This window comes from Dermacentor silvarum, chromosome 6 (genome assembly GCF_013339745.2).
Source record: "Dermacentor silvarum isolate Dsil-2018 chromosome 6, BIME_Dsil_1.4, whole genome shotgun sequence".
Lineage (NCBI taxonomy): Eukaryota > Metazoa > Arthropoda > Arachnida > Ixodida > Ixodidae > Dermacentor > Dermacentor silvarum.
The window spans coordinates 161,754,849-162,043,206 of NC_051159.1; the positions used below are offsets into that span (position 1 = coordinate 161,754,849).

Genomic DNA, 288,358 nt, shown 5'->3' on the forward strand with positions numbered 1-288,358 from the left:
ACGAGGAGCACTTCGCGCTTGTGGAGGGCTCGAAACCACTGCTTTCCTTCGTCGCTTCCATATACGTGACCGTCATACCTCAACGAGCAGCCGGCCTGTGCGTTGTTGTGCCGAGCGGACTCAGCTGAAGTGCATCAGAGTAAAGACACTGTTCAGCTGCCTGTGACGCCGTGCGTCCGCGCGATCAGTGTCATGAGTCTCATTCGCTTCTTCGACGGCCCGTGCCAACCCAGAGCCCTGACCAAACGCAACTGGGGCGCCGCGGACTCGGGCTGCTCGGGCCCCGCGACTCATCGTCAGACGCCCCGCTACGAGGAAGAACGCTGCCACGTACCTAACCGAGTTCAAAAGCTTAGGAACTTGGACGCAGTGCATTATACTGACCACGGTCTGCGCTCCGAGGTAGACCGTCTGCTACGCTTGCCACTGCTCAGGGGCCTGCCATCGGGACCTGTTTTCCGAGGTACTCCCGAGACTTGAGACCGATGTTTCACGTCACCCTCCCTTTCTTTTAACGTAAACATTTACGTCGTGTCGTGCATGCGTAGGATATCAATAGTTTAATTGCCTCATATGCGCATTATATGTCAATGGCATATGCCTGATAGTATAAACGCTGCTGTTACTTGGAACTGCGCACTCGAACCGCGAAATGCCTTGCTGTTCCAGTTAACACTTATCATACAATTGTTTAACAGTGCGGCAAAATATCGGCTTGAACAGCAATGCATTTCGCTGCAGATACTGAGTACTTATTTCTTGAAACTGGTGAAAGGGACAAATCTTCTTGCAAAAAGTTTGAGCAGTGGCTGGTTTCGATTATGCAATTAAAACACGTCCCATAATATCATTATTTGGAACAGTCACGTAAATTTTGATAACTAATTATCGTATGTCCGATTAAATTAAATTCTGATGGCACGTCCACCCCTGTTATGAAGCTAGGTCGGCAAAAATCACAACTTTTGTGTAGAATACGCTATAGCGGTGTCTTTTTTTTTTTAATACTACACATACAATTTTAAAGAAATCGCATCTTCAAGGTGCCTTAATTCCAGTCCTTGAGCTGGATTACTCGAAATGGCTGAGATTACTTGCAGGAGAAATGCATAACCCACGTATTAACAAAATTACACAAAGTTTTGAACTAATTACTTTGCCACACATATTGCAACTTACGATTTGTAGCTGGTTACCTCGGCAACGCTCACTGGGAACGAATTCTCGGCATGACACCGGCCTCAATATATTAATTCCCGTAGTGTGCCACAAAATATATTAGCGGTTCCGCTACTTTAGTGCTTCAATGCATGAAACGGCTTACTGTTAAAAAAAAAAAAAAGAGAAAAAGTTGCAGTTTCACACGAAATGGCGAAGCATTCATAGCGATAGCACAGTAATAGACGAGTACACGAAATGAGGTTCGTAGTTGTATCGGCCAAATAAATTGCAGTAATCATTCGCTTGCTAATAAAATTAACAAGAGAGGTGTCACGCGCGCATAGGCAAACTTCAACAGCTGTCACTCGATGACCACGAACACCAGCTGTCGCACCACGGCGGGGAGCGAACTGTTCGTGCTGCCTCTCGCTTCGCCGCCTCTCGAAAACTTTAGGTTACGCGACCTCCAACGCTAGGCGCGCGAGAAGACAGCGCACATGGAGACACCAGTCATTTCGGCTCGCCGTGAGGTATTTATTCATTTATTTATTGCTATAAAGGCCTGCCTTAGAGGCCCTGATTTCATTTTTAGCGTCGTTATTAGAAAAAAATTCACGCATAAGCTCCTCTGGGAGTTCTCTAAGTGTGCGTAAGCATTGTGCCATTTGCTCATCTCCACTCAGCCCGGTGTCATTATCAATGCTATGTAACTTGTTCAGGCCAGTGCAAATGACAGCGCTGCGGCGACACAAATTGGTGCGAACGGCGGCGCAAGGTGGCATTCATGACGCAAGCAAAGCACTGCAGATGACGTTCCGATCATTATAGGCCGTTATCGCTCTTTAGCGCCTTATCCATCCGCGTCGAACCATTATGAACTGTGATCAAACGTACTCCGGCGGCGGCCGCGTATGACGCGGCCGCGCAGACCGTATCTTGAAAGCGACCTGCATGCGATGCCGACAGAGAGTGCCGACTGCTGTTAGCTTCACGTTCTCGCCGCTTCGCTTTAAAAAGAGACGCGCGGGCCCGTATCTTGAAAGCGTTCTGCGTAAGGGGCTGCGTACGGCGTGTGTTGAGAGCTCCGAGCGCTGTGTTCGCACCGCTTTAGGCGTTCAAGCGGCAGGCAGCACGAAGGTGAATTCGCTCGCTGCTGCGGGCGCTATCTTGAAAGCGATCGTCTTACAGGACGGATGGACGGTTTTTCTCGTTGGGTAAGCATATAAATGCCTACGCATTAAAAAAAAAAAAAAAAAAAAAAAAAGATTGCCTTAAGCATTAGAGGCGCGTGTCGATTCCTCCTATGGGCCCCTTGATCTTGTCTTCGTGGGATCGCCTAAAGTTTGGACCTGCCCACGGTGTAAGAAATATAGGTGCTGACATTCGCCGCCCGCCGCGGCGGAGAGCGCAGTGCGGACTTCGCTGTAGCCACGTCCCATCGGCCCCTGAGCCGCAGCGCCCGCCCCTCCCCCCCTCTCCCCCTTCCCATTGCTTCAGTATTAATTGTAATAACGTTACGTCGACATTAATTGCGTGGTGAGTTCTGTTGGATTTTGTTTTGATACCGAAATCGAAAAAAAAAGTTGTCGCAGTTTCACCTGAAAGGCGAAGCATCAATTGCGACAGCAAATTTGTAGAGAGCTATACGGAGTAATGATATTAGCTTTATCAGCTGTATAAACTTGGACATGCAGCAGCACCGGCAACACGCAGAACTATTGTCGACGCCGTCGGCGTTTTGCCCGCGTTCGCTCAAAACGCGTGCGGCGTTGGTGACTGTTGCCGGAGCCTCTGATATAAATAGGCACTTGGTGCCGCAGCTAAACGTCGCCTCCCTTCCCTCCCCCACGGCCTCTCGCGCGTCGGAAGAAGGCGCGTTTGCTCTACATATATGGTGATTGTAAAGGAGGAAAGAGACGCTTACTTCTGCAGCCCTTGAGCGAGCACGGCGCAGAACGCGCGTTTGTTCTCCGCCGTGCGTTCACTCCCCGTGAAAGCGCGCGCCCCTCGCGCCCTGTCACTCGCACATACAGCGTTCGGCGCGCGGCGACGATTTCATCTCCATTGACGTCATACGGAACCTCACGGCGACGGCGACGGCAGAAATCTGCTTTTGAGTGTCCATATAATTGCTATCGCAATAAAATAAAACGCTGCTATTACCGCTCGTTGGAAGTGACGCATGACCGAGAACGTGCGGCACCTCGGACTGTCGGAATGACCTACGAGATTAGGCGGCGCGTGCGTTGAGAAATCGCCCGAGGCGACGTGCGGGAACTAACGTCATATCTGCTAACTACCAGGTGCACGGTAGTCTGCTTAGGCGCCGCTGCAGCTCTGACAAAATTGCTTCAATAGTATATATATATATATATATATATATATATATAGACTGTTCATCTATGAAGAATTTAGCCCAAGTAAAATGTCGTTGCAGTTGACCTTCACCAAGTCTCACACAGGTCTGGCCATTTTAAGCTGACAGTCGCAGTGCATACAGTGCGCGCTGACGATCGTAACTGCTAAGTATTGCATCTCTACGCGCCACAGAAAGAGCTTAAATTTCAAACCAAACGCCGTTGCCCTTCTCCTCGGGGCACCGCGCTCCCAGCCGGAGAGTCGACGCTAGTCGCCCAAGTGCGCCTACGTACATGGAAGTGCTGTGACGTCACTCACAGTGACACGTGACTTCGATAATTTTTCGAGGCAACATCAGTTTGTTTAATCTGTAGCTTCAATAGACGGATTAAAGTATACAGAAGTAATAAAACATACAAACCGAATGTCGGCGCGTTTTTGTTTGACTTCATACCGTAGCAAATGATATGTACTTCCGTTTAGTCTCCTTGTTTCTACGTCGTGCAGTCGCGCGCGCAGAGAACGAAACTATGCCATTTTCTACCGTGTCCCAGCGCCGCGGTCATGCTCTTTCATCCGCTCGCGTCTTCCTCAGCGCTCGTGATTGTGGCACTGATTTATACCGCTAATCTGGTGTTCTCGTGCAACGCGCGCAAAATCGTCCGCTTCGCGAAACGGGACAAACGCAAGAGCTCGCGCGTGAGACCGTCACCGCAAGTGCTGCACTCAGGAAAAACGCACGCGCGCGCGCGAGAAATTAGCGTAGCTTGCACTGGATGCGCGATGCTTAAGATACAGCGGAGCTGATGGGCACCTAGTTAGTCCTGGCTTTTGGGCTAGGCTAAGCACTACCAAGTCATCCCTAGCATTTTCCAGAATTTATTGATTATTGATCGATTATTGATTACCTATTGATTGGCTATCGCAACTGATTGGCTACGCATTTGGGCTAGGTCAAGCACTACCAAGTCATCTCCAGCATTTTCGGGAATTTATTATTGATCGAATATCGAGTAGCTATTGATTGGCTATCGATTGACTGTCGATGACTGACTAACCTTAAGTAGTCCCAACCATGCTTAGCTAGCCTAACCCAGACTCAGCTTCGCTAGTTCACAGGGGTATGTGTCATTGCGCTTGGACCCGTTCTGCACAACCGCCAGGATCGGCCCACATTTCTTGTGGGCGACTAACGGACTAACCGCCGGCCTAAGCAGCTCCGCTGTTAAAAAGAAGGCGGGGCCCGTGACCTATTTGTTACGCGATCCTCCAGCTCTGGTATAGGAGAGCGCAGGGAAGGAATTTCGCTTGCGGAAGCCAGATGGGGCAAGTGGAGAGAGTGTCTATGTTGGCGGTGGCGCTCGCTTCCTGAAATCATGGGTTCGCAGCATTTCAAATATATGACGATCTCTGCTATTAATGAATTAATTTGACAAATTCTTGCGGTAGGACACTCCTTAGAGAGCACGTAACAACTTTCAGCGCATAGCTAAAATTTGCTATGTGGCCTGGTGAGGGGCTGTTTAAGAGGGAAAAAAATCCGGCAGAACCCTCATCACAACGACCGTAGACGTTAATGCAATTAGCACTGAATCCATTTAGCGACACACCCTATTGCCAACTGCGAAACGCGTCATATATTAGGCGTGTATGCATCCGCGCCCCCCTCTCGCGCTTCGATGACGATTCCCGTTTGTGTCATGGCATGACATGTCATTCATGTTGTGTTGCCATGCATGCATGGCATGCTTGTGATACTGTGATGTTCACGTCATTCATGTCATATGCCATGCATGCATATCCTGGTGTATATCCTGTTAAAGCAACGACCACGACTGTTTAAGAGGCTAGACAGATATATACCTCAAAGTACCTAAAATAGGCATGCAATGCCAATCGCATTAAAGAAAGAAGAACCAGAACAGGAATAAGATTAAGAAAAAAAAAAGTTCGAAGGCGACGAAAGCATAAGCTACAAAAAGATGTCACAAACAACATAGCAATACGGAAAACTGGCGGTAGCTCGCCAAGGAAGACACTGCCAAAAAAAAAAAAAAAAGGAAGAAGGCACACCAGAACACATTACATCATACGAAGATTACTCGTATTACAGACGAAGGTCTAGTTCAGTGGTTGAGAAGTATAGTACAGCTTTGTGAAGCCTATTATCGAGTTGAAGCAAGTCCTTTCGGATACAAGAAATCCGTAAGCGCAATTCAGGCAAGATTAGGTTGCTAGAACTTGCCCAGCACTACACAGCGACAACGGAGGAAATTTGCACATTCCCAGTGTAAGTGCGCAAGTCTTTCGTGGTTGTGTCCACGTACGCCCTTACGTTGTGTAGGGCAACAAGTCCGATGTAGGTCTGGTAGGCTTAACATCTGTGCTCTCATGGCTTTCCCGCTTGTATATCTATATACGGCGTGCTTCATTTTATACATAGTAGATTTCCTCTACTGAAGCTGCTCTGTCGCTCTATACTGGGTCTAGGTTCGCAGGTGACACCCTGAGAGCGCAGCGCCAGCAACGAACGTGGCCGCAGAGGGCGCTACTCGACGACGGTCAAGGACTCCATCGTGGGCGCCAACGAAAATGGCGACGAGCGCAAGTCGGCGACAACCTTCCGCGCTGTTTTTTAATGGCTGCGCCTTTTGCCGCACAAACGGGGAGCGCCGCTCCTTCTACATGGGCCACACCCTGCGTGATTACAGCGGCCCTGGGTTCGTACACCGGCGTACATACGGGGGGTGTTTTAAAGCGAATAGCTTGCTTTGCGTCTTTCGCCAGTTTTCGTGGTTGTTTGGTGGTCGTCGGACTCAGCTAGGAAAATGTTCGTGCGTTCGTTCGGGCATTTCGCGCGCGGCACAATGACAAGCATCGTTGATAGTTTCTGCACAAATCTTCTTAACGTTGACATAATTTCAAAATATCACCTGTGGCATATATCTTTAAAAATCGCTTGCGGCATCGCTGCTCTACTTACATTTTTTTTTCTTTAACAAAATGCCTCGTTATGCATTGAAGCTCACAAATTACTTAAACACCAATGCATTATGTCGCTAAATTTGGGAATGCATATCCCGTAACTGGTATCATTTCAGAATTGGTTCCAAGTGTATATGAATTTTGAGGTCACCGTCTACAATTCGTAAATTGCAATATGTGGGTAAAGCATTTAGCTTAAAGGGACCCTGAACCACCCCTCGGGCTTGGTGAGAAAACACAGTCCGCGGATAGCATTCGCTGCTTTAAACATCTCAGCCAAATTTTGAAGCTCGCAAGCGGAGCGCGAAGACACCTTTTTTCTCAAGCGCTCTCTTTTCAACAGAAGCCTGCTCCTTACTCATTTCTGGACGATTTATTTTGTAATATAGCAGATTCCCATACGCGGCTGCTATTGGCCAATATCTGACATCATTCAAGAAGGGCGTTTAGATCAGTGCGCTTCGTCCTACTGCTACTGATTATATTTATTGACGCAGTTTGATAAACAGACAGAAATAAACGAAAATCTGCTTTCGAATTTCGATAATTTCGTACTTCCGGAAGAAGCCGTCCATCGTCTGCTCACCCTCGGCCGCGGCTGCCCGCGTATGAATTATCTTTCGCCACCCAGCTTATCGGTGTCGTAGCCCTTGGGTCTCGCTAATTTCGACTAGTTTTGAGCACTCAACTAGCCTCGAACTATGCGAAGCTTAGGTCAGACCACACGGACGCTTGCCAGCCCGCGCCCACTTCTGGCCACTCCTTGTTAGACGCCTTGGCAGACTACCCTCACAAAGAGCTATTGATGGCGCTTCAAAATGCGCAAGTTGGATGTGGTTACTATCCGAAGGTCAAGCCGATCCGCACCACGTATCACAGTCAGACAGCAGCATTTGAGCGCGAGCGCGCACTCAAGCCCTGTCGTGCACAATGCAAACGCTGCGCGATACGCACTGCAGTTTCATGTAGCTGCGCTAAGCTACGTAGCGCAGATACCACGGCCGCCGCGGGGTGCCGCGACGAGTCTGCTGGCTGAGCGCACTGCGGCTGGATCAGGACAATCGCATTTCGCGCGTCGTACGCGCCAAAATCATAAGTAGTGGCATCTACTTGAACATCAAAAAAAAAAAAAAAAAAATTGAACTGTGCCTTACGGTGACGTTCAGTAGGCGGATCATTGTGGGCACACCCCGCTTCGCCGTGTACTGTAGCTTCTCAGTGCAAATCGTTGAAGTAGGGCAGGAAGCATCTCGAACGGGGGTGTTTGATTGCCGATAACTCCGCTTCCGCTGAACGTAAGTATTTCTGAGATAGTCTAATTAAACTTCAAGTGCATTTCTCGAATTCGGTAAAAAGTGGTTCAGGGCCCCTTTAATTAGTAATGCAACTTCTTAACAGAGAAGACTTGCACGCATTTGTTTAGCCATAATGTGCCGCAAGGGAAACCGGGCGGTAAAAAATAAAATACATGTCAGTTAAGTTTTGGATTTCGAACGTCTCGAAGTACGAGGTACGCCGTAGTGGATTACTGTAGCGAAAAATAACAGCGCAACTACGTAACATGCAGTGAAAGAATCACAGTAACGAAGCGCAATATTTGAGCGTTTAGCTGTGGTATACTTTCACTCTCTTTTTCGTATGCAGCCATGTACCAACGAGCCCACGTAAACATAATACTGCTGTGGTGGAGGTCTCCGGAACAATTTTGATTACCAGGAGTTGTTTAATGTCCACCAAAGTACACGGCTGTTTTTGAATACCATCCCCATCTGAATGCGGCCTCCACGCGGCCGGTCATCTTACCCGCCACCTCAGAGGCAAAATGTCGTAGCCATTGAACGAGATGGGTCTGTAACTTGTAAAGACCGTGTAAAAAAGTTATAAGAGCTCTTCATAACGATTCAACGTGCCAAGCACGTCATCAAATGTGACGCGACCGACATAGTATATGTGCATGATTAAGCATTTGTCGAAAAGGCCTACAGGGGGAAATATATTTCCGCCCTTCTGCCTCAGGCACAGTCAAAGAATCATTCATGGCATCCACGAGCGATTCCTTGGTCATCATGAACGAAGTGCATAAGAAGCTACGTTTAGTAAAGTTTAACGATTGATGCTGAAAATTCTGGCCTGTGCAATATATATATGGTGATGGACGATGCCACTGTAGCGGGCGCTACTATCGGCTGCAGCGCCGGTGAACAAGAAATTTAAGACAGGCCCGAGCACAGAACACGGGCTAGTCGGTGGCTAAGAACAAGCGGCGCTTGTACGCCGGGCCACTCCGCCGTTGGCGCTTTCGTAATAAATGTGGCCACGGTCGCGTTCAGTGGCGACCTCCACATATTGGTGACCCGGACGTGGACCACCAAGGCAACCGCACCCTGGGTCCACAGATAGTCGCGTGCTAGCTGTAGTTTTTATGGACCGTGAGCTGTTTTCTGCTACTGGTTCACCGATCGTGAGAACAGGGGCTTGTACGATGAGGAGGGATGTGGTTATGAAGAAAATACTATATCTAGACCATCAGTATTTCATACACGCCGACTCTCCAAGATGTGCGGTAAGATCTACGAATTTGGGCTTGTTGTACGATTTTACGAATATTGAGCCCGGTTTTACGAAAAAATGAATTTGTTCGTGGAAAAGTATCGCTCTTCGGACTCTCAGCCATCCGCTAGAAGTCATCTGTTGTTGAAAGGATGCAAGAAGGCTACTTACTTCGATACATTCAAGTCTCTGCAGAATACGAAGTCGACAACAGCAATGTTGCTATAAACGTCACCATGACCTTTAGATTTGGTTGCTTGTCAGTCTTTGCTGTTTCAAGCTTGCTGCTGCTAGTGCACTCCGTCTATATTTAAATCATCGTTAACAAATTGCTTATGTATGTAAACGCCATGTGGCATGCGCTATCAGGGCAAACTTTATTGAAATGGTTGCGGTAACCGAAAGTTGCATCGCGACAGCGGACAGCGCTTTATGCGCCAATACCGCGAACACACTCATTGAGCATGTGCGTAATGACTGCGCAGGTCAACGGGTCGCGTCACCTGTCCCGTGCTGAGGAACTACCAGTGTCCCCAGTGCGGATATCCCGGAGGAGACGAAGCGCACACGCTGCGTTACTGTCCGCTGAATCGGGACCTCGTGACCCCCTCGGTGTACAAGACGCTGCGGAAGTCGAACGGACAATTCCGCAGGCGCCCGCGCGGCGCTGAGCCACGACGCCGTGGTTCCGATGGCACGCCGGGAGCCTCGGTTTCTGGCCGAAGCGTCCATTTGTACAAGCCACAGGAGCCACAAATCTGCGCTATGATTTGGCAAATGCGACAAAGCTTTCATATCGAGAAGTAATGTGTCGGCCAGCAGGGGCGTTGAATTTCAACGCTGGCGAGTGGCCAGCGACGATGCGAGTAAGTGGCACACAGGGAGTCAGGCGTTTTAAATTTTTTCATGTATAGCTTTTTGAGAGCGTTATTTCCATATAGTTTGATGCGCCATTTGACGCCGTTAAGCAGGCTTCAGGATAAAAGTACTGTCCATAAATGCGGGCCTACTACAGCACTGACCGCCGCACTGTCTGGGCGCTTTGTGCGGTGAAGCGTGACAGATCTACGTTGCTGACAAGTGGTGGTTTTCAGTGTAGGGTCGACGGAAAGGAGCGAAGTGGTCACACATGAATGTGCAATGGCGGCATGCCATCTATGGATTAAACGACGTTACAGTGTAGTCTGCCGTTACGTTGTGAAAGCAGTAGTAATAGTCATTATTAGGTGTGGGTTTTGCTCGTGCCCCCCGCTTGAGGTGTCAGAGAAATCGTAGCTTCTTTGCCTCAATCCACGCCGCCACTTTGACAAACGAGGCCCAGAACCGGAGGTAGTGGCATTGCATGAAGTCACGGTGAAATTTCACGTAATCAGCAGCAGTGCCACAGCGGGAACGAATGCTTCAGTTACATAGTGTCCCTATATAGTAAGTGGTGCTTTAGTTATCGTTAACTATTACAGGCCCGTGTAGTACGACTATATGGATTCGCGTGTATTTGTCACTTGCATCCGATATCACAGGAAAAGGAGCGATGCAAGTCATCAACTGTGACGTCATGTTATAACGCTATTGAACTCAAGGAATGCGTTCGACAGCATCGCGCATTATTACGTGGAAAATTGCTCAGTCGCAAGTTGAAAGAAAGCGGCTCCGTTGTTTGTCTTGAAATGAACTATTTATAGATTGTGGGTTTAATCATGCGCATGATACATGGCCATAATATGCAAGTGTTGTTGCGCGGTTTGCTTTCTTTACAAGGTGTACGCACATTAAATGGCCGGCTCAGTAACTCGGCAGTTTTTGTCTCTTGTTCTCTTTCCTTCAGCACTTCGGAAAAGCAAGCTGTGTGACTGTGCGCTGGACTCATCAACATCGAGTTAAAAATTATGGGGTTTTACGTTCCAAAACCACCATCTGATTATGAGGCACGCCGTAGTGGAAGACTCCGGATTAAGTTGGACAACTTGGGGGTTCTTTAAGCGTGCACCTAAATCTAAGCACGCGGGTGTTTTCGGCATTTCGCCCCCCATGGAAATGCGGCCGCCGTGGCCGGGATTCGATCCCGCGACCTCGGGCTTAGCAGCCCAACATCAACATCGAGTCCACTCTGGAACAACGCTAGCCCTCTTTCCCCAGCGATGTCTAAGTACGCCTGTCTTGCATCTTCCCGCGTAAGTGTCCCTGCTAATTTATTTACCTCAACCCGCCACGGTAGCGCAGTGACTAAGGCGTCCCACTGCAGAGCTCAACTGAACAAGCTCGCTCAACTGAACAAACCCGCGACCTTGAGCAGAGCTCAAGGTCGCGGGCTTGATCGCGGTCGCGGCGGCCACATTTTGATAGAGGTAATATGCCAAAGTCTATGTGTAATCAGGTCTTTAGGTGCACGTTAATGAACTCTAGGTATTCAAAATTAATCCCGAGTCCCCACTACGGCATTCCTCAAAATCAGGTCATGGTATTGGCACGCAAATACTTTTAATTTATTAGGTTTTTTTCTTTCTTTATCTCATCAGATCACTTAAGTCTCGGTCATATTATCGGCAGTATTTTTCGTGGCTTGTTTTCTTATTAGCTTGTGCAGCACTATGCCAGCGTGACATGCCTTCGTTGTAATAGAGAGTGTAAGTTACAAAAAATAGCCCGGACTACCTACCCGAAAATTGCCGATTGAGCGTTAGAATGTCATCCCTGTAGCCTACATGTCAAGATGGACTAAGGCGACAGCCACATTAAGCGTATTTGTGGGCCGTGGAACGTAGTTGTAATATGAGCCGAAATTCAGACGCGAACAATTCCAAAGCTACTACAATGCGTTGGTCCGTTTCCAGGTTCTCCTGAATTTTTATCTGTCTCTTCATTCAGACTTCAGAAAGCAGACTTGGAACTCCTCCATCCTTAGAAACGGGCTACAAGGCGATTACGGGTCACATTTTCATACAGTTGGGCATAAAAGGCGTTATGGTCTGTTATTTCCTGTTCGCGTATAAGTTTATTCTGGTGGTACACAAAAAAAAAAAAAAAAAAAAAAATGCGGATTCACCAAGTGCCGGGTCCCCTGGTTTTGTGATCGCTAGTATTTGCTTTTCGTAAGTCTAAACAACGCTGTAATACGCAGTACACAAAAGCGAAAAGGAGCAGATGACACAGTTGATGGCTTCAGGGTACTTTTGGCTGCTTTAACATACTCTAAAGCGAAAAAAAAAAAGAAAAACCAGCGAAAAACCAAGACGCAGCACCAGAAGGGCACACACACAGTCACCGGAAGCATGAGCGCGAACTGCTTGAAGCGTTTTAGATCAAAAAGAACGAGTGGGTTTGCATAAGCGACCCTTCCGTTCTTATCACAGAGAAAGAGTGGCGGATTTTATTGGGGTTCGTGTGAATTCTTTAATGTGCCTGATTGGTGTCCTTCTGCACGTGCGCAGGAAAAGCGGCGTATAAAAGTACATTGGGTCTTCAAATAAATCAGCATTAAGTCCGGTGACTGTGCGTCGTGCCGCCTTTCTGGTCCTGCGTCTTGGTTTTCGCAGTTTTTCTTTTTCGCTTTAGAACACGAACCAACTAGCCCAGCAATTCACGCTTTTAGCATACTCTGACGCCCAAGGTGCAGCTACCGCAACCATGAAGGCGCATATATAGCCCGGCGCAACTCGGGCGCGCGCCAGGCGCGGTTACGTTCGTTACGCTACGCTGGCGAAAAGTGAACACTTCACAGTCTGGCGTCATGGCGCAAGCGACATGACCGGCGTTTTTCGGCTGCTTTGACGCGGCCGGCGTGAGAACCCGTGTCTCACGCCGGAGCCGCTAGACCGGAGAGCCTGGCAGGCCGTCACGGTGCTAGCCTACAGATCGGATATGCTGAAGAGAGTGGGCCAGGGGCAGAGTTTGTTAAAACCCCTCTATATAAAAGGTAGCGTCACTCTCCTCCTCCGCCTTCCCTCCTCCTCGTTTCTCCTCTTTCGCGCTCCCTCCTCGACCGCGGCGCCGCCTACACCGCTTGAGCGTAGCAGACGACCTTTCGTAGAGTGAATGCACGCTTAGCAAGGCGGTGCGCTTTGAGCGTTTGTGTTTGCTTTCTAGCTTCGAGTAACTTCGTGTACAGCATAGAATTTCTGTAAGGAGGGTTATACAAATTCAGTGACGGCAGGTTTTTTTTTTCTTCCTGTTTTGAAAACTATTTAGGTACCTGAACGAGCGCCAATGCCGTACCATGACTCCGAATGTATCGCATGCGCTACAATTAGGTACGTAACATTTGTCAAGCGCGTGTCGCAAGATCTTGTTGCGAATTGGTGTAAACAACAAGTTTATGATCGAATGTCAATCTTGGCCTCCAGCAAAATCCGCGCCGTCCATAGCATGTGAATTTGCGGCGTGTATCAGCTGTGACGTAAAAAGTCTGGCAGAGGGCACAAACAACCGCTGCTCTGAAGGTTCGATAGGGCATTACAAGCTACAAAGCCGCCAACATACGTGCTTTCCAATCTTCTAAGCACGCGCGAAGGTTCCCGTGCCCCCGAATGCAAGCCTGTAGGCGTACAAAACGATTAAGCGCGCCGAATACACGTCCAAATACACCAAAGTACACGTACTCGCAACTTACCTCGCATAGTCGTGTGGAGGGTGTTGGTCTGAAGTTATTCCTGCCAATTCGATGAATCCATGTCTTTCTTCTTAACCCGTCGCGCAGTAGCGCACCCAGGATCTCTGCCAGGGGGGGGGGAGGGGGGTTGACAGTTTGCCAATACCATCTAATTAGCACTAATTTCGGTTTCTTCACGGGAAATTGTCAAGAAAATGCGCTTTTTGCGAGTGTGCAGACGATTGCGCGTCTTACATCTTAGTTGCAGTACTTAAATACGTAAGGAAAGAAAAGGGGTTAAACAAAAGGGGGGGTTAAGTTGGCCTCAGGGGGGGGGGGGGGGTTTACAAACCCCGAACCCCCCCCCCCATCGGTGCGGCACTGCCGTCGCGCATACCGGACGGTATCTAGAAGAGTCACTTGCCTTTGCTGCAAGTATTTTGTCATCCGAAGGCGCAGCAAGTCATGGTTACGGAAAATGCCGTGAAGTGACGTCGCACTTGCCACAAAACTTAGCTCAACGCATTCTCAAATTGGAACACGGAAGAGCAACGGTACCAACGTGCGCTCCTCGCCAGTCGGTAGACGCTTATCAGGCGAAAATGGCGATGGAGCGTGATCGTGAAGAAACGCAGCCAGCGCCCGGCGGCGCGACAGCCCACGTGATGCCATTAGGCCAATACCGACGCGGCCTCGGACAGGGCATGCGAGGAGGCGGCGGCATTCTTCAAAGCGTGACGCTACTTTTTACATTGAGGGGTTTTAGAGTTTGTGCTTTCGCCAAGCGTAAAAACTCGCTCTCTCGCCGTATTTTGTGCGCATGCGCTGCGGTCGCCTTTCAACATATACTGGCCGAAACGGGCGCTTGTGTGTGCGGTTGTCGCAATCTGGCGTGGTGATAGAACCATAGTGAACTGAGCCTTTTAGGCGACTACCACAACAAGAGCCGGACGTTACGCATCTCCCATGGTACCATGTGCTTGAAGCTTGTTTGATGTAGGCAAGCATGACGTAGCAGTTCCAAACCGACAGTCCGCGCTGTGAGTGAGCCGAACGGTGTGTTACACATTGCACATCCGCTCTGACTTGCAACTCGTCGCTGTTTGGCGTAAGCAACTGTAGATAGAAACAGGGCCATACGTATATGATGACACGTTAGATACCACTGTTCATACACATGCGTATTTGCAACAGTATCGACTTGCGAGCCGGCGCCTGTGTCTTCTTTTTCAGCTCTTGTGTCATATTTAGTAGCGCTGTTTAGCCCTTCAGCATGCTCGAGCTAGTCTGGCTTGACATGATCATGGTTCAGTGGACGTTTGTTCTATAATAGGTGCACGTCGTAGACCATCTGAAAACGTATCGGCTTTGGCTCTGTGTGTACTGTTTGCCGCATGTGTCGAGTCGGCACAAGATGACACCGTGACAAGTCGGTCAGTCCCAAGCTTCCGATATTGTCTACCTGATTCCCGCATCGGTCGAGAATTAAGATGCCTTGTAGGAGTTGCGCCTTGCCTCGCGATTCCTGGCCAGAGGATGGTGCTATGGACTTACGGTGCAGTGCGCTTGTATTTGAGGTCAAGGCCAAAGGAAAACCATGGTTTTCAATTGCTGTCACGCGTAAGGCGCGAAGACCAGAAGAAAGCAAGAAATGGCCCCTTTCGCCCTGGTATGTGGACGCTCGTTTTCTTCGTTTCCTCTAACAACAAACTTACCGTGATTGGTAGGGTTCGACAGATTGCCTATACGGCAACGTAGGGTAGCATAAAGAATAGAAGGTCGGGCCGGTGCCGTCGTTATGTTGAACTGTCGTTATGTATGCCATTATGTTGAGCGATTGTATGGGGGTCTAGAAAACTAGCGGAAACGCATGCCACTTTCATCTTTTAGTCACCGAGTGCTCTTAGAAATTGAAATATCGGCAGACTAGCGTGACGTCATCTCTCAGAACTTTGAGGCCTCGAACTTTTAACTAGACGTTGCGCCGCGGGAGTAGAGACGCCTGCTTCGGCGGTGCAACGCTTCCTTGATATTTCATGCCGACTTCATAATGACATTATACCGACTAGCTCAATGGTCATTGTTTCTATGGAGCTACTACAGGTAGAGCTAAGCAGTGGTTATAAAACGGCATGTAAATTTCTACTGTTATGTCTTTTAATCACGGCGTGTGAATTCCAGTTCAGTAATCACCTTCGCGCCTTTAGTGTTAACAAAGCTCTACTGCAGATAAATCCGCAATTGAAGAAATGAGAACTTTTTAGATCAAATGTTCCGGCTAACCAAGAATCACACTGACGTTTGCAACTTGCTCTTTGGTCCTTGTTCTTGAAGGTAAAAAATAGTATGATATCGAGGGAGATAACGAATAACAAGGCGACACCGTGGCGTCGAAACAAAATATTTTTTAATAATATCAGTGAATAGGTACACGGCCTTTTACAGCTCCAGCGAACGTTGACAACAAACATGTAACGTGAACCGTTAACTACAGATGTATCATCCAACTTTGGCTACCTATTGCATATGAATGGTAAACACGACCGCAAGTGGCGGTAATGCCGCCTTCTGGTAGAGAAGGGTATAAGTATTTCACGATGAAGTATTTTTGATCGCCTCCCGTCAGTGTCCTTGTCAGGTCTTGTCTCTCGCTCGCGTGGGATGCGTCGACCATCCCAGGAACCAGCCCGTTTCTCACATGTCAGGAGCGCAGCCCGACACTGACGTACACGTATGCACCTACATAGATGGTCGTGAGGGGGATAAACAGAACGGAACCAAATACACATCGGCAAAACTTTGGCATGAGTAGTGTTCCCACCTTCGGCCTTGTTATCTTTTCGCTGTCGTCGTCGATCTGCGCGGCTGTAGTAGCCCGCGGCGAGCGCTACCCCCCCAACGTGCGGCGGAACAGCCGCGATTGTGGCATCGTAAGCGGTCGGCGTTTCACGCCTTGGAGCAAAACACGAGCATCGCGAGGCGCTGCGGCTATCCCATCATAGGTAAGACGCGCACGCATTTGTAGTTCTTCTTCATGGCGCACCAGCAGAACTGCAGCCCGAACGTCAGCAGGGCTTTGTGGGTCGAACCCGAATCTCGAACCGGGGATCTGGGTCTGGAAGCCTCGAGACCTTTACAAGGGTCAGTTAGAGGGTGTGGTTGCCAGCGACGCTTGCAGTGACTTAAGCGTGTGTTGGGATACGCGCGTTAACACTCGCCCGTGGAAACGTGAAAGGGTGGGTATATGCTTCGGCTTGGGCAAGGAAAGCAAGTGCCTTACGAGCACATTGGGTGCATTAGGTGTAGTACACCACGTACCCCCGTTGCGCGGCGGCTTCTTAGTCCACGAAGTGAAAGATTAAATTGGCGCTCCCTTGAATGTAAGATGAAGCCGCAAAGGAAACCTCTACGGTTTCTTCGGAAAGACCGCTTCGCTAATGAATGTCTGTGGTACATTCGAGTGAATGACAAGTTTCTCTTTCATGAATCAGCCTCTACCCTGCGGAGTTCTGCAGCAGGACGCATTCGGCTTTGGATCCACACGTCCCATAATTTCTTTTACCTGAGCGCTGTCACAAACTCCACGCAGTCATTATGGGCTACACTCGTGTTCCTTTAATTTTGTGTTCGTTTCAGTGGTTATTGCTAGTTCATACTGAGGTTTGTAGATCATGTGCTCATTCATCGGCCTTTCTCTCTGGGAAGGCTTGTTTTTAGTAATGCGCAGCTTTGTCATCTTTGCGTCGTGTACGCCTGCGTCTAGCTCCGCCCCTTTTCTCGTGTTGCAGAAGCTAAGCTGCCTGAGTGTTAACCCTGCTTCTTTACAGCTACTTCCCATCCACACTTTCTCTCACTTTTCTACAGTTCGCCATCTCCCAGTGTAGGGTAGGAAACCGGACTCTGGCCCCAATAACGTAACTATGTTCTCCCATTCGTTCTATTTTATTCTACGTTCATGTACTAGGTTTCTGTGTGCTGTTCTTGAAGAAACGTCCCTCCCTCGCTTTTTCCGTTTTTGCGGGATCAATGTTTTCATCTTCGGAATGTCAAAGCCGTAGTGCTAGCCTATCCACCCGGTTTCTTTCTTCCCTCGGCATCTGTTTGGCGCCATGTGGCTGCCTTCATTTATACGTCGTCTCTAACCATTTGTGGAATGTCTCATTCACACGTCTACTGCGACGCAAATAGCGCGCCTTCTCTCACTATCCTTGGTATTGCGGTAATAATGAAACCCTTAGCGCTGAAAGTGATAGTGGTCTTTGAAAACGTGGCAGACTGCGTGTAACGACAGTTGCACTGGTATTTCCTAAATTAATGCACTTTGAGGCATCGCAGAGTCCCCGCACACACTTCAGTAAAAAGCCTTCGCAGCAACCGGGACGGTAAACGCATAGCTCGCCGCAGTTACGGTAATGACGTCATCGCGTAACTGCTGGAAGTAAGAATGGTTCTCTTTAGGATTCGTCTTCCGACGCTCACAACAGTGATACAGTCGAAAAGGCAGTGCTGGTATGATAATGGTGGTAAAGTGTTGTTGATGACTTAAAGAATGAGTACTTGTGTTCTATAGTCACAGTGAAGTTGACAGAGTGGCTACTAAGTTATTGAGCGTGTTTACATCCTATAGCTTTATGAACTGTTGAGAAAGACCACCTTGCCTTTTTTACGAGTGTTTTCATGTTGAATAATGACGAATATGCAAATGTTCAAATCGTATTTGACACAATGGTTCTGCTTCCGAGCATCAGAAGTGAAGGCGATAGCTGCACTTGACAACTAGCTGCGAATATCCGCAGAGAAATTCGCGCGAAATCGTAAGACGTACATTCTCCACTTGGCTCACGTGACCTCTGTCGGTTGTGGTTGAGAACTATTGGAGACTAATGGCTGGTTATTCAGAGGGCTAATACATCGGACGCCTACCTCGAGTTGTTACTTCATTTAAACAGTAGACAAGTGTGTACGCATCTCTGGGCTACTCTTATTCTGACGACGACTTATTCGACCGTATCGCACTTGCTCTTGCAAACCGCTTGTAGTGCGCGCGAGTATTAACGTCATTGCCGCTTCTGCAGCGAGCTATTAGCGCATTATTGCGGTCTCTAGTACGACACAAACAACACACTCTGAACGCTTACTGTCTGGAACCACTGCACTAGCAATGTTAAGCTCTTCTGAAGCTGTCGCATGTCCATAACGTCGCCTCTTTCTTCGGTGTTACATTCACGCTCAATATGCAACTGTACATTTCGGTTCGCCCAAGCGTATATGTATAGATATCTCTCTGCTCTGTATCCTTTGCTCTTTTTCTTACCAAATCGCTCCCGAGAAAAACAAACATTAGTATGCGACAGACGAGGTGCGCGCGCGCAGATCCAAGGTATAGCGCGTAAGAGAAATCTGGCGTGGCAACGGTCGCATAATGTGGAGGAAAAGTCGCGTTCTTTACTGAAAGGTGCGATTGAACGATGGTTTCCGTCCCTAACTTAATTGATGGTGGCTATTTCTATGAAGAGAGGAGGATAGCGTCTGACAGAGTGCATGGGTGCGTTCCGATTCGTCTCTGCTGGCCCAGGAAATGTTGCGTCACGGGCTACCGATTAGGCGGGGCGCAGTGTTACGGATTAACATTGATGGCCTAAAGAAATAAGGACTTTGCTTGTTCATACGTGCACTCGGCTTGTAACGCAGTTCCATTTAAACATAACTTTTTTTTTTCGCGTGATGAATAGTCGTCTGCTAGTCCATATCGATGTCCGTAATAATGTTCAAGATAGCCCGCTATCGCAGTAAAAGGAATGGGCCAGTTTGTGCTAGCCTTAGAATAAAAGGAAGGGCTCAGACACCGCATTCCCGACGACGGTGCCCCTACAGATCAGGCGTTGGGGGTTATTGGTCATATGACGTCACGACGTCTCGAATTTGGTCCCAAACGTCTCCCGTAGGTTCTGTCTGTTTGGGGCACAACGTGATAATGGCCAAGCCTTCATCTTGCCAGTAGTCCTCGAACTTGGCGGCCCAGATGACGTCAGTGTAGGTCAGAGGCACCCTATGTGCATGGGGAATGAGCGGGAATAGTCACCTGCACGCCCCTGCGGAGTGCGTGGAATAATAATAATAATAAATACTCTAGGAAGGGTGAGGGAGAGAGGCCACCGTCAACTGCTTTTTCCCCCAACTTCCAATGGCGCTGGATCGCACGACCGACGAACTGCTTATAATTACAAAAGAATAGATATGCCTGTTTCGCTACTGACACAAGCGGCCTTTATTTATGACGGAAAACAAAGGAAGCTCAGTAAAGAAAGAAAGTGGCCTTGTCTAGACGTCGATAAAGACGAGTGTGTTCAGGAGAACGCATCACTGCAGGCTAGACTTATCTAGAGAACTCCTCACAGCGCCGACCAATGGCTGCTAAAAGAGCATCGGCCTGACTCGGAGCTTTCATGGCGTGGCACAAAAACTGCCGAGTGAGAGAGCACAATGCCGCATTTCCGACGCTCAAGCCGAGCCGTGTTTCCTTTTTGATAGCTCGACGAGGTATTGAACGAGATTTAGCGCCCCATTCGGCGCCGTTTCTAGCACGTTCAGCCAGGCCGGCAGAATCGGAACGCACCCTTGGTGTACGAGTCTGTTGTGAAGTGCGTGTGACGGCGGACGCGCTGTGGGCCGTTGGCGCGATGCTCCCCTTCGCTGTTGTGTGTAGTTTGTCCTCGTTCTGCGCATCGTTCAGAGGTACGTGTAGTGCGTTCCCCCCCTTCCGGGGCCCGCCACCATCTCGAGACGTGCCGCGGTGGCTGCCGGGAACGAATGCGAAGAGAGTGCGCCGGCCGTTGCGCGTTGCTGGTTTTCTGTGGTCCTAGAGGTTTTGGCACGCTCCCTTGGTCCCCTTGCCTGCGATTAGAGAACGAAGAAATGAGAGTCGTTGTTGATCGAAACGCACGCCTGGCTGGACAAATGATGGCAGATAAGTTTTAGATGGAAGGCGTGCTGTTGTGCAGGCCGGTTCATAGATTCAGCAAACTTTTAAACTGCGCGAACAAGACACGACGTGAACAGTGACGCAGGCGCAAAGCTCTGCAAATTCATTCCAACTGGATACGTCTTGGAAACTCATCGGCTACAATTCGTAAATTGCTATGTGCCGTAAAGTAATTAATTAGGAAGTCAATTAGTACATATAGTTTTAATTAGTTGAATATGTTGACATCTCGTGCAAGTAATGTCCGTCTCTGAATAATCCAGATCAAGGACTAGTATTGTTATCTGCAACAGGTTTTTCTTAAAAAAATTCAGAACTTAAATAAATTACTCCATTTCCCGCTAAAGGGAACCATGTGTGGATGCGAAGCAGCGGGGAGATGGTTAGCTTGAGCGGGAGATGGTTTCGCGGCAGCGGCCCGAACGCTCATCGCGGCACTGCACAGGAGAGAGAATAAGGCGCGCACGCTCCGTCATTTTCATACAGCGGAACTACCGTGGCGCCCTCAGCGGAGTATGCAGCTGTCGCACCACCTGTCGTGCGCGCCGCTCCGGATTCCTAGAGGAGGAGGAGAGAAAGGGGGGAGCATAGGAGAGGAGAGAGAGGGGGAGAGGACGCGCATGCGATGTGGGGGTGTGGGACGCCGCGGGAGGGACGGACAAAGCCTCCGGCAAGAAATGCTTCGCATTTAAAAAATGATCGTCCCCGTCCCTGTTGTTCGCCTGTATGTACCTGCGTCTCGTTGTTTCGTGTCGGCGTCCTAGGACCTCCGGGACGGGGTGACGGGCGTCGAGGGAGCGGCTGCGTCGTCGAACTGCAGGGGCCGGCCGATGCCCGAGACGCTCGTGACAGACGGTCCGTCGGGCACGGGCCCGCCCTCGCCGCTGGCCGTCGAGTCCTCGGGCGTCTTGGAGACCTCGGTGGTCTCTTGCTCGTGCGCCGCAGAGTGCGCCGCGTGCGCGTGCTTGTGCTTGTGGTGGAAGGGCTGCAGCGAGAACCGCCGGTGCGTCACCTTGCGGCCACCGCGGCGCTTCGAGATGTGCGGGTTGTCCTTGCGCATCGTCTTGTTCCGCAGCACTTGCAGTTGGGTGTACACGCGCCGAAGCTCAGCCTGCGCGCGCCAGCAGAGAGGGAACCGAGCGTCGTCTTAATGATGAAGAAGATAGCGTCCGTCGCGGATTTCACCGCGTGCTTCTACATATAGAGTGGCAAATAGAATACGTTTTGCGCGATTATATTAATGCGAAAGCATTATCTAAAGCCCCACGAAGCAGAAAAATCCGGCGTCCGGCGTTATCATCCGATGGTATCAAAACTCACGTGACCGAGTGATGACGTCACGTTCCCGGCGGTGGACCTACTCCGGTTCGCACTGCGGAATTTCACGGTGAACAACCGCGGCATCGGACGAACGCCACGTCCCACACCCAAAAACCGACCTGGCCCACTCCCAAAATTCAATTAAGGTAGATTAAGGGGGATGAAGGTAGATTAAGGTTGGTATAAATTAGAGCAAGGTGGAGTTTTAAGGCGATAACTTGGACAAGTCCGCATGCCTTCGCATTCAAATCACGTAAGGATACTTCGGTGACTGTCAACATTTCGATTCTTTCGGTTGTAAGGCGCTTTCATAGCAAGCCCCTCGGTTACTGCAATGTTCGCTGCCAGCCCGTAGGGGGCGGGGCGTGTGTTAAAATGAACAGCGGTAGCCAAAGCAACAGCGGAAGAAAAGCGGAGGCCGAAACGCCACTTTTCTTCCCCTTCGTTTAAACGCCGTATAGCGACATTCATGATTACACGGTCGTTTAACTGTGACCACAGGGCCTAAGAACAAACAGCCTATAACGCGAGGTTAGATTGGACCCGCAAAGTACCTTCAAGAAGTGCCCTTTCATGCGACCCCATCACATAAGCCAAAGCTGAAAGATAATACGTTAAAGTCGTTTCTCTTAGACTCTACAAGCGCGTCAAGGCCCTGTAGAGTTGACAGCTGGGCATGATTGCGCAGCATGCATGATTCAAAGGCGAATTGTCAGCATCTTGCTAATGCCCAGTCGCGATGCTGCTGTCTTGGATTCTCTCTGCGCACTCCGTGTATACCGTTATCAGTGCCTCATGACGAACCATTTGATCGACACTTACTGTCATCTTTTTTATTGCGACAGCAATTATATGGGCACTTCAAGCGAATTTTAGCCGGTAGTGTCGGAATCGCCGTGGGGTTCCGTATATATTTAGGTATATGTAGGCTATATGCCATGCACTGGTGTATGACATGCGGTATATGCGGGTGATATTGCCACACAATTATGTCGTTAAAGTTGCTCACACCAGGTCTTACATTCTTGACAAATTTATTTCTTTCGAATTTTAACAATGGCAGCCCACAAACAAATGTCACGAAACAGAACACTGACAGCGCATGCTTTTATTCTTAAATCTTCTCTGACCTAAATATTAAAAGTGCGAAACAATATGGAGCTCAAACCTGAAAATGATGCAATTTTATTGGCGTGGCTGCGCACTACCCACGGGATCGGCCCAGGAAAGAGGTTTTAAACGTACGCGATACGGAAAGGTGGTAAAGTCGCTAAGAAAGACGTTGTCTTTAATAAAGATTAACGAAATTGTCCGATGGCAGGATTCAAACAGACGACCCCTGGCATAACAGCTCGCTCTTGCTTAGTCAGCTTACGTTTACTTCAGTTCATGCTGCTACTACAGCTACGTTTAATGTATTCTAACACGTTGCTATCGCATTCATTGCTTCGCCCTTATGGCGAAACTGTGATATTTTTTCTGCTTCTGCCTTCGTTCTGTGTCGCTTTGCGCAGCAACGCATATTGAAAACAGGGGTCATAAAGAAGCATGTGTCGTCTGTAACCTTATTGCTCTTCGAACTTGTCTTTCCGGCTGTTGTGCCATCACTGTGAATCATATACCAACTCGCCCAGCGATCTAGTTAGCCTCACGATTAGGAGAGAAAAAGCGGTCCATGCAGATAGTTGCTGCTTTCCAGACTTACCCTTATGTCTTCCGGATCCATGTCTGCCAGGTTTATGTCTGCAATGTCCACCTCTCCGTTGGAAAGAACGGCTTCGTGGAGTTTCAGATTCTCTGGATGCGGATCCGGAATTTCATACGATGAAAAATGACGACTGCGATGCTCTGTTGCCAAGTTTGGAGGCCGATGGTGGTACCATAACTGCGACGACAACAGGAGGGGGAATGGCAGGCTCATTTACCAACAGCTCAGTGCGTCTTTGCGAGCGATAGAACTGCGGTTATTAGTGGTGTATAAAGATTCACCGTTTTGGTCACAAAACAAGCACGCTCACGGCACCTGCATCAACCGCTAATGTTCAGGGATGCAAAATTTAGCCTTATTGACGGCCTTTGCGGGATGCATCTCTCGCTGGGCCATATCGCACGGTTGGCTCCTGTTTTAAATGCGTACGATACTGTGCGTTCTAGGCAATTGCCGATGTTGCAATTGATGTTCATCCAATCAGAATAGCGCTCTATCGGGCGAGAATGAGAGCGTGCGCACGCAAACGAGAGAATAAACATGGGAAAAACTACGGCTTAATTCCAGGCTCATCAGCAGCGAATCGGTACCGATATTTCATAACCACATGCTTGGCACTGCTACCACAGCGCAACAGCAACGCTTTCTCCCAGATACACTATTTGCCGTAGCTGGTATCATCACGTGTTCTGAACATGTGCGTTCACCATAATGCTTGTACGCAAAGTTCGTAAGCAATCATCCTGTTTCGATACAACATATTTGTAAGTGAAAACTTTCTTTTAATAGCAGCGGGTTTGCTTACACCGTTTCAGTTCGTTTCGGCTCGAGTACGTTTTACATCCCAAACGCAATAACAAGTATAACAAGATTGCGGTTAATTTCTCGCTACGATGATTTCTCGCTGCGAACATTTCTGAAGCTCACTGCAGCCCCACACAATCCGAATTATCAATCTACCAAAGATACGTCTAAACAAACTTTCCGTTCAGTTACGTGACTGTTCAGCCGTTAACCTTCGTGTTCACAATAGCACGTAATTTAATTTGAAAACCATTTTCTCACAGTTAAGACCGCTTACCAAGCGCGATCCTAATTGTCAACTTTAGTAACTTCCTGCAGGTCTCTGAACCTTGCTTAAAGTTTCCTTTTGCCGTTGTGTAAAGTTGAGTGCTTTTATTGCGATAGCAATTATATGTACACTTCAACCGGATTTCTGCCGTCGTCGTCGCCGTCGCCGTGAGGTTCCCTATAGATAAAATCTTCGCTGCGCGCCGTATGCCCGAGCGGAAGCGTGCGGGGACGCGCGCTATCACGGAGAGCGAACGCACTCAATCTCCCACGCGCAAGCAAGGAAGCGGCAACCCAGCGCCGTAGGGAGCGGGGGGGGGGGGGGGGGGGCGCACTTCCTCTCTGCCAACAACCGCGCTCGTCGCTCGCTCGCATCGTCGCTTATCTCCACACGGCTCTGACCTTTATGCGCCGTGCATTCGCCGCTCAGTTTCCGTTGAAGCGATAGACCGCACGTACCTCCGCCCGTTGGTGCGGTGTATGCGCTTGCTGCCAGCGTTTTGACAGTCGTTGTCTGCAGTCATTCAGTGTGATCTATTCATGTTTGTTTGTGCGCGCTCACACCACGCTTGTTCAATCAGTTAGTAATAGTCGGGCCACATTTTCCAACGCACGCTACACATGCAATGCTGCCCGGGTCGGCAGTGCAGCACTACAGGTGTGTCCCTTCGCACGCGCTGCCCACGGGAAGCGCTTCTCATCAACACCACGGTTTCACACGCGCCTTCTCGTGGTCATCGAGTGTCTCTTCATGTCGGTCTACTTACGCCGCAGCACACCTGCTTACTTAATCAGCTCATGTTTACTACAATTCATATTGCTACCAAAGCCGCTCATGTTACTTCGTATGACATTGCTGTGTTCGCATTGTTCGCATGTATCGCATTCATTGCTTCGCCCTTAGGGCGAAACTGTGACATTTTTTTTTATTTATTCTTCAGTTCCTATGCTCTCCCATTTCCTCTCCCAACTTCCCTCTTTTCACGTATTGCCGAGCGGTCGCAAGATAACGTGATGGGGAAAAACATAAAACAGAAAAATTATTCGGATCCCACGCATTGTGGGAATCGACGTAAGCGAAGCTTTCGGTGCTGTTTGCTTTAATTGGCGATAATTAGCGGTGATGTTGACGGCGAATGTTTAATTTCTTCAGCGTTTAGTACAATACCAGAGTGGTGAGTTGATGGTAAATGTTACCTTGCGTGCACCGCTGCTGTTAGTCTGCGCGTGTAGTACACAGAATATACAGCGAGAGTGTTTGCTTGAGGCGTTGTTGTGCGCCATTGTTCATAACCTCCGAGAAGCTTAGTATTGTCATTGCCTCACACGGGACATCGCATCCGGGCATAAGTGTTAAACTTTAAATGAATTATGGGTTTGTACATTCCAAAAGCACAATCGGATTATGACTACGGATTAATTTTGACCCCCTGGGGTTTTTTAAAGGGACACTAAAGGCAAATATTATTTCAACGTGGACTGTTAAAATATACCAGAAACCTCGAAACGCTTGTTTCGTGCCAAGAAAAAATTTATTTTAAGAGAAAATTGCGTCTGAAGCGTCCGCGTACCTCTAACGCAATTCAAATCGCCCGCCCGAGCGAGGAGTAGTGACGTCATGGCCATATAGTGACGTTGTGCCGCCGGTGAGTAAAACGGCGCCCGCAGACGGCGCTATGGCTTTTTTTGCGGAAAGCGCAAACGCGCGGCCAGAAACAGAGCCAGAACAGGGCCGACGGCAGTACGAAAGCGGAAGTATGGTGGCTAACCACCATAGCGGAAGGTAAAGCGCGCGCCGAATTGTGAACACGGTGATTGTCGACGCTCGTCGCAATAGACCAACTAGTTGACGACCCTGACAACGACACATTGGCTCGCGATGCTGTGCTCGATTTTAGCGATTTAAGCTCCGATGAGCGTGACATGCTGCTGAGGGCTCGCGCTGCCGGCGTCGTTGCGTACTACGACGGCAGCCTCGACACCGGCTCTTCCGAGCGCGAAAGCATCGAGGACTCCAGCAATGCGACGTCGGCCGACGAAGCTGGTCACCGTTTGGATGTGCCGTCGCGACTCTCAAGCTGCTAGCAAGTTCAAGTGCGAGTTTCGTGAGCCAGCAACACCAGCGCAGCACTACGCGATAACGAAACCTCTGAAACTCGAAAGCGCGCGAGGTGCAGAGTCGAGCGAAAACGAAAAATTTGACCGCCTGCATCGTTTTCAAGTGTAACGCCGAAAAGGTATTTTTTCTAAGAATCTAATAGAAGTAGACAAGTAGCATTTTCTTCCGTCTTATAATCCAACGAAACAATCGTTCTAATACGAGTGGTTGAGTGTATATATATATATATATATATATATATATATATATATATATATATATATATAAATTTATTTATTTTAGGAGTGCCTTCGTCATCGGGTAAGTACCGGAATGTCCCAGGGGAGTCACTTATCATGTCGTGCATTTGCCTCAATTTCTCGATTACTAAAGTTCTGTTCTCGATTATATTGACGCCTTAGACGTTCTAGAGCATTGCTCTATTCATTTAGCTTGACTTTTTATTTGACTCTAGTGTCCCTTTAACGAGCACCTAAATCTAAGTACACGAGCGTTTTTGTATTTCGTCTCTGTCGAAATGTGTCTGCCGTGGTCGGGACAGAACCCGCGTCCTCGAGCAATGCCATGGCCTCAAAGCTACCACGGCGGGCACTGAGGTGTTGGAACTGACATGCGACGCCTAGACGCTACGGTGTTTTAATGTGACTTTGAGTCGGCACGCCGTACGTCACCTGTCCGCTTGACAAATATGAATGGTGTTTATTTTTCAGAAATAGCAGAAAGGTACCGTGACTTGAACGTAAATTTATTCAGTTTGTCCGCACGCTGTCGTGTCTAGTAGTAGCATTTCCTCGCCTTCTCACGTCGCTTTTTCCCTCTCCCGCTCTCCCCACATGTACGCGATTTGCGAGCGAAGAGTGCCCAAGCTCTCTCGTTTCGTGGCTGCGTCTGTTCTACCCATTATCGGCCTGCTCTCCCTACCTCCTCTCTACCATTCTATGTACGTCCCCTCTGGACGGTGCACGTTAGTAAAAAAAATTTGCGTAGCTTGCACTGGAGGCGCAATGCTGAAGAGACAGCGGAGCTTATGAGCACCTAGCTAGCCCTAGCTTTGGGACTAGGTGAAGCACTACCAAGTCATCCCCAGCATTTTCCGGAATTCATTGATTATTGATCGATTATAGATTAGCTATCGATTGGCTATCGCAAGGTATTGGCCACGTACGCGAATTTGGGCTAGGCTAAGCACTACCAAGTCATCCCCAGCATTTTCCGGAATATATTGATTATCGATTAGCTATTGATTGGCTATCGATTGCCTATCGATGACTGACTAAGCTTAAGTAGTCCCAACCATGCTGAGCTAGACTTAGCCGGGCTCAGCTTCGCTAGTTCACAGGGGTGTGTGTGACCCTTTCTGCACTACCGCCAGGATCGGCCCACATTTTTCTGTTAACGCGCCACGGACTTACGGCCGGCTTAAACAGCTCCGCTGTTAAAAAGGTAAGCGTTGCAGTTGCTGCAATGCTTTTGCGGGGGGTAAGGATATTCACAGCAGTTAAGAGGGTATTATGGCGACGCCCACGCACCTCCAGAAGGCATTGTGCACTAGCGATGCGGTGCAAAGGTCCAAACGAGCTTCTCGCCTCGTCTTTCCTCTGTGCCACGCCCTCTGCCATGTATATGCACGCTCTTAACCAGCTTCCCACGTTGTGTTCAAGACAACTACAGCATCAGCAGCAGTAGAAAAGTCGAAGGAATAGGCAAAGATAGCTTCACTTTAATACGGGACAGCAACACTGAAGGGAGCCTAGCCAGAAAGCCCTACCCGAGAAGCGCGAGTTCGATCAACGGTGTTAGTGATAATAGAACTATTGCGCGGAATTTTGGGGTGGGTCCTCCGCGTAACTTGATTCGATCTCGCGGAACGGATTTGCATTGCATTAAGCGGGATCATTAACAGGTCGTCGGCAGAAAGGGCACTAACGCGATTCTTCACTTTATGTTTATCTTTTACTTTTATTTTTTGTAACCGGCGAGCGAACGGCCGTTTAAGGATCTCTTTAACGAAAACGAAAGTGGCCCTGCGAGATCAATTTGCCTTGCCCTAGTCGTTCCTGTGTGAGGCCGTATTTGCACGCGTGAGGGAAAGGCCTGACATGGATTGTTCGTTGTTTACCTTCTCACAGCGCGCTTGCTTTACGTGGCACTCGCTTCGATATGCTTATTTTATTTCCCCTCGTAGCCGGCGCTCAGCCGTTTTATTTCGTTTACTTTTTCCAGCTTAGCTGTGTTCATGCAGGCTAAGTATACTTAAACTAGAAGCTCTTCGCGTAACACTACGACTGAAAGGACTCTTCCTAAATAGTTCGGGACTATCTTGCGTATGCTGTCGCTGATTTGCGCGCTCTTGCTCATCGATCGCCACTACATGTGCACGTTAACGTACTTGCGCCTGCAAGGTGCAATTATTAAGCGCCTTGGTGAAGTCCCTGTGTTTTTTCCGGCGCTGGTATTGGAGCGTCATCTACCATATGGTAGATGACCGGGCGAATGGCGACCGTTGCTTCAGATGTTTCGGTGCAAATCTGTGCGTTTTCTTCCCTCTTTTTGTAAAGATATGTTTGGCAAGAGTCAGCAGACACGATCACATGAACCAGTGGAAACGCAGAGTAAAACTTGCTGTCGCAAGTAACGTTTTGCATGATTACACATCTCAGAGGCACATATGACGCACAAAAGGCTTCCTAAATTAGTGCAAACGATAATTATGACTTGCTATCGCAGGTAAGAGAACAGATCTTATAGCAGTCTTATGCTAACGCCCCCCCCCCCCCCCCCTCCCCCATCTCCCGTCAGGGTGCCGTGTCCGTGGTATTTTTTGAGCGATAGCTCTGCTACTGCAGGTGCAAAGCCCAAAACGCCTGGTTCTGTAAATCCGATGTTCGAGCTCAGCCAAGGCCAAACTGGGACTTAGCCTGCCACTACCGGCGGCTGCTGCGTACGCAGCGTGAGCGCCCATATCGTGAAAGCGATCTGAGATGTGGAAAAAGTGCGTGGTCGCGCGGGCCTCATCTTAAAAGCGATGTGCGATGTGTACAAAGTGCGCCCAGTGCTGGTATATTCGTATGCGCTGTGCTTTTGACGCTTAGTTCGCGTTGAAGCGAGACGCAACATGAAGGTCAATTCGCTCGCTGCTGCTGCCGCGTCGAGCAGCGTCTGTGTGTTGTCTTGTGGTGCAATTGCAGATGCGGCAGTTGCTGACAGCGCCCAGCAGCGTTTGTGTCCTTTCCCAAAGCAAGAAAAACCGTACTGTCGCTCGTCAAACTTGGTTTAACCGCGTTCAACCACAATTTTTTTTTGCAAATTATAACGGTAAGAAGCTGGCAGGTTCGCGGCGGTATCCTCGTCGACCTGCTCAGGAAACGTTTTGTCGACTCTGTTGAGGCAAATCTTTGTCCCGCATTGAGGCCTGGTGAGATTCGCAGAGCCGACTGTACCCTCAGGAGTGCGTGAGCGCCACAAGAATATTGGAAAATGTGCTGCTTGGAACTACCAAAGATTCCTAAACTTTCTAGTGATGTTCTTCCTGTACACGTAGGCATTGCTCCAGGGAAGTGTGTGCACTATCGTGAGAAGCTTGCCGAGAGATGATATAACAAAATACACGCGTAAGATGTTACAGCGTAGCTTGAATACGAAAGAGAAACGCAAGATCAGTTTCTTGAACTTGCTAAGGTCAGTTCGATGCCGCTTTTAGTACACAATGCGGGCCATATTTACCGATAAAAAGTGAATTAGGCGCGAGCAGATGCCAATAAAATCCTTGATGACACGGCGACCTGGTGCGGGAACTTCAAGGCCGCGGCGCCACATGCTTTTAGTTTTTGCTTCTTCTCTGCCATATCAAGTCTCTTCGCACGGTAAGAGTATTTTTTTTTGTTTTTGCTTTCTAAAAGGATAAGTTGCTGATACAAATTCAATGATTTTTGAGGATATGATCTTAGCTGACTTCACACGGTTTTCGAATATCTGGGTATCTTGTAAGCACTTACAAATTAATAAAAAAAATTATGGTTGATCGCTGTTTGCAATTGGTAGAACACGAAAGTGAAACGTCTCTTCACAGAAGCTGTCGCATGTTCGCTTCATGAACTCACGGTCCGCTGCAGCGAACGGCACACGATTTGCGGGACGGCGACCGTGTTGCATGTTTGCTTCACGCGCGACGTTCATTTGGCGAACAGAGTTGAAACGTGCCAGGCGTCTCAACGCGCTGACTTGCCCGCGAAAAATTAATAAGGGCGTTCTAAGCCGCGTGTTGGTCCATGCGTCCGTGGCGTAATGGTTTTAATATTTGGCCTCTGTACTAGAGGTCTTGGGTTCAAATCCTGCCGTCGGACACCATTAATAATGTTTACTTTCTTATTTATTACACAGTACTTCATTGAAAATGACGAGTTTACAAAGTCACGAAGCCGTTTACACTTGGTTGTTTATTCTGTGGCCGCACCGCGTTGGAGCCTCCGCTACGCTGTGACTACCGATACGCTCCCTGTCGGCGCTCCTTAGTGTCACGATGCAGTACTTCGCCTTACCGCTCCTAGATGGCGGCGCTGGAGCCGACATCACATTCACATCCGTTATATCCGTTGCCGGAAATCAGTCGTGAAATCCGGCACGAAACACTTTCGTGTTAAAAAAAAAAAGTCGGTCTTTCCGCGCCTCCAAAGGAAGATCGAGGGAATGCCAAGAGGTGGCATCAAAATAGAGCTATGAACGAGACAAGAAGAGGGAGTCAGTTGCGTAGTAGGTAGAAACGGTTGCGGGCGCAATTAACACCCATATAGTAAAATACCATGTTGCATTGTACTCCTGTAAAGGGTGCACCGCCGCATAGATATGCATGTTGAGGCAAAGCCGCCATGCGGGAAACTTGGGGAAAGGAGCGAGTTTGCTTGGGACTGATCAGTGCTCGCACGAGGCAATTAGTGGTGTCTGGAAAGCGCATAACATGCGAGAATTAGTCGCAAGGTGGGTGATATGAACGGTACGGACGTAATCAGCGCCAATATATATAGTCGAATATTATCACAATTGCACCACAGATTAATAATTAAAAAAATACCGAACTGGTCGACCAAGTGTCGACGCAAGTGTGCGTGAAATAATACACGATACGAAATGAGAGAATAATGAACATAAAGAAGATACGGAATAGAGAGACCTAGTCAAATTCAATAATTGATTATCGAATCACTTGAACCACCATGTACGTCGACCTTTTCTTTAGCGTCAACTCCTGGTCGAGTTTTTCTTTTTCTTATTCTTTTTTAGTGTTCTTTTGAGTCAAGATGAAGTTCTGCATAGATTGTTGCAAATAGCGCGATCATTAAAAATGATCACGTAATGCAGTACTGCAGGCCTGCCGTCTTTCTGTAACGCATAGCTGGGAGCCCTTAGGCATGAAGCATTAATTAAGGGCGAACACTATCGTACGTAGCCGGTTTCTTTCAAATACTCACCTTGGGGGCGAATACGAGGAACAGGATGACGGTGACAGTACAATGACAGCGAATGAAGTATAGCAGAAACACATGGTCAGGCTCGAGAACAGCCGCCAATGCGTGCCTGTAGAGATGTGAAAAAGGCACCCTGATCAGTTTCAGAGTGCGAGAACGCGAGAGCACCAACATTAAACGGAACAGCAATAAGCACCCCCTCCCTCTTTCCCCCGCACACATAGCACGCTAACGAAACACAACGCAAGCAAGCATGCAAGCGTTCGGTACACAGTTTAACTGTCGCGATTAACGTAACGAGAGAAGAATTGTCTTTGTCGAGAGAAGGTCGCTAACGGCAGCATTACTACAGAATACAGCGAAAAAGGCTACACTCTCAATGTATAACGAATATGTGGGCGAGAAGGTCGTTTACGTAGATACGGTTGAAATAAAATACAAACAGGTCGCAAGTGAAGCGTTACTGACTAAGTCATTGTTCCTGAGCCCGTGACTCGTCGAAACTACAGGCTTTGTGCATTGTCATTCATGTATTCCGGGGTAGTTACTCCCTCTTTTCTCCCGAGCCTGTTTTGCATAACAATGCTTAGCGGAGCTATGCGTCAAAGAGACGTTGTTTTGACAGAGGACGTTCTAGCGTTATACTGGCCATCGCCTGCACAAATACCGTCCGCATTCCGCTCGTATGGACTCGTCGCGTGTCATTTCGTAACGCGGGTGCTGGTGTGCACGCCCGTCGGCCGTGAAGTAAGCGCATCAAATAATCTTTCGCGCGTAACTTTTTCGCAGTGCAGCGTCTGCCATCGATCGGAACTGCGAAGTACACTGTGCGCTTCCAAAAGCCGCGCCGTTATGCTCTGGACACAAACACACTTTGGCGCGCGCCTGCTTCGGTCTGTTTCTTTTCCTTCCGTGGGTTCGTTCAGTGTGCAGCGCTCAACGTACGAAACGCGATAATGCGAGAGCGCGGCTTTCGGTACATTTCGCGCACTGCTTCGGAGTACCAGCAAGCTTTTCACTAATGGACATCTTAGGGTGCACAGGAGTTAGCGCCAGTGGACCAAACTGTTTTTCTTTTAGCGTCTCCCGAAGCACGTAGTCAGGCACAGAAGATCGAACGCTCAGACTACGGCGTTTCTTCTTAAGCAATGCATACTAACAGAAAAATGGGTGGGTATCGCATCAGTTCGTTTGTGCGCCATGCGGCAGGCATTAGGAGAGGCATGACATATGATCGCGTGTTCAGACGGAGAACTGGTTACTGCCGTTGCAACGGTAAACACGATCAGGCGCGAACGCTTCACGCTTCTTGAATTACGCAATGTCCTGCGCCAGCGTACTTAGATGCTTGAAATGCGTTCCACACTTTTGATTCCCTTTGTATGCTTTCGCTAAGCGAGAATAGCCTGAGAGAGAGACGTTCAACGCGCAGCTAGCGCAGCCATGCACAGGCGAGCGCCATAAGAGCCCATCGACGATAGCTTTCGCGAACGCGTCGCGTTTCCCTTCCCGCCCCCTCCTCCTCCTCCTGATTCGTTAATGGATTGAGAGGGAGAGAGAGTGATTTGTTCCGGATCTCTTCGGAGCAGCGCAATTTGCTTTTATATGCCACCATACATGAGTGGCGCGCATTTTCTCGTGTCGCTGCGCCGAACAAACGCTCGGCGTGTACGCTAATCAACAGCGCACGTGTAATATATAGGAGTGCCTACGATATAGAAGCGGTGTAAGATCCGCTGTAGTTGAAAGCCGTAGACGATGGGTCCTTATCAGTAGAAAAAAAAAAGTTGTGTCTAAGGACGGTTTGACATCCTTCTAGTAATTTTTTTTTTTACTGCAGCAGGGCTACCGTTATTCACAGGAAGCTTAGCGAGAACCTCGATTTACCGACGGGTTAGCTAATAAACGCAAACGAGAAGAAGTTGCACGAGGCCAGCGAAAAAAAAAATCGCTATAGGCGCGCTGAAGCTCCATAAGTTCGCCTTTTTCATGCGTCGGCTCAAACTCGCCAAATGATTTCGAACACCCAGCATTCATGTGACGGCACTCCCGGAACATCATTTTAGTAACTATGATGGTTCATCAACGGCTTTGGGTGCCCTAAATACTAGTACACGCGTCACGGCTACGCCGTAGTCCACAATCATGCGAAAACGTAGAGCGTAACAGTACTCACCGAATTATGTACATACTAAGGGAGAACAAGGTTTCGATGTAAACAGAGCAGCAGAGAGTCCATTTTTCTGTGTAGTACTCAACTTTGGCATTACGTATACAATAGGCTAAGTAGATGCCCAAAAGCATGAACAGAGCTTCCCCTGGAGATAGAGAAAAGAAGAGAAAAGAGAGGGAGAGAAAAAGTGCATTTCTGAATACGCCATTCAGCAGTGTCGCATGCAGCAGTGTCGCATGCAGCATGGTTGCAATCGGCACATTAGCTAATTTTACTGTAGGGCTCCTTATGCACAACATGGTTGAACGTTTTCTCAAAATTTATAATTATTTTCGAAATTACTTTAAAACTGAGCATTTGCTGCTCGTGCGTGAGCTACACGCTTTCTTCATTATTGTCAGCCTTTCTATGATAGATATGTTTTAATTATATTTGTGCTATTTACACTTTTCCCTCGTATTTCTTTTTTATGCTTCTATACTCTCAAACCGACAGGTCGCTGTGACTCAGACATAGCTATGACATTGCACTGCTGAGCATGATGAGGTAGCGGTTTCGATTCTCGGCCACGGCGGTGTTATGGTCGGCTTAGAATTCGACCGCTCAACTATGTGAAACATGCCCGCGCGCTTTCCAGTGACGAGGTAATCGCCTTCATCCCCGAGAAAGCGTCACCCCTCCACGCTCTGAGCAGACGCAAAGGCGAGCACCCAAATGAGAAGGCACGAAGGTGAAGAGGTCGTCGACTTCACAACCTGACACAGGCACTGACACTTCCACAAGTTCCCCAGGGAGACATGGGCAACCACAAGACCGCTAGGGGTTATTTGAGGCCGTCCTGGCCCCCGTGTTAGGCAGAGAACCGCTCGAGACTCGGATAGTAGTCAGAACCATGTACCAATAAATTGAATACGTACAGTCTGTTCTATTTTTAGTCATCACGATGCCCGCCTTCGTCGCCGTCTCCTGATTCTTGCAGTGACGACCCACCTCACCCGATCGAGATCGTATCAGCGGCCGCATTCCGATAGGGGCGGAATGCAAGAACGCTCGTGTACTGGTGCATTGAGTGCACGTTAAAGAACCCCAGGTGGTGAAAATTAATCCCGATCCCTCCACTACGGCGTCTCTCATAACTTCACTGTGCAGTTTCGGGACGTTAAACCCTACAATTTAAATTCATGTCTCTAGCCTTTCTTACCGCCGGCTTAGTCAATCCCCCGCAGTAGGTAAGCGAAATTATTTGAGGAGCGAGCTAGCAAACAAGATTGCTCACGCGCCGCGGCGAATGTTATCTTTATTATCCGATTCTACGCTAAACTGTTGAGTCCTAAAGCAATGGCCACCACTGGCAGTTTTTTGTACTTTGGGCTAAACCGCAACACCCGCCGTGGTTGCTCAGTGGCTATGGTGTTGGGCTGCTGAGCACGAGGTCCCGGGATCGAATCCGGCCATGGCGGCCGCATTTCGATGGGGGCGAAATGCGAAAACACCCGTGTACTTAGATTTAGGTGCACGTTAAAGAACCCCAGGTGGTCGAAATTTCCGGAGTCTTCCACTTCGGCGTCTCATAATCAGATCGTGGTTCTGGCACGTAAAACCCCATAATTTTTGGGCTAAACCGCAACGTTTTTTTTACATAGGGACTGCACGGAATTTTTTTTTCCCGCGCACTTGATCCGCCTTCCAGATCGACAATTGGTACGGCGTGCAAACAATTTCGTGCTGCGGGACGAATGCGCGACTAATAAAGAATCAAGCAGGCCACATGAGGGAGAAAGAAAAAAAGAATTGTTACGAAGCATTCTTTTTCGTCCGAAAAGAACGCGGGAATTGTAAACGGACGCAGACATGACAACGGAGGCGCACTCAAGACGTTCGCGCGCCGCGGCGCCCAGTCATGCAGAGAAGAGAAAACACTCTTAGCTGAAAGCCGCCTGCAGCAAAGCTCTGGGCCGCCGCCGCCAATCACAATATTGTGGGACGCGTAATTAAATTATGTCCGAAGCGCCGTGCTTCATCTTGTGAGAGACGCGCGGAGTGCCGTCTCTCTCTCGGGAGAACAACCGCGGCCTCAGTTTGCCCTTACCGTTGATTGAGTTGGAGGAGCAACTCATTCGTCGTCAAATTTGCATACGGCACGCGATAGAGCGCTACTGTCCGTCTGCCCTGCTTGGAAAGTCGATCAGGAGGATCAACAGACAGACAAATTGCTTTCCTTTCTTTCCGCTTCGGTTTTCCCTACCAGACTGTATAGGAAGGATGCTAGGGAGCAAGGAGCGGCTTGCCAAAGAAAGCCGCCGAAGAAACAGCGTCGAGACGCCAGTGGTATTGGCCAAGTGTAATCACAGCCAACAGTAGCCACGATGACGATGTTTGCTCGCGTGAAGTGAAGCAATACACTGAAGTTTAGGTGGTGGTATTAATCAAGGGTGGATGCGAAATTGAGGGCACGCCTCAACACTGAAATCGAAAGCAAGGCACTTGCATGCGACGCGCACTGCTTTGCCCTGCAACCGAGCTACAACAGCAGCTTTAGTTTATTTATATCCATGCTTTGATGAGATCATTACGTGCGTTGCCCTTGTGCAAGAGGAAACACCTTCTCTTCGAGGTGCAGTGCCAACGACGGATGGGGAACTTTCAAGACCCCTACCATTGTATACGAAGCGACGACAAAAACGGAACCCACATAGGGACGGACGCCGCCGACCAAAAGGTTTTGCACGCCACTTGTGGTTTTTTGCGAAGCGAGGTTTCGTCGTGCCTACCGTTCGTTGCTCTGTCACATGGGTCGCCGTGTCTGTCAGTACGGCGTCTTTCGCTGACTTTAGGGTGCCAGCGACGTGCAGTCCTTAGTATAAGTTTCGAGGCCAATCCAGCAGCGATAAGGCTTGTCGCCGAGTCGTGTCATATATGACTCCTGTCACGCAGCTGCCGATACAAAGCTCGGGACAGTGAGGAGAACTGTTACCTTCAGTCGCTGGTAGTCGGATCAAATAAATTTCTACAGGGGCTCCAGTACGTGGTCTTATGTCTCATCTAGGTTACACAAGCAGTGGCTTCGGAACTTTGGACAGACACTGTTTGTAAAATATCTTTTTGTTTTAAATACGTTTGAGCATTCAAGACAAGGCATGTTCAAGTGCCTTGAGTTCCAGGACAAACGATGAAGGAAAGACTCGTGACATTGTGGTTCGAAAATATGGAAGAGCTTCGAATTTCAGCAGGCCCGCATGCACTGCATTCGAGGCAAGCCGAAACTTTGGAGGGAGCACTGCAGCGGCTTGAAGCGCGTACCAAACTCGGTGACGTAGTCCCACCAGAGCGCGCGGCAGACGAGGAAGCGTAGCGCGGAGCGGTGCCCGGCGGCGCGGGCCACCTGCAGGATGCTGTGGCCCTTCTCCCAGTTGTCCATGACCACGGCCGTCCAGGCCGACATGTAGCCGGCCACGACCAGCACCAGCCCCAGCAGGTACTTGAGCAGGTCCTTGTCCCGGACGCACACGCGGTGTGCCTTGCGCGTCCGGAACTCCGCAAGGATCCTGCAACGAACACGTTAGGGTAAGCACCAGCACCTGTGCTATACTCTATCTTGCAGGAAAGGTCTGCACAGAGAAAGTTAAGTGTACTTCAAGCTGAAAGTAGCCGAGTTGCTTGCACCGCCAACAGGAGACGCTGGTTTTTTACATTCGCCATTGGCATCTAACGTCCGGAGACAGGACCCTCCATTTCTTGGATAGGAAAATAATCTGTTCTGTGCATCGTTTTCGTTGCTCCAACTCTTGACAAACGAATTTTTATTATCACCATGACCCCATATCTATACAGAAATGCACACTTCGACCAAAATAGTGTTTCTTATACGAGTAAGCCACGACATAAGCACTCTTCTGGTGAGTGTTGTTGCTCTGAAATTAAAGGAAAAACCTAAAATAACATAAAAGGTCTCAACAATACTTTCGCCCTTTGAGTTTCTACCTATAAAAGATGGTTTGGTGGATTTTTAGGAGGCTACGGAAACACGATACAGCTGGCAGAAACGCGGTAACGTGAACTCTTCGTAAGAATGCGTAGCGGCTCCGCCATGCAGTTGCACTTACCTGTAAATCTTCAATAAAAGCGCGCCGTAGAGGACGATGAATCCTATTTCGCGGAACCAAGGTTCTATTAGACAGGTCGTCGTAGTCGGTTCGAAGTAACGTATTATGATCTGCAACAGACAGAAGAAAAGAGAAACAAGCGCTTGAGCACAGCGATGCGATAATGATGAGTTCGACGTTCAGCTTTCGACGAAGTCGAAAACAATGACATTCCAAGGAGGAGGAGGAGGAGGAGGAAAAAGAAGGAAAGGCAGGGAGGTTAACCAGAAGCACGTCCGGTTTGCTACCCTACACGGGGGAAGGGGTTTAAAGGGATGAAAAGAAAGGAGAGAGGGAAGAAAGCACTCGCAGTATAAACACATGCGGTTGTCCAACACTTCACAATCGGTCACTGAGGCCAGTCGACTTCATGAACTGTAACAATGCCCGCGTCGCTTTGTAAGCCTGCGACGCGTGGGGCCACGGTCCAAGAATCTTTGTCTCTGAAAAAGGTCTGCTGTCTAATCGGTCTAACACACTCCGGAGAAGGTCACGTTCGGTCTCATAAAGATGACAAAAACACAACACGTGTTCCACCGTCTCCTCACAGTTGCACGAGTCACAGATTGGTGTGTCGGACATGCCCAGAAGGAATGAGTATGCTTTCGTAAAAGCCACTCCTAACCAGAGGCGGCAAAGTAAAGTTGCATCACGGCGGGGGAAGTTCGATGGAATTTGTAGCCTCATTGTAGGATCCAGCCGTTGGAGATGACAGTTCGTAAAAATCGGGCTGCTCCATGACGTTTCTCTTTCGGTTTGAGCGAGCAAACGAAGACCCCTCGCAGCGTCTGTCCTCGATAAGGGTATAGGAACAGTCAGGGTTTCCTTATGGGCTGACCGGGCGGCATCATCGGCAAGGTCATTACCGACGATGCCACAGTGCCCCGGCAGCCATTGAAAGATGATGTCATGTCCGTTTATGAGGGCTTGATGGAGAACCTCTCTGGTCTCAAACACCAGTTGTTCATGTGTCTTGCGTCGTAATGCTGACTGCAGACTCTGAAGGGCTGCCTTGGAGTCACAATAAATGACCCACTTTCGAGGTGGTGTTTCTACGATGTAATTAACTGCAGCACGTAGAGCGGCAAGTTCTGTAGCCGTAGAAGTCGTTATGTGGGACACTTTGAACTTCCTTGTGACTTGTAAGGTCGGGATGATAAAAGCGCCTGTGGAGCTGGTGGCTGAGACAGATCCATCGGTGTAAACCTGCGTTCTTAACTCATATGCATCATTCAGCAATGACAATGTCAACTGTCGTAGAGCTACCGTGGAATGACTGAGCTTGTTCGTAATTCCCGGAATCGTGAGGTGTACTTGTGGCTGCCGTAGACACCACGGGGGTGACAGTGGTCTTGCTGCTGGTGTAAATCCCGATGGAAGGCAGCCTTGATGTGTCGCAACAAGTTTCGAAAACGTGGCCTGAGGTCTTTGTGCCGGCAAAACAGCAATGTGATGACTGGGTACGCGACACAGGTGTCGAATGTGTGCTCTGAGGTTGTCAACCGTGATGTATGTTGGAATCAAGTAGTCTCTAGCAATCACGATTGTTGCATGAGTCGAGGCGCATCGTGGAAGTCCAAGACATGTCCGCAGAGCCTGGCCTTGCAAACTTTGGAGGGTACGAATATTTGTTTTGCATGTGTTCGCCAAAACCGGCAAGCTGTATCGTAAAAAGCCCAGAAACAGTGTTCTGTACAGCTGCAGCATGGACCGTACCGACGTTCCCCAAGTTTTTCCACACCGGAACTTCATTATATGTATAATTGAAATTAGTCTCCGCTTCAGGTAGATGCAGTGGGGGCTCCATGAAAGGTTCCTGTCAATAATCACACCTAAGAAGCGGTGAGACTTCTGGTATGTAATATCCTGGCCATTGAGAGAAACAGGGTACGGTGACATGGGTTTGCGCGTAAAGGCAATGAGCGCACATTTTTCGGTGGACATAGTAAGGCCTTGTTTTCGGAGATAGGAACAAGTTAGGGTGGCTGCCCGCTGAATTCTTGCGCACACTTGAAGACGAGTCACCGCAGAAGACCAAAGACAAATATCGTCGGCGTAGATCGACAGGTGTATTGTATTGGGTTCCCTGTTCAGCAAGGCCAATCATAGCTAGGTTAAACAGAATAGGGCTCAATACCCCGCCCTGTGGGACGCCGCAGTAGGTATAATAGTTGGCAGAGGGGCCATTTTCGGTCTGCACATAGAAGGACCTTCTGGTCAAATAGTCTCTGATCCATTGAAACATACGGCCACCGATTCCGACAGCCTCCAGTGATTCAAGGATTGCTTCATGTGTGACATTATCGTACGCCCCTTTCACATCAAGAAAGAGCGCCACTGATATGCGCTTGAGACATTTTTGTTGCTGTATGTACGTTGTCAGGTCGATAACATTGTCTATTGAAGACCTGCCTCGCCGAAAGCCTGTCATTGAGTCAGGGTATATACTGTGGCGTTCAAGGTACCATTCTAAGCGTGTAAGGATCATTTTTTCCATTACTTTACCTACGCAACTTGCCAGGGCAATAGGGCGATATGATGTCAGGTCTAATGGCGACTTCCCTGTTTTTAGTAGCGGTACAAGCCGACTTATTTTCCATTGCAGAGGAACAATTCCGTCACGCCATGAGCGGTTGTAGTAATTCAACAGCTCTTGCCTGGCCTCCCGTCCAAGATGGACAAGAGCTGCTTAGGTGATGCCGTCAGGCCCTGGTGAAGATGAACGTCGAGAAGCAGCCAAAGATGCGTCAAGTTCTTCCATAGTAAATGGAAGTTCCATTTCTGGTACGCGAGACACAGGGACGACACTAACACCTTCGGCGTGGGGGGTGACACACACGCCGGCGATCCGCGCACAAAAATTATTTGCCACCTCAAGTTGCGTCTGGCACTGATGTAGGGCTAAGGCCATGAAGGGATGTCGCTGTTGTGGAGACGAGCGGAGGCCACGAACTGTCCTCCAGATGTATGAAAGTGGTTTACGAGGGTCCAGGGATTCACAAAAGGACTTCCAACGTTGTTCCTGCAATTTGTCCAAACGGCGCTGAATTTTCTTCTGTGTTCTTCGTGCCATTCTCAGGTCACAAACTGCCTTCGTGCGCCTGTACCTCCTTTCAGCTCGTCGTCGAAGTGCCGTTAGCCTCTCCAGTTCTACGTCAAATTGGGAACGGTTCGCTTTCAATGTTAGGAGGCATGAAGCTTCTCTCATTGCCTCTGAGATGGTTTCCTCTAGGCTATGGCCCAAGTCTTCTCTGCATGCATTTTCCATATGTAGCTTGAATTTAGTCCAATCGATACGTTGTACTGCATTCGACGAGGAGGAATTGTTTAGCCCCCTGATCTTCAAGTAAGTGGGAATATGGTCACTTCCATGCGTTTCTATGTCTGAAAACCACTGTACTTGCGAGCTGAAGCATCGTGATACCAAAGTCAAATCCAGGCAACTGCTGTACTTGAGGCCTCGCAGGTATGTAGGACTGCCGTCATTCATCACACAAAGGTCGTGATCATTGGCGAATGTTACCAGATTCCTGCCTCTGGAATTGATTGCCGAGCTACCCCAGAGTAAGTGATGTGCGTTGAAATCGCCCGTTATAATCCAAGGACCACTGGTATGTAACAATATGTCTCGCAGTCTATCGCATTCAAATCGTCCTGACGGCGATAAGTAGACACCAATTAGTGTGAATGACACGTGTTTCTTTTTTACACGTAGGCAGACATACTGATTGTCATCATGTGGTTGTACTGCATGGTGGGCATACGTAAAATCCGTGCGGATGTAAACGACAATTTTGCTGCGCTCCTCGCACGTCGACGACAAAAATGGTTCGTACCCTGACAGTTTGATGGGAGTAAGTACGTTGGGTTCACAAATAACGATTATGGGAATCCGATTTGTGAAAACATATTGACGGAAGGATGAGATGCGGGACCTCAAGCCTCTGGCGTTCCACTGTAATATCGAAGCTTGTCTGACCTCAGTGCGAAATGACAGTATTGGACGAGCCATGGTGTCTACTCAAGGCTTGCAAGTACTGGATTTAGAGCATCCAGTACCTGTAGTGCACTTTGAGCTGACGGCGTTTTTAGCTTGCCTAGGAGCACGCGAATGGCGTTCATCATTGATCGAAGCATCGCGATCCCTTGTTTGTCCTCTTCAGGCAGTTTGTCGGCGGGAGGTTCAGCATTCGTGGTTGCCGATGCGCGCTGTGGCTTTGCGGGTGGCTGTGGTCTTGGCAACCTAGGCCAAGCTGCATCAACCGCACTCTCACTTTTTCCAGCATTCTGGTTCCTATCAGCCGTGACCGGTCTGGGCGGTCACGGCTTTCATGACATTCCAAAATGTGAACTAAACACTGGGGGTGTTTTGATGCTTAATTGCATGCATAAAGAATGCGCCCGCTTAGCTGTCTTTTGAAATGATATTTGTCAAGAATTTTAACTGTCTCAGTAAAAAAAAAAAAAAGTGCTGGCTTTGCTATCGCACACAACAATGACCAGCGGAGCTGTGGAGGCTTGACTTGGCTTTCTGTTAGCTCTATCTTGGCATTACTTAGCTTTTATCTTGGCTTTTACCTTAGCTTTAACTTGACTTTTCTCTCAGCCCAGATTTTTTTCTCTTTCTCGTTCTCTCTGTCTCCCTCTCTTTCTCTCTATCTCTGTGTCTTTCTCTCTCTCTCTCTCTCATTTTCTCTTTCTCTCGCCCATAGCAAGCTGTGTTACAATTGTCGGTACAATCCAACCATATGGTTCCCATAAATGCATGTTATGCAAGCGTGGGTGTATAGCGCAGTGGTTATGACGCTCGCCTTCGGACCGTGGGTGGTACCCGGCCTCGAATCCCGCCTCGCCAAGAAAAACAACGAGACCAACCTAGTGAGCCTTTAATAGCTCCGCTGTAAAAATAAAGGGGGGAGTACGCAAGTCGGGTCAGGTTCTGTGCGTGTCCATGCGATACGATGTCAGCCTTGAAGTGCACAAAGTTTATTGTGTGGGCGAGCGCTATCCCAATAATGAAAAATGGATATGAATGATGCGCACAGTGATCCGACAAACACACAAACGGCACGTACATCTATACACACGCACACACTATAACTGATCATAAATTCTTATTAAGGCCCGTTGTTCCCAGAAATGTCATGAGCGCTTTCGTTGCACGCAGTGCGCAAGTTCGCCACGGGGCGAGAATGTCTCGCAGTTTTAGGCTTGAGTCGTGCTACAAATGCAACCTCAAAGATTGTCTGTCTGATTAAAATTGACTACAATCACATAAAGCATGTTGCAAGTCATCTGGAACAATTGACACTAAACACGTGGGCGAGTACAATAACCGAAGTTTGCGTCTAAAGTGCTTGGTGCATGCTACGTTGAACTTGGTGCGGTGAAGGCAAGCTTGGTCTTGTCTACTAAGGCATCGTTTCTTGTTGACCTCGCTAGATGGGCCAGTTTCCGCATCGCACCACACAGAACGCGGGGAACGCCACGCAACAGTAAACACTACAGAGTCGCAGCGTCTTTCCTCAAAAATGGTATTGCAATTGAAGTCCGTTGAATTGCCGTGTGCAGACACTACAATTCAATGCTGTGATGCAGTTCAAAGGCCTTAATACTCTGGCGTCTGATGTCGCTGACGAGCTGATCTCGTGTGCGTTGCAATTCGAGCTATTGCAGGGTCGCTGATGAGTCGATGAAGATGACTCGTGACTGGTCTTTGGTCTTGAATATAAACAAAGGCTGCCCGCTCTTTTCAGTGGCACCTACTTCAGTGGCTGTTGCTGAAATCCGGTGGCTAAGTGTGGCAGCGACGGTAACAAACTGTCGCGGGATCCACGCAACAATGGCAGATGATGCAGGTGTGGCAGAACCATCAGTATACGTATATGTGAGAGGTAGTACTGTAGCAGTTATGAATATGCTGAATAGTAAATACGCCTGCGCAGTATTTATTTTGCACTTAAGTCCAGGCACTGACGTAACGATGGACCAGCAAGGGAGTTTCCACGGTGGTTCCGTCGGCGCAGAAGGGCTCTGATAGTTCACTGGGAACAAGTGGAGCACCTCAGAACCGTAGCGTGAAGCTGATGAGTCACTATCGGTTTAGTCAGCGTCAGCACGACCGGCAAGTCGTACAGTCATTTATACTCCATCTCAAAAGTCGTTTGCAACACTGCCGTAGGTACGAGGCATACACGGGCAATATCCCTGCGCAGCGGAATACAGTTCCAGGTGCAACTGCCGGAATAATGGCGGGATCGGTGCGCCCTCGTTCGGGCAAGCCCTTTTATCTCGACGCTTATCTCGATCCCGTTCATTGTAGCTTGGTGTTTAGCGCCCGTCCCGATACACACGTTTTACGCCGTACTAACTGTCGGTCTCATGGAAATAGCCTGGCAAGGGAAGCCGCCATGCGTCAGAGGCTCGCGTGCTGCTCTCCGGGCCGAAGTTTACTCTCCGTATTAATGCCTTTGGCTTGGCTGTCGTCTTTCTCCCTTCATTTCTTTTATTTCTTTCCGTGAGCCCCCCCCCCCCCCTATTTCCCAGCCTCTGGTATTGCAATGAAGGTAGGGCTTGCAAACTTACGCGTTCGCGTTTGCATGTCCTTTATGCCGTTCCTACTCTCCGGATTGCGCACAGGAGGTCGGTTTAATCTGTCCGCCAGGCGTACAGGATAACGTCTGTTGTATGGCTCTGTGCGCATGTGAGTGTGTATGAGGTTGTATGTTGTCTCTGCCCGAAACGACCATCTCCTTGGTATGCTTGGGCTTTTGAGCATGTGTCGGTGCGTGCGTGTGGACCGCTGGGAAGAGGGATGAGTGGGGCAGGATGGGACGGGACACCGCGCCTTCCCGTTTACGATGCTGCGGGGAACACGGCTCTGCCGGAACCATTCAATTAGAGCCGAACATGTCCGGTGCGGGGTCGGCGATGGGGAAAGGGTAGGGGGGGGGGTGCGGCGGTAGGAGAAAGGGAATCGGAGCACTGTATGTGGCCTGCTTCCAGCCAGCTCCCTTGCTTCATCGATTGTTCATGTTTCTTGCCCTTTTTACTTTTCTGCACCAAATACCGTTTGCCAGTGATGTCAGTTTCACCAGAGCGCAGGTTGGTACTGTGTTCCGGAGGAAGGGGAGGCCAAATGGCAGAAAGTTTCCAGTCGCGTGGGAAAGAAGGAGAGGAGAGGCAGGGAAGCCAATGAAGCATTGAGGCAGCTTTCGCACCACGGTTGCAGCTTTCGTTTGGGGATTCGGTCGGGTTTTATAGCCGATGACGCTGGGGTAGAGTCGCAAGATAAGCACACACACAAAAAAAGAAAGGTTGCACAAACGCTCTGAAATAGGCGTACAGGAAACTCGTAGCTGCCCGAAGAAGCGATGCCAGACAGCTTGATGCAGACGCGCTGGGGCACCAGCCGTCCGGAAATCGTAAGCGCCGTTGCAAAATCGAACGGGAGAGAAATGGCGCCAGTGCTGAAAGTATCATAGTGGTGAATAAACAGCGGACAAAACGTTAAAATAGTAGCTGGAAGTTTGTCATAGTTTTAAAAATGGGTTTCGCGCGTTTGTGATGCTTATTGGAAAACGTTCATACGCGCAAATGGCGCGCGCGCGCACACTACCGCCGCGGTGCGCAGTGGCTATGACATTCTGCCGCTGAGCGCTATGTCGCGGGTTCCATTCCCTGTCGCGACTGCTACATTTCGATGGTGTTGAACTGAAAAACGCTCGTGAGCCGTGTCCCAGGTTGTCAAATTAATCTGGAGCCGTCCACTATGTATATGTGACGTCTCTCAAAGTCCCATGGAGTGTTGCATTGGGACGTTAAACCCCATCAATCACCATCACGTACTCACGCATTATGGGCTGTGGCTAAGGTACTTAATGTTTGAATGTTACAGCCGCATTCGCCTTTTTTCTGCTTTGTGCTCACGAGTAAAATGTGAACGGATTTCACACTAGATGGCACTTCTTGTACACTAGCCGATGAGTCACTGTCGTAGAGTTTCTGAAAGGATGAATGTTACTCCTTCACTGAAGAGAGAGATAGAGAAAGAAGAAAAAGGAAAGATAGAGTGATCAGTGATGTAGGTAGGTCGAGGAATACTACAATTAGTGAACTCTAATTGAATTTTTGCTGCAAGAAACATTATTCGTAGTTTTTTTTTGTGTTACACTTCATTCCCAACATTTAAACCTCAATGCTAGTTCCCTCTTCTTGTCATTCAGTTCTTAAGTTTCTCCTGCCTGCTATCACGTGTTTTACCCCGAATTAAAAAAAAAATCATACCACGAGCTAATTTTAAAGCACGTCGGATTAATTTTGACTACCAGAGGATCATTAATGTGCCCCCAACGCCCGGGACACGGGCGTTTTTGCATTTCGTCCTTATCGAAATAAGGCCGCCGCGACCGGGATTTGATCCCGCGACCTCGCGTTTAGCAGCGCAACACCTTAGCCTCTCAGCCACAGCGGCGGGCAATTCCATAGCATTATACTTTTGATAACTATCTTCAAGTAAAATGTTCAGCGAACTTTTTTGCTTGGATTGGAAGCACAAGTCTGCACTGCGGCATGCACAGTTTCACAAATAACACAGACACTAATCCTCGCTTGGTAATTATACCCATCATGACGTAGAAGTAAGAACACAATAATACCATGTGATTTGGAAACTTCGAGCGAAAAGCGGCGAGGCGTTGCGGAGATTCATGAAAGGCCTCCTCTGAGAGGATGAGCAGCAATACGTTGCCAAAAGACCTTATTAAGATCTTTGGATTAAAACGGCACGCCGACGTCTTTTACCACTGCTCAGTGCTCGGAGAATAGAGAGCGAGAGAAAAGAAAAAGGAGAGCAAAGAGATGGTGAAGAATAAGTAGAGTAACCGAAAGCGAACGGCCAGAGTGGATCGCAGAATGAAGAAAGAAAGTGCGTGAGACTTCAGGCGTTAAGGCAGACATTGTGCTTCGTTACGAAATTCATTTCAGGACGTTCGCCGCCATGTCGCATGAGGTGCCGGCGTAAGGAGAAAAATCGAAAAAGAAATATGAAGCCGTGCCTGAGGAAAAGACAAGTCAGCATTACGGAAGTAATCGATAAAGGCATTACGAAAGATGATCGTGAATTCTGCGCAGTCGGCAGTCGTGTGCTACAAAACCTTTTTCTTTCTTTTATCTCTTTTCGCCTTTTTTTTAAATACAGATACTCTGTAATCACAAGATAGTGACGTACTACTCGAGGTGGCAGTAGCCGGAATAACGGGAAAACGGAAACAAGGGATGGAATACAACACGGCAAATCCTGTACTTAGCTTTTCATTTGTACCAAACATTATTCGTGACACTTATCGGTTTCTGACGAGTGGCGTCGCGCGAAACTACAGTTGTCGTGGGTTCTGTAGAGACCTACACGGCAAAACTACTCTACACCACTCGAGTTTTTCCAGCTCGGACTGATTGTTTAAGTATGGCCTGCGGCGCACATAATAGCGCTGTTACGTGTTTTCAGGTGGTGCATTCCTGGAGATGCGCACGTTACGTGCATGACATATCGCAAAGTCCAAGTAATTAATAAAATCGTAATTATTTAATTGCTCACTTTAGGGCACATGCTGCAATTGCGAAACTGAAGCCGAGTAAAGTCAGCTTCGCAGAAATGCTTCGCAGAAATGCTAACCCCCGTATTCCAGAACGCTCCTTCAATCATTCCTCCACCGTGACTTGATGATGATGACGATGTTTATGGGAATCCCCTTTGAAACGGGGCAGGGAAAGATAGTCACCTAGCCTGCTTAACTTAATCAGGTTTTACTACCTATATCGCTATCTAGCCGGTTGGCTACCTGATCTCGATCTTAACTTTAGTATTTAAAAACTCTATCACTATATTAGACCATTACCTACGCTTGCAATGACTCCGGTTCTATCAATCTCTTCCCTGCTTTTTTTCCCGCTAATACTCAATCGCACATTACTTATCTCGACCGCTGACAAGTAATCAGCCGAGGTAGTTGATTGTAGCGCCACCCCTCGACAGAAGTAAGAATTGCTCTTTATTGAGGCTGCACGGCAATTCTTGAGAAGCGTGGCATCTTTTTCGTTCGATGGGGGGCACGCTGTGATCACCACGGTTGGGGTGAAGTTCGCAACCAGGTACAGGGTAATTGAAAGTGTTAACAGGCAACCAGGAGTCACCAAAAGGAAAGTGAGAGAAACAGAGACGGTAAATTAGATGAAAAGGACGATAAAATAAACAATAATGGAGATTCATGAAAACGGCAAGAAGGAAATCGGGAGGACAAATCGGTATGATAACGCAAAGGGGAGTCTTGCTATTTGAGGCCCGAGCTGGCTGCCTATGGACAATAGCATATCGGAGCAAATATGCGCCAGCCACAAGGTGAGGCATGTGTGTGCTTAAAAAAAAATGTCTGGAAACGACTCGGAACATCGTAATGGAATGCCAAGATATTGATCCAGTGACAACCGTAGGGAGTATCCACTTTCCAGAAGCGTTGGGATTAAAAAAATGAGAGAATTACCTGGTCAGCAGTCGAAATAAGTAAGATAAGATTAGAGTATTGTTGGAAGAAAAGCAGGGAAGGGATTGGATAAAACCGGATTCATTGCAATTTTGTTGGTAATGGTACATACTAGTTAAAGAGGTTTTAGATGCGAAACCGAGATCAGATAGACAGAAGGCTAGATATCGATAGATATAGTAAAACCGGAATAAATGAAGCAGACTAGGAGACTATTTGTTCCCGCCTCATTTCAAAAGGGATGCCAGTAATCATCATCATCATCATCATAATGGAGTGCAGAAGGAGGTTCGAGCCCAGGATCGTTTGAGAATACCGGGGCAAGACTAGCGCCATTTCGAGATATCTATCCGTAAAACGTTCTACCAAACACATGGGTGTTCCAGTTAACAGTTTCCGAAAATTATAGTTCTAGCAGTTGGGAATGAGCTTAACTTGAACGTCAGTGCTTTTTTTTTTTTAGCAGATTTTGGGGTGTCTCGAGAGTGGCGCTAAAGAAACATAGCTTCACCTTTGCTTGTATACAATGTCGCAATTGTACCATACCGTAAAGTGAATAATTAAATAGTTAATTGGTGAATGTTTTGTTGCTTATTTTTTTAGCTACCTGGAGATTGTGATTTGCCGTACAAGTAGTGTCTACATCTGAAGATAATCCGCTCGAAATAGGGTAAATGGCTATATGCACCATGCTATGTCTAAAAATTGGTTCGAGCTAGAAAAAAAAAAATAAGCCAGTTCCACGCTTGTGAAGTCTGATGAAACAACGGAGCTCTGCCAGCGTGGGTGTATAGCGTAGTGGGTATGATGCTCGGCCTCGGACCGTGAGTACCCGTGTTCAAATCGCGCCTCGCCATGAAAGTTTATATTGTTTTCTTTCTCTCTGTCTCTCCTTCTTTCTCTTTATTTCTCTCTCTCTTTCCCTTTCTTTCTCTCTCTCCTCTCTCTATCTTTCTTTTCCTCTCTCTGTGTCTCGCTCTCTCGCTCTCATTTTCTCTTCCTCTCGCCCATAGCAAGTTGTGTTACAATCATCGGTACAATGCAACCATATGGTTCCCATAAATGCATGTTCCGCAAGCGTGGGTTATGACGCTCGCCTTCGGACCGTAGGTACCCGGGTTCGAATGCCGCCTCGCCAAGAAAGTTCATTTTGTTTTATTTATTTATTTATTTATTTATTTATTTATTTATTTCTCTCGCTCTCCGTCTGTCTCTCTTTCTTCCTCTCTCTGCAGCTCCTCTCTCGCCACTCTCCGACCACCTATGGCTGGCGCTGATCAACGCTCGGCACGGGTCAACCTCGGCCTTAAACAGCTCCGCTGTTAAAAGGACACGCACAAAAAAGTGTCTCTGGTATATATATATATACGTACCTTTGCTGGTTGCTGGAGTTTAACTCTAGCATCCCACTAGCTTACCACGACTATTCGGTGATACGCCGGGCAGCGGGCAAACTTCTGGGGCGGAATTCACGAAGTTTCTCGTTCGTGAAAACAGGCTGTAATTGGTGATTCACCATATCTACTTTGATTATTTCTACCAAGACTATTGCGACTGTTCTTTACTGCGACTCCATTCGATCGCGGGAAGAATTTGAAATCGGAACCTCTCGCACGGGATTGCGAAGACGCTCGCTGCGGTGTCGTAGTGGCTGTACCGTTGCGCTGATGATCACGAAGTCGGGAATTCGAGTCTCGACCGCGGCGGCGGCATTCCCGGGGGCGTAATGCAAAAACGTATTGGGTGCACCTGGGGCTCCCAGGTGGTCAAAATTAACTATGATGTCTCCACTGCTGCGTGCCGCAAATATAAGATTCTGGTTTTGGCACGTAAATCCCCAGACTTTATTTAATTATCTAATCGGCTAACTTGATCCGGTGGCCTCACCCACAGCGCCCTTCGTAAACCTTTCTGTAGTTGCGGCGCGTTAAACTCCACATTTTAATTTCTTTAATTCGTGAAGACGTCATTAGGCCAGCGGGTATTAACGTTCAAATGTCGTGAAGTACGAACATATATAATAAGATAGGTTGTTAAGCTACGTCCGTTACGAAAAGACAATATGCAGATAGTATTTTTGGTCAAAAATAAAATGAAGCTAATTATAGTAAATAAGTGGTCACGCACGCACGCACGCACGCGCGCACAAAGAATGTCAACTTAATTCAAAAAACAACAAACAAGAGAACCTCAGTGCGGGAGGAAGTCGCAGCAAGATACAATGCCCTACGTTAACCATTGCTGATTTCCACAACTGTCGGTTGTGTGGGCTGGGATATTCCGCATTGCACGTGTGTGCGAGCCTGCAAACGTGTTGCGTGCAATTCACTGTGTAGTGACAGGCTTTTAAAGTGCGGCGTTTTTTTTTGGGGGACACCCCGAACTCGTGTTCGCGTCCTTCTTTGCCTAGCTTCGCGCAGGACAATGCCGCACGGGCACAAGGAGCCGTGTGAACACCGCTTTATTATATGATTACGACGCAAAACCCCGAATTTGGCGCCAAATGCGAGGATCAGCCTTTTAAAGTCTGCAATTATCAATGCCCCCCCCCATTTGCGCTGCACAGAGCTATGATGAAATTAAAAGTGGCGTTCATACCAATAAGAGTCCTCCGTTTGTACACGGGGAACGTTAAATAATAATTAAAAATATAAAATTTCATACCGGCTCTCTGTTGGTTCCCTCTTTGCTATCAACTGGTAAGTAATAGCGCGAACAGCTCTCGCCCGGTTCATTTTCAAATGAAATCAATAACCGTACATCGTCTGCCGCTGACAGCTTTCTCGGGTAAACGACAACGGCAAAGAGAAACCCGAGGCCATCGTGCGGACTTCATTGTTCGGGCACACACGAGGCACCACTGAAACGAAACTCTGTTGGTTCCCGTTTCGGGTATACGGCTTTGCTAGGCGCGCCCCACACTGCGACGAGCGACTGTTATTGTGGTATGAAAGACAAAGAGGCAGAAAAGGGAGAAGCACCGAAGTACAGCAAATCCGCGTCGAAGCGCAGCGTGCATTAAACAGTCCGGCTATTACACGTGTCTCAGATATCGAGCGAATGCGAATGAGTCGCGTTTGATTTCCCCGGGGCGAAAGAGAACAGAAACAAAAGAGAGCGGGGCAGGCCAGACGAAGGACCGGGTCGTTGGGCTCAGCTGCAGCTATCTTCGCATGAACGGGCCGCGATCGGGGCCGTCTCTGCTTTTACTGCCTTTCGGTTTCTTGTACGAAAGGGCGGTGCTTCTTAGCTTGGCTTGGCTTATACATATACATGTAGCGGGTGCCCTATCCCGATACTGATTCCACGTTGCCTGACGCTCTGCCGTTACCCACCGCGAATCGCGGCCCAGGCAGTGTTGCCTTGCTGCGTAGAATGCGACGTGCTCGTTTCGTTATATTGAATTGATTGATTAATTGATTGGCTGGTAGATCGATGAAGCTTAACGTCCCAACGAAAACACATGGACTATGAGAGATACTGTAATCGAGGGCTCCGGAATAAGTTCTGTACCGAGGGGGTTCTTTACGTGCGCCGAAATCTTAGTGCACGAGCGTAGTAGTCGTGCGGATTGCACTTGCTGTTCGCACTGGTTCGTGAACCTTTTTCCTTGAAGACTCTTGTCTGTCATAAGTGCTTCCGAGATGTTGGACTTATCAAGAGGTTTGTTTGTCATAGCAGCTCATACTTAGCGTTTGAACTCATGTAATCTTATTTGAAGCCTCTTGTGCGTGAAGCTTTTTGTGTGTCATATGTGTACAAAAAAAGGAGAAAAAAATGAGTAGCCCCTCCCCTGTCGAGAAAATAGGCGTAAGCGAAACTTGTGCGTTTCTTCGGTGTTCCTCGGAACGAATTGCACTGACGAGTACCATGTTGTGCTCGAACCACAACCAGTCACACGCACTGCAGATGGCAGCGAAGTTCCGGTTGTGAAACTCGCGTTGAAACCTCGCCGTCGCACCGGCGAAGTTGGCGCTGGTGTTGTCGAGGCGTGCACCACAGTTGTCGGGTTCCTGGAGGCAAGACAACGCTGACGTTTGGCCTCAACATCGCGCTCTCGCAACTCGGGGTCCGCGGCTCTTCGCTGACGTTTCGCCTGGGGTTCGGAAGCCCTCGCGCTAGAATCGGCACGTTGACGACGAGCCCTTTCCCGGGCGTGTTCGCGGCGCCGTTGCTCAAACGCAGCCTACTCCTCGGTGGAACGGACCATGCGGGGCCTTCCCATCCGGACGCCGGAACTGATCTGAGGCGAGGGAGCCCGGCGGAGTGCGCGTCAACCCCTTTTCCTTCCATTTTCCTCCCGCCACACACCAAACGACCCTGATTGTTCGCGCGCGTCACGTGATGCGGCGCCGGCGCAGCTTTCCCCGCACCTGCTCTTTCTGTCTTCCTTCCTTTCCTTCTTTCTTGTCCTTGGCTCATACCCGCATATCCCTGGCTCATACGCGCATATGCCATGCGGGACCCGCCGTGGTTGCTCAGTGGCTACGGTGTTGGGCTGCGGAGCACGAGGTCGCGGGATCGAATTCCGGCCACGGCGGCCGCATTTCGATGGGGCGAAATGCGAAAACACTCGTGTACTTAGATTCAGGTGCACGTTAAAGAATCCCAGGTGGTCCAAATTTCCGGAGTCCCCCACTACGGCGTGCCTCATAATCAGATCGTGGTTTTGGCACGTAAAACCTCATATTTCTTTTTCAATGCGGGTATGTGCCACACGCGAGTTTTTGCGCGGCTTTCACGCCACCGAAACTTGTGAGCCAATGCAAGCTTGGCGCGAAAATTCGCGTCGAGATCTCGGAAACAGCATTCGTCATTGTATGCGAGATGGCGTCAGTATACGTCACTGTAGCAAACACTGAGGCTCCGTGAAGGCGCTCAATATGCGCGCCTTGATAGCGCATTTCCGTCAACATGTACCTGAAGCGACGATTGATGACGTCAGCGACAAGGTGCGTCATAAACACGTGAACTTGGTATCGCCAATCATTGCCGAGAGCATTTGTTTTTTAATTCAGCCACGGTCGGAATGCGACTGCTGCAGCCAGGAATCGAACACTTGACTTCGTTGCTCAGCAGCAGAGGGCCACAGCCACCGAGCCAACGCGGTGTAAGGTGGTGTTGACCATGGAACATGTGGCATATAACCACTATAAGGAATTGATCAAGAAATGGGTCGATTATTCCAAGTTATAATCGGAAATCACTTTTCAGGATTGCTATATAGCAAGTGCTGTTGAAAGGGGAAACACGTTAAAATGAAAGCATTCATAACAGGAAGAATCAATAGCCACTAATCGAAGAGTACGCGCACCAAGAAAATGAAAATAGATACAAATTTAACAGGACATTCAAGTTGGACTCCACGAGAAATTCCTGGACGGCGGTGGAAACATCCCTGTGGCTGATTACCAGAGTAGAGGCCCCAAACGAAAGACTAACAGGTTCTGTTAGTCCAGGCGAAGTCTTCGAAGAGGTAGTTTCGATATCACTTTGCTTGCATCAGTAATGTGGCTTGGACCGCCGAATCGTCGTCTTTATCTTAGCAAGGTCTTCGATCTAATCTCCTTAATGTATACTACATTACGGTTAGCCGCCGCGGTGGCTCAGTGGTTTATGGCGTTCTGCTGCTGAGCTCGAGGTTGCGGGCTCGATTCCCGGCTCCTGGGGCCGCGTTCCCATGGGGAATGAATGCAAACGAACATTCGTGTGTCGTGCTCTGGGAGCCACGTTAACGAACTCCTAGTAATCAAAACTAATCCAGAAGCTTCCGCTACGGCGTCCCACATAGCACATTGTGCTGCTTTTAGACGTTAAACCCTAAAATGTGACCTCTTACGGCGTACCGCATATCACTTTCCGCTGTATCGCTCGTTGCGTGGTCCTTATCTTACTTTGAAGTCATAAGGGGTTGTATTCTCAACACTCCTCTTATGTACTATCGCGCTCAGCATGAGCTAGAATGCGAAAGCGCGTGGAAAAGCGGTCACGCGTTGTAGCTCATACTGAGAGCGATAGCACGAGCGTTTTCACATTGGCCGGCGTTCAGACGGACCGCCGCTGAAGACAGCCGATCAGCGTCACAAAGAACTGATCGCTACCACGATGGTCAATCGCGAACAGCGCTCCCGGGACAGAAGCTTAATATTTAATTTTTTATTACGTGTGGCAACGGCGCACAATAACAAAAAATAAAAAGTAAAATAATAGATGAATAAATAAAGAAAATAGGCATACCCAATGGCACATGTAGGAATCTAAGTGAATCGGGACTTTCTTCTTCTTTCTGGGGTTTTACGCGCCAAAACCAGTTCTGATTATGAGGCACGCCGTAGTGGAGGGCTCCGAATTAATTTTGACCACCTGGGGTTCTTTAACTCGCACTACAACGCAAGCACACGGGCGTTTTTGCGACTTTCATTAAGAGGTTAATTAAGAGCTGTGAAACTAAATGTAACGCGTGCAATTGTCTTTGTTTCGATACTGTACGCAAGGCGTAATATTCATCAAAGTTTATGTTTACACACCGCGCACGCCACCTGCGGCAGCTGCATCAAAATTGTGAGAGTATGTGAACTGTTCGCGTGAACTCTTAATGGTATGCTTGTTCTATGTCGATTTCGATTTATTCTTCACCGACTGTTTTTCTTTCTTGTTTTTTTTTTCATCTTTGCCACTCGTCGGGACAGAGGGGGGTACAGCCAGCGCCTCTAAGGGGCGCTAGCATCTATTTACGTACATTTAGTAATAATATTAATGATAATGATGATGATGATAATCAATCAGTCAGTTTTAATAACGTGCCCAGGAACAACCTTAGGACTCACGCGCGTGAGAAATGGTATTACATACATACACAGATATATAAACATCAACAAACAGGAATAAAAATTGCACATTCTATACAATTGCCGTTTACAATATACAACATACATAATATAACACAACATATCATAACACAACATAAAGTAAGATAGCATAACATAACAAGGTGACATATAACATAACGAAACAAAGAAAGAACATTGGTTGAGATTTCTGGAAGTCTGGACACCAAGCAAACGGTACGCTTCACATAGAACAAGACAGACACATACATACAAAAAAAGGAAAAAGAAAAGGAAAAAGAAAAGAAAATTCACAGCCCTTCCACTACTGTCAAGATGGAAGTCAGCGAAGCTGTGAATATGGTGGGTCTGCTATAGTTAATATTGCTATAGTGAATTTATATATTATCTTTATTGACTATATTTAGCGTCTTCGACATGTTCGTCAAAGAGTAAGGACACCGGCGTCTTGTTTTCGCCAGGCGCGATGGCCAAGTAGTGCGTATATGCTGCGCCAAGTCCACCCATCGTCATAGACTAGCGTATGAGCCAAAGCGTTCATAGACGCGGCACTCTGCACGGCATCGTCAGGATCCTGACGTCAGGATCCTGGAAGATGTGGTTAGGCGAGCGTCCGTCCCATAGAGATTCCAAAGTGAAACTGCTGATAACAGCGCTAGCGCGATCTCTACGTCACGAGACAAAGGGACACAACGATTGGTGGGACGTGCCGCCGCCGAGCATCGCGACACTTGTGAAAGAGGCATCGGCGGTGGCGAGGGGTCTAATAATGGGCCATCCATCATCCGTTTTATTTATGGGGTTTTACGTGCCAAAACCACGATCTGATTATGAGGCACACCGTAGTGGGGGACTCCGGAAATTTGGAACACCTGGGGTTCTTTAACGTGCACCTAAATCTAAGTACACGGGTGTTTTCGCATTTCGCCCCCATCGAAATGCGGCCGCCGTGGCCGGGATTCGATCGCGTGACCTCGTGCTTAGCAGCCCAACAACATAGCCACTGAGCAACCACGGCGGGTTCCATCATCCGTTTTGACATCTGTGCTAAGGCACAACTGGTGGGAAACCGCCACGCACATGGAGCCAAACCACCACGCACATGTAGCCGAAAATTGTTTATGCGTCATTTTGTCCGCGGACGCGATCCGCCAGAACCTAGCCATATACAGCTTCGCCGTAAGAAGAGAACACGTGCCATACACCAATGGTCCACCACATAACATATAAAAATAACGTTATCATTTCTGAAAATAGGTCATGAAATGTATTCGAGTGCTGCATGGAAAGTGGATAAACGTCTGTGGAACATGTCAATTTCGTGTGAGTGTTCATTGCAGGCCTGCAGAATCCTGTACAAGAAATTCTTTGGTGTAATCCTTTTTACTTCTGGTGCCAAATAAATGTCTTTGGCACCAGAAATACATATATGAAAAAGTGTAGACACCCTAGTTAGTTTTCGCGGCATTCTTATACTCGCATTATCCAGTATTTCTGTAAAATCAATGTACAGACTCAGTGATTATGCTCATTTATATGCTTGAACAAGAAAGTTGAGTAAGCTTTTGTGCGTCTGCAGTCCCGGTCTTGTAGACCGAACAAAGACTGAGAGCGAGGCTGTTGTTCACGGCTGACCTGCATGAAACACCGATATCGATGTATAGAGACAAATTTCCCTAGAACTCTGTCCACTCGATCTTTGTTAGACCGGCAAGTACTGTTCCAAATGACAACGGCATATTCCAGTAGAGGTCGGCCGAGAGATGCGTACAGCTTAAGAAATGCACCTACATTTCTGAACTCCCTCGAGATTTGGCTTGTGACCAGACTGCGGAGGCCGCGCTTAGTGATACATTCAATGTGAGGCGAGAAGGTGATCTTAGAATCAAAGATAATTCCAAGGTCAGTAACTTCGCACTCCCGAGAGAGTGTGGCTTTGCACAGATGGTAAGGAAACGCAAGTCATCTGTCATTTGTCATGACATTACTTTCGTCTTTCAGCCGTCTGGCACTAGTTCGTTTTGCACGCACCAATCGGCAAAGTGAGTACAGTAGTGTGAGTTTAAGTAGAGTACAGTCACGAAGGCTGCGATTTTCTTTGATTATCTTTATGTCATCCGCATAAAGCATGAAAGAAAAGTTCTTTGAGTTTGGATACATAATTTACAAAGAGGCAGAAGAGAAGCGGTCCAAGGACAGAGCCCTGTGGCACACAACGCTGGTAGCTATCTATATGCTTGAGGACTGTTCGTTGGTGGTGACATAACATTGTCGGTTTGACATGTACCGCAGCAAACACGTTAAAAGGGCAGAAACAGTGGTTCCCTAGAGTTTTGTAAGGAACAGGGCATGACTGACGACATTAAACGCCTTGCTTAGCTAAAGCACAGAAAGCAATGTCACGTTGACTGCTGTTCTCGAGCGCTTCCGATGCGTGGGTCATAAAGCTGACGAGGTTTGTTGTTGAACGGCCCTGTGCAAACCCATGCTGATGAGTTATTAGGGTGTTCCGTACGCTGCATGCGATTAATGTGTGTTGGGCAGACTCAAATATTTTCGAGGTAGAGCATAGGAAAGATATCGATCTGTAGTTTTGTACGTCTGTTTTCGAGCCAGATTTGTGGACGGGAATGACACGAGATGTTTCATGGTATAGGAAATGTTCGTGTTTTGAGGCAGGTGTTGTATGTGCAAGTTACGATTGGACTAAGCACATAACTGGATGATTTAGTTAAAGCCATAGGAATGCCATCAGGGTCACATGACAGCGACGGTCTTGCGCTGCCGAATGCTTTTGGCGATAATTTCCGACTAATCGACGCAGTGCATGGCACATCACCACTGATGATGATGATGATAATGATGATGATGATAATAATGATAATGATAATGATGATAATGATAATAATAATAATAATAATAATAATAATAATAATAATAATAATAATAATAATAATAATAATAATAATAATAATAATAAAATACCCATTCGTTCGTCTTTTGCATACTGTACCGCTGTTCGACAGGCTGCAAAAATAAATACCGACGACCTTTAGCTTGCCAACGTTTAATGCAGGAGAATAACTGTTCTAAAGGAGGCGGTCGCATGGGGGTGGAGGGAAGGAGAGACCGGGCTGAAGAGGAATTAAAAGAATACAGCGCTTATCGCCCACGCAGACTTGTCGAGTCCGGCGCGCGTAAATGCAGCCATGGCACGCTCGTCGCCTGTTCGCTCACCGCAAGATTCCAGTGGGCGGGAATAATTAATCACGGTTGCACAGGGGACCCTGCCGCCGACACATTTCGCGATACCAATTACTCTGAATAGACGAAAAAACATAAAATCCAATAAAGCACTCGAAAGCGAATGAACGACGACCGTATAGAACAAAATAGGCTTGTATAAAGCGGTTCTTTTGCAGTCTAGTATTCTTTTCCCTTTTGATCTTTTCTGATGTTCTTATTCAGGTTGTAAGCGCCACTTGCGAAAAAAAAGCAAAAGAAAAAACAACATAGAAAGGAGGAAGTGACTGGAATTAATACAAGCGAAACTGTCGGAAGAAATGTCTCACCCCCCCCCCCCCCCAAAAAAAAAAAAAAAAAAAAAAAAAACCTTTGCGCGCGTAGCAGTGAATGTCGAACGGGGTTGCATAATGCGTTTTTTGAAATGACATTAATTGCGAGAAAAACAGAAATCGGCTGTGACGTCCACACTGTAATGATTCGCCAAAAGAAAGAGTGAGCGATACGAAGGTAGAGAAAGCGCATATTCATGGCGATAAGTAGCACGCTGAATTAAAGTAAAATAATGCAAGAGGTTTCGATGTGAGAGTTCGAAGTTGAAAAAAAAAAAAAAGAAAAGAAAGACAGCATGGTGACACAATGAGGGAGGGGGGGGGGGTGGAGAAGGTAGGCGCCATTCCCGTCGTGGATGGAGAAAGATTATTTTGCGCGGCTTTGTATATAATACCAAAGCGCCGCCTAGGCTGTGAGGGACACTTCATTAATGGATGGCTCGGGAATTTTTGTTTTACAACATGTGGTCCTTTAACGTGACAAATTCACTTACTGAAAATTTTATTAGTGAATATTTAGTTAACTTAAGATTTCTTGCAGTTGCAAATTTCGGACCGCCACTGCAGTGTACATTTTGTTTGGAAGAAAAAAAAAACTTTTTGTACTGTTGCGTTAAAAAAACACCGCCCAAGTACTCCGTACAGATGGTTAACCAGCGAAGCTGAAACGTGCGGCCCCGGTGTTTAGCAGTAGGTTAATCCCGACGCTGTATTGAAGCGTTTCTCAATTACTGGTTACACGTTTGTGTTTCTAGTGGAACGCAAGCGCCAATGGCGGGCGGATGCCGCTAACTACGACGCCGAGCTAACTCGAGATATCGAACGTATGCGACAACGGCGAGTCGAGGAGGCGGCGTTGCGGGCAGAGCAGCGTGAACGTGGCAATGGAGGGAACGCGTTCGCTAATAACGTCACTAACGGCGCTGCCAATGGCGCGCGCGCTTGGGTGCGACGTAGAGAACGACGTAACTGACGGCACAGCCAATGGTGACGTTTAGCGAAACATAGGACGAACGGTTTTTCGTTTCGCCTAGCCATATACAGCTTTCGCTGTAAAATAAAGTCACCGACGATTACGGGACTACCTAATGCGAAATTTGAGCGCAGCTGTATATGTGTTTTTATCTCGCGATATATTGGCTGGCGCGGACCATCTGTCTCGTGCGGCACGTTTCAAACGAGCGAAGTGTGGCGCGACTGCTTCGCTAATCTGGAGATCGCGAGAGCCAGCGCGTGGGTGGCGCGTGGGCGCTATTCACAGCAGCCGCCGCCAACAGACATACCAGACGACGCGCGCTACTCTGGCGCCATCTCGTAGCTATCGTCGCCGCACTACTCTTCTCACGCTTTCGCCATACGCTCCTCCGCTTTCCGCCTCATGGTTCCGCTGCACCCTCGTCTCCGCTTTCCTCCTCGCGTTTTTAATCCCCCGCTGCGCTACGCGTTCGCTTTCATCTATCGCTGTGGTCGTTCACTCGGTTACGCCGCCGACGCTCGCCGCAGTAACGGGCGCCTAGGAGCTGCGCTCTAAAAACAACAGTAAAGAGTCTTAAGTGAAGTTCTTAGTATTTCCAAACCTAGCACGGAGCGTTTATTACAATTTACACGGTCGTCTAGCGTAAAGCAACGCGAACTGAAACACAGGCATCACGGATCTTAAGACGGGAGTGTCCCATATGATCGTTGCGATTTTGTCATGAAGAATGTGCGCAGTACATTCGACAGATAGTACCCACGTGATGTCACGGAGCCATCTCCTCAGCGTGTTAGTACCTAAACATGGCGGCCACGATAACGTCAGCGCACCAAATCGCTTGTACATTGCTTTGATTGTTGACGGTGACAGTTTTTTACCGGATTATCGCTGTTATCGATTTGTCGCTCGGCGCAAGACGCGTGTTTCGCGCAGTCGCTTTTTCTTGTTTAGCGTCCCGACCTGCTAAGCCCAAAATGGTGGCCATGCACGATGACGCCGGTGCAACCCGTCTATGTTTACCTCACTGCGTTTTTTTTAAGCCTCAAATCCTCATATCGCGACAGACATTCAAGGAGCGCAAAGTTAATCGCACTGATTCTTTCCGTTAAGACTGCGGACGGCAACATGCTAAACGCTGGAACCTGAGAGCCTTAACACTCTGCTGTGACTTAGAGTGTGTTCCAATTCTGGCCAGCATCGGAGACTGTCTACGTAGACAGCTAAGGAGGCAGCCAAGACAGCTTCGAGGCCATGTAATGGAACGCGTTTCGAACCGTCTGAATGACGTATGAAAGACGCGTCTGCGACGCGACGTCACCTTGCGGCGACAGAAAAAAAGTTCAGAAAAGCACGCATTATTTCTGTATTTTAAGTCCTTGCGCCTGCGAACCTATGAAAAACACGATGTGACTTACATTAAGGGCGTAGGAAAGCACGTCTAGGTTTTTTGGTGCGCAGACGACCTTCCTGTCCGCTTTTTAAGCATCCTGCTCAACAGCCATCTTGTTTGGACAGGAAAGTAGCCTGCATCGTTTCTGGCTTCGATGTTGTCTTCGCGAACCTGTCTACTTTGACGCCTTCGTGAGAATTGGACCGAGACTTAAGATGGCCGCTGTCCACTTAGCCGTCTACTTTGCCGTCTTAGGCGAGTATTGGAACACAGCCTTAGTGGCTGGCTATGACGTTTTTCTGCTGATCACGACGTCGCGGGTGCGGTGCCCGACCTCGGAGGCCCCATTTCGACGTTGGCGTGTTATGAAAAAGGCTAATTTAATTGCGTTGAGGTACTCGTTAAATAACACTTGGTTGACAAAGTGAACCCGTAGCCCCCCCCCCCCCCCCCCCCCCCCCCCCCCACCACAGCCGTATAATACCGTTGTGGTGAGAGGCACTATACAGTGCCGGGCCCCGGGTTATATATGACCAACTGGTGTTCTTGCACGCATATCTTTTTGCAATGTGAGCCCTTTATTGAAAAGTGGCCGCCGTGGCCGTAAGTCGCGACCTTGTGTGTTTCAACATAACACCATAGCCACTTAGGCACCGACGCTGATAAAGCCAAGCTGAGACGTAAAGTACGGAACGACCGCTATGCTAGAAGCGCACGGCGCTCGACCCTCTTTTCTCATTAAATACATATCCCTGAAGATTGCTGTCGGCTGTTGTAACGAGAATACCAATATTGAACGCAGCTTTGAGTGCCTTCTCGTTGCGAGAGATACAGAGAGAGCGACGAAAAACAAACGAAAAATCGTTGAGACGAAGAAAACGAGACAAAGAAGGTTGTTTGTTTGCTCAGCTGAAGTTCGTCTTATCCGAGGCAGAGCACGAAGATGAGCGAGCACAATGAAGTAGAAGGAACAGCCCCGGCAAGCTGGCGGCTTCGAGCGAACCATCATCGATCCATCGGGCGCAGGCGCGACGACACCGAAGCGTGAAACAGCGCAGTTTCCAAGAACCAACGGTTCACGGTGGGAAGGAGGCAGTGCAGCTTCCACGGACGCTTATCTCCCCTCCTCTTCCTCCTCGCGTTTAAGCGATCGCCGGATTGCTTATTTTTGTCCCTCACCCACGGTTCCAGAGGCCGTCTATACGTGCGCACCACGCGTCCGTCCACGTTTCCGGGACAGCGAAGAACAAAACGCGCCAAGAGAGCGCTCGTGGAAGCCACACTGCGCCGTTCCGCCGTCGTCTTTCTTTTACGGCAGCACGCGGGGGAAGAGGCGATTATGTCCAACGCGCCGGAGCGTCCAAGCGGTTGTTTGCTCAAGGACGGCGTTCTCGTGGCGAGTCCGGGACGTGCCGATGCAGAACGCTTCGAGCGAAGGAGGAAAGGCAAAACTCGGACGAAGGCCCTCCAGGCAAGCCTGCACCGCAGTGAGCAGGCAGAGGAGACGCAGCAGCAGAGAAAGCAGCAGGTTTTCTATGATTTTTTTCTTCTTCTTCCTTTCTGCGCGTATCGTACGCGTTGTGCAAACATGCGTACGCCAGTACGCAGGCCTCCTCTCTTCATTCGCGGAGCAAACGAGCTCTTCGCGAGCTTCTCAGAGTGTTTCTAAGAGAGAGAGAGAGAGAGAGAGAGAGAGAGAGAGGCGTCAGTTGTTTTGAGCTCATCCGCAGTTTGCCGCGTTCGTATTACCGCTGCTGGCGCTCATAGGTTTCTCTACAAATATTACTAAATGGCATTCTGGCGCTGGTGTTGTACGGTAGCTGCGAGCATGGCAGTTCACCGAGCGTAGGAATGATTTATGTGCAGTTCATGGATTTACCTAACATTTGTCCTTCGGGCTACAAGCAGCTTTGCGACTTTGCGAATAAGTGGTCATTTTCTAAATAAGATATGGCGTTATAAATGCAATATTTCGCAATGATTACGCGTGTGCGCGGAGATTTATTGTCTTGCCACGCTTAGAAAACTGCGATTTATTTGAAATTTAGAAAGATAAGGTGTTAAGAACAACGCCACAAGATCGCCGGAATTCACAAGCACGAAGATTAGATAAAACCATCCGCTACCCGTCTTTCCCATGAAAGCTGAGCGATCGCAGCGTGAGAGTTTGCTCTAGTAATTTTTGTAGAAAACTACGCTGGCATGTCGTCTGAACTGGGGTGATATTCAGATTTCAACAATCGTCAGAGGCAGACAAGGCGCATTGGGATGAAACATTTCAGGAATCGAGTGGTACTTGCGCATATACTGGATTGTGCCCTAAAACGCGTGCGGTAAACATAGACGTGTGCTAATTCATTATCCAACTTCAATAAACGACAGTAGGAGGAGCCTGCGGGCGATCATCAAACGACAGCCAGAACTAGACGAGAAGACTTATGCAGGTTCTTCGTCGAAGGCGGAGCGAGGCAAGGGGGGGAGGGAGTGCACATAACCGGGACTCTCCATACGAGCAAATCAGAATTGCGGCCCTTGATCTGAGCTATGGTGCTGGAAACCTGCCCTCACCGCTCATAAGTTCGCTCATCAGCACCGCTCATCAGCCCGCGTGCGGTTCTTCATGTTGCAACAGGCTTGAGTGCCCGACGGTATAGAAGCGTTGTACTTCAGCAGATGTGTGTATATATACATTCCTCTCCTAACGTGTAGGACAGCAAAACTAGACAGTCTAGTTAACATTCCTTCCTTCCTACCTTCCTCCCTACCTTCCTTCCTTCCTTCCTTCCATCTCTCTCTCATGGAGGTTGGAGGTGAAACGTTGGAGCAACCTATAATAGATCACGTGCGCACACTATAGTGTTAGTCTAAAGAATGCGCGGTAAATTTCCAGAGCGCCGTAAATAAATAAACAAAAATCCGCCTCCATTCTACCCTGTGAAAGTGGATGTACAGCGAAGCTGGTGCGGACGTTAGATGACGTCATACACAAGCACCACCACCACCACCACAAGCGACTTAACGTCACGCGCGCAAGCACCACTGCGGAAGTGCAGCATACATCCTCATTCTTCTAGGCCGTTGTATTCGACTATATAGCAAACAAAAATCAGTTACGTGGAAACTGAAAGGAAGGTCTTTTCCAGCTGCCGGTCAAGGCATCTACCGACTGCGACCGCTAGGTGGAGGTCGCGTTAGCACAGCATTCATCCTCGATCTTGTAGGCCCTCCGCCTAGCGCAAGTGCGTTATGGAAGTAATTGAATTTCTCAAAGTAAAATGCTTCAAAAAATTGATAAAGCACGACCTACACAAAAGCTGCAGACATGATAGCACCGCATTGTAATTAGATTATAAGAGAAAACACAATTCTGTTACGCCGAAACTGAAACACAAACCTCTTTTCCAGCTGCCGTTTTGCGTTAAGGGCCCCGTGCTGCAGAAAATCCGGCGTCGGCAACCGGCGTCGGCGTGCGATGTGGGCGGGTGGCGGAGAAAATCATCCCCAACCACGCAGGCCCTCCGAATATATTTAGGTACATCTATATGCCATGCCTTCTTATATGACATGCGGTATATACGGGTTATATTGCCACACCATTCCAGCATTAATGTTGCTCATACCTTGTCTTGCATTCTTGGCAAAGCTATTCCTCGGAATTTTGAGAATGACAATCCACAAACAAATGTCGTAAAACAAAACACCCACAGCGCATGCCTTTTATGTTAAATCTTGTCAGACTGAAATATTAAAAGTACGAAAGAAAAACGGAAACATGAAAATTATGCATTTTTTTGGCGCGGCTGTGAAATATCTCCGGGATCGCCCCACGCAAGAGGCCGCGTTTCTACCAGAAAGCTCGCCTTCGTGCATAGCATTCGCCGCCAGTGTTTCCCGGTTACCATTAAGGCTGCTTAAGCTGCAGTTGTCGGGAAGCGTGAGAAGCAGTCAGGGATCTTTGAATGCTATTGCGTTTCACTCTTAAAAGCGAAGATTTAGCGTCCTCCAATTTTTTTTGGATGAGCACGCCACGGAAAATTGCGACGAACAAGAGGCTTTGCTGTAAAATGCAATGAACCTTGGTACAGCATGCCGATCCGGTGGAGAGCCTTCTCAATATTTTTAACGGCGTTCTGGAAACTGAAGTGATCTACCTAACAGTCCAGGTTCAGCTGAAGATTGTATTTTGAAAATCTTGGGGTTGTTCAGATGTTCGCACTGAATAAACGCTGTTCTTGATACTATGTAACAGTTCGCATAGGTCTGATGAATGTTTCTCATTTCACTCAGATATGTGAAACAAAAGTTGATATGGGGCGTGCGCGCCCGCACATCACTCAACCGAAGACATAAGTAGAGGTCCGAAGAAAACCGGTGTGCACTTTGTTTTGAAATCCAACGCACGACTCGAGGGATCATATACGACCGGACCATGGCATAACGTAGTCGGTCTGTCGTCGACTCGGCAGTCCTCTAACATCAGAGCCACCGTGCTTCGCTACACCGAAATCGTGTCACTGGGTGCATACAGTGGAGACTTTTTTTTTTCAAGGGCGAAGCTTCTGGGTGGTGAACTTGAGCGTGTTTTGCGTCTTTACTGCGCCGCAAGCCCAGCGTGCGTGACGGGCATGTGAAAGGTCATTTCGTCCATCTTTTGCCTTCGCTCACTACGGTCTCCTAGTTTGCCTGTGTTCTCAGATCACAACAGCACCGCGCCCTGCGCCATGCGTTACAGAGAAAGGCGATATAATCCTTCCACGCCGCGCGCGTCGCTCCGCGCAAAGATAAACAAAGGAGCGGAGTGGGTTTCGGCAAAGACCATTCTTCATTTCGCGTCGAGTTTTGAATCAAAACCAGCTCTGACGTCTGAAGCAGCGCACGTCGGGCAGCCGTGGACTCGAAACAGCGAATTCTATACCCTTGCACCCGTGCTAGTTTCGCAGGCGAGGATTAAGTGTCGGGCCTGCTTCGTTTCCAACTTTCCCTTCCCAAAGGAACGCTGCGGCTTTTCTTTCTCCAGTGATCCGTTTTCTTGTGTTTCATCGTGCTTTCCTTTCACATATTTTTGTTTCTTCGCCTTGAGCGCGTCGCCGGATTTTCAGCGACGCGCAGCGGCCCGACGCTCCACCTAAACACACGAACCAATCAATACACAGAGCGACCGCGCACGCATTCCGGAGCAGGGGACGCAGCTTCTTTGATAAACAGCCGCGGATTTGCAACCTCCAGTGTCCCTTTATCCCCGACTTCTTCCTGGCGCCCGTTTCCTTAATTGTATGCAGTGCACTGGGAGCAGGGTATCTGTGGCCCACTGCCGTCGCATGAACCAGAGCACCGCTCGCGGCACTCACATCACTGCGCTGTCCAGTATCCTCTCTCTTAACGTCGTTGGCACGCCTTCTATGTCTGGTTCTTGTCGGGAGAGAAGATGTACACCCTTACAAGACATCGTGGCGGGACGTCTCTGCCGCGAACGCTAGGCTCTGATGAGAGCTCGCTGGGAGGCCCCAAGAGAGCAGCGATGTATCTTCACGTGTTTGGCACAGTATTCGAAGGGCACGTGATTTGACTGGGCGATATAAATTATGGAAAGGACGCATATGCGTAATACTCCTTTGATTTTGTACTGTATGTGTCCAAATTATTATTATTAATTGTGTAAACATCTATAAACCACATGAAGAGAGAAAGAGAAGCGGGCTAGCAATTGTTTCCTGAAAGAGATACTATATGCCCGCCCGCTCGGCTACACGTTCATCTGGATGCTAGCGCTATCGGTGGTGGCGAATAAGCAGTGTGGCGTCGTGTAACTTGCATAAACTGTCATATCAGTAAAGTGAAGGTTGTGCGTTGAAGCCGCCAGAGCATCAGCTGCCCCAGTTCCAGCTTTACCACTGTGGTATCCACTAAAACATCATTGTTGTTTCCTCAGGCATTGTGATTTGATGGACCATCCTGAAAAATTCACGTAAGAAAACGTGAGTCAGCGTTGGAGCGATACCAAAGCACACAAGCGCCTTCACGTTCGCCTCCATGTCTGGGACTTATGCGTGCGTTATCGAGCAAACTCGGCGTTCAGCTTTGTCATCGGTGCATGCAAGTGGCTGCGCGCAGTGTAGCGTCTCCAGCGGGGCTTAGATGAGACGGCTGATGTGCTGCGCGCGCTTTTCTTGAGTTCCATTAGGTTATGCGTTTTTGTTTCGTTAAAGCCTCGGACGCTCTTGCATGAGCTCCGCAGCAGCGCCCGCTTACTTGAGTTGTTTGTTTGAGAGCTTATCGCGAGGCACGATGGGGCGTTGTCGTGCCGGCTTTTTCCGGCGTGCTGGACACGTTTGTAGTCGCCGCATATGTGTACAGCGAGCGGCTTTATATATCGGTGAGGATGCGAGGAGACAGAACGGGCGAAAAATATCGGCGGATGCTTAAAAAAAAGAAATGGATAGTTTTGAACGAAGTATCGGCGATAAGCGTAAAACATATATATACATAGATATCTATTCTCCGTTTGGCATCGATCTCTTGTATTCCTTGTATATGTTCATGATTCTCCCTCGGAGGTTCAGCGTCCTGACTATTTCTTTTTTGTCCGTTCTTGTCTGAAAGCACGACTTAGAGGAGAAACACGGTAAGAGCCGTCCGCGTTCCTTAAATCCGCGTCCTGGAAGAACGCGACAGTGTATTCGCACGAAATCAGCTAATGGACGGGCATCGATCGAGTCCACATTTACTGTAAAAGGAAATTGTCCCCGTATTAGTGGAGGCGGCACTTAAGTGTGCTCGTTCCTTTTTCTTTGTTCCCTTTTGCTTCCTTGTCTGTGCGTGAGACAACACGCTCCTGCACAAGCAAAGGTAACAAATTCTGTACTCGTTCTTTCGTAACAAAGATCGTGGTAACTACAATTACATGACGTCTTGAGCTCTTTGTTTGACATAAGCATGTCAGTGCAAGCTCGGGTTTTACTTCTTCTTTTATCTGAAATATGCAGATGAAGGCAAAATTGAACTTGTTTTTGAAGCGCGAATGTGGAACGCGCATTTTTGTTTCCACATAGATTACTGAACATCTAATGTGGTAGATGCTTGTAGTAGCAGCGATTAGTGTCGTTAGTTAACAAAGACACGTTCTGCACTGAATCTCGCGGACAGGAACGATCTGACATAAAGCGACGGCATCAAGACTCTGCAATTGGATACTATTTAGATCGAGTCGTGGGACTTAAACATGGAGATATAGCATACATTCGATGGTATGAACCTTCATTTAACATATTGTCACAGTATGTACTGTGGGAAGAAGAGGACATGGTTGGTATATCCAGAGGCTGCAGCAGACCAGCAGGATGTACAGCTGGATGTACGACTCACAGGCGGCGACATTGCGACGGACGGAGCGGTTGAGACGGGGCCAGAAATATCGTCGTCGAATTCGGTCATAGGTCCGGGAGACGCCAACGTGTCCAACAGTGGGAACGTCGTGCAGTTGCTGGAGTACAGTCTGCTGAAGATGAGACGGAATGACGATTAGCAGCTCGGGCCCGTCTGGGTGCATGTTGAGGCGATACAGGGTGTCATTTTGTAGTACGAACATGTGAGGGGATGGGTCAGACGGGTCAGAGAGCAGGCGTTCGATCAGCTGCCGTAACGATTCATCGCGTCGTTGTTCAGCCCCAATGTCTCTCAAGGCGGAAAGCGAGAGAACGCAGATTGGTGCGGCATCCACTAAATCGTTCGGTGCATCGACGGGGTGACGAGACAGGCAGTCGGCGTCCTGATGTAAACGACCCGACTTGCAGACCACAGTGTATGTGTATTCCTGAAGGCGTAGGGCCCAGCGACCGAGGCGTCCGGTGGGATCCTTGAGGGAAGAAAGCCAACAAAGGGCGTGGTGATCGGTTGTAACCGTAAATGGTCGACCATATATGTAAGGTCGGAACTTGCCCACAGCCCAAATGAGGGCGAGACATTCCCGCTCAGTAATCGAATAATTGCGCTCGGATGGGGAGAGGACGCGGCTGGCGTAGGCCAGCCGCCAGGTGACGCCTGTCCGCCAGGTGACGCCTGTCACATATGAAGTGTCTCCACTGGATGCTACCGTGCCTTCACCTCTATCTGACATCATCCACGTCAGTCGCCTCAAACCGTTCCTTTCTGGAACCAGAGAGTCGCACCAGTAAGGTGCTTCTTCCGACGGGGGTAATGTCACAGTATGTACTGTGGGAAGAAGAGGACATGGTTAGTGCCCTGCGAGACGACAAAGATGATTCTGGGTTTCACGTCTCTACGCAGCCATTAAAACCCATCTGTAAATACCAGTACGCTTCTTCCTTCCCGTAACATTATTTTTTCATGTGTTTTTCTCTAATTAAAATTATAAAAGGAGAAGCAAAATTGAAAAAGTCAGGGTTAACATTCGAAAGAGATGTCAAGTCATGCAAATGCTCTGAATTCCAGCTAAATTTATTTTAAAAGATGGTTCAGTTGGAAGGAGAAACTGAGATTTCAAACAACAGAAAAACAAAAAAATTGAGAAATATGGAGTAATCGGCATCCGTTGATGGTGACGCTTGTTATTTTAACCAGGAGCAGTCGGCGTAATCAGATATGGGAAATAGAAGACTGGGCGTAGTTAAATGCTGGGAATCGCATATAATTTCTATGCGCTGCAGATATCGAGAATTAATTTAATAATTATAAACGGACACCCTTGCGTAGGTGTAAACATTAGTATCCTACACTGATATCCGAACGGTTTGCGAAAGTGCGACATTGCAGATATTAGCGTGACGGTGAGAAATGGCGCGCTGTGTCTGCATTCGTTCCTGAGACATTGCGGAGAGTCTTATAGAAGTCAAACACACCCAGCAGCCATACGAAATGTTGGAAGAACAGAGGAAGCGGGACAACGACGTCATTACATATTTCCATACTCCCTGCGCGAGCAGCGAATCTCCAGGCTGCCTTGCTGCTTGTGAACGCCAAGCAGCTTACGTAACTCTCGCTCACCCCACGTCCTCACCCAGGCCCTTTCCATACTCACGACGGCGAAAGCTACGGCGCCTTCACTGCATTGCACCGGTGTATAAAGACGAAGCACAGCCTACCAGGATCCTCTCACGCTTGCAGCCTTCCCCATGCTTTTCCCGCCACTCAGTTCACGACTGCGCCAATGATGTCGAGTAGGGCAGAATAAAACTAGGGCCTTGCTGACGCCGCCTGGAGCTCGCGATCGCGCTGGCGCGCTTCGTTTAACAAGCTGCGTCAGCCAGCTGAGCCTCTGATGGAGCTATGAGCAGAGACATTTCTCTGCGCGAAAACTTCTCTTCATCATGCGTCTCAGCTTCGTACCGAGGGTGCTCGTAAGCGTGCATACGCAGACCCCGCATTTCTCGAGGCGTCCTTCGCGCCTTTGAAGGACGCCTCGACACAGACACGCACGCACGCACGCACGCTCGCAGACTGGCTATGCAAGAGGCCCAAATTTAACGATGGGTTTGTCCGAATTATGTAGGAATCATCTCGATGATTACGGGGGAATGCTTATACGCTTAACTACATGGGCACACACGCACGCACATATTCAACAATGATGTTAAAGCTATGCCGTAGATGGTCTTCGTTCTTGATTCCACGAGCAACTTGCTACTTGGTGTTCTTGGTATCACTGTAAATACATTTGTACACGAGAAAAGGTTTAATGTGTAGGCGGAAAACTGGACTTTTGGAAGCGTTTTTATCTGATAAACTTTAAAAAGGTGCGGCGAAATGATCATGAACTTTAATTTTCGGGCCAGCTCTGAAGGTTATTTCGATCATGCATATGCAAAAATAGTGAGACGCGACTTCTAAGTTGACCGCGTCAAGAATTTATATATATATATATATATATATATATATATATATATATATATATATATATATAGCTTCTACCGCACTTAGCCCGAAAGGCGGCACAAGGCGCGAATTGGAGGGAGAAAATTTCGCGTGCTTTAACTAAACACAGAATCAGCATGTGGCCAGAAATCATGCCTAGACTATACCATTAGCGTTTAACAGTGATATCGGGCGATGCCAGCGGAACACCATACATCCATTTTTCTTTGCGCTAAATAATCTGGGTTACTTCTCTGTAGCATGCTGATCGTGAACCGCAGTACTAGCGTTATCAGTCAGACACAAAAAATAAATAACGATAGAGCGGAAGACATCCCGGGTGCAGGGAAAGGTGATCGAACGGTTGTACCTTCTGATTATCGATCGTTTTCATCGGCATTTCTCCACCATCCTGTTAAGGAGTGCCTGTGTACGCTGTCAGCCCTTGTCCCAAATGAGACGCATGAGTGGCACTCGTCGTGAGTGTTATGTGTTTTTTTGCGATTCGTTGAGGTCACAGTGTAGTTGAATTCATGCGCGCGCTTGTTTACACAACCTCTTGCGCATCGAACGGTTGTCGTAAGAGAGCTAGCGACGTAAGAGAAAATCAAACAAAGCTCAGGCAAAAGGCGTCTCTGCGCACATGCGGAACCTTATTATGGAAAGTAAATGGCATGTGGCACGGACCACTCAAGCTTATGGAGCGTCGTCAGGTTGAAAGCGGGAAAATTGAAAAAAAAAAGAAAAAAATCGTTTTGGGGTTCGACTGATCGAGTACGCTAAGGGGCGTCATATAGGCACGGCATTGTTTTCTGAGGCGGATTTGTCTGTGTGAGCGTCTTCGGCTTATTCGGTGTAGTTTCTTGTGCGCGGACGTCTGACTACGAACTATTCTTGTATTTTTATCCGCGTTTCGACCAGCAGAACATATTTACCTCGCAGACTGCCATTCTACAAGCAAGTATTCCAACCCTCTAATTTAACCCTAATTACAAAGCCAGCTTTGCCACTGGGTGGTTTGGCAAGAAGATGTCGAGGGATAGTCGATTCTGAAATCACTTGGTGGCTGCGCGATTGTTGTATTTTGCCAAGTCGTTACCATAAATGACCCCGTGTACAACTAACAGTGCGAACATGCATGGTCGGATCGGAACTTCTTGTTCGTTCCTAGAATCACCAGAAGCCGAATTCACAAAGCTTTTCGTTCGTAATTTTTTTCTTTTAACATTTCTTGTCGTCCTTCGCTAATGATATGTCAAAAATCATGATTGGCTGACATTTTCTCTTGAAAACAATTCTAGCGTAAGACGCTTTTGTGAGTACGCGCCCAGTTCCGCCGCTAGTTGAAAAAAGGCCCAGTGCCGAAAAAAAAAACAACAAAAAATCTGCGGATCCCATGCGCTGTGGGAATCAGTTTAAGCGAAGTTTTCACTGGTGTTTTGTGAAGAACGCTGTTTCTGCTTTTGCGACCATTTGCAAGCAGATACTACACGTCTCAATTGGACGCATTTTCACTGTACACGCCTGTCAACACACACTTGTTCATGCACATGCCACGCATAACAACGAAGGAATGACAAGGATGGAACGGCATGACAATGACAGCATGATGACGCAGTGACAACAATGGCATGACAACGACAGAATGACCACCATGATGCGACTACGACGGCATGACGACCATGGGATGACGGCGCTGAATTGATGACGATGAATCTGAGAAATGAGATTCCGGGCATGGTTCTGGCCTGAGGCGGCCACATTTCACCGGGACTGGAATGTAAAGTCAGCAGATTTGAATTTCCGGGAACTCGGTCAACTTCGGCGCTCAAAAGAGTTTTCAGGCAAAGATCATTCCAGATCCCCACGCTAAGGCGTTCATTGAAATACAGGCATTGCTTTCGGACGTGAAATCTAATAGAAATGAATGGATCGATGAAACAAAAATCTAATAGCAACACTATAACCAACTTCTAAACATAACCACAGACGCAAATATTTGATTTCTTGCAGTTAGAAAAGAAAAAAAAAGAAAAAAAATCTGTATTATATGGAAGAAGGAGCTCGCCACTGACACTTTCTTTGTCATGAAGCTGTGGATTGCAATCGGCGTACCGGAAGTGGCTGCCGGCTTGCCGACGGAATTCAAAGCGCGGCAGGCGGCTGTGGCCGGGGCCTATAATTAGACGGGAAGCCTGGCGCGCTGGAACGTGGCCGTGCGGTCGGGCTTCGCCGCACTGCTCGCTGGCAGCATTACGGGAGGGAAGGAAACCCTACGGAGAACGAGGACGAGGAGGAGGAAAAGTAGGAACAGAGGCGTGTCGGAAGCCGTCGGTCTCCCCGCCTGCACCGCACTGCGTGGCACGGCATGCGTGCCCGAGTTGGTGTGATCACGTGATCCGCGTCCGCAGAAAAAAATGCCACCAGGGAACGGTTGCAGCAGGTGAGTGGCGTGCGCAGGGGATCCGTGGTACGAACTGAACACGCCGACAGAGGCCGATTTCGTTGATGCAAATATAGAAGTGACGGGTTGAGCGAACTCGCCAGATGGTCACGTCTCATCCGCAGGAGGCAGCGAATTCCGGTGGCGTAAGGTAAACTAGCGTGACAATAGGCAAGGAAATGTGAAGGGCAACGAAGAAGGCGGAGAAAGAAATGAGAAATAGCTGAAGGTAGAAGGAAGAAGCAAGTCCAGCGTAGTCACAAATAGTCGCATGTTGTCCGTTTTTTAAACTAAGCTTTAGCTTTGTGACGTTTTCTTCTTAACCTCGTTGTTATTTAGTGCAAGTATAAATGAATGACCTCTGTGCTTGGACTTTCGTGCCCTTCGAAGCGAAATGGAATAGCAGGAAGCAAGTGTTTCCCACCTCTGGCTCCCTGATCCCTAATTTTACTTTACCTACCTCTAGTCTACCTTTAGATGTAGTAGGGGTGGAGCAGGGATACGAAGTCTGCAAAAAGGGCGTCTTATAACTTACTGTAACCCTAATAATTGTCTTCTGCCCACTGCGTTCGTTGGTGGTCCCTGCTAGTCCCCGCTACTGGAGCCAACCTTTGCACCCTGTTTACGGGCGATCCGGCGGAGCTTTTTGACGTGGCATTCGATTGCTGCAATCTTGGCACTCGAACGCACATGTTGGGCCTCTCTCTACACATTCCTTAGATGACAATACTGCCCAATGTTTCGATCGGCATTCCTGCTCCTCACGGTGCATTTTTACAGCGAAGCTGTATAGCTCAACCTCCCAATGGCTCTGTCGTCTCCGTAGGCAAACACTCGGGAGGCGCGCGACGCCTGCGCCGCTGGGTTCCATGCAGCACCAGCAGATGGCGCTCGCCTCCGCGCATCCGCGGCGGCGGCTTCGCCGGCCGTGCGAAAAAAAAAAAGAACTAGAAAGCTCGCCTTCGCGCATAGCGTTCGCCGCAAGCGTTTACCGGTAAATATTACGGTTGCATAAGCTGCAGTTGCCGGGAAGAGGCAACTGTAGCATACGAAGCCGTGAGTGACGTAACTACACTTTCTATGTTAAAGAGCAACACGCCTAGCAACTGATCTGTGTTGTGACAGTGCTATGGGAAGACCACGTATAGTGAGGACTCCTGAGGAGCAGCATGCATACGAGGCGCGGCAAAAGTGTGGTTAGGTGCATTTCTCTTCTCTCTGGTCCATTTTTTTGTAGGTGCACGAAGTAGCGGCGCAAGCCACGTCGCAGGCCGTTGAAACGTCTTAGGCTAATAATTAGGTAAAGTGCATGTGAATGACGCCATGTGAATAATTTCAAGCTATGTCGCAATGGGTAATCGTTCTTGTTGTCGTTTACAGCTTCGCTGTCCAACCATTTTCACAGCGTTGATGGGAAACCAATTTATTCTCGTCGCCCGTGCTGATTGAGTTGCCGGTTGGTGATGATACGGTCCGGTTGGTAGAATTACTTCTGCTTCCTCTTTGTGACGGGAACGCCACTGGTGTAAACAAGCACATTGAGTTTCCCATATGAAAAATGTGTTCACTGCAATTACGGAGCGTCAAGTCGCATAATATTGTCGTGAGAGGAAAAGCTACAGAAGTTCACTGACACTGGATATCTTTACAGTGATAGTTGTTGTGGACGAGAGGCGCGAGCACGGGCGAACAGGAGGACCGTCTTCAGGAGGCGGTCAACATCATAGCACGGTACCTGAACACCTGCGGCCTCCACTGTGCCCCGGATAAATCCGAGCTATTAGTACTCGCGGCACGCACCAGGGGCCGGCCCCCAAGCTACGACGCACCGGACCCACAAGTCCTTCTTCAGGGAGTCCCGATACCGTAGGTCGACTCACTTTGAATCCTTGGACTCCATATACACAAGGACGGGTCCGGCTCCGCCACACCCCCTAGACTACAGAACACTGTGGCACAGCTGACTCATCTGATACGACGGGTGGCAAATCGCCGCAATGGCCTCAAAGAGCACGACACCTTGCGAATGGTACAAGCCCTCCTTTACAGCCGCATTACATACGGAACTCCTTGCCTCAACCTGAAGACAGCCGAGAAACAAAAACTAAACCTCCTAATACGAAAGGCCACGAAGCTCGCCCTATGACTGCCAACAACCGCCTCCACTGACCGATTGCTTAGCATGGGAGTTCACAACTCCTGGGAAGAACTCGCGAAAGCGCACCTCATCAACCAGATCGAGAGACTCAAGCTCACAACCAGAGGCCGAGCAGTCCTCCGACGCACAGGATACGCAACCAGCCTAGAACTTGATGGCGAACGTAAGGAAAACATCATGTCGACGCTCCGAGATTGTCTACAAGTTCATCAGATCCCTCGGAACATGCATCCAGAACACCATCGAGGCAGACGACTCGCCAGGGTAAACGCTATCAGACACAAGCACCGTAACGACCCGCAGGCGCGCTACGTGGATGCAGCCAAGTATCCGGGCCGAAACGCCTTCGCCATCAGCGTCACAGACTACAGGGGAACGACACTGGCATTGGCGACAATTATCGCCAAACACGCGGACACAGCAGAGGAGGCCGCTATAGCACTCACCACGCATACAAGCGAGGATGCCATAGTGGTCTTCACCGACTCTCAAACAGCGGCACGCAACTACATGAAGGTCAGAATCTCCGTCAAAGCGATAAACATACTGAAACGTGGCGACACTCCTCCCCCCTACACCTGCATCATGTGGGTTCCGGAACATGAGGCACTCGAGGGGAATGAAGCGGCACACACCGCGGCCCGCGCAAGCGTCAACCGGGCCTCCCCGCACGAGATTATCGACATGTCTCACCCACCCAAATCAGCGGAGGAAACGGAAACAATACCGCTAACTTATCAAGCACTACTGCAGCACTATCGGCTTGGACGCAGGGTATACCCTCCACCACATCCAAAACTAACTAGAAACGAAGGCACCGACTACAGGCGACTCCAGAGCAATACCTTCACCCACGGAAGCTTACCTCATCATTTCCACCCGACGCTATACAGCTACACCTGTCCACACTACAACGTGCCAGACACCCTGGCGCACCTCCTACTGCAATGCTAGCACACCCGAGCAAGCATCACAACGACGCAACAAATAGCAGCAGACGCAGGCCCAATCCTCCTCGCTGAGACGTGGGAGGCTGCAATCTCCAAGCCGGACCTGGTCGACCAGCGCGAGCTCGTCGCCCGGGCCCGGAGGGCGATCCGAGCCAGAGGGTTCCTGGAATTAGGGACCCTCCCACCTCGACTGCCAACTCACTGCTTCAAATAAAGGTTCATTCATTCATTCATTCATTCATTCATTCATTCATTCATTCATTCATTCATTCATTCATTCATTCATTCATTCATTCATTCATTCATTCATATAGTTGTCGTCGTCGCCACCGCCGCCTCCTCAAAAATGGCTCTTATTCACGAGGCGGATTTATGTTCCACAGCTGAAAACTAACGTTGTCCACGTCATCGACCTCGTCTTTTGAAAACGGACACATGGCACGATGATTGCAATTAGGTGTCAAACATACGAATAATGAGCATATAGAGAGGTTTAGCTTGTCCGGTAATCGGGTAAGCGCAGGCGGACCGGGCTTTGGGGCGTTAGGGCGGAGGCGTAAACGTGAGTGGCCTGTATGGTGCTGCCATTTGGTGGCGCAGAGATCAAACAGACAAAAACAGCTAATATTGCAGTAACCAAGTGTATCTCTGCGCCTCCAGGTGGCAGCACCATACAGGCCGCTCACGTTTACGCCTCCGCCCCAACGCCCGGTCCGCCAGCGTTTACCCGATTACCGGACAAGCTAAACCTCTAATATTTCAGGTGTGCATCGGATGCCCGAACCGATATAGAAAATGTCACGCAAGCAGCGAGAGCTTCCATTATTTATCACGTGCCTGCCATTTTGAAGGATATAACTTTTGCGACGTGCTGATGGCCTCAATGTCGCAGGTTAAGTTCTCTTCTGCGCTAGCGGCCGTATTTCTATGGCGGCGGAACGAGGAGCTTGTCTGTCGTTGGCCGAAAAGTCGGCTATGGCACAGCCGTCTTTCCAGATGCTTATCATCTGTATAAAGCCAGCGCCACACAGTAGCACGTGTCGTGTATCGAGCGAATCCGGGCAATGATCCAGTTCGCTACGGCCAGCCTCGCTTCTGACGACCACGACAGAAAAAATAAAAAATAAAAAATAAAAAGGAAGACCACCGGACACGACAGGATAGAGATAGGTCGCTTTCTCGATGGACGTTAATTGAGGCTTTGACATATAATATTGTGTGTCGGCCCTAATCTCGTCTCCGTGCATGCTTGCCGTTGAGGTCTTACCAGTGCACGAACAAGTCGCTGGTGGCCTCTGCGGGTTTACGTAACCCCTCCCCTTTTCTTGCAATGAGCAGGGCGCGTTGCAAGCTACAGCTATCGACTCACCTTTTGAAGACAGACTCAGTCCGCGTTGACTATACATGTGGAAAATAACTCGTGGCTCTGCCAGTCGTACTCGGTGTCTCGACATATGTCCATGCTATGTTGCATTCGCGTTAATATGCTCGCGCGTCCTTGAGTACTTATTATGAAAAAAAAAAAAAAAAAACGAAACGATCCGAGGGGCGTATGATAAGAACTTGCGGTAGTATTAATTCACGGTGTGTTGACGCTACTGTGCGACAAAGGCAACGTTGCTTGCCTTTTGATTGAATTACGAAATAACGACAACAGAAAAGAGCCTCATTATATTGCGCTGTCTTTTTGCATCTAGTTAGTTAGGTCACGTCTTCCTGGCGCAAAGGCGACTGTTGAACCACACACACAAAAAAAATTCTCCCACTATTGCGCTACTTGGCTGAGTATGCGGCTCTCAGAAGCCAACCGTAAGAAAGATAGAAAAAAGAAAGAAATAAAATGCGAGAAGTTGCAAGACTCATAACCGAAATTCAGCCCGCGCCGCGTTATGTCAACGCCACCGTCCTTCTCAAGTTTCTCGTATTCTGTACGCTATCATAAACAGGAGGTTATTACGCGACCAAGCTGCCTTTATTTGCGGTCCGGTGACTTTAGGTGAAGTTTGGTGAAGGGCAAGTTAATCAAGTTGGGCTTAAAGGTATCAACTGCAGAGTGTTCAGGACCTAGTACGCTAGTACATAATGTAAAATTAATAAGTAAGTTTAACGGGTCAAAAGTGTCGCACATCGGTTTTACGCAGCTGTCTCCAACTTGCTTCATGAACGTCTGTTATAACATGATATCGCCAATACATTTTTATAAAAGCCTGGTAAAAAAGAATTGTGGGACGAAATGAAGCCAGCCTTTAGATGGTTGACATCAGGTGCCGCTTTGTTACCTTGTCGGGTTGCGAACTATGTAGCATTTCCCTAAATGCCAACGAAGCAATTGCCGAAACGCATTTGCTCTGCGCCGCCAAGAAGATTGCATTTCACATATATTTTTGAGGTTAGTTTCCCATAAGCAAAGTGTGCTGTGCAGATGTAATGATGAATGTTTTTCTTTTAACTGCCTATATGCGGCGTCTGACAGTAGTGGATGCCAAAATAACACTGTCGAGGTTGAGGGCAAGCCTTAGAAAATTTTCGGTAGTAGAAATACCGGAAAATGTGCAGCGTATACCTTTCGTGTTGATATGCAGTATTACACACCTAAACTAAACTGAACTTGTTTTCGAGGAAGAAGAATTAAGATGATGTGGGACACATCAAGTTCATGTAGATTAGAGCAACTGCAGATTACAGCAGCTTGTCGAATTGGTCTGTGATAATATATAGCGAAACGTACTTACTTCGAAAAACATTGATGGATGGGATAAGCAAGGTAAGGGGAAGCAACTTATTAGGAAAATTAGAGCTGGCAATTTGTTTTATGATTGCTCTCTCAACAAAAGGCAGTATGCGTTGTGGATTCACGTAGAAGAGTCCGTGGTTAACGGTTGCTACTCACTGTTTGGTAGATAATAAGTGCTCCCAACAAAATGACCTCTAGAAGAATCCACATGGCCGATGCAAACATCTGAAAGCAGACAAAATGACAGACTGGTGTTACAATACGTAAACACGCAATATTTACCCGTTCCGAGTACTTTGTAGAAATCCGCGCACACAGACACATAATTTTTTTTTAATGTTTGTGGCATTGTACAAGTTTGTTGCAACATTTTAGTCTAGTGCAAGTTTAATTTAGTAAAAAAAAGGCACTTTCACATTAACTTCATACCACGAGTCGGTTTCACACCTTGATATAAACTCCGTAAGAAAGTACGACCTTTCTACAGCTGCTGGATACGTACAAATTATGACAAATTGGCTTGAGACGTTTCTTATGTACTATCTGCCGTTTACGCGCTTATTTCTCATAATTGTACATATAAAAAAGAGCCTTATTTCAAATGTAATTGGTACTGTTCGCTTATTTCTCGTTCATGTTATCTTCCAGTGCCTCCTTGTTTCAGATTGACGTCAGCATAGACATATGTGAAGAAGCGACTCATCTCTTCGAGCTTTCCGTTTTTGGATCTTCTGTATCGCTGTCCTTTATTTGCCGACTTGACGTGGCCACCAAGCGCCGCTCCTGCTCCTTTTGTATGTTGACATGCTCAGATGGACTTGGAGGTTTACTTTGGGAGCTGCATTTTATATTCTGCCGTACTTGCAAGTAATCTTACGGTACTTCGTACGTAAAGCAGGCCACTTTCTCACATTCAGGTTACATGAATGGCATTGGAGCGTGCTGAGCTGTTCCCCTCGACGAGTTCTGTAGTTGACGGAACACTTTTTCGAGCAGCGGGTTAACCACTGATGACCGGTATGGTTACATCGGTCTCCATGTAAAACCTCGGGCCCGTATTCGCACAGATCATTGTACGTGACTGCCGTTCGCAGTTGGCGAGCGCCATGGCAACTGTCTGAATATCATGTCATTTGCTATCATGCACGGCTGGTTCATTAAAGACGGCCAACGGGGAAGTTTTCTGACGTAACAGTAGCTTTATGAATATATTTGTACTGTAGTCTCAAGTTTTATCTCGTCTCGCGACTGTCTCATAGGTATACATGCGAACTGTCCCGAAGTACGTCTATCGTAATGTTTACGAATTTGGACTTGTTATATGATTTTACAAATTTTGCGTCAAGGTTTATGAAAAATAGATTCTGTTCGCGTAAATATTTTAGATGTGTTGAAGGATTGGGTGAGAAACATCGAAGAAGAAAAAAGAATCCATACAAGAAAGAAATTGTGATGGTACCTGTGGTACCGTTTTGTGCCAGTGCAAGACAGGAAACAGTGAGCAAGTTTATTCAGACAACTTCCTGAAGCAGGCTAAATTGGGAAAAGCAAACTCGCTGAAGAAGTCTCTGTGATCTAAAAACACCATATTGCTTATAAGTATTTGCTGTGTCTAACTTGCGGGTCTTGTCTGTCGTTAGACGCAGCTCTATGTGCTGCGTCTAAACGTAAATAATCGTAAATAAAGGTGTATATATCCCAGAAACAATGTAGTGCTCAGAGCAAACAATAATCAAACTGCGTGCTGCTCCCGCCACAACCACTGAGCCACTGAGCCACTGCGAGGTGAAATATACTATAGCCGGAGGTGTGTTGCTTCCATTGTGCTCATCTAAGACCCACAGCAAAACCTATGTAAAACTGATCAGATCTGGCGGATATCGCGTGAGTGCGGTTAAAATTCTCTTCAATTCACTTCTTGTTCGTATGTAGCTGTAGGGTAGGCTCGGTAGCAAGCCGTATATGCTTCCTCTTGGTTAACGTCCACGCTTTTCCTCTGTCTTTTCTTTTTTTCTCTCTGTCGCTTACGTTCACACGGTCTGAGGCAAAACTCATTGTGTGACACGGTACAACGCGATGTACGACGACGTGATTTTCTAGACGTTGGCGTATCTATGTACCGCCATGGCGGAGCGCTCTCGACACGCGCCTGTCTCTGGCAGTGAAGGACAAGGCGTCCGTGCCTGGCGAACAGTGACAGGGCCTCCGGACGTCGCCATCGATCGCGCGCCTCCGTGAACATTAATGGACGCTTGTCGTGTCCGGATTGGCAGCGTGCTCAGAGCGAGAAAGCCACGGTGCTGCCGTCCACGGCATTGAGTACACCGACGTCTCGGTATGCGCTTCCCTTATTTTCCTTCTTTGAGCTAGAGGCGCAGAGCTCTGCAAGCCATATAGCCAGAAAAGTCTTCGCGAACGTCTGTTGTAACTCAAGACGTCGGCATTTGGTCTGAAGCGAAAATAATTGAGTGCGCAAGTTGCCCTTAAGAAGTTCCTATCTTGCATCACTGCATCCGGTGACGTCCTTTTTAATGAGAAGAGTTCAATGTTCTTAACAACCACGAAGATTTTTTTCTTCTCTAATCGCCTTCAGCTCGGCGGACATATTCATAAGATGTGCCGGAAGATGACGGAGTGGGCCCGTTACTGCAGTGGAATTGGTTATTCAGCGTTTGCTAAATGACGTTTTCTTCAACTACCGGACGAATGTGTGTCAGCCTAGGAGAGACGCACCTTGGACTTCCTGAGCCTGAAAACGACCGCCATGAGCACGACCGTGACGCTGGTGCAGAAGCCCTGCAGGCCGAGGGCCAGAGTGCGCCAGGCCATGTTGTACTGCACGAAGCAGGCCTCCTCCCGCTGCTCGGCCGTGTCGGCCCGCTGGCAGGCGCCGCCACACCGCGACGGGCACGGCAGGCAGCGGAACTCGGCCGACGCGGCAGCTTCGAGCGCCTCGCCGCTGCCCGCCGCCGCCGTGTCGTCGTTGATGCCGCCGCCGCCACCGCCGTCGTCCGGCAAGGCGGGTGCGTAGAAACCTTCGCGGCAGCGGCACCGGTAGCCGCCCCGCCGGAAGCCCAGCCCCGCGGAGGGCTCACACTGCGAAAGAGTACAACGGGAAGGGGGGCGTGAGAAAGCGAGAATTTAATTAATTTAATTATGGGGTTTTAGGAGCCAAAACCGCTATCTGATTATGAGGCACGCCGTAGTGGGGGGCTCCGGATTAATTTGGACCACCTGGGGTTCTTTAACGTGCACCTGAATCTAAGTACGCGGGTATTTTCTGCATTTCGCCCCCATCGAGATGCGGCCGTCGTGGCCAGGATTTGATCCCGCGACTCCGTGCTTAGCAGCCCAACACCATAAGCACTAAGCAACCAAGGCGGGTTTCACTTCGCACCAGGTCTGCTATACCTTACACCGATAGAAGGGAAAGAAACAGAAAAAGATAAGATGTGATGTGCGCTCACACACAATAGCGTTCACTGCGCATTCAGTGGTGTTGCGGACGATATCAGAATAGGTTTCGCTAAGCAGGTTACCAGGAAACAAGACAGATGGCAGACGGAGCGAGACACGAAATGAACCGCGCACTTCGTTTTGTGTTTTGTTCCGTCCTGAATTCGTCTTGGTTTCCCGCTAACCTGCTTAGCGTAGCTACTCGGATATGGAAGACCAGCTTGGTCCCGAGAAGACTTGAATAAAGAGAACATTGTGGTGTAGTTTAGCGGCGCTGGTTTTGGGGTCTATTGTGAGGGATGACCTCTGGTCGGCTGTAGCAGTCGGCCGCGTGCCCCGACGTGATATTTTGTTTTCTGGCGTTTCTCCCGCGTTCCTTTATTGAAATCCGGCATGCCAGCCTGTAGCAGCGTGCCACTATGCAAGCAGCGTGTCTACGTGGACAGGTCCAGGCCGTAAGTTCAGTGTCCCACGTGCCACGTTCAGTGTTGCAGTGAATGAAGCCTACTTGCCGTATGCGAACGATGCGATGCGAACGGGTTCCGATAATGCTATCGCGTTTTACTTTTAGAGGTGAAGCTTAAGCGTCCTCCAATTTTTCTGACAGATTTCACTGTGAGAAATTCAATTTTTGTTCACCAAAAGTCTGTACCACAACAAAGGGCTTGTACGGTCGGGGTGGTTCGGTATGATATTCTCCTGCACTAACACCTTGCGGATGCGGTGGTTGCAGATGATTTTTTCCGCTACAGACGACGCCGACACCGACGCCGGATTTTCTGCGACACGGGGCCCTTAACGCTATCGCGTTAAATCCAAAGACGCGTGGCGACGTCACCTTGACGTTTCCGCACTATCTTGCCGTGGCGTCATGGATTTCGATGACACCTGCTCGGGTCTAGTTAATTTCGTATCGCTGAAGATGGACTACGTTGTCTTATCAAAGAGTCAAAGACTGAACTCGGCAATTTTTGGAAACCTGCGCCACAACGTCTTCAATTAAGAAAAAAAGAAAGTTTGAAACGCACTTTGAAATTGAGGGTACATCACGATGACGTACCGGCGATGCAATACCGGCGCAAAATTAACGAAGATGGAGTTTTCAAAGAGCACCAGTCTAAGTTGATTTAGTATTTTTTTATGTCCCTTCAGAATATCTATATTGTGATGAATTCAAGACACCGTAATAAATCGTCTCTCACAGCTCCTGCGTTAACTTGAGATGGTAAATTCCTCGAAGCGATTTAAACAAACATTACTTGGTCCGTATATATAAGGTCTCCCACGTAACTTGAGCTAAAAAACTCCCGATACAGCTTTGTGTTGCTCAATGCGTGCTACATAAAAGGTTTTTTTTTTCCAAGCATGAAAGACGCCCTCGAAAACGCGAAATTCCCGCGCTTCGCGTGCGTTCGCGGGCTTCTTTCACGCTCGGAAAAACACCTTTATGTAGCATGTATTGAGCAACAGAAAGCTGTATCGGGACTTTTTTATGTTGCTCTAAAGTTTCCTCATTGATCCTATTCATGTACATATAATATTTGAGAAGTTGAATAATTAAGACAAATTATGTAAGTAGCAAGATGTATTCTGAGTATCTCCGAGCGACGGCAAACAACACTACCCTGGTTCTGTCCAGCTACGTGGCATTTGCATATTTTTAAAAGCTTGGTTCAATTTACCTGGGACACTCTGTATATGTGCGACCCGTCGAGTGGTGAACGAGCCTTTGCGAAGTGCCTGCGAACACAAGCCCGTACCGCCTCTTTTGCTGCAGTTAACCCGTCGTCTTTCCGTAATAGCTCTCTCTGTGTTTCTCTACTGAGGAAGAGCGCGCGCGCATTTTCGGTTTCCCGCGTCCAAACAGCATGCGGGACACGTTGCGGCGCTCCAGCGCTAATGAAATTACACCGAAAGCAGTGCGCCTCGCGGTTTATGTATTTGTTCGTTCCCCGTACCACTTGCGCGTTGCAGCGGTAGATTGAATACAGACATTCCGCACCACGCACGAACACACGCTTTTCCAAGTGTTTCCAATACAATCCAACGATTGTAGCAAAGTTTTTAATTACTGCAGTTAGGCTGTTACCATGCAGACATTCCTTAAGTGTCGTTCACTATAGTATTTACTAAGGACCTACACTCTTAAAAAAGCTTTGTACCCTTTGAGGCTTGTCCCCAACAATTTGGGGACTTGGAACCTTGTCCCCAAACAATTGTCATCTGTTTTGCTTGCATTTCATTTCTTGAAAGGAAAGTCATAATAGTTGACTGTTATAAATGAAAGAAAGAGACATAGAACTTATGGAAGGGAATGAAGGTTCTGCAATTCTGGTGGCTTTATGTATGGAACACAGCTGGAGTGTTCACCTAGCGATTTCTGCAAGCGTACTAAGATGATCGGTCGTGACTGATTCTCAACCACTGCCCGAAACAATTAACCCCGCAGACAAAATGCTACGAAAGCAACGCTAGCGTTGTGTTGCTGTTTTCTTGCACGTTTCCTGTGCAGACGCTTGTATTGCAGTGGGGAAGAGAATTAATTTCTGACACGGCATGTGCCTTTAAAAAGAAATTGCTCCTAAAGCAGCCCCAACTTGTTCATTGACGATAAAGCTCGAAGTAACAGCCAAGCCGTGCGTCCTGGCTGAAAAGCGGAAGAAAAAAATGTCACAGTTCCTTGTGCTGCATTTGAGAGAGTGTGTTGCGTTAACATTGACGCCCCCGTTTACTTAGATAAGCAGACAATCGCGCACTGGTATCAGGACCAGCCCACTTACGCCTTCACACTGTCTCGGAAATAGGCCCGTACCATAACGCGCCGACGCCTAGAATTTTGGATTTGTCGAGTGACCTGCAGAATGCTGACGCAAGAGAAATATTAAGGGTGTGCGAATAGTAAACGTTGAGACCAAGTAGAATACGAATCGAATTTTATCAGAAGCGAATCGAATAGAATATCCATTACTTTTCCGAGAAGTTTTTAAAAGAAAACAAAAAAGAAAAGTCTTTTTTATCTTTATAAAAGCGATGTTCGTATGCTAGTATTCACAATGCGGGAAAGTTGCTGCCGTAACATTGCACCTTATGAAGCGTCGTTTATTTAAGGCCTGAATGCAGCTAGCGTTCGGAACAAATAGGCAGTTTGTTCACATATCCGAAATGCTTCGTAGAGTGTCGAATGATCGTGGATTAAAAGGAAACATCTGGCTGCTTGAGTGACGTGTAGAGTGCTTCACTACGTAACTTCTCGCGTCTTACGTCTATGGCCGCCGGGGATGAAAATGATCCCACTTTTGCTCCAATTTTATGTTTTATTGCGCATACTTGAACTATTCGATAGCTATACGTAATATATTTGTATTTACGAATACCGAATATTCGATTCGAAGACCGAATAGCTCTATTCGAAGACCTGAATCGAATAGAGCAATATTTGAAAGAGCGGCGAGTTGGACAAGTTGGCTAAGGTTCATGATTAGCGGCATCGCAAAGGACAAAGACGGAGCGAGACGACAAACACGGCGCTCAACTGGCATCTGGAAGTTCATTTGAAAGAGGAAAAATATATGAACACATGGTACACCCTGCGCATCACGTGATTTGCAGCCAAAACGTGTTCAGCAAGAAGTGGCATAAAAGCATCCCCCTCCTCCAGTATGCACTACGCAATATAAGATAACTGCGCTAGTCAATAAAATATACTAGGCGAGGGGGATGCTTTTATGCCACTTGTTGCTGATGACGTCTTGGTTGCAAATCACGTGATGCGCACGGTGTACATGTGTATATATATTTTGCTCTTTCAAATAAACGTCTAGTTGCCATTTCAGCGCCGTGTTCGTCGTCTCGCTCCGTCCTTTCCCCCTGCGATGCCACTAATCAGGAGCAATACTTGATTTGTAATTCAAAACTTTTGGATATACGCACACCCTTAAAAAAATATCCATTCCTGTGCATTGGCCCTGCGTCACCTTGGAAATGCCGAGCTGCCGCCAGGCCAGGAATATTTTTTTCTAGCCTTATCCGCTGCGGCGTCATGTTAATACAGAAGTGCAGACGGCGACGAAAGTTTACGGGGCACGCCACCCTAGAACATATTCTATGGGATTGCGCGCATGTACAAGATCAAAATGCAGTCTCCTCAGAACAGCTTGGGGCGCGGTGAGAAGCTGCGCTGATCAGCTCAGGTGTGCAATATCGACTATGGGCCATGCAGCGAGCTCGAGAGGCGCCTGGGAGACAGGGTCTCTCTACCGCTCCTGGCGCGTCCTAGGCCCAGGCCTCAATCCGCTGGTTTCAATAAAGTTGTTTCACTCGCTCACAAATTCCAAGGCACATGTGAATTTCAGTTCTGTTAAGGCATGACGTCAATAATTTAACGGATAACTCTTAAATGAGTTGATCGCAAAAACTACTACAGATGGAAGCATTGAGTTCAAGGTTATGTGGCCAGGCTTCGTTAGAATTATCTTTTTTCGCATATCCTTTGTCCCGTAAGTTTTTGAGGCCTACTGTATATCATATGTCGACTTAATAGTGTGAGTAACACGGTTTTTTAGATCTTAACTCTCAATATTGCTTCGGGGCTACTAACATGTGCGTTTACAATTGCTGCTAATGGAGACACGATTAAGCATAGGGAGATCTGATTCATGTAGTTTTCAACTGTTTGTGGAACAGTGATTATTATCAATAGTATGACGACAATCAAGCGCTGTCGTGTAAACACAGTTAACATATGATAGTGTCATAGACGGTGGATACTGGACGGCGTGGTGCAATTGTTGTTGAACGAGACCGGCACGCTAATAACCGACAGATTTAACGCCTGTTATACACGCCACCGCTCAATTTCTGAAAACGCGCGTTTCAAAAGGTCACGCGAACTTCGTAGCTTCGGGGTACTTTTGGGTGGTTGCCAACTTCCCCTTTCACTCCCTTATTCTGTGAGGGACAGCACACTTTCAGGCCGTGTTTGTTCAGATAATTCAGGATTACGGCGTGACCTTTGTGCAGCCTTTGCTATGTCCGCGAAAATGGACATGCTGTGCGTCGAGCTTGACAGGTTTGATATTTGACAACTATATTGCAACAGACAATTATAGGCAGCTGTTGTCATTCCAGCGAAAACAGGTTACAATGGAATTCAGGGTGTGGCACATCACGACATTCACGACGACAAAACTGGCAGCTCTCCGTGCCGCTGCGAACTATACTGCTGATCAACCAGCGCTGAAATAGGCGGTGTTTTGTTCCTCAAAAGCAGCCCTTCAGAGCCTCAACTCTGCTTTACGTAGCAGCATATGCGAGCAGATGGCATCCGACCGTAAGAGAAAAGAACCATCACCATGACCATCACGCTCTGGAAAAAGGGCAAAATATTATCTTTCCCTGGCTTCCAGGTCATTGTGGCATTTTCGGAAACGACTTCACGGACAAGGGTTCCCGGCCGATGCAAGAGAACTTTGTTTGCCTGTTGAAAACAGCACAAGCTTCCGGCAGTTCTCGTAAGTGCCGGCTGCATAAATTGGATCCTATGTTACGGCTTTCAAGTGCCACCTCGCCGCTCCTGTAGTGACCTAACTTTACTGCCTATGGCTGGGAGTGGAATTTACGAACGACCGCATCGGAATGGCCAATTGACCAACGTGCGACTTATGTGGGTTTGAGCAATCCATCGGATACCTACAGTGCACCTGCCGACAGCACGACGTCGCATCCCTCTACAGACCATTTCGCATCCCTCTACAGACCATTTCGCATCCCTCTACAGACCATTTCGCATCCCTCTACAGACCATTTCGCATCCCTCTACAGACCGTCGCATCTCTCTACAGACTCCAGAACATTTTCTGTGAAAAAATTCTGAGACGGTGACCCCACCCGTCGCTGGCGCAGAAAGCTATTCGTGCGCTACTGCTATGGTATTGCGGTAGCAGTTGCACAGGAGCTCGAGGCGCATTTTCGCCGTCGCTGCCGTGCTGTCACGGTCGATGCACGACTGGCACGTCCAGAGATACACAAGAAGCGCGCAGTACGTTTGGTCGCAAAAACGACAAAGCCAAGTGGACGCACCCTCACGTTCTGCTCAGTCGGCCCTGCAACGGAGCCAAGGCAGCGTTCCACCTTCCGCTGCTGGCATGAGCGTTGAGCGTACAAACATAAACGTTCCTGTTGAGCACATGTGTTCATACAGTAAATTAAGTCGAACAGACTGAGAAAAGTTCAAGAAACGCCCATGGTTTTCCTGCGTTCTCATCTCGGGCACCACCGAAGTGCAACGCCGCTGGTGGCGCTGCTTGCAGTGCCAGCTTCGAGAGACGCCATAGAGTATTTCACTATAACACCTAGAGGGTAACCTGGCGCCACCGTGTATGCGAGCTTCTTAAAGGGCGCTGTGCCGTCATGGGAATGACGGGATATGTGTCTGCGAGGCTTGTGTTGGCTGGTGTTGAACGAGGCTTCGTCTAAAACGTGGATATGGCTACACAAATAACGCGTTCATAAATTAAAATCTACATGAAAGGCTTTCGTTCACCCGTATTACATCTCTCAATAAAGTTTACTCACGTACAATGGAGAATCAAGCGAAGAAAAGCAAGAACAGGCGACAAGTTGTTCCAAAGCGAGCGAGAATCTTGTCGCCTGCCCTCCAACTTTAGCGGCTAGCTGATACTTTTTACGTTTCATGTAATTGTACACCCAATAATAAGTCATCGAATTAAACAAAATATGTTTTTGTGTAATAGCAAAGCTAAAACAGCTTTTTAGGTGCTGTTTCAGCAGAAAATGAATCATTGTGACAGACGGAATGGCGCTAGCCAGGCGCGTCTTCAAGGCGTCCTGGCTCTCCAAGAACGATGCCAATCCCAAGTCACAATATACCGGCATTCCCAAGCATACCACAGCGCAGCAGCGCCAGATTTCCTTCTAGGTATTACAGCGAGAAACTCTATGGGAGACGCCATGGTAGCTGCAATATAGTGGCTGTAGCTGCGAGGACGCTATTTATGCTGCACAGCAGAGGTTGCCTCGCATGCTGCGTCGCGTCAACACGTCGCCTCCGCATATTGTTAAAAGTGTCCGAGGAGGTTCAGCGATATATGCTAAACGATGCTATCGGTTTCAATGTATCGCCCTTGGTGCGAAACTGCCCAATTTTCTTTTCGAGTGCACCGGTCTCAGTGAGCGTTTACAACCTACGTGTGCTTTTCCTGCGAATATGAATTGTTTACTCTCTCCTTATTTTACAGCGACGCTGTGACCCTCTAGTTAGAGTCAGGATTTCTCGCGGCGTCACCATCACGAAAAAAAAAGAGCTTCAGCAATTGAAGCAAAGTGCACACATTCTTTGGTATCGCGCATACAACATACAGTACAGCATTTATTTCCATAAAGAACGAGCACAAAACAAGCATGCAAACCACGTAATTGATGTTAAGGCGCTCCTGCTAATAATGCGAAGCACGTAGCGCTCCCCGCATACGTTTCCCGGTAAAGATTGGTAACGATTACTGTTGCGCAAGCTGCCGCGGCGGCGGAGGCTTGAGACGGCTTGTGACGTGGCGAGTGACGTCACTAGCCTTTCATGTACAATTGAGCCAAACTAGCAACTGATTTCATTGTTGTTGCAGCAGCGCTATGGGTAGGCTACGCATAATTAAGACTATCGAGGAGTAGCGTGAGTACGAGGAGCGGCAAAAGGAAAAGAAACGGCAATACAACCAGCGGCGGTGTGCTGCCGGTGGTCGTGTGCCGCTGGTCGTATTGCCGTGGAATTCCAGCACAGGGGAAGTCCGCACGTCCACGTTCTCCTGTGGCTGAATAATGCGCCGGAGGAGGAACTGAGCAATAAAGCATTGCATAACCCCCTCATCAGTTGTAGCGGGGGTTTTCAACAGTTCCGCTAGACATCCACTTTCGCAATGCCGGGATGGTGAGCCAATTTTGTTCTTTTTTCGTTTATAGTTTTATTGCGATAGCAATTATATGGACACTTCAAGCAGATATCTGCCGTCGCCGTCGCCCTGAGGTTCCGTATAAAGTCCAAGGGCGATAACATCGTCTCCGCGCGATAGCGCGCGGGGGACGCGCGCTATCGCGGAGAGCGAACGCACGGCGGAAAGCAAACGCGACTTCCGTCGCGCGAAAGGCCGTGGGGGTATGGGAGGGAGGGAGGGAGGGAGGGAGGCGGGGCGACGCTGTGCTGCGGCACCAAATGCGTATCTTGCACCGGGCGCAAGGGGAACTGGCCACTCAATCTCCCACGCGAAAGGAGGAAAGCGGGAAGGCAGCGTGGGAGGGAGGGGGGACAGCTTCTACTCTGCCAACAACCGCACTTGTACTTTGCCCGGCGGCGGCGGTTGCCCGCACCGTCTCTTAAAAGCGATCTCCACACGGCTCTGACCTTTGTATGCGCTGTGCATTCGCCGCTCAGTTTTCGTTGAAGCGATAGACCGCACGAACCTTCGCTCGCTGCGGCTGCTGCGCTTGCTGCCAGCGTTTTGGCAGTCGTCGTCCGCGAACATTGAGTGTGATCGATTCATGTTTGCTTGTGCGCGCTGACACCACGCTTGTTTTTTCAGTTAGTAAGCGAGTGTGTCCAAGTTTATGCAGCCGATAAAACTACTATCCGAATAGCTCTCTACTAATTTGCTATCGCAATTGATGCTTCGCCTTTCGGGCGAAACTGCGACATTTTTCTTACCCCCAGTGAAGAACAGCAAACGGCATGCTCGTCTGGTTGCCCCCCCCCCCCCCCCTATTTTTCTTTGCCTTCTCTCATTCTCATAGGTAACATCGAGCATTTCAGCGAATCAGGGCGAAGTGCGCAGGCTTGATGTAAACTCAATGTCAGCCTTAGCTTCGTCATGGTGTAGCTACGTTCACTTGAAGGCGCTGAAGTCGGCTTTTTGGGCAGAAAAACATTCGTTGGGTTCATGTAAACTCTAACACTAAGAGACGGGAAGAGAGCGGTGTGGACCAGAGAGCAAACGGGAGTGGCCGATATTCTAGTGGACATTAGCAGACAGAAATGTAACTGGGCACGCCATGTTATACGTAGGACAGATAAACGATGAATCATTAGAATTACAGAAAGTGTGCCAAGGGAGCGGAAGCGCAGTCGAGGGCGGCAGAAATTTAGGTAGGTTGATGAAATTGGAAAATTTGCAGGCGTAAGTGGGAATCGGCTAGCGCAAGACAGGGTTAATTGGAGATCGCTGAGAGAGGCCTTCGTTCTGCAGTGGACATAAAAATAGGCTGATGATGATGATTCATCTGAAGCAGTGCCCTGTGATGCTGTGTATGAGGGCGCGCGTTAAATTTACGGAAACGGCTCGCCGCATTCAAATATCGAAATCCAAAAATACCTGTGTACTCTGGTTTTGGTCTAAAAAAGACCAAGTGGTCGGAGTAAGCGCTACGGCATCGATTGTAGCCTCGTTATAGCTTAAGGACGCTGAAGTTTGTAAGTCAATTAGATATGTAAGTCAATTACATAACATTGCAGCTTAAACACAGTTATGAAAACATATAAAATAATTCGCACCGCCAAAACGCGGGAAATATCGATAAAAATAAAATGTTGATTTAACGCAGTTTTCCGCTGCAAGTAAAACTTCGTTAAATGGAAGTTTAAAATGAATTATTCTTAAGAAATTGCAAAAAAATTAATATCGTGAACTGTACGCGGTGTTTGAAGAAGTCGGGACAATTGTGTTATATGCATGCTCTACGGCGAACAGTGCTGTGGCCAGGTTATCAGATAAGGCTACCTCAGATTGTGAAATGCTATCTTTTTTTTCTTCTTTTCCTTTTTTTTAGGTTTAGCCACTGTGGAACTCAAATTCGTCAATGCTCCATGCATGGCATTGTTCTTGCATTTTGTTCTGGCGAATGAAGAGTGCTTCATTGACTGTTGTTCCACCGCTAATGCAATGTTGCTTTTAAAACGATCCAGATAATTAACCGCTAATCTCTTGGCGTTACCCAGCCGCAACTCCTTTTGCACATACCGCACAGAGCAGGGGAAAAAGCCTGTCGGGAGAGAAACGAAGTTACTGCGCGGATCCTGGCTCGATAGAGGAGGTCGATTGCCGTTGGCTCTGCTTGCGCCGAGCAGGTCGTTCGTTTTCTTTCTTTTGCCGTTTCACTGCACTGCAAGAAAATCAGGGCGCACTCCCGAATCCAATTTAGCCAACGAAATCCGCTTGAACTTAAGCCTCTAGATCCCCAGGTCGGGCCAGGTCGGCTCGACGGCGCTCGGAGAAACGGCCATTGTGCGACTGCTGCGCACGGCACCTTTCTTTGTGTAAGTTATGTTTGCTGATGAAGGTAGGAATATGGTGAATTCTGTCGCATAAATTTTCGAGACGACCGTCCTTTGTAGCCTCGACCTTTTCACAACAAAAGATAAAATATATTTTTGGTCTGCGCGGAATATTGCTGAAATATCCTCGTCGGGGCTGGTCGACGGCATGTAGTTTGTTTGCAGTACCAGGCACGAAAACTTCTTTTAGAGGCTAAGTATGAAAGAATGTGCTTAGGACGCGTGTGCCACGTGATCGCGATAGTCGTTGTGGATAGGCTGTATTCGACTACCTTCCTCGGACTCCCCGCATTTCGACGGGGGCGGGCGTTTGAGGACGACGATATCGGCGGGCGTTCGAGAAACGCAGTTTGTGAAAATTAAACCGGAATTCCCGCACTAGGGTGTCGCTCGTGGCCATCGGTGCAGCACCGGAACGTTAACGACTATCGACGGAATCTTTAATGCGTTAGAACGCGTCGGTATTGGAATTATTAAAATAATAATTAAGACAAGACTCGCGTAATCAGAGCGTTCCGAGGGAAAGTGACAGACGAAAGATGGCACTGTATTTTCTAAACTTTTCAAGAAATATTTTCCTAAATGTTTGGAGGCGATATGTTTCTGCGCACGTGAATAACGTTGCGAATTGTAGCACTTCTAACGCAATATGATGTTAGAAAAGTTGGAGGATGCTTAAAGGGACACTAAAGAGAAACAGGAAGTTCAACTGGAATAAAAGAGGCACCTTCAGGAATGCATGCAGTTTTTGTTGGGTGCAAAAATAGGAGTTATTAGCGGAGAAATTCGTAAACAAAGACCAAATATCTCTTCCTCAATTTCTCTGAGCCCAGATTTGGCGCTGAAGCAGTGTCGTCACAGATTTCATTGCTCTCAGCGAATCAGAATGCGCCATGATACGTCACCGCTTGCGTAAACGGCCGAGGCGCTGGATGCATGATGGCTGCATGCATGGTCGCTGCGTTTGCGTTCGCCGCGATGGATACCGTTGCTGCCGCTGAACCTTGCAACGAAGAGCTCGCCAGGGCCGCAGGACTGCATTTCAGTGATATTCAGTGAAACGGAGCGCGAAATGATCCTCCGTGCTCGAGCGGTAGGTGTTTCCGCGTGCGATGGCGGTGAACTGCCGGCCGCGCCGGCGGAAAGCAGAGCTTCGTTTTCGTCGACGGAAGGCGAGGCGTCCGGTCCGCCAGGCGACGATGTTTCCCACAGAACAAGCGTAGAAAGTTGCGCACGTACTCGGTATGGTTATTTCGTGGCTTCATTTAACGACATTCAGCACTCACCGAGTCGCCAGTTTGCTGCTACAGGGGCACCGGTAGGGGGTTTGATGAAGGCCGCATTGAGGGAACAGCTGCTCGAGAAAGGACTGACCTCTGGGGCACGCCACGATACTTTCCGATGGCAGGATTATATACATAATCCGAGGGCGAGAAATGCAGAGAGCACACCATCGCTTTCTCTGGCTGTTTTGCCGTTTTATCATCGGCAGAGCACTGAGCCTTTGCGAACGCCGGGGAGCCGGGGCTCATCGCGCGGCACCACATGAAAGGACACAATCGGATCAACACTGCCGCTGGCCATGAGCAAGCGCCTTGGGCCATTTATACAGCCCTCAACACTACACACACGAGACATTTTCTGGCTGTTTAATTCCCGCCAAGTCAACGTTTTTCGAGCCACGCAACACGCAACCAAACACTGTAGAGCGGAACAGGCGAGCGCGATGATGCATGGAGCAAGAACGAAACTACGAAACCATCACGACCGGATGTAGCGCCATGCCATTTTTTTCTTATTTAATTTGGCGTTAAACTTCTACTTCCTCGCTTGAAACGGTTTAAAAAGTTGGCCAATTCTGTTTATGTACGTTTAAGGTGTATTTCATTTTGCGTTTTATTAACAGCGATAAATCGCTCTCGACCAATCGCGACCGGCCTGCGTTTGTAATCTCCGACGTCACGAACGCGTAGTGCGGGAAATTCGAAGGGGCGTCAGCACCTATCCTTCAGTTTTTCGCTATTTTCTCGCTTATTAAACATCTGTTCGCCGTAAGAATGGTATGACTGCGATTGTGATAAGATAATCTACCATTAAAGCTAAACTTCCGGATTCTCTTTAGTGTCCCCTTAAGCTTCGCCTTTAAGAGGGGAACGCGACCAATCGCGTTCCATTAAAAGATCCCTGACTGCTTCTCACGCTTCCCGGCAAGTGCAGCTTATGTAACCGTAATGTTTACCGGGAAAAGCAGGCGGCGAACGCTATGCACGAAGGCGAGCTTTCTGGGAGAAACGCGGCCTCTTCCATGGGCCGATCCCGAAGGTAGTGCACAGCTGCGCCAAAAAATGTACACCATTTCCAGGTTTCTGTTATTATAAAGCGAAGCTTTATATGTCTAGGCGAAATCGTATATGGCTAGGCGAAATCGCCTGTGTACAGAAAACTATCATCATCAGCATTGCCTCGAGCGTCGTCGTCTTCCGCAGCTGGCTCGTTGGCGCCCCTCGGGTTGCGCTCGTGCTCGGCACGCGCTCGGGCCACTGCTCCCGCGTTCGCCGTCGTCTGCTTCCACAGCTGGCTCCGTTGCCACTCATCATTCCAGCGTAGCATTTCTCTTCTCTTCTGTCGTCGTAATGGGGAGGCCGCGTTTACGGGGGTCTGAGCCATTGCTTAAGGGGGTTTGAGCTATTCATTGTCTTACGTGACGGACAGATTTAATTTTGAAGAAATTTAATTTCGATGAATCGCAAGCGGCAATGACGGGCGAATGCTGCTAATCACGCCGCCGAGCAAACTCGAGACATCGAACGCAAGCGACAACGGCGGATACTGCGGGCATACCGTCAGTGACGTCGTTCTCTCCGTCGCAGTCGAACGTGTGTGTAACCTCATAATTGAGAAATACTTTAATGAACCCGCAGTATTGACCCAGTGATAAACACTGGGGTCGCACGTTTCAGCTTCGCTGGTTAACCATCTTCACGGAGTGGAAGGGCCGACGAACTTCTTTGTTCCGCACTTTTCATATTTCAGTCTGAGAATATTTAACATAGAAGGCTTGCGCCAGCAGTCGCTGTTTTGTTTCATGACATTTGTTTGTTGGCTGCAATTCTCCAGATACCTAGGAATAAATTTGTGAAGAATGTAAGACAAGGTATGAGCAACTTTGGCGATAGAATGGTGTGGCAATATAATCCGCATATACCGCATGTCATATAGCAAGGCGTGGCATATACATATACCTAAATATATACGCAAAATATTCGCTCACGCAAAACTTCACCGACACCGGATTTTCTGCGACACGAGGTCCTTAACACGTTAAGTATCGGGTCCGACTAACGCGGACGTGACATACGGGGGTGCGGCAGAATTTCTGGCACGCTTAAAAACTTTAACACGCTGTGTAGGACCTCTAATGACTTCGCATAGGCGCCACTATGCTGCCCGTTAAGAGCTGCGCGACTAAAATTACACAACCTTCAGGTTTGAGTACTGATATTGTGTCGCACTTTTAAAATTTAATATTTTAGCGTTAGAAACTTTAACATAAAAAGCATGCGCTGTGAATGTTATCTTTCATTAAATTTGTTTCTTGGTCAATATTCTTAGAATTCCGAGGAATCGGAGGAGGAGGAGGAAAGAGAGAGAAAAGGCAGGGATGTTAACCAAAAATGCGTCTGGTTGGCTACCCTACTCTGGGGGACAGGAAAGAGGGAATAGAAAGAGGAGATGGAGAGATGAGGGTGGGAAGAAGGACACGGTGAGCTCGCGCACGCACGCGGAGGGCCCGAGCAATTCAAAGGCGTTCACATAGGCCAGTCGTCCTCAAATAAGACAACAGTGCCTTCACAGCTTTGTGGGCCGACGAGCGTTGGGGACTGTCGTCAAGTAGCATCTGCACGGACAACGGCCGATCGTCCAGTCGTCGCAATGCGATGGATAATGTTTGTCTTTCCGACTGAAATCGATGACAGTGACACAATAAATGTTCGATGTTCTCTTCGCCGCCGCAGACGTCCCACGTAGCACTGTCGGTAATTCCAATCAAAGCAGCGTATACGCCTTAGCAAAAGCCACTCCCAACCACAGCCGGTATAGAAGCGATGCCTCACGTCGGTGAAGCCCGGGTGGAAGTCGGAGTTGGAGCGAAGGGTTCAGTTCGTGTAACCTGGTGCGCCTTATATTTGGGGTGTCCACTCTGTTAAAGAGAACTTGCGTGCCAGGTGACGAAGCTGCCTTGCAGCGTATGTCCTGTAAAATGGAATGGGAACGCTGTGTTGTTCTTGATGTGACTGTCGGGCAGTTTTGTCTGCGTGATCATTTCCACTGATCCCGCAATGGCCAGGTAGCCACTGGAAAATAATTCCTTGACCTTTCTGTTTCACGTCGTGGTGAAGTTTGACACTTTCGTACCTTAGCTGTTCGTGAGCTCCACGTCAGAGAACTGACTGCATAGTGCGTAAGCCGCGATCTCGAGTTGGAGTACACGGCCCATATACCAGAACTCCCTGTGTTAATAAATTGAAGTGCACTGCGCAGAGCCGGTACACTGCACGGCCGAGATAGTGTTCGGATATAGTTCTTTCCCACAATATGCTCACAGAGCTATATCAATGAGATTATACGTCGCGATGTATTGACAGGGAAGAACCAGACAGTGCCGAAACTGTTCCGAAGAGCAGTTCGATGGCTTGCTTTAGGTGTACACGAAAAAAAAAAAAACACAGATGAGGCAGTACAGAGAAACGTGGTCTAGGCGTCCTTTTCTGTACAGTGTGGTACACTGTTAAAGCGAACACGTGAGTGTCAATGCTATGTGAGCTTTTCCCTCTGGCAAGTGTACAGTTGCTCCGCTTTGGAGCAGATGACTGTGACTTCCGCAGCCGTGGACGTCATGACATGTGATGTCTTGAATCGCAATGTTATTCCTTTCGTCGGTATAAACATGCATAGCACCGCCAGAAGTGGTCGACGTAGTCGATCCGTCAGTATAGATAGATTTGTATGTGGCTACTGTATCTCTCGTACAACAAGAGTAAGCTCAATTCTTTTAGTGCAGACGGTGATAGATCTGACTTTTTCTGAAGTCCTGGAATTCTGAGGTGTACTTCAGGATGGCACAAACATCATGGAGGAGACGCCGGCCTGGCCGCAGGTGCGTACCCCGATGTAAGCGAGGCACGATATGCACTGACAGTTGTGCTATATGATGGGCTGGGTCTTTCCACAGTGAGTGCGGCGATGTGGTGGAAAGGGGTCCTGGCAATGTGCCTGACATGAGCACGCATTGTCTCGACGGCGATGTGCGTCGTGATTGAATAATCTTGAGCAATGACAATAGTTTCAGCCGTGGGCGCACTGCGTGGTACACGAAAGAGAGATAGAGAGAAAGACAAAGGAAAGACAGGGCGGTTAACCAGAGATTATCTCTGGTTGGCTACCCTGTACCGGGGGAGGGGTAAAGGAATGCGATAGGTGCGAGAGAGAAAAATAATAATAAAAATAAAAAAACACACATACACACAAAACAGAACTGTTTCTGTGGGCAGCACTGTCACGCAGTCTGCGTAGGCGTTCTAGTGTTGCAAAGTGTCAACGTCCCATCCTACGTCGCACAGTGTACAGTCACAATTTGTTACACAGTCCGATGTCCTTTAAATAACGCAGCAGTGCCTTTATAGCGGCTCGCGCTGATGTTCGTTTAGGCCAGTTTCCAAGAATGTTGTTTTCCGTGAGTGGGCGCTCGTCCAGTTGGTCTGGCGTGGCTCAGAGGGTTGCTCTTTGCGGGTTGAAACGAGGGCACTCACAAAGAAGGTGCGCGATTGTTTCGTTGCACCCGCAGAAGTCACAAAATGGGCTACTGACCATTCCGATATGAAAGGAGTACGGATTTGAAAATGCTACTCCAAGCTATCGACGGAATAGAAAGGTGCAGTGACGTTGTGGAAGGTCGGACAGAATACGGAGGTGTAAATTAGGGTCCAGGGTATGAAGTAGTACACTTGTGAAGTCGGATGAATTCCATTGAACCATTGTTAGTTTTTTCGCTGCGTCGGCTCTCGAAAGAGCAACGGCAACGCAGTTGACGCCGTCATGGGCAGATCGGGCAGCTGCGTCCGCTCGATCATTGCCTTGTATGCCACAGGGACTAGGCAAGCACTGATATAATATATCGTGTCGTTCGTCAACTATGCGATGGTGGACTTGTCTCATCTCTGCGACGAGCTGCTCATGTGATCCATGGCGCAGTGCTGAGAGTAAACTCTGGAGCGCTGTCTTGGAGTCACAGAAGATTGACCATGGATGGGATGGTTCACCCATTCATCGTGTTACGCCAAGGCATATCTTAAGAGCTTGGGCCTGAATGCTCTGAATCTCACGCTAATTAGTTTTGCAGGTGTTTGATATGACAGGTAGACTGTACCGGAGGAAACCAACAAACACCATGTACAGCTGTAACATGAATTGTGTGGACACCCCTCAGTTCTTTCCTGCAAGGAACTTGAACAGATGGCAAACAGCAATCAGTCGCTTTTTCACGTGGTTCACGTGAGGAGTCCAGGACAGGTCTCTCAATCACAACCTCCAAGAACATGTGATTTCTACTGGACGATATCACTTGTCCGTTGATTGATACACCTCATGCAGACATTGGCTATAGAGTAAATTCTACCACTGCGCACTTTTCCCATGTCACCTCCTGCCTTGTTTACGAAGGTAGCACGATGTCGATGAGGCCGCCTTCTGAAGCCGAGCGCGAAGCTGAAGCCGTGTCATGCGCGACGTCCAGATACAGATGTCGTCGTCGTAGATAGAGAGTCGAACGGTGCTTGGTAGGTTCTCGATTAGTCGAATAACGGCTAGATTAAAAAGCTTTGGGCTCAGTACTCCGCCCTGAGGGACACCGCGGCTACTGTAATACTGTGATGTCGGGCCATCTCCGGTGAGCACATAGAATGATCGCATCTGTAGGTAGCTACGAACCCAGAGATATATCTTGCCACCAAGCCCTATTACTTCTAACGCTTTAAGGGTGACTTCACGGGTAACATTATCGTAATCCCCTTTAACGTCTAAAAACAAGGCAGCAGACAAGCGTTTACAGGCCTTCTGGAATTCGACGTACAGGATCGACCACATCTAAGGTGAACACCTCATTGGTTTCAAGACATCATAGAAGCTGGTGTTCAGTACATAATTCGAAAAATCATTATTGTGTTTATCGACACCATGATTACACATCGTATAACGAACATTTCACTTGTGAAGTAGAATAAACGCTGTAGTTTTACCGGCTTGAATGCTAATGAGGTGTTCACCTTAGATGTGGCCGACCCTGTACGTTACCAAGTCGACAACATTGTCTATAGATGAACGGCCGCGCCTGAATCCTGTCACCCTGTCTGGGTAAATTTCATAGTGCTCTAGGTACCACTCCAGACGCATTGGAACCATCCGTTACATTACTTTTCCAACAGAATAATTTAGTCATAAACGTAAGACCTGGTATGAACAACTTCATTGATTGAATAGTGTAGCAATATAGCTCGCACATACTGCATCGATAAGCATATAAAGTACATATACCTAAATATATGCGGAGTCTCACGCCGACGGCAACGACGACGGCAAAAATTCTCTTGGATTGTCCATATAACTGTTATCGCAATAGAAGAAGAAAGAGACACGCAATAGGAGCTACGCAAGGTTTCTCTAGTGTTTGAGGGGCAGGGACTTTGTCTTTGAACAACAACAACGACAACTATGACAACGACAACTACGACGACAACGACAACGACAACACAAGCAAAATTTCTGCGACTGTTATACCATCACTGGACTCAATTTTGGTAGAAACGGAACGCGGTGCGTTCGGGCACTGGTACCTCAGGGACGACTGCGGGGTTTCTGCCGCCTTTCATTGCTTCAACGGCAGAAGGACGAGCGGCTACCTCTTAATTGGGTCCAAGCGAGGAGACCTAACAGCTCGAGACCGTTTGCGGTTGCGAAAGAGAAAATAAAGGCTGCCATAGCTTTTCCTTAACCACGACGTGCGGCCGACATCGACTGAAGAGAGGAAGCAAAAAAAAAAAAAAAAAAAAAGGGGCAGCACAGGGAACAAGGAAGGTTGGGGAAAAGGACGAGAACGGGCTACGCAACCATAAATTTGTCGCACAAAGGACTCGCAAAGCTCCCTAAACGGGTGCCGGAAATTCCTGAGCGTTCTTGCCGCCGGCGGTCGAATACTCAACCCACGTCGATGAGCGCGCCTACGCTGGGAAGGCGGGATCGAACCGATACCACGGCTGCAGGGCGTTCCGTTCCGTGGGAGAAAAGTAGGAAGAAGGCTGAATGACTTTTTGGGGCGGGAAACCGGATGTACGCAGGGCGTGGACGGAAAAACAGATGCGAGCGGCGAGCCTGTTATTCAGGCAGCGGCACTTTAATGGAACAAGAAAGAAGAAAGAAAAGAATGCGCTTGCTCAATGTAAGATTCTGCCAAATTTCTCGTGTTTAGAAAGTCACTTGTTGACTGATTGTCGTTTTACTCACGTGACAAGGAGCGATTGGGGCCGGTCTCCGGTACCAGCTTTTTATGCATGACAACATTAAAGAAAAATGCAAGATTGACGAAAATATCAGGAGCGTAACAAAGCGAAGAAAAGAAAGAAATGGTCGAATAAATAGAGTAAGAATATATGAATGAAACATTCCAAGCAGGCCGGGACAGTAAAGAACAGAAAAAGGAAATAAATAATTATAAAGAAAAAAAAAAGAAAAGACAGACGGACGGATGGAATCAACTATAGGAGACCAAAGAACGAAGAATCGAGCACCACCACGAAAGAAAAATAATAACAGTGTTCGGTGAAGTGTTCGGTGAAGGAATCAATTGAGAACGAACACGCTGTGCAAAAAAAAAAAAAAAAAAACCAGAAAGAAAGCTGACAGGAATGTAGGTAAGGACTTGGGAAGAAAACCAAAACAACGCAAGACGAAGAGCCAAAAAAAAAAAAAAAGGGGGGGGGGGGATTACCGGTAAGTCCGAAAGAACGCGGGAAAATTTCTAAAATGGCTTGACGTATATTGGCGATGCACCACTCGAAGTGGACCAAGTGCGGAAGTGTCAATGAATAGTACAGTTTTGCGGAGGGGCGCCCGTTACAGGGGGATATACACTATGAAAGTTCGTGCCAGAAAAGATGTACTCCGGTGCTCCTTTGTCCGTCGAGTAATTTTGTTGTGTTCGTTCCCGCTTTGCTCGCTTATATTTTTTGCTTCCTCCTTTTGGATCTCGTTCCCGTCCTACTGCCGTAGTATAATAAAGCCCGGTCCCTATGGTGCTCGATCAATATGCGTGCGTCCCGAGGAACTTGAATTGAAAGGGCGGGAACGTGAGCGCCGACTTCGCGAACTGCAAGGCTGCGAAGGATGCTAAGAAAAAAAAAGTTTCAAGCTCGGACAAAAGAAAAAAAATGAAAGCAAGAGTGGTGTGAAGCGACAGAGAAAAGACGAGACTGAATAAAATGCATTGGAAAAAAAAAAGTTGTTCATGCGGAGCAATTCTTTTCGTTGGTGTTGAAAATATCCCCCAGAAGTTAGGTGCACGAGCGATACCGTGAAATATTGGCATAAGGGATAAGTTATGCGCGCCCCTCCTAGTACTTAAACTGAACGGCACTATTTCTGAACGACTTGGTGAGCGCAGCGGTAAGCAAGGCGCGTTGGCGCGCGGTAAACGTCGATTCTGTCGTTGAGGCATCACAGCTTTAATCCAGAAGATGCACATACTTCTCGCCAATGAGGGACTTCGTCGTAAACTCCTGTCACCGCTTGAGATTCTTTGAAATTAATATGCCAGAACACATACGCACACGCACACACGCACGCGTGCACGCACGCACGCACACGCAGCGCGCGGAGGATGAGAATTTTTTTGTGTTAGTTAGGGGTCATGTAGTTTTGTGTCATGGTTGGTGCGAGCATAATGCCTGTCTTGCTGTTTAAACAGCTCATGTCCGCAACTCCTTCGCTCTGACGTCGAGAAGTTTGTCAACTGGGAACTCCACTGTCATTCGTCAAGTTAGTAGAACGGCGACGTGCGCGTTCGTGAGTACTTGAACTGCATCGAACCGCCGTGCTCGAGTTACGATTATGCGACCGTGTCGGATCCGGTGACTGATATGACTTGCAAAGATGCGTCTGTGGCAGGCATAGTTCTTATATAGAGTTTCCATTGCCAACTGGAAGCCCATTCTAATCGGTTGCAAATGTATGCGTCTCAAGTAAACATCTGACATTTTCGATGGCATCAGAATAATTAAACAGGCCCCATGACTTTAAATATACAATTTGATCATTGTTAGGTTTCACGGAATTTGGAAAAATCGCCTGTGGCAGATAGCATAATTCTTGCCCTTAAGCTGGATTATTCGAAGAGGCGGACATTACTCGAAACACTCGTTTCGAGTAATTACTCGTTTCGAAATCGAAACACATATTCATATAATTAACAAAAATTACTAGTTAACGTCTTAATTGCGTTACCGCACATATTGCAATGTACGAATTGTTGCCGGTGAGCTTGCAAGATGTATGCACTTGAAATTAATTTGGAGGATGACACCAGGTTCGAGAGGCTATTTCGCAAAGTGTGGAAAGAAGTACATCGGCGTTCCAGTTACATTCGTGCTTTAATGCATAAAAGAGCGTTTTGGTAAAGAAGTAGGTGGAACAACTGTGCAGTTTAAAAGCATGTTTGATGGCGCATATCTTGAAACTGGCGTCATTATGGAAATTAATTCCAAATGAATACGCCTTACGATATCACCGGCTACAATTCGTGAATTGCAATATGTGCCGTAAAGTAACTAATTCAAAAGATTATAAATTAATTTCGTTCATTAGTTCAATATGTGTTTCGATTTCTCGCGCAAGTAATGTCCGCCTCTCTGAGTAATCCAGCTCTACGACTAGAGTTATGTTATCTGCAGTAGGGTATTTTAAAAAAATTCCACAAAACTTAAAAATGATCACCCTGTATGTCTTAGTACGGACGGCGTTTAGCAGGGAAAGGCTGAATATGTAATCTTCTGACGGCATTTCTTCGCTAGAAGACCCAGCATTGGTTATCGTGTTTTTAATGTTCTATGTCATGCAAGCCTTTTTACAACTTTCGAAGAGTTCACCAAGATAAGTCCCGAAGAGCTCCCGAAGGTGCGAACTAAAGGTTTTATTCATGACATGAAGACCTTTGAGGTCTTCATGTCGGCAGAGGGCTAGCGTGGCGCCATTCCCAAGAGTGGTCTACATGATGTTTACGCGCGATAGGTCAGTAAGCGCAGGTTAATCGACTATTAAGTGACATGCTGATTGATTCATTCACTTGTTCTTCAAGAAAGCGCACTACTGGTGCATGATAGACGGTGACAGAGTGGTGGAAACATAATTCACGAAAGGAAGAATTTTGTCTAACAAACACGCGCATGCAAGAACAGTGCAGCGGAGTAAATCTGAAGGATATTGTTTCAAGTGGGATTCATGTGGGGCATTCAAAAACTGCTTATATCTTGGCGGACACATTTCTGAAACCCCAGTCGTACTCAATTGAAACTCGCAGTATTATACTTTCTGTTCAGCAAAGACGTCTTGTTCAAAAGGATAACACATCATCTCTCCTTACCGCTCTTCCCAGCAACCTAAGCATCAATGGCATTGACGTTGTGCAGAGGCGCATTCGCGTTATGTTCCCTAAACGCTTTTCAAAATGCCAATGGGGCTTTTAAGTGCTCCTTTTTTACGACCCATTGTTTTGGTTTTAAAGTTTGCCGAACTCCGTTTGTGTACGACGACACGAGAGACTGAACTTCCGGAACGGTGTGCGTATAGTCGTCACAACAAGTCAACATTTCAAGAAACATCGCAAGGTGGCACTTTGAACACGGCTGGGCTGGTGAGCATCAAAGTTTGTCTGGATATAAACGTCACGCGAACGTTTATGTTCCGCTTTGGTGTCTGCACTTCGTTTGCCCACGCTTTCCTCCGTTATTGACGACTTCAGTCTTTTTAAGCTGGAACCATAACGCAAACTGAGAAAACGTGGCGCTAACCAGGCTCTGGTGACGAAGCGAAAGTTGAGTTAACTGGTAAGGCATCATTTCAAATGTACCCGTACAACGTGATAAAACGAATATTAAACCAAAGCGAACAAACTTGATGCTGCCTAGGTAGACGGCTACAGGCGAAGGCTGTTCATACGTTATCACGTCGTGCTCCCCGCGCTGCGTCCTTTGCAGCAAGGAGTTTCTCGTCCATGTTTGTGCTGAAAACTTCGCAGCTCGTAGAGCCTTTGTTCGAGCGTCTGCACTCATGTCTTCATACTGTCGTTTTCATTTCGGCTTGTCGCAAGTGCTTAATTCTCTCCTTTTTCGGGAAATCGTTTGATAGTCGCTACTCGGCCCTGCCATTGTCTACGCAATTCCAGTGGTAGGAAATATTTCTGTAATCTATATTGATTATTATTATTATTATTATTATTATTATTATTATTATTATTATTATTATTATTATTATTATTATTATAACTAGCTAACGATTCCTGGTTTTAGCAAAAGTTACGACTCCTAAGGCACTGCCGCCAGATCTGTTGTATTGCAACAACACAGCGGCACTTGTTGCGATAGTTATTTTAGAAGGCGTGATCACTCTGCGTCATGTCTTCGACACAAGACTTTTGATGGAACTTACACTGGGTGCCACACTGGGTAGATGGCTGGTAAAACTAATTGGTGCGCGTTCTTGTCGCGTCGTCGCCTCTGTGTAGCGTCTAGTCGCTGAATATTTCAAGCAACAAACAAGCAAACAAAACAAACAAACAAACAAACAAGGAAGCAAACAAACTAGGAAGCAAGTAAAAAGAAAGAAAGAAACAAACAAACAAGGAAGCAAGTAAAAAGAAACAAACTAATGGTCGGACCATGTGAGCTAAGGCCTGCGATTGTTAGCGAAAAGCACAAAGAAGACGATCAGGTCGGCATGGCCCGGTCTCATCTTGAGGCAAGACGTTGTTTATTGCGCCGCTCTCTAAATGATCGCAATGTCAAGATGTACAAATTTGACGAATGCATGGACTGGATTGCTTCATCCTTCTTCTTTCTCTGCTCTGTTTTGAAGCTCTAATGCCTGCAAACGAACTGATTTCTAAGATTCTGCGGCGGACGAGCCTTTCCTAGATTCACAGAAGGTGGCGTGAGCTCAGTCGCTCGTTCTTCCTTATCTATCGTTTTCTTTATTTCGCCCGTTCCTTCGCCGCTGTTCTCGGGGAGGAGAAATAATGACGTGCGCCAGAAGCGAGTTGGCATGCAACTCCTCGAGATCGGTGCCAGACACGCCACAGCCACCACATGCACGTCGGGCTCTTCCCTGCTTGCTCGGCTCCTGAAGGATTAGCTGCCTGGGCTGGGCTCCGCCGGAGTCAGTCTTCTCGTGTCTGAAATATGCTCTCGTTCGCAGCGGTGGACGACCAGTGGCTTCGCTCGAGCAAACGTTGTTCGGACGCACGCCTAGACCCCTCTCCACGTCTTCCCTCTCCGCCAACTCAATACCTCTAATGTCTTCTTGGCACGAATCGGTCGTTGCCTCATACACATGCCGCCGTCGAAGACGGTCGAAGGGACAGACATTGGGACACTGACAGCGGTGCGTCTGCAAACGAGCGTCTGTCTGAGAAGGCATATGCATGCAGTAGGCTTTGGGTCGGCATATTTTCTGATATCTTTTATTTTGTCGGTACATACGGAGTTTTAGTTTGTTCTTACGGGGTGCCTTTATCGCGTACACGGAGGGATGTCATCGATGCGCATACTTCCCTTGTTGATTAAACGAAAATATAAAGAAGATTAGATTAGATAAAGAGGTTAGATTTCTCACTGTTTCATAAAGATATCAATGATCTTACCAAATAGGCGTATGCCCGCCCGGGGCAGGATAAAAATGCGAAAACATATCGCGTTAAATGCAACAGCCAAACGCTCACGATGCTCGCATTTGATTCCTCCCAGTACAGGTGTAGGAGTTAGTGGTCGAGTTGTGCAAAAGAATGATTTGTTTGTGCGTTAATTTATTGACGACGCTACCGGGTTGGCCGCGCGTGAAACACTCACAGGTAATTTTTGAGTAAGCTTGGCGCTGATTTCCCAGTGCAATCTCTCAGTCCTAAGGAAAAGCAAGGGTGTTAGAAGTGGTGAACCATCATCTGAGTGGTGGTGGTGATGCTGCAACAGGCGGGGTTAGCCTGGCATTGATAGCCGGCAATTGTTCCGCCTGAGCCTCCTCTGAGTCTTCTTTGTGCGGACGTGCTTGGGATAACGAAGATTGGACGCTATATGCTACAATCTTCCCAACACCGCAGTAAGACAGCGGTTAGTAGTTGGTTGTGGTCACGTACGAATGAGAGACTATGTTGTGCTTATGTGCAGTAAAATGGTTGACTGTATTATAATGCGAAGCCTTCCACTACATGTCCTGTAGAGCCTATCCTGCTTCGGTACGTAAGGTGAATTATATATTTATTAAATAATAAGTAAAATTTAATCACATTTTCGTTATAATAAAACGACAAACAAGTAGACGGGCAGACACAAAGTGAAGCATTTTTCTCACACGTTTTCAAACGCGCACCTCAAAGTACTTTTTCTTACTGCCCACTAAGAACGATGTTATACGAGCGTTGTGCGCGGTATAGGAAAGATAAACTGGTTAACTAAGCACGCGTTCAAGGAATAATAGTATATTTCTAGACACTATGTGCAGTGTGGAAGCCTTGCATGCCACGTAAGTGGATTGGCAGGGGCCAGATAAGACGTGGGGAAACGGAGCTTGATTTTTCAATTCACTTTATAGAAAAATATTTTTGACCCTTTAGAAAACGTAGCGTAATCGATGTAGTCTGGACTTACCTCGGCACTTTGTGGATCACACCGATGACTTTTGGCAAAGAAAAGGTCGTCCTCGGAGCACTGATTGATATCCATCGTGTTCAACGCAATATTTACAGTGGCCACACCCCTGCAGAGAGAAGAGAAAAAAAATTACGAAAAAAGTTATCGTCAGAAAAAGGTGAAACTTACAGGAATCAAGTGCAAACGCTTAGTAGGAGAAATATATATATATTATATATATATTTATATATGTATATATATATATATATATATATATATATATATATATATATATGTTTTTGAAGAAGGAAACAAGGAACCAATAAATAACGCAAGTAAGACAAAGCATGTACCGGTATTTCCTTCGTGTCTTGCCACAAGTGCACAACGATTTCACGTTAGTAATGGACGGGAATATTATATAGAAATTGAGTAATTCGCGCGGGAAATGATTTTATCAACACTGATAGACGAACACGTATCTCGTGGGAAGAGCCTTGAAAGTAGCTTAAAGGATGTGGCAAAATAAAGAAGGACGGGGCGGGAGGGGGGCGTGTGAATGCGTCCTTGGTTACATGTAGTGCACAAACAAAGCATGAACAGAGTTTAGTGCAGCACATTTCTAACGCTTTGCCACCTAAGTGAAAGGACGCATATTTTTGTGCTTGAGAAACTTAAGCCAGCAGACATTACTTAAGATACAAAACACCAGTATCGTACCACCAAGGCTAAGTTTCAAAGCAATACATCACAATAACCACAGTCCATACGAATCGAGAAGCAATCTATGTCGAGAGCGCGCACGAATTATGTCGCTCAATTACTATCCTCTTGAATACCCAACTTATCGAACCAGTATCCCATACTTGATTTACTAGGAGGTGGTGTTGCGCCAGTGAAATGTCGGACGAAAATTGAGGCTCCTTTTTGCACAACATTAAGTGAAGCGATGAGAAAATTTACTGATTCTTTTTTTTGTACCCTTTTCCTACTTTAGTAATTTAGGAGTATTCTGTATTTACCCACAATATATTTTTCTTTGACCACGTTACCTCCTGTCCGTGTTAATTACTATCGCCAGTGTATAGTATATCCCAAGCTTTGTGATACTGATTTGGGATATCACATATCTACAATCGTCATCATCTGTCTAACATTTGTGTAATGTATTGAACATATATCTAGCTTGTACGTTTTGGTACCAATTCGGTTAGAGTCGAGAAGGTGATATTGTCGTCAGTGTGGCATGATCAAGTCAAGCAACCTTCAAGCCTCTTGCCATATCTTTTACAAAATTGCTGTGAATAAGAAATGAAACGAAAACCACTTACATACTACAAGCGCCTTTGTGGTTTATGGCATGCTTGGAAACAAACTCGAAGGGTACTGTTTTAACAAAATTCATTCATTTGAGTCAGTGTGCGGGTAAGTATGTCAGTTAGCTAGCAACTGTAATGAGCGGAAAGGGATGAGGTGTTGATTTCCTAGTGGCTTTGGTCCGTAAGTGTTCTTTGCCTGTTTCAAACGGAACGAACGCACAACAAACAGCATCAACAATAGCTCTTAATACGCAGAAAAAGGAAAAGAAAATGTGTGTGTCGGCCTCTTACGCGAATAATATCCCCAGCATCAGGATTGATGGACATTTGCTTTTACGATTTTTTCTGTGAATACGTGCCTGGTTGAGTGGCTAAATGGGCGAAGTAATGCCCGGACGAATGAATGAGTGACAAAGAGAGAGAGAAATAGAGAGAGAGGCTACAGTGAGTCAGCACGATCTTTATATATGTTTGTTGATTGGCGGGTCCTTGCGTAAGCTGCTTGTCTCAAGAGCAAGTAGTATAGGCGGGTCTCTACAGAACGAGGGAATCACCAAAGGAATCATTCTGTCAAACGGGATGAACACGCAACAAACAGCATCGACAATAGGTCTTAATAAGTAGAGAAAAAGAAAAGAAAATGTGTCTGTTTGCGCTTGTTTGTGACCGTGCTGCAGTCGGCACAAATCCACATAGTCATATCCAGTTAGCGGAAATCATGAGTTTCGCAATATCTTTGAGAGAACCGCTTATAAAGGTTGCTCAAAGAATGCATTTTTAAAAGTTTTCTTCCCACACTGCGCGAAAAAGGCTGTTCGAAAATAATTAACTTGAACGCCAATATATTTCATAGCACATTTTGGTGCTATGCCCACGTGAAACTGGGGGTGGCCTCGGCATTTATGTTAAATGGACAGGATCTCCTCATTACCTTCCCTCATTTTTGTCCTAACATATACACTGAGTGGGTTAGCTAAGAAAGTGAATTACTGAGGTCTTGTCAAGTATCCATCTAAACAATGCGATTTTACTTGCTGCTATAGTGTCCGCCTCTTCCGAAAAGCCGCAGCTTTAAAAAAAACGAGTGTTTTAACTCACGGCGTTATTAACACGCACGCACGCACGCACGCTCTTTCTCTGTCGTACTTATCAGACAGCAAAGTGTGATTCTCTCACGTGCCGCCCTTAGCTACTGTTAGCGGATGTGTGTTTTTATTTTTCTTCATTATCTTCGCGTCACTCTATATTTTTATTAAGTACGTTCTTGCTCATTGCTGTACAACTAAAGTTCGCTCACCTTGGGCCCTTCCGCCTGCATTGAAAACGAAGCTTCTTCAAAACGCACTGCTGTTTAACAGAGAAAGCACGCTTTACAGGGGCAGACAAAAAAAAAATTTGCAGACGCAGAGCTGGCGGTGGGTTCAGACAGTCGAAGGCACCATCACATGTACAAAACGATGATGCGCACTTACAAAGTTCAACCACAGCCTAGAAGAATACACTTTGTAACTGTTTACACAGATGCCCTACGGACGTCGCATTTCCACATTTAGGTTTTGTTTCTGCTGCTATGGCTTCGGATGGCTGTCCTATCAACGAATCATGAAAAGTTCCCGTTCGTTTCCTTTTCTGTCTTCCATTCTTACCGACTTCCCGTTTAGGCTCATTATGTTTAAACTCAGAAGCTAACTGCGAAAAAACGTCAGATGTTCTATTTTTATTTAGTTCAACATTATAGTGCCACAAGTTACTATCGGGATCCCAGAAGGCATCGCGGCTTTTTTAGCTGGTCACTTGGTTTGGTCTTTGCGCTTGTCTGTTGGGACTAGTGATACCTTAATTTCGTTGCTTCAGCGATCGATCGCCGACTGAACCGCGCTGTTGAACTTTTAGGCTTACAAAAAGGAAGCAAATCAATCTGGAACCGCGTCAAAAGCTGTCATGGGCTAGAAAACTATCGTAGCCTCGAGTGCGCTTGATGGCTTTCACTCTCAACATTTTCCGCGTCATTTTTTTTTCGTAAGAAATGCTATAGACGGCTAACAAAACACGGTGTGACGGATTTGGAAGAAATCAATCTTACGTTGTTGTACCGTCTAGATGTCGTATCAAATTTCGTTTGTTGAAATAAGCAATGCCGTTTGTTCAATACCAGCAGATACTCGTGACGAAGAATTAACTAAAGCGTAAATCACCTCAACTTCCAACTCTGGCGGATTGCTCCTAAGGAGACCGGGAATAATTTATGTTTGTTAAAGAGATTGATCAGCATGCTATACCTGTAGCACCTTTCACTGGTACTCTCAAATCCGTTAAACTTAAAAATAGGGCTACAGGTGCCACAGGTTTCATATTTTTGTTAAGCGGAAAGAATGGTTCCAAGCATCATTTTTTTAAATTTTTATGACGAAATGTTTTGCTTCGAAATGGCAGCTTATCTCTGGCGCTCTCGTATGGCTCTCAGCCGACGAGCCCTGGTGGGAGCAGTTATGTCTCGGTGTTCTGCATATCTTGCTATGTGGGTGAGCCTCTCTTCCGGTGATTACTATTTGCCAACAGGGCTTGACGTGCAGGCTGCCATCACAAAACTTCCTGGACACCGGGGGAGAACGATCGTGTTCAACTATCAGCAGTTGGCCTCGAGCGTGTTATCGTTGACCGAATTACAGTATGATGTACGACCGTTACTCGGAGACAAACTGAAGCTAATTGCTTTGCCGATACGCTTATGATCTGTTCCGTCAGTAAGCCAGCGCTCGTGTCCTTATAATGATAGAAATCGTCCCCGTTTATTTTTTCTCGCAATGATGTCCTTCACAAAGGAAACAATGTGCTTCCGATGAAAACGGACGGATGCGAAGTTACCGTTGCTTTGATACCATGAACAAGCGAAAGCTGTCAATGTTGACAGCTAGCTGAAAGAACCACTTATGGAGTTATAATTACACCGAGCGGAACCAAGCACACATTTTTCAAAAGATGTGCGTTTTGAATTAATCTGCTCAATTCAACTTTTCTGTCAATTTGGAACAGAATTTTTTTAAAACTATGAAAGTAGCTTCTAGAGGAGGAGGAGGAGGAGGAGGAAAAAGAAAGGAAAGGCAGGGAGGTTAACCAGACGCACGTCCGGTTTGCTACCCTACACGGGGAAGGGGTAGCAAATCGTACGGGCAGGGGTAGCAAATCGCATGGGCTGCCTCGTGTAGCGTTCTTTTGTCGTTATAATGACGTTGATATATTTCTTCTTAAAGATGTCCATTGAAATTTTCAGAATTTTATCGAAGTTCACTTGGTCAACCCCCGCACGTTATTGAAAGATTAATTTCATTTGCTAAGATGAGCGAGCCACGAGGTAGACTCGCCCAATATTATAATATGTGTTATTGCTTTGTCAAGACTTTCCTCAGGCTACGCTCGAAAGAACTCCGCCCAAATGAAACAGCGTGCCTGGCTCGGTACTAACGGATGAGACAAAGTACGGACACCATTCTGATATCGTGAGTGATTCTTGTTAGCAGAATTTCGCAGTGTTAGACGAGGACAGGCGTTCAGGAAAACGTGGCCTATAAAACAATTCACACCAGCATGGATTTGACGTAGCGGCAGTTTAGAGGCTGCTTTGGATGCGCTGGCACTTATATGCTCCTTAAACTCGGCGTCGTTCTCTTTTATTTTCTTTGTTTTTTTATGATGGTCGGTTGGTACGCTATAAGTGTCACTCCGTCGGCCATACACGAAATACCAATTTGGAGGAGCAAGGCTGTATGTACTAAAATGTCAGTCGAGTGCTTCGATGAACGAACACAAGCATTCTTAGGGAAAAGTAACAGATTAGCTTTATCTGCTATGTGCTTAAAGTAGTACTCCGTGCTTGTGATCGCGTGATCGGGACTACTTTCACTTCCATAGAGACAGGATGGTGGAATGACTGTAACATCTTTTTTGGCAAACGTTACGGAGCGTACAGTGCGAGATGTATTTATTTTGTCTGCCACTTTGAAAAAAAAAAAAAACTCCCCCCCCCCCCCCCCCAAAAAAAAAAAAATTTATAAAAGCAATTTACTTTGAAGTACCAAATAAAATTTGAGCACCAATTTTGGTGGCCTACTTCTAGTTGCTACCGATACAAATGTATATAATTTAAACTGGTGAACACGTCCCGCGTATTTCGTTAAGACGATGCGCAGCCGGGACGAGCTTATTGCTTAGGAACTTTCTTTGACCGCAGCGCCGGTAATCACTGCGTCTCACTCTCGCCTGTCCGGCGGCCATGTTCTCTTGAAGCCGAAGCACTCTCGAGCTTCTTTCTCACGAGCGGTGAAACGTGACTGGAGCACTCTTCTCGGACGACTTTCGTTTATCGGGCAGCTCTCAGCTTTATTCGCTCGGGCCGGTGGGGTACACTTTTATAAATGAGCTCTCACGTGCTTCGGCCGAAACTCTTTCCTTCCCGACAGTCCTCCCTGAAGTTAACCGCTCCCCTTGCCTTCCCGTTCACCCTCATCGATGGGCATACTGAAGGCATTCCCTATTCAATTTGGCCCGTTCTTAGGGACCTAAGGTTAGCTCGACCGAAGGGAGGCTGCAGGATAACTTCCTAAACTCTTGTTCTGCATTTATTGATTGGATTTATTATGGTTTAAGCAGAGAAAAATAAAAAAATCGGGGCTGACACCGTCTGCGGGGCCGTGCGATGTGAAACGCCGGTCACTGAAGCGAGGCGTATATGGGAGTATTGCGTTTGAACCTGTCAGACGGACGGCACAGCGTTACGCACTTTTTACCCTCGGTGCAATCTCGAGTTTGAGTCAGCAAGAATTACAGTTAATGGTGATCCTGCTGGTTTCCTGAAAGTCCAGTGCAGTTTTTTGTGATAGTCTGAGCATCCGTCTTGCCTAAAGAGTAAGGCGGGCGTACTGCCTACTTTAGTGGCAGTTGCCTGCCTGGTTCCCTTATTTTCCTGTCTGTCTACTGTGTATATTTTGAAACCACATTAAAATAATAATAATAATAATCAATCAGTCAATCAATCATGTTTATTTAACGTGCCCAGGAACAACCCTAAGGTCTGAGTGCTGGCGCACGCATACATTATAAACCAAAAAAAAAAGACACTCAGGGAAAAATCATTAAACAATAAATGAATAAAAATAAAAATTGTGAAAAGAAGAGAGTACCGACAACAAAGCGCAAAGTAAATACAAAAGAAAAAGGAGGAGAAGGGCACTTGAACAATACATGATATTATAATACCAGGCAAAGCTCGGAAAAGAACGATGACAAGGAGTTATGAAAGATATCAAGTTCACGAAAGTAAGCGTTATAAAGATTCTGTATTCTGTGGACAGTTGAGTGTTCGTGATGACAGGCAGGAACATGGAAAGGTCTATGTTCTCTGGTGATCTTGCGTGGGATGCGGAACATGACACAGCTGAGAAGTTCGGGACACGTGAGGTTACCGTGAAGGAGTTTAAAGAGAAACAGAAGGTCAGCGCGATTACGTCGGTCGCGAAGTGAAGGCAATGACAATCCAACAGTGCTAGTACAGGGTGCAATGTCCAGGTTTGCAAAGCGGTGATTATATATGCTTAGAAACTTTTTCTGGACACGATCTATAATGTCACTGTTGGATCTAGAAGAGCCGTTCCAGACGACCGACGCATATTCGAGTTGAGGAAGACAGATGGTTGTGTATAATTTGCGGAATGGTGTAGGAGACTTGAATTCCCGCGATAGTCTGCATACAGAACCAAGAGAGCGCATACCCCGCATTGCAACACGTTTAGTGTGAGCCGAAAAGTGTAAGGTTGCATCAAAAAGTACACCAAGATCATTGATCTCGCAGACCTTATACAACGGCACAGAATCTATCGAATAAGAAAAAGAAATACTTGCTGTTTTGCGTGTGAAAGTCATGACTTTGGTCTTAGCAGCATTCAAGGTAAGGTTATTATCCTTGCACCATTTAGAAAAGGAAAACAGGTCAGACTGCAGGGCGCGACAGTCATCAACAGTGTGAATTTTCTTAAAAATCTTGATGTCATCGGCATATAGAAGGAAAGAAGAGTTCCGAATAACAGAAAGAACGTCATTAATAAAAATTAAAAAAAGGAGTGGTCCTAATACTGACCCTTGAGGGACGCCGCTAGTTACCAAGTAAGAAGAAGACGTTTGGCCATTGACGTTAATATAACACGATCTATCAAGAAGATAACTGCACAAGAGATTCACAACTGACGAGTCAACATCAAGGTTCGTAAGCTTGATCAGAAGCAGCGAGTGGCTGACTACATCAAAAGCCTTGCTGAGATCACAGTAAATGGCGTCAACTTGCCCCCTTTGAAGTACCGGCGTGGAGATCTGTGTCATGAAACTTGCGAGATTTGTGATAGTGGAGCGGCCGGTCAGAAATCCATGCTGATTCGGAATGAGCGAGTTCTTCACAGTAAAAGACAATATGTTGTGAAGAGCAAGCTCAAAAATCTTGGATGTAGCACAGAGAAGAGAAATTGGGCGATAATTCGACACATCTGATTTACATCCAGACTTAAATACAGGAAAAACACGAGCAGTTTTCCACATGTGAGGAAAAGTGGAAGTAGTCAAAGAGTTATTAAATATAGATGTCAATACTGGAGCAAATATACTGCCGTAAGCTTTTAGAATTGCGGAGGGGATGCCGTCAGGGCCGCAGGATAGGGAAGGCTTCAAGCGCCTAAGGCATTCGTGGACAAGCTCTTCATCAAACAACACCGCACTAGATGTAGGAACCATCGTGTGCTGCTGACTGACACCAGCGTTGAAACCTGCATCTTTATATAAGGAAGAGAAATGGGCTGCAAAACAATCCGCGACTGCTTGGACTTCTGCCCCTCTAGAGTCAAGTAAGCGAAAACCCTCTCCATGTTTATTGGAGAGGGTTTAATAATAATAATCAATCAATCAATCAATCAATCATGTTTATTTAACGTGCCCAGGAACAACCCTAAGGTCTGAGTGCTGGCGCACGCATACATTACAAACCAAAAACAAAACACTCAGGGAAAAATCATTAAACAATAAATGAATAAAAATAAAAATTGTGAAAAGAAGGGAGTACCGACAACAAAGCGCAAAGTAAATACAAAAGAAAAAGGAGGAGAAGGGCACTTGAACAATACATGAAATTATAACACAAGGCAAAGCTCGGAAAGGAATAATGACAAGGAGTTATGAAAGATATCAAGTTCACGAAAGTAAGTGTTATAAAGATTCTGTATTCTGTGAACAGTTGAGTGTTCATGATGACAGGCAGGAACATGGAAAGGTCTATGTTCTCTGGTGATCTTGCGTGGGATACGGAACAAGACACAGCCGAGAAGTTCGGGACACGTGAGGTTACCGTGAAGGAGTTTAAAGAGAAACAGGAGGTCAGCGCGATTACGTCGGTCGCGAAGTGAGGGCAATGACAACAATCCAACAGTGCTAGTACAGGGTGCAATGTCCAGGTTTGCAAAGCGGTGATTATATATGCTTAGAAACTTTTTCTGGACACGATCTATAATGTCACTGTTGGATCTAGATGAGCCATTCCAGACGACCGACGCATATTCGAGTTGGGGAAGACAGATGGTTGTGTATAATTTGCGGAACGGTGTAGGAGACTTGAATTCCCTCGATAGTCTGCATACAGAACCAAGAGAGCGCATACCCCGCATTGCAACACGTTTAGTGTGAGCCGAAAAGTGCAAGGTTGCATCAAAAAGTACACCAAGATCATTGATCTCGCAGACCTTACACAACGGCACAGAATCTACAGAATAAGAAAAAGAAATACTTGCTGTTTTGCGTGTGAATTATTATTATTATTATTATTATTATTATTATTATTATTATTATTATTATTATTATTATTATTATTATTATTATCCCATACTTTTGAGTCCAGAGATTTCAGTAGTATTTCTTGTTATTTACGCACGATGCTAGTTGCGAAGCAATTAAGGTTTTTGCTGACGTATGTGATCGTAAGCGTCAAATGGAGAGAGTTTCACTGCAGTGAAAGTCGGGCGTCTTGGATGGAGCTACTCAAATGTATTACGTACATATCTCTTTCAAGTTCCTTTCAATCGAAAGGATACTTTATGAGGTGCTATCATACTTTATGAGACCTACCACCTTATCTTCAATGACTGGCTTTGACGTCGCAAGGCTAGCAAATGCACCGTACTGGGGGCTCTAAATTAATTTTGACCAGCTTAACTTCTTTATCCCGTACATAAATCTACGCGCACGAGCGTTTTCGCGTACTGCTTTCATCGGAATGTATGCGCCAATCAAACCGGCGACCTCTCGCTCAGCACCATTATAGCCACCGCTGCGTGTGTTAGCAAATTATACGCAGTCACTCGTCGTGTAGCATCGCGTATCGTAATGAATACAACATTCTTTATTTGTTTCACGTTTTGTTTTCGCCGAATCGTTTCTCGTTTGCATCTTATGGCCGGAGAATTCCATCATTCCTGTCATCAGACCCAACAACGAAGACGCAGCGCTTCCAAGACGGCCAACTTAGGCAGGTAACTCGGCGCACCTTTCCTGCAGGAGACCTAGACCGCGCATGGGGCCAGGAAGCTGAAACCAGCGCGAAGTTGGGAGACCCGTCAGAGTGCTCGATGGGTCGCTTGGGGAAAGAGTGAGCGTTGACTGCATAATTTTGGCGCCCCTCGAAGTCGAAGCCTACTGCGGGAATGTTTTTCGGGGGAGGAGGATGGCGGGGTACTGATTGTAGCGGTGGCTAGGAAAGGAAGGAGGCGAAGGGAAAGGTAGCGAGCCGGCACAGCCGTCCGCTGGGCTTCATCGGGGCGGCCGAGCACGGCAGGAGCGATCGTTAGGCCATTTCATTATGCGCAGCCGGGGCCCGGACCAACACGCGCCCGGAAAACGCTACGCGGCAGGGCCAAGCTTTTCCCCTCGTTTTATTTTTTTCCCTACTCTTCCCTACTCTTCCTTTACACGGCATCTCTCTCTCTCTCTCTATCTACTGCCCCATACCAGGTCCCACCATCTCCCTTCGCGCTTTCTGCCCCCTACCTCCTACACGCCGCTTGCCGCGCTTCTCGGACGGCAACTTCGGCGAATTTGCGGCGCTCGAACGAGAGTGGCCTGCGCTCGCTTTGCACGAGGAATCGCATCCATAATTCAGAAGCGTCTAGTAGCGAAACGCGTGCTTCACGCGTGGCGCCGGGCATTCCCCCCCCCCCCCCCCCCCTCCTTTCCCCACCACTTGCCTCTCCTAGTATAGTGGCGCATACACTTATACGCGTCTTGCCGTTGCTCCACGCAGCTTCGCCTTCGCGTCGAACGCGATACGCGCAGCGGGGTCGGAAACCGACGGCAGTGCGAGATGGAGCGCTTGCGGCGTCACGTAAGATGTGCAGCGCCGACGGGTCCGTGGGTTTAAGCCATTAAGTGTCTAACGTGGTTCGAGTTATGCCAGCCTAGAGCAGACGAACGGAGGGCTTCGCATGGCCCTGGCGGCGATTATGTGGGATCTCTACATCGCAGGCTTCGAACAGCCTGCGTAGTGTGTACGATGCCACACGTATAGTACAGTCTATTTTTAAAGGAAACGCACAGTTAGCATTTGGCTGCCATTTGCAGATGGTGTTTTCTTTACAGTGCTCTATGCTTTGCTTTAATACCCCACAAGTTAACAGGTTGCGGCTAGGGCCCTCAAAGTACGCGTTTGCTTTGAGGTCACAAGTATTTAGTAAATATTGAGGTAACTTATATTTAGTAACTATTACTAAATAAGAGTGAAACCCAATTGTTGATCTGAGGCTTGCCTTTTTCTCCTTTTATTGTGATTTGTTTCGTTACGCTGTGGAGAAACGTTTTTTTTTTATCGTTAATTCGAGCCGCAACCGACTGCTCACACTTGTTCCGCCGTCGATGCATATGTATTCAGCCGGAACTTTTTTGAGCATGTCGCGTTACTTTCGCCTTCTGAGCTGCGAAGTTCGCTGTGCGTGAAAGCTGGCTTGCGACAACACGCTCTATCGCGTCGCTGCTGAGTGTTCGGCTACCGTGAGGTTTCACTTTAGTGGGCAGGCTTATTCGACAAGCAGCTCATGCAAGCGGACGACAGAAGCAGATGTATTTTAACGGCTGAATGGTAACCATGGGAACATAAACCCAACGGACGTTAGACGCCAGTTGCCTATGACTACTTCGGCTGTGATTTGGCGCGGAGTACGTATTTCGCTTTTCTCAGGCGCACTTATATTTAGATCTGCGATGTCTGCGCGTGATCCTAGTGTTTTTTCTGAGATTTCAAGTAGCTCCTAGTGAAGGATCGTTGGGATTTGACGCAAGACATGCAGGCAATTTCAGTTCCGGATCATGGGTTGCATCAAACTGAATGCACGTAGCTCTTAATCCGCAGGGCGAAATTGCGGTTGCCTACTGTGATTACGACAAGGAAGAAGTGGAACTATAACACATACAACAAGTGTGTGTATTTGCGTTTCATGCACACAGCCAAGGCCAGCTTTCATGGCTCCCGAGAAAGTTTTTCGGCTTGTTTGCCGATCTTTTGCGCAGTCCGATCGCATAATTCTTTTACCCTTCGTATGTTTCTCTATTTATATGGTTTTTTAACGTAACTGTGACAATTCTCAAGACATATAGTGCATTAGATTCATGTTAAAGGTGCATGTACGACACTTTCGCTGTCTGCAAGTTGGATAAATGCTAACACTTCCTTATTAACCACCAATGCGACAAAATTTCACGTCTACGAATATAAGAGATCAGAGAGAAGCAAGGCAGTTGATGAGATAGCTTTGATGCACAAAGCGATCAATGTATTAGTAGTTCGACCAAATGAACGCCAACAGCAGCGCTATTTTAACAACCCTTTCGATTTGATAACTGTGGAAACATATACGAGGGCCGAACATAAAAACCACATAATATTCTACCGGGTTAACCCGGTTGTGGGCAGGGAAGCGAAGCAAAATTACGAGATTAGTACAGGTCGCCAACAGTATAGCCATAGCAGAGCGAGCTTAAATAAGTAGGGCAGTTTGGCTGAATATAGCACAAAATAAGCGCAACATTTTATCCAAAACTAAAAAATAAAAATATTACCTTGTTTGAGTAAAAAATGCTTTTTGTGCACACTAACCAGTGTTCACAAGCAATATCTTAACTAGAACTGTTCCTTACACAGGTGCCAGCCAGCCAATCGTGATGTTCGACACGGAATCAGTGAAGGCGGTCTAAAAAAAAAAAACTTTGCGAATACCACGCTATCTTTATGCACATTGTAGGGGTTTGCTTAATGTGCTGCAAACATTGAGGAGAAGCTGCCAAATTGTGATACCCATGAATAATTATAACTCCACCTCATTCTGAGTAATGACTAGATAAAAACTTCACCTTGCGAAAAGAGGGACGAATGCGAGAACACATCATATTGCCACGTTTTTCAATGTGCGAAGGCGAGCAAACAAGTCGAAAAGCATAAAGGTACCACGACAAGCTAGACTGGACGGATTAACAAATGGCTTGGAGAAGTCAGCAAGCCCAACCACCCGTATGCAATAAGACAAAGTGAGCCCGTGTTCACAAACGAGTTCTCAGGTTAAAATGTTCGCTAGAGCAGGTTCCAGCCCGTGGCAATATTGGACATCTTAGAGCAGGTGATCGGCCAGTGGCAGAGGGCACCTACGAACGACAAGCTTTTGCGAATTCGACCCTGTAACTCTGACGCTGAGTAAGATCCCGCTCATAGGGGCTTGGTGAGAACAATGAAATGGACAAGTACTTCACGATAAAGGGAAAGCAAGGCTAGGTAAAACAAGGAGGTCACCCGGTCGAGCGCCCGGTTTGCTACCCTACGCGGAGGTAAAAAAAGTGGGAACAGTGAGCGAGTTAACGCCCAATTACATGGATGGCACATTTATCTAATTGGTTAAAGGGCGAGAGGAAAAGTGGGGAAGAGAAGAAAACGAAAAAAGAGGGAGAGGGAGCACTGGGCGCACGGCGTAAGATGCACGCGAGGACCATAAACGGGCTTTCAGCTGGGTGCACTTAGAGAACTGCACTAGTGCGCGAATAGCGTTTTACAGCAGTCACCGATGTGGCCTTAGGTTCCGTGTAAAAATTGTGCGCGCGCTTGAGTGTACCGGTCTATTGGAGCAACGGCCTTCGCCACTGGTATCGATAGGTTAAGAACGCATGACGAGTGAGTGCGCCCGGTCCCAGCCCCTACGGTATGCATTGCGAGTCGAGAGAAAACCCGCACACCAGAAATGGAAGCAGGTCGACGAAGGGAATCGGATACAAGATCGATGCTGAGCAGCGGCGACCGCGACCTCCCCCGCGGGCAATCAAAACATCGTTAGGAGCCACACACGGCGCACGGGCCGCGCTCTGCTCTTGCTACCCGGAAGAGATACGAGAGAAAGACAAAAAGTTTGCACAACGCAGTTCGGCTTTACACGGGAGACGCGCTCTCTTAGTCTTAACGATACGCCCCGTTCTCGTGGAAGGTGATCCTCTTGGGACCCAGTGGTGATCGCTGAGTGCGACGCGAATTTGCTGGATGAAAACCTTATGTATAAAGATGCGCACGCATCTTTCTAGAGCACTCGAGTGCTGTGCTGGCATAAAAATAAATAAATGAAGCGAACAGAGGGGAGGAATATAACCTCAAAAGCTGCGGTGTTCTACGGACTGGCATACCCTGGGGCAACAGCCACAGCTTATTGTTTGTAAAAATGTTTTGGCTTTGGCCCGCTGTCTTCACTACTATTACGCCACCTATGCCGATTGGCCGACGCTGTTCTTATAAGCTGAAGCTTCGCTCTACAGTCTGAAATGCTTTGCGAATACGAGTCCTGAATGATATGTGGCTGCAACAGTGAATCAGAGCCAGATGGTATGTAGTCATCTGACGTTATCATGACTATGTGGCTTAATGAGGCTACTCCTTTTCAGTCTCGTTTCCGGCCTGCAGCAGTACTTTTCTATTGACTTTCCATCAAATTAAATTACCATTGGCTGCAGGTGTGATTTAGCTAGAGCACCCAAACTCTATTTAAATATAACACGTTTTAAGGTAGGAATCATGTCGATATTGATAGTGTTTATCTCTATTTCACACTACCGTTCTCATGTCACTACGGCTTAATGTTAAGAGACAGGAAGACGACAGTGCGGCGTAGAGCTTAAGCACGGGCAGGTGATGTTATAGTTGAGGTTAAGACAAAGGACGCTGAGCTGTGCCAGTTGCAAGGCTACTCGCCCTCAATAAAGCATGAAACCAGGGTCTGAATGAATGAAGATTTTGATTTCCAAGAGCTCTTTTTCATTAGCTTGTCGTCCTCACTGATATTTTATTCGCTAACACAGCTGGTTTCAGCCACCTGTTGGGAACATTCTAGCATACTGACTGCTTCTAAATGGCCGTGCGCGTCGATGGCACAGGAAACGAAGAAAGCGTTATTGCAGTATCTCAAATTTACAGGTCTTTACGACTGTTTGTAGACTCGGTGCGCACCATCAAATGTTCGAGAAACTATGCTCTCTCTTTCCATCCCTACATCACCTTCCCCCAGGGCAGGGTAGCAAACAGGACGTGTGTCTCATTCAACACCGTGCGCTTTCTCTCTCTCTCTCTCTTTCTGCGTCAGACCTGTACACATCGCACTAAGCACTAAACAGTCAAGCCACAGCTTGAGATAATTGGAATACCAACCAAGCACAGTTAAGGTTATACAATCGACAAAAGCACCGAGCTTTCTAGCTCGTGCGCATGCGCGCCCGCACAAAGTCAGATTCTATGGCTCTCGCAACCTCTACGACCATAGGAACACTTTGGAACACCATAGGAACAGTTGCTGCGGTGAAAAAAAAAAAAAAAAGAGCCGTGACGGGCCGATGCTTCACGGGGGCGACGTGCCATTCTCTTTCTGTAGGCCAAAATAACGCGTTCCCGTCGGGCGACTGGTCTTGTTTTTCTTTTTGTGCCCTGATGACACCAAAACCTTAAACCTGCGTTTAGACGTCTCCGATACTCCTGGAGCATATCGCAAAATGTGATGTGAAAGTCCTAGGAAAACGGTATATATATATACGGAGATGAGAGATGTAGGGCGCGGCTACAGAAACGGGCATCTCGCGTAGTCGTGGAACAAAAGCGAGCAACTTGAGACGAGCAAACAAACTCCAAACACGTCAGGAGCGAGCGCCATAGAATAGAGCGGGCAGCTGATGGCCGCGTGCGCTTTCTCTGCTAGCCCCTGACATGGCGCAACAGCTACACCAAAGTTGACCTCCCTCTCCCCGCCCCCCTAACTTTTTTTCCCACCCGTTTCGCAGCAGAAGCAGGCGCGCCTTTCAGCAAACAGGGGAAGGCAACTTTCCTCCCACTAAGCTCATTGCGTCAACGCGGCCGTTGCTATCATGCCACCCGAGCCCTCGGACGGCGCAACAATGACCCATGGTCCTGTCTGCTTCGGGCCATAGCCAGCAAAGAAAAGGCGAGACTCAGTGCCGCGTCTAGCTCTCAGCGGCTGGTAAAATGTTTCTCCATCCCTGTTATTGGTTCCCTCGCGAAGGGCCTTAACTATAGCGACCACTGTGTCATGACAACAGACACAGAAGCGGGCCCTTTAGACAGCACAGAAATAGCAGCGCAAACTCGTGGACCTCAGGTGGAATGCGTTTCAGTCCGGCATGAACGTTTCGTATAGAGGACTGTCACTGCCGTGCTTCTTCTCGTTATGAGAATTTTTCCGCACATTGCGAGGTCTTACTGGCTACGGTGGAAAGTGTGAAAGGCGGCTAACACACATAGCTGACGGTTTGTATTGACTGTGCGCCAGATAGATTTGTGCTGATTATAAATGTGGCGGCTTATTTTCCGCTTCATGGCAACGTAAAAATGAGATATCATACGAGGATCACATGATACTGTAGTATTGTGCAAGGGACGGCTTAAGCAGATGGGGAAAGCTCCGAAAATAAACCTTCACTAGGTAAACCTTAACTACTTTAAACGCTCGAAATGACGTCGGTTGCAGAAAATCAGCAGACCCGAGAGGCTGAGCGCTCTTGCGCGCTAACACGAGCGCAGTATCGGAAACATGAAAGGCCTGTTTTGAGGATGAGCGCACCCATTCAACGGTCAGTATCCATTCTCTGTAAAGCCATGCATACTGGAAGGAATGGAATGAATTGTCGGAAACACTTCATTACATTATGGTTTTTCACTATCGCTGCCAGAGAGATGAAAAGAGGTATCGTGTGCCACCTTATGGGGGAGTATTCTACAACGAATTAATCAAAGCTTTACTTGCGTTTTGAGCGTCTTAATTTTGCAGTAGGTGTATGGCTTGTGCGGTGAACGCTGGTGCCGAATTCAAGCGCTTGACAGCGGTGATGAAAGCCTAGGAAAAGCACTGCACGCTCTTCAACTCTGTTGAAATGCTCAGATAATACCCGTTCTGCGTCAAGGTACTTCGTGTTGATTGATGGTAGTCTTTTTAAGCTACCTCCAGAATTAAGCGAGTGGCCGACGCATCCTTCTCCTTCTTGACTCAAGTAGTTACGGTAGAGAAGCGGGCGAGGCGACTTTAATACGATGGCGCTCTCACTGGAAAAAGAAATAGTTTCGAAATAAGGGAAAGCGCTTGATGCACATTCCCCGCGTCAGACACTAGCGCTGCGCGCACACGGCGGCTGCTGGTGCAACGGTTTGGACCGCAGATTTTGTTAGCCTCGCTAAGAGCGAGCCCCAGTCCTAGGTACTACACTCTCCCATATGTACAGCGGTTGTTGAGCACGCCCCCAATTGATGCTGTGGAAGCGCGCGCTGCTTATCCCGTCATCAGGCAGACCGCAAGACCGCGAGGTCTCGCAGTCGGGCCGCCGTTAACCGCGGCTACGCACGCTCTGCTGCCGACGGTTAAGCCCAGCAAGCTGTCGTTCCAGGTATATAGACCTCCGAAAGTCTACGACCCTCCCTGCCCGACCCCAGCGCCCAACCCTTTTTCTGGTGTCGTTATCCGCGCCGTCACCGTAAATGGCGTCGTTTTCGCTGCGGCGGCCTCTCCGGATCGGTCGGGCCGGCATGCCTGCCTTGCCCAACCGTTTACCGCCGGCTGGCTAACCTCTGCGCGACCGCTTTATGGCGCACGTGGGGTTTTGAGCGACGAGGCTCCGCAACTCGTGTACGAGGTAGCCTTACCTCGTATAGGCGCACGTAGAATAACACAGGCGCGGAAAGGAGCGCGCGGAAACACGCCCACACGCCGACCACCCTATACACGCCGGGTTTTCCCGGGAGGGCGCTTTAACGACGCGACCTTTTGTCGTGAAGCGGAAGCTAATCCTTCCGAAGGGTGAAAGCTGCCCGTGTGTCGGTTGTTGTCGTCGTCGTTATTGTACTCGCCCATTTTTTTTCGGGCCTTCCCGCTTAACGTTCGCCTTGTAACCTTTACCGCTCGGTACTTGCAGCATGTTGCCGCTTCGGCATTCTTCGAAGAAAACGCCTTTTACGTTGCTTTGTCTTTTCACTCTTTTTTTTCTTTTCTTTTGGTTGCCGCGATGTGGTATCGTATGCTGCTTTGTTGACGTGCTTCTTTAAAAGTTTTTGTTTCGAAGCTAAGGGAAAGGAAAACTGGGCGGTTCCATGGGGCGTGTACGGGGACCGTTTTACTTTGGTAGACATGCGTGAGCTTCGAAACCAGCATTGACACACATTGAAACAACGTGACTGATTTCGCTGCCTGGTGGTGTTTTGGCAAACGATATTGACCCGTAAGGATAGGAAAAAAGACGAATAAGCATGGGCGGTAGAAGAGAGGCAAATTAAAGTGGGCGTTGAAGACGACCAGCGGCCGCTTGTTTGTGTTCTTAAAGGAATACTTTATTTGAGTGGATGTGGGATCAGCATCATTATAGTTTTCGCAGAACTTTCTTACATAAAGCAGAAGAATAGAATAAGCTTTCAAAAGTGTCTTGGTAAATAGGTACAGTTGACGGGGAGAAAGAAAATTATATCGAAAGCGCTGCATACGTTTTTGTGTAATGCATGAACCTCTTCAATGCACGTAGAGATTGAGAAAGAGAAAGTGATGAGAAAAAAGGCAGTGTGGTTAACGAGGCTGAGCCAGTTTGCAGGCTATGCACGCACACGGGCATCCTGCGGATACCACGCCGCGTACGTGGTATCCGCAGAGATACCACGTACGCGGCGGACATCAGTAACCTGACAAATGCGTATAGCGCCGTTGCGGGCTTCTTTCTTTATACATTCATAAAGCTGTCATAAACTGCGCGCCTTGTAGAATTGGCTTTGGTCAGATTTCGCGCGCGCGTCTACTTGTGTCTTGATATGTCGATTTTAAGGCATTTTGCGAGCTTTTACCGAGTGTGCCAACGTCCTACAGCAGCGGCTGATCGAGTGAACTTGAGATTTTGCCAGATTGAAGAACGGCAGTCATCAAAAAAGATATAGCTGTGAGGAACAAATGAGAGAGAAAAAAATCGGGGTAGCTTGCACTAGTGTCGCAAGCCTAAAGACACAGCGGAGCTGATTGGTTCCTAGCTGGTCCTGGCTATACGAAGTGATGCTGAGTGATACGAAGTAATGCCGAGTGATGCTAAGTTATACGAAGTGTATAAGCATTTCCTCGAGGTCTATGGCATCGGGGAACACCTCGCGAAGCACCCGCAGTCCGAGCACACGTAGGGGAAATCGGGCAAATGCTATGCACAGTCAATGCCTCCTTTACTAGATGCCTGCCGCGTGGTCTGGTAAACTCGGTTCCGTGCCCTCTCCCATTTCTCTTCTCCGCGAAAAGGCAACGAGCGCCGCTTGTGGCGCACGGCTGCAACCTAGATCATGTGCTGCGGCCTCTGAGATTGTCGTAGCATCTGTTACCGTCTCGGAGTCGGCAGGTGCTATCGAAGCGCCGGCGGAAGTCTTCGACCGCCGCTGCCGCCGCCGCCGGAAGTTTAAAAGGCAACGAGCGTCGCCTCACGGAATTTATGCTGAACTAAAAAGCGAGCGACGCGGGGGGCATCAAGTAAAAGAGGCATTGGCACAGTGTACGGGCAGCACGCAGCAGACGACACGCCGTGATGACGTCACGGTGCATGCGCAGTAGCGCGAAGCTGGTGGGAGCTTCGCCGAGCCGCCGCCAGAGGCGCCTGCTGTATGTTTGGGGACACAAAAAAAGCAGTTGCGGACACTGCGAGCGTTCGGCGCTAATGCGGGGAAATGGAGAAGCACGGATGGCGTCGGCAGCACTTCCGCGCGTTGCCTCGTTGGTGCTGCTACAATTTGTTTCTCTCTCTCGCTCTCATTTTCTCTTTCTCTCTCCCGAGCATAGCTCGCTACGCTCCGCGAGGTGGTTGCTAAGCAACGCAGTGGCAGGCGGCACACATTAGGGCTTGATTAAACAGCTCCGCTGTTAAAAAAAAAAATGCACCCCTCTGGATTACCAGACAAACGTGACATGCGCAGTGAACCTAAAATATCACACACGTGAAAAATAACCGATCTGCTTTTATTTTTTTATTATCTATGTAAGATGGGAAGTTTGAACACTCAAAAGGGCAGGCTATCCCAAAATCTTAATCAAGAAATATACCGAGACAAATAATAACAGTAACTATTCTCCGAAGCTCGGTTACCTTTTACCTGTGCAGTAGGTCGTTTTCACTGTGCATGCCAGATCCCTCCGGTTTTCTTATCGTTGTTATTTTTCGTTTTGTTACCCGACGCAGTAGCTCAGTGCCTATGGCGTTGCGCTGCTGAGCTCGAGGTCGCGGGTTTGAACTCAGCCGCGACGACCGCATTCCGGTGGGGCTGGAACGCGAGAAAGCTCGTGTTCCGTGACTTGGGTGCACGTTAAAGAACCCTACGTGGTCAAAATTATTCCGGAAATTAATCCCCCTGTACGGCGTGCCTCATAATGAGATCGTGGTATGGTCATGTAAAACCCCAGAATTTCATTTTGGTTTTCTTCCAGGTCGTCTCCTAAAATGTTTGTTGTCTCACATGTAACGTTTGCAGATAATACCTGTATCAAATGTCTTCTAATTCTACGAAAATGTATTGAATGTTAGCGCTCATGTTCTCTTGCGTGTTTCGTTACAAGTTTATACACTAGGAAACCAAAAAAAAGTATGCTGCGATATTTAGTGAGTTTAGTTTAAAATTTCGCTTTATGCGATTTCTCAGTATAAAATAGCAGCTGCCACAGAAGTGTTTTTTTTTTCCTTTATAACAATCGGTAGGGACCCTTTAACAAATTTGTTGGATCCCAAAAGTGTGAACTTTGTAATTGTATAGCTTATTTATGTTAAATAAACTTTCAAACATTAAAAACTTTAAAATCCGTGAGATAGAACCACATTGGCATCATTGCTGTGCATACGCCGTTGTAGTACTTGCGAAACGCGTGAACTACCCATGCATGCTTTTCTGTAAGGTTTGTTCTTTAAAACGGGCTTCAACGCAGAAACGTAGCCCGTAGGGAGAAGCCTGCTTTTGTAATCACCATTGTTCCGCAGGCGCCGTCTGTGCGTTTGAGGTAATGTGTATGCTTATGTGATGAAAACGTTGCCGTGGCAACGACAGTCGTCACTGGACATAATAGGACATAAAAACAAGGGTGGATCAACAGGTATCGAACATAGGCCGCGGCCTATGTTCATAATATGTTCAGTATGTGACAAATGGGGCTCGGTAACAATAATACACGAGCGCCCACGCAAACGTGCGCGCTGATGTGACATGTATAATTTTGTTCGTACGTTGCGGCATCAAGCACCGGAATTTTTTATCGGCGTTCATACCGAGCGCTGGCATTGTGAAATAGCAAGCGAGGAGTCTAGGTGACCGCCTCGAAGTCGCATCAATACTAAACTAAGCGCCACGGACTCTTCGAATATTTTGTGATGCTCAAAATCATTGGTGCCATTGAAGAGCACGCATTGTCTGTACTGTATATACATCAACGAAGCGGGACGACTGATGTTGTGCCGAATTTCTCAGCGCGTGTACACGAGTCGCGCGGCCTCGTCACTATCGCATGCAGTGCCATTAACGCACGTATGTGTCACGTATTGTAGTTAATTTGCTTGATTTTGGTTGTGCCACTCTTATTACTCCTGTATCCATTTTTCTGCCTCGCTGAATCACTGCGCTACTGTGGCGCCTATATCACACGGTGTCGTCATGTGGCCTACGCGTATATTTACGTCGGATGTGAGCTCTGCTTATACAGTGACGGCGTCCTGTATTTCTCTTGCTCGGCAAAGGCTATACCTCGCGACACAGAAAAAGCTCAACGTTGCTGCAAAGGTCAAAAATGTATTGTTGTTTTGCTTTCAAAGCGATAGACTTCAGTAGGATATCTATGTTCTTGTCGTGTCATCAAGATAACTTTTTTTGCAAGACTGCCTCGGCCAGGACTGCACGCAGTTCATTGAAAAAGTTGACGATGCCTCCCTCGCATCCAGCTTCTCCACGCTTCATTTGCCCTTTTGTTATTTTGACCAATTTAGCTACGCCTGAGATTTCACAAAACGTCGTCGCGTTGCTCGGCTTTTCCGCAACACTCGCATCGTCGAGTCTTGCGACGAGCGTTTGATTAACGGCTTTACTCTAGCAAGGCGCATGCCTCCGTTTACGTGGTGCCGGAAGGAGGGTTTCCACGGCTGTTTCAACAATTTTCGCCCCTGGCCATCGACAAAAAAAACGCTTTCCAAGAACGGCCTGCCACAAGTGTTGTACTCCTGCAGTGCCCTACAACTTTTCTCTCCGTTTCTTTCGAGAGGCAAATGCTGCGCATACACTGGCGCTACACTTAGCTGTTACTTGAACACACACGCGAAAAATCTACCGAACAGTCACGGCAGCCGCTAACGTTGCGTTGTGGTTCGCAAGGAACAATGACGTCGGCTGTGCAAGCAGAAACGGCGAAAGCAAAGTATTCATAATGATAAAGAGTTGAGATTGTTGGCGCGGGCGTCGGTGCGTGTTTCGGCACGATGGAAAAGTGGCCATTATGCTAATCAGGTTAATTAGCCGGCCCCGGCAGCACGCGAGCCTGTGCAGCCGTGCTCACCTAACGGTAGCGTCGCCGACGCTACGCCGCGGGGCCCAAATCGCCACGTGCGCCCGGAAGACACAAGCGATACAACGCACCAAAAGCTATTTTCGGTCAAGGTGCGCAGCTGAGCGCCAAACGATCCTCCAGCTCGCGGAGCAGCAAAACCCAACACGTAGTACCCATAGGCCGCGCACAAAAACTGCCTGACACCATCCCCGTATTCGATCCACCCGCTCACTCCCGACGTCCCCTTCACCATCGAACGTTAGTCTTCGCCTTTAAAGCTCTCCTTCATTATAAAAGGAAGCCCCCCCCCCCCCCCCCCCCCCCCTTCCCCCTCTTCGGGCGTCAACATTTTCGCGACCGCTAACAACCGTGTCGCATTCTTGCATTCTCGCTGGGGTCGTTAAGAACGCCGCCGCACCTTCTTTATTCTCCTGTCTTGATTAAGTGCGCTCCGCGGAGTCTTGCGCACGGCGATCCCGGGCAGCGTATCTCGTTTCTTGAGGAAAAAGCCAAGGCATGGACGCTTCCATTACAAAGAACTGGGGGAAGTTGCACACCAGTCCGAGTTCGCGGTTGCGCAACCGCAACCGCAGTCCGGTTGCGGTTGTAATTTAAAGAGTACTACATAAGAAGGGAGCGATTTATAGCGGTGACATGTTTATGCTGAGATTTTTAAAATATGTAAAAAGGATAACTGCTTCATTTCCGAACTCTATCTTTTACTAATTTTTTTATTAGGCATTTCATAGCGCGAAATAATCAAAATCATTCTCGATGTTTAGTTAGTAAACATATTTACGTAGCCGAACCTGAGGTCCGTTAATTCGTATAGGAAATCTCGAGGAGCTACTGGCTGTGACGTACCATTCCGGTCATGATGCCGACGTAATAGTCCTTTGGTGCTATCCTGAATACACAACAGTAGATAATAGGTTCTAGAATTACAATACATGGCATTCCGTACTTCTGCGAAACACATATTGCTCTTGTGGTGGTAGTGACGTTGCGACAGGCGGACTCAGCCTGGCGTGCTTCGCTGGCATTTGTTCCGCCTGAACGTTGCGCTGATTGCTGTAATTGGTTCCTTGAAACGTAACTATGTCGCCTGCGACAGTGCCAATTACAACACATATGCCCGTAAAAGAAACAATGAAACATCTCCCCTGTGACTGCCCAACATACAATGATGAGAAGCTTGCCCTTCGGACAGCTTTAGGGGCTTAGATGACAGGTCTTTTACAAGAGAGAAGATCTAGGGACCGTGGCCTAGTGCGTCTACGATGTGTAAAGTGATGCTGCACTTCTTGATGTGCACCAGCCTCTATGATTGCTCGTGATGGACTCAAAGTTTGCTTCATTGTGTGTGTGGTTGTGAAAAGTGTGAACTTCTCTCCTCCTATCTTTGAGTCCCATTTTCCCCTTTCCCAGTGCAAGGTAGCCAGTGGGGCTCATCCTGGTTAACCTACCTACCTTTCCCTTACTAATGCAATCCCTTTCCCTTTGGGTATGAATGCTTTACAAAGCTACTACGGCGTTAACACCGCCCAGCCATGCTGCGACCTTGCTTTGCTTGTTATTGCTATGATCACGTACTGCGGTGACGGATGCACTCTGTCGCGTTTCGAGTACTTGATACACGTGATTCAGTGACGGCGTTTCGAAAAAATTACGCAGTGTGCAAGTACTTCGCACATGCTGTTAGGTTTTGCGACGTCGGTCCTTGTTTACGCAACCAGCTTGTCGACCTAGTTACGTTCAATAATCTTACCATCACTAGCTCCACGTTACTAGACATTAAGTTACAAGCCGTATATTGGTAACTATTTCGCTTTCCATTAGTAGCTGTAAGCTGAGCCACCAACTGCAGTGTAAAGGAGGCGGTTGAGCGTAGCAATGGCCACCAGTCCTCGCAACGTTAGGTCCACCCACAGCTATCATCACCATCGTCCTTTTTCGCTGATTTCGGGGTACCGCTTGTTGTGGGCCGTAGCATCACTCTAAAAAGGAAGGTCGTATGCGCAATGCTTGTTACCGTGGTTCCATCCGCCGATACGAGGGAACTGTGTGCAACTTCATGAAACTGTTTTGTTAGCGTATAGAACTTCCCAACCGGCGTCGCAACTCACCGTAAAACGCAATCAATAGTAGCAGACGAGAGACGTTTAATCAAAGAACGGTGCACACAGACCGAAAGTATTTTCTGTTGCATTTCCACTACGAAGGCAAGTGTACGGCCCACACTACGCAGTAAAATGGGGAGGGTTTACAGTGCGGTACATAGAGATGTAAATAAAGTCTTTGTTGTTATTTGAAAAGTACCGTGCACACAGAAAGAACGAGAGCGAGACAGAGAAAGTGAGATGAGAAAACACAGATTCTGGTACACTAAAAAGTGCAGTTCCCGCGGAGGGTACTCATGTCATGCCGAGCAAGACCGGAGCAGCCGCAGCTGGCACGAAGTGGCTCTCGCGCACCTTTGACGAAAGCCACTCCTATGTACCTATATGCCATTCCTCGCCCTGGCACGCGCCTTATGCGCTGTGTACGATGTGCGGACAAAGAATTTTTTTTTGAGTGCTTCGAGGTGGAGCCGCCCAGCTCTTTCTTATGTAAGGGCGGAGTTGGGGTAGGAGTAGCGGACTTGATGTCGGGTTAGCCATAAGGTGTCAGAGCCTAAGGGCTATTTATGGCAGCAGCGACACTTTCATGACCCTTCCGAGGAAGACTTTGCATGTAATATTCGGAGTTGCTAGCCAAGGTCGCGCGCGCTTCCGCACGTCGGTTATAGCCACATAGCTGTTCCAGAGGAGGGAAATGCAGTGTTTTCTTTCTTTGCTTGTAGCTTGAAGAAGGTAATGGCGAGCTTCTTGTGGTGCTTGTTTGCTGTGTTCCCTAGGACTATGATTCTCTGCTTCCTAAAGAATAGACAGGTGTTGTGCCTTTTTCGCTGGCAGTTGCCATACGGGTCCCTCCCTGATTTCCCGCTGTCCATTGTATGTACGTTTTCATATAATAATAATAATAATAATAATAATAATAATAATAATAATAATAATAATAATAATAATAATAATAATAATAATAATAATAATAATAATAATAATAATAATAATAATAATAATAAGCCCATAAGAGAGAGAGAGAGACACGTGGTGGGAAAGGCAGGGAGGTTAACCCGAAAAGATTCTGGTTTGCACCCCGCCCATAAGAGTTGTATACTATGCAGATTGTGTCGGCTGGCGTAGCGTTTGAAGTTTATTTCACCATAGTGTTACATTGTTTCCATTTTTTTACATTCATAGATGAAGCTGGTACTTGCCTGCAGTGGGACTGGACTTTAGTCAAGTAATCAAATAAGGCCACGGATTGACTGCTTGATTGGTTGATTGATTGATTGATTGATCTTGTTCAACGCCCTAAGTGCGGTTATTATAGACGCTGAAATGGAGGCTGCAGCTTAATTTGTCTACCTATAGGGTGCCTTAACGTGCACTTTAACCTAAACAATTAGTGCTCTTGCTCGCTTTCTCTCCTCTCTCCTATTCGTCCCTGCATACCCCTCCACCAGTATAGGGTAGCAAACCGCACAGGGATCTGGTTAACATACCTGCATTTGCTCTCTTCTGTTTCTCTCTTTCTCTCAATGTAAGCATACAAGCAATTTTTCATACCATCCCCGTGAAAATCGTGCTCAGCGGGTGAACGCTACAGTCATTAAACATCGCGTTTAATGAGAAAGCCAAGGACCTTATCTGTACAGTGTAGCAGGCGACATGATCGGTGTGGAGCGCAGTGGCCTTCACACTATTGCGACACAGTGCACAGTTCCCGTTTTGAGACTACGCGCGCACGTTTCGAACAATACATGTGAAAAACGGGGTTCCTGTGGCGCACCGACTTCTAAAATTCAAGACAGGCTTCTCTCAAGAGTACATTTTACATCACATTGCGCGGAAACAAATGCTCTCTAGTCTCTCGGCAAACAAATACGCAGTGACGCAAACGTGAACGCCGCTACGCACACAAGAAAAAATGCTTCACGACCATGCTGCTGCTTTCAAAACAGCCGGCAACGCTTGCAGCGAAGACGAGAATTTCCACGCCATTCGCGCTCGGGGAAAAACTGCACATAAACGGCGTGGGGCAGCAAAAAAATAAATAAATAAAAAAAAAACGCCATTTGCGCACGTTTAGGCACGCGGCAAAGCTGCATGTGAGCTGTGGGGAAATTGCAAGGAAAGAAGCATACGACACTCAAAAACCGCTTGAATCGATGGACAAAGAGGCAGAAGGTCTCGGCCCCGGTCGCCCTATTTCGTTGCCATTCGGGCAACAGGATAAACCTCCAGCTTGGAAAACCGTTTCAATTTGCATAGATATTCGCCATTTTCCACCGCTTTCGAGAGAACCCTCAACGCCGAGGAGAGGACTTCTTTCAGGGGCGCGAGCGGCTGTGCGAGAAACGGCGAGCCTGAAGTAAACACAAAACGAGGGAACGCAGCAAAGCAGAAAACGAAGAACGGCACCGAAGTCGAGCGACACAATAGCAGCCGGCAACGGGAAAGAAACGCCGCGCGGGCCAACAAAGGAAACAACAAATAACTACGGCGTCATCAGAGCCTATACCGAGGCGCGCGGTCGGCACACAAGAGCAGATCTCGAAGTCAGCGACGCCGGAAAGTGGTTCGGGGGAGAGCGTGTATTCGGGCCGTGGGTTCGCGCGCAGTTTGGCCGAATACTATACGAAAGCGAACGAGCGCTGCACCCAGCGCTATACCAGTTTTTCTTCCTATACACCGACGCCCGCTTGGTTTCCCTGCGGACCAAGCGGTGGCGAGCACTGAGAGTGGCGTCGCGTGTGTGCGCCGGGTGTTCTCGAGATACGTCTCGCTGCCTTGACTTTGCCGCCTGCGGATACGGAAAACAAATAGTCAGAAGAAAAAGTTAAGAAGAAAGACCTGCCGCAACGTCTCTCTCTTCTATTGCGGTGCACGAAAGAAAAGCTGGCCACGCATTGGCGGCACCGTCATGCAAACCGAGGGTACGCAGGCAGGAGCGGGTCGAGGAATTCCACGCAGCTCAGGCCGCTCTTGGTTGCGCGCAGTAGCAGCCAAAGAGAATCGTTTATTCTCGCATTCTTTCGTTAGCTTTCCGAGGGCTTCGCATCTTTTTGCGCTCCTTTATCCTTATTTCTTTTCTGTGACTCGCCGCACACGCACCTCAGATATAAAAGGAAAAGTGGTATAGATGGGGGAGGCTCGAAGGCAGTGCCATCGTTGCCGGATCCTTAAAATTGGACTCTCGCCGCTGTTGGTGTACGGAGGAACGCGCGCAAACCGCCGGAACCAGCAAGCAAGCAAGCGGCAGCAAGAACAGCGGTGCGCGGCGGAGACGTCGTGCGTGAGCGCGTATTGTGACGACCCAACAGGGAGCAACAACGGCTGGGCGTATACGCATCAGCCGAAGCCGCGGCCGAAGCCAAAGCTGCAGCTGTCGAATGCAGGCATCTCATTGCGGCTTGCAGTTTGCGTGGTCTTGCGTTTTAGTTTTAGAGCTTTGAGAGGTTTTTTTTTTATTTTTTCATGCGTCCGTGCGTCAGAGACGCGCGATTTTTTTTTCGAGGTTGTGAGAATTTCGTTGCCGAGCCGGGTATTGTAGGAGCCCCCCTTTCTCTTCTTCCTTTCTGCTCCTTTCGCTCAATGCGCATTTCACATGTTTCGCCACTGGCTTTGCGCAGTTGTGCAACCGGACAAGCGCGAGGCTTAAAGTTCGGAAAGTGTCTGCCTAGCAATCGCAGAACATATTATTTGCCCTAACTTTTTTTTTCTTCTGAGTAATTTTTTTTTTCACCTGGTGGGCGGAGGCGAAAACGACGTTTCTTTGTGTTATCCGGAGTGAGCTCCGAATGCATGCCGGGACCGAGCTTTCCACGAATTTGCATTTGCGCAATGGCGGCACGACGTCGCAGAGGTACCAATTTGAAGAGAGCATTCATTACGGTCGAGTTCTTCGTCGTATTTTTTTTTTTTTCAGTGCTACCAAATACAAGATTCAATCTGTTTCGATAGTTGTCTAAGGATAGCAGTTTTTCCTTTCACGCGCGTTCGAATAGAAAAAGAAAGTATGTCGTAGGGGCTGAGGAAATTTTTCTTTTAGCAATTTATAAACATAATTTTGTTCTCGATACTGTATGCGCATGGACGAGAGAAGGGAGAAAGGAAGATTGCAGTTGAAGGTTTTCGCAACAAGACTGCATTTGGGTGTTACTAATTCATCGGCTAGAAGATTATGGCACTTCAGACTTTCTGAATTCGCAATGATAAGAAATAAGTGCGAGCTAGCTCTTAAAAAAATAATAAAGATGTATGTGCCGTCTACGGTACGTAGCAGGCATCCGGTGGCAAGCTCCAAAAATTATGCGCGGGCGTCTTATCTCAGTTTGCTGCACGGTCTGATCACGTGCGAAATTTAAAGGTGAACCAGGAATCTGCAACATCCGATCTACATACTATTATTCGCCGTATCTTTTCAAACTTAAGCATGCCATGAAGCCAAGCACTTGCCTTTCCCTGTTTTCTCCTTTCCAACTACTTAACCATCTCCTACATTTTCTTCCACAAAGGCATGTCTCTAAAGAAAGAGTGCACTTTGGTGTTGTACACTTGCGTGTATTTTAACGCGATAGCGTTTGGGGCCCTGTGTAGCAGAAAATCCGGCGTCGGCATCGGCGTCTGTGGCGGAGAAATTCACCCGAACCACCCAGACCATATAGGCACTCCACGTGGCGCAAGCCATTAGTGAACAAAAATTGAATTTCTCAAAGGAAAATCCGTCAGAAAAATCGTAACGTACGACTTAACTACAACCTACAGACATGGTATTGTCAGATTGTAATTTGAATGCACGAGAAAACTTAATTTTGTTGCGGGGAAACTCAAACAAATACCCCTTTTCCAGCATCTCTACCATAAATACAGCGGTGCGTTTGGGTAGGTTACTTGCGGAAACCCCATCCAGATGGCGCTCCCCTCCACGGTAGCGTAGGGAGCCTACGTTGCATGTAGGCACCCTATGGTAGCGTTACGGTAGCGTAAAACGATAGCGGCGCGCAGAGTGGAAAGAGCGGCGCGCAGGTGGAAAAAAAAAAAAAAGCTGCAGCTGCCGGGAAGCCTGATAAGCATTCAGGGATCTTTGAATGCTAAAGCGTCCTCCAAATTTTGGACACGCGCGCGCCTCGGGGCAACAGCAAACAATTAATAAAATAATAAAAAAAGGTCCTAGGGCCTTCACATTTTGATGTAAGATGGCTTATATTGCCCCTGTAAAAACGGTCTTCCAAGCAATGCATTTGTGTTTAATAGTGAAGCCGACTTTAAGGGGATGGGTGTAAGCTTGGTCGTTGTAAGCTGGCTTTCCCACGTTATGGCTTGCAGTGAAGCCTACTCACAAAGAAAGATGCCATGCGAACGGGTCCCGGTAACGCTATCACGTTGCACTCTTAAAGCCGAAGCTTAAGCGTCCTCCAATTTTTTCTGTCTAGCCGGAATGTTCTTGGGGAATAACGGAACTGTCCGCCAAATATATCTTGTTCTTGCTATGCGAATACTGCACTAAAAATAATGGTCAGCGAAAGTATGTCGCACCAAGGCTGTGCACATCGTCAAGGCCATCTTCTGGTGGCGACATTCGCGGTGTGAAAATATCTAGCCAGCCAGACAAGCCTCGCTTTTGATGGCCAGGCGTCGAGTTGTCGCCGCTGAATGATGTTCGCCGCTTGGACGCCGGTTAGTCGCTCTATGAATGATGGCGGAGGTTTACGGCACCTGAGGCTTTATCTCGCCAACCTTGTCTTCTGATTAGTTTTTATGCAACGACGTAAATACAATTAAAGGCTTATACCTCAAGAAAACGTGGCGTCGTGCCTGTTTATACAGCGAAATTATTTACCGGCATTAAAGGAGAGGAATTGAACAAATACAACAAGACCAACCTACCAATCGAGCTTTGTTCTCGAACACATGCGCATTTCATTCGCACCTCGTTATCACAGGGAGCGCCGTCAGCCCGGCTAACATCAACGCAGGAGACTGAAGACGAGTGCTATTTTCTATGCATAATCAGAATCATACGAACTAGGAAAGCAATCTAAGAAGAGCATTTATTTTTAGGAAAGAGACAGGGGTGCCATTCTGACGCAGTTTCCCCCTTTACGCATATTGTGGTCTATCTGAATTACCACCCTCGCCGTTATGTCGTTTCCTTTCCTCGATCTTGCTGCGAGCAGATATGAGCAGTGAGGAGACATGATGCTGCCATAGCCCATTTTTGATATTTGATCCGTGCTGTTGCGCCCTATAGTCAAAACATGGCGAATATCTGCCCGGGCAATAAGGCCCAGTTTGTAGTTGGCATTCCATTTGTGCTATTTGCTACGCCTCTGTTTTTTTAATGCCGTCAAATGCTTTCGCAATGTGCGACAAGTTAATACCCCTGACACACGGGCGCACCAACGGCCCTTGCACTAAGGGCAACTACCAGAAAGACATTTACGTTAGGTGACAACGGACAAAGGAGCATCTGTTTAAAATGTGCAAACCGCTTTACAGGTATAAAGGGGTAATCTCGTGCTCAACTCTTTAACGATAGAAAATCACAGAAAAAGAAGTAACACCATGTATTTTACTGCGTCCCTTACAGAAAACGTGTAAAGGGACTGTGCCCTATACCGCACGTCGGCGGCCAAAACTCTTTTCAGTAAGTGGTCCGTCAGCGTAAAAGAATTTGGTTTACTTCACATAATCCTTGTTCGCCCGCCGTGTCAGGGGTATAACATAAGGTACTTTCTCTCCTCCTCTCCCATAATGTTCTTTTACTCGCTACGGCGCTGCACCACGGCTGGTCATGACAGTGAACACGGAATCGCTATAAACCGCGCAGATCGATTAGCAAAGGGACGCCTCAGTACGAAGAATCCTGCATTGGTTAGCTATGCAGCGCCGAATGATAGATTGCAAAATCGATGCTAAATGTCGGGTAGCGTGGTCGGATGTCTGGGAGCGCCGACCGGGCCATCCATGGGCGGCCAAGGATCACGTCTCGTGGCCATAAAGGCTGTTGAGTTGCACGCGACTCCTCGGCGTTAACACAAACAGCCTATTACAATAGACTGCAGAGCACAAGAGGCCAGAAATTTGAGTTGATCAGATGAATACGCATCCTGAAAAATGTGTGTTCACACGTATATAGCCCTTGTTGTATAGCGCTTCTGTTGGTAAAAAACGCGAACTTGGCGACACAACGGAAGCGCACGATGCTGCTGTCCATTCTGTCCTGCTTTGTGTTCGCACGACTCGCGTCTGTCGATACTGCGAAGAACTCCGGGAATCAGTTGAAGTTCTCTGCTTCGACGTTTTGTTTCGTCGACGTTCGCTTGTTGAAACTGAAGAAAATAAATAGATGGGCGAAGGGTGGGCTGCAATACTGGAAAGCGCGTCCATTCCTGTCGGCCGTCCTTCAAATATTTGCATTTGTTCAGTTGTGCTCACACCTGAGATTTCCCGCACTCCGAGGACGTAGCGAGAAAGGCAAACGGTGCGCGCAGACGATGGGGGTCTTGGCCATTTCTTGACAGAAATAAAATGCGGTAACTAAGCAAAAGATGCCAGAGTTACAAAATGGACTGCGCCTTGTCCACCACTTGACTTGTTGGGAGCCAAGCAGAAACAGCAAGACAGACAGAGAGAAACACCAAGAAGAAAATACCGAAGTTCCTCCTTGCGATGCGAAAATTGAACTTCGCAAGTTCTCGCGCGGTTCTGTTTGTGTGTCGGAAGGCGCAGAAACGGGCGTGGACTCCGTGGAATTGAATTCTCCTTCCCCGCCGGCGCGGTTTTCAATCATTTTCAGTCATGCTGTAAAAAAAAAAAGGCAAAAAAAAAAAGTGCGAATGGAAGCGTCAGTAATAAGACGACCGGATGGCGATTCTTTTTTTCTCTTTTTTTCGTTGTCCTTTCTCTGATTTCCGTACATCATTTTTGGAACACGTTTAAACGAAACTCTGCGAGTTTACGCCGTTTTATTTCAGTGCTGAACTCGTTAGATTATTTCTGCTTGGCTTGCTTGAACGGGTTTTCGCTAACAGGTAGCGCCCTCCTAGCTTTTATTATGCTGACCCCGCCAGGCGCTTTTCAGAGCTGGTGGCGACAGGCTGGCGCCCTTCCTCGACCGTGCGCTGGGAGAATACGTCGGCCCTTCGGACGTGCGCCTCTTGTAATGGTCGTGCGTTGGTTTGCCGCAGCGCCCGTAAACATGTACCGCAATAGCTGGCGCTATGGCTCGCCTTCTCTCTAGGAGGAGGAGAGCAGCTGGGGGTGATGTCTTAGTGTGAGGGACAGAATGCTCGCAGACCAGCGACATGGACTTAGGTAAAGCACAACTGTCACGCTTCGTAAACTCTTGCTAGTATAGTTTGTTCGGAACACATATCGCTTGCAAATGCGTGCATTTCGCGCTGCAAACTATAAAGGCTATATATTTATACGGCCATAGCTAGCCGCGCACATGTTCGAGGCTAAGTTATTGCCTCATGTTGGGGTCTGTTGAACTTCCGCGTGGGCTCGGCGATCTCTCGCTATGCGCTTTGTTAAACTCGTATTTCTGTAGGAAAAGAAGGGGGGGGGGGGGGGGAGTTCGCAGTTCGTTGACGGCACGTGTTATTAGGGTGAGTAAACGCAGAATTGTCCTTCTTGCCAATGACTGACGAATAAAGAGACTAGAGCAGACGGTGCAAAGAGAAAGAATGCAGAACTAGAGTGGCAATGTCAACCCGGAATTGTTGGTGTCCTGTCAGGCGTGCTCCCTATTATATGGGATCACACCAGACGACACAAACGACCCGCTCTTTCGCTTTCGCCTACGTGCTTCAAGCGACAGTATATTAGGAACAAACTACACGCGTTCCTTTTCGAAAATCACTCCTTTAAGAAAAACGATGGCTCCATAGCCAGCGGCAAGCCCTGAGCTGTGACGCTCAACGCTGTGCAAGTTCTTAGCAGCACGTGTGCAACTGGTGTTCATTACACGCTCTTAAAGGGGCCCCGAAACATATTCTTTATCCAAGTCTAGAAATGCATTTGAAGTTCAAATAGACCATTTCAGAAATACATTGCAGCAAAGAGTACTTTGATTTTTTCAGTAAAGGCGGAGTTATTAGCGATCAAAGATCACCTTCAGGACCCCTTTAAATGAACACTAGAGAGCAAGCGTAAGTTTGGTGTGGCGAGATATTTTTGAAGATCCAATTTGCGTTTACTTGGCGTGGAAATGTTTGCTATTAGTGGAGAAATTTTCAATAGGTGGCGTGAGACATTTTCCATAAAGCTAACAAAGATATATCCAAACCCTTTGACCACGGCTGAGTGTCTCCGTCTCCATAGGGAATGCAAACACAGGACCTTGATGCAAGTGCAGAAGCGGCAACAATCTACGAGTGCGACAGGGCAATCTCTGGCGTCACCGGTATACGGGGTCACACCCTTTGCAAAACAAACGGACTGACTAGGATTAGTGAGTGAGCATGGTTACAAATATTGACCGTGAGACGCCCACTAGCTGTAACCTAAGCTAGACATGTAAGCTTTATAATGCGTGAATAAATGTAACTTTTTCAAATAGAGCGCAGGCATTGGCCCTCAGATTATTGCAAACAGGCTAGTATCCCAGCCCGGCTTTATTACACAAGCTTTATCCCGACACCTATGCCAGTAGTTCTTGCAGGCACTGCAATGACTTCGCTAGCTTAGACCATATGCTCTGGCGTTGTCCCTCGTTACGAGGCACGGAACAAATAAATGAGGACAAGTGGCTCTCCGCTATCAAGAGCCCCGATGCCGGGGCGCAACTATGGGCTGTCCAGAGGGCCCACGATGCGGCGGTCGGGCATGGCTTGACTGTCCCAACGTGGGAGCGGCCCGCTGCGCGCTGAGTCGCGTGCCTCAGGACTTTCATTAAAGTTTTACATCCATCCATTACGGTTACGTCATTTCTCTACCATAGTGCCCATACACCATCTGCAGCACGCACAAGACGGTTCACGTACCCCACTGTGGCAGTGTCCCTCATACAGCCTCGTGATTTGTTTAATACTACCTATTCGTCTTCGTGTTCATCTCTCGCTATCACGAGGTATGCGCAGCACGAGTGCGAAGGTTTAGCGGCTATGTTGCCTGCAATTTACACGGGTACGTTGCAAGATGTTTTACATCACTATCTCTCTACGCATTGACGTCTGCTCTCGACAAGTATTGTGCGCGCAAATTCGGTGCCGAATTAGAGGCATTCGCAAAATTCGGCACACGGATAAAAGAGGCACGCGTAGTATAAAAAATTAAATGACAATAATAATAAAACACTCATCTAAAAATTACTGAGCTTTGGCGAATTTCTTGCTTGCACTCGTAACAAGACGGTGCTCACGCGGTTCTCCGTGGAATAAAATTCATAGAGCGAGATATTTACACTCGTTTGGTCGCTTGCTTCAAACGTCTACTTGATGCGACGTCTACATTATGACCATTCGGTTATGACCGTGTTTGCTCAGACCCATGGACGTGGCGGGTCATTGTAATAGCATCTGCACGCTTGTGCGCGCGGTGACGGCAGCTTCAAGCGCTTGATTAAACGCAAGGCGCGTTAGTACAACCATTTTGATGCTACACTAATGGGCCGTGATACCCTGCGCTGGTCCTTATGGCTAGAAAGTGTGCGTATCAACAGCCAACGATAACGGCACTTCATTGCTCCGCGTATGCACGCAGGAGCGTAAAATAAACCCACGCGCTCGACGTGGTTTTACGTGAGTGTTCGCCAGCGGAGACCTACTTTGGCGCAAACCGTCTCGTTTTAGAGCGCAGATCTTAGGCGCCCGTTCCTGCGTTGAGCGTCGGCGTAACCGGCAGAAAGAACAAGCCCACCGAAGGATGAAAAAAAAATGTAGCAGTTTCGCCCGAAAGGCGAATCATCAATTGCAATAGCAAATTAGTACAGAGCTATTCGGAGTAGGGATAGTAGTTTTATCGCCTGCATAAACTTGGACACATTCGCTTACTAACTGAATCAACAAGCGTGGTGTCAGCGCGCACAAGCAAACATGAATAGATCACACTCGATGACCGCATACAACCACTGTCAAAACGCTGGCGTGAGCAAGCGCGGTGACAGCAGAGAGCGAAGGCTCGTGCGGTCTATCGCTTCAACGGAAACTCAGCGGTGAAAGCACAGCGCATACAAAGGTCAGAGCCGTGTGGAGATCGCTTTCAAGATACGGTGCGTGCGACGGCCCGCACCGGCGCAAAGTACAAGGTCGCGGTTGTTGGAAGAGTAGAAGCTGCCCCCCCCCCTCCCTCGATCCCGCTCTGCCTTCCCGCTTTCCTCCTTTCGCGTGGGAGATTGAGTGTCCAGTTCCCCTTGCGCCCGGTTGCAAGATACGCATTTGGTGCCGCAGCACAGCGTCGCCCCCCCTCCCTCTCTCCCATAGCCCCACGGCCTTTCGCGCTATAGAAGTCACGTTTGCTCTCCGCCGTGCGTTCGCTCTCCGTGATAGCGCGCGTCCTCGCGCGCTTTCACTCGCACATACGGCGCGCGGCGACGATTTTATCCGTCTTGGATTTTATACGGAACCTCACAGCGACGGCGACGGCAGAAATCCGCTTGAAGTGTCCATACAATTGCTATCGCAATAAAAAATTCACCGGCGATTACGATACACCCTAATTCGAAATTTGAGCGCAGCTATTTAGGTGTGTTGAAATCCAGTGTGTGCGTCGATCACGCGTGGCTCGTTCGGAGCGCATTCTCTAGCGGCGGCGCGCAGGCGACGTAGCGCATAAAGCCCCTATAATAGCGCATGCGCAGTTGCTTGGAAGCCCACGCCAGCTCTGTTTTCATACATGCTATCGATGGACGCGGTCGCCGCATGCCTTATGACGTCATCGGCAACCGAGCGACGGCGCACGCTACTATGGCGCCATCTCGTAGCGGGTCGCCGGCGTGGGCACGTGTCGTGCGGCGCTCCGGTTTCCTCCTCAACCTTTTCGCCATACTTTCCTCCTCCGCTTTCCTCCTCATGCTTCCGCTGCACCCTCCTCCGCCGCTTTACCTTCCTGTAGCCTCCTCCTCCGCTTCTGGACCAAACAGGCAGCGCCGAATGCCAACTATATGCGAAATTTTAGCTTGCAGGAAGCAGCGACTGGCTGTAAGAACCACATATACAGGGTTATAATTTTTAAGTTTTAAAGAATTTTTAAAGTTCGCCCTTGGCAGCTAGCATCAATCTTGTCGCTCAGCTTCATTATTCCGAAAGGTGGACATTACTAGCACGAGAAATCGAAACATATATTGAACTAATTAACAAATATTCACTAGATAACCTAATTAATTATCTTACGGCACATATTGCAATTTACGAATTTTAACCGGTGACATTGTAAGATCCACTTGAATTTGCAGGGTCACACCAGTTTCGAGATATTATTTTCCAAAGTGTGGGACGAAATATGTGGATGTTGCAGTTACTTGCGTGCTTCATTGCATAAAAGAACATCTTGTTAAAAAAATAACTGGACCAACAGTACATTTTCACGGCGACTTTGAGGACGCATATATCCAAACTGGTCTCATTCTGGAAATTCATTCCAAGTGGATACGCCTGACAAACTCCCGGGTACAACAATTCGTAAATTGCCATATGTGCAGTAAAGCAATTAATTAAGAAAGTAATTAGTGGATTTTTGTTAATTCGTTGAATATGTGTTTCGATTTTTCGTGCAAGTAATGTCCGCCCCTCTAAACAATACAGCTCAAGGACTAGAATTATGTTATCTGAAACAGGCAATTAAAAAATGCAGAAAACTTAAAATTGATCACCGCGCGCTATACTTCTGCTTTCGGATAGATAGGCAACGATATGTGATCAGGCGCCATTACGTCACTCATAGTCTGTGGGCGTAGCCGTGGTGTTGACGGATGCGATAACAGCACCGACGCTGCCAACGTGGCTTACGGGTAACATTTCGTGGACCGTATACGCTCGTCTAATGACCCCCCGATGTAGGGTCGTTTATTGAGCCGCGTTGTCCAACCGGCGCTCGCCCACACCGTCGATCGCCGCCGTCATAGCTGGTTCCGAAATGACGTGGGATCTCATTCACTGGCACAGAGGACATCGAATCATCTTTCGATGAGTGCCGTGCGCAAACGCGGATAAACACCTACTGGCGATCCAAAGTGCAAAAAAAAAAAAAAGAAAGGGGCGGGGGGGGGGGGGAAGAAAAGATTCGAACAATTACCTACGAGTCAGATTATTATCTTCCTTTTCTCTTGCTTTTATTTTACATCTCCGCGTTGTGCTCCGTATCCCCACGCAACTCTAACCAGAGACCAAGGTAACAAGATCGAAAGCATTTTTATCCCCCCCCCCCCCTCTCCGGTTCCTCTCTCATTTTTTTTCTTCATTTTTTTCCATTTTTTGTTCACGCTTAGGGACCGGAGGTCAGATAGAGATAGCCGAGCGCAAGCACGCTTCTTGTGGCTTCGGACGGATCTCCAAAAGCGCAATGCCCGCTTGCAACCCGTCGTTCGTCGTTCCCTTTCATTCGGCGTCCGGCCGCAAGACGGCGCCGGTCGCCGCTGTGCACAGCATTAGAGCCCAATTGGCACTCGCTAATAACGCGGGCACCGATGGCGGCCTCCCTAATAACGGTCCCGGCGTAATGGTCTCCCGCCGAACACCCCCTCTTCACCCACCGCACGCAGCCTTTCTTTCGATGCACACCGAGTCTTTCTTTCTTATTTTGCCCCGGCGTTTCCTGCCTATTCTCTCCTACTTGCTAGCAGCAGTCTTATAGAGCACGCACGCACACACACGTGTGTGTGTGTGTGTGTGTGTGTGTGACCCGACGCGTACGTGACGCTCTTAGATCCACAGCGTCAAAGCGCGGTGTAGCACTCCACCGAACGAATTGCGTGCAGCTTTGCACAAGTTTCAGATTCCCCTTTGAACGCCACGAAATGAATTAAACGAGGGCACTGTTCCGTCTTGTGCGTTGTTTTTTCGGTGAGCCATTCTGGCGCCTTCTGACCTATCTTTCTTGTTTTTTAATCTTCATCGTTCGATCACTCGTTAGAAGCTAGCAAGGCAGCAAGAGGTCCTTGTCATGCGGGCTGCCAGAAGGATAGACCGACACCCTCTTGCGAGTACAGTCAAGCGCCGCTCGGCAAAACGGTCAGCTTGGGAAAGTCCTGCACGGCACATCGTAGAGGAAGCGGGAACAGAGTTCCAACACGCCGTTAGTCCCATCATTTTCGTCCTGCACCTTCTAAATGTTCTTTCTTGTCTTCTTGGTTGCTTCCTTTCTTCACGCCGCGTTATCGCTGATCTTCTGGCCCTTTAGCTGTGCGCTTCCTCTTTTATCCTCTTTCTATCCCTCTCTTCCTTTCTTTTTGCCGCTCCCCACAGCCCTTCCTGCGTAACGTTTCCCGCTCGCAAAGTTTCCCTTTTGTAGCGACCTGTCGTTGGGAAGCCATTTGCGCTGCAATGACGGGACGACGGAGAGATCGTGGCCCTCGCAGAAATTATCCATAGCCGCGCGCCGGCACATTCTTGATATTTGGCGGAGTGCGCTTATTGCCTGCGGCTTTTGTTCTTGTCGCCCATTCATCCCACCCACCTCTGTCCTTTTGTTCCCTCTTGGACTCGATCCCTGGCTGATTAGGGTAATTTTCCTTCTAGTTCTTTTAAAACTTGAAAAAGTAACTAAACTTGCCATCTATAATATGTGCCCATTGATGCATTCAGAAGAAGAGGAAGTTAAACAGCGCTTGACTGTCACTATGTAGCACTTCATTAATTTTTTTCTTCAGAGAAGCGCGAAGAAAAGTCACCTTGGTGGTATAATTCAGAGCTGATCACTATTAACGTCACATAGAGAACGCGATAACTTTATAACAACTGGAGTGATTGGCCATGCTATACGCCTGGTATGCTACTCCGAATGATTAGAGCGAAATATCAAAAAATGGAAAAAGAAAGGAAAAATGCTAGAATGAGGAGATTTGTGCAGGTACGCAAGAACAGACGCAAATGTAAACGGCCTGTTTTAGACCTTTGTCTCGCACGAAAATCTAAAGTGCTTCGTGAGCCTGAACCTCACCGCCCTCCGCGTTTCCATATGGCTCATGTTGCCATCAACACCCGCGAGCGGGTGCCACGGCCGGCTTGCTTTCGTTTTCGTTAAGGGCCTCGGTCGAGAAAATCATCTCGACCCACCCTTACGTCGCAGGCCTTTAGCGTGGCGCAAGGCGTTAGTGAACAAAAATTGAATTTCTCAAAGTAAAACCAGTCAGAAGAATCGTAAAGTACGACTTAACCACAACCTAGAGACATGATAGCGTCGGATTGTAATTTGAATGTACGAGAAAACAATTCTGTTACCAACAGTGGCGCTCCCAGTTATGCTACTTGCAAGAACACCATCCAGATGGCGCTCGCCTCCTCGGCAGCATAGGGAACGTAAAACGGCAGCGGCGTGCAGAGGCAAAGGTGGAGAAAAAGAAAGCTGCAGTTGCCGCGAAGCTGACAAGCATTCAGGGATCTTTCAATGCTGTCGCGTTCCACTCTTAAAGGCGAAGCTTAAGTGTCATCCAAATTTATTTATCACTTTTTCTTTTTTACTTTTCTGGGCAAGAAGTAGTTCAGAGTCTGGCGCCCGGTCGCGGCGGCCGCATTTTGATTGCATTTTGAGCGGGAGGGGGAGGGAAGAACACGAGTGACGCTCGCGTGCTTAGATTAAGGTGCGCGTGTAAGGTGTGCAAGAATCCCAGGTGGTCAAAAATATTTCAAAGTCGCCCACTATGGCGTGCCTCATTATGATATCGTGGTTCTGGCACGGAAAGCCCCAGAATTTAAATAATATTTTTAGTTTAGAGCTTTAATCGCCGGTATAGCAGGGAACTTCTGCCACCAAAAGCTTGCTGCGTCGGAAAAGAGGTGCAGGACAGCATCATGGTGTACATTTAGCGCCATTATTTGTCACACATAGCGCTGCTGCCGAAGTAAAAAGTATAACGAAGGCGATCCGTAAGGCACCTCTCCTCACAGGGCCGCGCCAGCGGCGACTTTGCCAGCGTGACGGAATCCAGGGCCGCGATAGTGACTCGTTTCTTTTTCCGCGTCAGTTTTCATTTTCGGTTTCAGAGAGCCTTCCAGTGTGAAATATTTGTTCGCGTAGCTCTTACAGGAGCTTGTTTAAGGAGAATTTCTTCTTTCCCAGCTAAATAACATCGAGGACGGGCTCGAAATAACTAATCTTTGACCACCTAATATCAGTAATTAAAAGATTAGTCAACGTACCTTCGTTAATTACGCACGTGATGGCGCAGATTACGCTTCGCGTAGAGGCTGCCAATGTGGACAATCGAATGGTAGCAATAACATTACCATGACTTATATTACTCTAAAAATAAATTTGGTGCAGTCACAATAAATAAAAATAAGAGAAAGAAGCACGGTATAACCCGCCACCGAGATCAAACAACTTCAACGACGCGAGCGGCAACAAGCGAAAGGCAGGATAAGAAAGAGAAGAAAATATAAGCTGTGTTTCTCCAGTTCTCCACCACCTGGGAACACCTACACCTCAGACGAAGACGACCTGGACTAAGGTCGTCACTAAAAAATATAAAAAAAAACTATTTTTTTTAAAAAATCTAGAACCGATCAACCGATACCAGACGAAAGAATGCAAGACTTCTGCTGCGTATTCAGGCAGCTATCGGGTCACTGCGTCGCATGAAGGGCAAACTATTTTTTTTAACAACATCTAGAACCGATCAACCGACACAGACGAAAGAATGCAAGACTTCTGCTGCGTATTCAGGCAGCTATCGGGTCACTGTGTCGCATGAAGGGCAAAACTGCAATATTTGATTTATTATCCCCTTCATTCACAAGTTACGATCGACTATCGATAAATGTACGAAATTTACGTAATTTATGCGAAGGTGCTGCAGACTCCATTAAGAGCAAGTCAAGGTGGTATCATGACTGTTCCTGCATTTATGTTGAGTCACCAAAATTAGCGATTAAGTATGTAATTATTGTGCACTCTGTAATGATAGGTTTCTTCATAAAAATAACTGAATCACTAGTGTGAATTACCTGCACAAGTTAATTAATGGTTTCAAGCTTTACTAGTAACAAAAAAATATTTCGCAATTGCTAGAGAAACGTCCCACGTCACACCGCCGTCAAACACGGTAGTGCCTTCTCCAAAGCCACCTTCCGTAGCGATAGATTTCCCTCAGAAGTAAAATGGAGGTACTTGAGGTAAGCAGAACGTTCAATTCGCCCTAAAGCTAATTTTGGGGGTTTATTCCTTGCCGCAACTGCACCTAAATGGGAGAAATAAGTCGCGTCCACAAATGCCTACACCGTGACTGAAGTGGTTATGTAGCCACTTTCATAACATACAGTTAGTTTAACAGGTACCTGCGGAGGCTTATAAGTGAGCCAAACATTTAACGCAGTGTCTTCTAGAAGAGATCGTAAACGGATCGCGCTCTGTTGCCGTTATAGGGGCAGCTCGGCGATTCGCCCGCTCACCTGAACACGAGCGAGTTGTCCCGGCGCACGCCGAGGAAGGGCAGCGCGAACGTGGCCACCCAGGCGTCGGTGACGGCGCAGTCGAAGTACGGCGCCGTCCACAGCCCGTCGCGGGCGGCCACCTGCAGTCCGCTGGCCACGTCGAGCACGCTGGTGCCGTAGCGCCGCAGCAGCCACGCCGTGTAGTTTGCGCCCGCGAGGCGGGCGAACCACGCGCACTGGTCCACCGAGTCCGCTTCGTACGAGTAGTTTCGGTGGAAGGCGAGGCCCCCGGAGGGCGACGCGTACGCGAACACGCTGAGCACGGGCGAATCGCGGCCCCGGGGCACCACCAGCAGGCCGCTGCCCAGCACGCCGTCCTCGCTGAGCACGTTCATGCGCGCCAGCGTGTAGTAGAGGTCCTCGCCGTACACCAGCTCGGTGTCGTTCTGCAGCCGCGCCGAGAGGGAGGTGAGCAGGTTGGCCGTGCGCACGGCCACCTGCGCCTGGCGCTCGAGCAGCGGCGAGGCGGAGGAGCGCGCGTTGGGCCGCACGCCCAGGGGCGCGAGCGAGACGCGGCTGCACGCGGTCCAGTGCTGGGACTCGTGCACGAGCTGCAGAGCGGCCGACACGTTCCGGCCTCGGCGCACCAGGCTGAGCACGGCGTCGGACCAGCGCGGGTGGTGCGGCGCGGAGGCGCTGGTGGTGGAGGAGGGCAGGGCGGCCTGGGGCCAGGCCGCCAGCTGGCCCGCCAGCAGCAGCCAGGCGCAGAGCAGGCGGCGGCGGCCCATGGAACGCTCCTACTCAGGGCCCCGACGGCATCGCCCGCCGCGCTGGCCCGCTGCCCTGTTACAGAGGGAAGGACGAGGCATCACTCACCGCACACACGTACACAGCGTGGGAAACGAAGATTCGCGAAGCTGCTCGAGCGGCTCAACGGCCTATACGCGCTTTGACTTTACCGTTTTGCTTAGGTATTGACGCTGACTGGCGCTGGAGAAAGACAGGTGGTTCAGCCAGTATAAAATAGACTGGCTACTCTGTGCTGGGGAAAAGGGTATTGGGAATTAAGCGTGTTAGAGCGTGGACGGCAGTGAGCAATTATGTACTGCACGTATTTACGTGCCGATTACATCAGAAGCACAGGCGCAGATGTGAAAATGGTGATAGAGGCGTGGGTTACATTAATCGTGCGTTCAAGCGTATACATGGTGAGTGCGGACGCCACTGTCTTGATCTACAGAAAATTTAAGTCGTTTTACACGCAACTTCGAAAGCATCGCGCAGGCAACCTCTTAATTTTGTAAATCGTACTTTACTGCGCCTGTTCGCGTTCCGAAGATCCTGTCCACCAGCCGCTGTACTATTTAGGCAGGTGCGCATTGTAACAGCGCAGTGTATCGCCGCTTGCATTGTAATTTTGGCACGGTGTGTTCGGGATGGCACCGAAACCTTGCTTGCCACTTGTGACAAAAATCAGAGAAATGCACACTCAGGAAACAATTTATGGCTGGGGTATTCTTCAGGTACCTGCTATAGGACAAGTTGCAGGGGCCGTCCAAGGGTACAAGAAAACGAGCGCGCGAGTGAACTGGCCAATGAAGCGGCTTAGTAGGACAAATTAGGCCGATATGGCAGAGTCACCCCTGCTTCAACTTATAGCAAATAAGACCAGAAAAGACATGCTAGCGCAGAAAGATGGGCCGATGCTTACTCTCTTAGAAAATGTGTAAGAAAACGGTGTTACTTTTTTGTGGCTTGCGAACGAGACTAGCCCTGTCGCTGATTTCAAAAGAAAATATAACTTACAGCGAATGATAAGTGCGCGTAGTATTGCGTGGTGGCTGCGGACGAACAACTTGTGTGGTTGTGCTCCGGAGTTATCGCGCAGGGTGAAGTGTTGGAGGGCCGCTCTGTCGCAAGAAGTATGCTTATATGCCCTGCTCCAGACAGACAAGCCGCGGATATAGATAAAATAGCTAGGTTGCGTGCCCTTTCAGAAACGGGGATAGCTAGCATTCCGCGGTCAAAAAAAAAAAAAAAAATCACGCGCGACTCATTAATATGAGAATTTAAGTCTGTGTTATAGTGGTAGTATTTGAATGTAAACGGCGCGTGATGACCCGATGTTACCTTGCGAAGAAAATTAAGACTCACCGTCCAGTGTTAAACTCGAGGCATACCGCACTGTAGTTCGACCAGTGCTTGAGTACGCTTCCGTACTACGTTCCATACTAAGAGTACCCATTCTACGTTAAAGATATTGCACAAGTAGAGCGAATTCAGCGCCTCGCTGCTGGAGTTTTGTATCTGACTATCGATATTCTTCATCTGTTACCGATTTGCTGCAGCGACTGAATCTGGAAACCCCTCCGTGTCCGCCGAAAGATTGTCAGACTAAAAATGCTTTATTTGATCTATCAGAACAGAATTGGTCTGCCGCGCGAAACTTAACTTTCCCGAGCACAACACAGGTCTTCTAGAATTAATCATTCGAATGTTATCCTCCCGTACTTGGAGAGGACGAAGATGTTTCAGAAGTCCTTTTTTTTTTCGCTCACAATTCAAGAGTGGAATTGTCTGCCAGCGTCTGTTTATTGTACAAATGTAAATTCCTTTGTGAAATTTTTGTCATTGCACTTGATGTAAACCTCTCCTGATTTGGCAGCATTGCTGCCTGCAGTATCTTGAAATAAATAAATAAATAAATAAATAAATAAATAAATAAATAAATAAATAAATAAATAAATAAATAAATAAATAAATAAATATCTTTGTGCGCTTATTGTGCTTAGCACTTATCTGACGAGATTTCTCGACGTTTCGTTGCGGGATTTTGCTGCGGATTTCATTGTGGAAGCAACCACACGGACTCGTTCGAAATAATTCAGAGCCCTTCCACTATGTCAAGTTGGAAGACCAGCGTCGCTGTACCTGTTGATAACTATATTGAGTTATATATGGTCAATTGCTATATTGATTGAATAAGGACACACACACATAACTTCGTTGTTGTTATCGTGTTTTATTTTCTCTTTACTTTGTCATTATGGTAACCATTGCTTTGTGGTCATTGTGATGTACTGCAATTGGTTATCGATTCTTTCGCGCCCACTGTTCGCGCAGGCGATCACGCTGGTCTTCTTCATTGGTCAGCGAGCGGCTATCCGACGTTACGGATGCTTCGGACGACACGCGTTCGGCTATAGCGGATTTCCGTCACCTTCGCGCCCATTCACGATGTTGCTCACGCATTTCTTCATCCCTACGGACTACGCGCTTCCTGGCCATAACAAGACCAACGTACAACGGCTGATAACGTCGCTAGAGCGATGTCGAAGTCACAAGTATAGTATCTAGTACACTATAGTCACAACAAAGCGAGGGACTGACATTCGCGGGTACACAATGACGTTTTTTTTTTTATTCCGCCATCCACTCCGGAGCCACGGAGCACCGCCGGCGCTCAGCAGGCTACTGTGGATTCAATTTTGTCGACGAGACTTTTTTCTACACACCCTGTCGACGCACGAACTTCTGGTCAGAACCTATAGCCATATACAGCTTCGACACGCGTTCGGCTATAGCGGCTTCTATTCCACTAGCGAAGTGTGTATGCGAGGCGTTAAGAAAATCTGCCGCCTCAATCCTCGCTCAAGGTAATTTTAAATGCCAGGCATTTCTTGGCGAACATTTGCTACTTTGACCGTATCTATCTATCTAGCCGCCTACGACTTTGTGCTCTCATGGTCGTTTCGTTAACTTGGTATGTACCAAAATTGACATACTCTGACAAGAGTATATGACGAACATAAATGATATGTCATGACATTAATATCATGACATGCGTGTCATGTAGGTCATGACAATGACCCAGCGAGAAAGTTTAGCACTCAAAAACCACTCAAATGGGGTTCGGACGTGGGTACTAAGTGAAGGAAACACTAAAGGACGATGGTAGAAATCATAGTCATGAGCATGACTCAGCAAAATGACAATGACTCAGCGAAAACAAGTATAGCACTCAAAAACTACTGAAATGGGTTCGGACGTGGGTACTAATGGAAGCAAACACTAAAGGATACTGGTAGAAGTCATAGTCATGAGCATGACTCAGCGAAAAAAGATTAACACTAAAAAACCACTGGAATCGGTTCGCACGTGGGCACTAAGTGAAGAAAACACACAAGGATGCTGCTAGAAATCAGTCATGAACATGACTCAGCATAAATGACAATGACTCAGCGAAAAAGATTAACACTCAAAAACCACTGAAATGGGTTCGGACGTGGGTACTAAGTGAAGGAAACACTAAAGGTTGATGGTCGAAGTCATGGTCATGAGCATGACTAAGGCTTTCGCCTTAAGGTCTCTTAGGTGTAGCTAAAGGGACTCCTGAGGACTCATGACATGAATGTCATGTCATGCGTGTCATGTAGGTCATGAAAGGGCCGCCTACGTTTTCGTGCTCTCATGGTCGTTTCGTTAACTTGGTAGGCTATCCGTCCTCTGCTTCGCATAACATCGATTCCCACAAGACGTGGGGTCTGCCGGCTTTTTTAAGTATCGTCTGCATATCTATTAACCAAATTGGGCAATCTCATTTTTATTGATCTTGTTGTGAATCACTTTAAAATTACCTCATATTCTTTAAGCTAACGTCCGTTTTGACAACCGTGCTAAGGCACTTTATACATAAACCGATATATATCCACCGCCGAAAATTGTTCTTCTACGCGTAGTTTTGTCCGCGGACGCGATCCGCCAGAACTTCGCCATATGGAGCTTCGCTGTAAAATGTTGCTCGTTCGTGTTTCTTCACTGACACATGATGCATCGATTGTTATGACATGAATTTCCATCCTAAGGCTTCACTGTAATGGAGAGGTGTTCTGTGCTCTGAAGAATATTTCCTGAATTCCAACTGTCACCAACTGATGCTCACTCGAACATATGCCAATTCCATTGCTCCATGACACCGCAGCCAAGCGCCGTGGTTACTCAGGAAACTATTTAAGTAGATGTAATACATTTATTAATTTCTTGCTTTTACACCATGGCACAAAACGGCAGTGTTAAGCTAATTCGTCTGCTGAGTAAGCCCTTTAACGCAGCATCATGGCGCAGAGTAAAAAGCGGCTCAAAATCTAAGTTCAAAATGGAACATTCTCCCAATTGTGCTAGGGCGCTCACGCGCGACGACACCATGTCGAGGTGTTATTAGGCTCGCAAATTGCTAACGCTATTAAAGGAATGTAGACAAAAACTTTATAGAGGGTAAATTGACGAAAGCATAAGCTTTACGTGCTTACGAGGAACGCTTTCACGAAGTATGACGATGGACCATGCTATGACTGAGAGCATGCGGCTAAAAGGTAATTTATTTCAATTTTAAAGTCTAGAAATGGAGCGTGGCTCTTTCTCCAGACTCTCCACGATAGCCGTGCTGAAAGCGTCATCGTTGAGAAAAAAAAGAAAAAAAAATTCAGAAAAGTTTCGCAGAGGCACTTCAGACTGCTTACCTGTGGGAATGCGAAAGCATTAGAGTCCCTTTGGTGAAATTATTCTTTGCGGTTGTTCCTCGCCCGCGTAAGCTCGCGCCTGCGTTCTAACGGCGCCTCGGTAAGGCCGAATCAAAACGGGCCAAGCGTCTTAATGCGCTCACTTGCCCGCGAGGATTTCAAAACTGGAAGGACCGCTCAGCGGCGTTCAAGTGGACATTAATGCTTTCGCATTCACAACTCGCAAGAGGTGCTCAGGTGTCCTCGGATATTTTTGCTCTGTCTTACTGCCTGTTGCTACGAAGACCGTATGATCACCGAAGTGGTTCTAAAGAGCCCCCAGTTCCTATAGACACTTTTAGCCGCACTGTGGCAGCCATGACCGCCGAAAACTTGCGATCATGTATCTTTGACAGCCAAGTTAGCGCAGGAAAAATAAGTATTTGTCCCATAGTATACTATAGGCACATGTTCTCTATGTGTTAAGATATAAACAATATCTGCGTCGACCTTATGTATGCTGCTTTCTTGTAGCACTTAGCAATAAATTTCACTTGTCAAACATTCTAACCATAAAGCAAGAGTGGTTCCAGCTGGAGCGTTCTATATATTTATAGGCTATCGTAACTTGTGTTGCTCCAGAAGGCTTAAGAGTAGTCTTTCTGGAACTCGGTTTGTAATACAAAAACCGTCTGTAGAAATTCTCAACTGTGGGTGAGGCCTCTGCCCTGTAGGCAGCCTACATGCAAGCACAGCGCTAGCATGTAGGCTCCCTACTGCCCCGAGTTCTGGGCTGGAAGGTCCCTTGTTATCTCACTTTTGATCAATTCAAATCACCTTTCCGCGACTCTTTTACTGGGCTAAGCGGTGATGAACTAGCTGTCGGTATACCCCTATACGTCACGGCTGCTTTATATCGCGCTCAATCTTAACACCACGTTCGAAGACTCGGAAAGGAAAATAAAGCTTAGAATTTGTCCGCTTGAAGGCGCCCAAAGCGACAACAGTGCACAGTGGCGTTCAAGTGAAGACCAATCTTGAGCGTTAGTCATGTAAACATTCGTTCGGTTGTATGACTAGGTGTGCTAGGTCACCTGAAGGGGTACATTACAATGGAGCCGTTTAGCGCAGTCATTGACTCTGGGCTGCTGACTCTGCTTTTCTTTTTTTTTCTGTTTATATTCATTCATCATCATCATCATTATCATCATCATCATCATCTTTAAAGCGAAGCTTTATTTGGCACTTGTCCCGACTTTCCTGGCGCTGCTATGGTCTTGTTCGCACGCGCCGCCGGGTTTCTTGCAACACCCCCAGATGGCGCTCACCTCCGCGCATCTATAGGGAGCCTACATGCAACGCCGCTTGAATGTAGGCTCCCTACGCATCCCGGCCGGCGCCGCTGCGGCGGCGTTACGCTGTTTGTGCGCATGGCAAGTGCTGTGCGTGCGTTCCTATCCGACAAAAATGCAGGCGCTAGGCTGCCGAGGTCGCGTGCTGGGCTGCGATAGTGTGAACATTACAGTCTTCCATAGCCTGAAGAGAGCGCTTGGAGCTGGCGTCTCAAACAGCGTGCTGGCCACGTATGCAGAAGGAGCACATAAACCGCAACAGGAGCGTCTTCTCTGTATACGCAGCGAAACGTGGTGCAGACCGCAAATGTATGTACACAATGTATGCATAGAATTATAATAATTAATTGAATTAGTACAGTCCCGTAATTCAATTAAAGTTAGACACTTCTGCCACGATGCGATGTGCCATGTGAGGCAATGATAATGCTCAACCCTCTCGGAGATTATGAACAATGATGGACAACAACTCCTCAAGCAAACACGTCTCCCTGTGTGTTCTGTGGACTACGCAGACAAACAGCAGTGGTGGACGCAAGGTAATGTTTAACATTAACTCACCACTCTCGTATTGGACTAAACGCCGAAGAAATTACGCATTCGCCGCCAACATCACCGCTAATTATGGTCAGTCAAAGCAAACAGCATACAAAGTTTCGCTTACATCGATTCTCACACTGCGTGTGATCCGAAGATTATTATTATTAATAATAATATTATTATTTGGTATGAAAGCCTATGTACACTTGAAGTGAGGAAAGGGAAACCAAGGAGCAGGAAGGGGCACAACGCCTTCTTCAGAAAGGTGGGCACATAAACACAAAAATTGAAGATAGGAACGCTAGCGAGAAGCAGGCACTGAATCTAATAACATCATATTGTTTCGTTTTATGATAGTTGCCGGATTTCCGTGTAATCAGCCGGAGAAAAATTTGCGCCCACGCGTCAAAAAAATGAGCTTCGCGAAAGCGACAGTATAGAGGTTCGGCTCTGGACGGCTCACGCGGACACAAGCGCCAGATTTTCCCCTCACATTTTCTTTCTACACGACTCCATGTGGCCCGCCCGAGGGTTCGTTTTATTCGCTTCGTGTTGGCATGGGAGGGCCCCGTGCAAGTGGCGGCTGCGATAAACGGGGAATGGACGTCGCCGTCGCACCAGACAAGTCGGTCGCAAGGAGTGACGAAGTGGCTGCGTGCGGACAGCGTCGCGCGGCGGTCGCGGAAGGAGCTAAGGAGGGGAGGCCCCTGCCGTGGCTCCCTCTCGTCTAATGAGTGTCGCAAGACTGATTGCCAAAACTGCCGCCGCGGCCGTGCTCGGTGCGATGTGCCGCGAAATGACGGAGAACCGATAACCGCCCCGGCGCACGTGCGAAGGAAGAAATAAGGTGCAGTGCGCACGAACGACGTGCAAAAGGGTGTATAAATAATGAAAAGAAAATATCTACCCCGACGCGGTATAATAAAATGCACTTGTGCCGTTAGGGGCACGGGAAGAAAAATGATTTAGGGCAGACGCAGTTCCTTATAACTTTCTCGTGCTCCGAATACCGCCTTTTTTTTTTCTGCCTCTCTCATTTGGGTATTACTTCGCGCCTTGTTTGTGCTAACTTCCGGGGTCCAATATGGTTCCGCCGGGCGATGCCTTAATATGCTAACCCCCGGTCTTCTAGGTCATATGAAAAGGCGCTAATATACCTTCCTTATTTGATAAACTTTTGTGAATCTTTGAAGCAATGTCTGACTTTGACGCGTCTTTCTACCTTTCTGCTGAAAGCAAAGTAAACGAGTGTCTGAATGAAAAGGAAGATACGAAAGTGTGAATACGAAAGCATTAATGTCCGATTGAACGCCGCTGAGCGGTACTTCGAGTTTTGCGCTGCTAGTAATGCACCATAGCGGTACGTGCTGCCCGAGCCAGCAAGGAGCGGCAGCTTGCGGTGCCAACGCCGCATCCCACCATGCATCACTCAATAAAGTTTTTCACCACCACCAGCACCGACGTCCTGCGCGACGAGAGGCCGATGAATCAGCAGCGACCACCAAGGCCGGCAGTTGCGCGCAGCAGCTAAGCCCAGTGGGGGTGAGAGAGGTCTATATACGGACCGCGCGCCGGCCTCCGACATCGAGGGTGACGTGGCGTCGCGGCGATGACCTCTCCCCTCACGCAACACCTGGCGCGCTATAGCGGCGGCAGGTGTTTTCTTTCGCCTGTTCTGTTCCGTCGAGACGCGCTCGTGACGTGGCGTCGCAGCGAGTGGCAATGCGAATTTAGGTGCCATTTCGCTGCTACAGACGAGAGGCACCGGCTTTTTTACTCAGGGCCATTTGACACTTTCGCATCAAAAATATTTTTACGTTTAAAATAGTTTCACTTCGATGTGATCACAAGGGTTGTGACATTACAACAATCTATAACTTTTTAACTCCACATTTCCAATATTTTAGCTTGATACGATTAACAAAGCCAAATACACTATAGTGTAACGTCATGTATTGGCCTGTTCTCAATAGCCTTTCATTTATTAATCAAAGAGTCGCAGTTTCACCCGAAAGGCAAAGCATCAATTGCGACAGCAAATTAGTAGAGAGCTATACGGAGTAAGGATAGTAGTTTTATCGGCTGCATTAAATTGGACACATTCACTTATTAACTGAATTAACAAGCATGGTGTCAGCGCGCACAAGCAAACATGAATAGATCACACTCGATGATCGCAGACAACCACTGTCAAAACGCTGGCGTGAGCAAGCGCGACAGCAGCCGCCAGCGAAGGTTCGTGCGGTCTATCGCTTCAACGGAAACTGAGCGGCGAAAGCACATCGCATACAAATGTAAGAGCCGTGTGGAGATCGCTTTCAAGATACGGTGCACGCGACAGTCCGCGCGCAAAGTACAAGTATGCAGTTGCTGGCAGAGTAGAAGCCGCACCCCTTCCCTCCCGCACTGCCTTCCCGCTATCCTCCTTTCGCGTGGGAGATTGAGTCGCCAGTTCCCCTTGCGCCTGGTCGCAAGATACGCATTTGGTGCCGCAGCTAAACATCGCCTCCCCTCCCTCCCTCCCATCCCCCCCACGGCCTTTCGCACGACGGAAGACGTCTCGTTTGCTCTCCGCCGTGCCTTCGCTCTCCGTGAAAGCGCGCGTCCCTCGCGCGATTTCACTCGCACATACAGCATACAGCGCGCGGCGACGATTTTATCGCCCTTGGACTTTATACGGAACCTCACGGCGACGGCGGTGATGGCGACGCCGATGGCAGAAATCCGCTTGGAGTGTCCATGTAATTGCTATCGCAATAAAAGAGAAACGAAGGTAGAACGACAGGTAAACCTGGTTAACCAAGGACCTGCCTGCGGTTGGCTACGCTACAAGTGGAGAACGGTGAAATGGGATCTACTCAGAGCACGCAGTGCATTGATATTCCAGCGTCTTGACATGAATATTTGGGGGAAATGCGTGTTTAAAAGTGAAAAGTTATTTTGTTCCTCGTTCCTGTTCTTCTGTCTTGAGACTTGGTACTTCCAGCCTGGACAGTGCACCACCGGGTGTAGGTGGGCTGGTGCCCACTGTGCTCTGGGCTGCACGTATTATTCGCAGTTGGAAAGAATGCGGCTGCCCTGCAGGTACTCACCAGTTATGGTTAATATAGTCGCAGCCTTTACGGGAAATAAGTAAATCAAGTGTGTGAGCCATCTATTTTAGATACATAACTATATGACTGCTTCATTAGATAATTTTTCTCATTTGTGATTATCGCCGTTTTTTTTTCTTTTTCCATTTTCAGTGGCAGTAAATTATCTTGTGTTTTAGAAGTGCCAATTCCGCAGTGAAAAACGTCAGTTGCCACCGCTTTATTTGCTTTATGTTCGTGCGCGTGTGGTGCATGGTGTACCGATAGAAACAAAAATACAGTGTATGCTAGTTTAAGTTTCTCCGCTTTACGAAGAATCACTCAGAAAGTATGCTATAGCATCATGAACTCTCCGCACACTCGATGAACACTTTCGTGAAAGTATGGGTGCCTACTCTGAGCTACACAGTTGCGGTGTCCGCGACAAGGAATTTCCCACTTCAACCATCTTTAGCAGCCACCACTTCCTTTATGGCGAAAGAACGGGGCAAAAATTAAGATATGGACGCGAGAAGAGACTGAACGAGCCTCAGTAAACTCTATTTCTTTCACCCTGCCGCAAACATCGACGTCAAACTCATAGCCCGAGCCGCCTACACCGAAGTGAACGCGAATTGCCGCGCAAGCAGTGCCTTTAACACCCCGTCACACATGGCCACCCCGTGGTGGTCGATTTTCGCTTTCCCGCCGACTCCCTTGCGCGCGAACGTGTCCTGAGGTTTTTGCGTGAAATGAGAGTTTTTCAAAACACAAGGCGAGCTGCTGCTGTTTTGTGTGACATCTAGAGGTATGCGCGAAGGAAACAGGACCACGTCTAAAGTCACCTCCTGTCTTCACTGCGAGCATCAATTATGAGCTGGCAATTGTGCCCATCTTCTTAGCTTCTTCGTTCGTCACGCGTTGTTTAAGGCACGCCTGGTAAAAAAAAAGACAGACTTTAAGAAAACAATTAACGACACGATAATGGCCGTGACAAGGAAGGCGACGATGGCAGCGTGACAAAGACGGAGGCAGGAAGACCACGACGACGGTGGAGGTAGTGGCACGACAGCGAAGCGTCATCGAGGGACACTGAGACTGCGATCATGTAGGATGCTCAAGATCAAATCTACACGTACGACTCTGGGCTCATAACTGCTGGTCACATTTGAAAGATGACGGAATGAAACAGTCATTGTAGTATGTGTATTTGTTCTTTTTTTCTCTTTGGAACACATTAAGTGTCAGTCTATTATATATCATAGCAGCATTAATGCAGAGTGGAAGCAACGCCTGGCTTTCATAAATTAGAAGCGCGATCGTGCGAATGCACCTGTGATTGTGCCGCTTGTCACTCGGCGTCAAAGTGTAAGTCTGTCCACTCAAGGGCACGTCCTAGGTGATAGTCATGTGCGTATGTAAGACAGGCGATATACGACGCTATATACGTGTATATGTACCTTCGAACAGTGCACCCAGAGGCCATATTCTGTGTCGTTCACTTTGAGGGATGTCGCTTTCCGCAGACACCAAATGGCCGAGGCAGCGGGCAGAGGAGAAGGAGGAGGACGAAAATTCATTGAAAAAAAAAAAAATAAGGGAACAAGCAGGTGTCTTCCTGCTTGTGCGGGGAGGGGCCCTCATTCCAGGTCTCCTGCGGCTTTTGCGGTCTCCCGGGTCCGCAATTTACCCATGGCTGCAGTTATATGTCGCGCTGGAGGCTGCGTCACACAAAAGTGACCGTCTCCCTGAAAGGCCAATCACCAGATGAGCATGCGCAGGTCAGGTGCGCGTGTGATTGCTGCGCCGAAGCTTGCGAGTCTCGTAACGACGCTCGGGATGACCGTGTTTACGATTTCAGCCAATGAAATAGTGCGTACCTTCCACGTGAGCCCATTACATTTAACAAGACGGCAAATTTTGCAACACGGCGAAATCTGAGCGTGCCCAATGTAAAACCGATGCAAAGCGTCAGCGTGCTCATTCGGCAAAGAGCTTTCGTTTTACCCGCGCCGACTACCTTTCGTAATGCATAAAGCCAGAGGTCCTTATTGTAGAAACCAGACGCTCTACGCGAGATGTGGTTTTTCGCGCGTGATGAGGTAATAACGTTCGGGGCTGCACATCGAATGCGGCCACCTGAGTGGTGGTAGACGGAATGCGGTCCCGGCCAGCCAATTCGCCGCTTCAAATTGAGCTTCGACTTGGCTTCGCCAGCATCCAATAAGAGACATATCTTCTTTTTCATTTTACCCGGGGCCAAGTGCTTCCGCATTCGCAGCCCGAATGACGGTAGACGGAATACGGTCCCGGTCAGTTCGCCACTCTAAATTGAACTCCGACTCAGCTTCGCCTACATCCAATGACAAGCATTTTTTTTTCGGAGCCCTAGTGCTTCCGCATTCCGCGTTCAGCAATCGTGGCTCCGAAAGGCATGGGTATAGTCACTTCGGCAGATTGGCATCCATGGTCCTATATGCATGATCGTGTCAAAGTCGCTCACTCAATCATTCGCGAACAGGAACAGGAAAGGGCAGCGGATTTATGATTCCGATGAGCCTCAGAAACGTGTGTTACGAAAGCGAATATGCGAAATTACTTTCTTTTCGTGGCAATCTCGTACGTGTGAAAGTTGTTGTGAATTCAATAGCATTGACATGGGGCAGAAGATATGTCGGTCAGACAGGGCGCTGTCTTAAGCCGTGAATATAGTCCGGAGTTTCGAGCGTGCCAGCCAGTGGCTGGTGAGTCGGATACGTCGCACCGGGAATGCTAGGATTGCCGAAAGTTTGTACCCTGTTTAGTTTGCCGTGTTGAACGTGGCCCGCAGCAGCGCGGCGATGAGCAGTTGTCGCAGCTACTGGCGATACATGCAAAGTGGGTGAGGTCCGCCTATAATGCTGTCGCATTAAACGAAAGAAAACAAACGTTTGTTGTGTCTCTCTCCTTCCCCTCCCCATTTTTTGTGCTATTTTTCATCATGCTTGCAAAAAATACTAGTCCAGAGACCGAATTTTTAACAATTCATTTGATTTTGCATTAGTGTCGCCCTTCGTTATTATCCCAAGCGGTGCCGAGAAGCCGTTTTTGCCATTTTCGGCAACTCAACACGACGCATAGTGAGAACGAAATCGAAATGGATATCTGTGAAATACGGCCTCAGCTTGGTGCCTTGTTTAGTGAATGCGGCATTCACGACTAGGAAACCAACCAGCGACTCCATGTTCAGAATGCAGAATGAGGCGCCAGATTATACACAGCGACGGGTACCTCTGTGCATCTATGTTGCTTACATTATTTGCAAATGAATGAATGAATGAATGAATGAATGAATGAATGAATGAATGAATGAATGAATGAATGAATGAATGAATGAATGAATGAATGAAGGAATGGAGCCACATGAGCGACAAGAGCAAATCAGACCGCGCGAGACAGCGAGTCGACTCCGCTAAGTCCCTTGTCTGAATGAGTTTTTTGTGTGCACTCGGACAGACTGCAGCTGACGCCGTCAAATGTAGGTCCTGTGCCCTCCACCGACAGAGACAGGGAAGTGGGCCGCCTACACCGACAGAGTTTCCTGCTTTGCGGGCGCCAATCGCTATTCACGACACGGGAAATCGGTTCGCTTCGCTCGCATCAACGACGCTGCTGAAAATTTGAGTAGCCTGCCGGAGTCAGACCCAGACGGCGTCGGTTTGGGAAAGGACGCAACCCGGGCGGCAACGGCGCGGCGGCTGCGACAGCGAGAGCCGAGAGAGCGGCGGATGCGAATCGATTTCTCGAGCCGAGCACCGAGGAGGCTCGTGAGAACGAAAAGAGCTTTAGCGCAAGCGCGAATGAGCGAAGAAGACGGGAATGATACGCGGCGTGACGCAGCGCTGTGAAGTTGGCTTCTGCGCGCAGAGTGGAGGGGCAAAAGAAGTGTACAGATCCCACGCGGGAAACGACGCTATGCGAAGCATTTTGCAGGCAGCTGGCTGTGCAGCATTGTTTTGGGTTACGCAAAGCATTAGCCAGGTTGACCAATGTGTTTGTGTTCATCCAGAATATGTGTCTGCGACGCAAGTACAGTGAACTAGAATTAACGCGAGTGCGCGTGTGTGACGGCAGCAGCAACACGACTGACGACGCTAACGACGATTGCACGATTGCTACGAACGATCGAATTGATGTGAACCAGCGGCATGGAGGTGCGACTTGGGTAGTAAACGCTGGAACTAAATGCTCACTGATGGCAGCACGTGGTATCACTTGGAGGACCCAAACGGGTGACTTGACGGCGATACTGTAGCACAACCTGAAGCTCGTGTCATTTGCTAGTCATTCGGTCGAGTGGCGTGAAGCAGTTGCTCGCCGTGACTGAGCATTGATGACGCTGCCATAGTGGAATTCGATGCAGCGTTGTCGTAATCGGACCCTACGTGCACCAGGAAAGAGCACGCCTCCATGTTTGATTAAGCGGCCTGGTAACGACGAAAAGGGCCGTGTAAGTCCGGTACGAGGTTTGGGAGGAACGAGGTGGCGGCGCGTTGCCATCCGGCGCTCAGAAATCGACGCTCGAGGGAAACTTGCTTTTTAGTTGCTGTATGAACGGGTGCAACGATCACCCGGTGTTCAGCTGCTGAGGTGCCGGGATCTCCTTACGCGTGCCACCTGCGCACGCAGGTGGCACGCAGGCCAGTTCCAAGCGGCCAGTTCCAAGCGGCCAGGACGCAGGCCAGTTCCAAGCGCAGATTGCACGCGAGATTCAGAGGCGAGAGTCGGATTACGAAGCTAGAATGACGATGCAACGACCATCACGGCATCACGAACAAGAGCGTGTACCTATATAGTCATCGGCTCAAGTTGGTGTAGACAACTTGGTCCACTGAGTCGGCATAAGTTCTTGTCACGGTAATGGCATACCGTGCATGGATGCATGCATGTCATGAATTTATCTCCTTCATGTCATGCAAGACATGAAATTGATGGGCATAATGTCATAGCTTGTCACAAAGACCTGTACGTGAGATTTATGCCAATCATTTTATGACATTCATGGCATGTCAATAATGTCACACATTCATGTCCTGTCATGCATATCCAGGATATATCGTGTTATAGACATGCATGTCATGTCATTCAGTGCAATATATTCATCTCAGTTATGATATTCATGTGATGACGTGATGGTCATTCAGGTCAGTTCCATTTACCGACAAGGTATATCTATGTCAAGATATTTACGACATGAATGAAATGGCATGCCATGCATCACATGAATGACATAACGTCCATGTCATGACAAGATTGTCATGAATGAGATAAATGACATAAGGTGATGGTGTCGTGGTCATTTCTTTAAGTGGATATGTATAAGGACATGTGTGGTGAGACGTACGTGCATGACATGACAAGAGTGACATGGAATGACATTTATGTCATGTCAGTCATGTCAGGCCATGCACGGATGCCATGTAATTCATATCCATATATATATATATATATATATATATATATATATAAGTTTAAGGAAACGATTCCGACAGCATCGTGTCATTTATACCATTTATGTCATGACATACATGCCATGACAAGCGCTTATACGTCTCATCTTTCATGCCATGAGGCACATGACGTGATGAAATCCATGTCATTCATGTCATGAGACGCATATCATTCATGTCATGACATGGATGCCATACCATCCATGTCAGGTAATGCATGCATTTCATTCATGTCCTTATGTATATTAAGTTAAACGACCACGTCGGCATCAGTGAATATCTATTCACTATTGTAAGAGAGAGAGAGAGAGATGAAGAGAACGAAAACGGGACGACCCTATAGGTCAACAAATCAAGATACTATGTTCATCACATGCTAAACTGGTCCAGCAAACCACACTACTAAACTAGGAGTCATTAATTATTTGCGCCATAACGCAAACAAGTGACGCAATTTATTTTGTTCCACCAATCAGCGAATTTAGGGACCAATGCAGGAATAATTTAAGTGACCGTCCATGTCACTAGCGGAGATAACTCGTCAGCGGACATATTAAATTTAAACCAATTTCATTATTTCCAAGACAATTTAGGACGAGGTTGAGTCGATAGGAGAAAGAAGCTCAACGGAGGTCCCAACACCATCGTGAACAGGCGACGCCTGCGATAAAAAAAGATGTGCTACATTCCACGACCATGGCCGTGAGTGGTGGCGCTGGCTGACACTCTCATGGTTAGTCCTAGTACACACACAAAAATTTTGCAGGTCCCACGTACTACTGGGAATCCAAGTTATGCGAAGCATTTTGCAGGTTATGGCGTCGACCCTGCGGAGGGGCGCCTCGACCGACTCTTTGGCTCTCTGAATGACTTTGAGCGAGCGCTCATTGTGGAGCTCGGACACGCTGAGGGCGAGAAAGAACGTGGGCTTGCTTAGCAGCTCGGTCACTGCGACTTCCACTGCGCCCAGTAGTACAAGTATTACGCCATCCTCGAGCTGCTCAAGTAAACCTCTGAGGAACGCAATGTCCCCAAATCGACGCACTTCTCGACGAAGCGGCGGTCTTCCAAGATCTTTTGTGAGCGTCAGGAGCCGGTTGGCGTGCGCGGGGTGGGAAAGTTGCTTTTGAATCGCTGCTCGTAAGGAGGTAACCACCACCCGGTGTTGATCATGAATTTGGTGTTTTGTGGCGCAAGGGTCAAATAGCCACCCGGTGTTTCCCAGCTGACATACCCGGATCTTCTTAGGCGCACCACATGGCTCGCCACAGGAAGTACGAGAGAATCAGAGGCGAGAGTTTGGTGCAGTGGCGCACCGACGAAGGGGGGGGGGGGGGGGGGGGCTGTAACGCCCCCCCCCCCTCCCCCCTGAGGCCGACCTTTTGTTTAACCCCCTTTTTTTCCCTTGCGCATTTGAGTGCTGCAACTAAGAGGAAGACGTGCAATCGTCTGCACACTCGCAAAAAGCGCATTTTTTTACAATTTACCGTGACAAAATTGAAAATAGTGCTGTTTAGATAGCATTGGCAAACTGTCAACCCCCCCCCCCCCCCCCCCCCCCTCCGCTGGCAGAGATCCTGGGTGCGCTACTGGTTTGATGACGCAGTTCGAATGACGACGACGACGCGACCATGCAGGCAACGCGCTAGACAGATAGACTCGAAGTGTCTGAAGTTCGCAAAAATGCTTCGCTTAAAAGAGTAATTCCGGCCGATGCCGGCAGTGGAGGCAAACTTATTTTTGGCTGGCTTCTTCAACCAATGAATCATGATGCTAAACGTGATGAGACTCGTGAGAGACGCTGCGAAATGTGCAATTAACTATTAACAGCTATCACTACAAGACAGTAGCGTCGAAAGGCATTGTCCAGTCGGGCACCATGTAGTGTGGCAGGTAACGGCTCATTCGTATTCGGGATGCGCCTTTGCAGGGCGGCAATAACATGGTGACGACGTTGGCAGGACGGCTCGCACATTGTGGTGCAAGGGTTGATTCATAATTGGGAACAAGTCCCTGGCCGTCTTATTCAGCCAATGAAGCATGACGATTAACATTACGCCGATACCTACACTCCACACGGTAACCTTTGTACAGTTGCACATTTTGAAATTTTCCGGTGGTCTTTACATTAAATGATGGTAATAGCCACGCTAGATTTTTCGCCATTTTTCGTTCTGGCTGGAGATAGCATCAATAGTACTTACTCAAATATACGGCGCGAATATCGACTTGATTTTAGCGTAAGCCGTCCAGTTATGCGCAGCACCTGGTGCCGCAGTTAGCCATGGTGCGTATTTGTAAATTTGGTAATATTTATTTCCACTTTAGACATGAAGTAAAATATTTAATACATCCGGACTTGTGGCAGATATTAGAGTTATTTAAAGTGAAGAGTGCCGGCCACCCTCTCAAATCTAAAATGGGCGATATTATAAACTTACCATGCTTAGAATAGCACGGTAACTATTATATATATATATATATATATATATATATATATATATATATATATATATATGAACGAGAAGAAAGGGAACCGAGGGGCCCGATTTGTATTATCATATCATAAGAAGCCAACAAACAATGACACCAAGGACAACATAGGGGAAATTACTTGTACTTACTAATTGAATGATAGAAATGATAAATTAATGGAAATGAAAGTTGTAAAACATAAATACCCCAGAAAGTGTATGGGAAAACGGCTCCGCGGTAGCTCAATGGTGAGAGCATCGCATGCGTAATGCGAAGACCTGGGTGCGTTCCCCACCTGCGGACAGTTGTTTTTTTCATCCGTTTTCATTTCCATTAATTTATCATATATTTAATTGAATTAGTAAGTACAAGTAATTTACCCTATGTTGTCCTTGGTGTCATTGTTTGTTGGCTTCTTATGATATATATATATATATATATATATATATATATATATATATATCATACGACAGTCACTGTGACGAAAGTACGCATAACGGCTACAGGTGCGAAACAATAAAGTCGACAGGGCTTGACCATTCCATACGAATGTGATGGCTGAAGCAAGGCTCGCCGCAATTCGGAATGCATGCGCATTTGCACGCTTCGCGCGTGCCAGGCGGATCTCGAAACGAGAGTTGGAGGCGAGAGAGAATTGGCTACGATTGCCGCCCGCACGGTCTGTCCGCATCGTTCGCTCGGGCGTTTTGCGGCATTGCAGGCGGTCAAGTCGCGCTGTTCACGAACGGAGGGGTGAGTGCTTTGCGGCGTGTGTTTATTTGGCTTCTCTCGCAGGCGGGGCTAACCGCGATTACACTCGAATAAAATTGGCCCTCCACAGCCCGTCGCGTGCCGAGTGGTGCCGCAGAATTTGAAAGTAAGGTTACTGGGGGGAATCACGGCGTTTGATCTTTCTGCCACTGTTAAAATCATAGGCAGTTCATGGATTTCCTTCCATACGATTTAGCGTAGCGTGGATTCTTTGCGAAAGCAGCTCGGCAGCATTCCGTTGTTGTTCTTTGTGCTTTTATTACGGTGTCCGATGGGCTCGACCTTTCTTTACGATAGTGTGTGTTACGTTCTATGACCAGTTAACTTTAGTACGTAATTTCAGCCGCATATATTGATGACGGCGCTTTCTAATACGTGCGTCTAAATCGAATCACCACTGACCGCATATATGTTAAGTGATAGCTTCTTTGCCACTTTCCATGGTCGTTGACGGGTAATGGCGTTTCTAAACTATAGAGCCCGCTAATTGGCCGACACATGTGGTTAGGGCGGGGGGGGGGGGGGGGGGGGTTGACGTGAGTCAGTGTGGTTCTCAACGAGCAGAAGATGTGCAGTCGCGTGGGCGTGCGGGTGCAAGAGTGTAGGTCTAGGCTGAGCATATAAAAACCGGCACTGCTATCGCTGTCCATGCTTCAGCCCTTCGCGCGATACCGCGGTAATTTTTAAAGCGAAGCTTTATCAGTGAAATCCTCCCTGACCTTACCGGCCGTGGCTGCTGCTGTTTTCTTGCTCTGATAGGCGCCTGCCTCACGTTGCGTAACACGTTCTCGCGAGACCACGTTCCTGCGGGAGCAGTGTGCGGGGCGTGCCAGTGTCCATTAGGCCATGGACACATGAATTAAGTTGGAAAAAATAATAGTCGACATTACCCCCCTGCCTTCCGCATCGTACGTATCTCAGCATACATCTGTCCTCACCGTTATTTCCCACGACGAACGTCCCCTTTGTCATTGTGACGTCACTGCGTCGACATCTTCAGCGTTCCTCAGCGTGCATTCGCATGAACTGCTATTTGCATCTCAGCTTGAATTGCGAACGCTGTAGCGCATAAACATAGGTATTGCATCACATTGATATTGTTACCGGTACGGTGCACAAACATAAAGGTTGCCTGAGGTTACACGTTGCACAGATCAGAATAAAAACAACATATGTGAGGAAGAAAATTGATTTCACTTGGCAGACAGCTCTTCTAGCTTTGAGCGCCTCAAAAGAGTAGTATTCGTATGGGCCAATAACGAACCCTGCTTAGCCGTGCCACAACTATAGTCATTCGTCGTTGCGTGTCGTACTTGCTGTGTTGTTAATCTCAGATTGTACCGGTTTTAACTGTAGCTGTGCTTTTCGGAGGTGCAATGCTAGAAAAAAGATTTTAGCTAGAAAGGTAACCTGAGCTTATCCCTTCTTTCAACGGTATTGATAATAACACGACTCTGGAACGTGAAATCTGTGCATAAATCTGTCATTTCTGTCTTATATAGATTTTTTTAAATATTCAACCTTTCACCATCGATAAAATTTTGTCTGCACTCCGGCACGTCCGAAAAGACATCTAGCGATGACAGGCAGACATGAAGTACTGCGTTCTGATGTTATCTAAAATATGGCTTCCGGAAAAAGGCTGCTCTAGTGGCAGGAGGCCGATAACCGATTTTTTTTCTTTCAATTATTGTGACACCAAAATGTTTACTTCAGTTCAGACTATGCATGCACACTAGAATTTATTAGCAGTTTTAGAATGAATTCATTGTTAGAACGTCAACAACGTACAAAACAACGAGAGGGCACTGTCAAAATTTTGCACAGACTTATCCGCACACATTGGCCCCACACTTGTCAGTTCTTAATTGGCTAGAAAATGGCAATAGTCCTTATCAGTTCACAACTGTAAATGGTGACCCAGTGTCGAAAAAATATCATTCTAACGCTACAAGAGAGCAATATTAAACCTTTAGAATAATGAGATAACTCTATAACTTCAACATACACGATAAAGAAAATTGATCTAGATGATTGTTTTCGAATGAACAAACCGACAGGTGAATGAATGAATGAACCTTACTGGGCCTTCTTTTAATGCGAACTGCTTTCTTTGGCTCTATCACCCGTTTTCGTGGTGGTTAGTAATGGTCGGTCTTTCACCGCCGGTATAGGCGCCGATGCAAAAGGCGCGTGCCCTGTCGCAACCGAATTGCGACGCGCGTTCGTCGTCCAACACCGACTATTATAGCTCTTTGACAGACGTGCTGTCGCCAGCTCTGGCGCGTCTGAGGGTTTAGATGCTGCGGTAGAGCACTCGAGAAGGACAGCCCTAGCTACCCTTCTCCCGCCTCTTTCTCTCTTTTGGTGGCGGCTGCGGGAGAGGAGGGTTGCAATCGCCTTCCATGCCAACGCTTGCGCGCCGCCGGTGAAAACGCACATCTGACGAATCTGCATATATGTAAAGCCATGTATACTACCGCGTCAGATGTGGTGGTTAATGGTTCCGTTCCCTACGAGATTGCGCAAGGAAACAGCAAGCGCACCACTCTTTTTTTAATAAAACGAACAGCTTTCTAGAAGCATTCGGCTGTTCCCTAACATTGAGAATCATCGTCGATGGTTTCTGCGCCATTTTTGCTTTTACGTTATATCGCCAAGCCTCTGCACCAATCATTCCACGAAGTGTGCCCATATACAACGACGTTGCTAAAAGAAAGGATCGAGCAATCTGCAAGAGATAGCGAGAGAGCAGGAACTTCGTGCCGAGTTTCCCAAGGATGAGCTGTCCAGAGATGGCAGCGCCGGAGGCGGCAAATAGCGGGTCAGGCCCGCTGAATACGACGAGCCCGGCGCAGAAGGCACCCGAGCGCGATGTGGCGGGCCGGCTTTGCCGCCGATCGATGACAGCGCTGCCTTTCCTGCGGCATAAACATCCCTGCTCGAGGGAATGCTGCAGAGCAACGATGTGGTCGCATCTGCGTGCAGTACGAACTGCGTTGTTCGCCCCGGACCTGAGTGGAACCCTCTTGAAGGAAAGCGCGCTTGAGCTGACTAAAGAACCCGCCACGCGGACGTCTTGTGGGAAATCACCGTGTCATCATCACTTAGAGGCCGCTAAGCACCACTTTTGCGTTATCTTAACATACCAGGCGGTAGTATATCCTAATAACACGCAGCGCTAAATGGTGAACAAGAAAGGAGACCTATGACATTACGCGTGTGGATCCGAAGACAACGCGTGAGAATCTTTCTATTGTCACGCTATGTGCATTAAGAATGCTAGACAGAAAAACTCTGTATGGGAGCATTCGGGGTATCGAACTGGAACTAAACCGGATCGTTGCGATTTTGTTTCTTTTTTACTCAGGAACGAAACCAAAAAAGAAATAATGGTTTTCGGTTCATGTTTGGCCACCTTCTCTCGAGCTTTTCATGCATGCATTGCCTCCACTTCTGGCTCAATCATGCTGCCTTATTTGTAAATGCACACGAGCTTGCTGTCATTTTGTCAATTTAGAAGCGGCATCACCGTTAACACGGTATTCTACGGGTCGTGTCGGGTGGCAGGCATATGTATTACACGCATGAATGTTTCCGACTGGTTACTGTGAAATACCTATAGTGTAATGGGAGACCTGCATATTATAAATTGTAATCGCTAAAATGAGGAAGTGCTTCCTAGTTAGGTGGTTTGGCGCTTCCTAGTTTGAACACAATGGTATGTAAAGTGAAGTAGGTGTGAGGGAAATGACGCATTGCTTCTGAGGTGCTCTTCCGTAATGTGATTTTTTTTTATTAACTACGTCCGGCCGGAAGACAGCACGCATGCCTCCTTCTTGTGTGTATTTTGATCTTGTTTTTCGTTCAGCTCATGAGCCCCGTGCAGTTATTGAACAAAATAAATTTATGCCGTTTTCCTATAATCATTCTAAAGGAGATACAAACGAACACGAATCAGTTCAAACCGATTTCAACTGTTAATTTTTTCGCTCCCGAGTTCAGCCGGGACTGAACTGTTTTCGATTAACCGATATAGAAACCGGAATAAAAAAAGTTTCAGTTCGAAACCCAGAACGCGTTTATGGTACTTACAAGTGCAGTTAAGTTGTACCACGTCATTGGTTAACAGAAAGTGATTAGAGTCGTCGTGGGGGGGAAATTATTGTTTGGCATGTTGTGTAGCGCTTGCCCTGCAGCATATACAGGATACAAATTTTCATGTCCAATTTATTGAAATAGAATACCACTGACTTATTCTGAAATAGTTCGTTCGCGGTTGGGGCGTGATTAAAGGACATTGAATGTCATGCTCGCGAATGAAAGAAAAAAAAAAAGAACGATGTAACTTACAGTAGCCTTTCCCGCTAGCAAGAGATGCATGCAAACAGGCGCACGCAAGTCAAGCGTGCGAGCCGACAAGTAAGCAAACAATTGAGAAGCTCGACCAAGTGAGTGTAGGCAAACAAACAAACAAACAAACAAAAAAAAAAGCGCGCGGATCCATAGCTGAACAGAACGCGAACGGTGTGCTTCCTCTGCGCCAAGAGATCGAGTGGCCGAGGGACAGGAAGGAAGGAAGTGACGGGGGCGGGTGTGTGAGAGGGAAAAGGGGAAGTGGAGGGAATAGAACCCTCTTGCGGCCACCGAAAAAAAGAAAGGGGGGGGGGGAAACGCGCTCCTGCCGTTCGCTGCAGCATCGATCTCGGATATATCGACAACGTCACTGGCAGCGTGCGTTCGAGGCGCTTAGTCTCGCGCATTGAGGCGACCCAGCAAGGGCACCTTGTAAGCATCACGAAGCCAGGACGAATGAGAGAGGATGCGTGTGCCGCGCTACGTCTACCGCAGACACGTGGCCATGGGAGACGCCACCTCAGTTACACAATGTCTCTGGACTCGGAGCCGTCGCGTCACGCAAGTGGGCCGGCCTCCCGTATACAATTGAATGGGTGCGGATACTATAGCGTGAAGCCGCTCTCGTAACGTTCACGCCTTCTCCACTTCGTCTCGCTCGGTACTTCATACCCCTTATAAAAATGAATACGGAAATTCTATAGATTGTTTATGGATTTCTTTAGCCCCTGTTTGAATTAAACTTATCGACTTGTCCTTTTGGCTGCGTGAATTCTATGTGCTACCCGTAGCTGCACTTCAGCGGCTATAACGTTCTGCTGCTGAACAGCAGGTGGTGGGTTCGGTTCCCACTCGCAGGCACGCATGCACTCACGTTATCACAATTCTAATTACCAGTCGACTCGTGGACAGCATTACTTGAATGAATCGAGTATTTAAATGACAATTAAGCAACCCTTGGGCCATTTGAGGCGACGCATTTTAGGAGTATACATGAGTGCTATAAGTCTGTTCGTATTAAAACACTTCCGCTGCTGCCGGGAGTCGAATCCACGACCTATTAGCAGCGGAACGTCATAGCTGTCGAGCCACGGTGGCGGCTGCGCCGGGCTAATTCGCTTTGTATGGAATGCTGCCGAGATTACGCGCGAAGTTCCGCTTTAAAGCTTTGCGCGCGGAGAGAAGGGGAAAACAGAAAACAAAGAATAAAGAAATACAATAAACACACGCACACACAGGAAGACAAAGGAAGCATGGCGCCAGCCATGCTAATTCTCAAGAACCACAATACGAGTCGACCTGCCCAGAGCGCCAGTACGACGCTTCGCGCTTCATTGGTTATCGGAGGGCCCCCTTGCCTTAACTAGATTGTCCTCAAGAGGTGCGTCGATGACGTGGCCAGACAGCTCGCCTTGACGATACGCCATTAGCCTAAAAGCTTTGGACATTGCCGCGAACAATGGATACGCTGCTTAAGACGCGGCAAGTGGTGCTCATTCAAAGGCGCAGCAACTTGAAAGACGTGAGGGCAACACGACAGTGATACAATGTGATGTGAAGGGGAACAGACGAGGAAAGTGTTAGCGCGCACAATTATCTAAGCGGAACGCGAGTTAGCTTGAGCCAGGAACAATAGTTGAAGAGAGGAAAGGCAGTGAAGTTAGCACAAGAGAATTCGTCCGGTGTAACCGTGCGGTATAGGATAAAGGAAAAAGACCCCCGCGTCTATCTCCGGATATCTGTGCTCCTGCTGTTCTTTCACGGCTCCTACCTTTCAGCAGTCGCTCACAAAGAGTCCCTGATCTCTTCCTCATCCGTGTAATCAAGGGCTCGGAAATATTGACTGTGACTTCATAGATTTTGACAAGTACTATAGCCTGCAAGAGACAACACAAAATAATAATAATAACACAATAAAAAATTACAAGAATGAAGAAAAAAGTGAATGGTCGGAATGACTTGCTGCTGCCCGCATAAGTTCATTGCACCACGTGTAAGGCAAATTATTAAAAGTGAGTAATATTTCATTATTTAGTTCTACATTTCAAAGCATTTGTATGGATTTCAACGAGAACAAGCTACAAAGCTTTAATGCATGTAACATTACTTACTTTGAGCTAATTTCAACTGTCCACCGTCTGTTGCGAAGGGTACCACATAAATTTAAATAAATAAATAAATTACTCGTAATTTAGGAGCAGTTGAACACAAGCATTGTGTCCACGGATTTTGTCCTTGATATTAAGCTGCCATCTGCTGCTCGGTCTCATCGAAGTTGCAGGAAGCTGCACCATGCCCGTTCTAAACATGTGTGCCACTCTGTACTCAGACGCACATGCGCTCATCATTTTCCGCTCCCGCCACGATAAAGCTACAAAATCGGTCTGTACATCGTGCTTATGGGGCGATTTGCTTCGGCAGGCGCCGGTCGAGCGCCCGATAGTGGTTGAGTCGAATTAAAGCTGGTTCATGTTTAAACCCCGTAGCCCATGTTTCCCTTATCAATGGTCGGATATAGCCGCTACAACGTCACACTCATTTGCTGTCGGTTTATGCAAGTTACCGCGCCGGTTCGTGAAACCCGGCTGAATCTGACGTCATCAATCCACAGAGTTTCATACAATTACTTGAGCGAACTGTGGCGCTAGTGGCTAAGAGCAGGGCAGTTAAGCCATCAACAGAATGATGGGTAGTCCGTGGATTTGCCTAAAACTTCGTCCTTCTGGCTTTACATGGCTTCGTGACTTTGCAAAGCGATCATTTTTAAGAAAGTACTGCGCGACAAATAACTAAACAAGCATTACTAAAATTGTCCTACGGCAGGATTTGAACACACGACCTCATGCACAGAAGCCCGATATTGAAATCATTACGCCACGGACGCATGGACAAGCGTAACCACTTCAATTAGCAGCGATTATGCGTGCTTGCAGAGCCTTATTACGTTCTGCATGAAACAAAGCATAAATTGCTTTGATAGTCCATTTTAGGCACAGATAAGGCGTAATAAACGAAGCCACAAGAACGTTCGAAGCCACAAGCACAGCGATCAGACAAATCCATGTACTACCCATGGTGGCTGAACTATCACAGCGCCAGAGTTCCCCTTAGTGATTATTGTAGGAAACTATGTGGATCAATCAGTCTGCCACGACGAACAACTTGGGAAACAGTGCGCATATGTTACACCGTCGTCATGGAAACAGCTCCAATCGCCGGTCGCGATCTGTCAAGATGCCCTAGTACGCTGAGGCACACGTCATTCGAATTACGGACGTCGCAACGTAGCTACAGTAGTGAGACGGACGCGCAAGTATAAGAAACCATGTTTTGCCTACGATATGTACGGTTGGAAGCTAGTTTACGATCAAACGTTGTATGGGACGCGGCGCAGAGTACGTACGCTATGCGCTGACACGCGTCGTGGGTCTATGAATGGTAGACCCGCGACGAAAATGAATGAATGCAAAATGGTCTATGAATTGCCACGGCAATTACTATGCGGTCTCGTGAGTGCGGAACGCGGGTGCTCGTTTCACGTACAAATTAACTCAGTGGAATGAGATGTACGCGATGGAGCTGGTGGAAGACAAGCGCATGAGGTTTAAATTGCTTGCTACGATGGTCTGTTCTCTCTGACGTTCACGTGTTATAAGCGTCAGTATCTCAACTGTTAAAGAGAATCGCACCTCACTAAATGCACTAAACGAGAAAAAAAAGGGGGAAAAAAGAAAAAGAAAAAGGCAGGCAGTGCGGATGTAATGAAATTACGTGCCGTTATTATTCAACCACGACCGCCCAGACGTTAATTTTCGTCACAAAGGCTCAATCAAAGTGGCGTGCACCGTGAGAATGGTTGTGTGCTCAGCTATGCATCGTAGCCGTTTCTCAGGGATTGCATGCCTCCTGTCTTTGCTGCACCCGAAAAAACTCTGGTGACACTAAGGAAAGCGAATTAGGTAGAAAGCTACGGAAGCCTGATTGATTGATTGCTTGAGGCTCAAAGAAAGACACATTGTAATGTGGGTTCTGGAATAATTTTGACCACCTGGCGTGTTTTAATCTGCACCTAAACTGAGTATACGAGTGTTTTTGTATTCCGCCCCCAGCAGAATGTGGCTGCTATGGCAGATAATCGACCCCACAATCTCAGGTGGTTCAAGTGAACACCACAACCACCACTAAGCAACCGTTACGGACCTACGGGAACTTCGCTAGAACCGCATCTTCTGCTTGTTGGTTTTCCATCCTGGTGCTAACAGCGCAAAAACCTTAGACGGGAACACGAGACGAGCAGACGACACCACGAACGCTGTTTTTTCTTTCTTTTTTTTTTCTTCCAAACTTCGGCGACTCCTGACACTTATACCGCTTCGTTGTTATCTCGTTTCATTTTATGTCGCTTTGCAAAAAATGGCAGATGAACTGTCAATTTGCGCTGAGAGGTTGCGGCAAATATTTCAAACAGGAAGCGTATACACAGAAGACCGCATCAAGGCAAGACTGGGACTAGCCTGTAAACCGCTGATAGTGGAATTGGATGGTGATGGACGACGCAGCAGTGTATGGAGGGTATCATTTGCCTTTTGCAACTTTGACTTTTCCAATGCCAGCTTTTTTTCAAATAAATCAGTTCGTGGTCCTAGAAGGAGATAAACGTAGATGCAGTTTATAGGTTCACAAGTTTATCTTCGCATTAAAGAAGTGCTTCGCCCCAGTCGTGTCCCTGTTTAAGTACTCCAGATGCGAGTGTTCCGCGCGATATTTTTTTGTAGCCAGTGACCTGATTAGTTGCTTTTGAATAGTACTATAATGTAAGTATGAGGCTTAGTTTTATTACACTCGAAAACCAGAACAACTTTTTCAAGTGGGTGACATATTATGCAATTTGTAGTGACTGGAAGCTATGCTCGTACTAATTACAAGCCATGCGATGTTTTTTCATAGCGCGCGATATGCTATGCGTGGAAATTTTTTTCTTAAGATATAGTTTTGATTCTTTAGCGGCATAAGAATCAAGTCTTTTTATTTTCCGCCGGTGTGAGCCATTTTAGTCATTTTCGCCTTTACATACATTTTCTCCAGTTCTATGTCTTTACTTAGGGTGCGATTTCGGGGTAGGCCCATTCACTGTGCATCTCGGCATGTTAAGACCGCAGCCCTTATAGATAACGTGATAGTGACAATCAAAATTATCGACAACGCACCGCTGCATTGTGCCGCCGCCCCCTGTCCCACGTTCAAACGTGAATGTATAGAGGCAATTAAGGATCAAGTGTATGGACACACTGCTAACGCTAATTACCAGCTGTTAGTGTCACAGCAACATCAGGTCTTCCGAATTTCACTCCTTAGCACACACTCTCACCCCCTTCGCCCTTACGAAGAAAAGGTGTGGAAAAAAAAGGAGATCGCTGTAAGCGTCCCGAGCGTCATGTTTTGGTCCTAAGCCAATAGCGAACAAGAATGCTCCGCGTTGGGAATAAGAAAAGTAACCGCCATCGCTGACGCCGCAAGTCGGAGATTCTGTTGCTGCTGCTGTTGCTCGGAAAGCAGCCGCCAGGCGATTCGCTTTAGGTTTGGAGCACACGCGACCGCTAGTTTCATTTCACGGGCCACATGACCCGGGCGGCTACGTACTTCACGCAGGCGCCGTACAAGGACGCGCGCTTTAGCAATATCGCTCGCCCAACGCACTTTTCCTCATTCGCTGGTGGGAGCACTCTACCAGATATGCATCGCTGATGCTTCTCACGAATGCCGCCGCGTTAGTGGGCGAATTGCGAGGTAGGAAGAAGGCGGAAGGGGAAGAAAGGGGTACGGAATTCGTTCACGGCTGGCCGAACGCCGTCTCATCCACGGATACGGAAAAAGAGAGAGAAATGAGGCTCAGGCAGCAACGAAGCAAACGCGTAAAAGAGACGAAGACCGGGCCCGTCCGGGTCTCGTGGCATATACGTCGATATGAGACAGACGGATCTTCTCACTGAGCCGCCGTGCCAAGATAGCAGAGCTCGAAGATCCCCCCCCTCCCCTCGCCTTCCGTTCGTGGCTGCGCCGGCGCGGCAGGCAGGCATGCGGGCTTCGGTCAAGACGACACGGAAATCGATACCCCTTTGCAGAAGACTCCGGGCGAAGTGAAAGGGAGACGTGGAAACTGGAGAGACTGGGAGCGAGGGTCTCTGAGGGGTGGGACGTTTGGAGGTGCACAATATATAACAGGGATGAAGTCGCGGGTTTCTTGCGAGTAGCTCGCCAGTCGGGTGTGCACTGCCGAAGAAAGAGTGCTTCTGCGTTGCGCCATCGGACAACTACTCACTCACCGTCTCGTCCGTCAACTCTGGGCGGCCGCCTTTTTTGCAGCAAACGAGGTGACCGCGCGGAGTAGCGGAACAGTGCCGCTAAAATGGAGGCTGCCAGCACTTACGTCTACGAAGAATAAGAACTCCCAGAAACATTTGTTTTGTACGCGACCTTTAGGAATGATGTCGCAATTTTTTTCCAATCTTTTGCATATTGTTAAATTATCGTTTTGTGCACAGTAATCACGACTGAGAAGAGGAGTAACCGGCGCCGCCTACAGCTACTGACTTCTCCTTATATAGAGTGGATATTTAAAAAGAAAGACAAATGAAAGAAAGATGGTAGTGGGGGTGGAGATAATCATGGAAGCTCGGGAGGCAAGTACCGTGGCAAACTATTGCCTGATGGAATTTAGCATCCGTATTTTTCATCAGGCACACGCTCAATTTCGGCTGGCGGTAGAAATCAGGTGTATCTAGGTTTCAAAAAAAGAAACAATTAGTGTGATAAACTCAATCACGTCGAGAACGTGACTTCCGGAATTTGGTATAGCCGTTTGAGACAGGCCGTGTTGTGAAGAACGCCTTTTATAAACAAATGAGAGAGTGCACTACTTTTGCCTTTTCTCGCTTGTTGTGGGTTCTGCGGCGTCGCCAGAGCGGGTGAGAGAGAGAGACAGTGTGTGTGTGTGTGTGTGTGTGTGTGTGTGTGTGTGTGTGTGTGTGTGTGTGTGTGTGTGTGTGTGTGTGTGTGTGTGTGTGTGTGTGTGTGTGTGTTTTAGCGGCCATTGTTTTTACTGCGCCAGAACATTCTCACGAGGAGAAGAGCCTTGGCTATTCCTCCTTATTTACGAAATGCCTGTATTAAACCTGCGCAGCAGGCAATTAGCCGACGAGTGAGTGAATTGACTGTTTAGGGGTAGGTGGAACCTTGACGCTGCATTTCTGGTGTTTTTAAATTTGGATCAAGCGTCATATAATCTATTAGCCACTGCGTAACAAAAGTACCCCACCAGAATATCCCAAAAAACCGACAGTACGCCAGACATTGCACCTTCATCTTCGCAGTCCTCCGCCCGTCCGGGCGCGAATTCGCAACAAATGGGTACTCACAACGGACTCCCCGAGGACACAACGGCGCACCAAAGATACAATGACAAAATGATTTCGTGGACACTGAGTTATTGTAATCCGTGCAAAAACTAACTTCATTTCTCAGTGGGAATGAAGAAGATATTCCACAATTTCCACTATTCATTCCTAAAAGTGAGTGCATGGTTTGTTTGCCATGTTTAACTTTCGGCGTTCATTTTGTCAGCACTGTAAGTGGACACGTGCCTGTGACGTAGGTCGTGGGGTTTAAAAGTGTCGTTTTTTCGCGGTAATAAAATTGTTGTTTTGAGTCAGCACTGTGTGTGTGTATTGTGCACTCTCCTCGTCATTGTACTGGTTGCGCTATCCTGAAAGACCTTCAAATGACCTACCAGCAAGCCCAAATTTTCAACACTAATCAACTTAATTTCATTCCTGCTTCGCGTGGAGTTACGTAGCTTCACGACGCTCCATAATAGACAGTTTAGAATAGCGTTTGTCGCCTTACGTACGTTAAACGTAAGCATCTTTGCGGGACGTTACGGTGCGCGTCCTTTCAAGACTTTTAGTTTACCGCACGGGAACGCAAACGTAAGGAAGACGTTATAAAACAGGGCGCCGTCGGGTGCGTCGTGCCAAACGTATCCAAGCCAAGACAATTTTTTAGCAACCATCCTGTTGTTGCTATGCGGACGCGTCTCGTTATGCCTACGAGCGCCGGAATCACCGAACGATCTCAGAAATTGGCCCTGCTAAGCGCTCATAACGAAGGTTTAAGGTGCGTTTAGAGAAAGCGAGAGCTCATTTTAACAGTTACTGGGAATCAACGCGAGTGAGAGCGTAGCCATGACGAGCATTCATGCTGAAGCGGGCGCCATGGGTGCCGCCATGTTCCACAACGCTATTTCTTAGTGTCCTTAAACATTCCGAACGTTAACCTCGCCAAATAACGTACGTTATCATAGCGCACGTAAATCACAGAAACCTAATAACGTTTGGAGCATGCGCAGTGAGGACGGTGCTATTTCTTTACGTACGTAATGCGTTTAAGATTGGTTGCAAACGCTATTCTAAACTGTCTAATGTTCGGTATCTGCGCTAGAAGGACGACTGTACGCGTGCCCCAGAAACACGCTGCATGCTTAGGGGATTACCGCCATCACCCCCCCCCCCCCCCCCTCTCCCCGCGAGACCTCAGCGAAGGTCGGAATGGACGGCCCCTGTCTTCTCGCATAGCGAGACTGTATGAGAGAAAAAAGAAAGGCAGGAAAAGTCTATGTGTGTGCGCGAGTGTGGTGCAAGGGTGGAAGGGTGGAAGGGTGGCGAATGCTCCTACTATATTGCAGGGGGCCGCATGACGTGTGCCGGCGGATTCCCGTCAGGGCCATCAAAGCGCGAGCTCAGTGTGGCGCACGAGCACACCCCGTCACTCAGACTTGGTCTGAACTCCGGTCAACAGCTAGGATAGAGAGAGAGAGAGAGTGAGAGAGAGAGAGAAGACAAAAAACGAGAAGACGGCGGTACGTAGACTGCGTGGGAGGAGGTGATGGGCACCGGCGAACGTTCTTTTCTTCTTTTGTTCCTTTTGGGCTGTACGAAGATGCGACGAGAATGCCGACAACCACCTCCTCCCCCTCCCTTACCCTCCCGTACCCACACATCTCTTTGGCGCGCGATGGTGGTCCCCATGCGAAAGACGGTCCTTATACGATCGCGTTGTTCGACCGGCCCCGACCGCTATCGATTGCCATTGAGTGCCGATGTCGGCCTGCCCGAGGACTATACTATAGGAACGCTTCAGAGCGCTCGGCACACATACATATATGCACTCCAGCGGTGCCGAGTCGGCGGAGAAGCGATAGAAAAAGAAAAGCGACAGAAAAGGGAAAGACGATATCCGTGAGATTATGCACGCCTAGCTGCCTTTCTCGGCCCCGGGGCTTCGCTGCGTTCGCGCGCAGAGTGCTTGGGTGAAAAATTGATTGTCGCCGTCTCTAGAAGTGAATCCAGGAATCCAGTGAATGTCCAACAGCGTGATCGGCGCTGTTGGGCATTTTAACTTGTCTCTCACGACTGGTGACTAGCTTACTCGCCGCTTGAAACATCATGTCCTATTTACTACAGAACAGCGATTGCATGCTGTGTCGACACTGGCAGCGTGGAGGTCGAGGCAGCCACGTGAACTTGTTCGGCGTGGCGAACTTTGCCATCTAAGAAATTGAGTGGTGAAAAACACTTACACATCTTGGTCTCTCTTCTATCCTGCGCTCGTGTTTTTTTTTTTTTTTTTTTTTTTTGGGGGGGGGGGGGGGTACTTAACGCTGATCAACTGGCTCTCCTAAAAACAAGCTTTTCCGAAGAAACGATGTTGCGGTGGCGTCCCAGGAGTCAAAAGCACCGCGCTAAGAGTACAAGATCTTCTTTTATTTTGGATAGGTGCTTAATTTATTTACTAACGTGTAGGTGTCTCAAAAGCACGCCGTCACATTCTCAATTTTAATTCAACGACGCGTACTCTTCTCAGCTGGAAAAAGTGACGCGTTTATGGCAAGGAAAGATAAGCTCCCTTTGGGCTTGTCGGAGGATCTTCGTTATCTTATTGCTGGCCTGAAATACGCCCAAAACAGCGCCAGCTACGTGGCTTATTGGAATTCCCTTAAGGCATCACCATTATATGACACATTCGATGATTAAAAATCAAAAGGTTCCTGCGTCAAGAACCTGTTATGAATATTTACTGCATACTTCATCGAACGAACTCCTGTCAAATGACAGCGTTCTTAATTTACATTTTTCATAAAGCGCCTTTCAGCGTCTTAATATGCCCGATAGCTCGGCGTTTGGCCCAACTTCAACATCGGTACCAAATGACGTGAAGCGCTAAGGACGTTGTCTTGAAAAAATGGAGAGGGTTTGGCTGCGCCTAGCACGGCACATCTTGCGGAAACAAATTTTGTCGCACCAAATTAACAATTTTCTTGCACCAAGTTAGGCATTGGTAGGGCGTTGTTTGACCGGTTGCTAATTAAATGCTTTGCAGTCGTCGATGTCCTTGTTAAACAGTCGTTTTATTGCACGCATGGTACGCATAGTCATGCACGCTGGGTTGCATAATGCATACAGGGTTACTCGGTGGACACAGGAGGAGGATTTAAGACTTGCACGTCGACCGTTTTATGATCCGTATAGCAATCATCCACGGCTTTTGTGTCTCCGACGAGAGTAGCATTTTGGAAGGCGAGATCTATTCAAATCTTCCACTGCGTCGTAACCATTTGGTTGTGATTGGCAAGTACCAAGTTGAGTTCGCGTTTTAACATGTTTACAAAGTTTGGATGTTTCTCGGGATCTTTGTTGAAATCGCCGAGCACGATGAGCGACACGATGAGCACCAAGACCGTCTTCGCTAAGATCGGTCTTGGCGAAGACGGTAACTCCCGCGCGCTTGTTTGTCAGAGTTCTGCGAGCACTGGTAACGCAGAGGAAACGCTGAATTTGGAGCGGCTCGTCAGGCGGCATGCCAGTCTCGGTCAAGCAAAGTACGGGCAAGTCCTCTAGCAACGGATCGCCACCGACGGCGAAGACGTGAGTTCCGAGCAACCTGACGTTGACGAGAGCCACGACAAACTCGCCGTCGAGAATCAACTGCTTGCAGCTATATAGAGACGAAATGTCGTTGGTAGGACGTGTTGTTCGAGGCGTTTAAAGCTCGTCGGCTAGAACTCGGTCCTTGTTTTCGGCGCAGTAGTGGAACGAGTTGTCACCCTCCTTGTTTGTTATGTAAAGGCGCGTGCACGTTTTATAGGGAGCACGGTAGATTTCTGTGACCTCACGCGAAGCGTCGTCCTGGGAGAATGGAGGCGGAGCCGGTCGTTTCGCGTGCACAGAAAAGGCTGTGCCCTCTTCTATGCGTACACAGCTCGTCTCGCGCGAACGCACCAGCCTGCATGAAGAGGCTTCACACAGACAGAGGTGAAATCCAGGTTGGTAAGATAGTTTCGCACTAAAAAAAGGTCCCGTCAAGGCCGTGTTTACCGTGACGATGTAAGCGAGACGCGTACGGGATGACTTTGCAGCGAAGCACAGCGAGCGTCAAAATGGCACATTCGTTGGTGCCACGCTCTTAAAGCTCGACGAGCGTTCCACGCCGCGCTTGGAATGTGCCCAAGAGGGAAATCATTATGGATGTGGGCGAGTTACGTTTTCTTTTCTGGCGAATTCTTCTTCTAACGACATATGATCACTGATACGATGATGGTACTAGCGACAGATGCCACAAAACCTGGCTGAAGCACCCTTCACCGTTGTCGCTATTGTGAAAGCCAGACGAAAACAAAAATAAAGGTACGTGCGAAACCTTCGCGTATATCGTCCGCAGTGTTCCTGTGCTAATGATTATTCACGCTAACTGCTGGTTGAGAAAATAATGAGGAAGCCAGCAAACTAGCTAATCCAAGAAAGCATGGATAGGGCTACACACAAAACTATGTTTAAAAGACGAAGTGGTCATAAACACCCACGCGCGATTTACGCAAGTTAGTGCGCACTTTCGCGAAAGCCAGAAAAAAAAGAAAAAAAAAAAAGAAAATCTCGTAGACAAGAATTCAGCCACTAGGGGATAATCAGACTATCCCCGAACGTTGCCATTCCACACGTCGAGCCATTTGGTTCCCCGTGTTGCCGGGTTTGATTAAACAGGTTGTAATTTTTGCTCCCAGCAGAAACAAGCTGCAGCCGGGAGACTTCTCCATTAATATTCGATTACGAACACCGAACCCATTCGAGCTACTACGTTGTCGCCCGGGGCGCCGCCACGCAGTTGCTAACGTTATGCTGAGCAGAATTCGTTGGAAAGTTGACGGGAAAATAGCAAGCAATGCGCTGGCGCTGCGAAATGAAACTCATTGCATTCAGTGTGAAGCGTATAGAGAGGGCACTAACTTCAACATTTTCAACAGTTTCTCTGCAGTAATGTTGGTTACCTGTTAGCGTTAAATAACACTGCAGGTCGAGTCGATACCAATCCAGATATTACACTACACGTTTTTAAGCTGGATTGACTTCGATACTGCAGACATTAAGTGCGTTTCATGCTTCGATTAAGATGGAAGCGTTCGACGTATGCTGACCTCCGTCAGGATCGGAAGTGCCTACGCGAGAAGGCGGACGACGAGTATTCTCCTTGTATTTCATAGAGGTGGCATGTTTCTCTTGCACTCTTGATTATTTTAATGTTTTTAGTGCAGCATTATCGTACAAAATGCTGCAAGGAACTCAAAAGGCTGAAACACCGGAAAATGTTCCGTTCACACCTCCGATCACCCACACTAGCACAATAACAATGCGACCGCATTTATCGGTACTCTTATTGATTGGTAGTTTATCTGCAACAAAATCCCACGATGGAGGTAGAAAGAAAGAGAGAGGCGTTAATGCGTCAACTTAATTGCGGGCAGCTTAACCGCGCCACCACTACATCAGAGATAGCTTAAAAAAAAGGTAGAATCGCATTCATAAAACTGCGAAACGCGAGATAGAAGAACACTGAAACATATCTGTTTAGCTTTGCTGCCTAATTGATGTCCAACGAACTAGCCTGCCAACCCCTAAAAGGAAGCAATCAGTGATGTGACGAAGCAGGGAGAAATTCTTCGTTGGGCTTGATGACCCTGGACAGTTCTGTTTCGCATTTCCTCATTGCTCATCACACATGTGAACATAGCAACAATGTGGGATCCTCTATTCAGAACGAATGCAGTGCTCCCTTCGGTAGTAACACTAGACAGATGCACGCAACCACAAATCATACACAATACCCTACTGGTACGCCTGAAAGGTATAGCATAGTCACCCCGTGCACTTTCCGTACTGCAAGCACAAAAAAAAAAAAAAAAACACCGCGATGGTCCACTAATTGTATCGAAACAAAGAAGTTAGCAGTAATGGCTCCTGTGCAGCCGCTCCAGTTAGTACAGAGCGAACATAACGAGAGCGTATTACAGCCTCATTGTTCGCTTATGGGAACTTTTAGTGCTTAGAATATCCGAGGAATATAACTAAAAAAAGTATGCGAGGCGTACTAGAGCAGAACTCTCCAAGACACGGCCACAAAGCGAGACCATCACATGGTAATCTACTGCGCTCCCTTCGAAACTCCAACCTCTAGCAGCCATTAAAGGCCTCTCGTTTGCTGGATGACTTTTCGCAAGTGTGCACTTAACGGCCTCAGTTCTTTTGGCTTTACTCACTGCTACCTAATGCTGCGAGAGCTCATCAGCGCTCTATCACCGCGCAGAGAGCGAAAATGTAGCTTTAAATAGTTCGCTTAGCGCATGCGTAGCGCCGGCTGAATTGAGTGCGCTGTACTTGTGTCATGCACAAACTGCTTCATAGCTTTAGTGATTGTGTGTCGGGTGGGCCAGGGTCAGCACGTCCCGGACAGGAACGCAAGCGCACGCACGCACGCACCATTTGGTTCATATTTGATGCACGTGTCCTTAGACGCGTGTCCTTGAAAAGGCGTTACGAAAATTATTTTTGTTTGTTGTCTGCGGCAGTGCCAATCTTCGTCTCCACTGCCTGCTTTCAGAGCCAAACTCTGCCCAGTCACGCAGTTTTACCAGCAAGAGGCACAGTCTCGAAGATAAGTCATAAATGGCGGGGCAGTTGCCCACTGAGCCGCAGCCGGAAGCACGTGCACGAGCAGAAACAAGGTCGACGCCCCAACACAAGCAGCCCGCGATTGCTGCGCGGTCCAGACAGAACCGGAAGCACTAGCTCCCAGTCCAGCGGGCGCAGATCTGAGCAGTTTTATATTTTATTGTTATTTTTTTCGGTTAAAAATACTCTTAGTTTTTTTCGATCACTCATGATGTTGCTAGTAGAAAACGTACACAAGTTGTCGAAAGTACATGAGCTACGTTGCATGCGGTCGCCAAGCTTACTATATAGGCTCTTTAAGGTAGTCCCTGTAGTATGCGATAAGTTGCCATGGGCAATGAAACTAACTCTTGTATTCACCATTAGAGGTCTCGAGTGCCAGGAGCGCCACGTGGACCGCACGACACAGCCGAACGACATATATGGTAAATGCACGTGGTTGCTTGTTACTAGGGGTGTGCGAATGATGATTTTTGAGACGGAATCGAAATGAACCGAAGCGAAGTGTTTTCGAATAATGAATAGCTGTTGTTTTAACATGTATAATATAAAACGATGTTCTCATCTTAGTATTAAGTTGTTAGCAAGTATGTTTTCTTACATTTGCACGCTATGAAGCGTTTTTTTAATATTAAAAGCACAAATAAGGCGTTGGGGACAAATAAGCGGTTTGTTGGCCAGAGTACCAATTATCGCTGTATAGCCGGTAACGTCTGGGCTCTCTGACACACGTAACCTGCTCCATTGTTAAACTCTCGCTTTTTGTGTGGAACTATGCCCGCGGGGATGACATTTGTCGTAATTTTGCTCCAATCCCTTGTTTAATTGCGCACAGTTGACGTTTTTAAATATTCGAAAGCCACTGCGAGAAAAAATATTAGTATTTTCGAATAGTGACTATTAGATTTGAAGACTGAATCAAATAGGACGCTATTCGAAATTTTATTCGAAAGTTCCGAATATTCGCACACTCCTATTGTATACTATTGACAAAGGCTGTACGGGGTGTGAAATCAATGTCGTGCATTTTATTCTTACTTCTTTAGCTTTTTAGCCCGTTTTCCTTGCTTTCCTGTATTAGCGCTCTTTATAGTTTGGTGTTTTTGCACCGAGTCCGTGCCGTCCCTGTTGTCTGATTCCACACATGGAGAGCAAGGTTATCTTGTACTTACTATTCCCTAAAAGAATACGACACACGAGGGCAGAATACGACAAAACACGACAAAAGATAACAGGGAATACAGCAGAACATGACCTAAGGTACGGCAAAATAGGAGATTGTCCCACAGCAATTCAATTCAATTCAGTTCAATTTTTATTTTTTCTATTGTTCACATGAAACGTTCTCCGGGGCTAAAATGTGCGGTCTTAAGCTTGGCTGGTCCTAGGGGGCGTCGCATTTGGCAGTTGGTGACAAGAACAGTAAAATAGAATACACGATAAGCAATCTCTCTTACAAAGCAAATCGTTACAAGCACTTGAGGTACGAACAGACACCTCAGAATTATGCTTGATATGTGTTTCTTTACTCTGAAGTATATGATAGCATACTAAACAAACTAAAGCATGAGACTGTATCTCAATTAAAATGACAAATATTACAATTATCGACAACTAGGTGTACAACTCGTAGGCATATTACAGTCAGAAAACGGCAGTAATGTACAGAAATGTAACACGCAATAACAAGAAAAATAGAAGGAAGTTATTTCTAACATCAAATCAAACCAGAATAGGAGCTATCTATCACTTATATAAGTTTGTTACAAGCAATATAGGTTTACAATGTCGACAGGACTGTGGAAATTTGTTTTTTTATTCAGTCACTTTAACCAAATTCTGGTCGGAAAACATAAAATATAAACATAAACATAAACATAAGTTAGAGTTAGACACTCTAACTGCAAGGCACCAGAGAAAAGGATACCCTTGCGCGAGAAATTGAACGTAAAGGAATTATAGAGCAGAGAAGAACCGCAGGGCAGTGCTCTCAGTAAATATGATCCTGTCAACTTTAGGTTGCTTAGTTGTACTTATTATTTTTGCTAGAAGAAGTGAAAAAGAATATCTGGATGTCTTTTAACGGCAGTTGTGCACGTTTCGGCTCACAACACGTTTTTCGCGCACCCAAAAGAAGGAAATGTAGTGCTGTTCGCATAAGTCCCGACGACGGAAGCATGCAGAATCGATAACGAGTATCCACGCGTGCCTGGCGTTTCCATTCTAATTTAAGTAGAAAGAGTCGCCACTCTTTCCACTCATCTCCGACTCCGTGGTTCATTTCCGTAAAGCGACGGATGCGTCGCCTCGTCTCCGGATACACGGCTGCCTTTGCCTTTGCGATCAGAGGGAGCTCCGAAATTACCGACAAGCCGTCGTCATGACAGCCGCTGAAGCGAGCACAGCAGCAAGCCGAGCCGAAATCAGGCGAAGTCGGAACCATTACCTCGTGGCGCGTTTCTACTTTGTAAAGGAAAACGCAGACTGCATGGCACTCTCACAAACACACACACATACACTCTTCGTCGCTAGTTTGACTTGGAAAGGCTCGGTACGCCGATGGTGCTGCTGCTCCTGACTAAACAGCGTTCGCTTGTTCGACTCTCTGCGGCGCGGCTGCTATGCGACGAGTTAATTGCATTCCGCTTAGACACGCCCTGGGCCTTCGCCTTTGCGTACCGAGACGCCGAATGCACAGGGAGCGAACCTGAGGATGAGCGAAAAAAAAAAGAAAAAAAAAAAGGAGGAACGGAAAGGAAGGGAAAACAATTCGCCTCACGCTGGCGCATTGTGCACCCGATGCGCATTGCCTCCGGGCGCGGGAACTTGCTGCGCAGTGCTGAGACAAAGGCCAGGGAGGCTCCTGCTGCTGCTCCTGCTGCTGCTACTGCTGCTGCGGCCAGGCGAACCGCGAAACAACAACAACGCGCTTCTCTCGACCTAGTACCGTTCTCCCGGTGCTTTTGTTTCGCGAAGCTTTCGTTTTTTACCTTGCTTACACAAAGTCCTGACCGCGTCACATTCCACTTTCCTCTTCAGCATCGCGTTCATACGATTATCTATCTGTATAGTTTTACTAACATCAAGGCAAATTCGCTTTTATAGAAGGGAGCGAAGAAAAAGGTAAATAATAACACAGGATACGCAACAGCATGACACGGTAAACAGAAATGATTTAGGTGTTGTTTTGATGTGACCATTTAAAAGATGTCATCGCATAGTCCGGCAAAGAAGTGATTCGTAAATGATCCTGAGAGGCCACACTGAAATTATGCGTTGTGAGGGCGGTTGATGCAGAGGTGGTAAGCTTTTGTTTGACGAAAGGGGCTGCCGCGTTTTACATGCTGAAATTTAATTTTGGTGCTAAATGTTGTGGAAGAAGGATACACTAGATTGATATTATTATGAGGTTCGCATACAATAAACGATCGCACCGAGCAGAAAGAAAACAGCAGGCTGTGAACTGCCACCAGGAGGGGCGCGATGCTGGCTTGCTTTTGAGTTCATGGGCCGGTAAGAAAACCGGTAAGCTTCAAGGCGGCTTTCAGGTATATGCTGAATGAATTACTATAGTTATACAGGATCAAATGGACTTTGCGTTGGTATAATGATTTCATATTAACCTTGAGTATACATACTTAAGCAGTAAAGTGGATGTGTTTCATTCCTGGTAATACCAATGCATGCGCACGTTGTTTTGGCCCCAAAAGGGGTTCTGAGGAAAAAAACAACAGGGAAAGCCGAACAGAAAGCCTCTTTGTAGTTGTCATATATTTAAGAGCGTCTGTAGATCAGCTGTCTGTGTTACTTGTCGCAGTTCCGCAGTTCAACTGCGCAATGCAGATAAATTTCGAGGAAGTTCAGAGACATGTGCACACAGCACGCATTACAACAGAAGCCGCTCTTCACATCGATATTCTCACTGCAATGCGTGCGTAATCGTTTCTTCTTTCCCAGACGTGTATTTTGTCTAACATCCACTCGTACGCATATGCTATACCCTTGTGTTTTAGACGAACTCATGTCCGTGACGTACTTACAACTTCATGCATTCTTATTTCTCGCAGTCTTGCACCAAACCCATTTTTCATTCCTTGTATCTCCTACTTTATTTATCTCCTTCCCTAGCAAGACCATTGCTTGTGCCTCGCAATAACCCGCCTGTTTCTCGTACTGCTCTTACAGGAATGGTGCAGCATTGTTACGTAGGTTTTATGAGCTTCATCACAACGATGCATGAAAACGCGCCAAATAGTGCTACTATATATATACCCAGAGAAACGTTTCAATACCCGCCGCGGTTGCTTAGAGGCTATGTGGTTGCGCTGCCAAGCACGAGGTCGTGAGATAAAATCCCGGCCGCGGCGGCCGCATTTTGATGGGGGCGAAATGCAAAAACGCCTGTGCCCCGTGCATTGGGGGCGCGTTAAACATCCCGTGGTGGTCAAAATTAATCCGGAGTCCTCTACTAGGGCGTGCCTCATAATCAAATCTTGGTTTTGGCACGTAAAACCCCGGAATTCAATTCAATTCAATTCAGTTCAATTCAACATTTCCGCGGGCTTTTTTTTTCGAAAAAGGACAGAGCAGCTGGCACCTCGACCTGCAGATACCGCCTTCTTCATTTCATTTTCTTAAACCTGAAATAGACACTTGTCGCTCTCTCCTAAACGGACGAGTAACAAGATGCTAGTGGCCATGGCCTTTCGTCCAACGAACAGTGCGCGTATTTGGTCCTTTCGGAAATCAAGCGCTTATTGCGTTGTGCCTTGAGTACGAAGGGTCCCCCAGATGTGTGTGTGTGTGTGTGTGTGTGTTGAGATCCAATACACCCCGCGAATTATCTCGCCCTTTCTGTTGCGTCATCGACGCGATCGTTCTTCCGGCTGCCTTCCCTACTCTGTAGTACATCTCAGCTATACGCTGGCCGACTTACGAGAGCGTGCGGCGACGATAACTTCCGCAGCACTTTCACTCTTTACTCGCCCAGTGTAGTGAGCGAGCCTATTTCGGGCACAATACGGTACTATTGTGAAGCCTGCCCCGACATGGCGTACGCTAGAAAAGAAAAGAAGAAGAAGAAAAGAGAAAAAGAAAGAGTACAGTATGACTAACTGTGCGTGTACGCGCCGCCGGTTTGCGTGAATGGAAACCATTATAAGGTGCGACCAAGTGCGTACATGGACCCTCGTACCGGAGTAGACGTACAATCACTGCCGTGTCTCCTCCCCTGCTCGGGGGTTAACTGTCGGCTCCGCTTCCTGTGAGAGGCATCCTCTATGGTGCCGCTTCCCACAGACGAGCACTGACACCGTTGTGCCGTTTGTTCACCTTTCGACGTTGCTTAGAAGTCTCTACAAGCAGCACCGACTGAGGCAGCCCGCAAGGAACTTCTTGCTCGGAATAGATTGTTCAAACAGAACGCCGAGATACTTCCGAAAATCATTTCTGAAACGTTGCGTGTGCCATTACAGCGTTCGTACGTTCCGCACGTGTCGCGCACTATTTCGGTGGAAATGATGCAGTACTCTTACGGAATGCCGATGGATTCCGTCATAATTCTACGGAAAAGATGAAGAACATGATTATTGAGGTTCGCAGAGAATCGTTTTGGCACGTAACTCAATTACACTTAATAATTCCTAACCACTCGGTGAGAATGATTAAGTTTCTCGGAAGACCAGTGTCAAGCTAGAGTGGCTTTCTAAGAACACAGCGCAGTTTAGCATTTGTCGCGAATCATACGCTGTGCTGAAAGCGATTAGAAACACTCCGAAACTCGACCTTTAAGAAAAGGAAATCATAAAAAGGAATGAAATAGATAAGAACTGAACAGATTTTTTAAACAGCCTTTTGAGAGGCCAGATAAAAGCAGAAGAGAGTTTCAGGGGATTTGCCACTCCACACATACAGCGACATGATGGTGTCGTGAAAAAAAAAAATGCACCAACGATTGCGATACTCCCTAATGCGAAAATGGAGCGCATCTGTACACGTGTTTTCTTTTCGCGATGTATTGGCTGGCGCGGACAGTCTCATGCGGCACGTTGTAAACGGAGCGAAGTGTGGCGCGAATGCCTCGTTCATCGGGATCTCGCGAGAGGCGGTGCGTGGGTGATGCGTGAGCGCGATTCACAGCAGCCGCCGCAGACAGACCTCCGCTCATGCAGTCCTTTGTTTCCATACAGACAACGCGCGCTACTCGGGCGCCATCTCGTAGCCATCGTCGCCGCAAAGCCGTTCTTTCGCGGCACTACGCTTCTCCCGCTTTCGTCATGCCCTCCTCCTCCGTTTTCCGCCTCATGGTTCTGCTGCACCCTCCTCCTGCGCTTTCCTCCTCACGCTGTCTTCGCTAACGCCGACGCTAGCCGCACGAACGGGCACCTAAGAGCTGCGCTCTAAAAAAAAAAAAATGGCTCAAAGGTATTCATTCTGATGTCATCAAGAGCGTAATGCTGAAGCCTACAGAAGGAACATGGGACGAAACTCTAGTACAACGTATTTCAAACTACCTGGACACTTCATGCCGCACGTAACGATCTCAAGCCTTCTATGACCTGCAGGCGTCTAGCCGTTTATGCAAACGGTCTAGCCGTTTGTATGTGAAGCTGAGCGCACACCGCAAAATCACTTTGTACCTCGTTTGAATTTCCCGCCTCCCTGAAGGTGGGCGGAGCCTCCTGGCTGCTGTTCGCGTCTTGCGTGTGTGGGCCAGGCGAACGGCTTCCTCGAAAAGCACGCGGCGACGAGAAAACAGAGAAAGTGAGATATAAGTAGAGGCGGAGGGCAAAGCTGGTCAAAGGCAAGAAGTGAGGCAGGCGAAAGCCCCCCCCCCCCACTTCCCCGCCTCGAGCTCAGCACGCGCGCAGTACTTGTTCCGAAAGCGGGCGAAAGAAAACAAACAGCTCGCACAGAGTCGGTTTATGAGAAGAGATGCGCGCCGCCTCACCCCCCGCTGCCGCACTCAGGCAGGAGACCGACACGTCGGGTCGTTTCCCAAAATACAAGCCACGCGCCACCCTCGAAGACGACGACACCCGCCACGGGAAAGGCTGCGGCAGACGAGACAGAAGATGCGGCATCGAAAGGAGAAGACGAGAATTCGAAAGAAGCGATGAGCTGCAAGGACCCTTCATATATCTCCTTGCTCACGCCACCGGTTGTTGGCCAATCTCCCACTGTGGGTGCGCGCCACCGGTCGAGAGGACAAAAACAACCTCGACGAGAAATAGAGCGAGCTGATGACACGACAGACGCCTACGCTCCTGCCTATCAACGCGTTGCGCGGCCAATCAAAGAACTCAGTATGTTTCCATTGCTGCCTTGATTCGGGGACTATAGGGAAGAAAGTCGTGTTCAGCTTGTTGCTACCTTGGCTTTAGCGCTGATTCTTTCTTTCTTTCTTTTTTTCTTTCTTTTTTTCTCTGCTGCGCAGCACTCTGGATGAAAGTTTGGATATCAACACAAATAGTACAAAGAGGAAACAAAATGGATTCCCCCTAGCTCTCTGATAATAATCATCAGTAGGTTGTCATGCTAATGAGCAAGTGAATTGTTAATAAATCTTTGAAGACAAGAACGCGCCTCTGCATCGTTTCGAAACTGGGGCCTCCATTTCAATTTTTCTTTTGTTGTTTATTACGAGAAGGAACAGATACAAGTGAATAATAATATAAGCATATGTAAGATATTACAGCCGTGCAAATACCACACAGTCCTAATAGCACAACACCAACGCTCCACAGTGTATGCATAGAAATAACAATGAAAGTACTTTCTCCGTTCAGGAGACCATGACATTCAAAGCTATAAAATAAAGGGATGGGAACCATGAACACTCCATCAACAAAAAATAGCAGTCTGGTGTGAAGTTATCAAGGTACTAACGGACTGTAGGATCTAAAAGCTGCCCGTCATGTAAACGCCTTTGTATGTAGCGTGTATGTATAGTGTGTTTCACTCGAAGCAATTGTGATAGCTCTTGCCTATTATCTTTTCTTTAAGCTTACGTTGCTCACTCGTCTAGCTTTTCTTTTTTTAATATATGTGCTTGTACTACGGATTTGGGACAGCGGGATCTTCAGTAGCCAAACTTCCCATGTACTATCGCAGTTAATGAACAGTAACAACGTTCTGTTCTACGCCACTTCGGGAGCCAGATGTGTACCACCTTCTGTGGACATGTCCCAGTCTGCAAACGGCCCCTTCCACATCATGTACGTCATTTGGGTGTTCATCCCAACCGGTTGCCACACTTGTAAATCTGGATTCGTGCACCTCATCACCGCTCTTTTCTTGGACTTCTCGCGGACATTTTTTGTGGGCTTTTGTGGACTGCAGGAAAACACCTAACTTATTTTTCAATGCCGCAGGGCACTAAGCAGCGGCTTCTTGTCGTGCTATGATGCTCGAGTCAATTGTAAGACATCGCGGAAGTGAAAGAACTTAAGTGAGGAAAGTTGCAAGAAGTGAAAAGGGAGATGGGAAGAGGATGAAGCAAAAGCCTTGGGTTCTCCGAAGCGAGCTGTTTGCGCGCCCCTGCGAATGTGTTCCGCGACTGATACTGCGCAAAACAGTCTGAGAACTACGCATCGTAATGATTCGCGAGCTGTCGGAGTCATTGCTCCATGTTGCTTCCAAAACTGTAACTTTATTTTTTTTTATTTTGTATTTATGTATTCATATTTTTTTGTTGCCACCTATAGAGTGTCGAGTCACGAGTCACCGTGCATGCTCTCCACGTCAATCGCGTAATGAGAGGCACGGATTCAGTAATGACGCGGACGCGCCGTGAGAATGAGGGTACTATAGACCTCGGGGCACAAAAAGGCTTCGTCGTGTATAGTTGCGCGAAAGCTGAGAGAGCTTTTGCTCGCCGCGCGCTTTTCAGTGCCGTGTTGGAAAGCACGAGGCTGGCACGACGGGGCCCAGGTTCGGCATATAACGAGCACCAGCGCCATTACGCGCAATGTGTGAGTTGCTCGCTGCTCAGGCAGAAAATCCTCGAAACGAGATGAATCGACGGTGCAATCCAGAGAAGCCAGGCAACGTGGCAGTGTATGAAACGGAACGTGGTATGTTGTGCAGCAAGCCGAGGACGGCGAGCCTGCTTGCTATTACGGCGCGAAAAAATATTTTTACCATATCCTTGTTTTTTAGCGCCACCTGTACAGAGAACCCGCTGAATGACCCGCTTTTTCCAAGTACAGATGTGAGGGAAAGCAGTAAATGTAAAAATAAAGAAAGATGATGCGGTTAGTGAAGCGGTTATACAGCTAAATGGGATGAGTACAATCGTGTTTATTTTCATGATATGTAACGTGTAATGCCGTGCAATGTTTATGCTTATCCACTACACTGTTCACAAGCTATGCCGAAATGCGAACACCAAATCGGGCGGAGACCTAGTGTGAGACATCGAAGCCGCGATGTCACGAGTACACAGGAGATTTATTGTGCTTGTGGAAGGAAAATAATGGTGATGCATCGAGAAGTACGACTAACATCTCAATACATTTAAGGATTTCTTACCCTTAGTGTCAGAGTGGGACATACCTATTCCAAGAATATATGCTCTTACCGAGTGGCATATACTCAATGGCCGAAGAATGGGGTTGCCCAAATATACGAAATTGAAGAAAATCGAAGAAAGCAATTAAATATCATGCGCTCTTCCACAAGGGATCTGTGCACCTATGAGCTGACGTAATTACTGTTTGATGACGCAGGCAGAGGTGACTTCACTGGAACTACTGTGTCGGTCAACACTGAGCGCGAGCTTGGTACGTGCAGCCTGTCACACTTGCAATAAAGCGAGAAACCGACGACCGAAAACCGACGGATCGCGCCAAGCACCTGTATGTGAGGTAGGCAAGAAGCTTCACTAGAAAAGATAGAACAGCCCGTTGAGATAACCGTATGAGGTCTGTCGCTGAGAAAGCTAGCAAACACAGAATCTTGTGACTCTTAAAGAACTGCACTTAGATTGTCAAATGCCTTTGTTTTTTTTCCCTTCTCCCGCTGTCCTCCTCCTAGGGTCTTTGCGTATCCAATTCCCTTCACCATGCGGAGTAGCACGTTGGCGCCTACGTATGCGCCGATAGAATTCTCTGAATTTCATTACAGAGCTTTATTTCTCTTTCACCTATGCCTACTCAGAATTTTCGGCCTTTAACGACGCGTCGTGGTCACTTTGACCATGCAACCTATTAAACATGAAATGCTTTTAGCTCCCGTTGTCGGCGAACTTCAAGTGGCCTTGAACCAAAAGACAGAGCCTGTATCCGGCCGCTCAAAAACGAGAACATGCCGACAAGTTGACAAGGAAATTTATTTACCCGTAGGCACGCGTACAACTGTTGTATGAACGTAGAGTACAATACATCGTACTTGATATAAACAAAGCAGATGAGCAAACAAAATAGTAAATGTCTGCTTGACATTGGCTTTTGCTGACAAGGAAATTTATTGCCCGTAGGCACGCGTACAACTGTTGTATGAACGTAGAGTACAATATAACGTACCACACATGCAATACATCGTACTTGATATAAACAGAACAGATGAGCAAACAAAGTAGTAAATTGCGTCTGCTTGACATTGACTTTGCCACACATCGAAAACACTACGACAGTGTACATGCAAAATCATAAATGTCAGCCTCGGATTCATGAATGACACCCGAAGCACACACAAGTACAGTTTCTACTCAGGCAAACAAAGTTTGGGCATTACTCTAGCTGTAGCAAAACTTCATAAAGTTCGGTCTCCGGCCCCCAACCCTTTGTACAGGGCCGCATTACATACGCTAGTGACTCTCCAAACAAGTTACAAAAATATTGCTTCCGACTTCTTCCGAATGTTTCTTCACAATATCACTTAAGCTGTAAATTCTAGTACGCTGAACATTTATTTGTTATTTCAAATAGCGACGTTCAAAAGGCAGATACAGAGGACCTACGGCGGCACATTTGCAGCCGACCACCTTCGATGCGACAAGAAAAAAAAAAAAAAAACACCGCCCAAGCACTCCGTACAGATGGTTAACCAACGAAGCTGAAACGTGCGGCTCCGGTGTTTAGCAGTGGGTTAATCCCGACGCTTTATTGAAGCTTTTCTCAATTATTGGTTACATGTTTGTATTTCTAGTGGAACGCAAGCGCCAATGGCCGGAGGATGCTTCTAACCTCGACGCCGAGCTAACTCGAGATATCGAACGCATGCGACAACGGCAAGCCGAGGAAGCGGCGTTGCGGGCAGAGCAGCGTCAACGTGGCAATGGCGGGAACGCGTTGATTGGGGCGTTGCGCGTGATTGGGTACGACGCAGAGAACGACGTCACTAACGGTGCTGCCAATGGCGCGCGCGCTTGAGTGCGACGTAGACAACGACGTAACTGACGGCGCAGCCATTGGAGACCTTTATCGAAACATGTGGCGAATGGTTTTTCGTTTCGCTTAACCATATACAGCTTTCGCTGTAAAAGCTGTGGCTACAATACACGCTGTGAAGGTGGTTGTACAGCGAAGCTGTAAACGACACCCACGATTCCCAATTGTGACGTCACCAATTGAATTCAAACACTTGGCTCTACAAAGAGTGAAACCAGAGACAAGTGAAATGTACTTAGCCACACCCTTTATTAGTTAACAACGACATTTTATACACGCTGTTCTTCTGGCGTCTTTACTTTCCGTGGTATACCCATGGTAGCTTGGAATGAACTGAATGAGTTGCTAGACTGTGGTGACGTCACTACGTGATTTCTATGCTGTTGGGTACTTTTCCACTTGGAGTAGCTTACGCAACCGTAATCTTTACCGGGAAACACACGCGGGAGAAGGAACGTGCTTCGCATTATTCGCAGACGTCATTAGCATACATTATACGGTTAGCACTTCACTCGAGGGTTTTGAATGACGTCAACCCCTTTCGAAGCAGCTGCAAACCTAATATTTACCGGAACGCGTCGGAGGGTGTTCCCATTGTCCACACGCGCCTTATCATCCATCATGTGATTTTGAGGCTTGTTTTGTGGTTTTTATTTTGAAAACGAGTGCTGAGCTGTATGCTGTATGCCCGATTTCAAAGGAAATATGCTGTTTGTATTCAATTTTTAGCCTAGCGTTTTTTGCTTACGCCAACGACACGACAAGTTCCTTGGCTGGTAGAGGTGTACAGCTTCGCTGTAAAAAAACACAGCATATCCACGAAGTGAATGATGATGAGTGGGCGAAGCACCGGAGATCATTCGGGTAAACCACAGCTACGGACGAGAGATAAAGAGAGCGCGCGTCGGGAATGAGAGAGAAAATTACACCATCTTCCCGTAGGGGAACCCTGAGTAGTATGCGAAGCAGCCATGGGGTCGACTCAAGGTAGTTTTATCAGCTGTATAAACTTGGACATGCAGCAGGACCAGCAACGCGCAGAACTGTTGTCGACGCCGTCGGCGTTTTGCCCGCCTTCGCACCGAACGCGCGCAAAGTGGAACCGGAGCCGGAAGTGGAACCGAACCGGAACGCCATCTAGTGAACACTTCATAAAACTACAGGTGGCTACGGACACACAACGCCATCTATTGAGCAATTCATAAACTAGAGGTGGCTACATACTACTACTACTACTACTACTACTACAGAGGAGGGAACGACCCACACCCTAAGGAGCTTCGCGCCTAAAAGTGGCGGCAGACGCTGAGCGCGTTGGACTGTTGCTAGAAGAAACGCGATTGACGGCGGTGGCACCACAGGCAGCAAAAGACGCCGTATGGTAGCCATTTCATGCTGACATCTACTCTCGATTATGGGTGAACCAGCAATTTTTATACGAGCTGAATAAAGGACATACTATTTAGCACAACATCTTCAAGAGTGTAGTGCAACGACTGTTGTGCTGCTTTTATAGACAAATATACAAAAAAAGTGGGGAGCTTGCGCTAGCGGTGCAAGGCTGGAGTAAACAGTGGAGCTGGTGATGGACCTAGCTTTTTCCCTGTTTTACTAGGCTTGACTAAGTTTTGCTAGGAAATGCTTAAGTGCTGCTAGACACGGTATTCCGAATCGGCTCGCCGCCGACGCGCAGATTCTCACTTGGCCGCGCGACGCGCTTCAAGATAAGCGGCTTCTTCGGGTGTCCGGATCTGATTTGGTCGTTCCATGTCAAGGCTACATGGACTCGCCACAAAGTCAACGAGAGTTCTGCCACCGTCGCGGCGGTTCCGAGCTTTATCTCCCCGGTGACGTCACGGCCAAGGTGCGCCTCCGCACTTGTCGAGGCGTGGCTGGTCGAACCCTGCCGAGCCGCCACCAGAGGCGCCTGCTGCAGTCACGGACACCGCGCGCGTTCGGCGCGAACGCGGGGAAACGAGGAAGGCGTTGGCAGCAGCTCTGGGCGTTGCCTCGTTGGTGCTTCTACAATTTCTTTCTCTCTTTCTCTCTCGCTCTCATTTTCTCCTTCTCTCTCCCGAGTATAGCGCGCGCCACGAGCATGCTCTCCTTCCCTCTCCTTAACGTCCCATGTCAAGGCAACATGTGCATGGCATGGAGAGGAGGCGAAGCACACGCGGCTCTGCGAGGTAGTTGCTAGGCAACGGGCGGCGACGTCATCGTTTAGCGAGGTTTTTTGTACACGCTCCACGGACTGAAGGTCGGCTTAAACAGCTCCACTGTTAAAACTGCACTCAAAGTCTATAGAAACAGCTGACGGCAGCGCTGTGCAAGTATAACTTCTTATGGGACAAGCGACCGGCCGAATACAACAACGGCCTTAGCCTTTATTGATGTTCATTGGGCTGCAGGTTATCCTACGCTGTGATAGCTAGTGTGCAGTTATCGTGACCGGCTGTGATCGTGTGTCATTGCTCTCTCTCTCTTTCTGCTCCCTCCTACCCCGTCCTCCAGTGTAGGATGGCAAACCAGATTTTCAGTTCTGGCCAACCTCCATGCCTTTCTCCTTCCCTTCGTCTCCCTGTATTTTCACAATCTTTCAAAGGTCTCGCTGCGGTATTACTCTCACATTCTGCGCATTTTCTTTATTCATTCAATCCTTATTCTGACCACGCTGCGCTTGTTCTTGCGTTTGCTCTTGCCCTAGCCAAAATAACCATAGAAGAATTTTTTCTCCCTCCGTAGATAAACAATAATTTATGTCTTCTGAAGAAGAGTACGAAGTTTTCTGTCGTTACTCCGAAGCTTGAAAAACAGGATGAGTCTTTCCGGGAAACTTGCGAAAGAAGAGAGGACCTCAAATAGGTATTGACAAGATAGGAGAAGCACAAGTTGCACCATGACACATATTTTGTTGTAGAAAGATGGCTACAATATTGCGTGACTGTCTGTTTACGCCTGAGGGTTGAAGGGGACACAAAAGAGAAAAAAACGTGTAAATAAACGTGTGAGAGCTCCATGTGTGAGAGTTCTTAGCAGAGTGTTTCTTCAGCGCCGCCGTCAGACCTCTTGTCCATTCAAGCCGAAGGAGCGGTAGCTTTTTCTTTCGTTATGTCATCCTACACTTTTTGTTGAAACTTCCGTGGTTGCTCTTCTCGAACCTATTTCCTTTGACAACAGCTTTCTTTTCCGCCCGGAGCCATCAAAAGATTGCCTTCGACGACTTTCGAAGCCGCCACGCCAAGCACTCTTCTGAAGCGAGGGTTTGCACTGTAAAGAAAGCGTATACAAACGTGACCCTAACTGCTGCCTCACAAAATGCCGCAGTAAAACACGAAGTGTAAGGTTGTGCAAAGCTAGAAAAATGAATTCAGGAGGTGCGCAGGAAACGCCTTGTAAAAGCGAAGATGCGAGCTACAATAGAAGTGCTGTGCTTCTAAAGCACTAAGTCTTCCGAAGAGAATCTTCCAGAACAGTAAAGCCGTGTTTTCGACTCGCAAGCTAATCAAACAAACTGGGTGATTAGAGGAGCGCACTCTATAAATTTTGATTAAAACTTGTATGAAAGTAAAGTGCTGCAGCGTAGTATAGTTTTGCTCAGTGTACTATACTCCAAATATCTTGGCAAGCAAGGACATCAAATGCAAAGTGCGATTTCTGGCGCGTGAAGAAAGGTCAAAGATGACGCTGTCGCAAAGCATTTGAACTGCTCCATCAAATGTAGGTGCCTTTGATAAACTTGAAGGCGATCCTCTGCGAATGCTCATTGAATTGGGTGAGGCGGGCTAACGGGGGACGAAGAGGCAATGTCAACTTGCGGCACGTGTTACTTTACCTCTGTAGAAAACCGTGTTAGGAGTTAATGAAAAGAAGGAGGAGACAAAAGTTTAGGTTATCCGTTTTGTCTCATTCATATTGAATTAACTACCATCCCTAGGGCTCACCCGTTTTACACACTAAGGGCGCTATAACGTAAGGCTATTCTAAACTGTTTCTATTCCAAGGGCTATATAACGTAAAACTATTCCGATATGTTTTTATTACAGTTTCATGACGTCAAACTTACGTGACCGCCGACATCACACAGTGATCGCAGCGTTGTTTGAACAGTGCACTGAAACGCTCTCCTCGTTTATAGGAGGCCAGTTTTATTTGCTTTCAAAGGGAATAGCATTTGCTTAGGGGAATGTTCTTATCTAATTGGCTGACGAGAGGCGAGGAGCATGCAGAAGTGGAGAAGGTTTCAGTGGGGCCGGACTAGCGCAGTAAATGTAGATAACCTGATGGGGTGGTGCCAGCGTCTGCGACTGGCCCGCTTCTTCTTGCTTAGCGCGTTCGCTGTCTGGTAGAAAATATCGGCGACGTACAACAGAAGCGTAAAAATGTCGCTTAAAGGCATCATCTTCGAAGAAAATTTCATATAGCGATTTCATGTACGTGCTGAAAGGGCTCGCCAACGCTATACTGCCACGCAAGAATCTTTAATATACGCGAATAAATCCATGATCCCCGGCAGCTCCGAGTAGCCAGTGCCAGAGCGACCGGCTGGCAGCCATCGTCCATTCATTTCGGAACGGGGCAGCCTCCGGCTATTCCGAAAAACAAAATCAGCGTTGTTCGGCATATCAATGCATCTTTAATGTGTACACGTCACTTTGACGCGATGAGTTTTCACGGTTTTGTGACGTCGCGGGACATACAAGTGAAGTGTGTGCGGCACGGAAGCTTTTGATCAATTTGTGGAGGGCTCATGGCGAAAAGGGCTTAGAATCGGAAATAGTTGTGTTTCTTTTGTTCGGTCTAATCATGCGTGATCAGTGTGCACGTCATATCAGATGAAGAGTATTCGTGGTTTTCCTGACGTCTCGTGACAGACAAGCGAAGTGGGGGTGGCGCGAAAAGAATTTTACCAGTCGTGCAGGGCAGATGCAGAAACGGAATAGCAAGGTTTTGAATACCTTTATGTTAGAGCGTCCCAATTCTGCAATCAGCCCTCCACGATTGGTCAAAACGTTTTCGGCCCCCCCCCCCCCCCCTTCCCCTTCCACACCCCACTTATCCTGTCTTTGACGCGACGTCAGGAAAACCGCGATAGCTCATCTGATATGACATGTACACACTGATTGCGTATGATTAGACCGAACAAAAGAAACACGACTATTTCTGATTCGACGCATCTTTCGCGATTGGTCGATCTGCCATTAGTCAAACGTTCTCGTGCTGCGCCCACTTCGCCTGTCTGTCACGCGACGTCACGTCTGACTGCGTCTAACTGACGTGTACGCGTTAAATATGCACTACTATTCCGAACAAAAAAACTTTTTTTCTGAATAGCCGGAGACTACCCCATTCAGGAAGGAATAGAAGACCGCCCCCGATGGCTCTGACACTGGCTACTCGGAGCTGTCGGCGATCATGGATTTATTTGCGTACAATAAAAATTCTTGCGTGGGAGTGTAACGATATCGAGCCCTTTTGGGACGTATGCAACATCGCGCTGCCAACTCTTCTTCGCTGAGGATTCGTTTTAGCCGCATTTTTAACCTTCCGTTGCACGCCTCCACAATTTTCGACCAGCCACCTTCAAGCGCATCAAGGGGAAGCGGACTAATCAGAAACACCGGCGCCACCCTCCTCAACCGGCTATATACTTTCACTGCGCTCGCTCGGCCCCATCAAAACCCTTTCCGCTTCAGCGTGCTCCACGCCTATTGTCAGCCAATTAGATCAGAAAAACTGCTCAATGTAGACAATGCCATTCGCTTCGAAAGTAAACAAATTGGACCTCCTACAAAGGAGGAGCGCGTTTGATTGGGCTGTTCAAGCAATACTGCGGGTAACAGCCCCATGCTTTCGTCGGTGGTTGCGGAAATTTGACCTCCCTGTGAACCTCCCTTCTTTTCGCATCTCATTTCCCTCTCTCTTTATTAATGCCGGAGTGAGTTCTTGGCCGACAACCTTCACTAATAGCCAATAGAAACAGGTGACGCTAGCGCAGTGCCAGTATAACTCCTTATGGGACCGGCAACCTCCCGAAGAATCCACAACGCACACGGGTCTCGAGCGCGTCAGCGATTTATTAACTGGTCATCTCAATCCAAATCCAGACAGGCCAGACAGAAGCCTTCGTAGATGCAGCGACGTGTTAGGACTGGACGGTGGCTGTGAAGCGTACTATAGTTATCGTGCCGCGTGGTGTCTTTCTTTGCGCCAGCTGCACAAGGCCCAAGTTTATAGAGGCGGAAAGCGTGACTCCTATTCTGTCAATATTTGAGTTACTTCGGGCCTGTCAGTAAATCACGTTGTTATCTAGCACATGCAAACAAAGTGAGTGCTAGCGACTCCTTTTGACGGAGTAACCACATGTCCAATATTTAACGCGATTACAGCGAAGCTGTAAAGGGCTAGGTTCCAGGAGATCGTGTGCGCGCGTAGAAAAGCCACGTGACCTAGCGGGAGGGGAGAGGAAAAGAAGAGCTCAACCCTGTGAGAATGTTGTGAGAGGGTGCAGATGAAAAGGAGAACGGGGAGGGGGGTTGCCGTAAGTCGCGCCGTCCAATACTCGCGTTGGAGGGGGAGACCGTGAGGCGCGCCAACCAATGGCGGTGTACGAAAAAAGTAGGTCAATGGAGGAGTGGGGTGTGAGAGGAGTTCGCGGTAGCGTTGGTTGTACTTTCTGGGTATTGGTGAAGGACTCATGTCTGGGAACGTCGTAAAAAAGCGTGAGGAACGCACTAGGAACGCCGTCGCCCGTGGACGCCGAACCAGTTCTTTCAGAGCCGGGCATTGCATAGCCGTCGTCTAAGCGTTAAAAAATCCCCCGTTGTGCTACTCGGAGCCGGCACCGAAGCCTCTTTTCTGAGTACGTAGCGAAGGGGTCGGTTTACCATTTTGTAGCCAAATTCAACGTAGCGGATTCCCAATATAGCGAAACCCCAACAAATGCAAATCCCACCAGAGCGCCAGCTTCGCTGGACTTCTCTCTTCGCAGGGTTGGAAGGGCTTTGACTTATTTTTAAGTGTTCTCATACTCCTCGGTAGAGTACGTTTACTCCACTTGGATACAAGGTCGCGGCGGTTGAGTGCACTCGGAGACACGCCTCGTCGCGTGGTGGCACATCCGATTTGCAACTTGCGCGTTAGTCGAAGTACTCGCAGAAGTAATGCCGCTGGTAGCCCGGGCTGCTACTCTGGATACCGCCAACTTTCGCCATATTGTCAAATTCGCCATCTTGTCGTCTCCGATTGGTTCACAAGGTGGTTACGAGTTCTATGATTGGCTCAAAACGCCAACATGTCGCGATTTGCCTGTGTCTAGAATGCTGATGACAAGAGTCGTCCCGCTGCCATGCGTGTGCCTGCTTGCCGGTATCTGCACGAGCTAGCAAAATTGTGTCACTGAGCTACGAAATATGGCTCTGTGTTCGCGAATAAGCGGCACGCGCCCACACCTGACGCCCGGGAATTGACCCTCATGTTCGGCTTCTTATTTCGAACACGACATGTAGTGCATTTGTTTGTTTTCTCTGCGCCGTGCATTCAGGAGATAACTTTCTAGCCTCCATATCGCATATTGAATTTGTCATGCTGTACAGCGCGGAACGACATACTGACGCAATCTTTCACTTCTAACCTCCGATTTCTGCATGCCTATGATGAGCGTAGAACAAAAGCGGAATTTATCGATTATTAGCATGCCCACATCAATGCTTTGTTTACCAGTTCCAGCACGTAAAACCACAGAATTTAACAAACTATTCGTCGGCATCAACATTTTCTGACCTCAAATATGACAATGGATATCACTTATTAGAGATTTGTAGCCTATCTGCTAGCGTATTTCAGTTTACGGAATACGGGTTACCAAGCGTCCGAGTTTGTGGCGTCATCTAGTGGCTCAGAGTTATAATAGAGGAGACAGAGCTGTCATTGTAGTGGCCAACCATATTATACTTAGCTGATCGTGTTGAGAGTTGCCAGCGACACGATCGTTACCATGCAGTCGGTTTCCATGTCTCCTTCGACGAGTACGCCCATTTAACAGAAAAATGGTCCTGTTGCGTCGTGGTTGGACAAAGCGGCATGGAATGTCTCTACCATGGTTGTGGTTCACCGGTAATCAGGTTTCCGCAAATGGTAATACGTTAGCGGTAAGCTAAAGCTCTCCGTTCACGATCGCGTCTTTCTTTCTCGTATTTTTCTTTTTTTGCGCCACGAGACACGACAACGGACAATAAAAGACAGAACAATCGCTTCCTCTTTACTGAATCATCTCCGACGCGATACTGTAGGAGTTCAGAGCCATGGGCCTAACGAGTGGCATAAATAATGAACCAAAAGGTTTTTTAAAAGGCCCTGCTATGCTATCGCAGCCTTGCGAGAAGGGATTTCCGATAGTGGTATTAATCAGATTTACTACTGCTCGAAGATCGCAGTGGTAGTAAGTGCGGCGAATTCCTCTCATAATGTCTAAAGTTGACCGTCGCTATCTACAGTGTTGTTATTGGCGTGCAGCAGACATGATGCCACTTTTCTCTGGTTCAGACGAAAGAAGACAGTGCTAGGATACAATAATAAAGAAAAGAAAGTTCTGTTGTTTTACGTGCCAGAACTATGATCTGATTATGAGGTGCGCCTCCGGTGGGAGTCTCCGGATCAATTGTGTCCGCCTGGGCTTCTTTAACGTGCGCCCAATACACGGTACATGAGAGATGTGGCATTCCGCATACATCGGAATGCGGCCGCCGCTGCCGGGATAGAACACGCAACCTCGAGCTTAGAAGCCTAGCGACATCGCTACTGAACTGCCGTGGCAGATCATTGAAAGAAACGGCAGAGGCCACGTAAGCAATGATTCGAAATTCAGAGCTTTGTCGGGAACGAATGAGTTGTATTTAGAAGTATACGACTCATAAATCGTTTTGATTTACGGGTGTTTCCTATAAACCTTTCACCTGTTAGGCGATGAACATGTCGACTGTTACTGAAACTTGGACTTCTTAAATTAAAAATTTAATTATGGAGTTTTACGTACAAAAACCACGATCTGATTATGAGGACCGCGGTAGTGGGGAACTCCGGAATAATCTGGACCACCTGGTGTTCTTTAACGTGCGCCTAAATCTGACTACACGGGTGCTTTCGCATTTCGCCCCCATTGAAATGCGGCCACCGTGGCCGGTATTTAACTCCGCGGCCTCAGTGCTTCACAGCCCAACACCATAGCCACTAAGCAACTACAGCGGGTACTTACTTTCCTTTCTAAACCAAATTGCCACTCACCAACGTGCTAAATTATTTACGTTAATTGAGTCAGTTTTGACATTGGATGTTTTCGGCTGTAAAATTCGCCTCCACTTCTGGTCTCAAAAGTCAGATAAAATAAAATGCACTTGCATCCGAGAGGCAAAGTTTACATCAAGGTAAATAGCCGTACAACACCTCTGATGTGAGTGCACGTAAATAATATCTAACACACATGGTATCGCAGGACAAACACCTAGCTGGTCGAGTTGTCGACGGAGCATTGCCGATGAAATGCATGAAATTACTTGATGGGTACGGAGAAACAGACATCAGAGAACGACAATCACGCCTGTTCAAAACTAAAACCGTATTCGGGATCATTTTTCAACTATTCCGTCAATTGAATTTACCTAATTGTACATATGAGAGAAATATAATGGAAACAGAAGTTGCTGGTGTGGCCATGAACAACTGGACGGTGGTTCGGCGGAAAGAGATTCTGTATGAAAAGAGTGCCAGCCCACTCATTTCTGTGACTACCAGGTGGGCAACGTTTGCCTGACAGCAGCCGTATATACATATACCGGCTGTCCCAGTTAACGTTAGCCAAACTAAAAAAAAAAAAAAACCACAAAGAAAAAAAGCGGGGTAGCTTGCACTAGTGGCGCAAGGCTAAAGACACAGCGGAGCTGATCGGTTCCTAGCTGGTCCTGGCTATACGAAGTGATGCTAAGTTATACGAAGTAATGCCAAGTGATGCTAAGTTATACGAAGTGTATAAGCATTTCCTTATGGCCCGTGTCATCGGGGAACGCGTCGCAAAGCACTTGCAGTCCGAGCACACGTAGGGCAAGTGGGGCGAAAGCTATGCACAGTGTACGGGCGACGCGCAGCAGACGACACGCCGGGAAGACGTCACGGCGCATGCGCAGTAGCGCGCAGCTGGTGGGAGCTCGGCCGAGCCGCCGCGAAAAGTGCCTGCTGCAGTCACGGACACCGTTAGCGTTCGGCGCTAATGCGGGGAAACGGAGAAGCGCGGATGGCGTCGGTAGCACCTCTGCGCGTTGCCTCGTTGGTGCTGCTACAATTGGTTTCTCTCTCTCTCTCTCTATCGCTCTCATTCTCTCCTTCTCTCTCTCGAGCATAGCGCGCGACGCTCCGCGAGGTGGTTGCTTCTCTCTCCCGGGCATAGCGGGCGACGCGCGCACTCTCTCTCGCCCTCATTTTCTCTTTGTCTCTCCCGAGCGTAGCGCGCGACGCTCCGCGAGGTGGTTGTTAGGCAACGCAGTGGCAGGCGGCACCCATTACGGCCGGCTTAAATAGCTCCGCTGTTTAAAAAAAAAGCTTGTACAACATACGGTTATGAGACCTATAGGGTGTTACGGTCATCGGTCCCCTTTAGCCACCCACATTATTTTTGGTTGCTGTTTACTTGACTGAATAGAAAAAATAAATAAAAGCAAAGCATTAAACAAACAACAGCTTAGCTACCGTTAGGTGGGACACCCTATGTATGCGCGGATGGGAGGGCATGTGTTTCTGTCGATAGCCATCGCATATCTGTCTGCGTATCTGTTGTGGAGAAAGGCCGTTCAAACATTATCTACCAGCAAAAAACGACGCTGCGGACCTCCAGGTAGCTTGATTTATATCTCTATTTCTTTTCTTCCTCGTTCTAAGGTACATAGCTTGGTTTGCGCTATTCTGTATAGTATTCGACACGTATCATGTAAATGGATAAATATTAAAAGCGCCGCGTATAGAGAACACGGGCATGGAACCTCGCATTCCACGCATCCACTTCAGAACCGCGTGTAACGTTTGGAGGTGGTGGCGGCTGTGTCCGCACTTCGGAGCGTGGCCTCGCGCAGGCGGACGTGAGCCGCATCCTGGCAGGGTGCGGCTCAGCACCGACGACGACGAACGTGCGAATCACGGATTCCACACAACACTCCACTAGGGCCCCGCTGTCGACGCCACATCGCGTTACGTTTACCTCCCGGAAACTCCCAATCTGAACGCAACACGACTGCCCCAATAGGCACATTGTGGCGAGAAGAACGCACCAAAGAAAAACACGGGCTGCTACGGAAGTATTGCATTTCCCCTGAACGTTGTCCCGTCGTACGTGTGCTGCAGTTACGGTCCCTCTCGGGCAACGGGAAAGCGACAAGAAGATGAGTTTTCTATTTGTTCCTTCTTCATTTTCCTATTCCTGGGATAACTGCTGTTTACCCGACCTCAAGATGACTACGGTTTGATTTCGGAAACTTAGCGCGCCTCTTTTTAGAATGATTCGCATCTACTTTCTCTCGTCTTTTACTTTCTTTGGGAAAGCAACTTTCCGATTGAAATCGTCTTGTCACGTTTAGTATTCGGCGGCGAATGTGCCTAGGACTAGGTAGAACTGACAGCTTGGTGAGTCTGTACGTATGAAAGTTGGAGGAACGCGGCATGAAGGCACGTAGAGGACGTATACACAGATCCAGGTCGATTAAGGGGATGCTAGATGGATGCTGTACCTCTTTACCACTTGCGCTGAGTGTGTCACGCTGACGAGAATCACACGGGCGAACAACCCAATTGCGACATAACGGCGCCATTTTGGACGAAACACGCATATATATTACAGTCAAAGAAAAAGAAAGATAAAAACAGTAAGTAAAACAAAGTGCTCCGCGGGATCTAGTTACATGTTGCCGGTAAACACGAACAGCTGCTTGTTCTATTTTTATTTTATACTTTTCCTACATCTTGGTACAAACAAACAAAAGCAGTTGTTAGTTTGCGCTTAAGTTATGTGCGATTGTGGTTCATTGTGCGTTTTAAGTATCTCTAGCGCGAGTAGTAGAAGGTGCACACATAAATCAACCTAAGCGCGCGTGTTGTCTGCATTGCCTGTTTGTATTGTACCCACCCGTCTTAGCGCTGTTTCTCGTTTTTGCTAGTAATACGAATGCAATGTTATGTTTGGTTCACATTCGGGGGTCCACGTGAGTCGAGTATTAGACTTGGAATACTTCGAAATAAGGTTTACGTAGCCTTTATGATAATCAAAATAGGATGGATGTTTGGTATTCAGGACAAAAACCCCTTTTTGATCCGACAGGAATGACTTTTTTCCGTGAGGTTCTCGGTGAATGGACATACATAATAATGGGAATATAAAATTATTTTCATTGTGTTAGCTCTGGAAAGGTCCAGAAATGTTGTGGAGAGCATTTAATATATGACAATACAAGCGCCCGTCTTTACAGATTTATGCGCACGGAGTTAGTGCACTTGCGTTGGCATACTCTTGCATTACAATTTGCGACGTCATTGATGTTATTGTTGCTTCTTAACATAATAGAAAAACATAATCTTGCTCTTTGTTTCTGTTTTTCCTAGTACTTTAACGACGTACGTCTGTCGGCTCATGACTCATGAGCATAGCAGCCGACGCTATACGAAGCCATATGCATGGAAGCGTATAACAACGTTATGTGTATTATTGATATTTGTGTCAACACATATGTAACTAGAAGAAAAGATAACACGTCATGCGCGGCATTCGAACCCGAAGCCACTGCGGGAGGCATGCTGTGCTGTATTATTTAAGCTACAGTGGCGACTGAGCCTGCATGCGCTCTTTAGTACCTGTCGCGAAACTTGCCACGTGACAGCGCTACCACGTGGCGAAGCTACCGCTGCTGGCGTTCAATATATTTCAGAGCCTCAACACGGCTCTTCAATCCCAAATGAGACCGTCGCTGCGGAGCTTTGTGCTACCGCATTGTAATACAGACGAGTGGTACTTGAATGGCCCTTGCCTAGGAACCTTTGCAACAGCTTTTACGTATTCACCGTCACCGTCATACTTAACCCGAACATGCATTAAGCACTTTTTTGCTTCTCCTGCGGAGGGGGCTGGGGATTCTTGCAGGGGAGAGGGGGGGGGGGGGCGGTGATTTAAATGTTCAATAGCTTATTGCGGATTCTTTCAAAAGCGTTCTGCGTTTGCTCTTTACAGCCCGTGTTTGTTGAGGTTAATCCGCTATAAATGCGTCTTCATTGTCTGGGTTAAATCTGACGGCGGCTTGACGTTGCTTAGCCTTGAGAGCTTTAAGCCAGCGCCGATCGGGACCCCTGCGTCGAACGTAGAACATCGTTTTGAACTGCATGTGTAATATGTAACCTTATTATAGGGTCAGTGTGGTTGGTAGACCGTCTTGGGCCACTTTAACTGCGCCGTTTATGGCACTTCTGCGTTGATATATACGACAGCCGCGTGCTTCTATATTCGGTGAGTACAGGAACTTGCTTATATATTTTCAACTGAAAGTGGTGTTTCGTCATTTTTTTTCATAGTACGAAGAGCAGCGCATGCAAACTTCACAGTATTCACACATGCATGTTCACAGCGTAATTAGATTTACTTTAAAAGTGATAAAAACAAACATGACCAGCGTTGCAGAGCGTCGGTTATATAGTTCGAGCACCAATAGAACGCCAAGCGATGGCGATACTGAGGTCGTGACTGTTTCGCTTTTTCCTCATTTCTATTGCCTATTTCACAACAGTATCAATAAAAGAAAGTACCATGGAAGCCCTGTACATGATGGCGCTCGTGCAAAGCTTTTTGTTGGCTTCACAACTAAACCACGAATGCATGGATTCCATCGAAGGATTAGCTAGTGCAACTCCAGCGCCACAAAATGTCTTGTCTCTCGGGAACACGCAGGATAGAGCCGATCGCGAGCTTTGTGGCGAATGCTGCGGACAGAGGATTACTCAAACTGTCGTTCTAAACTCGTAAATGAGAAGCGACAGTACTAATAAATATAGAGAGGGAAACTGCTCGTATCTCGGGAACACAGCGTGTGCTGTCGATCTCTAAAACAAATAAAATTTTGCCGTTGGAGCGCCGTTTGATTTAGCTGCGCGCACTTTAATATGTAAGCTACGTTAGCGTTCTAGCTGCGCACGTCTTCAACGAACGAAAGCAAAGCTGGCCTTTGATGCAATATTTCCTTTTTCTTACAATTTTTTTTCTCCGTTTCTTGATTTCAAGGGCAACATGAGGAAAGGCTGTCATCAACTCAGGGTCGTGTCTCCACGTCCAGGGCTTGCCCGCTCCTTAGATATCTTATTCTTTCGTGCAGAACGAATTGCACAAGGAATGAAATAAGCTGAATATCAGCAGATAATACTCCTCCATTCTTGTCGAATATCGGTTGCCTTCGATTCAAACCTTCTTCTTCTTCTTCATCTTTCTGGGGTTTTACTGTGCCAGTTCTGATTATGAGGCACGCTATAGTGGAGGGCTCCGGATTAATTTTGACCACCTGGGGTTCTTTAACGTGCACCGAAACACAAGCACACGGGCGTTTTTGCATTTCGCCTCCATCGAAATGCGGCCGCCGCGGCCTGGACTCGATCCCGCGATATCGTGCGCAGCAGCGCAACGCCTTAGCTGACTGAGCCACCGCGGCGGGATCGATTCAAACCTTAGTGTCAATCGTCGTCGGAGGGTTGCACATTACTGGCCGTTTCGATCTACTTAGTTCTTAGGCAGCGCTAATCGAATCGTGGATAGCGGCATCGTCTGCGGGAAAAGGAAAGCGTACTGTGAGTGTACAGCTTTCTTAAAACGGCATTCGGGAATTCTTGCGCATTAATGCTGTAACGATACTGGCGGAAAAAATAGGAAGAAAATAACAAAAAACGGAGGGTGCAGGATATACAGTGAGGGCTTATAAGTACGTTTTCAGCAGTAGGACGTCATATAACGACTTGAAAAAAACAAATTCTGGCCATTTTCCTAAATACCGCATGGCACAATTTATGCATCATTAAGCTGTTTTATTGTTTTGACGATGGTGGCTAATCTGCAAGCGCATTATGAATTCAGCGATTATAAGTTGAGGTCAAGAGTTTCCTTTGAAGTAGCTACTTACAGCACAGGCGCAGGAAAAGACACAGTGAGATAACGGCTCTTCTGAAGTTGGTTTACTCGTGCCCGTCAAATGAGCAAGCCGCATGGAAACATCTTTCAGATGATTGCCAAAGCGTCAAGGCTGGAAGCTGGAACATTCATCTAGTCCGGCGTTCTAGTAGCTCCTTCAAGCCGCTGCAGAGACAGAAGGGCTTTGTATTTTTACGCATACTTGCTCTTGCAGCATCGCTAGAGAAGGCAAGGGTTTGGTTCAAGATACCAGTTTTTCGCTTAGGCGCAAGAATGCACTCATTAGAGGGATTATGGAAGCATTCTTATATTGCGAAAGGTGAACATCATTGAGTCAGCCAGCCTGCGATAACATCGACGCGAAAGGGAACATGCTTTTTTTTTTTTCTTATGCCGGTTGATGGTGATTGTCACATCGCTGATTTTGTAATAATGTTTTGTAACATACATTAAGAGGCATGGTTAGTCAAAAGTAAGCGCTGTGTCTTGTCTGATCCCCTAGTATTCCGTTTCGCGCTGTGTTCTGCGGCTCTTTGTAAAGACGAATGGGCTCTGCGACCGCCTTCGAATGCGCAGTGAACGCTGTTGTGCGTGATCGCGCATCACCTCTAGCAACTTTTCTTTTTTTTTTATATCACTTCACCTCGCATAGTGTAGAGTAGCCTCCTTGCATGTCTCTCCCTCGTCCCCGGTGTATGAATTATTAACGCGTACCGAGTTGCTCAACTTACAATTGTGTTAAATTAAATTCTGGGGTTTTACGTCATAGAGCGAGAAAGAGAGAAAAGGGAGGAAGGAAAGGCAGGAAGGTTAACCAGACCTTGTCCAGTTTGCTACCCTATACGTGGCGAGGGGGTTGGGGCAGTGAAAGAGAGAGAGAGAGATGACACGAGCCTTGATCGCAATTTCGCACGCACTGAGCAATGTGCAGCATATCTAAAGTAGGGCACTCGTTTCTGTCGCCTTCAGGTACTGTAGAAGAGCTCGAATGGCTTTCTGGGCTGATGAGCTGTGAGCCTAGGCTACCGAGACCTTTGCTTCTGTAAATCTCATATCGTACAGTCTATTCAAGGCACACTGGAGAGTCTGGCTTTGTTTATTGAAGCGAGAACAGTGGCGCAGAATATGACTGAGGGTCTCTTCTCACTTGCACTTAGCGCACATGAGTGAGTCCGCCATTCCAATACGATAATTGTAGGAGTTAGTGAATGATACTCCTATCCAGAACCGACACGAAAGTGTTGCGTCACGTCGTGAAAGGTTTGTTGTTAATTGCAGTTTCAGTGATGGGTCGAGGCTGTATAATCGACGGTTAGAGTTATGCGGAGTATGTCAGTAACTCAACGTGACGGTACGCGCGAGAATGCGAAGCTCTTTTGCAGCGTCTGCTCACGATGAAGGTGTAAGGAGTGTCGGTGCTCCAGCCTGGGCACGTCGGGCAGCGTCATCGGCGAGGTGGTTACCAACGATCCCCCAATGTCCCGGCAGCCACTGAAAGATTATTTCATGTCCTCGTTCAGAAACGCAATGGCAAATTTCGTTGATTTGGGACACCAGCTGGTCGTAATTTCTACGTCGTAAACTTCACACGCTTTGAAGCGCTGCTTTCGAGTCACAAAACAGAACCGCGATATGTTTATTAGGCACGCCGTAATGGGGGACTCCAGGTAAACGTTTGACCACATGGGGTTCTTTAATGTGCACATAAATCTACGTAAACGAGCGCTTTTGCACCCCCCCCCCCCCCTAAAAAATGTGGTCACCGCGGTCGGGATCGAACCCGGGTCGTCCAGATCAATCAGCATCGCAGCGCCATATCCACTAAGCTACCGCGGCGGGTCACCGATTCCTTTTATAAACGTACTTTCCCTCGCTACTGTTCCTCCAATATTGATACGTGAAGTCTTCACCCGCCCTGTATGCTTCCCTGACTTCTTGAACGTGCCAATTTGCATGAATGATATTTTCACCACAGCTAATTCACTGCTTCAGATCGCGTTTTAGTAGTAAAATGGCGATGTTGCCGACGGCTATTCATCTCGGCGTTTCTTTAAGATTGCTTCCAATGCATGTTATTTCTGTGAAATGGATTTCAAGAACAATAAAAATCAGCAACCGCGAAAAACTCAGCCCAAGCTGGGTGCCACAACTGCCAGAGGAAATGGCTCATACATGATCTCGGCGGAAACGAATCCTGTTTTCGGAAAGCATATAACCGGTTCATAGTTTACAGTGTTCGGTACATTTGACCGAAATCAATAAATTTTCTTACCCTCTTGTGAGGATCCAAAAGGATGAAACGTTTGGTAGTAATGATGATCGTCAACGATGGCACATGCCGGCTACTGAGAAAAGGTAAAAAAAAAAAGAACGGTTTGAGGAGAAAATATTAAAGCTAAAATATTAGTGTAAGAAAATGCAAAACTAAATTCGACTAATTCATGAATTACGTGTAACTAAGTTTTTTGGCGTAATCGCTTGCATTTCACGCGCTTCCCACTGACAGATCATTCCCATAAGCTCTCCCGACCTCGAACTTACTCTTGCCTACGCTTTCCGTCAGATGTTTCAAGACCGGAGAAGAGAAGGCCGACGCGGGATGACAGCGTCACAGTATAGCAGCTGAGTCGGCGACTGTCTCGTCTAGCCGGTCGACGCAGGCCAAACAGATGGACCGTTCCCTTCTTCCCATTATACCGGCATTCACATCGCCACCCACCTCCCACCGCATCCCATTAGCGGCCACGCGCCGATGATGCTACTAGAGACGACCCGCGCGCCAAGGAGTAAAGGCCTAGCCTGCCGGCCAGCGTACACGCACTTCCTTTACCCGGCTGCTATCAGCGGGCCGGCCGGCCGAGCCGTTTGCAAACCGGGCGCCGTTTTAGGGCCAGGCCATTAGCAGGCCGTGATAAGCGCGCCGTGAGTAATGGGGAGCCAGCAGTCCCGGAATAAGGGAAACGGAGGGGCTGGTGTGAGTAAGGGGCTCGGTTCTCTCATTTCGGCGACAACGGTGCGCAACTTGTGTCTCTTGGATTTCTCTTCGTCCATTTCGTTTTATTCGTCGCTCTCGGGCGCATTCCGACAGACAAGATAGAATAGCAACAGCGCAGCAGGAGTGCAGAGCTTGGGAGTGAACCGACTGACCTCCTGCTAGTCGGTGAATCACATTGTTCGAAAGGAAGGGACGACGACAACGACGCTCAGCCTGAGAGAATGGGGAAGCGTCGCGCTACTGCTGCCGCCGTCGTCGTGCTAGGGCGCTTAATGATCAACGCCAGCAGCCGCCGTCGCGCCGACCGGCCTTTCTGTTGTCGTCGCGAAAGCTCGGCTTGGACGCGTTGTGCGCTTCGAAGGGGCAGGGAGAAAGGGAGAAAGGGAGAAAGGCAACGGCAGTGAGTGAGAGACACACACAAAAAAAGAACCACGAGAGTGATGTAGTACTACTGCTGCGCGCTGGCTGCGAGGCTCGCGCTAATGAAACTGTCCCCAGCGCTGATTCTACTCCGGTTCGCCAGACGCCCGATGGAGCAGGCGAGAGAAAAGCGCTACCGCGAAGAGAAGGGGCTCGACAGTTTCGCGCCGCGGGCGTTGGTTTCGTCCTGACAAGCCGGACCCTTTACCGCCCACATGACTATTCTTCCTACGCGACAACAGCAGATGAAAGCCAGAGGGCTCGTAGGGAAGCGAAACAACAAGATTGCGACGTTTTGCAGGGCTCGGTGGGGAAGTGGGAACTTTAGGGACGAGCGGAGAGGAAAAGAACGGTGACCGCGGTATAGGAACACGTTTTGTGCGGACGAGAAACTGTCTCCGGAGGAACGTGACTGCTTGTCTGAGAGAATCCCGTTATTCGCACACGTTGGAGTGGAGGGCAATTTGGAGCAGTGATCGACATTAACGTTGGGCAAGTTCTCTCTGAAAGCAGTGGAAGCGTAGCGGGAGGTCTTCTTTGACTGTTCAGTCCGGTAACAAATTACTACGCAATCAGGAAGTAGCTGTCGTGATCTGCAACCTCAAGTGGTCATATTCAACATATATTGTCGCGGGTCAAATAAACAGTGCTCAGACAGGGCACCGGGAGTGAAAGCGAGGGAGTGTCAAAGGACATGGCGATGCTGCAAAGCGTTCGAACGAGATAGAAATGAGGTGGGAAAGGCAGGGAGCTTATCCGGAAGAACTTCTGGTTCGCTACCCTGAACTGAGGGAATCATAAGGAAAGGAGAAAAGAAAGACGGAATGAATAGCACGAATGGCGCGAAAAAAGAAATAGATAAAGTGCGGAACATCTGTGAGAACTGCAGTCTCTCTCTGTGAGGCCACTCGAACGTAAAAATGTCAAGAGTACTTTGACCATCATGTGCTGCGACGACTTTATATATAGGCCGGCGTTCCAAGACTGTTCTGAAAGCGGCCGGTCGTCAATACAAGCCACGGCGGTCACGAGTGACTGCCTGCGTGCGCTGTATCAAAGACAAAGAACGTGCTCAATAGTTTCCTCGCTGCCCCCAGCAGTGAGCACAAACAGCACCAAGTTCCCTTTTGATGCGGAACGTAAAAGATTTTGTGAAAGCGACGCCAAGTCACAGTCGGCAAAGTACTGTTGTCTCGGGTCGGGATAGTCCAGGTGGAGGGCCAAGTGGAAGACAGCGGTGCAGTCGATCCAGACGTGTCTGCTGGAAACTTTGTGTGTTCCGCAAGGATTGTGTGGTTTAAGCCAGTGAACTGCTAGCAGTAAAGCGCGTACCCGTTCCTATTAACAGCGAAGCTGTTTAAGCTAGCCGTAATTTGTGCTTCGTATCAAGAAAATATCATCAGCAATGAAGAAAGAAATGAAAGAAAATAAACTTTCTTTCCGAGGCGGGATTTGAACCCGCGTACCCACAGTCCCAAGGCGAGCGTCGTAACCACTAGGGTATACAGCAATTTTTTTTTATTTATTGAAGGCTATACAGCTACGCTTGCAAAATTTGCATTTATGCGAACCATATGATTGCGTTCGAGCGTCTTCGTCTTCGTCCAGAGCTGGCGCGTTCGCACGCGCTCGTGCCAATGCTCTGCGAGCTGAAGAATAGGTTTTGCGCGCTATGCTCGGGAGAGAAATAAAGAAAATGAGAGAGAGAGAGAGAGAGAGAGAGAGACGCATTTACGGAGAGGGTTTACGCGTAGTCGGCATTGAAACGCGGTGGAACGCGGTGTCGCGGTTGTTAGCTGCGCTATGCAACGCGCAGTCACGGCGGTAAGTCCGAGAGAGAGAGAGAGAGAGAGACACGCACTCACGGAGCGGGTCTGCTGGAACGCGTTGTCGGCATTGCAACGCGGTGGAACGCAATGTCGGCATATTGGCCAGCTTCGCTGTGTCTTGAACTTTGGGCGGCCCAGTGCAAGCTTCCGGCTTTTTCATTTTTTTTTTTCATTTCTGTACCAATCTGTTAGGTGGTTTGACTTGTGCCAGAAAGAAGTTACATCATCGTTCGTATTGATGGGATGTTCATGCGCGATGGCTATTGTTGCTGCCATCGATGTACACCTGGGAAGGCCAAGACAAATTCGCAAAGCTTGAGCTTGCACAAACTTTGCACTTGAGCTTGCGCAGTCAACGCTTTAAGGATGCACATCAGGCACTTCGCCCGACTTCCATCGCATAATCTCGCCTCCCTTCCTGCTGCTCGACCTTGTTCAGCGTTTAGCAGGATTATCGCCTCCAATTATGGAACTTAACCGTCGAACTTCACGCCTGCAGCACGATCATCTCTACAACTGTGGTGCCTGCATCCATTCCAAGCCCATCTTGGAATTCCCGGTATCAAAAAGAAAACGGAGATGTTATAATTCGCGCTCAAACAAACCGTGCTTTCATTCATGCATGAAAAGCACAGAGAATGCATCCACGTTTACACAGGACGGTTCTGTCTCCTCCAAAAGTTCAACTGGAGCAGTGGTATTTCCCGCGAAATCTGCCACCATCCAATTCAAGACGTCTCACATTATATCATCGATGGCTGCAGAACTCGCAGCTATCCGTGCTGCTCTGCAATTTATTGGTCCCAAATCATCACAGTCGTGGTCCATCTTTTGTGACTCGAAGGTAGGTCTCCAGTGCCTGCTGTCCCCTTTCAATCACGTACCTAACGTGCAATTAGTCGGAGACATCCGACTACTTCACCATTCCGCAATCGACAAGGGGCACAACATCACCTTCCAGTGGATACCGGGTCACTGCGGAATTTCGGGAAATCACAGTGCTGATGACGCTGCCCGATCGACCCACGATGGTGCCCATACTATATCAATACCACAGTCGAGAACAAATGCAGCCACCAGGCTTCACTCCCTTGCACGTGAGCTTACTCAGACTCTGTGGAACACCAGTGACTTCAGCAACGCACGCCTCCACAGATTGGATCCACGTCGGCAACTCCGTCTTCCACTAGGGTTACCACGATCGGAAGCAACACTTCTGTGCCGCCTGTGGCTCGGCGTATGGCATACACGAACGCCTATTCCTTCCGCATTGGAATGGCCGACAGCCCTGCTTGCGACAACTGTGGCTGCGAGGAGACGATCAGGCGCCTCGTCTGTGACTGTCCCCGTTTCAACGGGGCAAGAAAAGTGCTCGCGACTGCGCTCGAAAAACTGGACGATCGTCCCTTCACAGAGGAATAAGTTCTAGGACACTGGTCCAGACGGGTTTTGGCAATGAAGGCTTTAAAGGCCCTGCTCAAGTTCTTGGGGGCTTGTGAATTGTGCGACCGACTTTGAACGTTGTAGCGCGTAGCATTGCGTTATTGTGTGAACTTTTCTCACTTTATTTTTTTTTATTTGTTTCTTCTATCTCTTTTTATTCCCTTAATCCCTTTTCTCAGCACACGGTAGCCAGCCGGTACTTACACTGGCTAACCTCACGGTCTTTCCTTCGCTTTCTGTCTCTAAATCATTGTTCGTGAGTGGCGGGATTATTTATTGTTATCGCGGTACGAGTTCACGAAACGTTTAAAGCTCGAAGAATTACGAATTGCCTTCTTTATGATTATCACACGAAGATTAGTTTCTCGGACTAAGGTTGATCCGATTCGGATATGAGCACAGAGTTGACACAGAAATCACAGGAAGAAATAATGACAAATACAGCGCTACACAGGAAGGTCTTCATTCGTGTAACACCTGCATTAAGTGTCTGCCATGGAATCGCAATTAGAACTCGCTTCAATAAGTACCACGATATCGCTAATAAAATATTTGCGAGATATTTATGGGACGCACAAATCAGCGCACGCGATTCTGTACGGCGGCAGCCTTGACAGCTCGACTTCTTTGGTCATGTCACAGATTTGGCGCATGCGCCAGCATCGCCAAACACGTAATGTGTCCACGAGAGACAACGAGGCAGATTAGAGCGACAAAAGTAGAAGAGGGCATTCAATTTTGTGAGGAAGGGGGAATGTTCCAAACACCAAAACACTACCACTAGCTATGCCACTGTTCCTAGGCCGTCGCCATCGCAGTTTCCAGATCACCATTGAAGTGGCCACTAGATCAAAGCCGCCTGACAGTTTCCTTTCGTATAGTTCGGTACTTCATTTCCCGCCATGCCCCATGGAGTTTTCAAATATGAGTAGTCCCTATATAACATCGAATATGAATAGAGTGTATTCCATATAAGAACTGTTTTGTTACCGCAACAAGATGGGCACTGAAGGCAAACAGCAGCCATATATTAGGTGGAGTGGCAACCGTAGGAAACCTTTGTGTGTTCTTTTGGTTATGTTCGCGCAAGTCAGTGACGATTCAAAATATCTGGCGGAGCCCATTGTTGTTTACCGATTATTTATTAAAGATAAGGATAATAACGTACGAACTTTCGAACACCGAGATGTATTATAGCGTTACACGAAGCTAGGGTGACTATTTACCGCCATTCTTTTTAAGTAGACGTGGGCAAACCCAATGACATGCACACGGAGGTCGCGGCCGCTTGTAAGCGTAGCCTATTTAGAACGTGAGAAATAGCCTTTGCATAAACAGTTCTTTAACATTCGAGCAATTGTATAACAATTAACTCTAGTGTAATAGCCCATCCCTGGTGTAAAACGCCTTCACTAGGGGTTATAGATATGATATCATCATAAGAAGCCAACAAACTATAACACCAAGGACAGTATAGGGGAAACTACTTGTAAAAAATGATAAATAAATGGAAATGATGGAAATGAAAGTGGATGAAAAAAAAAACAACTGGCCGCATGTGCTACACGAACCCACGTCTTCTCATTACGCGTACGATGCTCTTACCAGTTGCGCTACAAGGCGCCGTTTTCCCATCCACTTTCTGGGGTATTTATGTTTATCTGCTAGAACTAACCCTCGGAGTATGTTAGCCAGGGCCACCACTCACGGCCTTGGCGGCGGATGTGGAACATCCTTTCCGCCACAGGCGTCACGTCTACTTGAACTTTTTGGGTGAAGGCAACTGGTTAATAAACCAACACATGCTACCGTAAGGCATCAAGCCTGCCAGATTCGAGACCCTCGCTGTGTAATGAAGGAGGAGAAAGACAATCAAGGGGCCCTGATTTTTATTAGTCATCATCATCATCATCAGCCTATACTTATGTCCACTGTAGGACGAAGGCCTCTCCCTGCGATCTCCAATTACCCCTGCCTTGCGCTAGCTGATTACAACTTGCACCTTCAAATTTCCTAACTTCATCACCCCACCTAGTTTTCTGCCGTCCTCGACTGCGCTTCCCTTCTTAATTCTTAGTTCTTAATTGAAATAAGGAATTGATAAATAAACCCACTTTCATTTCCGTTTATTTCTACTTTCATTAAGTCATTCAAGAACTACATGTAATTTCCCCTCTGCTGTTCTTGGTGTCATTGTTTGTCGGCTTCTTATGGGAACTAATAAAAATCGGGCTCCTTGGTTTTCTTTCTTCTCCTTCATATATATATATATATATATATATATATAAATTAGTGAGTATTGTGATACCAGTAGCAGAATGAGATCTGTTAAGAAGTGAATGTAGAAGTATTGCTCTCGACGTTGCAACAGACACAACAGCATTTATGCGCACCGTCGTCTTCATTCATTTAGGGAAAGCTTCGGAGGCAGTGTTCAGGCATGAGCTCAGAATTGTCAGAAAGAAAAACTATAGGAATGCCTCATAGAAATAGGTCTAGATCAAGGAGGGAATATGGAGTAAGGATGCAAGAACGAACATTCGGAGTTAACTCTGAAAAAAAAAAAATAAACGAAAAAAAGATAAACAGCAGACTTCCTTTTGAACGAATGACGGATGTTCTGACGGAGAAGCACCTTGGAACTTCATCCACACGCGCCTTCCTGTCCTCTGTACAATGTGTAAAAAAAGCTTCTCGAGATAAACTAAGAACATTGAAGTTAGTATTTAGCGAAAAATGGTTAACATGTAGGCAAGAGCCGAACAAAGTGCGATGTCTGCAACACGAGAAATCACTTAGTCCAAGGCCTAAGACTAGACGAGATACACGGCAATGAGGAGGAGGTATCGCTTAAAATTTGAAGAAGAAAACATTTGAAAACATATTGAAAAGTCACTCATTACAAGCAAGATAAAGACAAAATGACTGGCGAACAAAACGACAAGCACTGCTGTATGGAGCCAGAGCAGTTGCAAAGGAGTTACAAATTTAAGAGGATGCAAGTGGCTGAAGCTTTTTGCATCCGAGGAACAGTCAAAGCCGTACACATGACATCTAAAATTCAGGAGCAGATATTGGGATTGCTTGGCTGCGTATCAGGAGAAGGGGCAGAGCTACGTCGGCAAGAAGGTAGAGGAGATTAACTGTGGTGAAAAGAGGATATTAGGTAGGGAGCAATAAAGATGGCGGCAAAAAATCATAGATGTCTGAGCATCAAGGAACCAAGTGATAGGGCGCAATTGAAGAAACCCATAAAATACAGCGATCCGAACAGATATGTGACAAAGCTTCAAGAAGGAGAACGAAGTCATAAGAGTCTCGCTATTCTTTTCTTCTCCTTAGAGTGCATTTTTACTTGCGTTTTCTGCTGCCGCCCGATTCCTCGGTGTTTTCCAAAGTGGTTACGTGCCATACTTGAGTATCATTATCATCATACTACTCCTTAAACTTGTCACGAGCTGCAAGAACTACGTCTGGTGTCAAAGCTTTGTGTAAAGAAAACAATATCCAACTGCTTACACCCCGGACCCTATATACGAACGCTCAACCGACAGGAGTACAACCGCTCTCTTTTTTTTTCTCTCTTTTTTTATTCCACACTACAGGTCTCTGTGATGAATAGCATACTGCAAGGGATTTATATACGCATCTGATAACTATAGTGATGGTCGTGTGCGCTTTCATGATGGCAAAGCGTGCAAGAAAGAAGCACTGTTCATCCATGTTTATAATTTCGGGTGGCGAATCCCTGTACTGCAGCTCCTCATCAAGCGAAGAAGAGAATACGATTAAGACAAGCTATTCATTAAGTGCTGAATAACGAACAAATACTGACCAAGTACTGAATACGTGTCGGTCAAGGGTATGTAAGAGTGTACCCGAAGGTCATCGTGACCATAACCGTGCTGATAAAGGCACATCTAACCGAAATGCCGCATCAAAAATAGTTGATTCAGAATGTGAGCTTCCGGAAAGCTAGACTGCTAAAGCACGATCTTTTTTGGTGTGTTCAATCGGCCTGAAAATGTGGACAAGGTGCATGAAACGCAGCAGGAATTCACAAAGCACGGGAAGCGACGCGAGTGTCACATTCTAGTTTTCTTAAGAAGTTCTATGTTCATAATGTCAGGCGTGGACTGTGGCACTTCGCTTGGTTTTCTTTTCCTTTTTTAGTTATATAAAATACTACGGTTTAGCTGCACCGTGGCTCTTGCGGTCATTGTTGTACAGTTCGCAGCATCATGTCCGAGTTGCTGGAGTATGCACGCTGTTCTGATACTACCGCAATGACGATGGACGTCAGAGCTCCCTGCTTCAGACAGGCATGCGCGCTGAACCTCTGGGTACGATTATGTAAACCTTGTTGTACCTAATGAAGGGATACTAGAATCCTGTCGCACGCGTAATTTTTTCTGGTAAGTATAACTAAAGGACGGGTGAAGCAGATCAATAGCGTGACAAAAAAAAAAAAAGAATTTAAAGAATAAAAGCGAAGAACCCTGTTCCCCTGCTTAATTAACTGTACAACTCTCTTTTATTGGGCAAGACACAACCCGCAAAAATAACCTTGTTCAGTTTAAGGAATATTATAGTTCATTAGATGAGGAAAATTTATTAGAACATCTCAGCACTGACGGCGATAAGATTGCAGATTGCAAAGGAGCTAGAAACATATGCCATGAGTTTTCGCAATTTTTAATTCTTTTTCAAATAGTAATCACGAATGTAGAAGATAAGGCTGCAGTGCCCCGTGATGCGCAGATTGTGGTGATATATTTTGCTGCCGTCAGCGCCTGACTTTGGTGGGCAAAAGAGAGAAGCTGAATGAAGTGCGAACAGTCATTTTTGTTTTAGGTGGTCGAAGAGATAGCTATTGTGGCGAACTGCTTCGACGAGAGTCTCGCTGAAAGCTTACGCCTGACATTGTGGCATAGGGGTAGCCATGAACGTTCGTCACTTCCAGCTGGCCTTCCTTGTAACTACTTAGCTAACGCAACAGTACTTAGCTTTAATGGACTTATGAGAATCGGTTTAGTCAGCAAGACAGGTAGTTCCTTTGGCTTTGAGAGCATGCGCTGGAATGAAGCCGCAGAGGCTAAACGATGTCGGGCGGAGAAAAAGCAAAACGCGACGCTGAGTGTGTGTGTTTCCGTATCACAGCAGTATAGTCGCGGAAAGAGTCTAACCAACACCACCAAAATAAGACAAGGCCTGTTCACTCCGATCCATGACGTCATGCTAACTGGATAGAAATTTCCATTGCCAAGCATGGTGTTACGATAGCGGTGACGTCGAAATCGCCGCTGCTCACTCGGGAGCATTCCCATTATAGATTCTATGGCGGTCGGGCCAGGTAGCTAGCATCACGTCATGGATCGGAGTGAACAGGCCCTGTACTATCTAGGTGGCGTTGGTCTAAACCCCGTATTTCCAAAAGGTCCTCGGCTCGAAGCTCTTCCCCTACTTCACCGAGTTGAGCACAACGCCGCCCTTTGACTGATGAAGACGCTTCACTTCTCAATAATTGCCCGCATGATCGTAAACTGCAGTGACTACTTCTGTCGAGTGATGGCGCTGCTGTCTACTTTCTTGAGTAGAGGTGAGGTGAAATGTTCGGTGGAGGGACGTTCTAGAATACGGGGTAAACGAAGCTTGTTACGGCACGTCATCAACTCATTGTCTATGACACTTATAAGTGGGACAATCATGTTGCTGTAGAATGTCTCACAAGGTGCTCTCGCGCAGGACAAAGGGTGCTTGGGTTCTCTCAACAAGCGCATGCCATAGTAGTCGAGGAGTAGGGCCGTACACAGGAATTAATTTTGGGATGGGTATTACGGCAGCAACGGCGGCCATCTTGAAAGATTTATATTCACAAATTTTATCGTGCAGACGAAGCACATCGCTGAAATATGACAGTATAGAGCTATAATGCACATATTCACATGTACGTAAATACAATGGCATGTAAGTTGTGCTGAGCAGTATATCGCCGCGGCGATCATTCTGTGGGGTGTTAGGAGCTCCTAATGCTCCCCCTGGTTAAGGACCTGTCGGGGAGGTTTTGTTTTACTGCAGACAGACAGGCAGACGGTTTAGTGTTTGTCAGGTGATGGAAGAATACACAAAACACATACACATACACACACAAAAGGAGTTCAAATCTCCAGCTCTTACCCGCACGCCTTGAACGGCACAACATAGATTATGCCAGTACGCAGCTCTTGAATAAAAGTCCGCCCTCAGCGAAATGGTTGGTATGGGTGCGCATTTTGCAGAGGATACAGTCCAAGCTTTCGTGTTTTACTTGCCCACAATAAAACATGACATTGTTTTCCGTGTTTTGGCCAAGTGCGTGCAAGTGGTAATAGATATACACTATATTTTTGGTGGCTTGTACATTATGGTGGCTGGGGGCTCTGCGCACACATTTACGATCACTTTTCTCTCCGTTTGCCACTGCAGTAATCCCCCTCACTCATGAGCACCAAGCGTTAATTTTTTTCTTAATGTAGGGCGTTTAGCGCGCTGATTTGGCCTTGCATCGGTGAAGATGTACTTACCATCAGAACGGTGACAATGACGTCGCGTCTACCCGAAGTTCAATTACTAATCATAACTTTCCGTGCCAGGGATAAGGTTTGGAGAATTATCTGAAACAAACTTGGAACTAATAGCTACCGTTTAGAAGGAATCGGTTTTTAATTCTAAGCGGAATGCTGTCATAATCTCTGACGCCTTGTCAATTAGGTGACATTGTCGTTAACTAGTGGTATCACATTAAGCAGTGGCAGTTCGAGACATACTACAGAGCTACGCTTCATCCAACGAAGGAAACAATGAAGGAATGCTGAACCCATCGCGCTTGCATGCGTAATGTTGTCATTTCTTAAATGCGCTTGAACATGGCCTTCACTCCTTGGCCTCAGCAGGCACCTTATTGTTACAGCAGCAGATTACTGCACTAACTATAAGAGTCAGTTGTGACATTTCAAGCTACATGCTCTGTTCTAACCCCGAACCGTCCAGCAGCGTGGAGACGTCAAAGACTGATGTCAAGAGGCAGACTTTGTGCTTGATTTTTCTGACATCTCGGCATGACGTTATTTTTCCCTTTATTTTCTTGTCGCTTTGACAGTGAGAACAATAAAGAAGGAGCATGCTGCGTGGTCAAGACGAAATGAGCTGCTGTGCATGCCACACGCGTAATAGTTTCGTGAAGAAAGGTGCTTCTCGGACGATTAACCGGAGTGATCGTGTCAGTTTTTTGCACTTAGGTAGGCCCGCGCTGCGCATTCGGACGCACGCACGGTTTGCACGCCGTGGACAGCGTTCGTGAGGGATCGGTCCTATCGCGACTTACCCTAGTAGCGCTGCTGGCGACGCGGGTAATCCGGGCTTTGGGTGCCTGCGCTGTGGTCCGGAGAAGGCGGCGATAGCAGCGGCGGCGGCAGGCCGACCCGGGCCGCGGCGCAGCGCCGAGGCGTGCGCTGCTGAGGCGCCCAGGGCATCGCGCCTCCTCGCGGACCAGCCACCGCCGCGGAGGCGAGGGAGGCGGTTGAACGGGCGGGGGGCCGCCCCCCCGCAGGTCTCCCCCCACCTCACACTCTCTCACTCACTCGAGGCTCGCAGAAGAGGGGGGGAGGCCCGCTAGGCGAAGCCTTCGTTTCCTCGCTCGGGATAGTTCGGTGGGAAAGAGAAGAAGAGGCGTCACTGAGGCTGTCCCGTCGGAACACCCCGAGCGAGTGGTGTCCGCCGCTGGCAGCTAAAGGGCTACGACGTGGGCTCGAGCTCGGCCGGGGTCGACGTCGGTGCGCCGTGGCTGGGCCGCCGGAAGGAGAAGCGTTGCTGCGACGCCGAAGGTCGTCCGGCGTCGAGGGTCGCCATGTTGGCCAGCGCCGAGGGAGCGCCGTGCACTGCGCAGACGCGCCGCGGCTGCCGATTCCCGCTCTGTCTTCCGGTCCCCCCGCGCGCAGGCACCCCTGCCGCCACCCTCCCGCTTTCGGGCTCTCGCTCTGCGCTGTGTCTGTGCGTGAGTGTCTGTCTGTGTGTGCGAGGCGGCTGCGCGCGCCCAGCGCTCGCGGCGTCCAGAATCGACCGCGGGCCGCGCGCGCGAGCGCGCAGCCAATGCTGCGCCACCTTCTTCGTGGCGGGAAACAAAATACAAGTAGGAAACAATAGCGGAAGCAAGGAGTTGATGGCAACGTCCCGTTAGACCGGCTCCCTCCCGTTCCTTCGAAGGATACTTGAACAGCACGTGCACGCTTCCCAAACTGTGTTCCCACTGTTTCTTGAGCCGACCGACGCCTTTCTGTGTGGTCCTATAGCGCCCTCAGGTATTGCCTTAAATGGATCCTTCGTGAGGACGCGCAAAAACGAGATGACTTTCTCCAGTTACGCTAAAGGAGACGACAGCGGCTAGCCTTAACCGATGCGGGGAGAACAAAGGGAGAAGGAAAAGCTGAAAAGGAAGCTTGTAGGTTTATATTTCTTAATGATTGAAATGTAATTAGTAAAACGGCGGAATAATGGCGAGACAGGTAGGTGGGCTATCGCGTGCAAACGGTGAGGCACATCTGCCCACGTCTTCTCTTTTAAACATATTCTTGCAGCTTTTCTTTTGTTTTTGTTTTTCTGTGCCCTTAGCTGTCCAACTTGACAGATTAACAGCATTTTTACGACGTTTTCTGCGATAGCAGGAAGAACGTTATTATGCTTCTTACTTTCATTCGGTTATAATCCTTGCCGTACAACCAACGCAGTTTCATGAGGGCAGCTGTAGATGGTCGAATATGCTGCTAAGGAACGAAGCGAATGATGTATCAGTCATATTCAACGTGCACTCAGGAAAGTCTCGCCATGGTCACTATAGTACTCTCATGCTTGTCAGGCCGGGCATTCGAGACGCACAGGTTCAGCCGGATATATTTACTGATTTAATTATTAGTAGGGCTTATAATACCGAAGGTGCACTCTTGGCTGTGAAGGACACCGCAGTGGGAGAAGAGGGAGGTTAACTTAAAGCGCCGCAGGTTCATTAACGTGCATATAAACATATAAGCACGCATAAGCACACGATCGTTTCTGCATTCCGACCCGATCGCAGTGCAGTTGCCGGAGCGAGGATAGTCATGACCACTGAGCCATCGAGGTATCTGGCGAACCTTTTTGTGCCTCATGTCCAAGACAAGCGCGACAATGTGGAAGTGGTTCCACGAGAATCACCGCAATCGGATGCGGCTTTACCTTTGTGCGTATGTTGTCATTCGAAGATACGGCTGTATTACGTGACCCAACTGTGTCTCGCACTGTGGTTGACAAATGCGTTAACCAAGATTTGCTAAATCTTGTATCGTTCTTTCGCTACGAGCCTTCGCATATATCATTCTTGTTCTTTCACATAATTATCGTATCAGTCCTTCTTGGCTGATCTCTGCGATCAGTCTCTCGCTTATTGTATGTAGGACAAGAAACTACTTGCGTCTTAAATTCCGGCTACATGTAGCGCGCAGTGACATTTAATACCATGCTTTCGGCAACTTTTACAGGCGCGCTTGGTCAAAGCAGGAACCGGTAATCATCAAGGTTGAGCGTTACGTTGCTTGGTGCTATAATCGATGTTTTGCCAACGCATTTGACGTATTCTTCTTCGTGCACGGTGGCCTGACGAATGCATTGCAATCATACATTATACCTGGTACACCAGCAGGCGAAAATCCCGGCCGCTACGCAATATTGATTATAGTCTGTTACGTACAATACTGCTGTTAATATTTTAAATAAAATGTTTTCTAAGTGAAAAAAAATTGTGGTTAAAATATTTGACTGCTGTGCTCGAAGGCAGAGATTCGATTCCAAAGTCGGGTCATGCATGTTTTATTAGAGAGGTCCGAAATGGGGCGAGACAGGAAAGGCCTACACTCTAATCTTGGTAACCTATAAGCATACCTATAAACACGAGTAACGAATAAAATAACGGTTACATCGTCCGTCCTTTTGATGTTTTCATTATATTGGTCACTTTAAGGGTTACAATGACAAAACATATACCTTCTTACCTACCGATGTCCCGCAATGCGCCTGAAATGAGGCAAAAAATGCGTCGCGTTAATAATCTTTCTCATCGAAAATTTTGTGGAGAATAGAGTCGTAGCCATTATTTCAAGAGCCTGTGGGATTTCCTGGAAAGCGATGCGCTGGCGTTTGAACCAGCGACTTGCAAGGTAAAGCAGAGGCGCGCGCCGGAAGACTCTACAGGCCAGATTTCTACTTTTACATTACTGTCACTCACGTACCTGCTACCCTCCTCTATGAGGCAGGTAACTTGCACTTTGGCGCGACTTGTCCTGCACAAGGCAAATCTCGAGAATTCGTGGTGAAAAAGGCGTCCTACTTGCGCACAAAGCTCTCGGTCCTCCGCGAGGCAAGTGTTATACCGACGCTTGCCCTATGGTTATTACTCCAAATGTAACAAAACCCGCCGATACCGCCACCCATTAGGTCAATGTGCCATTGTTAATGAATAAAGCTTAATACTGGATAAACTCTGGTAAGGGCCGCACTAGTTTTTTTCCACAATTTTGACGAGGTGCGGCCCTTACACGGGACCGAACCTTTTGGTCAAAATGGTGCCTGCCCAGCTGGCGACTTGTGCGCACCTTGGATTTTGTGCACACCCTGGCTCTAGGAAGGAAGGGAGGAAAACAAGACGTGAAAGGCAGAGAGGTTAACCAGGTTAAGTGTCCGGTTGGCTACTCTGCACAGGGGATGGGGTAAGGGCAGAAAAGAATAGGAAAACAAGAGAATATTAAAAAGAAAAGAAACGCATCAGTCTACACATTCTACAGTTTTTCACTAAGTCCTATTTCTTTTAAAAAGCGTACTAGCGATTTTAAAGCAGTTTGTTCCGACGTCGGCTGGAACCAGGGACCAAGAATTCTGGATTCCGTAAGGGGACGGCTGTCTATCTTGTCGAGCGTGGTGCAGAAGGACTTTCCTTTGTGCACTAAAACGACGACAATCACACAGAAGATGTGCTGTCACAATCTAACAGCGACACGGGTAAGTACGCAGTGCGCGAAAATTCGCTGATGTGCGCGCGCGGCATCGGAGCACCGAAGACGATTGCTTCTTTCTCCGTTGGAATTTTTAAATCAAATTTTGGCATGCCAAGTTGCCGGTGCGGCCCTTACACGGGTGCGGCCCCTACACGAGTCTATACGGTAATCATTGTACGGACACTCGAGGCGCGTTTTTACCTTGCTGTACCGGGCACGACGGCGTATGCACGACCCGCGTGTCCCAATCCTCCAACCCAGGCTTGTGCACTCCGACCGATGACGTCAGGGTTTGCTTGATATTCGCTGTCTTTCCGGACCCACGTAGTAGCTAGGTCACGTAAGCTACTGAATACTGGAAGCGTGGCGCACTTGAAATGGAGCAGGGAGCGGCAGCACGGAGCGTTCGCTTTGGGACAAGCACGTGCGCTTCCCGCGGTCAGCGCTCCTCATCACGCCAGCGTTCACACCGCGAATGCCGAGCTCTGTTCACGTGTGTTTTTGGGTATCGTGAAACCGCGCGTGTTTAGTTAGCAAGCAAATGCTCACTGCAATTATTGCAGCGAAGCTGTTTCTGCGAACCATGTGCCCTCGTCCATTCGCTAAAACCCACGTGACATAGCGGGAGAGGAGAGGAAAAGAAGAGCTCAACCCTGTGAGAATGCTGTGAGAGGGTGCAGATGAAAAGGAGAACGATGACCCGTTCTCCTTTTCATCTGCACCCGCTCTCAGCATTTTCACAGGGTTGCGCTCTTCTTTTCATCTCCTCTCCCGCTAGGTCACGTGGCTTAATTTTCTACATGCGCACACGATCTCCTGGAACCTAGCCCTTAACAGCTTCGCTGTAATTGTGTTAAATATTGGAGAAGTGGTTACTCCGTCAAAAGGAGTCGCTAGCACTCACTTCGTTTGCATGTGTTAGATAACAACGTGATTTACTGACAGGCCCGAAGTAACTCAAATATTGACAGAATAGGAGTCATGCTTTCCGCCTCTATAAACTGTGCACGTGTAGAAAAGCCACGTGACCTAGCGGGCGAGGAGAGGAAAAGAAGAGCTTAACCCTGCGAGAATGCTGTGAGAGGGTGCAGATGAAAAGGAGAACGGGGAGGGGGGTTGCCGTAAGTCGCGACATCCATCCATCCTGCGTTATCCATCCTACGTATTACATGGCCTGCCCAGCTCCATTTCTTCATTTCTTCCGCTTAATGTTAACTAGAATATTGGCTATCCCCGTTTGTTCTCTGATCCACACCGCTCTCTTCCTATCTCTTAACGTTAGACCTAACAATTTTCGTTCCATCGCTCTTTGTGCGGTCCTTAACTCGTTCTAGAGATCTTTTGTTAACCTCCAAGTTTCTGCCCCATATGCTAGCACCGGTAGAATGCAATGATTGTACCCTTTTATTTTCAACGACAGTGGTAAGCTCCCAGCCAAGATTTGGTAATGCCTACCGTATGCACTCTAGCCCTGTTTTATTCTTCTGTAAATTTCTTTCTCATGATCAGGGTCCCCTGTGAGTAATTGACCTAGATAAACGTACTCCTTTCCAGACTCTCGAGGTTGACTGTCGATCCTGAATTCTTGTTCCCTTGCCAGGCTATTGAACATTATCTTTGTCTTCTGCATATCCATCTTCAACCCCACTCTTACACTTTCTTGATTAAGGTCCTGAATTATTAGCTGTAATTCGTCCCCATTGTTGCTGAATAGGACAATGTCATCTCCAAACCAAAGGTTCCTGAGATGTTCGCCGTTGATCCTCACTCCTAAGCCTTCCCACTCTAAGAGCTTGAATACTTCTAAGCCTGCAGTGAATAGCATTGGAGAGATTGTGTCTCCTTGCCTGACCCCTTTCTTGATAGGTAACTTTCTACTTTTCTTGTGGAGAACCAAGGTTGCTGTGGAATCCTTGTAGATATTTGCCAAGATATTCACATATGCCTCCTGTACTCATTGATTACGCGATGCCTCTATGACTGCTGGTATCTCTACTGAATCAAATGCATTTTAATAATCTATGAAAGCCATATAGACAGGTTGATTGTACTCCGCAAATTTCTCGATTACGTGATTGATGACATGGATGTGATCCATCGTAGAATATCCCTTTCTGAAGCCAGCCTGTTCTCTTGGTTGGCTGGAGTCAAGTGTTGCCCCGATTCTATTGGAAATTATCTTGGTGAATATTTTATACACTACTGAAAGCAAGCTAATTGGTCTATAATTCTTCAATTCTTTAACGTCTCCGTTCTTATGGATTAGTATAATATTGGCGTTCTTCCAGCACTCTGGTACTTTTGATGTATGTATGTATGTATGTATGTATGTATGTATGTATGTATGTATGTATGTATGTATGTATGTATGTATGTATGTATGTATGTATGTATGTATGTATGTATGTATGTATGTATGTATGTATGTATGTATGTATGCATGTATGTATGTATGTGTGTGTGTGTGTGTGTGTGTGTGTGTGTGTGTGTGTGTGTGTGTGTGTGTGTGTGTGTGTGTGTGTGTGTGTGTGTGTGTGTGTGTGTGTGTGTGTGTGTGTGTGTGTGTGTGTGTGTGTGTGTGTGTGTGTATGTATGTATACAATAATGTTCGATAAAAAACATGTATAGTATACTTGATTAATCAAGCAGGCTAGGTGACTATTTGTCGCCGCCCCGTTTCAGAGGCCATGCCATTAAATCATCATCATCATCATCAACGCGGCTGCAGCGGTGCCGGCCGTGCGGGAACAAAATAACCAGAAAGCTTGAATTTGCTCATCCAAGGCTGCACGGTAATGAGGAAGCAAACGTTTCTTGGTGATAGAATGAATTCGAATTGGGCTACGGACGTGTGCGCATGCTGCCTCTGAAACCATGATGCGTTCAAGGCGTCCGTCGTACTCGCTAGTAAGCAACTCCGAAAAGGCTGGGTATAATTTATTTGTGTTCGCCCGCGCTTGTGTGTGTGGTGCGCGTGCGCGTGTACTCGTGTTTCGACTCTTTGTGCACTCACACAAAGCTTCGCTGTATATAGATTCCAACTCGCTGGATCTGCTGCATTTTTTTTTGTCGCAGAATGACTACCTATTTTATTACGAAAGTTATCGCCGTAATACGTTCGTCAAAGAACGTATTATTTTAGACTAGTTTCCACGGAAAAAGAAGTAGTAGTTTGTTCACCTTCACACGATGATTAGTGCCAGTAGTACTTTGATATCCGCGGCCAACAGACATTGGTCCTTCCATCCAAGCACATGCTGCTTCCATTACATCAAGCTAAGTGCGCGTTCACCTTTCTTCGTACCGGATATCCAGACCAGCGATCGCGTGGTCTAATCCTGCCCACTGACTCACCGCTTTACGGCTGTCCTGTTGAGGCTGTTACCGCTTGGTAAACAATTGAACTCTTGTCTCTTTAGATCTCTGGCCCCACCTCTAGTCAATGCCGTTTCTTCCTCTCGCCAACACCATAGCATTCCTCCACTTGCTGATATCTTGGTGTAAGCTAATCATTCATGAATATGCAACAAATAATTCGATACTCTCCGCGACAGTGGTTCTCATTGCGTGGCCGAAGACTATGTGACGTTAAATAGGTGTACCATTTCACAGCCTATCATAATTGCTCATTCAAGCACTCTTTTTGTGCAGCGAAATGCGAAAACACCCGTGTACTTACATTTAGGTGCACGTTAAAGAACTCCAGGTGGTCTAAATTTCCGGAGTCCCCCACTACGGCGTGCCTCATAATCAGATCGTGGTTTTGGCACGTAAAACCCCATAATTTAATTTTTTTTCTTTTTGTGCAGGGTAGTCATTTTGAGCTATAGAATGAAGCAGTAAGATAATACTATACTCAATACGGAGCAGTAATAGAAATAATAGAAAGCGTTCTATTTCCGCGAATTGAAGAGACGGTCCTAGATAGATCACACGGATGCGAGAGAAGAAGGAAAAGGCGAAGGCAAATGAGCTTGTAACATGTTGAGAATTCTGCCGACTTCTTCCTTTATTTTCACTCAGCGGTAACACAATTGCCTTCTAATGCATTTCAATCCAGCGGCACAAAAAGGAACGTGTACGGTGGACTAAGGGGCAGCATAAAAGCAGCAACAGTATACAGTTGCGCCGTTGTGAGACCTAATTGGATCGGCACAAGATGGAATAAATATTTTAGCATACTTGCTTGATACGAATACAGAAGGCTGTACTTCGCTCAAGATTTTTGTTATAGTTGTCCTTCTATGTATTTTCGGTTTGGCCCTTCTTTCTGTTTCTGTATCTGTTGTCTATAAACGACTTAGTCAGCCGGGTATCCTGCAGTCCGTTAATTTGCCTTAAGGGTTGGAAATTTTAATTGTGTAACTGTAGGCATACTTCGTGAGGTGTGCGCGCTGCGGAAACCGTGCCTTTTCAGTAAGGTTAAAAGAACCGTTCGTATAACTGCAGCAAAAGAACAAGTATAAGGAGTGATGTTTTGCATGACGTGAAGTTATAGTGCTTTCTTCTATCGTGTAACATTATGCACGTGATGAGTGCAGTCCCAAAAGGAATGTCTTGCAAGGTTTCATGTGCCAAAACAAACTGCCCAGATCTGCTAAGAGGAAAACTCAATGAGTCACCCAAATCAGCGGTGGCTGACCCGGCGGCAGGAATAGCGATAACAATGACTGCGGCCGGACGGCATCGAGAATGGCGATGACGTCAACTGCGACGGGTCAGAGAGGATAACGGGACTCCACCGACAAAGGCGGCACAGTGACGGCATAATGACCACGATGGCTACAAGTGCGGTTCATATGTCGTGAACCCGGGACACTGTGCATGGACAAGTGCACTTTTCTGGCGACTGATACCAGAAAGAGATGATGATGATAAGCACGATCTTGATACCTATACATACGCTATGAAGTGCGACACATGGGTGGAGTGAACGCGACGCGCTGGGAGATATGGTAAGTCGCTATCTTTTCAACAATGAGACGTTTGAGCACGTCTACTCTGGGCAAGGCCGGCTGTACTGAGCGCTAAAATGCCACAGCTGTTGCATAAAATGCCGGGAGCATTAATGAGTGGGTGCTTCTGTTGAGATGCACTTTGAGCAGCAGCTCCAGAAGATGAGCGCGAAATAAGTTTTACGCGAGGACTCGTACGGGCAATTGATCACCTTGCACTGGGCGTAGCAGGAACGGCAATGCTTGTGGCTGGCTGCGGACAGACACAGAATTGAAAGCGGAGCCGTCCCGGACCGCGGTCATATATAGTGCGGTACGGTAGACCAACTTCGTGTCACCGAACCAGAAAAAATGAATGCAGAAAGTATTTCAGTGTTCTCATGATGCATGATGGGGGTGGCACCACGTGGTAGAGATACGAGGTACGGCCACAAAGGATCGTCTACGCGAGGTATATCCCCTTATGAGTCGCATTACCTTATGTACTTGCAGCTTGACCACTTTTCCTACATGTTAAAAAATGGATGAATCACAAGAAGTTTTCGGTGACTTTGGTCAATAGTTGTTCAGAAGTAGTAGGGAGTGCAGAGTGCCTGAGCGTCTTCAGAAAATGTCTTCATTGGCGCGTACCCTTTATGCAATTTCTTGCTAATTCATGATAAAAGACCTATATGTAGCTTTGTGTACCAAATATTTTCTACATCTCTGCATGCCTTATTTTACTTGATTAATGACTGAACCGATTTAGTGTACCAAAACAATATCGCCTATGAACGACGCCGTAGTGTAGGATCCGGTTTATTCTGACCGGTTTGAGTTCTTAAAAGGCCAACTGCAGCGGAATCTTGAATCACGTAAAAGGGCTTGTTTCAGATTGTGTAGATACAGAGCGGCCTCCTTGCAAAATCTTACGTTTGAAATATGAATGAATAAGCCAAGAAAAGCTCGCACAAATAGACGTTCTTGATACTGAAACTGAAAAAGAAAGACGCGGTAATTGCGGTTGGTGGAAATGAAGAAAAGCTCGGAGCCTTGAGAAGCAGCGTGACTCCTGAGCGTGGTCGTCGAGATCAGGCGGCGCTAGCCACCACTATATTCACCACGGTAACCGCTAACCACCAATTGGCAGGTGCACGCGTAATCTCCTTAGGCGCTATTCAAAGGCTGTTAATTAGGCAATCACCAGCCCTGCAGCTTTGCCAATATTGCTTGCATATTATATACTACTAAAATATAACCAATTTAGCCAAAGTGGTATTTCGTTGCATTTGGCCTCTAGAGCACAGAAGTGGTCAGAAATAGAGTTCACTATACTTCGGGCTAAACTCGGCCACGTATGCAGAAAGAGCACTTAAACACGCGCCAGCAAAATGTATCCAAGGCGTGCACTCAGCGTCGAGGACACCCAGGTCCGAAAGAGAGTCGCGCAGAAAAGGAGCGTCTTTGCTAGGCAGCCAAATGTGGTGCCGACAGCGAATGTATGCTGGCTCGAAGACGTGAAGCAAGGCAGCGACGCGTGGCGGCCATGAAAGACGGCGAGCAACGTGAGCACCATGGCCAGAAGCGAAAAGCAGAACAATAATTATCATCAATGAAAGCGAGCAACATACAAAGCTTCGCTTACATCTATACCCACAGTGCGTCGGATCCGCATATTTTTTCAGCCGTGCTGTCCGCGCGCCTTGCGCCCCGCTTAAGTACATGAATGAAAGTGTTGAACATTTTAATTCACGACTCGCGTAAATATAAATTACTATCGTGCATATGCAGCAGGCCGTGCGCTCTTGTTGCACGGTACGCGGGTGTTTTACAGCGAAGCTGTTTCTGCGGACCCTGTGCCGTCGTCGGTTCGCTAAAACCCACGTGACCTAGCGGGAGAGGGCGGAAAAGTAGAGCTCAATCCTGTGAGAATGCTGTGAGAGGGGGAAGATGAAAAGGATGATGACGAGGGGAGTTGACGTAATTCGCGCCGTCCAATACTCGCGTTGGAGGGGGAGAGCGTGAGGCGCGGCAAGCAATGGCGGTGTACGAAAAAATTAGGTCAACGGAGGAGTGGGCTGTGAGAGGAGTTCGTGTTAGCGTTGGTTGTATATACGGTGCATTCGTCAAGGACTTCTGTTTGGGAACGTCGTAGAGAAGTGGGAGGAACGCTCTAGGAACGCCGTCGCCCGTGTACGCTGACGCATCCCATACCCCGCAACGCGCTAGGAACGCCGTCGCCCGTGGACGCCGACGCGTCCCATCCCCCGGAAGTAGTGCCGTTCACAGATTCGCTGTTCAATCATCTGCATAGAGTGGAAGGGGCGGTGATTTTTTTTATTGCGATAGCAATTATATGGACACTCCAAAGCGGATTTCTGCCGTCGGCGTCGCCGTCGCCGTCGCCGTGAGGTTCCGTATGACGTCAATGGAGATAAATCGTTGCCGCGCGCCGCCGAACGGTGTATGTGCGAGTGAATTAAAGGGCGCGAGGTACGCTCGCTTTCACGGGGAGTGAACGCACGGCGGAGAACAAACGCGCGTTCTGTGCCGTGCTCCCTTAAGGGCTGCAGAAGTAGGCGTCTCTTTTCTCCTTTACAGTCACCATATATGTAGAACAAACGCGCCTTCTTCTGACACACGAAAGGCCGTGGGGGGGGGGGGGGGAGGGGAGGGGGAGGGAAGGGAGGCGACGTTTAGCTGCGGCACCAAGTGCCTATTTATATCAGAGGCTCCGGCAACACTCACGAACGCCGTACGCATTTTGTGCGAACGCGGGCAAGACGCCGGCGGCGTCGACAACAGTTCTGCGTGCTGCCGGTGCTGCTGCATGTCCAAATTTATACAGCTGATAAAGCTACTATCATTACTCCGTATAGCTCTCTACAAATTTGCTATCGAAATTGATGCTTCGCCTTTCAGGTGAAACTGCGACAACCTTTTTATTTCGCCCCCATCGAAATGCGGTTGCCCCTGCAGGAATCGACAGAATAAGATTTATTGCCTCTTTTACTCTAACAAGGAGTGTCACTGCATAGTTTTTCGAGCACAATTAGAACGGTGAATACCCGTCGTAAGACTTTCGCGCTAAAAAGTAAGACCGAAAAAAATGCATCCAGTTCCACGAAGGGAAATCGGTCGAAACAGCGGAACTGTGGTCGTTCTGTTTCTGTGATTCTCGCGTAGGTATTTTTTTTCGTTTTTTTTTCTTTTCGTAACAGAATTATGTTTTCTCGTACATTTAAATTACAAAAAAATTATGGGGTTTAACGTGCCAAAACCACCATCTGATTATGAGGCATGCCGTACTCCGGAAATTTGGACCATCTGGGGTTCTTTAACGTGCACCTAAATCTAAGTACACTGGTGTTTTCGCACTTCGCCCCCATCAAAATGCGGCCGCCGTAGCCGGGATTCGATCCCGCGACCGACATTTAAATTACAATAAGACGCTATCATGTCTGTAGATTGCGCGTAAGTCGTACTTTGCGAATTTTCTGACATATTTTACTTTGAGAAATTAAATAAGTTAAGTAACGCCTATACGCCACGCGGAGGGCCTGCGGGGGTTGGGATGCGTGGTTTGGGATGAAGTTTCTCATACGGACAACGCCGCCAATGCCGGACGCCGACGCCGACACCGGATTTTCTGCGGCACGGGGCCCTTAACGGTATCGCGGTAATACTTTCATACACAGTCCCGCGAACGTACACAACGTCGCCTATGACCTGTTAAAGCAATCGACTGCCTCCCAAAATTAACGCACCTCTAATTTTTCGCTGGTCCCCGAGAATCCTACACAGCTGCATAGCGGCTGTCGAAATAACCAAGTGTTGCGATAGCGTTGCGACAGATTATGACGTCGTAGGAAGGAAGGAAAGAGTGGAGACGGAAAGGCAGGGACGTTAACCAGTTCAGCAGAACCGGTTTGCTACCCTACACATGGGAGCGGGATGAGGGGGAATGAAAGATGGGGAGGAGAGAGAGAGAGCACATAGCACAGCACACACATCGTCAGTCACAGTCCGTCACTCTTGCGTGGTACGTGACATCACTGTCACAGCCGCTTGTCCAAGCCCGTTTCATGACGTCGTAGGACATCAGACAGTAACTAGTTAGCTTGTCGTTTCGTGCCGCATTGAATGGCCTGCTCACATAAGCTACAGGCACAGCGTCGTAAAATCTAATGCTTATGTTTCGTGATCAGTGTCGATGCCGCTTAGAAGTCTTCGGCCACCAAGTGCGCGCTACAAACCTACATAGGCGGCGTCAACGACTTGTTCATCCTGGAACCACACCACTCACTTCTATTGAGACGCACGTCCTTCGGAAAAAAAGTTGAAGAAGTATTTCATCCTTCGCCGCTCGATTGGTGATCTGAGGCACGAAGATTCAGATTTTATAAATTCCAAAGAAGTTGTTACAACCTCAAACATACCTTGTTGCTTTAGTTTTTTTTTTTCATGGCTTTGTTACAACTTGTCAGCACATCAGAAAAGCGTCTGCGCACACGGAGCCGTATGGAGACACTGTGCGGACAATCCTTGAATCATTTCTCCCAGTGGCCGCTCCGCGGCGCGACTGTCTGTGTGAATTGCGAATACAAGGCGAATGCTCAACCATGCATTATAGACCACCGCTACGGTCACCGATGAGAACTGTGTGGACCCGGTGTGGTTGCTCAGTGGCTATGGTGTTGGACTGCTGAGCACGAGGTCGCGGGATCGAATCCCGGCCACGGCGGCCGCATTTCGATGGGGGCGAAATGCGAAAACACCCGTGTACTTAGATTTAGGTGCACGTTAAAGAACCCCATGTGGTCCAAATTTCCGGAGTACCCCACTACGGCGTGCCTCATAATCAAATCGTGGTTTTGGCACGTAAAACCCCATAATTTGTTTTGAGAACTGTGTGGTTTGTTCTTTGTATTGCTAGTTTTTGCACAGCAAGCATAGCAGTCTGTGCTAACCTCTTCTAAGCAACGCACCCCTGAATAAGCGGACTGTTTGCCGCTGCCGCGAGGCGTCTTGTATCCCTCTATAAACCAGCCACTGGGTGTCCTGTGGGGTGGGTCAAGCCACGCACTTCTCGCAGTCGAGTCAGGCGTTCTACCCACTATTCAAGGGCTGCGGCTATCTATAGTGCAGGGCCCGAACTAGTTATAGTGAATTCCTAAGGCACGGGTCCTCACGTAGCTTCCATCGAAAAATTATGCAGTGCGTTCCTCCGCAAGGCCTCTGGATGTGATAAGACACAACTTAACATCACATTTTCCTCACTCAGTAGGGGTTCAAAGTTGCTTATGTATTTTTCCTCTCAATAATTGCACTTCTGTAATTTCGACAATGGATTGTGATTCCGTACAGCTTTGGCTCTTTTGGCTTTTTCAGCGTTTGGTGTTCCCGGTTCCCAGTCGGTGTCCGGTGCGCGTAATAGAAAGGCAGAATAAAAGAAAACATAGATTTACCTGTGATTGCGGCACCGCAGCCCACGTTGCAGTGTCCAGGTGTAACTGGGAGCCTGATGCGCTAATGTCTAGCAACCAACGTACCGCTATAGAGTTGTACCGATGACAGTAGCAACACCGGTCCTTATGGAAGACACTCGAAACTTTAGGGGAAACCATGTTTTGAAATCAGGCCAGCAGGAGCGGCTGCATCAACAGTCCGAGACTCCTATGCATATGTTTCGATGGTCGCGTTCGTCTATACTTCTCTGGCGCAGCTGATAAGTACAGGCACTGTGTGGAGAACACCCCGGCTGGGTTATTCAAGACTGGGCGTTGCGCTTCCCCGCTCTTTGCCTTCTGTGGTGACATTGGCGACATCGGACATTTCGTTTGGCTATGCCCGCAGTTTGACACAGAAAGAAAAGCGATGAAAGACAGCCTGCAAAAGAGTGGTCTTACGCACAGGACCTTTGAAGGCGTCGTTTTCCCCGGAGGGGCCCGCGGCAATCAGGAAGGGATTGCAACGACTGCTGATAGCCTTCTTGCGAGACACGGGGCTCATCGACACCTGGTGACACACCCCTGATCTCAATTCAAAGGAGGATCAGGCGGAACAGTTGCCAGGCTAACCTCGCCTGCTTCAACGTCACCACCACCACCGCCACCACCACCAGCAGCAGCATTGATTTGACACGTTTCTGCGGCTGCCCGCCGCCCGCCGCTAGCGTCAACTCCTATAGAGATATTTGGTGTATGGCTACTGCTGTTCATTGGTTGAGTGGTTGGTTTGAACGTTAAAAGATGGTGTAGAGGATGGTCCAGAAATCAATTTGTCCGCATGACATTTTTCAGCGTGAGCGCAAACATTTTTGTAGACTAGCGTTTTCTGCCTTTATGCCGACGCTGTTGTCAGGCATCGAACTCGTGACCTTGTGGTCAGCAGCAGAACACCGTATAGTTAGTTGATGCCGTGGGTTATGGGGCATATTGGTTCGTTTGAGTACTCGGACTTCATCAAATTGTGCGATGCTCCCTCATAACCCCGGATAGACTGTATGCATTCAACGTGGTGCCGTATAGATTGTGTAACTCGCCCGTCACATTCCAACGATTTGTGAATGCCCTTGTGCGTTGCTTAACACAGACGATGGATATTTGTTATTTTGTTGAAATTGTGATCTTTGCGCGCACTTTTCGTGAGCACAACGAGCGAATAGATGTTGTTCTCGGCTGTATAAGAAATTCAGGCCTATTTCTCAATGCGAAGAAGTGCCGTTTCAATGATCGGCTAACCTTAATGCTTGGACACCTCGTCGGCAAAGGTGGCATCAGGCCCGATTCGAACATGACAGAGACCGTTAAAGCTTTTAAGTCACCTTGCTCCGCCAACTGGAAATGTTCCCTACCATTGAGTTTGGCACCGGACGCTGTAGCTTCTTGCATGTTCAGGAACACTCTTCAATGCGCAGCTTGTGACCTGCATTGGAGCACCGGTGTAGTGTGGTTCCGGCTTCGATATCCCATCGAGCAGGTCGATGCCATAGAAATAAAGGGTTTGTCCGGAAAGTTGTAGGACTGAACTAAAAAAAATATTCACAATTTCTACACATAGACTTAATGCTTTTCAAAATATGCCCCTTCTGCATCAACACAGCGTTTCCAGCGACTCTGCCAATCACTGAAGGCTACCTGCAACTCATAAACTGAAATGATATCCAGCGCCCTCGTTACGGTCTCTTGAACGGCCTGGACCGAGCCATGGTGCCGTCCTTTCACGACCCTTTTGAGTCGGCGGAAGAGGAAGAAGTCTGAAGGAGCAACATCTGTGCTGTAGGGTGGCTGTGGAAGCTGTGTGATGCCATGCTTGGTCAGGAAGTCCATGACAGCAAAGGCGGTGTGGCTCGGCGCATTGTCGTGATAGAGCCTCCATGATCCAGCGATTGCTCGACGGACGCGGGCGGCTCGTTTTCTGAGTCTTTCAAGTACTTCCACGTAGAATACAGCGTTCACAGTCTGACCAGGCGGTACAAACTCTCTGTGAACCACTCCTTTGCATTCAAAAAAGATGATCAAGATCAATTTCATTTTCGACTTGCTCATGCGGGCTTTTTTTCGGGCGAGGTGCCGAACGGAAGGGAAGCCAGCCAGCGCCTTTGAAACTTGCGGCTTCGTCTGGGAAAGACATCTGCAACTCCACCGTCATGGAGCGCATCAAGAACAAGCGGACTTCTCGCCGAGCGCAGATCACGAGGATCATTAACGAGGTGAACGAGATTATTTAATCCGGACAGTTCGACCTTTCTGCCCTTCGTGTCCTGCGTAGCCGGTTGAAGGCGACGAACTCGCAGTTGTCCGTGCTCAGCGCCGAGTTGGAGACATTCATGACCGACGAGGAAGCCACAGCAGATTATGATTCCGTCATAGAATATGAAGACGCTGCTACCAGCGCGTTCGCCTTGCTCGAGCACAATATTGACATGCTCAAGGTTTCCTCCTCGCCTCCGACAACTCAGCCGCATCTGACGGGATCCAACTGTCTGCTTCCTCGACGAACACGACACGTTCACAACGTGAGTTTGGCACCAGGTTACCAAAATTAGAACTTGTACGTTTTGACGGAACGATCGCCCGATGGAAGCCGTTCTGGTATATGTTTCTTCATTCTGTTCACCAGAACCCTGCGGCTGTCTGACACGGATCGCTTCCATTACCTGGTTTCTCTGCTTGACGGAGCTGCTGCTCAAGTCGTCGCCGGAATCCAAGGGACGGAATCAAGCTACAGCGACGCACTTGGAATATTGAAGCAGCTCTACGGCAACCGCTTGCAGGGGTGTGCCATTCAGAGCTTTGTCGCTTTGTCGCGGGGTGGTACTCAAAAATCCATGACTCGTCTCTGGTGATAACATTGTCGAGAAAATTTGGATCGTCACGAGCACAATCAAGAAGTTCTGACCAATCACAAGACGTCTATGTTTTTGTTCATCGGTTAACACCTGCGGCACCAATTTTGCACAAACCTTTCTCAATCCGAAGTTTTCGATCACAATTTCGTGCACAACAGTTTTTGGCAAGTTTAATTTTTTTCTGATATCATCCGCACACTCAATCTGCGGTCAGAGTTTAAGAGATTTCGCACTTACACTATGTTTTCGTCACTTTCTGCCGTTGAAGGGCGTCCTGACCGTTGCTCATCTTCAGCGTGCTCTCTTCTCTCCCGAAACAATTTGTGCCACTCAAAAACACCTGATCGACCCATGGCATCACTCCCATAAGCAGCCTTAATCATGTCATGGGTCTCAATCGCAGTCTTACCCAATAACACGCAAAACTTCACCGCGTAACGCTGCTCTAAAAAACGATTTATTGTGCAGATGATAACGCACCTTGAAAGGGGTTCACCTTAAATTCGATCTACTCGTTGGCTCCATGAAGGCTTGGAGACGACTGGCGACTGGTGTGCTCGTAGCTAAGACCCCCCACCACCCAACCAGCGCAGTAACATCCGCCTCCTTCACCACGTTTTGGCGAGGCAAAATCAGTCCTACTACTTCCCGGACAAACCCTGTAGCGTATTTCCATTTGTTGCACTAGTTGCCGTGATATCGCTGCGATTATGTCACAGTAGAGCCTGTGCTACAACTTTTTTCTTGCGAATTAACCGCCCATAATACCTTTTTACCTGCATGAGACTAGGTCCTGCAGTAGCCGCATAGATGATAGGCTGCTCTCGGAAGAAACTATCTTGGAAACTTGGCGGAAGCACTGACGCATGCCATGCACAAGGCCACAAAAGTTCTACTACGCTTTTTGAAGGAGACTCGACTGTAAGACCGCCTGTGACTGTCAGTGAACATTCCTCTGCGGGTGTTCACACTGACGGCCTCGTTCTATTATTATTATTTATTTTTTTTTGCCTGCCTTGTTTTCCTTTCAACAAATGTAGGGTAGCCGATCGGTTTTCTTCGAAGCTTTTCCTTCTTTTTTTGGTTCTGGCTGTCTTTTTACCTGCATCCACGCTGGATTAAAAGGCGCAGCTTTTGTTATCAACAGCTTCAAGCTTTGGCATCGAAACGTTCACAGTATAACGCCTTCTTTTATGAAACAGCGTGTGTCCCAGCTAATGTTAGCAAAATTGTTCAACGAAAAAAAAGGACTTCAAAAATATTATACAAGATACGATTATAAGACCTGCGGTGTTAAGTCGCCGAACCTCTGAAATCCAAACACCGCAGGTCTTAAACTCGTATCTTGTACTCTGTGTTTTAAATATTTGTTTTCGTTGAAGAGCGTGGCTAACGTTAGCTGGGAAATCATACATGTGGCAACACCAATTTATGTAGCTATTCAGATGGCGAACAATGTTTTGTAAATGGTGTCTGTTGCAAAATCACTTACACGGTTGCTTTACTTTTCCGACAGTTCATTACTGTACGTAAACTTACCAGCATAACCCCCCTCCTCACTCTCCAATATAAAGCGCACTTAGCGCACAACGAAATTTAGATATAGGGCAACGTATATATATATATATATATATATATATATATATATATATATATATTGTACCGGCCCAGCATGAAAAATATATGGTGCTGACTAGCTGTCACCTAAAAGCTCGAGAAATATTCCAGAAAATTTCGACCTTACAATCACGCAGATTTACACAATTATCAGGCAGAAATCGTTTCATCATTGAAATATCAGAATCATCAGTCATCGCAGTGGAAGGTACGATAAATAGTTCGCCGCTCAGGATTTAGCCCTATAGATTGTGTTTGAGACTTTGCACACCGCTTAAAGGATACGTGCGCTCGTACAATCGCGCTTTTCATGGACTTACGCCAGTTGAAGAAGAATGAAGAGCTGGGTGAGTTGGGGTGAGTTGGTGCACTTTTGGAACCTAGTAGCAGCGCCCATGGGAGAAAGGATGGAAGACAACACGTGCGGAATAACTTTTCCAGGGAAAACAAAGCGTTGTATTAGCACCAGATTAAGTGAGCGTGAACGGTCTGTCAGCGAAAAACCCCTTTTGCGCTTCCTGGCTATACAATGTGGCCAGTGTGAGTACAGGCCCATGTTTGAGAAGACGAACGAATTTTGTACTGCAGTAAGAATAAGCATGCACGGCTAGCCATTGAGGCATACAATACAAAAAGAATGTAGCCACGATTAGGCGAAAACGTCAATAATTTTGCATGACGCTGAGGTGTTGTATATGACAAATAATAAGCGTGTTTTTTTTATGTTTGCTTTCACATTTCCTGGCGCAAGCTTTTTGTTTCTATACATGTACTAGACGTCTTCCGAATGAAACTCAGCGCCCGTGTTGCCTTTCACCGTCTTTCGTCCCCTGTGCGGCGCGGCATGGTTCCCAATACGTCAGCTGCACAAACTTCACGTCTAATTCACACACATCATTGTGAAACAGAGTACAGTCATACAGTCAAGGCCTGAACAGATCGTTTAGTCACTAACGCGTAAGGGTGGTGCCAGCGTTTAAGTGATGTTGCGCATCACTCCTCACGCAGCAGGAAAGAGAAACAACGTTTGCATTGTTGTGGCGTTGCAAGGTTTTTACTTCTTTCTTACATGAGCGCACGGGTGATTTTGAAGTCGCACGAGCTGGGTTACATCGCCGAAGCAAAAATGAGCATCATACGCAGGAACAGTTCTCATTGAAGAATAAATAATTTGTTTGACTATGTTGTGAGAGTCCGTAAGCAACGGCAATGAAACGACTACCGCACATTTTTTTTTTACAATATTACCAATGCGTCAACTTATTGCGCGCAGGTATAATAATGCGGCGTTTGTGAGAAACACGCGACCTAATTGGCGCTTGAAATCAGCTGTGGTCTTCAAACATGCCCTAGCTGCAGATAGAGTGTCCTTGTTCTTGTGGATGCTCTGCATGTATACGACGTCATACAGTACACAAAACATAGCATCTGCAGTCGCCCACAATGTATACGCGACACAGGATTTGCGGAAAGGCAGAATACCCGCGAACCCTGTGCCCATAATTTCGAATTCAGAATTTCAATCTGAAGCAGTTTTTGCAACCTACACAGTTTTCTCCGTTAAATTAGAAGCGCTAGGCCTTAACGGAGCAGGAATTTACAGTTGTCAGGGAACGCGTGTCCCGTAAATTTTTGTGCCCGTCTGTACATCATTCAGGCGACAGTATATAAGCAGAACAGCAGGTGGTTGCGCAAACGTCAAATCTCGACCAGTCATCAAGCGTCAAAGCAGGTGCGAAGCCGTAGTACAGCTCAACGGCAGTCTGCAAATCTCAGCTTAATGGTTTCAGCACAGCAACTTTTCGCGCACAACTCAGCCCACTGATGGCACAGAACAACGCCTGATGTGCCAGTAACACAACGCACGAACGGCGTAACTGAGGTATTCCAGGTATGTATGCGACTCAGGTCCTTTGTCGGCAGGCAGCGGGATCACACCGTGCTTTGGGTGAATCCGCCAATGTGGACGCTCGAGCCGGACAGTTGGAGATCACTGCGACTAGCACCAGTTGGCGCCACGATGACGGCGAGCCTCAGATCATGACCTTCTTGATACCGTCGATGGCTCGTAGATCCTTGGAGTGCTCGCCAAGAAGCCAGTAAGTGTGCATCAGGCCTTTTCCCTGCGTGAATTGACGTACGACGAGGGGGCTTCGAACACACGGAAACAGCAAGGCAGATAGCTATGCTTAGTTTTTCTGATAAGCAGCTGAATATAGGAAAAAGAACGCAGTGAACTACGTGTAATAATTTCTACTTATACGAGCAACTCCTACGTGGGCATACAGGTTCCATTGTGCATGGATGGCTTTTATCGTATACATAAGCGAATATAAAGATGCAGATCTTTTTTTTTTACCCCTCCAGCTCTAATGTTCTCGGGTTGACTGCGGTCTTGCCATCGTCCTGGTGATTACCATCATCACCCGATCCTTCTAGATGATTGGCTTCTCGACAGTTTTTCTCTTTTGCATAGCCTGGTGTCAATGAAGTACTGACTCGGCTAGCTCATAATTTCTGATTCACTGATTTATTCGCTATCGTGTCTTCGTCATTCATAAAGGCTGTAGCACGACGCAGGGGTCCTCCGAGCTATGCAATGTTCCTTCATTACGTGACCTCTTGAGTAGTGCTTCTCGACGGAGTGACTGTGGCCAGACTGGCCGACGTGACTGACGTATACGCGAGTGCAATATTCCGGATGCAGCCATGTATGCAACAGTTTCAGAGCTGTGTACGAATATCATATAGACTTATGGGCATCTACGCACTTGAATGCGCGAAAAAAAGAGGGATGGTTTTGTCTAACAAGTGTTTCAAATTGTACTTTCTTATCCTGTAACCGCTCATAATTTAGAACACAATATTGATATTCTGACAGGCACCGCTCTTACGTATACGCATTTTTTTCACAAGTATAAACCGAAGGTTCGAGAAAATTAAGCAATGCACTTTACTGTGCATAGCAAGAAACGGTCTACATAAGTGGTTGTGCCATTCGTTGTCTTGACGGTTTTCTAGCCAGCACATTTTCTACTCTGCTACCTTAGTTGTAAGCACACAACAACTAACACTCACTGCAGAAAAAGGAATCCGGTAAAACTAATCTCACGGTGACTGGCGGCGCTAATGCGATGATCATTCAAGCAAAAGCAATGTAGGGAAAGACCATATTGCTAAAGACACCTTTACTTACTATAGGTAGGGGTTATATAGAGATTTCTATTGCTTCGGTTTCGTTACCAATTACAACCAATTGCACATATGAGGTGTCTGCGGATGGTGAAGTATGACACACATTTAAATGTTTTAAATTCATTAGGTCCCCTAACGAACGCGTGGAATGATGTCCACTCCTGTTCCTGCTGTGGATATACAAAGGCGTCTTTGGGGTGTTAGGTGTCTTTCAAAGGGGTGTTAGGTGTCTTTCGACACCTAACACCCCTTTCATAAACTCTGAAAAACCAAGCATATGCGGGTCTGGGTGATGTTTTATAGTCCTTGTTGGCGCATCTTCAGCGTGGTGTTGTTTTCGTTCTTATATAGCTCGGTAGCCCTATTAACGTGGCATGCCCTAACTGCAAGGGAGGGCCTGCTACCTGTTCGATATATAGTCGTGATTGACATCATAGCGGGGGCAACCTGCAGCTGTCGTTTATTGTATTGGGTGACCTTACGCATGTGCTAGGCTATAGCGAGCGCGACGTTTCGGGGGCTAGGGCAGCACGCCAAAATTGGTGAAGTAGAATGCTAATCGCATCAGTATTGATACCGAACTGTGGTTTAGGACATAAGAGTCATTGCTGAATTCCGCATATGCATTGCCACAAGGACGCCGACGCATCCATCGAATTATTGCCACTGGCGTGGCAACTATCCGAAAGGAAGCCGACAAATTTCTAAACAACAAGAGTTACTGCTGCAGTCAAACGTCTCGGTTAACCTCTCAAAAAGATTCAACAAGGAAGCACATCCTGACTTTTAATTTTGATCGGTGCTAATAAGGTAGCGTAAATAACCTGGAGGCTGCATAGGACACGTGCCAAAAGTTACTGCCGTGGCGTGATCTTTTCTTTCTTTTCTTTTTTTTTGTTTTTGTAACGCAAGCTAGAACGAGTCGTCGATCACTGGCAACCAACGCAAAGATGGTTAACTCCTACTGACACGTTCCTATAATGTTGCATAACTCGATCCATGTGCTTTTTAGTAATTTCTACGAAAATCACGTGATCCGAATACTGCATCCCCTCACACAGCCTCAAGAGTATAGTAAGTAAACAGCTAGCGCAAGACAGGGGTAATTGGAAATCGCAGTGAGAGGCCTACGTCCTGCAGTGGGCATAAATATAGCATGGTGATGACGATGATGATGAAGTAAACAGAACCGAATTTATTTTGAAATTATTGGGCTTGCGCGCGAAAATGGCTTCATTAGTAATAATAGTACACACAATCACACACCTTTATCTCGATGCCTCCTCGTGGTTCCAAGTGAAATGTCCCAAACCTCTCAAGGACGAGCCTGGTGTCGGGGCTGACGTGAATGCGGAGCGCTGTAAGGAAGCAACAATGAGGCATGCGTGAGCCCAGCTTGTGTCGACACGACACCTGGCACCTTTGCATTGAGCGACAACTAACCTTCGCCATTCGATTCCATCCTTGACGCAGTGTTTACGGTGTCTCCAAAGAGGCAGTAACGGGGCATTTTCTGTCCCACAACTCCAGCGCAGCAAGGACCTTAAAAAAAAAACGCGAAAGGAAGACAATAGCAGCCTGCCTGTTTATTGTTTCTAAAGCTCGTAAGTATTTTAGAGACAAGGCGGAATACCGCTTTCTATGTAAAGCAAAAGATATGTTCACAGTAAGATGGAGGCTTGAAATGATGAACTAGTAGTTGAACAAGGAATGTCGCACGAGTCAACGTTTCGACAAAGAGGCTTGTCTTCGTCAGTTGTGGCCCGGACGAAGACAAGTCAAGTCCTCTTTAGAAAGATTGGTTCTAGCGGCATTCCTTGTTCTACCACTGCGCATTCTATCGAGTCATTTCAGAGCCATTCTATTTAGAAATATAATGTAAGAAGACCGTTTTCGGCGGGCTAAAAAATGGTTACACCTCAATACGCCGTTGCGCACTCATGGTGCGTCTAGGATTCAACGTATATGTGTCATCTTTTTATATAGAGAATTAAAATAATCACGCAAGTTATTGTCTCACTCAGGCATCGCGTTATTTAGCTGGCACACAGTTGAGTATGGTTAGCAAAGATTGCAGCTGGAAAATCCATACCTAAAGTGACATGGAACACCACAATGCCTCCTGTGATACCTAACATTTGATAGGGATCACTGAATTTAGCTTGTACGTAATGTCATTAGAGCCACTTGACACCGGCGGGTTTTCGATTCCGCATGCGCAGCATGACAGCGCGCGTGCAGCGGCATCGTTCTGGCGTTATGACGATGTCGGCAGACGCTACGGCTTTGTTGCTGTGTCATTATATTGCGTATGTGCTACCGTCATTGTAAAGAGGCAGACGTGATGACATTTATAGATTCCTTTTTTAGGCTGATTTTCCTACGATTAGTTTGAATATATGTATACTCTATATTTGGGCTTGAATTTCTTTTTTCTTGCATTGACATGTACTTCGAAGCGTGTCAACGTAATTTACCTATATCTTAATTTTGTTTAGTTTCCTGTACTGCCGTGTATCGCCATGTAAAATGTGGTCAGGACTGTAGCGCCCTCTTTCGACACTTTAAGGAGGTTTACAGCATTAGTAAGGACAACAGTAAGATGACAATAATGATACGCGGTTCGTGGCGCGCGCACGAGCACGACACGGCGGCCAGTTAGGTTTCGGAGTTCGACGTCTTGTCCTGGTGCGCCGCTCGGACTTTAGTGAAGCCATGACTGCTTTGAGGACCGGCTCCCTCCGTCAAAAGATTAATTTAATTTCATTTAAATTTTGATTGGCTTTATAACTGAACTTGCGTAATGGTCCGTGGGTCGCAACCCCATATTCTGTGACGCCGCAACACTTTGGCACTATAAAGCAGAAACTACAGCTCTAGGCAGTCATAAAGTAGTGTTATCATGCGAACGCACTTGTCCCTTTCCGTCGAAGCATCGTCTATTTTCCACTCTTGGTGGCAAAGTGGCTACGGCGTTGTGCTACCAAAGCCGAGGGCGCGGGATGGCATCCCGGCCGTGGCGGCCGAATTTCAATGGTGGTGAAATGCAAAAGCGCCCGTATACTGTGCATTGCGTGCTCGTTCAAGAACCCCAGGCGGGCAAAATTAATTCGGAGTCCCTCACTACGGCATGCCTCACAATCAAATCGTTGTTTTAGCACCTAACACCCCAGAATTTACTTTCAATTTTTAAACATAGTATGCAGCATAAGCTTTTCAAGCCCCATCAAACAAAGAAGTCGGGGAAACCAAACGATCGAATGAGGCTCACCGGTGTGGATGCCGATCCTCAGCTTGAGCGTGTCGTCAGGCCTGTGCCTGATGCGAAAATTTCGTATGGCACGCAGCAGACTGAGCGCCATGCGGGCCACTTCCCGGGCGTGGTTGTGGCCATTGCGATCTGGAAGCCCAGACACAACCATGTAAGCGTCCCCTATGGTTTCTACCTTAAAGCAAAATGGGGAAGAAAAGCACACAAGCCAAGCGTCAGCCGTCCGCCTCCCAACAACGACTTGCGAGACACAGACATGTTCGAGAATCACGACACAGCGAACCTTAACAGAGCGATGGTTTTAACTTGGAAAACTACAGCATAAAGCATGACACAAATGACGTTATTCGGTGGAGTCAGCGCTGTCTTAAAGCACTGAATGGGAAAGGAAGCACTTGTTGGGGAAAAACAAAAGTGGTGCTCTTTTTTTCTTCATTTAATCAATACAGGAAAGAACGTTTGCGCAGGCGAGCGCAGGCGACCTATGAGGCACTTCTGCGCAGGCAGAAGTGCCTCATAGGTCGGCAGCGATAAGGCTCTCTTTTCCCGTTTGCACGTTTCATGTTGCCATTCATTATCGCCTCTATCGGGTGCCCATCTATTGTTTTCGTCACGGGGAAGCTCTCTGTTATCTCTGGGTTAACTATGCAAATTTAATGATCTCGTTAAATGGCAAACTCTGAGTAAAGTTACGAAACACGATATGAACAAATCCTGTAAACACACACACATACACGCACACACACACACACGCGCGCGCGCACACGCACATGCGAGCGCTAACGCATTACCAGACACAAATTCGAATCACCGTTAGACAAGAATGTGCCGCAAAAATGCGCTCTTCCGCAGCAGATGAATAAACGTGGCGAAATGAAGCGGTAGAAACCGAACACGCACTGACGACGCAGCTCTTAGTTATTGGGCCGGCACGTGCCAGGCATATCTCCCGGTGGCCCGGTTCTGCACATGTCGCGCATTCACTTTTCTCGCAAGTTTGTTCCGTGCCTTCATTGTTTTTAAGCGAGCAGAGTGAGAGTGAACGCAAGGTAGCGGGGGAAAAGAAGGAGAGAAGCGAACCCGGTCACTTATTGAATTTTCGAGCGCGACGCCATACGTGCAGCCAACGCTTGGCTGAAGGCTTCAGCTCGATTCACTGACGACGATGTGCACTCGTGCGAAACGCTGGCGTAGCTGCTCGCGCATATTGCTCCCCCAATATGCTCGGCTACATTCGAGCCGCTTTTCCGCGCGAACTGCGTTCCTTTGGTTGCTGATTGCGCCCTTTCATGCTAGTACGGGCACGCGCTCCAGCGCTGTCGGCGCTGGCATGGGGCTCTTCGCTACATAATCGGTGCATCGCTCCCCCTCATGTCGTCGCTATAATGTGAGCATTCTGCACGCAACGGAGAATATCGGCTTTTTGTGGTTCGTTCATGGTGCATGAAGTATATGTCGCACCATAGTACCGTTGACGAGCACTGTATCAGGCGAAGCCCGTTCTGACGATGCAGGACGTATACACAAAGGGAAGCAAGCGGTAGCGAATCAGTGAATTGAGGAAGAGAAAAGTGTGTGCGACGCAAGGTGTGCTAGCGCCTCTGCGGCGAAGGCGTCGACACTTGTTCGAAATTTCAATTGAGCCTTAACTTTTATGTTTGATCAGCCGCACATTATCCGGAAGGACTTCTACTCAGAAGCCTCGAAGCGTCGGCCCTTACTTCCGGAAAAATTACGCAGATCCCGCTCACTGTTGGAATTAACGTTTCGATATCTGTGACACGTCATTTGTACATGTTGTAGTAGTATCAATGTCATTAACTAAGTAAGTCAAGCAAGTTTGTGGACTACTGTATGGTGATTGTTGCGTAACTATACAGTGTACCGGACTCGGTATCTTCCAGGCAGTGTACAGTAGTCAGCGATTGAAACGCGATACTCGGAACACATGGCGGCCGGCGCTTTTCGCGTCATCGGTGAACTCAAGGTAATCGCTGGGGGAGGAAGGGAGGGGGGAGGAGGAGGGAAGAGTGCAGTCACAATGCATTAAACAAGCTGTCGCTTTCATTTAATACAAAAATGCACTAACTCCGTGTCCCTAGTGGTCCCCGGTGGCGCAAAAAAGGGGCGGCAGCCACGCGCTAGAAATATCGCGTTTCAAACACTCAGCACCGTACCTAGTATACGATGCATGGAACTGTGATTGGATTTTATTCGTGTCTGAAGTAAAACATTTTAACTAAACAAGCAACGCCGTAATTGAGCGTTTAAGTGGTGTATCTGTCCTTCATCTATCAGGCTACCCTTATACCTACTGCTTTCTTCCTGGTTCTATTCTTGGTGCTATTTTACAGCGCGGAAGCCAGACTATAAAAAGGGGGACGTAGACTTGGACTGTTTTCGAACTGATATTATTATCGAAAGGTGTATAACGGGTAATTTGTTGTAACAGACTCATTAAAAATCTCCTGAGAATCATAGCCTGGTCCTGTTACATCAGCTAGATTAATTGAAGTGGTGCACATTACTTGCGCTACAAACTTCAGCTGGTGTTAGCAGTTGACAGATCTTCACTAATAAACTTTTAGGGTACATGCCCCAATTGATAAATTGAAGCCGCACTATAATGAAGCCATATTAGTTTATTGGAGATCCTGTGCTTAGCAGCAGTTTTGACAGAAACTTGAAACTCTGTGGCGAAATGCATCGATGTCTCACTTAGCATTCATGAGCAGTTCGTCTTTTCGCACTGACGTTAAACTGAAACTGTGGTGTCGAGAAACCGCAATTAAATGTTTTCCATCTAAACCTTTTACTTAAGGGCACCGTCATCTCTGAAGACCATCGTCATCTAGTTCCTGGTGTGCCGCGGCCGCAGTGCAGTATTGTTTAAGCGTTTGCAACGGGTCTCAAGAACAGATATCCACAGCACGTTCACTACGATATTCACTAGGTTGTTCACATATGTTACATCTGTTGTTGCTAAAGAGAAAAGGAGTGATATGTTAAGTATATATAGCAAATCGATCTTTATCGATGACTCTGTGGCAAGTCCTGTCGCTAACTAATAAATCGGCATGACAGTGCGAAATTTTCGCAAAATAATTCCATACATATGCTCGGCATTAAATATGTCACACGATCTCCAATTAAACGTCTTTATCGGAAAATTACATTGTCCGGCTCATAATAGTCATAACCACCCTTCCTTCCATTCCTGATGGCATCGAGAATCGCCAAAGTCACCTCGGGACGTAGTTAATTTTTAGAAAAAATCCAGTTACAGCTATCATTCTGTTGATATATGTGGCTCAGAATCCACACATTCAGGTTATGAAACTAACGAGGTCAGAAGCCGTTTTTATTGTTTATTATACAGAAAAGCTGTAAACAGCACCGCGTCAGTTTTACAAAAATTTCCATATAAAATCTTGCTGTGTGGTGATTATTAGCGTGTTCACTAGAGATTTTTTTTGTGCATACAATTGCTATACAAATTCTGTCGTCCTTTTATTGATTTTTCATGTCTTCAATAGAGATTCTGGTGAGATGCAACATGATATTATGCATGCTTATTTGCAAAGAATTAAGTGCAAACAAGAAAAAAAAAAAAGGTTCGCACGATGACAGAGACTTGAAGTGATCAACAGGGATCGAACGAGGGATGTCTGAAGCTGAAGCGAATGTTTCGACAAGGACTTATCATCGTCAGGGCGAAGATGAGTCCCATTGTTCGAAGACGAACCTGAAGGGACAACCCGAAGACAAGACACTTGGTCGAAGACAAGCCTGACGAAAAGAAGTCTTCTTGTGGAAGCGTTGGCTCCAACTTGAGATATTCTTCGTTCGACCACTGTTGACCATTTTAAAGTGACTTACTCGCCTTTCTTTACTCAATGATTCTCTTATTTTCGAAAGGTCGTGCTTTACATAGATACGAGGCTCACAACGCTTTACTAGAGTTCTCAACCACAGGGGTAGGCTCTCGTCCGTAATGCTCGTACTGCGCGTGCGATGTGATATGCTGTGGAGTGCCTTCGTCTTTATTTTCCCTTTCTTTATCTCATTCCTATTCTCTTTCCTTTTGTTTCTCTCTTCAAGGGGGTGGGCCTAAGTGCCTTTTAGGAGAGAATTACTAGCCCCCTTCTCGTTTTGTCTGTGTTGTGCTATATATGTTTATATGATCAATCAATCAATCAATCAATCAATCAATCAATCAATCAGTCAGTCAGTCAGTCAGTCAGTCAGTCAGTCAATCAATCAATCAATCAATCAATCAATCAATCAATCAATCAATCAATCAATCAATCAATCAATCAATCAATCAATCAATCATTTAACGTGCCCAGAAATAACATTGTGCTCTGGGTGCTGGTGCTCAGAAAAACAAAAAGAGAAAAAGGTAATTATGTAGAACACCTACTACCAAAAGCTATGGGATAAAAGAAATAAAACGAAAAAAACATTAATAGCAAGGAAGAACTGGATAGATAAGAGCTACATAATGAGCAACAATACAGCAATAACACACAATTGACCGGGGAAGAAGACGTAAGGAAGGAGAGAGAAAGTATGAGAAGAGAGGATAGGAGTGCAGCTGGAATGAAGGTTCAAAAGTAGTTGCGAAGCTCGGCATAGAAAGAAGGCAACACGTTTTGAAAGATATCAAGAGGGAGAAATTGAAAGTTATACAGACTTTGTATTCTGTGCAGAGGTGAGTGTCTGCTAAAAGAGGTGGTAACTTGGAAGGGCCTATGTTCCCTGGTAGTCTGTTGCCAAACCCGCAGTGAAACAGAAACTAGTAGAGCCGAACTTATAATAATATCATGAATGATTTTGTATAAAAAGAGGACGTCGGTACGATTACCTCTGCAGCTGAGTGACGGCAGTGTAGGATAATTGTTCACATTTAAAAAGGTGTTTCGGGAGGCCAGGAAACGATGTTTATTTATACTCATGAACGTTTTCTGCACTCCCTCAATTGAAATGCTATTTGGGACGAGGCCGTCTCTAGTACGGAACTCAAGCTCCAGTCCGCGGCCGTCCAGAGGGCCCGTGAAAGAGCGGAGAGGTTTGGCTTCCCGATTCCGACATGGGAGCAGTCAGCGGCGAGCCGGGGGCCCCAACGGGTGTCCGCCGGCTAGTCCCTCAGGGCCTCAATAAAAGTTCATTGTCAGTCTGCATTGGTTATGCCGTTCCACACCAATGAGTAATGGCAGATAGATGGATGTGAACAATTTGAGGAAGGGAAGTGGGGTACAGAAATCTCTTCTAAGTCTGCAGACAGAACCAAATGCGCGCAGACCTCGAGGCGCGACGCGCTTAGAGTTGGCGGAGAAGCTTAATGCGCCATCAAAAAGCACACCGAGGTCGCTTACTTCAACATCCCTCGTCAACACAGCATGACCAAGTATTCGATTTGGTCAGCGTAAGGAATAAAATAAGGCTTCTGGATTGCTGAAGAAACGTCATTGCTGACAATTAAGGAGAGAAGGAGATCTAGCACGGAAACTTGGGACACACCACTAGATACCGCACAGAGAAAACAAGATTGATCATGGACGCTAACAAATCAGCACCTATCGAGGAGATAGCTGCGTAGTAGAGCTACAATAGCAGCTGCAACACCGCTAGTGCGTAAGCTTCACGAGCACTAGGGGATGAGTGACTACGTGAAAGGATTTGCTAGCTTTGCTGTGGTCGAAGTACTCAGCATTAACTTGCCCCCATTGCGTGACCGGCGTGGAAATAAAGCTGATAAGGTTGGTGGTCACTGAGCGGCCAGAAAGAAATCCATGCTGATTTGGAACAAGAACATTTTTTTTACACTGAACAACAAATACACTGTGAATAGCTAATTTGAAAATCTTGGAAATTTCAGAGAGAAGAGAAATGGACCGATAGTTTGCGACATCAATTTTGACGTCGGATTTAAAGACAAGAAAAACGCGAGTGTTTTTCCCAACATGCCGGAAAGTGTAATTATTCAAACAGTTATTAAACACTGATGTCAGCGAAGGGACAATGGTACCGCCATAGACTTTGATAATGCCCGCAGAAAAAAAAGATGGTCTCAGACGCCTGAGGCATTCGCTAATGAGATTCTCGTGAAAGAGTACCGAGCCGGAAGTTCCAGCAGAAGCGCACGGCTGGTGGACAGTGCTGTCGGGTGCAGGTTTATCTATGGAGGAAAAATGAACAGCGAAGGAATCAGCGACTGCTTGCACTTTTCCACAACAGGAGTCGACCAGACAGATACGATTTACACGTTTGCTGGAGCGCATATCTCTCCAAAAGTCCGCCGGCTGGTTATCGGTGCTCTTCTCCAATGACTCAAAGGCAGAGTTGTGGTCCCGCTTACGCAGGCGATTACAGAGGGGCCGCAAGATCCGGAATTGTTCTATTTATTTGTTGGGCTCGGAACGTTTTCTTTTTTGTGGGGGCGCTCTGTAAGCTCTTAAGAGCGGTTCTAAGTTTCGCAGACAACCAATAGGCAAATTTACATCGTTTGGGCTTGTACTGAGGAATGTATAGTCATGTATACAATTCAGAACAATCCCAGTGAACTAATGGTCGTGTTCGTCGTCGCATATACTAGTGAGGAGACACCAATCAATTGTAGAGAAGAACTTCAAAAGGCCAACATAGTCGCTAGACTTGAAAGCAAACAAGTCAAGCAATCAAATTAACAAATAATTAATTGATTATATATATTTAGAACAATTAATCAATTATTTATTTACCCCGCCCAGGAACAACCCTAAAGTGTGAGTGCTCGCCCCTGCAAGCATAAATCAAACACAAAGAAAAAGAAAACTACTGGGGAATATAAGTAAAAAATGCACAATTAAAAAAAAGAAAGATTATGAAAAGAACCGTGTACTTACAGCAAAGTGCAAGGTAAATAAAAAAATAAAATAAACAAGAGGAGAAAGGCAGTTGAACAATGTGTGGAACTATGAAACAACCCAAAGCTCGGAAAAGAATAATGACGGCGAGTTATGAACAATATGGAGATGATGAGAATAAGCGTTCTAAAGACTCAGTATTCTGGGGACGGTTGAGTCCTGGTGATGACAGGCAGGAGCACGAAAACGTCCATATTATCTGGTGATCTTGCGCTGAATACGAAAGATGTACAACTGAGGCGTTCGGGACAGGGTACCGTGAAGTAGTTTGAAAAGAAACGGTATGTCAGCTTGGATATTTCGGCAGCGAAGTAAGAACAATAACAATAATCCAATAATTATTCTAGAACAAGGTCCCGTGTCCGTGCTAGCAAATCAGTGATGATATATGCTTCGAAACGTTTTCTGGATCCGATGTATAATGTAACCGTTAGTTCTAGAAATGTCATTTCAGAAGACGGACGCGTATGCGAGTTGAGGAAAACTGTTGTGCACAACTTGCGGAAAGGTGCAGGACAATTTAATTTCCTCGACAGTCTGCAAACAGAGCACAGAGAGCGCATACTACGCATTGCAACGCGTTTAGTGTCACCGAAAAACATGAAGTTGTATTGAAAAGTACACCGAGATCATTGATGCCACAGGCCTTACGCAATGGTACGGAATCTACAGCATAAGAAAAAAATTGCTTTAATTAAGGTTTGCTTTGAGGCTAGTTTGAATATAATACTTGTATTTATAAGGCAGCGTCGCAAAGTCAAACATACTCAGGGACGGAAACAGCACAGACGAAGCGAATCTACCAACTGTTTATTAAACAGTTGCGCATCACTCTTCGCGCATGGCGTGGTTGCCCACAGTCTTCACCCCCTGTATATATTTTGATAAACATTTTATAGATGCGCTTCGTCTGTGCTGTTTTGGTCCCTGTGTGTGTTGAAATTTGCAACGCTGGTGTTTAGTACAAGTATGATATGAGATGCGGGCGTGTGTGTGTGTGTGTGTGTGTGTGTGTGTGTGTGTGTGTGTGTGTGTGTGTGTGTGTGTGTGTGTGTGTGTGTGTGTGTGTGTGTGTGTGTGTGTGTGTGTGTGTGTGTGTGTGTCGCCCATACAGAATCTTTAAAATCGCCTGTGGCAAATAGCATACTATCTATCATTGAGCTGGACTACTCAAATAGGCAGACATTATTATTGTAGGATAAATCAAAATGCATAATCGACAAATTCGCAAAAAATCCTAAATTAACCTTTAATTACACATCTTGCGGCACATATTGGAATTTACTTATTCCTTGCAACGAATTTTCAGGATGACACCAGTTAGGAACTACTCCTTCTCAAAGTGATGAGCAAAAAGTCCACTTGTCGAAATGTTGGCTCATGTTTTCACCTTGTTCTCGTTTTGCTCATCGTCTTGAATTTCCATCTCCCGCCTTCCCCGTGTTTTCCTTCCCAGAGTGTGCAATAAAATAAGCGGGTTTTCCGGTTACTTTAATGCTTCAGTGCATAAAAGGGTGGTTTGTTAAAAATAATAGGAACAATAGTTCATTTTTACCGCTAGTTTCACGGTGCATATCTCAAAACCCATGCGATCTTCAGAATTCGCTGCAGGTGGATATACCTTGCAAACTCACCGGTTGAAATTCGTAAATTGAAACATGTGGCGCAAAGAATCAAAAACTAAAGTAGGGAATTTTGTTTGCTTTGTTAATATTCGTTTTGATTTCTCGTGTGAGTTATGTCCGCAGCTTCGAGTAATCAAGCTCAAGGACAACCATTACGCTGTTAGACACAAGCGAATTTCAGAAATTCTTTATGTTCTAAACAAAAGAAAACATTCTACTGAACGTAAAGATACCTTTTACGCAATGGCATCGCTTTTCTTGTTGTCTTAATTCTTTATCTTCCTCCAGTAGTCTATTTAAGAAATATTTTCATCAGAGTCGTGTGGCGTGCGTTCATTCACACAAATTTAAATTGTTCACCAGCTATTGTCAACAATTTAAGCGACCGCATAAACGCCGAGGAATGCAGGAAGCGCCCACGTTTGGTTGCGAGAGCGGTGAAAGACTTGGAGGAAACATTTGAACGCATCCGTGCGTACACTATATGCAATTGACGTTTTGTTTCGAAGTGACTGCCAAACCGTTACATAAATGCATCCCATGCGCGCTAGTTTTGCAAGCTACAAACAGTTGCTGGTTTCTGTGGCGCCATCTAGTGCATTGCATGAGAGACCCGACAGAAGGCAGCGCTCCCTGAACGCTCCGCCCTGAATCAATACACCACGACGGCCGCCTCCGGGAACGCTAACGCGGCTTGGAGCAAACGCCGTTCCAAGCTGGCCTTGCCACGCTGACGACCTCAGAGGCAACGGGGCCATCTGGTGTAGGCTTTGTTGAAACACTCCGCGCTGTAGCGTGCTGCTGATAGAGGGCGCAACCGGAGAATTGACGCTCGTATGCTAGCTGCAGCTCCAGGCGCAAATCACATTCACAAGGCAACCCGCTGCACCGACTCCCATGAAATTTAGCGCGTTTAAGAGGAATATAAGATGCCACGTACAGCGACTGAATTTTGCGAGGTTTTGCTTTCGGCCATGAAATGTTGAACACTACTGGTGAACATCGCAAAAGCTGTACTGACATGCGCATTGACATACCACTTCTTAATTGTTCAACAAACTATTAATTGCACCACTGTAAACTCACTCTGTTAGTGTTAAAACCACACTGCAGTCTATGTATATTTCTTACATCCATCTTCAATCGTTTGCTCGCCACATCACACTTGTACGATGGAATTCACCGCGTTTCACCAACTCGCGCTTGCACTCTCTTGACCCTAACTTGAGACTTCGCCTACCACCTGGACTCTCCCGTCGCGAAACAACTTTACTGTGTCGCATGTGGTTGGGCGTCGCATTTATCGACGCCTATTCGTTCCTAATAGGGATGGCCAACAGTGCGGCGTGCAATTTGTGCGGGTGCGACGAGACTCTCGAGCACCATCTGCGTCACTGTCTATCCTTTGACATTCAACGACGTACTCTCCGAGCTAAACTCAACCTGTTAGATAATAGAACGCTCTCGGAAGAAAAGATCCTTGGGCTGTGGCCTATGCATTCTTGCATGCAGAAGGCCACAAAAGCCCTTCTGCAGTTCGTGAAGATTACTGGATTGTAGGAACGCTTGCGACAGCGGAGATTCTTCTCTGACTGTCTCTGCGAATGACTGACTCTATTATTTTTCTTTTCTCTCCTTATCTATTCTTCCCCTTTCCCCCTCTCCAAGTGTAGGGTAGCCAAGCGGGCACGTCCTTGGTTACCCTCCCTACCTTTCCCTCTTCGTTTCTCTCTCTCTCTCTCTCTACATTCACTACCTAATGGCGAAAAAAAAAAAAAAAAATAAAATGGGGGGGGGGGGGGGTTGCGTCAAAGTTGTCAGAATTTAATACATCGTAATTCCGTCTTTAGTAAAACCGCGGAAGTGCATGATCAGTAAAGAACAACAGCACTTCAGAAAAATATTAGCATAAGTCAGGCAATCTGCTGTGAAAACGCTGTGAAAATGCTGTTGCTAATGCAGAATTTATCGGCTTGTATTGATACACACCATGCGAGCATCACGGAGAAATGCAAGAACGTGGCGCTGCCACCCACCTTATAAACGTCGAAGTCGCTGATGACGGCGTCAAAACAGGTGTACAAATCGTTGAGAAAATCTACAACCTGCCAGAAAAAAAAATAGTTGTGTTCTGTATTATTGTTTTGCATACATTTTATGAAATGTAGGTACATATCGAACACACTCATATGTACAAGAATCCTCTCTTTCAAGTTTTAACCAATAAACTTAATCCCTATGACTAGTAAAGAAACGCTAAATTATAAATTCGACCAAATATGCAAGCGCAGTCATGCTCGTTCATTCCCTAATCCTGTGCACACGAGGCTGCATTTAAACAAGCAAGCAAACAAACAAACAAGCGAACAAACAAAAAATTACGGCGGAGCTCATCTTACGATGGCTGTCGACAGTAATGCGAATAGCTATTGAGCAATGTAACTCCAGACCTTTGGTCCTGAAGTCCCGTTTATTTAACACGCGCAGTGGCAATTCTGAGACTCGCTGATTCGGCTATATGCTGCATACCCCGATACCGTCCCACTTTGCTATGGCACTCGCTTGACAAGGTCGCCCTTGAGCATGGAGGCATGACAACGACTGTGTGATGATGACGCAGTGATGATGGAAGGAGGAAGAAGAAATTATATCGATGGAACGACAATGGCGTATACCGACGACGGTACGACTTCAATGGCATGATGATACGGACGTGATGACGATGGCGAAACGACAGCGTGACGAACATGGCGTGGCGACGACTGTATGACGACTATGCAGGGACGACGATGGCAAGACGATGACATGAGGACAATGGGATGGCGACCACTGTATGATGACAATGGCTTGACGATGACTGTATCACGAAACTTGTATGGCGACGGTGGCTTGACGACGGCATGGCGAGAGTCGGATGACGAAGCTGGAGAGAGAATGATAGCGCGATAACGATGGTATCACGAGGACGGTCTGACAATGGAGGCATGACAACGACTGGCGATGATGGCCTGACAAGGGCGCCATAATCACGATTGAATGTCGGCAGTATGATTACAATACGATGAAGAAGAAAACTGACGCCGTTGGAACGAAGATGGCATGACGGCGGTGAGATGACGTAACTGAAGAGATGACAGTGACAAAACGAGAGCGTGACTACGACGACTGTGTGACGACGGTGGCGTGATGAGGGCCACACGACGAAAGTCGGATGACAAAGCGGAAATGACGAGGATGCAATGACAACGACTGCGTCGTGACCCCGAACACATGCTATTTGACACACGCTATTTGGACCACTGGGTCGGAGTAGAAGTTGTCAAGACGACAGCATGATGAGAGTCAGATCAATTGGGAATGACGACGTGGTTGAGCGACCACGACGGCATCTCGACCAGGAGCATAGACCTAGCGGCCCAAGCAGGTAGACAACTTGGGCTACTGGGTTGGCGTAATAGGCTAGACAGATAGATATATAGATGGGCTCAAAACGGCTGAAGTAGGCAAAGAATGCTATTCGCATAAATAAGGAAGTAAATAAATAAATAATTAAATAAATAAATAAATAAATAAATAAATAAATAAATAAATAAATAAATAAATAAATAATCAGAAACAACATGCTATTGATAGGTGCCTGCTGGCTTTGGTTACCTGAATTGGCGTACTGGATGAACACATGGACGTGAAGCCGACTATGTCGCTGAAGTAGATTGTGACACTATCGTACAGTTCAGGAATCACAGCTTTACCGCGCTTCAGTTGCTCCGCAACAGACCTGTAATGCAAGCAATTATTTGAGAACAATCAGGTGGTGTCGCGCGCTTGCGTTTGGACCGCAACAATAATCTGAAGTGCTCCAGAAAACGAAGCTCTTTAAGTAGGCGCAAACAATAGCTCTTGCCTCAGAATGCGTTTTAAAAGAATGTGTTGAAGGTGACACAAGTACGTCTTCTGCCGTTATCTCAGTGATTGCCGCGTGTCCGGACCAACTGCAGTACTCCTCTACGCTTGTTACAATCTTTAGATGACTGCTGGTGGCTTTACCAGCCTAGTTGTCTGTTATGATTCCGTTTCATTTTTTTTTTGCGATGGCGTCTCGTTGTGTAGTGCTTAGACGGATATATACAGAGGCGTTGCACAAGATGGGATACGCCGTTTCGTTGTAGCCGCATGAAATCTGGTAAACAGGAAGCTCCTGTAATTGAGCGTCCTTGGTTTTTTTAAGTGTTATCTCTTATATGAATACATTTATTCACAAAGCCTGAAGCCTTGTCTACTTACTTGTGTGTTCTTTTGTTCTATTTAGCATTGAAATAAAGATGGCAAATCACTCACTTAACGTTGAAAGGGTAAAAATAAAACGTCGACAATTGGAGTCAGCGCGCTAACTTTGCGGCATAATCTTGATATCAACCATGATTTTGTAGTCTTCGTGCGATGCAGTTAGTCAACATACAAACAGTGTCAAAATTTATTGATCGCTGTAAAATCGTATACCTTGGCAGCACTTCGTAGAGAAGCTCCTCAGATTTCCGTTTCTCTTCTAGAAACGCAGCCGTTCTCTGTTCTACCAGAACCTCCAGCTCGTTGGCGTACTGCTCCATGCGAGCCATTATGTTGTCCATGATGTTCACTTCTCCGTGGTAGCCCCTGCACATTTAACCATACTTCTGTAAAACCTCATCTCTGTCTGCTGAGTATTGCTGCAAATATTTCATTCCAACATTTCCGATTAGTAACTGTGGGCTGTGGACAATCATTGCCGCCTTAGATTTTTCTTCTTTTTTTTTTTCAGTAGCATGACTTCATTACTTTTCAATTATAATTGCTTTCTTTATTTTATGGAACTTCAGCTGTAACGAAAATGTTCCGGAAATAAAACGTTATTGGTTGTTGTCCGCCGCCAAATTTTACAGACAGCCAGTGGTGTTTAAATATTTTTCAGAGGGAGGGGTAGTCGCATTTGATAAGAGAGGGTTGTGAGGGCAAGGTGGGTACTGTCGCACATCGTTTTATAGTAGCTATCCTGGTACACAGAAATTTCTCCCCCCCTCCTCCACCCATGCCCCTGCTTCCCTGTCTACGCCTCGAAGACAGTCATACAAGTTGTTCAAAGAGGAGGCTTATTACTTGCGGAAGAGATGGTCCTGTCCCTAAAATCGAACTTGGAGACCATTGCTAGAGTGGCCTAACGAAAACCTAATCAGGATCGTGGCAGACGCTAACAATAGGGCTTATCAGTCGAAGCGACAAAACTTGGCAAATCGGGGACAATGAGAGCCAAATGGTGACATTTGAAATCCGCCTCAAATTGCAGCCACATCTTAAGAACACCTCGTAGAACCGCACACAACCGCCTAGCCCAATTCAGGAGAAATTCAGCTCAACGTGTAGCTGCGCCGTGTCACAACAGCGTCTGCCACTTTATTGCTTTTTATGGGATCGCGGAGGCCGAAATATTTCGCTCCGCAGCTGCATGCCAGCTATGGCAGCATGAGAGAGGAGCGCTGTAGTTGTCGTTCATTCGTCCCAGCATGAACAATTTACGTATGTTTGAGCAGACGCCGGCTTTTCGAACAGCATGCATGGACACGTATTTCTCAAGTACTGACCGATTGATGACGCGCATGTGGACCTTGATCTGGTTGAAGCTGGGCCGATCGTCGGGTTCCTCGGCCCAGCATCGCGTCATCAGTTGGTGAAGCTCGGGAATGCAAGAGTCCTTCTCGACCACGGGTCGAAAGGGCGGATCTTCCAGTGACATCACACGCCTCAGCATATCTGCACGCCAACAGTAATCATTCACTTCGCCGCAAACACGAACCTTCAATATATAATAAACTTGCACTTCTGATTAAGCAAACTCAATCAGCAATTAATCAAGAGCTTTTTGTGCGTGTTTTCTTACGCTGAAACTCAAAGCACTTGAATATTTAGTACAACACCGTGTAAGCAGCTTGAAATGTTGGAATTATCGTGTTGTGTGACCATGCTCTTGGCCTACGCTCATGCTTGGAGCACTGTCGCCCTTGCTCTTCATTTTTTTGCTATGCACGTACTTCATTTATTGATTACATCGCATTATTTTCACCGCACTCAGATACCTTTTCTTGCTTTGGCGCCACGCAACGAGAACTGCATCAAACATTATAGACTGTAAAAGAGACTGCGAATCGTTGAAAATGCAATACTGCTGTACGTGCGAGCTGTGCATCGCCACTGTAAATGCTTATTACAAACATGATGCGGTTAACAGTGATAGTCATCAGAAAGTAACACAGGCGAATATATGCAATTTACTCTAACTCCAACAATATCAACACTAGCTCAAACAGCCAGATTATATATCAAACGATAGCTACAGCAAAAGCGACTCACTAATCTTTATTTGGTTGCACTTTGTGCAGTGTCAAGTAGCGGCATCATGTTTGCCGGTAATCAGCCGCTACTAATACAACTTTCCAGCATTTTCACTATACTATTCATGTGTAGTTAGTGAGAAAAATGAATTCCTTAATTACTGGGTATGGAATGCAAGCTCGTTTAATTGGAGGAGTGCTTTGTGGTACTTTAGTCTCGTCGTGAGGGTTAGCTACATATCCTGAACGGCTCATGTTTAATTGGCAAAGTAGTAGTCAGTACGTAAATATAAGGAATGCCACAACAGCTCTGTTTCGAGAGGTGAGTTTTCCAGCCTGTTTTAGTAACAGCTCTAACCTCCTATTCGTGGGCTATGCGTCAAAACACTTTTCGTTGAACGAGATAAAGGCGTTTAATAAAGGCCTCTTCAGCGATCGATGACGAAAGAAATATGCCACTGCACCTGAGTTCTCCATGCGATCGCAGTGCGGGTAAAAGGAGTCCTCTCGGAGAATAATTTCTTGGAGGATAATTCCAAAACTGTAGACGTCGCCTTTCTGTGTTCCTAATGATGGACACTGCTTGAGCCGAAGTAGTTCTGGAGCCTTCCATAAGAACTCTATAAAGAGAGAAATCATCGAAATTAATAACGCAAACACATTTTTAGCTTTTCATTGTTTTATTCTTCCAGATTTGTCCTTTTATTTCTTTGATTTACTGAGTGTAGCAAGAAATAAATTGAAAGTAATATTGTTTTCTGGATTATTGGAAATGTGGCTAAAATTTGGTTCATTTATACTTTTATTTGCATGTAGCATATCGCACTGATGCCCGTGCATATAATTAAATTATGGTTTGGCTGTCCAGATGGTGGGGCGATAATCACCAGATTGAGGATATTTGCAGCAATTTTTACTTGTCTTGAGAGCAGCGGTGGGGGGGTTGTCAAAGGCACAAATTGCACGAGAGACGCCGCTAGCAAAGTGACACTTGGAAGACCATCAGTAGCGGGCGTATATGCTAGCACTTACAACCTACTGGCGAGACAAGAGCCCAATTTTCCTAAAACCGCATTGACTGATTCATTTATTTTTAAGCCCGAGGGCATTTTCACATTGCTGAAAACATAAGACAGCGCGTCCTATAGGGGACACTCACTCTGAGATCCCTCGGTGACGAACGGGCTGTAAGTCTCGTCCTTTCGGAAGCTGGGCAGGCCGAAGTCGGTGAGCTTGAGCACGAAATGGCTGTCCACCAGGCAGTTGGAGCTGCGAAGTCGGCCGTGCGTGCCGATCTCGCTGCTGTGCAGGTAGCTCATGCCCTGCGCGTCGTGATTACCACGAAGGTGCAATCAGTGCTGAACGCGCACGATAAGCGGAATGACCGTCGTGGACGTCGTGCCTTCTTATTGCAAGGATACTTTTCAGCATCTCCGAATTCATGCGCTGTGTCTCTACATTTTTAGATGCGAAGCAGCTTATGGCGGGGGCTTTGTCCGTCCCGACCGCGGCGTCCCACACCCCCACAGCGCATGCGCGTCCCCTCCCCCTCTCTCTCCTCTCCTACGCTCCCCCTTTCTCTCCACTAGGAATCCTCTACTGTACGGAGCGGCGCCCGCTTGCCACACCCCCACAGCGCATGCGCGTCCCCTCCCCCTCTCTCTCCTCTCCTACGCTCCCCCCTTTCTCTCTAGGAATCCGGAGCGGCGCGCATGACAGGAGGTGCGACAGCTGCATACTCCGCTGGGGGCGCCACGGTAGTTCCGCGGTATGACAATGACGGAGCGCGCGTGCCTCATTCTCTCTCCTGTGCAGCGCCGCGAAGGGCGCTCGGGCCGCTGCCGCGAAACCATCTCCCGCTCAAGCTAGCCATCTCCCCGCTGCTTCGCATCATACACGGTTCCCTTTAGCGGGAGATGGAGTAATTTTTTTTCAGATCACTTATGCGCTGTGAATTCCATTCTTTGTATTCCACTGCATTGACAGCGAAATTACACGGTGTGGCGGGTTTTGAAGATGTGAAACGTCTCACCTTGACAATGTCGTTTATTAGGGAGTACCGGAACAGCCATTCAAGTCGAAGGGAGTCATTGTGAAGTACATCCTGCCGACACAACAAAGAAAGATTGTGCCTTAAGTACACATACTCTCACTGACACTTAATCCTGACAGTAACGTAAGATAATAGCGAATTAATTAATGACTAGGGAGTAATTCAAAACAGAGGGAAATTGAACTTACTAAAAGGAAGAAGAACAAATAATTTATTCATGGAGTCATTGAACTGCAAAAACGCAAACCTCGTCATATTTCTTTATTCAAAATTTGATAATACAAATTCGTACTCAATAGCCTAAATGCAAGCTATTCCACCGAATCAGTGTAATGTCTGTCATATTAAACTTTCACCCCTCCAAAGCGTGCTTCTGCGTATGTATGACGTGGTGTCACTGGGTCTACTTCCAAGCCTGCCACATTGTAATCCCGACATTAATACGTTGCACACCTGCTTTTCGTAAGCTTCACCTACACGTAACCGCATCCAGCTATGTTTACAGCTCGCGGGAGTTCGAGCAGCGCGATGTGCGATGTACCGACAGTACGTCTGAAAAATGCATCATGTAGTTGTCATGTTAGCAAATGTTCTTTCCGTCACAGCCAGGACTTGCATATTTATCGTTAAAGCGGTGCTACTGCGTTGTTGCAAGCGACGCTTTTAGCTGAGACGGTCTGGTTGTGGGCCTCGGCAAACTTTCAAGCTTTTCCACGTTGTGGTGGTTAATATGCTCATCTCGTTGGTTACAATGTACATATGCTTCAGTTTCGAGCAAGAAGAATTAATAATCTCATGAAAGCAAGCAGGGGAAGCATTTGCAATTGAGCTTGAAGACGGACAACCAGGGCTTACCTGCAAGCTTCCTTTCGGACAATACTCTGTGATGATGGCAATGTTGGGCACGTCCACACAGGCTCCCACGAACCTTGCTATGTTCTCGTGCTGCGTTTCTCGCATCTACGTGGAAACATTAATGAAGGAAAGCATGACACATTTGGGCTGAGGAATTTCATAACGCGCGAGCTTACTGATGTTCAGGAGTGCATTTCTAATAAGAGAGCTGTTTAGCGCTCACTTAAGTTATGCCCAGAATGATTTCTTATATAAAATTGCTAGGAGAAGAGATAATACATTTTAAGACGAGCTTATTCGGTTTGATTTCTTGAACGTAATCCTCTGAATTAGAACCTGCGCTTTCTTTTATTATCATCATACCGCACCAACACAGTTCTTCGCGCAGACAAACAGTATTGCACCCACTTTGAGGTCTGTTAATTTATTGCTTTGCATTATATAGGTAGGTGTAGCTGACACCGACTACATTAATAGTTTACTTAGCGCTCCCTCCCCCCTTTTTTCATATCTCAGTTCTGTCTCCACTAGGCAAATTTTTAAGCAATGACATCAGTTGCTTGCAACTCTCCTTTCAGAGAAAGCTGCCAGGAGTTTTCTCTCAAACACCGTGACTGTCAACCTTTTTCCTTAACCCTTTAAGGCCCAGTGATTCCAAATGGAATCATCAATTTTGTAGCTCAGTCGGTAACCCCGGGTTAAAAGAAAAAGGTTGTTCTTACGCTACAACTCGTATTGAGCCCTTGCTTTACATATGCTGGCAGGGTGGTAGACTCAAGGAAGTGCTGTCACCTCTGAACGAAAAAAATAAAAGAATCGCTTGCACTGTTCCTGCCATTAGCTGAGATCCCCTCTTCTCTTCACCGTGCAGAGGTAGGACAATTATTTTATTTTTGTCTCGGACATTTCGATTTGAACTATTAGGTGCTATGCGATCACTTCGCAGTAAATTTATTCGGCAAAAAGTATTTGCGGGTACCGGAGATCTTTGCGAATCTTGATGATTCCAAATGGAATCATTGGGACGTAGCGGCCCCGACTACTCACGCGATACATTTTCGATTGACGTTGCCTCACTGACTAAATCGCGTGTTTGTTCGCGCGCAAACGGCGTTTCCATGCCGTACTTGGCCATGTTTTGGGCGCGTGTTACCTGATGGATCATTATCGCGTCAGGAGCCTGTATTATTGGTGGAGCCTTGCTCAACTTTTTGTGATTTTATGCTGTTGATATGAGCTTATGCCGTGTAGATAAACGTTTTGGGGGGCAATTTCTTTGGGAACAGATGGCGACAATCAGCGCATGCGAGTTTTATTGGAAAAAGAAAGAAGTCGCGAAACTTGCGCTGAACCCTCGAGGTGACATTGATTCGTCCGATGAAAAAGAAGTCATTGCGCAAACTATAAAAAATAAAGAATGTGCTCTTATTGCCGCATTCGGTGCAATAAGTGTGGCACACACCTCTGCCTCAACAAAGAAAAGAATTGCTTCAAAGAATTTCATCCAAAATAGACTTTTCACGTATTGCATTTAAAGTCCACCAAGTCCCACTGATTCCAATTGGAATCATTTAATAAGTTTTGATTGAAACGTGTGAGCACAATTTTTTTTATTTTTTTAACTACCACGATCATGCACATCTCAAATTGTAAAGACCACTTTTTTACAATGCACAGAATTAATTTGGGCCTGAAAGGGTTAAAGGGGTATTGATGTGATATTTTCGACAATTCATCTCTTATTTTTTTTGGGGGGGGGGGGGGGGGGGGAGGGGGGGTAACAGAAGGTTCTAGACCTCTAAACCCTAAAAAAATGCCACAAGCCTCAGAGCGCCATATCGACAGGGTCCTCCTAGGTATGGGAATAGAAAGACAGAATGACCAGGTTCAACGACATCACCAACCATTACAAGATGCAAAGATGCACTTATCTAACACTCCATCCACAACTCAGTAGATCGCAAGCTGTCCAGTGTGTGGCATCAGATCTCGAGCCACGCTAGAACACATGCTATGGGAATGCCAGAGACTAATACACGATAACGAGAGCGAGCCCTCCACTGACAGCCTCCGCGCGCGATGGCAGGACACGCTGCTCAGCTCGAACCTGGACGACCAACTCTGGGCAGTCTAGCGGGCCAAGGAAGCCGCCGGAAGACAAGAACTCTTGGCCGTAACCTCGGCGGGTGCCCAGCCCACTAACTCGCCGGACGCGAATCGTTCTGATTTGAAATAAAGTTTTTCTCACTCACTCACTCAGAGCGCCATAAATAATTTAATAGGATAGGCTCTTCTACAGTCAACTTCGGTTTCGTTTCCCAGGAAGATACTGTGTTGTGACATCACGACACAGTATGTGGTCACGTGGGAGCAGGACATTGCGACGTTTTGACACTCACTCTGGCTTGCTCGCTCGCCTCCTATGCTGCTATTCGTTGTGAGGGTTGAAGTAGAAGCATAGCGGACGAACAAGCAAGCCGCAGCGAGTGTACAAACGTCTCAATGTCCTGTTCCCTCGTACTGTCTCGTGACGTCACGACACAGTATCCTCGTGAAAACGCAACCGAAACTGGCTTAGAGAAGCTGTTATATTGAATTACTAACGGTCCTTTGAGGCTTGTCACAATTTTTTCTAGAATTTAGAGGTGTAGGACTTTGACGCGAAAAACTAATTGCCGAAAATATTATGTCAGTACCCCTTTAAGACCGCTAGAATATTTGCATCATTTCAAATATATGAACCGTTTAGATTGAAGACCTAATAATAATAATGATGAAGAAACGTACTACTGCCCTCGAATCAACATCAGCTGAAAACATGGGAGAGATTGATTGTAAGGTCACAGGCAACTCCATAGTCTGAAGTCAAGAATTGGTGATCGTGGGCCGGTTCTTCAGCATTTCTGGTCGGACTATTATACGACGATTGTAATCGTGTCAGCCGTATTCAACAGAACACACTGAAAGGTACAGTTCGTCATTGAGAACAGTGAAGTTAAGGTAATAAAATACCACTGTGTGTAATAGGAATTCTGTATAAATAGATGGCACAGAGGGCAGTTGGTTCGTATCGGTGGCTTTCGTGAAGAATATCGGTGTTTATTTATTAGTTATTTGCAATTCGAAGGAGATGTTTACTTAAGTTACTCTAACCAATCACTACGGTTGTCAACAATTCTAGAAAACGTTTTCCGGTGTTTGCAGGAGTAGCTTACTAGGCTTTTCTTGCGTTGGCTCATTTTCTAAGGACACGATCGAACAGCGTAACTGAAGCACTAGAGAACAGAAGTGGCTGGTGATAATTTTTGGAGTAAATCTGCACGCATAAAAGAGGCGCTACCATTCATCGCATCTCATGGGCTAAAGCTTGAGTACGCTTCGCATCTATGATGTACAGGGTATAAGTAAGCGCGAAAAAGCTTGTTTACCTGTTTGAGTTCAATGAGGACATTTCTTGTGAGCTCTATTCTTTTCTGATGAGGCAGCCTTTTGACGGACACGACAATACCCTGCGTAAAATGAACAGCAAGGAGCGTTTGGCGGTAAATCCTGTGTTCTTAGGCAGCAGCACATGTACAAAAATCACAGCAGAGCTTTGTAGAGCTTCACAGTGCCGTATGAAGAAGGTAGTGTAAAGGCTGATAATAATTCATCTGTAAATAAAATTATATTAAAACAGGTACTGAAAAAGAAGCGAGAGAGAGAGAGAGAGAGAGAGAGAGAGAGAGACCCCTCATAACGCGGTGCAATTGCATGTGCCGACCCGCCAACGCTCCCGAGCACAGACACCATAAATGCTACTATTCGAATATCCCTTCGACAGTTACAGCACATCCCTGTGATAACTAGCATCACTAGTGCCATCATGGACATGTGCTCTGGCCAGTGCCTTCTCCTACAGTCCAAATTTTTGGCGCACCGGTAAAACTAGCAATGCTCTTTCGATGGTCCTGAAGTTATTGAACGGCTCTGAAAAATTGGCTAATCAATTCGAGATTAAAAAATAAAAAAGAATATGCCATCAGTAATATTATGTGGCTAATCGTGTTGCTTGTGACAGGAATTCTTTATATTTATAAGTTCACCAATATAAGCTAACTTTTTACAAACTCGTAAATGTTTAGTAGCAGTCAGAGTGATGGAAACAGAGTCAGAAAAGCACATCTGTACGAGGAAAACAGTACTGTAATCGCAGTTATATGTTTGGTCTTTATGAACTCTTGCGAGATGTTTACTTCCTTTAAAGGAATGCAAGCTGCAGTCAGATGCGGAAAAAAAGCGCGCGATCAGAAGCGGTCTGAAAAACGGCAATGAAAAAGAAGTACGAAAAGTAATTTTTGTGTTATTGTTCGTTTTTAATGAAACGAACAACCAGCACAGCACTTCCCTGCAGAATCTTTAGTTCTGTTTGTTAAATGTTAGGTTGGAAATTGACGATGTTTTTGACGTGTGTTGAGTCAAGCAGCTTTTCAGGACCCGGGTATAAACTTCCTCAGAATTGATTACGTTGTAAAGCTGCCGGATTTACCGCTGTCCTGTGTTTAAAACGCAATTTCTCTGACAATCCGAACCAATCTCGTCTACGTGGACCATTGATCCCCTGCCCTGAGGGACAACATCGTGAACCGTACGAGTTTTAACGGTGGCCTTTGTTCGAACAATTTTCTTCTGTGTACATGTATACATAAGTCGCTGACGACGAAGCAAGAACAAAACAAGAAGCAAATAGACGGTCTAATCTTAACCCTTATACTAGATCGCAGATTTTTGTTCAACTTTGTATGATTGTGTCGTTTCTGCTTTTTCTTGTCATAAAACCATGAAACAAACGACTGCCCAGAAGTGATAGGCAGCGGGATTGTTTATGGCATACCTTTGGCACTCTGACGTTATGCTTTTTTTTCTTATTCCCAATGCAAGCTTAATTGTTCAGGAGAGAATTGATTTTACGTCGCCGGGGTTTTTGCAGAAAGTAGAGCTATGCGCTCAATAACACTTAAGTTAACGAGGAGCACGAGAAGTAAAAAGTAAGCATCACAATATTTCTTCTCAGTTCCTTAATTGCTAAGGATTTATTGCCCTGCCCCATTTCAGGGAACAACTTTGAACTCATACAAATAAGTGCTACCGCAATACGTATTATACTTATGTATGAGCAAGACGTACGAAAATTTTATTTTCTTGTAGCGAAATTAGGTGTTCGTGGAATGGATAACTTGTCTTACATTCACGTGGTGCCCAAGTAACTCGGTTTCTTTGTTCACTGTCCTTGTAGCCATGTCTTTCCACGGGCGCTCCTCGTGTTACCTTAGTGTTCCATGTGAGCAGTTAGCATCGTCTGTAAATAATTGATGTAGTTTCGAGTTACGTGACCACTATGATTGACGCAGTATTGGGAGGAGGGGGGGCTCTGGATTTTTACAATTCTAATCGTCTCTAGGTATAACATCCATTAAAACCTACGTGCAACGGTGTCTTTACATCCCGCTTCCATCGCAATACGTACGCGGCTGCCCGGAATCTAGCCCGCTACATTTAGTGTTGAGCAGGAGAGCGCCGTGCGGCTATACAACCACTGCACTGCATTGATGCTAGTATAATTTGGCAGTTTACACACTTTTAATAAACAAGTCCGAGGTGATTCAGCAAGCTAAAGCAAGTTAATCAGAGAAGCCATATTTTGACTGTTCTATGATGCACTATGCTTCAGTACATTTTGATACGATGCGGGACACATTTACACTATGCTTCGTGCACCACACATAAGAAACGCGTGCACCACACATCAGAAACCAACGAGAAAAACGCGTTTGTTGTAATTATCTCTTAATGTAGAAAAATGGGCAGGTAGGCCTTATAGGGCCGTCTGTGCCTATGTCGAAATCCCTAATAACTACGCAAGCAAGAATAATGAAAAAAAAGAAGAAAGCAATGACGAAATAAATCTCGTCGCTGGCTAGACACCAGTCGAAATATGCGTACTGGCACGCACATAGTGTCAATGTAGTCGTATTGTCTAGTGAATGCAACAGTCATCCATCACACAGAGGGGGGGGTGTCACTCAAGTCCTTTGTAGTCTTTGTGTACCTTGCTAAACACCTCCGTGCCAGCACTCATCAAAATATTGTGCAGCACCCGCCTTCTAAGTAGCTGACATCACAATGCAAGAATATCTCTCCGTTTGATGTCTGCTTCTCTGCTAGGTGCATTGCATTCGGTTGCTGTACGATAACAATCTTGTAAGCACGTGGAGCACATCAATCGTAGCGTAGTTCTGTACTCTCAGCAGCACTCTTGGAACGGCGCGTATAGCGAGGGTCGATAGCTTATGTCTTGCTCAAAGCAGGAACAGTCGAAACTGAGAGCAGGAAGCAGAATGTAATTGAGAGCGATTAGGCCCTGCCTATTGTTTCTGGTGGCATCAAATTTGTTCTTGGAACTCGGTTCTTTGGATTCCCATGCCAAGATCAGGTGCCTATATGCGCCACTTTGTTTTGTCCGAGAGAGGATATACATTAAGGCATCACGGTGCAAATACCAACGCCGATGTGCATTAGTCGGAATGTCCGAAGCACCTTCTGATCTGATTGGCCATACCCCGAGCACAGGCTATTCCACCCGGGCATTGTTGATGGGTCTGGACTATAAAGTGATCGTGGGAAGTCGACCATACTCTTTATTGCTGCCAAATGCCGGCGGCAGATATGCGCCCCATGCATGACCGATTCATTTCCAAGTCTGCCAAAACACAGGAAGTGTTTCCACGTGCCAAGCGGAGGTAAACGTACCGCCGAGCAAAATATTACTGACAGAGCCAGACAACGTAGAAAGAACGCGCAAAAGGTCGATGTGCGCGATGACAACAAAAAGAACAGAAAATAAAATAAAAGTTGCGAATGGTAAAGCGGAGCAAATAACATTGAGTGCCAAGAGCTTCACGTCGGGAATCCTTATTCTCATGTGAATAATGAGGGTGGTGGCAACGGCTCTTGCACACGCTATCCCAATCGCGCGGAGTAAAGCTAGCGATATTCTTTGCCTGCGAAATATTACCCCGGGTGCAAGACTCACCAATGGTCAGTTTTGTGTTCCTCGCAAGCAGGAAAGCTAAAAGAAAAAAAGAATCGCAGGGAATCGACCCCATATTCCTGGCCATGAGGTTTACCGCATCGCACTTAATGAGGCACAACATTGTTGGATTTGTAATAGCGTGAATTTGTAAGCGAGTGATAAAGCAAATCTCCAAGTAGGTTATGAAGTGGCATTCTTCACTTCGCGCGTGATAGGTGGCGAAATATTCTAAATGAGAGCTTTCCTTTTCGAAAAATCAAGTCCGCCAGGGATATCAGTGGTATTGTATGTTCAATATAGTGTTACCATTGCCCGGCACCATTTTTCAATTATACCGGGATGCTTATTCTTCTCAATAATTATCCTATTTCAGCGTTAATATTTTGTGATTTATTCCAGTATATATGCAAGTAAATTGAATGCTTTCGAGCCACGTGTGTCAATCTTCATATCTTTACCGTCGGCCAGGTTGGATATTTAATAGTGTTTTATTAACTGAAGAGCAAGCGGCGAATAGCAAGAAACTCAACCAAGACGTATCGGTGATTGACCTGAACGTCTAGCGTTTATAAAAACCTTCCTCAGTTGCTTGTTTGTTTGTTTTGTACTCTTACTACTCGCGAGGCTTCCTTGCCTAATAAATATTTACAAAAAAAAACTTTCACTTTTCGGATTGCTCTGCTCATGGATATCACAAGTAGCTGATAACTCCACAGAAAGAAACGCTCGCAAAAATGTCCTGGCCGCTCTCTCGTCATGTTTTCACTGTCCTGTCGCAGTGTCACTTTCGCTGTAGTTGTTTTGTTTTCAGGCTTATATTTGGCACCGCCCAGAGATGACACAAAATAAAAGAAAACATTTGAATTCTTAGTCATCTAGCGTGTCACTCCGGCATGCCAGTTCGTCTCGCTGTCGCGTTCTTCTTTCCTGTCCAAATGTTGCACGGCACGCTAAACTCGCGCCGTGGCGGACAGCGCTCACTGAGTGGACCAAAACGCGAGTGGGCGCACATGCAGACAGGCACTCACCTTGAAGGATCCCGTCAGGATGAACTGTTGCTCGTTGGCTTTGGCGGCCGCTTCCATAAAGGCGCTCTGCGACAAGAACCGGAAGAGCAAAATGGGCACCCTTGTCACAGAGCCAACAGAGAGCCAGTATTAGTTTCGTTACTTGCTGCAGAAGCGCAGGACGCAGTGGAAGACGACAGCATGGTGGGGAGGTTTTGACAAAAAGAGAGACGCGAAGGGGAGGAGAATACAGAGAACGTGACACGAAATGTGGCAGTCTTATGCTGAATACATCGTCACGCTGTGTTTGAAACAGGCATAGGATGCAAGAAAAATGGGTATCCGTAAATGGTAGGATGTGCAATGTAATGACACCTCTGTGCACGCTTTGTAGTTTAATAAAATCGTGGTTTCGAACGTGACAACTGCTGCTTTCTCTGCAATGTTAGAAATATAGCAAGTCGTCAGCAGCCGGCACATGTTTTGCAGGTCAATGTCCGGTTGTTTGGGACAGCCGGCTGACTGCATACCTTCTAACTTCGCTTAGACACATTGAATCAGGTGAATCAGTGGTTTTACAGAAACGGAGTTCTGTGATGTTGATCTAAATTGCACAAGACGCGACACATGCAACTTCCAGTTTTGATGCTCTGGATGTTGAACTTTGAAGACCATTATTTTTGCACTGAAACAGTACAAATAACAGCATGCGAGCATACGAGCATACGAGCTGTCATGCCTGTCACAACATGCTGAAAGCGGAAACTAAACTACATAGGACAAGGTTATGGCAGGGGAAAGCCATTCAGTCAAAAAGTTGTTTATAGCGTCACTCGTTGAGGCCTGCGCATTCGTGTTAAATGTGAGGGCTGTTAGTTGACGTTGCCTGGAGATGAAATACCTACGTCTCGCTGATCTGGAGCCCAGTGAACCCAGCCTTTTTCCATCTTAGTGGACATCTTTAGAGCGACAAAGAGAAGAAGACCAAATAAACACCAGTTATGGGCCACTGTGGCAGCGCGCAAGGTCATATTCCTTTTTTCCTGATTTACCGTACAACTTTACTGAAATTCTAGAGGGCAAATTTTCGGGTAATAAACCAAAGGTCACATGACTGATGGGTTTCATTATGTCTTGCATCATATATTTCATTAAACGTTGCATTATAAGGGGGCTACACAGTTACGGCGAAATGGAGTGAATCTACGCAATATATATATATATATATATATATATATATATATATATATCTGCAGACGTTACTCTGGCAAGTGCTTTTCGGCTAAGTGACAGCAAGGGAAATTTTCTTTCCTACTTTTTTTCACATATACAGAGCTGTGTTTGACAAAGAAAATTAAACGCCATCCGAATTTGCCGTCGTTCATTGCGTTGGCAGCGTCAGCATTTCGATAACACAAAAAGAATAATGCTGCAGCAATGTGGAGTGGTTTGCCTAAGAAAGCCTCATTAGGCGACGTAAAAATAAAATGAGTAACACTACAACAGTACAGCGTGAATTCCTGAAAGATAGCTTCATTTGGGTGAGGTAAATTTTCACGCGCTTTTTTTGGAAACACGAAAAATACGACCGCGGAAGCTATTACCTGGATGGAAAGAAATTATCAATAGGATTACAACTTCTGCAGCCAAGATTCCGAAGCTAACGTAATGGTTTAGAGTTCTGTAAATTGATTCTTGGCAAATAATGCTTAGTTCGTAGTAAAAAAATACATTAATTAAAATATGGGGTTTTACGCGCCTATACCACCATCTAATTATGAGGCACGCCGTAGTGGGGGACTCCGGATTAAGTTGGAAAACCTGGGGTTCCTTAACGTCCACCTAAATCAAAGTACACGGGTGTTTTCTGCATTTCACTCCCATCTAAATGCGGTCGCCGTGGCAGGGATTTTATCCCGCGACCTCGTGCTCAGCAGCCCAACACCATAACCACTAAGCAACCACGGCGGGTTGAAATATACGTAAGTTGCTCAAGAAGAATGTGGACAATGCGCCGTTGGTTGCTTTCGTGTAGCTCCCACCTGATTTTTTAGAGCTCCGGAAACGTTGACTGAAACATCCTGTGTACGAGCTCGTCACCTTGTGATTCTTGACTAACAGTCTCTCATTAATTTTCGGAATAACCAGACTACAATGAATAGCGAATAAGTGTAAAATCATTTAACACTCGCGAACGGTGTCATTGCTCCGTCTTTGTCATTAAACAGCTTTGATGGAAGAAAGCTTAACCGGCCGCCATACTGTATGGGTAACGCATGAAGCAACGCGCACGAAATCGAAACGGTGCCCTGAAAGCCCCGCAGGACGTGCATTATTGCTTGGCCCGGCTCACCGCGCTGGTGATGGATAGGCGGCTCATCATCCAGCTGCTCCGTTGGTTGCGCGTGAACGTGATCTCCTCCCACTTGATGCGCCATGACATGTTGGCGATGGCACTCTCCAGCTGCATTTTGCTGTGCGGAAAACAAAAGGAAATCGGCCAATCATCTTTGGCGGCCCCGACGAGGAATACAGAAAAAGTGTGCAGAAATGGCCGCCTCTGCTCAAGTCACGATGCATGGAAGGTTAAATGGCCTGTGCAAAATTTGATGTTTCATTAAGATATGCAATTCATAACTAAGTAGACTCGTTCGCCCACTCCTGCATTATTGTTTCACCTATGTGTTCCTGTAAAGGTATAATAGATGTTAAATCAAACACAGTCAACGCTCTGGAATTGCGGTTTACAATGTGTCTTAGTTAATCTCGTCTCGAAAGTATTTCAAAGCTTACTCAGACAATTCCTGTTTCATCACAAACAAAATATTACGCTTCATTTTTTTCTTTATTGCTGTAATCGCATTTTACGGTGCACCTTAAAAAATTCCGATATCTCTCTTCTATCGACAGTTACACAGTTGTGAACGTATGATATATACATTTTATAATAAATGAGTCTATAAAATGAAATAGCTCCGCTTAATACAACTTGAGAGAGAGAGAGAAACCGCCAAGACAAAAAACACCCGTGTCCCGTGTATTGGGGGCACGTTAAAGAATCCCAGGTGGTCAAAAGCTATTATCAGTGTCTTTGCGTAATCATCCGTGGATTGGAGATGCGCTACTTGTGGCTGTTGAATTTTGAAAGTTGCCTACTCATCTGCCGAACACCTCATTTGCCTGGACAGCAGACTTACCGATAAATGAGAAATGCGCAGATGAGTATGATGACCAGGAACACCAGTGCAGATATGATCACAGTTTCAAAAAAGGGAAAGTCCTCTGAAATTAGAACCGCAGGATACATATTCATAGGACATTGCAAGTTCGAAATCAGCAATTGCAAGCACCGCGAGAAAAGGAGCGTCTCACCAGTTTTTAAACACTTTGGATCCTTGCCGTCAAAGCCACAAAATGGGACATCCTCTGGTGGACCCTTCCCTGGCCAATGAATGGCATTCACCAACTGGTAGCTTTGATTGGCTCCGAAATATTGTAGTACAACCTGCGTGTTGTTGCATGTGTTTTTTCAGAAGCAAATTGATGGCAGAGCCACACGCTCACATTTTCTTTCATAGGGCTAATAAAATGCCTATTAAAAAAAGAAAACAGAACTCGTCTATTGCGTTCTCGAAAGCATCCAAAATAAATATAACTAGAAAACAGACTATATATGGGTATGACTGTCATCGTACAGGGAGCATACGCGTACGCACTACTTTTTGTCTTCTGCAAAACTATATTGGCTGGTGCGCCAGAGCGTAAAAATGAAGGACTTCAGTTTGAATAGTGCACTTCGCGGAAGTAGGATTATAGACATGCGAAAAATAACACAAGGAAAGTTACGCTGGAGTGGTGCGTAAGGATAAGAGTCGCGCTCGAAGTGTATTATACTCACATCAAAATGCCCCGTTGAAGGGTCCACTTGGTCCAGGAGAGCATAGTCGGCGACTCGGTCTCCGTTCATGTCAATCACGACTCTGCCCGATACGCCTGGAAGTGAAGGAAAACGAGATTGATGACATATTTACTGGTCTGATTATTTACTTCGTTCGGTTTATTTTGTATCGCAATAAAAAAAAAGCTTACTCACTCACTCACTCACTTGAGGCTTTCATTACGCGCACCGTTTATCATGTAACATAGTTGTACGCGTCACCAGAACAAAAAGTCGCAGCTTCGCCCGAAAGGCGAAGCATCGATTGCGATAGCAAATTATTAGATAGCTATACGACCAAAGGATAGTAGTTTACTGGGCCGTACAAAGTTGTAAACATTCGCTTACTAACTAAACAGACAAGCACGGTGCCACGCGCGCACAGATAAACACGAACGCATCTCGACCGCGGAAACTCGCTGTGAAAACGCCTGAGTGAGAAAGCGCGCCAGCAGCAGCGGGCAAATTTAACTTCGCGCTGTCTCTCGTCTCGTTTCAACGCCAACTAAACGTCGAAAGCACAGCACATACGAAGCTACCGGCACTCTCCGCATGTACTTTGTCCCTATCGCAGATCGCTTTGAAGATACGGCGCCCGCGCGGCCGTGCTGTACGTGAGTAGCAGCCGACGGCGCGCGGCGACGATTTTATCGCCGTTGGACTTTATACGGAACCTCACGGCGACGACTACGGCGATGACGGCGGCAGAAATGCGCTTGGAGTGTCCATATATAATTGCTATCGCAATAAGAGACAGAAACACATAAACAAACGCGTCCTTGATCACTTTACACTGCCATCATTCAGCCTCAACCAAAGGTTAGCGGAGGCAAGCGCGTACTAACTTACCAGAATTTATTACTTTGTTTTGTCATCTTTCTGTCCCCTCATTTCTTATGTCACCTTTAAATTCCTTGCCTTCTTTTCCGCTACAATACGCTGGGGCTAAATGAGCGTGTTTACTCTAAGGTTCACAGTTTGGTGCTGTTTTCGCTTCCATAATGAAGAAATATGACACCATACGTCTTACCAAAGGAATTTTTTGCAACACTTCGACATTGTGCGGTTGACCGTGTGTTAGCGTCGTTAAATACGTTTACGCGCTTTGCCATATATTATGTGCTACGAATTGCAGCGAGAGGTAGTGACTAAAATGTACTCAGAAGAGGCCGTACAATAGCGGCATGCTTTCAAACACAATGTATCAACCAAGTAAATGCCCCGCAACTGTGTATACGGAGGACATTCGCCACCTTTTGCGGCTGTGCTCTGGTACTAAGGATATTAGGCACAAGATGCTCTGGGAGGCCAGACTAAAGCCGCATATGACATATTACATTACCCGTTGTACAACGGCCAAATGTGCTAATTCCTGCACCAAACAGGGCTGCATGCATTTATTTGATGCCTTTTGTGAAATTTCGGCCCATACGCATCGCAGTAAATTACCGAATAAATAAAAAATAAAATACAACCGCCGACCAGCCTTCTTATTCTTAGTGTTTTAATGCACAATTGTTGCTACTTTGCAGAGCTTCCACATGCTTTAGTCATGACCGCAACCCCGGCGTGTTCATACTATATTTGAATTTCTTGCGGGCCGAATAGTATGGCTTTTTAAAAATTTGCGATGAAACTTGATGCGTCAATTTTGAATGTGTACAATGCTCTGAACTTTAAGCATTGAAAGATGGTCTCGTCAGAACTTTGCACATGCAGCATGACTCGACGTTGGTTATATGCGCCCCGGGTTGCAGGTAAGCTCTGTTGTGTGGATCAGAGTGAACAATTAAAATAAACATCGTTAGGTGGCCTAGTATTTCAGGAGAAAAAAAAATGCTTACGGAAGAGCGTCATTTGTACGGCATCTGGTATGCGTTGCATAGAATTGATAAGAAATAAATTTCCGATTGCACGTCCCTTAAGGCTGCAGTGTAAGCCATTCAATATGAGGCCATAGATAAAAAGTGTTAACAAGCAAAATGACCCTGCTCTTCGTACCTCCATTATATGTGGTTCAAAGTGTGCTCACCGTTTATGCTCGCGTTTCGCATTTTGTTCACCAGGTTTTCCCCGTCGTAAGGGTCGAGGCCACTTGTCACGGTTTCGTTTATGGCTTTGCAGAGCATGACCACGGCATCGTGAAAGCTGGCCGTGAAGTAGTTTACCTGCAATAGAAGGGAAATACTAAAGCACACGTGATTCAACGAATAGCATGCTCAACCTGCATAGAAAGCTACAATTGGTTTAGTATTATTAATGTATTGGAAGAGGAGGAGGAGGGGAGGGGGAAGCGCTGCCTTACCGATAAAATGTTGCGCTGGCGCTTTCGTACTTCGTACTTCGCAAAGCACTAAGGCCTGCAACTAATACGTACAACAACCCCCCACTCCGCTATTCGTTCAACGAATACCGTTCAACTTTTGTTCTACGATTCCTTAAGTTTGTCTTAATATTACGCGTTTCGGTACATGTCTTGGTGCACATATTTTTTGTTTTCTCTTCTTTTTTGTTTGCTGTCAGTTTCCAACTGACGTTCGAAGAGTGGTTAATACGACTGCAAAAAGGGGCACGACCATGTAATCTTGGCAAACTATAGCCAAGGCATTGACCTCCGTCCCTACACTGACCGTCGCATTCGTATGTCTGTATAATAAAATAATTGATGGCTGAGTGAGTTGGTGTGCATTCGTAGCTAACTTAGGCAGCGCAGCGCAACGACGTCGAACAGGAACAGCCAGGACGTCGTGTTCGTACCACCTTCCTTCGTCTTCACCGTGTCGCGCTGCTTAAATTAGCGATGAATTCGTCCATAAGTTTGTCCTTTATACTTCAACGTGAGAGTCTGGCGGTTGCGGGTTCGTCTCTTTTTTCTAAATGCTTTCTACATTTTTATTCAAGCATGCATGGCTACTCCAAATGGGCGCCAAAGTAAGCGCCAGTCACATGCTGCGCCGAAAGAAAAACAAAAGGCGTTGTGAGTGCTTGGGACTCTTTTGGGAACTGGCTTGAAATGGCCAGTCTAAATGTTCAGCCCGACAGGTTTAGCACTGCTGGGGCCGCAGCATCTTCGAAGGAGGTGTTTGTTTTTCCCTGAGCAGTAGATACGAGGGAGAAGTCGTTTCGAGTGTCCACACTTGCCGCTCGTGTTTATATACGCCTCTAAAAAGAAGCAACCGCGGTGCGAGCGTGCTTTTTTTTCGCTTCCTTTGGGCCACTTACGACGAGGTATCCGGCTTAAAAGTGTTGCGGAAGAGCAAATGTCTAAATATAGACGACAGTGTCTCTGTAAACTCAGCGTGCTAGAGTGAAACTCGCGGAAGAGTTTTCAGGATGCCAGGGGCCCACTGTGGTAAAGTAGTGGCTACTATATACGTGATGCTGTGCTTAACATCATCAGGAAGGTTAGAATGAGTTACAGCCGAAATCGTGGGCCTGGCCATGTGATGAATAGCAGTTTACCTACGGCCCTGAGCAATTTAAACATCGTCTTGTGTTGCGGCGGTGAAAGTTAGAGCAAGTACTGCACGGTGAACTATGAAAAGAACCGCTAAGGGTAACGCTAATACGTCATAAGCAAAGCGCCATGCGGCAATGAACGATAGTTGACGGCTTGCGCTGTCCTAGTGCACCATCACTCTCTGCATCTACTGCCACGTTCTGCTACTCGATCAAAATGGTGAATGAGCAACTGTAACGTTTACTATGACTCGATGAGATGGTGTAGTGGCTTTGATGTTGTACTGCTAAGCCCAAGGTCGCGGGGTCAAATTCCGGCCGCGACGGCCGCATTTCGATAGGGGCGAAATGCAAAAACACCAATGTGTCGTGCATTTGATGCACGTTAAAAAAGCCCAGGTGGTCAAAATTAATCCGGAGACCACCACTACATCGTGCCTCATAAACATATCGTGGTTTTGGATCGTGATACCCCAGAATTAAATTTTAATTTACCATTTACTATGACGTAACAGCTGCTTACCGTCTTTAAAATGCACGGCCGCATTTGCAGCCCAAATCCACTGCCGTTTCCGTCAATGACAGCCTTCATCTTGGTCGACTAGCTAAATTAGATCAATAACTGATGCCAGTGTGCTTAGCCAGGCAGTGCCCATCGCCCTGACTTATATCGTGGTTTACAGCTACAGACAATGCATCATAAGTTTTCTTTGACACCGTGTGGAAAACCAGAATTGTGTGGCAAATCAAAATTGGGTGTTAAGCCCGGTTCCTTGAAAAACTCATATTCACACTTGTGTACCCCACCTCTTTCATGCGACTCCTCAAATACCAACTCTTCTGCAGGACACTGATCACTTTTCATTGGTCC

At 47.3% G+C, this 288,358-nt stretch overlaps 2 protein-coding genes across 5 annotated transcripts in view; both read right to left on the reverse strand.

Annotated features, from left to right (window-relative positions):
- Positions 1–16,029: 16,029 nt before the first annotated feature.
- LOC119456318 (probable G-protein coupled receptor 158) lies at positions 16,030–229,716 on the reverse strand. The gene is made up of 12 exons (XM_037718016.2): positions 229,146–229,716; positions 150,928–151,752; positions 108,845–108,953; positions 82,829–83,191; positions 80,252–80,320; positions 38,578–38,687; positions 37,775–38,019; positions 34,478–34,619; positions 32,305–32,410; positions 23,647–23,826; positions 21,354–21,732; positions 16,030–20,533 (listed from the first exon to the last, which is right to left on the reverse strand). The coding sequence occupies exons 2-11, from the start codon at positions 151,695–151,697 to the stop codon at positions 21,382–21,384; spliced, it is 2,445 nt and encodes an 814-aa protein (XP_037573944.1). The 5' UTR covers positions 151,698–151,752; positions 229,146–229,716; the 3' UTR covers positions 16,030–20,533; positions 21,354–21,381.
- Positions 229,717–248,769: 19,053 nt separating this feature from the next.
- Positions 248,770–288,358, reverse strand: part of LOC119456319 (atrial natriuretic peptide receptor 1-like) — a 77,492-nt gene continuing 37,903 nt past the window's right edge. Inside the window, exons 4-23 of one of the 4 annotated variants that reach the window (XM_037718018.2) lie at positions 286,061–286,196; positions 283,990–284,084; positions 283,464–283,596; positions 283,289–283,373; positions 282,445–282,565; positions 280,997–281,050; positions 280,113–280,178; positions 275,441–275,521; positions 272,013–272,117; positions 271,137–271,208; positions 270,264–270,426; positions 269,569–269,724; positions 268,358–268,526; positions 267,243–267,395; positions 266,397–266,520; positions 264,779–264,847; positions 254,210–254,384; positions 252,382–252,480; positions 252,205–252,296; positions 248,770–249,866 (exon numbers count right to left, since the gene is read on the reverse strand). In XM_037718018.2, the coding sequence (XP_037573946.1) occupies positions 249,777–249,866; positions 252,205–252,296; positions 252,382–252,480; positions 254,210–254,384; positions 264,779–264,847; positions 266,397–266,520; positions 267,243–267,395; positions 268,358–268,526; positions 269,569–269,724; positions 270,264–270,426; positions 271,137–271,208; positions 272,013–272,117; positions 275,441–275,521; positions 280,113–280,178; positions 280,997–281,050; positions 282,445–282,565; positions 283,289–283,373; positions 283,464–283,596; positions 283,990–284,084; positions 286,061–286,196 (2,238 nt within the window). In that variant the 3' untranslated portion in view covers positions 248,770–249,776. Of the gene's footprint in view, positions 249,867–252,204; positions 252,297–252,381; positions 252,481–254,209; positions 254,385–264,778; positions 264,848–266,396; positions 266,521–267,242; positions 267,396–268,357; positions 268,527–269,568; positions 269,725–270,263; positions 270,427–271,136; positions 271,209–272,012; positions 272,118–275,440; positions 275,522–280,112; positions 280,179–280,996; positions 281,051–282,444; positions 282,566–283,288; positions 283,374–283,463; positions 283,597–283,989; positions 284,085–286,060; positions 286,197–288,358 lie in introns of those variants that run through there. The other 3 variants (XM_037718019.2, XR_007467588.1, XM_037718021.2) reach the window with 3 other exon arrangements.

Coding starts and splice junctions, on each gene's coding strand:
- LOC119456318 (XM_037718016.2), bottom strand. CDS start 151,697: ATGGGCCGCCGCCGCCTGCTCTGCGCCTGGCTGCTGCTGGCGGGCCAG. Junction 83,192..108,844: donor GTGATCCACAAAGTGCCGAG/GTAAGTCCAGAC, acceptor ACTCTTTCGCAG/TGTGAGCCCTCCGCGGGGCT. Junction 23,827..32,304: donor TCCTCGTATTCGCCCCCAAG/GTGAGTATTTGA, acceptor TTGTCGTCGCAG/TTATGGTACCACCATCGGCC.